At 47.0% G+C, this 270,000-nt stretch overlaps 13 protein-coding genes across 24 annotated transcripts in view; 4 read left to right on the forward strand and 9 right to left on the reverse strand.

The window, feature by feature from the left end:
* The first annotated feature begins 35,879 nt into the window (after positions 1 to 35,879).
* Positions 35,880 to 38,328, forward strand: LOC142991634 (G-protein coupled receptor 26-like). Its single transcript, XM_076141711.1, has 3 exons — positions 35,880 to 36,550; positions 36,990 to 37,103; positions 38,070 to 38,328. Exons 1-3 carry the CDS (start codon positions 35,880 to 35,882, stop codon positions 38,326 to 38,328), a joined length of 1,044 nt encoding a protein of 347 aa, XP_075997826.1.
* Positions 38,329 to 50,025: 11,697 nt separating this feature from the next.
* LOC142991690 (carbohydrate sulfotransferase 15-like) lies at positions 50,026 to 64,667 on the reverse strand. 2 transcript variants are annotated; one of them, XM_076141794.1, is made up of 8 exons: positions 64,209 to 64,667; positions 55,006 to 55,634; positions 54,348 to 54,684; positions 54,036 to 54,179; positions 53,236 to 53,392; positions 52,779 to 52,935; positions 51,153 to 51,300; positions 50,026 to 51,062 (listed from the first exon to the last, which is right to left on the reverse strand). In XM_076141794.1, the coding sequence occupies exons 2-8, from the start codon at positions 55,486 to 55,488 to the stop codon at positions 50,872 to 50,874; spliced, it is 1,617 nt and encodes a 538-aa protein (XP_075997909.1). In that variant the 5' UTR covers positions 55,489 to 55,634; positions 64,209 to 64,667; the 3' UTR covers positions 50,026 to 50,871. The 2 variants fall into 2 exon arrangements, with proteins under 2 accessions (XP_075997909.1, XP_075997908.1); XM_076141793.1 differs by lacking the exon at positions 64,209 to 64,667 and adding an exon at positions 61,595 to 61,890.
* Positions 64,668 to 69,674: 5,007 nt separating this feature from the next.
* Positions 69,675 to 72,197, reverse strand: nkx1.2la (NK1 transcription factor related 2-like,a). The gene is made up of 2 exons (XM_076141792.1): positions 71,978 to 72,197; positions 69,675 to 70,282 (listed from the first exon to the last, which is right to left on the reverse strand). The coding sequence occupies exons 1-2, from the start codon at positions 72,195 to 72,197 to the stop codon at positions 69,675 to 69,677; spliced, it is 828 nt and encodes a 275-aa protein (XP_075997907.1).
* A 25,712-nt stretch (positions 72,198 to 97,909) lies between these two features.
* On the reverse strand, positions 97,910 to 121,023 carry LOC142991658 (protein FAM53B-like). The gene is made up of 5 exons (XM_076141744.1): positions 120,864 to 121,023; positions 111,123 to 111,385; positions 109,290 to 109,344; positions 105,773 to 106,641; positions 97,910 to 99,067 (listed from the first exon to the last, which is right to left on the reverse strand). The coding sequence occupies exons 2-5, from the start codon at positions 111,201 to 111,203 to the stop codon at positions 98,720 to 98,722; spliced, it is 1,353 nt and encodes a 450-aa protein (XP_075997859.1). The 5' UTR covers positions 111,204 to 111,385; positions 120,864 to 121,023; the 3' UTR covers positions 97,910 to 98,719.
* Positions 121,024 to 123,606: 2,583 nt separating this feature from the next.
* Positions 123,607 to 127,487, reverse strand: eef1akmt2 (EEF1A lysine methyltransferase 2). Of its 2 annotated transcripts, none has more exons than XM_076141695.1 (6): positions 127,264 to 127,487; positions 126,869 to 126,934; positions 126,660 to 126,774; positions 126,379 to 126,486; positions 124,691 to 124,907; positions 123,607 to 124,080 (listed from the first exon to the last, which is right to left on the reverse strand). In XM_076141695.1, exons 1-6 carry the CDS (start codon positions 127,470 to 127,472, stop codon positions 123,983 to 123,985), a joined length of 813 nt encoding a protein of 270 aa, XP_075997810.1. In that variant the 5' UTR covers positions 127,473 to 127,487; the 3' UTR covers positions 123,607 to 123,982. The 2 variants fall into 2 exon arrangements, with proteins under 2 accessions (XP_075997810.1, XP_075997811.1); XM_076141696.1 differs by having other exon boundaries at positions 123,608 to 124,080; positions 126,869 to 126,966; positions 127,264 to 127,376.
* abraxas2 (abraxas 2, BRISC complex subunit) lies at positions 127,416 to 135,293 on the forward strand. Of its 2 annotated transcripts, none has more exons than XM_076141694.1 (9): positions 127,416 to 127,530; positions 129,016 to 129,106; positions 129,419 to 129,455; positions 129,678 to 129,744; positions 129,893 to 130,083; positions 130,701 to 130,820; positions 131,449 to 131,533; positions 131,648 to 131,765; positions 131,901 to 135,293. In XM_076141694.1, the coding sequence occupies exons 1-9, from the start codon at positions 127,459 to 127,461 to the stop codon at positions 132,482 to 132,484; spliced, it is 1,365 nt and encodes a 454-aa protein (XP_075997809.1). In that variant the 5' UTR covers positions 127,416 to 127,458; the 3' UTR covers positions 132,485 to 135,293. The 2 variants fall into 2 exon arrangements, with proteins under 2 accessions (XP_075997809.1, XP_075997808.1); XM_076141693.1 differs by having other exon boundaries at positions 127,430 to 127,530; positions 130,698 to 130,820.
* Positions 135,294 to 135,930: 637 nt separating this feature from the next.
* Positions 135,931 to 153,347, forward strand: zranb1b (zinc finger, RAN-binding domain containing 1b). Its single transcript, XM_076141715.1, has 10 exons — positions 135,931 to 136,295; positions 137,408 to 138,497; positions 142,314 to 142,501; positions 143,746 to 143,899; positions 144,652 to 144,723; positions 145,128 to 145,326; positions 145,630 to 145,750; positions 146,116 to 146,245; positions 150,569 to 150,798; positions 151,494 to 153,347. Exons 2-10 carry the CDS (start codon positions 137,504 to 137,506, stop codon positions 151,710 to 151,712), a joined length of 2,307 nt encoding a protein of 768 aa, XP_075997830.1. The 5' UTR covers positions 135,931 to 136,295; positions 137,408 to 137,503; the 3' UTR covers positions 151,713 to 153,347.
* A 2,767-nt stretch (positions 153,348 to 156,114) lies between these two features.
* Positions 156,115 to 209,791, reverse strand: ctbp2a (C-terminal binding protein 2a). Of its 6 annotated transcripts, none has more exons than XM_076141752.1 (11): positions 209,470 to 209,791; positions 189,988 to 190,157; positions 163,499 to 163,653; positions 161,324 to 161,468; positions 160,632 to 160,838; positions 160,321 to 160,535; positions 159,405 to 159,535; positions 159,131 to 159,258; positions 158,922 to 159,045; positions 158,598 to 158,675; positions 157,565 to 157,698 (listed from the first exon to the last, which is right to left on the reverse strand). In XM_076141752.1, the coding sequence occupies exons 2-10, from the start codon at positions 190,043 to 190,045 to the stop codon at positions 158,609 to 158,611; spliced, it is 1,230 nt and encodes a 409-aa protein (XP_075997867.1). In that variant the 5' UTR covers positions 190,046 to 190,157; positions 209,470 to 209,791; the 3' UTR covers positions 157,565 to 157,698; positions 158,598 to 158,608. The 6 variants fall into 6 exon arrangements, with proteins under 6 accessions (XP_075997864.1, XP_075997862.1, XP_075997867.1 ...); XM_076141751.1 differs by having other exon boundaries at positions 158,598 to 158,720; XM_076141749.1 differs by lacking the exons at positions 158,598 to 158,675; positions 189,988 to 190,157; positions 209,470 to 209,791 and adding exons at positions 176,991 to 177,008; positions 181,378 to 182,206 and having other exon boundaries at positions 156,115 to 157,698.
* A 6,936-nt stretch (positions 209,792 to 216,727) lies between these two features.
* On the reverse strand, positions 216,728 to 217,770 carry tex36 (testis expressed 36). The gene is made up of 4 exons (XM_076141712.1): positions 217,720 to 217,770; positions 217,492 to 217,632; positions 217,185 to 217,259; positions 216,728 to 217,102 (listed from the first exon to the last, which is right to left on the reverse strand). The coding sequence occupies exons 1-4, from the start codon at positions 217,768 to 217,770 to the stop codon at positions 216,728 to 216,730; spliced, it is 642 nt and encodes a 213-aa protein (XP_075997827.1).
* A 1,530-nt stretch (positions 217,771 to 219,300) lies between these two features.
* On the reverse strand, positions 219,301 to 222,431 carry LOC142991655 (autophagy-related protein 16). The gene is made up of 7 exons (XM_076141740.1): positions 221,682 to 222,431; positions 221,521 to 221,584; positions 221,344 to 221,428; positions 221,130 to 221,203; positions 220,783 to 221,034; positions 220,534 to 220,658; positions 219,301 to 219,696 (listed from the first exon to the last, which is right to left on the reverse strand). The coding sequence occupies exons 1-7, from the start codon at positions 221,767 to 221,769 to the stop codon at positions 219,596 to 219,598; spliced, it is 789 nt and encodes a 262-aa protein (XP_075997855.1). The 5' UTR covers positions 221,770 to 222,431; the 3' UTR covers positions 219,301 to 219,595.
* Positions 222,432 to 222,728: 297 nt separating this feature from the next.
* On the forward strand, positions 222,729 to 230,687 carry edrf1 (erythroid differentiation regulatory factor 1). Of its 3 annotated transcripts, none has more exons than XM_076141738.1 (25): positions 222,729 to 223,176; positions 223,418 to 223,626; positions 223,712 to 223,778; positions 223,865 to 223,990; positions 224,195 to 224,319; positions 224,407 to 224,554; positions 224,862 to 224,963; positions 225,052 to 225,173; positions 225,344 to 225,455; positions 225,590 to 225,737; positions 225,830 to 225,941; positions 226,039 to 226,150; positions 226,276 to 226,560; positions 226,650 to 226,721; positions 226,824 to 226,971; positions 227,090 to 227,278; positions 227,474 to 227,674; positions 227,813 to 228,031; positions 228,131 to 228,357; positions 228,441 to 228,599; positions 228,830 to 228,979; positions 229,254 to 229,407; positions 229,511 to 229,626; positions 229,755 to 229,927; positions 230,040 to 230,687. In XM_076141738.1, exons 1-25 carry the CDS (start codon positions 223,078 to 223,080, stop codon positions 230,206 to 230,208), a joined length of 3,744 nt encoding a protein of 1,247 aa, XP_075997853.1. In that variant the 5' UTR covers positions 222,729 to 223,077; the 3' UTR covers positions 230,209 to 230,687. The 3 variants fall into 3 exon arrangements, with proteins under 3 accessions (XP_075997853.1, XP_075997851.1, XP_075997852.1); XM_076141737.1 differs by having other exon boundaries at positions 222,730 to 223,176; positions 227,087 to 227,278; XM_076141736.1 differs by having other exon boundaries at positions 227,087 to 227,278; positions 227,813 to 228,357.
* A 682-nt stretch (positions 230,688 to 231,369) lies between these two features.
* Positions 231,370 to 237,456, reverse strand: dhx32b (DEAH (Asp-Glu-Ala-His) box polypeptide 32b). The gene is made up of 11 exons (XM_076141739.1): positions 237,175 to 237,456; positions 236,892 to 237,085; positions 235,093 to 235,468; positions 234,698 to 234,955; positions 234,140 to 234,233; positions 233,908 to 234,057; positions 232,915 to 233,106; positions 232,692 to 232,823; positions 232,392 to 232,582; positions 232,100 to 232,290; positions 231,370 to 231,544 (listed from the first exon to the last, which is right to left on the reverse strand). Exons 1-11 carry the CDS (start codon positions 237,454 to 237,456, stop codon positions 231,370 to 231,372), a joined length of 2,235 nt encoding a protein of 744 aa, XP_075997854.1.
* A 2,944-nt stretch (positions 237,457 to 240,400) lies between these two features.
* Positions 240,401 to 270,000, reverse strand: part of adam12b (ADAM metallopeptidase domain 12b) — a 63,187-nt gene continuing 33,587 nt past the window's right edge. Inside the window, exons 7-23 of one of the 2 annotated variants that reach the window (XM_076141790.1) lie at positions 269,696 to 269,761; positions 268,545 to 268,616; positions 267,917 to 268,086; positions 267,507 to 267,591; positions 263,809 to 263,957; positions 256,586 to 256,763; positions 253,854 to 253,943; positions 253,113 to 253,308; positions 252,845 to 252,953; positions 252,222 to 252,420; positions 250,973 to 251,050; positions 248,578 to 248,686; positions 248,264 to 248,402; positions 247,252 to 247,360; positions 245,029 to 245,292; positions 240,821 to 240,996; positions 240,401 to 240,533 (exon numbers count right to left, since the gene is read on the reverse strand). In XM_076141790.1, the coding sequence (XP_075997905.1) occupies positions 240,482 to 240,533; positions 240,821 to 240,996; positions 245,029 to 245,292; positions 247,252 to 247,360; positions 248,264 to 248,402; positions 248,578 to 248,686; positions 250,973 to 251,050; positions 252,222 to 252,420; positions 252,845 to 252,953; positions 253,113 to 253,308; positions 253,854 to 253,943; positions 256,586 to 256,763; positions 263,809 to 263,957; positions 267,507 to 267,591; positions 267,917 to 268,086; positions 268,545 to 268,616; positions 269,696 to 269,761 (2,241 nt within the window). In that variant the 3' untranslated portion in view covers positions 240,401 to 240,481. Of the gene's footprint in view, positions 240,534 to 240,820; positions 240,997 to 245,028; positions 245,293 to 247,251; positions 247,361 to 248,263; positions 248,403 to 248,574; positions 248,687 to 250,972; positions 251,051 to 252,221; positions 252,421 to 252,844; positions 252,954 to 253,112; positions 253,309 to 253,853; positions 253,944 to 256,585; positions 256,764 to 263,808; positions 263,958 to 267,506; positions 267,592 to 267,916; positions 268,087 to 268,544; positions 268,617 to 269,695; positions 269,762 to 270,000 lie in introns of both variants that reach the window. The other variant, XM_076141789.1, reaches the window with a different exon arrangement.

Raw genomic sequence — 270,000 nt, forward strand, 5'->3', positions numbered from 1 at the left:
TCACCTCATTCTAAAATAAACAAAACCAGGATCCTAAACATGCGCCTATTAAATCAGCACGCTGGCTGGATGGCTGCTTTTAGATGCAACATTTACATGTAATTATCTTCTTATATAATTAAGTGCATTCAGTTAACAAGCATCTTGCTAACAGGCCACGCTGCTTCCCCCCCCCCCCCCAAACGAGCGGCGGGCGGGCAGCACACAACGCTGAGTGAGGGAGTAATTAACGCTCAGCATGCCAGTGTTAATGGAAGTGATCTGAAAAAAGACAACAAAAAAGAGAGGGAGGGAGAGAGAGAGGGAGAGAGAGAGAGAGCGAGAGAGAGAGAGAGAGGGAGAGATGCAGTTTGAAAGGGGGAACATCTCAAACAGACTGCACACTGACATTTTAATAGACTAGGAAATGGAAATTAATCTCAAATTCAAACTAAACTCTTTTACATTTATTCCAGTGAAACAGCCTGAACTGGTTCTTTTAGGTGAGTATTTCCATTTTGGTGCATCTGTTTTTGTTTTTGTGTGTGTGTGTATGTGTGTGTATGGTGTATAAATGACTTTGCAGATTGAAACGTCAAAATAAACACAAAATGAAGTCCAAAGTCCACACTTCTGTCCAGTAAAGAGTTAATATTATGATGCATTATAAACACGGAGGGAGAAAAAACCTGGAACTCATTTTTGCTTGAAAGTCTTCACAATATTTGACGCCAGAATGATCATTTATTACAAACTCTCCAAAAGTACACAAGCAAGCTTATTTACAACTTAAACACAGACTAATACTTCTTCTGTGAACACTGTTTAGATAGAAGAAGAACTTTGAATGCAGGACTGTGAGTGTTTATTTGTAGTAAGAACTTTTACTCATGGGATTTAATTTAATGCAAAATAATGACTCATTGATAAGAGGGAATGTTGACTATGCAGGAAGTGTGTGTGTGTGTGTGTTTGTGTGTGTGTGTGTGTGTGTGTGTGTGTGTGTGTGTGTGTGTGTGTGTGTGTGTGTGTGTGTGATAACTGGAGACACGTATGCATCCAGAGGAACACGGCGGCCCAGGTCGGGTCCAGCTCATCCCTGGCTCCTCTCCTCCCGGGTTCAGCCCCTCCCCTCCCTTTGATTCCAGGCTGCATACCCATGAGCTCATCGCGCCCGAGGCCACCGGGGGACAAGAGAAGAGACTTTGTCACACACTCCACGCTGCCATATCACTTACTCACCTGTCTGGGAGAAACGTATAGACAGGTGAGGAGTGTAGCACTGATCATTATATCACTCAACCAACAGGTACACAGGTAGAGAGGACGAGGCGGAGGACTTTACTGCTCCAGGTTTTCATTTAGATTCTATTTCATTTAGATCTATTCCCTTCTCCTGATGTAGCAAATAGAATCACTGCTTTGGGTGTGAAGTCAATATAACAGAGCATCTTTAACTCCCACTGATGTCCAGAAACCCAAACAAACACACACTCTCCTTCTCTCTCTCTCTCTCTCTCCCTCTCTCTCTCTCTCTCCCCCCGCCTGCAGCTTCACGCCAACAACAATGCAGAGCACCTTTTACACGTCACGTCAAAACCGCAGTCCTTTCAGCCGTCGCCCTGCCCTGTCAACCCGTCACAACCCCAACACATGACCTCCCGGCTCCACACGCCAAATCCCAAATAGCCCCAAAGTCAACACCATTGTTCTGCTAATATGGGCCTTCAAGAGCGCCCAGGTGGAACCCACAATACAAGTGGGCCAGCGAGGGTTCAAACAGCCACAGCTGAACGACTGCCAAAGTTCCTCGCGCCCGCACCGACTGCAGCGGCTACACGCTGAAATTATGATACAAACTATGTGTGAGTGAGTAAAGAACATTGAAGTCCCTTTGTGCCGCTGCTTTCTATTGAATTCAATAAACACTTATGCACTCTAAAGGACTTAAGCTGAAGAAGGGACAATGGCTCCCCTCAGAACACGACACCAGGCCTTTAACAATACTCAAATACTTTATCCTCTAAAGACTAATTGATGTTATTCGCCTTTTGATAATCCAGACCCGGGCAGACGTAATAGTAAAGTATATACGCGCCGCTTTTGATGGGCCGTAACCCGAGTAACTGGAGTACAAAGCGGGAGAGACACCAAAAATACTCCGTTTTTGGTTGCTTATCACCAAAGCTGCGCTCGTTTGTGTTTTCAGGGCAACAAGAGTGTAATTTGAATAGGGACAGACTTTAAAAGGGAAATCGCCGCCGCCGCGCGCTTAGAGGAGTTGGAACCATCAGCCGCTGGCCTGTGAGCATATTGGTTATTGATATTCTCTCTCTGTGTCACACACACTGCATCTGGTCTCTGAACACAAGAGCTGAAAAAGCCCTCAGAGCTCCGGGTGAAACAAATACATTTGCACTTTTTTTTTTCTCCTCTGGCAGCGGCGGCTGGCAGGTGGAACTGTGTGACTGCAGCTGATAACTTGGCTCCAGTGCCATCTACTGGTGACAGGCGGCGCCGGGGCTCAGACCACACTGGAGGAGGACGCAGACCACAGGAAAGGTTTCAGACGCTCACATTTTAAAAAGGGGCCACTTGTTTCCAAAGACAAACGTGGATTTTTCTGTTTTATTCACGTTTAGTCGTTGAGTCGTCGTCTCTGCAAACTCAGCCACAGAGCGACGGGTCGGAGGGTGAATAGAGCGACTACCACCAGGGACACACAGAGGGGAGGGGGGAGGGAGGGGAGAAGAATGACAAAAGGGAGATAAACTTTGGACTGAACTGCTCACGAGCCTCTGGGGAGCCGGAGAACTTTAAACTTCACCAAACCACAGGACACACAAAGCAGCGATTAAAAGGCCTTTGACTGGAGACGACGCGACTAATGGAGGACAGAGACGCACCTGCTGCTACAAAGTATGAGACAGTTCATGCTCTGTGTGTGTATAACAACACCTGCATCGCTCCAGACGATGCTGTAAGAGACATAATCTTTATCTGCTTATATTTCCTTCCTGCTCTAAAGTTTCTCTGTATCGTCTCTGGATCTAAGAGCAGCAAACGTTTCCTCCTCAGTGTCCAGAGATCTGCAGCTCATCACCGAGCAGCACAATGAAATGGGACGTTAAAGGCAGCGATGACATCATGCCTGCAGGACAAATATAGATCATGTTTATCTTTAACAGCAGCTTCATTAGTGACCTGGGAGTTAGTGATCTCCTCTTCTCTCCTCCATCGCCATCTTGGTCTCATCTTCACAATGTTGCTTCTTGTTCCACACACACGTTCATTCTAACAGGCTGGATGTTGTGAGTCTTTGTGTTTGTGTGCGTTTTCTGTGCTGGATTACTGAAATGGATGCACATCGATTAACAATTGAGCAGAGAAAAGAGATTATTATGAAATGTAAAATACAGAAATTGATGAGGGAGGAAAACAAAAGATAGAATGCAATCTGTGTTCCACTCGCTGTTTTTTGGTTGCACACCTTCCTCCCCCTCCTCTTCCTCCTCCTCCCCCCACAGACCCTTGGGAAGCAGCACTCCAAGGTCTTTCATTTGAGCGTATTATGCCCCCGTATCTCTGCTCATTTTTCACTCCTATTGCATTAAGTATTGATATTGATTTCTTGTAAATGGTGGCGAAATGGATGGCTCGCACTTTTTTGTGTTATTGTTCTGCGGCACTTGTAGGTAATTTATTACGGCTGAGGGTCCGGAGAGGCCTCCCAGACGAGTGTCCCCCCTTTCTCTCTCTCTCTCTCTCTCTCTCTCTCTCTCTCTTCCCTGATGGAGCGTGCCAACCTCACTAACAGAACACAGAACCCACAGAAAGAGCACTCGGCAGGAGATCCGAGCGTGAAGAAAGCGTAGCAAGCCTGCGTTTGGACCACATGCACATACATGCACGCCGTATGTCTCTCTCTCTCTCTCTCTCTCTCTCTCTCTCTCTCTCTGCAGACATAAGAGGGTCCCCTCTGAAAACACAGGGCGATAAAATGGAAAACGCCAACTTCACAGGCATTCCTCAATCTACACACAGGAGTTGTGCAGTGAGGAACTATTTTATTCCTCCTTTCCTGCCGTTTTTGAATATTATCATTCTTTTTTAGTGCTGTTGCAGCACTTGTACTTGTGAAATCCATTCCCAGGTTTGTGATGAAGCGTGGCCTTCTTGACAAACTGGAGTGGTTTACTTGCATTGTCATCCTGGCCAATTTCTTTTCCCCGCCGCCGCCGCGGCCCCAGCAGCCTATTTGCATTTCAATAGCCTCTCTGTCCGCCTCTATATTGCCTGATATTATGTCTGCCTTGTATGAATTCGAATTCAATGTCTGCATCTACAGCTGTTCCACTCCCAAGCAGTCCTCGTAAAAAAAAAAAAAAGGTGAAACACGTGGAACGAGGCCTGTAAGCAGCAGGCATTGATGTAAAGCAAAGAAAACACATTAGAGAGGGAGACGTGTTGGATTCCATTTGATATCAAAGTCTGTTTACATGCATGTTCACCTTTAACCTCAACTCTCACAGAATAAGCAACATTATGATGTCATCCATAATCTGAGAACTGAGATCACATGTAGGCCCGCCAGTTTGGGATGATTGTTATTATTTGCTAGTTTTAGCGATTTGGTCGCATTATAGCAGAGAGTCTTCTCTACAGCAACACACACACACACACACACGCACACACACACACACACACACACACACACACAGTTACGGCTCAGCTGAGGCCACGATAAGGCGCTGCGGTACAACCGATACGTCCTGTTTACCGTCTTCTGTCACCACAACACCAGCGCTCGGCCACAAACCCCGACTGGTGCCACAGTGTCGGACATCGCCAGTCACATGACCCTCGCCAGAGTCCCGCAGACGTCCCTCAGGTCTCCCAGAATGCCCTGCTCTCCAGCCCAGCCTCTCTCTCTCTCCCTCTCTCCCTCTCTCTCTGCATATATGGGATGTCAGAGGGCCACGGGCAGTTACTGTTAAAACCTGGAGGGTTTACTGGAAAATCTGCTTTTAAAAGATATAAAGCACCAATGTCTGATGAATCTCTGTTCTCTGGATATTAGAGAGAACATGTAAAGCAGACTCAGATCAGTTGAGCCGCACATCCTGTTCTCCCTCCAGCAAACATGTGACGCGTGTTTCACCTTGAGACCAAAGCTGCAAACCTTCCCTCCAGAGGAGCCAGAAGGTTGTTGTGTTTGCCGGCTGATTCCGGAGCAGCTGTGAACAAGCGAACAAGCATGCGGCTCGTCTCCTCTGGACACGGAGCATAAAGGCATGTTAGCACCGCTCCTCTTAACGTTAACCTCTGCCAAATGCAGCTTCTGTTCAGAAACAATTAATGCCAAACAGTGTTGGGGTGCTTGGGCAGGCTAACAGCTGTGTTTGGGCCACTTGTTGTGCCTCCAGCTCAGATAATTACAGCAATCCAAAAGCAGAGCGGCCGCTCGGGGAGTTTAATAATGTACAAGTAGTCGCTATCTCTTTATAGATCATGTTACTGCAGCACTCACTGACGTGTAATTTAGATCAATCAAAAAATATGGCAGAGCTATGAAACCAGTGCCTTTGATAACAGTTGGCAGGTAGTAGTCACCCCTCCTCCCTCCCTCCCCTCCTCCTCCTCCCCTCCTCTCTCTCTCTCTGTTGTCGAAGCATCTGATGTAAAAAGCTTCATTCCAGCCTCCATCAAGGGGCCTGCTGTGCGAGGACGTGTAACCCAGGCAACAGATACATAAAGCATCATGGGACTTGATTTAATTTGTCTAAATGGGAGCTGGAGTATCTTGGTTCTCAGTTCGAATGTCCCTGTTAACCACCACTACAATGTAATGGGCTCCTCAACTTGGAGCTGCTGATTGTGTCCTGCCGTTACAGGACTTTCTCTGGGTGTACGTGTGCGTGTGTGTGTGTATGCACGGATCCACACACACACACACACACACACACACGCGCGCTCATATTTATCTGTACATTCCCATATGCTTCATTGGCTGACAGATCAAACCTTACGCTGCTTTGTCTCCTTGGCGTTCCCACCGCTCGGCCTGTAAACAGATTTCGGGGTCAGAGTTTTAACTGTAGGCTAAAGCGTCTTCTTCGTTCTGCCTTTCTCTGTCAGGAACGTCGCTACAGGTCAGGCTTTGTTGTGCGATCTGAGCTCCTTTTGGTTGATTAGTTTCATACCTAAGCTCCCATTTGAAGGAGCGTTTGAACCGAGTGATACCAGGTATCGTTTTCGGCCTCTGCGTGGGCGGCTCATCGCCTCTGGCTCGTCTTAAACTATCCCAACTATCCGAGCGGCTTCCTCTCCTTGTCCTACTTATAACTTCCACTCTCCTCCTCCTCCTCCTCCTCCTCCTCCTCCTCTTCCCTTTCAACCCACGGGTCTTTGTTTTAAATGGCAATTCATCCCGCTCCTCTGCTCGGGCCGCGTTAAACATCAATTTCCTCGCCGAGCACACATTACGACCCAATAGAAGGAATAAAATCTCAGCCATTTATTGTGCCACTCCCTCCTCCCGTCCTGTCCACCGCCGGCGACCCCTCATCAAAGCGCCGCACATCCCACAAACACGGGGAGCAGGCAACACAACACAACAACGCCGACGCCATTCGACTTCCTCCCCCCCCCCACCCCTCCTTAAGTCGTTTTATACTTACTGCAAAACACTAACGATTTCAAGGGCCTTTGAATTCCTCCAAGAGCCACCGGGTGTATAAAACATGCATGAGGTGTTCAGTAAACAATGCCCAATGGTCTTATTCCTTTTAAATAAAACTATTTCCATGAGATGTAAGAGAGGCTTTAATATTGCCTTAAATATTAAAAGAGAGAACTGAGCCTCATCAATTTTTCATTTATTGGGCGGCATGTAAGGAGTCATCAATCTCCAAAGAAATTACTGACATTTTCATTTCAAATAAAAAAGGGTACACTTTATCCAGCAGTAATAGGGATTGCCACTCTGACTCGGGCTGCGGCTAAATGGCTTCTGGAGCGCTGCTGGAAATGAGAAGAATTTTCTCTTTTTTTGTTTTCCCAGCAGCCTCGTGATTTCACGCCACGTCCACGCCGACAAAGGCGCGACCGGACGGCTAAATAAAACATTAAAGGCAAACCTGCTTATCTGCTTTTAAAGGGGGGGAAACGCAGCTCATTACCAATCGATAGCAGCAGGCTAACGAGCGCAAGAGTCCGGTGAAGTAATAAGCACCTGGTTTGTTTGGTGGCGTTCGCTCGTATTGATACGCCCCAGACGTCTGAACTCCTGCTTTGATTCGGTGGCTGTTATGATGTATTGTTATAAATGTCTCCATCATTACTGCGTCTCTCCGCCTGGGTGCCTTTAGGCTTGAAGGTTTGTAATTACTGCACGATAAACAAATGGTTTGGGTAATGGGGGGGAAAAGGGTCCAAGGGGCCTACAGGCAGGCAGGCAGGGGGGGGGGGGGGATTACAGCCAGGGGAGCCCCACACTTCACCCCCCAAAAAAACCCCTCAAACCCGGCCCTCCGCTCGCCCTCGCTCCCCCGGCGGAATCACCCCGGCTGAATTATTAACGGGCGGGCGGTGTTGATACATCATCAGCCGTGTACGTACGGTGCAGAGAGGGAAAATAAGGGTTACAGTAGGATCAGATTTATAACGTAAGCTAGACATGTGCTGCTAATTCACCCTGACACCGCTGTCACTTCCTGCTCCGTGAATAATCGTCCCGCAGAAGAAGAGAGCGTGTGTTTCTGCGTGGCCTCACCGCCAGCCGCTCCTTGCTCCCCAGCACCTATAATGGATGAATATTTGTTTATAATTTTTGTACACAAGTCTGCCGTTGTCAGTCGGCGGCTCACCCTGCGTGCCGCCGTCTCATTTGCATAGGGAGATTGAGACGCCGCAAGCGTAACGAGCTCGGCCGGCGCGTCGGTGATGGAGGACGCTGATGAATAGAGCCTCTCGCCGCCGTGGCACCTTTGTAAATGTTTGATTAGTTTTGAATGGATTACTGTTAGATTATCGGGTTTGGGGCCCAAACCCAGACACGGTGAGACGGCCCCCTTACGGGCGTCCCGTGACAGGATGGCGGCGGCGGCGTGACGGAGGGAGGAGGGCGGAGGCCGCGATTGTTTATGCCGAGGTGTCAGGGTGTTTGATAATGCTGTTGCTTCCCGGGAATATTTGGGATGTTCATGGAGGCGGCAGCAGGCCGTACGTCAGAACTGTGTCTGTAGTTTCTGTAAATTGAATTCAAATCTTAATCCTCAGCGTTGGGAGCTTACAGTATTCCGGCATTCCAGGGATATTTAACGGCTTGGTGGGAATCTCATCGCCAGACTGCTATAAATTTTCCGAGGCTGCTGCAGGACGCTGTTACATTGCTTGTGTGGCAATCAGGCTGGTGATTATACGGATAATGAAACATGCGTCTCCTCCAGGTGTCTGCCTCCATCTCTGCCTCCACCCCTCTCTCTCTCTCTCTCTCTCTCTCTCTCACACTCTCTCTCTCCCTCTCTCTCTCTCCCTCTCTGTTTAGAGCCGCTGATGGATGGGGTGGAACTATTAGCGGGAGCAGTGGCCCATCAGTTCCGAGGGCCTATTACGCGGCGGCGTTGGATGGTGGATAGAGCGGCGGCGGCGGCGGCGGCGGCGGGCGTGCAGCAGACACGGCGTTGTAGCGGCATTGAAGCTGAACCCCCCACCAAACCTCCTCTGCCACCCCTGCTCGCTCTCTCATTCTCCCTCTTGACAGCGCCGCCATTGTGCTCCGCTCCCCCTCAATCTGTTTAGCTTCCTGTTGTGACCTTTCATACAGTCAAATATATTAGCGAGCGCCGCACTCTCATTAAAACAGTGCATTAACCAAAAGACTCTTTGGAGGCTAAATGACAGCCGAAGGAACTGAAAGCTAATAGCCGTGGGCAGTTGGGGAAACTTAACTCATGAATCAGAGCGCTAATGCTGGAGCGGCGAGCCTGGAGCGCTGTAAGCGTATGGCACAATCTCCATCGGCCCCCCGCCCTCCCTCCCTCCCTCTCTCCCTCTCTCCCTCCCTCTCTCGCCCCCTTTTTTCTCCTTTCCCTCTCTAACTGCTACTTATGTCTCATATTCGCCATCTATGTTCGCATTCCACTTCTCCTTGACACATTTATTCTTTTCCCTCCCTCGCTCCCTCGTCATCCTCGCCCCGTCCCGCTATCTTATTTGTTCGCTCCGTTCTCCGTTCCATTTCACTCGCTGTTCCCCCCATTGTGGCGCCCGTCGGCCCCATCATTCCTACTTTCTCTCGCAGTTCTTTTCGCCCGCGCTCTCTCGTGCTCTTATGTTCTGCCCTCCTTGTTTTCAGAGCCAAGGGAACGGGGAGAGAAAAAAGAAAGAGTTGGAGCAAGAGAGACGAGAGACGAGAGAGAGAGAGGGAGAGAGAGAGGGAGAGAGAGACTAAAAGCTCATTACTTTCCCCCTGATGGGAGAAAATGAGTGAGGGGGCAATAATAAAGCTTGAATTTTTCAATACTGTTAAAAATGGGGCTCTGACAGCTCACCGCCAGTGCAGCGGACAGGCGCAGACAACGCATGGTGAGCCACCGAATTAGCAATACCATACATCATAAAATCTAATTAAATCAAGGAGCAGAATCAAATTAGTTTTCTGTGACTCAAAGCGCCCGCCACTAAATGAACTGGAGAGGAGGGGATTAAATAATTCACAGTGAGGGATTTTGCATTTATACAAAAATTGTGCACTTAATTGTCCGTGCTATATTACAGATTTGGCCTTATGTTAACAATGAGCCTAAAGCAGCCTCACTGCAGCGCGTCAGGGCCTACATGGTCGACAAGGCTTCAGACTGAGGGGGCGTGAGAGGCGGAGCAGCCACCGGCTCGGATGGTACGGGATACGGTGGAGCGCAGGGGTCGGGAGGTTATGCTGATGACACACACACACTCACACACACACAGGGGTTGGTGTTAAAGTGAGGTTAAGTAGACGTGAATATGAGGCGGGAGATGAAGATTTGGATTCTTCTGCTAGTTAATGTTGCGTTTTGGGTTTTGGTTCTGAGGTGAAGCCCACAGGTGGAGCGTGAAACTGAAGTTCTGTCATGAGAATGGAGCGCGCTTGTTACGCTCAGCTCCCCCCCCCCCCCTCCCCCCTCCTCTATCTCTCTCTCTCCCTCCCTCCCTCGCTCGCCCTCCTGCACCCTCTCCCTCTCTCCATCTCTTCCCCTGCCTGGCATCAAAACAGCACAACTTTATTATAGTCGCTGTCAATACTGTAATAATAGAAGTGCGCGGCGGGGAGAGACTACCATATTACACTTTTAACGAGAATATAGCAGATGCACATTGAGTGAATATTGAGTTTTAAAACTTGTCGGCGTGTGATTTGTGGCCTTGTCAGTGCAAATATTTTTCAATGTCACGCTCGCGAGCCGCGGCTGTCACTTCGGCGGTCAGCTGGGACGGGGGTGGGGGGGGCGGGGAGAACACAATGATCTGGCCCTTAATGGAGAACCGCTGGGACTGGCACGGAGGTGATGAAGCACTGTTTAGTTTGCGGCTGCCATATTTCTGCTGGGGGGACGCTATTATAAAACACAGTGTTATTTTGTCAGATTTCAATCATGAGCTGGGTTATTTGTCACCTGCTGTCATGTTGCCGGGGCAAGTCAGTCTGACGGTGAAATATGAGCCGTCCCAACACCAACAACCCCCCCCTCACCCCCATACACACACGCACATACACACACACACACACACATATACACACACACACGCCCGGAGACGAGTTTTCTTCGGTCTCAAGGTAAAATTCAAAACGATCCATTGTTCCACCTTTTTTTCATATTTACATCACGGAAAAGTCACAAAAAACCCCAAAAGTTTGATTTTATAGTCACAGCAGATGATTTTTGTTGTTTCGTCTTCCTGCCACCTTTAGCACCTAAAAACACCAAAAAACAAGATGAAGCAGATGATTTACTCTTTCCTGTTATCACTGCTAACTCGATTAGCTTCCAGACGGATCAGAGGAAATAAGACTTTGCTATATTAAGACATCTGCAAGGTGAATCAGGAGTGTGAATGGAGTGAATGGAGTATCAAGCACCCACACACACCCACACACCAGGAGACCCCGGGGGGCCTGCGTGACATTTGCTTGCTGGCTCTTAGGTGAACCTTTTGCACGAACATCCCTCAGCTTTGATCACACACTGTGGCGATGCACCAGTGGACCTCTGTGTTCACGATCACACGTCTGTTCGCACCAACATGGATCCTCTTTGTGTAGAACCGAGTACAAACAGGTACAAAGTGATTTCATAAAGTTCACAAGTCAGTCAGTTCCGTTTGATGATCATTCCTCCGCCGCTCTCTTACTCCTGACTGACGCCGTTTAATTTTCCCTCTGAGCGGTTACATCTCCTGCGTCCGCCGCTCAGACGTCGGGCCAGAAGCCGACGCTCGCACTTTGATTATTGACATTGAAATGTGTTTAGCAGTTTGCTGTCTGTATCAGCGAGTCAGACACCCCTCACTGGCTTCATTTGAGAATCAGATCGCTTTTATTTCCTCGTTGCCCTTGTGTTTGAACGTCATGGCCTCTACCCAAACACAGAGCAGGTGTAAGGCTGGGATATTGCTTTCAATTTATGCCAAATGAAGAATCGTCTGCTGCTCCATTACACCAGGATGTTTGTAGATGTTATTGATGCCAAACTATCTGCCGCTGGATAAATATGCGACTGCTGCTGATTGAGAGACAGAGGTGACATTGTGTGTGTGCCCTTCCTCGTCCCTGCATGAAGGTGTGTGAGGTGTGTGTGGTGTGTGAGGCCTTCAGCTTCTGCCACTTCACTGAAACATGGGAAAAACTTCTTACCCTGCTTTTGTCACCTCTGTGTGTTTCCATTCCTCCCTGCATTCATGGACACAGGGATCGTATGCGCAGACGTACATAAACGCATAGTAGAGAGAACACACACACACACACACACACACACACACACACACACACACACACACACACACAGACACACACACAGACGCACACAACAACCATTAGCTCTGGCTGACACGATAGCCATTAGCACAGCGTTTCTAGTTGTGTGTGTTCCATTCCAAAAGAAGAATCATTTACATAATGTGTGTTTTCCCCAAACGGTGTGAACAGCCGTCACTCTGTGTAGGTTTCCTGCTGGCAAATGTTTCAAACTGACCTTGGGAAGCGTTCCATCTGCAAACGATACGCAGTTACTTTCATAATGGGGCTTTTACCTGTTTTTGTGTATACGTGCGCGCCGGTGAGCCTGTGTGTGTGTGTGTGTTTGTGTGTGTGTGTGTGTGTGTGTGTGTGTCTACAGCTGATGACTCTGTGCCAGCCGGACGGCTTTTATACGTATTAATATTAATATGTGCCTGAGCTGAAGCCCATCACACCGCTGCCCCGTGGCGCAGAGTGTCCGAGGGCGGCCATTATCATCCCTGTCTGACTGCGGGTGAACCTGGAGGAAAGTAAGACGGCGACGCAGGCGACCGTGCGGGGGTCAAACAGGCTAACAGGCTAATTCAGCTCAAACCACCGCCGGCATGGAGGATTCTGTAAAATGCAGCACGTTGACGTTCATCTATTTGTACTGCAATTTTACATGTAGAATACTTATTGGAAGAGCCTTATGGATATGCACTTAAGGCCCACACACACACACGCGCACACACACACACACACACACACACACACTCTGTATATTTGTTTTTCGCAGCAACAAGCCTTTACTTTTTTGTTAGAAATTGCAATATAGACTTTTTTCACCAAGAACAAAGTACAAGGAATTCTATGATGTAACTGTTTCACTATTAAAACACAACATACACAAAAATATACAAAATGTACTTAAAAGGGAACAGAAAGAGATGTGTAAATTAAATAAAATTAAATAAAATTAAATAAAATCAAATAAAATTAAATAAAATTAAATAAAATTAAATTATTAGGTGACTGTGTGTCCCTTTTTTGTTGCTGTTGTTATGGTAACAGCATAAACTTTTGTCTCTGAATTAAAAACAAATACAGATATTTTTAATCAAAACATACAAAGACATGTAGAAGCTTCTCTGTGCTCCTTAAATGTACATAAATATTGATTTCTATATCATCTGCTGCTGCTGTAATATTAAAAAACTTCCTTGACCCTGGCGGTTGTGCGTTTAGGACTTTTAAGTGTTTAATCCTTGAACAATTGTATTTTTCTCTAACTAAGTCGGCCTGCAGGTCCTGAGGGCAGTATTGATGATGACGTTAACCATGTCCCAAAGAAATCAATCAATGGCATATTAAATGTATATGTCTGGGAGCTTGTCTGTGCGGCGCTCTGGGGCGACTCTCCAATAGCCTGTCAACGCTTTATTGCCTTTTACGCCGGATCCAACAATGCATTGTTTCCATGAAAATATGCCTGGATATATCAAAGAGCCGTGACATCAGAGCGGCAGAAACCCAGGACGCCAAAACACTCTTTTCTCCAAGCACCCACGCTCTCAGAAACACACCCCCCGCGCTCAGAAACACACACCCCGCCACACACCAAAATAGATGAATTTTGCCTCAACAAAGGCTGTATGGTAATTAAATGTAAGATAAGGCCATTCAGAATGCCCAAGACTGTGCCAGGCAAATATCCTGATCAGCTTAAAATCAACCAAGTGGGACAGAATAACAAAAATCCAAATTGGTTGGTCTAGATCAGGTTGATAGGGGCTTTCAATATAACACACAACAATGGCTCAAATGAATGGGAATCAAATTATAAGAGCTGTGATATGGCATGAAACTGCATGGGGGAATTCAAGCACAATCACTTTTCAATGTGGCTTTCAATATTGCAGCCAATCCTTGCACGATTCATATCCGATCACAAATAATGTTTATCACCCTCATATCTCTCTCCCTAATGGAAAAGGCCTAGTGTTGGGGTTTAAGGAGTGCATTCATTTTTAATGAGGTCTGGGCATTGGCCAGAATGAAATGAACAGGCGGAGAGTTTGGGGCCATAGCAGGAAGGACTGGCAGTAAAATGTCGATCCATTTCGGCTCATTTGACCAGGTTATGTGCCGCCATAAGTTGCTAAGTTGTTTACTACAGCCCAGCTGCATTTTCACTGTAATGTGTCGAAGCTTTTACACTTTTTTTTCTTAAGGGAGGAACTTTCAGAAGGCCAGACTGTGTCAAACAAGATGGAATACTTTAGGGGAACACACAAGGAGTGATGTCGCCGAGTGCTGGCAAATTGAATTCAATTATCTACTGGTGAGATCAACGCCTACTGGTCCATAAGTGTTCATTAGTAACAGATTCAACCTGATTCCTACAAGCTCAGAGGTCTGGAGGTCTGCAGGATGTAGACGTTCTACATGACGTCACCTGATTCTCAACCAATGCAATCATCCGACACTTAAAGCCAATCTACAGCGCTTGAACCAAAGAATTCTCCTCAGTGTTTATGAGTTCAGGAGGACCATCAAATTTCATGTAAAATAAGCTCTCATGCAGGAGGAGACACTCATATTTTATGTCTAATTCTGGAGGAGAAGATGTATTTCCTGCCTCCTCAGGAAGCTGCGATTGGTGTGTGACTGCGCGCCGTGATGAGATCACTTGGCGGGGATGAGGATAAAATGTCGCTTAGGATAATGTGATTGCCCTTAAGGTACAAGGGAGGTGAATTATATTCCCTGATTTATAATCTGAAAATTAAAGACTCACTCATTTTCTAATTTAATTCCATCTCCAATGGAACAATGTTCACTCTGAGCCAAATTGGCGAATAATGTTACTAATTCAGATGCAGATGTAATTTCTATTCGGGGGGCTGCGGCGGGCGGTGATGAACGAGTCCCGGATGGATCGTTGCCACTCCTATCTCCCCGTCTCCACAATTCCCCAGCAGTTGTGATAATAACCTGAGCAATAAAGGCGGGAGGGAGGGGGAGAGGGAGAGGGAGAGGGAGAGGGAGAGGGAGAGGGAGAGGCAGTGCGGCCCTGCTCCTCTACTCGCACCCCAAGTCATCTGATACTTCACCTAATAGTATTTCTGTCCTTTCCTGCGTCACTCTCGTCTCAGGGCGGATGACATCGCTCTCTCCCGCACAGGAAAACACCGCTCGGCCTGTATTATCGACGCAAAACTGCATTAACACGGCGCTTCTTAATAACCTGCATAATTACTGCTGCCTCGTGCAATACAAAAAAGTCATTGCAATAAATCTGCTATTAAACAGTTGATTGAATGCAGGGTAAATGTCAAGGTAATTATGAGGCAGCGAGGGTTAAAAGCAACGTTAAATCCTCCCGCAGAGTGGTGACATTCAGGCGGCGGAGGAGGAAGAGACGGAGAGGAGAGAGGAGAGAGGAGAGAGGAGAGGGCCCCGAGTTTATAAATGTATCAGCCGCTACCAGTCTAACAGCTCCTCGCGTGTCACCGGCCATTTATTTATGCCGGCGAGCCATTTGAGATATGACCTCGCCACGACTGGTTTCCTCCTGCACGCTAATGGCTCCATTAAGGACAGAATTCATCATGTAAAATATCAGGGTGACACAAACACCGTCACTCTGCACGGCTGGAGTTCTGCCTCGGTTGACCCAGCTGGGGAGGGGACACACACGAGGGGGAGGGGGCCCTAAAGGGGGGACAGAACCTCGTCTTTCTCATCCTAGTGCAGGAAATGAATGCGGGCTTGAGTACACCCTGCTTCTTCTTCTTCTTCTTCTTCTTCTTCTTCTTCTTCTTCTTCTTCTTCTTCTTCTGAGGGGAAGCGTCCATCTCTGCGTCAACCATCCATGCAGATGCCTCAGTGGAAGCATTTAGCAGGGGCCCGCCGGAGGTCAGGGTCATTTACTCGCCGCTCCGCCTTGGTGGAGGAGTGGAGTGGAGTGGTGGGTGGTATGGCGGCCCAGCTGAGTGATGGGAGCGGGGGGGGGGCGTGTCGTGTCGTGTGCCTCCTCTTCAGAGCTTAATGATCTGCAGAGCATAATGACCCCCCTCCTCCTCCTCCTCCTCCTCCTCCTCCAGCCTCTGCTCACTTCACAAATAACATGAAAGAAAGGATTTTTTCAGCTTTTTCTTCTCGCCGTTTTGTTCGCCCTCTCACCTGTTAGCTACCACCGCCCCCCGTCACCCCCCCTCCCTGCCCTGCCCCCCCCCCACTGCCCCCCGCCACTGTACACGCCAAGGCGCCGTGACAAAAAGCCAATAGAGTTTGCTGCCAAGGCTCGGAGCTCTGAGAGGGATAACTGGCGCAGAAGGTTAAAGCAACAATGTGCTCGGATCCCATTGAGCTACTCCTTCTGTGTGGACGGCGTGTGTCTGCGCGCGTGTGTGTGTGTGACGAAATCTGTGTGTATGTAAGGTGTCAAGGGTTGTTAAAATGTATATGCTGGGAAAGAAACACCTGTTCACTTCCATCCCACTAATGAGGCCTTCATTTGACTTAAATAGGAGCTGAGCGACGCTTGAAGACTTTCAGACACGTTCTGTTGTGTTTAGCGAATCGTGAAGGAATAAAAAAAAAAAACACACACACACACAAGCGTCACAATTATCTGGGTACAAATGGTGATTATTTGCTTTTTCACCTTGAAATGAAAGCGCGTCTGGGGTTTCTTTGGGATTATAAATGACTTTCTCTTGCAATTTCTGGGCGAGTGCTTGTGCAGAGGAGGGCGACATGGCGGCGCTGAGAGGAGGTGTGATATCCTCCTCGCTCGCCGAGCCATAATGGAGCCTTGTTTGAAAATGACAGGTGTACGAATGAGGCCCTCTCTTTTCCTAAGTACGGCAAACCGCGCTCATTCACCGTGCTTTGTTTTTAGCGTAATAGGCCCATTTACAAAATGTCGGCGAAATTAATGTGGGACAAATGCGGCGGTAACCGGGCCAACTAATTTTTGCTCATTCAACTTGAATTATTAATAGGTGAGAAATATACCATATGCTTCCAGAGGAGCGGCATACATTCATTTTATACAGAATTGCCGCTGTTTTGTGAAAAGTATAAGTAGCTTAACTGCTCTTTTCAAAAGGGGGTGACTTATATGGAGGCCTTAATGATGTATAAATCAGCTGTGTAATTACGCTTCCAGCTGCTGCCTTGGGCCGAGCTGAAGCTATAGGCCCTCGGCACCCTCGGCACCCTCGGCACCCTTAGAACCCGGGGCTGGAGCCTTCATCACCTCCATCCTTTTTAATCAAGCCGCATTAGTTTGCTCTCTTCGGATCACGTTATTATGAGAGAGAGAGGAGAGAGAGAGAGAGAGAGAGAGAGAGAGAGAGAGAGAGAGAGAGAGAGAGAGACAGGGGGAGAAGGAGAGAGAGAGAAGGAGAGAGGGGGGGAAGAGAGAGAAGGAGAGAGAGAAGGAGAGAGGGGGAGAGAGAGGGGGGGGAAGGAGAGAGAGGGAGAGAGGGAGAGTTCACACAGCTGAACATGGCTCTTCAAGTGTAAATGTGTGTGTGTGTGTGTGTGTGTGTGTGTGTGTGTGTGTGTGTGTGTGTGTGCGTGTGTGTGTGTGTGTGTGTGTGTGCGCGTGTGTGTGTGCGTGTGGATCTGTACGTTTATCCGCCGGCGTAAACATAAACCCAACTTTTCTGTGTTAAATCTCTCAGCTGTAATCCGTTGTGATCTCTCTAAATGTATTAAAGGTCCAAACCCAAACAGAGTGAGAGCAGATCAAATGTAATGTGATATTCTGAAGCTTCACTGCTCTGCTGGGTTTGAAGCTCACTGTCATAACACATTTAGTGACAGAAACACTGTTGCCTCCTGGTGAAGAGATGGGGCGCCACCTAGTGCACACAGGCTGCAACAGCTGGCTCTCTGTCTGTCTGCTGAGGGTCAGAGGCACGCTTCAATCATCTCAACTCAAACAGCGGCATAGTTCTTCATCAGTTCATCTTCAGCAGCCTGCGGGATGAAACGGCTGCAGGTCAGAGACAGCTTCACTCTGTGCTTTACACTCAGCTTCACTCCGAGCTTCACCCTCAGCTTCACTCTGAGCTTCCTGGGTATCACAGATTCCTGCCTCACACTGTAAACGATTCCCGGGCCAAACAAACGGAGTGTGTGTGTGTGTGTGTATGCAAAGCCCCGTGGTCAGTGTGTCGGGGGAGAAGGAGCCATGGAAAGCTTTTATCAGTGAACATTGACATGATAGAACAATGTGACATGATGGGATTGTTCCCCTTCTGCTGGATCCTGTGGGCGTGATGTCAGGTTTGTGTTCTAATGTTAGCTTTGTTTTCTTGCAGCCCTTTGTTGGATCAGATGGTGAATCAGTTATTATTTCCATATGCTCAAGAATGAGACATCGCAATATCATTTTCATGCAAATGAGTCCTGCATAACTATCTCACATTACACACACTGTTCCTATAATTGAACCATGTGTTTGTGGGATCAGGATCAATCAGAGTTTCACCATTTTTGGAGTTTTTTTTCCCCTGGACGTCTTAATAGGAAACAGAGTGAAGTCGTGTTGGGATTAATGAGCAAACATCATGTTAATTGCCACATCAAACAAACAAACGGATCCTAATTAGCAGAAGGTTCCAGCTCGGTGCGAAGAGGAGGCAGAGTGGCTGCTGCTGCCTGTGGACGCCACCTTTGTCTGCCTTCATTAACGGGTCAAACCACAGACAGGGACGACGAACACACACCTGCTGCTCTCAGGGGATGAATGGAAACTTGAATCTAATATCTCTGTCATGTGGCTCTGAACCACGTGTGTGTCTGTTTGTGTTGCATTTTAAGAAAAGGAAGAGAGAGAGGGGGAGAGAGAGAGAGAAAGAGAGAGAAAGAGAGAGAGAGGAAGGCCTGCCGCTGTCAAATTTAAGTCTCTATACTGAGGAATGTCCATATTTAAGACATAAGTGATGCATAGAGTTGTTTGACAAAACATCTGCATGAACTGGAGTCAAATAAGAGCGAGAACGCGACCATGAAGAAGAAGAAAAGAGGCCTGATGTCATTATTTGTCTCTCAACTTACATGAAAGAGCTCAGACTGAAAATCAAAATTAGATTGCTGAAATTTTCTTTGTCAAATGCATACACGCGCGCACACACACACACACACACACACACACACACACACACACACACATTTTCCAGGCGCGCAAAAACACGCTGCTCCATCTTGAAATGCTAATTTATGATTAGCATCATTATGCAGTAGTGTAATTTCACAAAAGCCTTCCCACTGTGGCACACAAAAGACTCATTCACTGCCAGAGCCGCTCGGCGAGGGGAAGAATTATGGCACGCAGATGAATTCATTCATGTGGGAAAGGATTTATTCGATAATTATAGACTTTCACAGTTTTAATGCCACTTAATGAGGAGCTTGCATAGTGTGATTCCTACTTGGGCTGATGAATGGATGTTGGTTTTTATTCTGGTGTTTTTTGTTTGGCTCTATACAACATCTGTTAGCCTTTCTGTGCTGAAAAGCAGCCGAGGCCCCGAACCCGATCCGTCTCCGTGTTTTACAAGAAGTCAGAATAATCAGACGGGTTATGTATGAGGTTTTGCTTTAGGTATGAAGTATAAACACAAGATGCCTTCACTGTCACTCCTCTGTCTGTAATATTACTACATTATCGTCTTACTTTCCACCTTAGGTTATTTACCTGTGTGCTTTTGTTTACCCCGGCAACCAGCTGGCCGTAAACACCGCCGCTCTCTGACAGCCGTGTTTACGTCCCGCCGGCCTTAATGCTTCATCGCCATGTTGTTGCTCAGGGCTAATTAAGTTGCCAGAGTTTAATTGCCCGATCGTCAGCGGTTACCAGAGAGGCGTCGCTGCCCCTCCCGCCTCCGTACTTTTTAACATACTATATTTATAATGACTAACAATTACAGCAAGGGCCCTTTAGCCGGGGATAGCAGGAGTGAAAGCTGCCGGCGCTAATGAAAAGCTGTAATCACTCCACCCACAGCAGTGATTAGGAGCACATTATGGGTCAGCTGAGGGTCTGGCAGTTATGTGCATTAAGATAAATAACACAGGCGAGCGTGAAGGAGTGACATATGTATCTGTGATCCTACCCATAATTCATCTGGGTAATGACGTTCACTCTTCAGATGTCCTGACGTTGAGGGTCGTCTGTACTCGTTTCAGCTTCTCACTGACGTGTGTAAGTTTGCACAGCTAAAACTTAAACGTCACGGCCGCTCCTCGCACCTCGGTGGCCAGGACGACATATTTTAATTTGAAAATTCTCTGCCTGCAGGCTAAAGATCGCGTCCCATCATTCCCTCATTCCTTCTCTCTCTCTCTCTCTCTCTCTCTCTCCCTCTCTCTCTCTCTTCCTTTCACTCCCTCGCTCTCTCGGGTTGCTCGGTCTGGGGGCCCCGTTGGAATGCCGCGTCTTCTTTGATCAAGTCTTCATTATCTGTCCCCTCACAAAGCTTTGTGCGGCCTGATGCAGAGGTGGCCTGGGCGAGGAAGAGGCCTCTCTCTCTCTCTCTCTCTCTCTTTCTCTCTCTCTCCGCACTCACTCAGAACCCAAACAATCCAGGCATCCCCCGCCTCCGATAATGAGAAGCATCCCCATCCTCCGCGATCCCTAGGCAGCCTGCAGCAGGAGGAATGCTCGGCCCCTGTCACTCACAGCATTGCTCAGGGCCATAAGCACTTCATTAAGTGGCTGACTGACCGCTGAGCTGTATCAATTAGGGGATAGTTGATATGTCTGTTGCTGTTTGAGATCGTAAACCAGCGTCTGCTTCTGGTTGAGCTTGTTGTCTGAGCTGCCGTGATGACATTGAGACGGCGGGCATTAAACCCCAGCATGCAAAATAAAGACAAATAAAAGGATAACATTGTAAAGAAAGTGAGCGAGCGTCTCTGTGACTGTGCTGCTGTTTGCATTTGTTTTGGTTTTGTCACCAGGACGATTGTTGCCATCTGGAGGTAAAGTGAAGTATTGTCCAGATCGCTCCTGATCTTTGGTAAACGGCTCCATCGAAGAGTTGTTCTGACTGATTTTAACTGTCATTTCAAGTTGAACAGTTGATTTGGTCTTTCCATGGCACCACCTGAACAAACACAAGAAACAATGAGCTCGCACAAAATAACACTCACTGTTACAATTTATGAGTAAAATTTGTATAACGGTTGTAAACTTTGTGGCCTCCTCTGGCTAATAAAGAAATCATCCAAAAGAGCCAACCCATTGTTTAGAGGCTGCTAGGCAAATCTCCATTCCTCATTCGGCCACATTTAGATAAGAACATACTTTTTTGCATGTATATCTTATCGCTGGGATGTGTAGATTCAAATTGCGATGCCGGGTCGCTGCTCTTCATGCTCACACACAAAGGTGCTTGGTTGGAAATATTGAGGAAAAACATTGTGTGTGGCTGTCAACACACACACTGATCTATTTCCTTACCAAGAACTTATTTGCATTTAAAATTGAGAGAGCGCAATGGCAGCGTGTGGGTGATCCTCCTAACTGTCACTGTCACCATGACTGCAGCTTTCATGGCTGGATTAAACAAATTCTTTTTAATGAGAAATGTGTTCAACAGCCTGATCGGTATGTAACTTGTTTTTTGGGTTGATTTCTGACAGGATTGACAGTGAAGTGACCCTGATGATGGTTCAGATCTCTAGACGTGGATCAGTTACAGTCCAAGAAGTGCAGAAATATGAAGCTGACCTCTTCCTCAGCCTCACAGATCAACCTGTGTGCACCGGGACGATGCAGTGACACAGTGATGTTTTGGTTCTGAAGCTGGTTGAAGCTACTTTGAGATCGGCGGCGTCGCGTCTCGCTGCTCTGCTCGGCACGATCACAACACTTAGGTGTGTGACAGCAGGACGCCGTCCAAAACAGGCGGTTTGGTTGTTGGGCTCAATATTAAATGAGGACAATACATGAAAAAAAAAAAAGCTGATGATAATAATGCCAATTATCACATTTCATTCAGGGGTCAGAGGCAACCGCATTAAACCAAGTCACCATTACCTGATAAATGGCTGAACAAAACTCTGCTCTCTGCTATAAAATTGTTTGGCAGCCATTAGCATTGCAGTGTAATGCCAGTGATTGACGTCGCTGTCTACTTAACGGTGACAAGGTGTCGTGTGTGTGTGTGTGTGAGTAAGGGGGAGGGTTGGTCAGGAGGCTGGCGTGTGTGTGTGTGTGTGTGTGTGTGAGGGTTGGGGGCTACTACGGGCCGCGCGGGGGGATTGATCGGGGTCTGCATTGTTGCCAAACGGGGGGTGAGGGTGTATTGGCGTGTAGACAATGAGCCCCGGCCAGCGCTGAAAGGCCCATTCTGTGGATCCCTGTTAGCTGTCTATTATCCGCCGTCTCCAGGGGGCTGCTAAATAGAGGGCATGTGTTAGGCAGACATTTATCATGTAATTACAGCACTAGGATCCGTTTCTGATGGTGTGTGATGATTACTAATAATTACTGTGCATTTCACGCCTCCGAAGGGCCCAGATGGGGTCCCAGGGCGTCGATACAAAGGACGGGAGGGGGCAGGAAAAAGGAAGGGACCGGGGAAGGAAAAGGGTGTAGGAAAGACAGATGAAGAGAAGCAGAGAAGGGCCCAGTGTCCCTTTCACCATTTAGAGCTCTCATTAGCTAAATGAATTCAACCATATGTGTCCGATTCCTAATTAACTGGAGGGAAGGAAAGGAAAGGAAAGGAAAGGAAAGGAAAGGAAAGGAAAGGAAAGGAAAGGAGAGGAAAGGAAAGGAAAGGAAAGGAAAGGAAAGGAAAGGTAAAAGGTGAGGAAAGGAAAAGAAAGAAAAGAAAAGAAAAAGAAGAAAAGAAACAGAAGAAAAGAAAAGAAAAGAAAAGAAAAGAAAAGAAAAGAAAAGAAAAGAGAAAGGAAAGAATTAAGACTTTTATTTACATTTACTTTATAAATAGAATTTGTTGGATTATTTACTATGATTTGATGATTATTTATATTTCTTCTGTTAATATTCTAAATGAGCTCTATAATGTTTTTACTGCAGGATATGTTTTATACACACTCTATGTTTTTCCCCCCATAAGCGTCCTTCGCTGCTTCCTCTCATAAGCCGTACACACATTTACTCTGCACTGAAGTAATGGCTCGCTTTCCTCTGGCTTGATTTGTGGCGTCCTGACGTATCGTGCTCAGAAGGCTTCATATCTGTGGCCGGGACTAAACGAATGGGCTGAGACGGGGGGTTTAAATAAAAAAGAGAAACACCCTCTTATGAAAGCAGCCATCTTGCCCGTGTCAGGCTGGGGGAATGGACCTGCGTGCCGCCCAGACCGCCGCCGTGAAATACGGTGGCCTACAGTTGTATTTCTGCCCTCTGCAGGAATCTGGATAAATCAAAGAGGCCAGGCTGCCACTGAAATGATGTAGTAAGAAGGGTTGGGTATGGGCTGTCCTGTAGCGTGTGTGTGTGTGTGTGTGTGTGTGTGTGTGCGTGTGTGTGTGTGTGCGTGTGTGTGTGCGTTTGTGTTTGAAAGGGGTCGAGTTGCTGAGACCCCGCCATGAACTGGAAAGGACGGATCAACAGCAGGTGCAGAGGCACAAACTTCGCCTGAATGCTGCAGTCAAGTTTTCTTGCTCTCTCAACCTTTAGTGTTCAGTTAACCAAAGACCCCGTGTGCCCCCCGTCAATTCTCACATTAACAGGGACAACGAAACGAGAGGGTCCCTGCTCTGCTCTTTTCAGGGGGGCCCCTGTTGCATACTACAAGGTCCCCACCTGGTCAAGGTGAGCTCAAATGAAATCCGCTGACTGGCAGCGATTTACCTGCAGGACAAAAGCCAACAGAATCAATATGGGTGGGAAGGAGGGGGGCCGGGGGGGCCAAGACGAGGACCGTCCTGTTTAATAGAAACAAATTGCTCTCCACTTCCCGGTGACACAGATAGCAGACCATTTGTGCCTGGTGGCCTTTGTTGGGAACAACAGAAAGGAAATGTACTCATCCCGGCCATGGATAAAGTTCGGGGCTTTTTGTTACACACCAGTTACCTTAGCCTCCGTGCCCACCCCCCCGAACAAGCACAGCGGTTAAGTAGTTCAGGTGCCTGCTACATTCTGTTAGATTAAAGGTCCCTGCTTCTGGCCGGAGTTGAATTGCTTCAGCTGGAGTTGAAGGGGAGAGGCGGGGAGGGAGCGGAGAAGTTGTGGGGCCACGGGACATGAATGGACATCTTGTGCGTGCTCACAGAGGCGAGACGCTTCGGGACAGCCGGCTGGCCTCTCTCTACACCAAGAACCTGAAAGAAAGTCTTTGGAGTACGAGGGGCGGTTGGAGGTGGAGGTGGAGGGGAGGGGAGGGAGGGGGCTCACTGCTTCCTTTGCTCACTCTATAGCTTCACCCAGCTTCTCCCCAGGTTAAAGGAGAGCTGTATGTGTCTTTGCATCCAGGTCTGGGGTGGGCGGGCGGGCGAGGCTCTCAAAGGCCTGTTTGAGAGCAGGAAACACACATACTGTTGCCTCTATGGAACATGGAGCTAAAGAAAATGGACAATGGCACACAGGACACTGAGGAGGGGGTCTGCACCTGTGCTGCCCACTCACTTACACAGGGCAGCAGCAGGGGAAGAGCAGGTTAGACCCCCGAGGACACGGAACTAATGGTGACTGACATGTGACACGGAACAGGCGTAGCTCGCACGCAGCAGATATTGATTAGTACTTCAGTCTTTGATTCCTTTCAAATCGTCACAAAGTGCGTGAATATATTATGTAGACAAAGAGAAGGGGGGGGGGGGGGGGGCGAGAGAGAGAGAGAGAGAGAGAGAGAGAGAGAGAGAGCTCATTCACGGTTGACTGAGTTGAATATTGAGAGTGTCATCAGTCTGTTATTAAAATGTATTCAACCCCTCCCTCTCTCTCTCCCTCTCCCTCAAACGCTCTCAGACACACACACACACACACACACACACACACACACACACACACACACACACACACACACACACACACACACACACACCTCTCCCTTTCTCCCCCTCCAGCCCGGTCTCCCAGATCCGCCTGAGATTAGTCAAGCGTAGATGCATAACAGAGTCTGAGCATGTCTGACTTCCACAAACTCATTCCAAAGGTAGGGGGTCAAGTACAAGAGTCAGAGGTGAACTCGACCCCTCAGGATTAGATTCCAGTCTGTGGGGAAATACTAAGAAATTGACAGTCTGAAGAAGATGAGTCTGTTTTTCATGACTCCTAAACTCTGATAACCAGATAAACCAGATACTGAGCAGAGTAATGATAGTGTAGTATAATAATCTGGCTGTGTGCCCGTCTGCCTGTATGATTGTCTCACAATCTAACAGGATCAACAACGTATTTTTTAAACAAAGGTCTGTGACAGTCCAGATGCTTTCTTCTTCAGAACACACAGATTCTCCCACACAGACAGGATTCACATTAAATAATTAAGAAATAAAAGAGGCACAAAATAGTGTTGCCAGGGCGCAGAGACACACATCTCAAACACACAACTACAAAAATGAGCTGAACACATCTACAACAGTGCGACACATTTACCTGACGTCAATGCAATTTTATCGCAATATCATTGTGAAAAACATCAAATATCGCAAAGTGAAGCAGCAGGCACAGGCAGGCACACCAGCTTTGAATGAGCCAGAGGAGCTCACTGCATCTGCAACTAATCCCTAAAGCCACAATGAACATGAAAATGAAGAAATGGAGAGATTTACATCACATTTGATAATAATATAGGATGAGCTGCCTCACTGCAGGAAGGCCGTGGTGTCGTATCACTTCATAGAACTAACCACATGCCACTCTCTGTGTGACATGAAGTAAAAGTTCAGTAATCCACTTCTTAATCTTGTGCCGCGCTCAGTGCAGCTTAAAGAAACTGATACTCCTGTGACTACTTTAGCGGCTGATTGTGTTACCTTTACAATTCAGCTTCCCCTCCTTCCTGTTTTGTACCCTTGGAATGCCCGATAAAAGTATCCCCACTGTGGCTTTCCACCTGCACAGGGGAGGATATGGCACTGGTCTGGGGTCGGAATTAATATGCAGCCCCATGGGGGAAGCAGCATGGGGTCGATTCTTTAATGAGGGTCAAAGGGTGATATTAATTAAAAATGAAAGCGGAAACGCATACATTTCAGAATGCAAGTGTGACACAGGCAACAGAGGCGTCATCAAGTCATAAACGGTAATGGAGGATTAACCACAAAGCCAAAAACATGAAGAAGTTTATCCCTTTCAGTGTCTGTGGTTTGTTGACTCATGACGTTAACAGCAGCTTGATAAAACAGTTCCAACAATTCACTTGAATAAGTACAAAGGGTTTATAGGTTCCTGTTGATGAAAAAAAAAAAAACATTTTTAGCGATAACAATCTTTAAAATGAGACAATAACGACTGGAAATGAGCAACTGAGAGATTTGCTCGATATGATTAAGCTGCTAATTTGCATGTAAATCCATGTGGTCACATATTAAGTATGTATAGAAAAGGATCTGATCTGATTAGCCCCTTTAACAGTTTGTAATAATTACTGAAGCAAATACACGATATCTGTTACAAGTTCACAATGTTGCACAATGGCCACGGACACAACAGATGAACCGGTTGATGTGTTGTGATATGCAGGACATGTTGTTGGTGACTTTCTATACAATGTTGCGTATTCAGATGCAAAGCCTGTGTTTGTGGTTGTCAACGGACTGTAACATATTTCTTTTCTTCCTCTAAATTCACCTCCATTCTGTGCAGGGGGAGGCAATTTATCTGTCATGGCTTCCAAAAGAGGCGGCTCACTTTGCCCCCCCCTCCCGCCCATTATACTGACAGCAGCCTTATTAGCCACAAGGGAAACTGGCCGCCTCATGAATTTGGCCACTGTTTGCCTCTGGGGCCGGGGCAAGCCTCTTTTTAGATAGCGGCCATGACGCTGAGATTTTCCTTTCAGTTATTAATTTGATAAATATATTAATTATGACCTGGGGATGACAGTCCAATCAGATTGTCAGGCGCCCATTTGTGGGCCCCCACCCGCACATGGTGATAAGTTCTCTCAGGTTTCTGGAGCTGTCATCCAGAGGGCTTGGACTCCTTATCAGCACAGGGTCCATTCTAGGGATAATTTCCTGTGTGTTGTAATTAAATGGCTCTCTGATGGCGAGTGACTCCACTTTTAAAATCAGCGACGTCCTGAGTTTTGTATTTGTGAGGATGAGTTGCGGTGGCGTGCAGCTTTCACACGGTCAGGACTCAGGAGAGAAGTTATGCAAGTCTTATTTTGGAAACATTCAAAGCTTAAAGGAAATGTTAAGAGTTTGGGACAAAATTATTAAAGGGAAAAATCCAAATAAGTTGTCAAGTATGTATGTTTGTATTCACAAGATGGCCACAGCGCACGTTTGTTTACATTGTAAAGACAACTCTGTATATGTTAATAAGATTGAATTTGCATGTCAAAACCTTACACTGTGCAGCTGTAGTATTAAAGCAGCAGGGAAAAAAATATTGTGTTTGTTTTTCCGCACAAAAACACGTTTATTGGATTTTATTTATTTACAACATCAACATCTATTTATGATCCATACTTCATCCATACTTTAGCCATGCAGCTGTCCTCACACTCATGTAGTAAACATGTTTGAGACAGAGCTTTCCGTCTGAAGAGGCCCGGCCATCCAGTCTGCCTCTGTGCCACCGGGCCTTGTCTGACAGCCGTCTGGACTTTGAAAAGGGGTGATAACTTAATTTCTACTCATGTCAACACTACTGCAGGGGCCAAGAGGAAACTGTGGGCCTTTTGTGCGTCTGTCATGTCTTCCTGCATTTTGTGGCCCCAAGAATGAAAAATATTTAAGTGGCTTTGATGTCCAGGATCGTGTTGAACTGCTCTGATGGTCCGAAAGCATCTCAAGTCCGGGGTTCTCTCCATGCTCATCTCCCCCCCCCCCCCCCCCCCCCCACACACACATACATACACAGCACAAGCAGCTAAGTTTCTATAGGTTGATTTCCACGTGTGTTTGTTGTAGCATACTGCTACAGACCCTGGCTGAAGCAAGCACAAGTGCAGGGCTTATGCTGGAGCAACACAGAGCTCGGGGGCGTTGACAGCAGCTTCTATCTGCCAATCTCCCTGTGGATATTGTTGCAGTACTGGCAGACGGACAGCCAGGGTATGTGGGCCGACAGATCTCCTCTGTCAGCAGGTTATCATTTCCAATTAAACCCTTTCATCTAAACGTACAGTCAACTCCTTGGCAAGCCAAAAATGACCCGAATACGACATTATTATTACTCTTTTTCAACAGCTCCCTATTTTTTCAACCTCCGCCCTGTAACCAGAGGGGCTGGGCGATCTTTTAAAGCATTACGGTTCAAGATTCTTCAGGTTATCTGGATGTGAATAGCTCAGAACTTCACTCGTCCACGGTGGTCACGTTCTGTTTGGAGATAAACTTTCAAAATTGCAGTAGATTGACACAGCGGCATGTCGTGCCTAACATGTGTAGCAGCACAAGGGCCCCTCTGTGTGCGTTTGTTCTCTCAGGAGCCACGGTGGACGGTGGCGTTCTATCCGCAGCGCTCGCGACATGAAGGAATGCGCGTCGAGCTCAGTAACTGTCTGTTGAAAAAGGCCTCACAACGTCTCATTTCCTTTAATAAGATGGCCTCTAAGGCATCCGGATGGACCGACTAAATACAGATTAACCCTCAGCGTCATCAGCAGCCACTCAATCAACATGACTGACTCACTTGAGTGTGTGTGCCGTACGTGTGTGTGTGTGTGTGTGTGTGTGTGTGTGTGTGTGTGTGTGTGTGTGTGTGTGTGTGCAGCAGATTACACACTACGCAGCTCCTCTGTGCCCATAAAAGTTCATGTTTATTAACAGATTTTATATCTAGGGATGATTGTAGTTAAGATTTAAAAAAAAAAAATAGATTCCTTTGAATAGCATTTTAGCTAGTTTGTTGTTGTTGTTGTTGTTGTTGTGTTTCATTGCGCTCCTGCTAACTGGGCTAGCTTAATGTTGACAGGCAAGCTTCATGTAGCAGCTAGCAGGGTTGTTCCTAGCTTCTATCCTGGTTGTGTAACACTGTTTTGTTGTTTCTATTTTTGGGGTTTTCACTTTCACTCAGGTTTACTCAGTGCCATATGAAACACCAGACATGCCTGCGCTCATACATTTAAACCAGAATGGCTAAAGCTGAGTGAAGAGATGATCAGTCGTACTGCGAAATGGACGCAGACACGAAGCGCACACACAGAAACCAACATGGCAACCCAACAACACACCCACAGCAACAACAAAAGCTCTTTTACTTGTTACATTTAAAGCCTTTATACACATGTAAAGATGAGTTATAAATCTCTGGGTTGTGGCAGATTTCTTCACACAGCATCCATTTTGTTGAGCTAGCTTCACGCCGGCTCTGTAGCTGGAACCCCAGAACTTAATCTGGACGGTTTCACAAAATGGCTTTAAACTGCATTTAAACTGCACCGCCATACAAACCAATGTGGATATGAGCTGCTCAGCCATTTACACGTCTGCTCTCTACTTTAGGTAGATAAGGTTTCACAGGAAATGGTATTTCTCTTCAGTTCAGCAGGTTTATAACAGCCTCGTGGAAATTCCCGGTCCGACTCGTTGGACACATTACCAAGTGCAAAGACAAACACAACAACATCAACAGCTCTGCTCCTAACCGGTAGAACGAAGGGTTAATCGAGCTAAAGGCACGATGCCACAGCTTTAGAGCATGAAATGTTACCAATACACCCACGCTCAGATCCTGGCCAACTGCTCTGGCATGTGACTTTGCTTTGCATGTCGTCTAGTTTTACAAAGAGGGGCTTTAAGTGCAACTCAATTCACAATTTCCTCTTTTAGCCCTACAGTAAGATACACTCTCAGAAACGTAGCCCGTCTAACCCGCACCAACTTCCTGCTCTAAGACACAAGAGTGGACGGGCAAGAATTCAGATAAGTGCAGCATTAAACCCAAATTCAGATTGACTCCCTTTCCATCGACTTAATCTGCTTTAATCGGGCAATAATACTTTATTTATTCAGAGTGGGTGGGTGGGGGGGTGGGGAGGGGTGAAGGGGGGGGTTGTCCATTGGTCAGGCGGAGAGGTTGAACTGTTAAGAATTTAGATAGTGCAGCAAGAAAGATGAGAAAGAAGAGGAGGAAGTGAGGGAGGGAGAGAGAGAGAGAGAGAGAGAGAGAGAGAGAGAGAGAGAGAGAGAGAGAGAGAGAGAGAGAGAGAGAGAGGCACCTGTGTCGGAGGTAAAGCAGTCAGAAACAGGAGGATAATCCTCTTGGTCTTAATGGTTTTGAATGCTATGACAGATTAGGTAAACAGTGCATTTAATTAATGGGAGAAGAAGTCAATTGTCCATGGAGCGTGAAGCGCAGCACAAAGCTGCTCTCACATCCTGGCCGCGGCCTGCAGAGATGATCACGGGGACGTTTTGGCTCAGACACTCAGGCACAGACTCGCACGTTTACGAGATCACTGATTTGGGAAGTTGGAGCGAGCGTGATTAAGCGGCGATGTGTGTAAAGCACCTGAGCCGTGCTCATGGAGGAGGAGACGATGAGTGAAGAGGCGTTATGCTGGATGCATCGTTACTCATCCCTGGGATCTCTGAGATTTTGAAACAAGCTCTTGCCAAACTGGGTCTCTGCATCCTGATCCCTCTCAGTTTCCTCTCCCCAGCTAAAGGTCAGATTGCCCAGGTGCTTGCCCTCCACTTGACTCCTTTCCAGCCAACTGTGGCTAAAGTAGATTCTGCAGTGACCCATTCTAACTCAATGTCATCTTTGCGTGATCAAATCCCCCCAAAACAGCTTAGCCGGGCCCGGCCCAGGCCTCGGGTTTAGAACATTAGTCATATGGTTAAAATGGAGGAGGAAGGTAGGAGTGGGTTTCACTCAGAAGGCCACTTTCACCACAACATGCCGGGAGAGATCGCCAGTCTCATCAAGGTCACCAAGGTCAAGGTAATAGTTTAAACAAAAATAAACAAACACCTATTCTTCTCATTTTTATAACGTTCCAGTTAAAAAGAAACATAAGAACATTTATTTTTAATTAAGATTTTTTGGAAAACAAGCATAAAAATCCTTACAAAACTGATCTGACCTTCAAACTACAAAATAAGAGCTTTTACTTTACGTGGACTAAAAACATTTAAGAAATCAAAGTGAAAACATGTAAACAGCTTCCTAAAAGTCCATGTTTTGTGTAATCAGGATGATTAGTCTTGACTGTTGACCTTTGACCCCCTCACATTCTTCACTGGCTCTGTGGGATCAGAGGGAGCAGGTCTGTTGTATAAACTCCTCAGTGACGCCTGACGCTTGCTGTTATCCTGCGATGGCGTTTGTGAGTCGGGCGCCTTCTCAGTATCGTGACTCATGTATGTCTCATATCTAAGAGGTGCGTTTGCTTCTCTGCTCTGAAGGTCGTGCATGTGTGACACACAAAAGGTACAGATACATACTGATGTGGAGTCACTCGCCGCCGCAGGGCACCAGAGAATTCACAATGGCGGCTAATCCCCCGTCCACAGCCGAGGGCAGCATCAGGCTCCTGTCCTCGCTGCTATCACCTGCCTATTTACTGCCACGCTGTCCCCACGGCGCCTTCAGCCACTCTCCCTCTCTTTCTCCTTCCCCTCCACTAATCCTCTTTAAGGACATTACCTGCTAATATATCCAGTCAGGAGGTATAAAGGCCCGGCTATCTCTTTACCGCCGTCGGCACTGCGCTAAACAGGCCATTAAAGGGAGAAGGCAAACGGGGGATATCATGGTTGTGACCCCGAATACCATCCAGACCCAGATCCAGGTCTGTGTGAGGAGTCGCATGGGCTGGGTCATAAGGCGGCGAGGGCAGGAAAGGGGCGGCTGGTAAAAAGGGCGAAGGTCGAGTTTGGTGTTGAGTACTTGAGATGTTTTTCAAAGGTCAAATGTTTTGTGTGTCATGTTTGAGCCGTTTGTTTAAGGTTCACCTACACACACAAGTTTCAAAGTCTGGCATCGTGACGTATCTGACATTACACTTCCATTACACCGCGCTGCGTTCACACACTGGTGCGTCCATATGGCAGTGGGAGGCGACCGGCTACAAATCTTTTATTTTAATCCTCTAAATTAGACCGGACACCAGATGGCTCCCATAAGTGAAATCTATGGAAATTCTGTTATTATGGCACAATATTCTCGTTTGTTTACCATCGGGGTCAATTGCAGGACAGTACGTTTATTCAGGACAGGCTTAAGTGTATGAGTGTGTGTGTGTGTGTGTGTGTGTGTGTGTGTGTGTGTGTGTGTGTGTGTGTGTGTGTGTCTGTGTGTGTCCTTCAGGCAAATACTTGCAGCAGCCGAACCGTTTGACAACATCAAAACACAAAGTCAGTGTGTTGTCTGTCCGTACTGGGAGCAGTTTAACCTGCAGGCCACCGTCACCAACAAAGTGCACTTGTTGACTGGACCTGGGGGCAGGACAGCTGTTCTGCTAATGGAGCGCCACTGACATCACTTTAATGAGACAGCAGCCTGAGTGTTGACAGGCCTGTCAGCTCCACATGTCAGAGAGAAGAGACAGAGAGACAGAGAGACAGAGAGAGAGAGAGAGACAGAGAGGGACAGAGAGAGAGAGAGAGTGCCCTCTTCTGGTCAAAGATGTGAACAACCACCTCAATTGCTATGGGTGTTCCATCAAATTCATTCCCCCTCTTGTTTCCTGTTTTCAGTGAAACGTTACATCCGCTAGAGGGCGCTACTGCATCAAAAGTGGCTGAAACAGATTGCGTCATCGAGGCTAAAAAAGACACAACTGGATTGGCTCAATGCCAAAACAATGTTCTAATTACACAACTGTAAATGTTTTAAATATCTTTTAAATTAATTCTTTGTGAAGCTTTTTGCCCTCTGGTGTCAGTGTGAGCTCGCATGGGAGCGGCACTGATTGCAGCAGCAGCAGTCCAGAGCATCAGGGAGGAGCACATCCACCCACACACAGACACACAGACACACACACACACAGACACACACATACAGACTGGGGGGGTGTGAAGATTGGTGTCAGTGCCATGTGACAGCAGTGGCTTCTTATCAGCACAGAGGAGACAGAGGAAAGGAATGGAACCCAACCGACACACTGACCTCCAAATTTCAAGTGAAAATTGGGGGTTAGTGCAGGTGATTCACAGGAACAGATTGAAGTTTACACACCAAGAGAGACTTCAGGTTCAACATTTTATAAACCCTTCAATTTATCTGAAATGTGAAAATCCACAAATCTGTAGTTTTCGCTCGTCACTGTCCAGGACGATGGATTGAGAAATCTGGGTGATTCGGGTTTACAAAAATGTCAATACTTTACTCCAAAATTTAGCAATTGAATCTTTTCCACAGTTAAATCTCTAACTTTTTAAAAATGTTTCTCACTGTAACTATGCACATGATGGAACTTTAAGCTTACATGAGGATTAATCACACTAATAAGGATCTGTATGCTGGGGGGGCGGCAACTTAATGAGTTTCTATTAATGAGCACGGTTCCATTTAAATGGTTCTGTACTAAACCAACACCAGTACTCTGATCTCAAACCCAGTTCCTTGATGTTATCCAGTGTCTGTCATCCTTCCACCTTGTTAACTCAAAGGTCTGCAGGTGGGTGAGGGTGATCTTGTATTGTGCAGCACCTTTGGGTGTCTCTGGTTTCCCAGTGTGCATCACTCTCTTTGTCTTTCAAAGTGCAGAACAGCCAAAAGTGTGAAAACTCTCTCCTCTATCTGCGGAATTAATTAGAAACTCTGTCCAGCGTCACAGAGATGATTCATCTGCGCCTCCGACAGGTGTGTGTGTGTGTGTGTGTGAGTGTGTGTGTGTGTGTGTGGACGCTGCTCTAACAGATAGAACGGTTCATGGACAGTGAAGTAATCTCTTTCGATTAAATACTATAGATCACGCCGATGCTTTTTTAATTTCAGTCCTGGGACTAATCTGATGTAAATGATTTGTAGTAAATGAGTCGGTCTGGCTGTGGTTCTCACACTGTGGGGTCTCATTGAAGGCGTTAATTGAAATCCTCAGAGGGCTCAGCTGTATGGAGCCATGTGACGGGGCTAAATGAGGCTCGGGCAGGTGGAGGTGGAACATGCTGGATGAATAATATCACAGAAAGGTCATCAATCACACACACACACACTTGACACTCATTCACTCTCCACAGAAACCCTTTGCTTTGCTTTTGTTAACTTCTACTTTACTTTACTTGAGCATTTCCATGTTGAGAAGTCTTTCCTTCCTTCCTTCCTTCCTTCCTTTCTTCCTTCCTTCCTTCCTTCCTTCCTTCCTTCCTTCCTTCCTTCCTTCCTTCCTTCCATCCGTCCTTCCTTCCTTCCTTCCTTCCTTCCTTCCTTCCTTCCTTCCTTCCTTCCTTCCTTCCTTCCATCCTTCCTTCCTTCCTTCCTTCCTTCCTTCCTTCCTTCCTTCCGTCCCCCATATTTGTCCTTCCCTCCTTCCTTCCTTCTTTCTTAACCCTTTCTTCCTCCCTTGCTTCCTTTCCTCTGCCTCTCTTTTTGTGTCATTTCCTTCATCTACTCTCGTCGGTTGAAAACTTTTTCTGTTCTTTTTTGTCTTTTTCAAACAGCTGGTTGCTTCATTACTATATTAAGACAACTGAAAGAAAAGGAGGGCAGGGTGTGAATCATTAATCAGCCTACTTGCTGTTGCATGCTGGGAGTGTTCATGTTGTTGGCATACACACTTGAAGCATGAAGCCTCAGAACCACAATACTTTGTATTTATTTACAGCTGAAGTCACTGTAAGAGGATTCTGGGTAATTAGCCTCTATAATTTCAGGTTGTGTGTGACCTTTCTCTGCCGTTTGACCCCTTCTGCCCCCCAACACAACTGTGTGCACTTGTTGGTCATTATGGTTCCTCATAATTGCTCTCTTGCTCTCTCTCACTCACTCACTCACTCACTCGCTCTAAAAATAGCATCCGTGTGATTTCAGGTCATGAGTCCCTGCAAACAGACTCAATCACGATAGAAATGGACAGAATTCACTCGGGTAAATAAAGAAAGAGTAAAGAAGTATTAGTTGCATAAAAGATGCTAAAGTACTTAATAATAAAAGTACTTATAGCTGCCGTCCATCTTTGTTTATGTGTGGAATATTAAGCAAAGAGGAGTTTTTAAAGCACTGAATCTGGGTTGAAACGTTGATATCTGAGCTGTATTGATTGTAATGGTGCTTCATTACGTCATCCTCGTCACGTCTACTTGCAGAACTGAATAAAGACCTTTCTGATAGCGCGCCCGGATTCTTCCCTCCAGTGTCGCTCTGCAAGCACGCAATCCTGCGTCTGCGTCTATTTTTACTCTAAAAAAGCTATTTCGGTAGGAATGCGGGAGATGTGAGAGCATATAAGCATCTGCGACCCGCAACAGCTCCGGTGCGCTTTACTGATTTATACAATTATGCGTAATTGCGCAGCCAAGACGCCGCGAGAAGAGCGCAGAGTCTCCAGAGAAGGAGAGGAAGGAGAGGAAGAGGAGGAAGAAGGAGAAGACTCCCGCCTTGGTTTGGTTCCCACGACACCGAGCTCCAAACTTGTTTAATATTCAGAGAGCGAATGCGCGTCGGAGGGACGGAGACATTTGGATGCCGAGGACCCCGCGGTGAGCATGTCAGAGTGCTGGACCTTCAGCCGCCCCTGACAGGGTGCAGCAGGGCTGTGGGTGCCCTCACCAGTGTGGGGATCTGAGCGGGGACCCGAGCACCCAGCCAGCACCCAGCCAGCACCCAGTCAGCACCCAGCCAGCACCCACCATGCACCCGGTGGACATCGCTGCCTCCGCGCTGCTGTCCGGGATCATCGCGGTGTCGCTGCTGTCCAACGTCGTGGTGCTGATCTGCTTTCTGTACAACCCGGAGATCCGCAAACAGGTGCCCGGGCTGTTTATCCTCAACTTAACGTTTTGCAACCTGTTGCTGAGCGTCTCCAACATGCCCGTCACCCTGCTGGGGCTCATCACTAAGGGCCACCCGGGGGGCAGCGCCCTGTGCCAGGTGGTGGGCTTCCTGGACACCTTCCTCACCACCAACTCCATGCTGAGTATGGCGGCGCTGAGCATCGACAGGTGGGTGGCGGTGGTGTTCCCGCTCAGCTACCATTCACGCATCCGGCACCGGGACGGCGTCCTGGCTCTGGGTTACACTTGGATACACTCGCTGTGCTTCTCCACCGTGGCCACCTGCCGCTCCTGGGTCGGGTACCACCACCTGTACGCGTCCTGCACCCTGTGCTCCGTGAGAGCCAGGGGAGCCGGGACGCAGTTCGTGGTGTTCACGGTGGCTCTGCACGCGCTCACCTTCCTGCTCACGCTGGTCGTGCTGTGCGTCACGTACCTCAAAGTGCTGAAAGTGGCGAGGTTTCACTGTAAACGCATCGACGTGATCACGATGCAGACCCTGGTGCTGCTGGTGGACATTCACCCCAGGTAAACCATCACACACACTCACACACGTTTGCTCTGTTATTCCTCTTTGTACGTGTCCCCAATCTGATCTAAATCCATTAGTTAGGCCTGTTTTCCTGCACACATTATTCTGTCAGAAGACTTTTCTAGTCCCATCAATCATTCTGAGAACGCCAACAGCTCTGAATGAATGTTCATGCAGAGGCAAACCCTTTGGTTACTCTGTGCAGATTGTGCCTCTTAGCGTTCCAGGAGAAGTTTTGGATCTTGTGGCGATCTAGTGAAGCGTGAAGATCGTTCATGACTGAGCTCAGACTGTGATGAAGGCTGTGATGAAGAGTCCATTTAATCATTAAACAGCAAATTGAATTGGAATTAATTGACCTGTCTTGAAATCAAGTGTCATGGCCGCAGCCTTGGTGTCCGTCTGGTTCACGGTCTCTGTGTCTCTGTCTGTCAGTGTGCGTCAGAAATGTCTGGATGAGCAGAAGCGGAGGAGGCAGAGAGCCACCAAGAAGATCAGCACCTTCATCGGCACATTTGTGGTCTGCTTCGCCCCGTACGTCATCACAAGGTGAGTGTGTGTGGATGTGAAGGCACACACTGAAATCTGCACCACATGACCTTCATCACCTGTGCTTCATCACTACAACAAACCAGTTGTAGTTATTCTGGTTCCCTGACCTTGTTACAGTAGCTGACGTAAACACGCCAAGCTTCACCTGAATACTAATGGAGATCTCCAATCGGGTTTTGTTATCTGGTAACATTTTTAATTGCTTCCTCCGCGTAATGGAGTAGCCTGTAGCCTGCTGATGGTCTACACACACACACACACACACACACACACACACACACGTCAAGCCCTCGTTACTGAGGTTTTACAACTGGGGTGATGATAGGAGGGGAGAGAGACAGAGCAAGTGTGTGTTTGTGTGTGTGTGTGTGTGTGTGTGTGTGTAGAGGAGTGAGTCAGTGATGGTATCACAGGCTCTCATTAGTATCAGCCCGGTTATAGTGGCAGCAACTTGTCACACGCTGTTAGTATTCTACAGTGAAAATAGAAAGAAAGCACATTAGGAGTCGTGTCATGGCGAGCGATCAGAGCGATGAACAACAAGACAGGGAGAGAAAGGCACCTGACGGGTTTCCATAACCTGCATTTAGGCTTTACACTCGACTGTTGTGTCCATAATTTGGTTTATAAAGACAGAACAAGTGACTTGATGTGCAGAAGCAGCAGAGACGACACAAAGCCTTCACACACAGAGGGAACAGAGGGAACAGAGTGATGGCATTTCACTGAAGAGAATGTTGACATTTGCTCATCATCCTAGTACTCAGGGAGTTCACTGGTTTCAGCTAGTTTCCACTCCAGTTGCACTGATCTCTGAAATGGCACACACACACACACACACACACACACACACGCACGCACACACACACACACACACACACACACACACACACACTGAATATTTCTCCTGGTCTATTAGACTTCTCCCTCTCTTTCTCTTCTTGATGTTTCTATCTGAGGTAGACTTGCAGAGCTCTTCGCCCCGGAGCCCATCGGTCCCCACTGGGGGGCGCTGTGCAAGTGTTTGGCTTACGGCAAAGCGGCGAGCGACCCGTTTGTCTACTCGCTCCTGCGTCACCAGTACAGGCAGACCTGCAGCCAGCTGATCAACAAAGTGCTGAAGAGGAGCCCGCTCAACTCTTCCTCCCGCAGGATAGAGAACAGCACGGGGAGGAGCCACGGCAACAACATCCAGCTCACCAACAACAAGTCTCCTGTGTAGTGAAGGCCTTGTTCATACAGACAATGAAGATGAGAGTCAATCACAGCGATGGACTTGTATAGATTAGACCAGGCTCTTTTCTAGGCTGTGTTTGTAGGTTTTAATGTCATTAAGTGTCGTAGCCTTTTCCTGCAACAAGTGACAACAATTTCTATCAATTTCTGTAGCATAACGGTAGATTTTTGTCAACTTTAACATTAAAACCACAATCATATTGGTGACTGATTTGTTATCCAAGAGTCAAGTAGCCTCGCCACCAAACTTGGGTCCTCAGGAAGTGAACCTGCTATCACTGAGGCCTCTTTAAACACATGACATCACACTAAACTGCTCCAACTCGTATTCATGTTTCTGGTGCTCTTTGATTTTTGTTTACATGAATATGTGAAGTAGGATGGATAATATTTGGAACTAGAGGGGCATTTATTCCTGCACATACCTGCGCCAAGGCTGAACAAGCTCGGGTAAAGTTTGGTGTTCTCATACAATGTTGTGTAGTGCTAAACACCGCTGCCCTAACAAGGAGAGGAAACATGGAGAACAAGGGTTTCAAATGGATCTGGACCAAATTGCAGCTATTGTTTGTCTATTGTGGGATAAAAACTCCCTTTTTATCAAGATGAGTGTATTATTTTATAAGATTCATAGAAAAATGATAAGAAATCATACACAATAGGACCATTACATTGAGTTTCATCAGATCGGCACAAATCTTTTTTAAGTAATCCTGCAAAGAAATAAGCAAATGTTATGATCACTGGAGATTTGATTTAGAAATCTCTTTAATTTCTTGATTAAAATTCCATACTAAAGTCGATATAATTGGTATTAAAGTGCAGTTGTGATGCCTGAGTGCTGAAGTGCCTTTGAGACGATGAACCATTCAAACTCCTTCTAAATACAACAATAGAACCCTTCCACAGTGTGATTGTGTTGGTATACAGCGCTTGATGCAGTTCAGCCTCATGGAAAGATTAAACTCTGCCCCTTTGTATTGTATTGTAGCATTAATGTAAAACAAAGTAAGATATTATGAGACGTGTGACAACAGCTGTTCAGTGACGTCTGACTCCAGCTGATGACGGCGGCGGCGTGTGTGGCAGTGTGACCTCTGGGTTGTTATGATGCTTTCAACACTGCCAATCAGGACGTTGTGTTTGATTCTGTTGTGAGAATATAAAGCCTTTAAACTGCATAAAATATATTTATTTTTGTCAGAGCTGTTGTCTGATTAAATACATTTTGTGATTACATTACAATAAATGCTGTGCATTTGGACATTTTCAAAGCCTTTAAATCTTTGATTTCACCTCTAAAGGATTCTCACAGAAGCAAGGTGCAGAGAGCAGATTAGCATTCACACAAAGCTTTACACAAAAGGCGACTCTCCCAAATCTTAGCACCTTTATTCTCCCACGCTGATGAGGCAGAGGAGAAGGAATAATTCATACGAGAGACAATTATATCTTAAGTAATTTTTCACCCACCAGTACTGCTGTTGATATGACAGCAGAACAAAGTCTCTCTCTGACAAAGGCATCAGGACTCCAACTTAAAGGGTTCCTTAATTGCAGGGCTGTAGTGAGGAGTAGTTGTGGTGTTATAGCCGCTGTGTGACAGCTGGGACAGGAAGAAAAGATCTCTGTAATCTGTGGTAGAAATCCCCCGTTCCCTTATTCAGACTCTAAATGCACGACGTACTACCTGATCTATCAACCTCAAACATCAGCTGGCTACGTGCAAAACTACACAAAACGGTATCGCTGTACGTGCATGACAACCGAGGGCAATTAGGGAAGAGTACGGAGGAAGCAGCAGAGGATCTCCAGTCTGGAGGTGTGTGTGTACCTCATCTCACCACGAGTCTCACTGAGTGGGTGTGAGGCCGACACAAACCTGCCATACATGAAATGCCGTGTACAGAACTTATGATTAAGCCACGCTGCGTGGGAAGTGCAACAAAAAAAAAAAAAAAAAAGCAGAGGAGGATGGCAGCAGAGACAAGTGCAGTGGCTTCCTTCACACAGAAAGCTTCTCCTCATTACAGAGGGCAAAAGTGTCTCCAGACAGCATCGCCAAACAGTGTGAAGGACAAACGCTGACAGGAGATCTCACACACACGCTCGGCTGTTTGTCGCCTTTTGGAAACTTCAAATGTTGCCGCCGTCTCTTAGCGCCGCACATAATCATTTATCGGCCTTATAAGTGAGCTTATTGTCAAACCGCTACAATCAAAACAATGGAAGAAGAAGAAGAAGAACACAGAGAGAAGGAATGAAGATGTTAATGATCGCTCCAGCCCTGATGGGAGTTGAGTTGTTCCGTGTGCATGATGTATGTGTTTTTAAATGACTTTGCTGGTGAAAGACACGAGCTGTCACAACCTGCATTCTAATCTGAAGGATCACTCGACTGCACGATGAAAGAAAGAGCGACTGATGTGTGTTTTTCTGCCTTTGAGTGGAACAGACAGTGGCTCTCTCTCTTTGTCTCTCTCTTACTGCAGGTTCGCTCATTAATCACACAAAATGCAAATCAGGTGTTAAAGCATCACAACTAACAAATAACAGCAGCAAACACATTCGCACAAAGCGTCCACATCTCAGACACGCCAGCAGATGTGCAGGAATTAGAAGAGCTCAAATATTTAATACAGCGAGGAACACAATATGAGATAGAAGCAGAGCGAACAAGTGAACCAGATTCTTTCCTTTCCATCTCTACAGACCGTGAGCTGATCTGAGTGGCATGCCTGACTGTGCCATCTTAACTTTTTGGTGTTCCACAGTGCTGCATCTCTTTTCCTCCCACCCCTCCACCCCTCCACCCCTCCACCTCTCCACCTCTCCATCCATCTGCTCTGAGTGTAACAGCCTGACACGCCTGCCCATAACTCTGCCAGCGTAACTGGTGAGGCCCCCCTGGCAGATGATGTGAGTCACAGCCTCCAAATGTCATGTTGTGGTCTTCCTCCTGCACTCAGACAAACGGCCTGCACACTGCCTGCACCCTCTACACGTCTCCCACACCATCTCTGCTCCTAAAGATCGATATTGTAGTCGCGGCTGCAGGTTACAAACATCCTGCTATGTTCAGAAGGAGCTGAACCTTAATCGACCTTAATGAAGACTCTCAAGCAGACGTCAGGTACTTCACAGGCTGGGATGTGAGATGAAGCAGTGGTACGTGTCATGGCGTCGCTATCTGTGATCCACCATAAGGACCAAATCTGCTCCAGAGATCCAATATTAAAATGTCAAGCAAATGTTACCATATGAACGTTACAAGAGCGCTATGTTGCTGCCATCTGCTCAGCCAATTTGCTCCCGAGTGTGTGAGAGAGGGATCATCTGTGTGTGTGTGTGTGTGTGTGTGTGTGTGTGTGTGTGTGTGTGTGTGTCTGTCTGTGTGTGTGTGTGTGTGTGTCTCCCCTGTGGCAGCGACAGTGTACAGATGCCAAAAAAGATCAAAATCAAACGGGTTGAACATGATGTGGTTTTAAGAACGCCTGACAGAGAGCACCTGTGTTATTAAAGCAACAATAATAATGTATGTTAGAACAAGCCTGTCATGTTTACGATGTTTGATCAATTACAAAGACTTGTTCACACGCATGTAAAGGAATGTTAAAGATCCAGAGAGTGTTCCCATCTTCTGTCTACGGAGAATTCAAGGAATGCTGGCAGTAAACAGCTGATTCCCTGGCTGAGCAGAGCCTAACCTCAGAGCCATATTCTGCCTGATTAAAAGCAATAACAGCACATTAGAGCCCAACGTGTCCTTTAACTGAGTAATTAGAGGTTCATCTGTTCTTGAAAATGCTTCCTGACAGCACAGCGGCTGAGATTTCAAGCATTCAGTTATGTTTCAATGCTAAATAGTGATGAATAATGGACTGGGGGGAGATGTTTGTTCTTTCAATTAACATCCTATGTATAATCTGAATACTTCAGATGATTATGTGGATGGATGCATTCCTCAAATTTAATCTGAAATTATTCATACAATGCGTTTAAATTAAAATTTTAAATGCTGCAGTGTCTCTCTCTCTCTCTCTCTCTCACACACACACACACACACACACACACACACACACACACGCACACACACACACACACACACACACACGCACACAGCTGAGTAATGCTGATAAACAACCAGGAACCTCTAGGACAGCATCCCTGTTTGACACTGTGCTTATAAATAGATCAGAGGGGAAAATGCTCCACATATTTTCTATTTTTCTGCGTATCACAAAGCCGCTGGTGGCAGCCGGCATAATTAGAAAAATCCGTAAGTATTCTTAAAAATATCCCTCACTTACACATTTACGGGGAAGGAAGTGGAAATGTGACTAAGTTAACTAAGACACCTGCTCGCCACTGCTGACAGCTAATGAGGATGTGGTGTGTGTGTGTGTGTGTGTGTAGAGTGACTAATGTCCAACCATCGGGTAAAGTTGTCAGACCATCAAATGGTAAAATAAGTGGAGAAAATGATTGACAAGAGTTGACAGGAGATCATGAAAGGAAAGTTGTGATCGTCAAAACAAAACTAGAAATGCTTTTCGAAAAGAAAATGCGTTGTGATGGCAACCGCTGAAAGGTTTAGCCAAATGCTAAAGAAGTGCCTGAAATATTGAAGTGTGAAGGCCTGAAACATGTCTGAATGGTTTCTGTACCTGATAGAATGAAGAAGTTACAAGCAGTTTGAGTGAGAGCTAAAGATACAAATCCTCTGATGCTGCTGTTTGTTTATAAACAGGTGCAGCCAGTGAAGCAGAGACCACATGTGGAACAACCGCACGTCCTGATCTCAAAGAGAAGCTCAGTGTCTGCAGGGTTTCTATAGAAAAGGATTCTAAAGTTTCTCATATCCTCCTGAGAGTTCACTCTTTATAAATCTATTAGCTAAACATCAGATGTAGTGTGTAGTCAGATTAGGAGTCACACTACTTCTGAGCTACATTTCAGCTGTTTGACTCAGGCGCTCCTTCCCTCCCGAGCCTCTGAGCCCCGGCTGAGCTGCCTGGGCTCAGCATAAAGAATCATCTTTGCCGGCGTCTTTACTGACCTTCACGTCTCCAGTTAGCATGCTGCCCATGTTTACCAGCGCTGCCCAGGGATACAAGGCACATATTCACACTCACTGCAGAGGAGCAGCACACACACACACACACACACACACACACACACTCACACCCTTTAACTCTCACTCACAGCTTCATTTGAAATCCCTTCTGTCTGTCAGGGGATGATTTAAACTTCTTAGTTTTTGTTTTTTGTCATATGAGGTCATCAATCACTTCAGATGACAGTGACGGACTTCAATATTTAGTCATTTCTTGTAAATAAACACAATAGAGTTTATTATCACTGATAGATGCCACAAATCCTGTGACAGAACTCATCATAAAGCTACTTCTCTTCTTCAGAACCGTTCCTTACACCGCTCATTGTTTGGAGGATGTCTGAAATATCCCATCCCTCTATTTTGAGCGTAATTTTCCTAACATCAAATCAAACACAAAGTCATTTCACCACAAAGCGTCTGAAAGAAACGCCACAGCAAACTACTTTAGAGCTGTGAAAAGCTTCTGAGTGGCATTTCCACCTTTTTCATTACCCGGCTGTCAGCTGGAGTGAAGCCTGTGTGCGATAAAGATGTGCTAAAAACACACACACACACACACACACACAGACACACACACACGCACTGTCATCAGGTACCAGGGAAAATCCTATCAGACAATAATTGAGACCAAAATGGGGCACATCTAAAACTGACACAGGATGGACGTTGTCACTTTTTTTTCCAGGTGTGTGATTGAGCTGGAGGGGTGTTAAAGGTCAAACAGGTTCCTGGGCACAACGCCAGAACCTGTGGGCGTGTCGGAGCGGAGCACCATCGACCGCAGACCAACCAACGGAGAGACGGGAAAGATTGTAATTATAAGAGAGAGAGAATATCCAACAGGATGTAATGGGAATCTATGGGACAGAAAGAAAAGGAGTGATCGTTGATGCTGCCGTTGTTTCAGGCGGCTAAGAGCCCGTGATTTAAGAGAAATCCATCAAGCCCTTTCATTAGGAGAGGTGGAGCAGTGAAAAGACTCTCAGACAATCAAGCTGGAGAGCGGCGGTGGCTGCGTGGGAATAAGCAGCTCGCTCTCAGGGGTCAAGCTGGAAAGCAAGGTCGCGTCCCTGTGAATGGGGGGGGGGGGGGGGGGGGGGGATTGAGTCGAGTGAATACGATTGATCACAGACAGAGGGGGACCTGGAAGTGGAGGACCAGGCTGTAAAATTAAGCCTCAGTGTGCACAAGAGAGCAGGGAAATCATGATCGAGACGCTAAAGCATCAATTCATTAGTACTGTTCTCTAAAAAAAGAAAAAGGCAGTGTTCTTTCAAATTGTTGATTGGCTGAATTCCCCCTCCTGTTCCACCGTGTGTGTGTGTGTGTGTGTGTGTGTGTAGGCAGGCCATTATCCACAATTTGCACACACACACACACACACACACACTCACACACACACACACACACACTCTGATGCAACACGAACCACTGGGCTTTCGCTCAATTAACATAAGCAGCTTCCTCACAGACAGCGGGGGGAGGTCCAACTGTGAACGCACGTCTGCCTGTGTGTGTGTGTGTGTGTGTGTGTGTGCGTGTGTGCATGTGCCTTTGACTCTGTATAGATGTGGAGACAGGATTAAAGGAAGAGGCAATAACGGGGGTGGTATGAACCTGACGCCTGCTGAGAGCTACAAAGGCTGCTGGACCGTCCACGTGTCTCCACCAAGAAGGAGGGAGAAAGGGACGGAACACAACTTAGACTGCATATGGAGGAGATGAAGCAAACCAATGTGATTCAGAAAATGGTGGCTATCCTGTCATGTTGTGTGTCTTCCTCAGAGAGACAGACTGTCATGATAATCCATATTCTTCAGAACATCCTGGACATAAGATGCAACAAAGCCAGAGTGAAAACGTAAACAATTGGATTGATACGTATACCAGTCACGACACATGACAAACGACCGCGTACACACACGCATCCACCGGTGCGTTGAGGAGTGTGACATGAGTACAGACCAACGGCAGGAATGATTTACAACACGGCTGTTTCAGATGACGGATGCAGATTGATGTTGGCGACACAACGGCGCGCAGATAAAAGGCTCCAAAAATTAAACGGAACTGTAGTTGCCATGGTTTCTGGACTGTTGAGCCTTTTAAGGGGCATTTGTGTGTGTGAGTCCATGATGTGGCAAAGATCTTGGGAGGTCAAGCAACAAAGTAGAGGGCGTTAATACGTCTTTGTTGCCGGAGCTTTACATGTTATGATCCGTGTTCTTTGGCGTTTGCTGCCGGCTTCTTTTTTATTTTCCTGATGCGCAGAAACTTTTTGTCCTTGCTCTCGTCCGTTGGGTGTCATAATTCTCCCTGCACTGTAATTTGGGTGTCAGCATTGACAGCGTTTCTCGCCCTGACGCCTGCTCGGATGAAGTCCTGCGAGCTCTTCCCTTCCATTCTCACCACGTCAGAGTCGTTTCTCTCCAATATCACACCGAGCCCTGTTATCTTTGTTTTGCCAGTCTCTCCTTTCACTTTCATTTACCTCCAACGAGGAGACGAACTCACAAACTCCGCTCTCATTTGTAAGAAATCACCTACGAATGCTTTGTGGGATTGACTTCCATCACTTGGCTTTTCACTCTTAAACAACTTTGCACCAAAGGGACCGAACGTTTTCAGGCACTCCGGGTCGAGAGGTTTTCTTCTGTTCACGCCAAAGGAACCCGGAAGCCATTTTGTCACCAGCACTTAACTTCTGCAGCTCCTAATCAAGAGTAAAAACTCTGGGTGGACTGGACATGAAAGCACAAACAGTCTCTTTGATTGCCTCCATCGCTCCTGCTGTTGAGTGTGTGTGTGTGTAGCCGTGACGTTTCCTAATCAGCTACGGGGGATGAGTCGCCTCTTCGTCCTTTACCTTTAAACTGTGTTTCCTGCCAGGAGGTCAACATCAATGGCAAAAACCAATAGTGGATGTAATGTGAAGGACATAGGTTAAAATCAAAGTCTTGTTTGCGTTCGATTCATTTGTGGCCGTTTGTGTCGTCGTAGCATGGAAGCTGTTTTACACAAAAGCTGAATTCCTTATTCTTGGACAGCAGGGGGACTCTCCATTGTGTCTATTATCAAATGAGATAGAAGGATGAGTTTTCTGTCGCTGAAATTGAAGTGGTAGCACAGATCAACCATGACTGATTGCCTCTGCTCAGGCTCAGAGGAACGCAGGGATTTATCTCCATCGCTCTCTGTGTTTGTGTCTGCAAGCGGAAAGAGAGACATGTTGCCTTTCTGACGCAGCCGCCTGTCGTCACCGCCGGTGGCCGGTCATGGGGAAAACGGATCTAATGTCTACAGAATCACGACACATGCCTCTGCAACACATGGCTGCTCTGAGAGAGGGGCCGGGGGGACGGGGGGGACGGTTTGTCTCCAGCTCTGTGGACGATCCTGTCCTAGGTGATTCAAAGGGACATTGCTCAGGTGAGTTAAACATAAAGAGCGGGGAGACGGATTGTATTGATTGTGTCATCAAGAGGCGATTCCCCGGAAGAGTCAAGTTCCAGCAAGCAGAGAAGGTAAATTAGTCTGGAAAACAAAGCGTGAAGCTGTGCAGGGAAGAGGGATTTGAAAGCAGCGACCTGGTTTTGTTACCACTTAGCTTAAGATAGGCCCTGATCTGTCAGAGCCCCGGAGAATGGAACAGATTGATTCTTTACAAAGATGAATCCACAGGTGAGGTGGTTCACATTCTCACTCACTTTGGATGAGACTCATGGTTCACAAAGCTACAGCCCAAAACGTCAAACTGGTAGTCACAGCGCCACCATCAGGCTGACCGGCACCAAACTGTGTTCTGTTCTTCCCTACATTATGTCCAACAAGCACAGCGTGATTCAATGACAGACAGACAGACAGACAGACAGACAGACATGCGTGAACTGAGACATACAGTATACCATCCTCCACATATGTACATAAATAGGCAAAGTGTTCTTCTAATCGCTTCTCTTCTTATGCACTTTTCCACTGAATTACATCTTCAAATCTCTTTTCAATCACTGCTGCGTTTAAAGGGTAATTGTCATCTTGTGTTTCAGACTCTGATGAGTGTAGAGATGAACATGGACGTAATTAGATGAATTGGGATGAGCCTTATTTGAGTCAGAGAGGCAGATGTCTGTATTTTCCTGTTAACGTGACGTGAGCTAATGTCACAACCAAACATAGACATCAGCACCTCTGACCTGCTCTGCTGGTGTTCTGACATTTATAAACATCATCACTTTCCGGACGACTGAGGCGCCATACGGGCTTTACTGATTTTTGCTGCGTATCGCCACTTGTAGCTTTCAGACGTACGCAATGAATCTGGTAGACTTGAGTTTGGCTCGGGTCGATTTGATCTCATTCAGCTCAGCTCCTTTAAGAGGTGCTGATTGTTGGGCCAATTAGCTGGAGTGGAAACGTGCTGATTGTGGAGTTGCTTGTTCAATCATTCAGCATTAATTTGTCTCAGGTCACTGCTCGGGTGTTGTTTTAAGCCTGAGGTGTGCTGGTGTGTGTGAGTGTTTCCTGCGAGCTGGAGAGTTGGACTAACAGTCAGACGGTTGCTGGATAAAGTTCTGTTTTCCTCTAAATTCCCAGGGAAAAACAACAGTAATGGGGCAGCGATGTGTCTAACAGTTTGACATGTGCCCATGACTTTGCAGGGTAAAGCATCACATGTGTCAGACGGTGTCTTTTTAGGCCACACACAGATCCAGGATCATTAGCCAGGATATAGAACTGGGAGACATAGAATGGGCTTTTGCATATGATAGCTTTAGGCTCTACGAGGTCAAAACTTTGTAATTTATGGTTTAATTTATTCCATATTAGTTGGATGAAAAGCTTCCAAGTGCCTGTGAGCAAGGCAACAAACAACAAACTGCTGTGTGAGAGCGACTGTGAGGACGATTGTATCATCATACTGAGCATGCTGAAGCTGTTTGGGTGTGAAGTGGGAGGATACGTGAAAACTGGCTTTAACAGCTAACACACACACACACACACACACAGAAGTGAGAAATAAGTCTTTAAATATTTACCTCTCTAACTTATTTATTTCTATTTTCTTACAGTTTCTCTTTTCTCTCTACTTTATTTCAACGTTTGAAGGTTCAGACTTCAAAATCAACATTGTGCATTTTAGTCTTCTGAACACTTCTTACCTCCATTTTAGGTGGTTGCATATTTTTATTACGACAACTTTTACTATTTAAATCCAAACTGGACGATTTCCAACACTTTTGTTTTTGTTCTTTGTATTATTTCCTTGATTCCTTGGTTTAATAACTTTGCCCTCTTCCTATCGTCTTCCTTTGCTGTGAAGAACCTTTGATTCTACTTGTTTTGAGCATCGACTCATCCTCCATTGTCTGCTGACACCTGTGTTACACGTCTTTAAAGGATTTAAGCCTTGATTCCACCTCCACACACACACACACACACACACCCGCTGTATGCCAACACCGTCTTTGTTCCCAACATAATGAAGGAATTACAAAACAGGAGTTATCGGTTTGTTCCATCATTGGAAATCCAGGAGAGTATTACACATCAATATCACAAAAAGAGACCAATCAGCTCCAAGGCTCCCTGAGACTCTGACGTCAACCACAACGCATCCTAAACGCACACAATGAATCCAAACAACGTGATTTACTTCCACAAGGCTTACTTAACCTTCCTTCTTCCTGATTTTCCTTTCTCATTAAGTGCATGTCAGCAATCACAGAGGCAGATTGTCACTTACATTAAGTGTAATACAGCTTGTCAGTCAATCAGATGCGGCATAGTTAAGGGTTGTAATTTGCTCAAATGACAATGAGTAATTGCAGCGTGTTTACACGAGCGTCTCAGCGGTGAACAATTAACAACACAAGCAAGCAAATCTCCTGCGGCTCTTAATTGAAATAGGATGAGGAAGTCGTTCGGTGTGACCCCAATTTCTCCCCAAGCAACAAGAGTATAGGAAGGCAGCTCATGATGTCACACACAGTCGATGCTCTTTGGATAACAGAAAGGAGGAAAACACTGCTGCCCTCCCAGTGACCACCGTGAAGTCCCACAAGGATTCTGGCTGAACATTTGGGCAAAAAGTAAAGAACACAATGTTTGGATGAGCCTCAGCACGGACGCTCATTAGCCGTCAATTAGATTGTTTACCCTGAACAGAAGCTGCACCGCTTTCTTCATACACAACAATTTTAAACACACATAAACACTGCAGCTATGGATGAGACCTGCATGTGTGAATGCAGAGCAGAGGAAGTGTATGGATGTATTATCTGTGGCTCAGCTGCCCTCTTGTGACTAATCCAAGAATCTCACCTGTAGAAAACAAATACAGGAAATATGTTATTGATAGCTGATCATTAAATGTTCCTTGGTGGTTTTTCCTATGGATCCAATTTCTGCACAAACTATAAATACATCCAAAGTGGCAATACTGCACATTTGTTTTTCGTCCTCCAGCTCAGGTTTACACAGGGAGAATTGGTGCTAGATGACATTTCACTGCATATCAACACTTATATAAACATTGCTGTGACAATTTCTCAAACTTTAACTTGACAACTTTATTCAGCAGCAGTGCAGTAGCTTCTTTAAAACACAAACAAATTCCATTTCATGTGTGAATAATTATTCTCATCTCTCAGACGCTCACATTAGCGTCCGTATAAGCAAATAAATATTACAAAGACCCTCACACACACACACACACACACACACACACAGGAACTTCATTCAGCTGTGTATGAACAACCCTACGAATTCGGAAAACTGAAATGTGTCAAAATTGAAATTTCCCTTTGAATCAAACCCTGATTTTCCTGTCATCTTCTTTTCAAACTTTCCTTTTTCTGTCTCTTTTGAGCGGAACAAGAGAAGACAAAGACACAATCTGACATCTTCTCCAGCCTTCACACTCCCACAGTCCCATTACATGCTGGTGTTACCAACACACACAGTATCTGCTTATTGTGCTAGATAATAAATCAATGCATTTATGTTGGAATTATTGTGTGATTTTAAAATATTTTTGGCCTGATTTAAGAAGTAAGAATGAACGTTACGTGAAAACAGAGAGAAAACTTGTTCATTTGTCCAAGTCATAGATTCTCCACTTTTATACTATAAAACCTTTGTTACACCTAAAACCTTTAGCCTGAAACATTTACACATTATTTGCAAAATTTACATACATTCATTCATGACTTTCAATCTCTTCCACTTTGGAGATGGATAAGATCAATATGGCAAAATTCATCTTATCAATAAATCCTCCTATCTCAGGTGTATAATATTATACTACAAGTGTCCAAAGTTTTAAAAGGTTCAGGTTTTTACTTTACATCAAACCCACCACCTGCCACGCTGCATCCAATGGTTAAATCCCCATCAGTAGGTATTCCTGCTTCAGGTTGTCCTCCACAGGAAGGCCTTGTTGTCCAGCACAGTGGCCAGTTTCTGGTTAAAGGGGTGGTGGAATTCCCTGAGTAAGTCTCTAGTGGCTGGAAACATGGGGCCCAGCCTCCTGTCTGCTGCCCGCCGGGCGTTAGACATGCTGCGATTGGTCAGAGCTGCCTCCATCTGCTCGGACAGAGAACCTGCAAGGGGGAGGTGAACACGTTTGGACATCTTGAGACACAAGAGGAAATAAATCACAATGACAAGTATGTCGCTAAACAAATTCCTACCAACGGCCAAGAAATCGAAGACTTTCTTGATTGTCGCCCGAAGGTTGGCGGAGTAGTCCTCCAGGCGAACGATCAGAATCTGCTCCTGAGGGAAAACGGTCAGCCAGTCCAGTAAGAAGATGATGTACAGACCCAGGTTGAGTCGCACCTGTGGGGAAAGACCAGAGAATATAACTCAACAGCAGATATTCCTGAAAGGTTTCTGTCCCCAAAAGAAGTAGGTTACAAGCTGTTTGAGTGACAGCTAAAGTTCTAATCATTTAAAGCTGCCTGTTGTTTATAAACAGGTGGAGGCAATGAAGCAGAGACACGGAGGATGCTTGAAAACCACATGTGGAACAACTGGCAAACAACAAATAAGAAAATAAGGAAGAAGCACCGAATTGAAAAAGATGTCAAATATTTTTCTCAGCTCAAAATGCAACATTGTGCCAGTTGAGCAATCACTGGAAGCAATCACAGCAGTAACAAACACACAGACGAACAATCACAGCAGTTAGACACACTTTCTGCCAGAAGTGTCAGCAACACAGCTGTACTTCTGAAATCACTTGCACGGACATAGACTGTCCTGAAGAGGGCGCCACAGCGTAAGGCAACCCATCTGAAAACAGTTTGATTTAGTCGCTTGAATGCCAGAAATGTAAACACATTTCTCCCAGGGTACCAACAGATGAGTGAGGTAAACACACAGAGACGGGAGTCATTTCTCTCAATATGGTTTGTGGAACAGAGGAGGAGGAGGAGAAGAGGAAGACGTGAGGAATCTGAGAGACACCCTGGAGATTGTGTTTGTAGTCAGCAGCACTGCCTCCTCCTCCTACATACGAGGGGCCGGGATTGGAGTCATTTTAGTTTTCCATAGTGTAGTGAAGGTTGGCTTCATTACAGTATTTGACAGTATAATTGATAAACAGTCTGGTTACAGAAACACACACAGGATTGAATTTGTTTTATTGGAATTGTTGCAGTGAGGTTGTGCTTGTTGTGTTGCAGCTCCCTCTCCGCTGGAGTTGATTGAAACAAACACCCTTAGTTGGGCTGATGTGGTTGCTCATTGTAGGTTCACAGAGTGGCTGTGTAAATCTGAAAAGTTTGTGGTCTGTTCCCTCACCTCTCTTGTGTCTCCTCTCCAGGGTGTTCGGGCTAAAAGAGTCCCTCAGGCACATGAGTACCTTTTTAAAGGCTCCGGGGCATACCAAGTGATAATTACTGCAGGGGGGGCAAGTGGAGTTTAAAGTACAGTTGCAGCTGTTTTCACGATCTCTTAGTAACAGCTAACATGGAATAATAGCATGCAAATGAATTAAGAGTAGGTAGATAGAGGAATTTTAAAGCATTTGTTATGTTTGTGTCACTTTTGATGTCAGGTGAGGGCCACCTGGTTGTTCTGCACCTAACCTCTGCCTCAGACATCCTGTTTGAAGTCCAGCCGCTATAAGGCCAAGTCAAGTCAAGTCAACTCTATTTGTATAGCCCAATATCACAGGTACAAACAAAAAGCATGCAAGGCAATACACACAACAAGTCATGCATTAGGAGATAGCATGCAAGACAGAGACGGGACAGAGAGAGAGCGATCCTATTGGCCATCGTCACACATACATTCACAACAAGTCCACTGACCGGCATAGTGTTGTACAGGCCGGTGTTGTAGACGCAGGAGCGCAGGGACCAGTGAGACAGGCAGGACTGGAAGAGCTGCACCGACTCCACCACTTTCTGATGGAAGTCTACCGCTGACTTATTGGCCATCTTGAAGTAGAGGTAGTCTGAGTACAGCCTGGGACAGAGCGCCTTACATCAGTGATTGACACGGTTATAAAAAATAAATACAGGCAAAGATTACGCAATAAAACTGCACTACAGAGTAAGAATAACAACGGCAGCACGATAGAAATGATGACAGGAGCCCAAAACAGGGAAGAAGATAAAAAAGGAATCAATACGACGATAAAAAAAGATGAAAACATTACACAGCCTGGATTAGAAGTGCAAAGTGATTTATAGATACACACAAACACCAAATAATGAATCAATGTAAAGTGCTGCTCAGCTTCTCAGCTGCTCAGCATTGCAGCACCTCTCTGTTGGATCCCTCAGCATGATGATGATTTTGGCATGCGGCTGCACTGCGTGGATGAAGTCCTGGGCCAGGAACGGCGGCTGGGCCTCCTCTGCGTCTCCGTGGAGATAACTCCAGACCTGGTTGTCCCACATTGTGGAGGCGCTGGCTTCACCTGGGGAGACATTGGAGAAATGTCAGGTGAGGCGGTTGGCAGGATAACATTTCCTTTTACGGGGATTGTGAGGCTTTAATCTACACACACAACATCTGCGTCTCTACTGCCATCATTGTATACGTTTCATAATTGCACATCTAAAGATCAAAGCTGTTCTCGTGTTCGTAGTCATTTCTTGGAATGATCTGTTCTCTTCACTTCACAGGACAAAGTTGAGTCACTGCACGTTGATGGCCGTGTCCTGACAGCTTATAGATAATGAATGAAGGGCGGATGTGACAGACAGCATGTAGGATTCTGCCCTGCACTGGTTTGACCTGTTATTTCACAGAATATAAAAGCTCAGAATTCCCTGCAGCTCTTCACAGGCCTCAAACGCACCGTGGGCGCTGCTCAGTTTTTAGCGGCTCTGAGGAGGAACTGCTAAAACAAATGTGGGAGGATGACAGCGGAGGAGAAGGGAAGAAGCGTTGTCTATTTAAATCAAGCTCAGGTTCCAAATCTTTAACTCTTCATAGATCCTCTCTCAGGATGGAGAAGAGGGATGATTGACAGCTCTAAAGCACAACCATCCTCCCCCCCAACACACGCACACACACGCACACATACGCACACACACATAAACCCTGCGTGACTTCACCTGTTATGAACTGCAGTTTGCCGTGGTCTCCAGATGAATTTCCATTGATTCCTTCTTGGATATTGTGAGCTGCCAAGTCAAACAAATCCAGGTAATCTTCCAGGGAGACTCTTTCCTTGAAGCCATCCTTGAAACGGATATAACCTGCAGCGCAAACGTACAGCAGAATTATACGCTCTGCATAGTTCTTCATGGGGAAAAAATCTATTTAAAAGTCTCTGTTTTCACGTCTGCAGGAAGTTTCAACTATTCAAGGCAATCGGTCGATATCAAGGGGTCAGAACTGTTTCACATTTCAGTAACTCCACTTACCAAAGCGCTTCCTGGTCCACCAATGTGGCTCCTTAATGGTGTTGAACTTGACCTCCGGGTGCAGCAGCAGCCTTCTGAACAGGTCGGTTGTGCCACACTTTGGCTGGCCCACGATGTAGAAGTACGGCAGGCAGCGCAGGCGGAAGCGTTTGCCTCCTCGGCTGTACAGGTGGCGGCTGAAGTTCCTCCTCAGGTGGTCGCAGGCCGCCCTGAAGGTCTTGGAGAACATGAAGGGGCTCCTCCTGTACGGGTCAGCTCCGGGTTTGCTGGAGAACTCCGCGTGCCAGCATGGGCTCTTAACGCCGGGCAGGAACTGGCGAGGAATCACGGAGAACAACTGTGCAGAGAAACACAATCAGGCGACAGTGTGGAAGATTTCTCACACATTTTGGTTATCTTTGTTTCTATCATGCCAGCTGATCTCAAAAACATAAACATTTATACTTGTTTGGCTTTTCAGATAGACTATAAATGTCACATCTCAGTATAATCTTGTTTCTTTAATTATTTTGTGCTTTATGTTATCGTAACTGTAAAAGACCCAGAGGAACCAGAGGGCTTTGATGAAGGCATTTCCTCTGGAGTGTGTGTGTGTGTGTGTGTGTGTGTGTGTGTGTGTGTTGGAGGGGGTTATGATTGAAGTATTTTCCAGACGTACTCGTGAGTCTGTTCCAGTCACGTCCTCTTCATCAGGAACCTTCCTGGGTGTGTATTCCAGTTTGGAGCTGATGCGCTTCGCCAGTAGTTTCATGTCAATAAAATTCTTCTCTGAGGAAAGTTCAGATCCCACCTTGCCGGTCGGGATGGCAACGGGCCTGACCTGGTAAGGGGGCAGCGTGAAAAGTCCTTTCCTGTCCCACGTCAGGACGTAGGAAGCCATGATGAGGAAGGTCAGCGTCAGGCCCAAAAGGAAGCTCACCACTTTAACCTTAGAAACGGTCCACGACAACACAGGAAACCACTTGACTTCCAGATTGTCGGGCGCGTTTGCGTGCCTGAAGTCCAGAAACGTCATGACCAGCCTCCTCCCGTACCTCTCAGCTTTGGACGTGCCGAAGGAGCTGTAGCCACTTCCTGTTTGCGTCTCGTTCCCATATTTGCTGTCCGATTGTGACATATTGGCGTGGGGGCAGGGCGGCATGTAGCAAACGGCGCGGCGAGAAGACGGATGGGAGCTTTACAGAAAACAGTTCAAGCCTCATTTATAAGAGGATACGAGTCGTGACGAAGGTGTCCATCCATCATAGGTTCTAATCTGCAGGTGGCTCATGTCTTCAGCGGGGCTTCCTGTAAAGCAGAAACACTTGTTTAAACACAGACCCTGGATGGATTGTACCACTTCTCTCAACTCCCTTTGAGGTATTTCTGTCATCGACCATACGTGGGATGTACATGTTTAATATTAGGGTACTTTAAGGAGTTTTACTACATCTTACAGGCACGAGTGTGTGAATGTAGTGGTACACTCCCTTCTACACCATGGGGCACCTATAAAGCAAGCCTGAGGTTGGCTGCAGGGTGTGTGGTCCCTTGGCTTTAAGAGGACGGCTATATATTGCCACGCAAAGTCCAGCGCTCCTCTTTCAAGGTCAGAATAACAGTTGGTCTGTAATTCAAAACTGAGAACACACGATTATTCTCTTTGCAGGCTAAGACCCCGCAGAGAGAAACTGTTGTGTTAACCTGAAAACATTTTCCAGATCAAGGGCTTGGACCCAACAACTACCTGAGGTATTGATTCAGGTGGACAGGCAGTGTGTGTGCAGCGTTAAGCGTTCTTTGGCCGCAGAGTGAATAATTGGAACGTAGGCATCAGTATTTTTAGCTGTTGGTGCTAATTAATTCCAGTGTAAGTGGTTTTTGAACGCTTCCCTCCTCTGCTCATGGGTTTGTTTAACGCTTTTGTAGGGAACCTGTCATGGAAAATCACAGAGTTGCTAGTTTAAGCTAAAATACCAAAGTCTAAAGTATTCTGGACCTTTCCTGGTGAGGACCTGTGAACGTCTCTCTCCATGTTTGTCACCTTGGCTGTTTCATCTTATCTGTCTGCTCTCAATGTTGCATCAGCGAGAACTGAATCTTAACATCTGTTTGAGTTCACCAGATCTGAACAAAAGGTTTGGAAGGTTCAGGGGAAAAGTCAACGCACTCTCGCAGCCTTGCGAGGAATGTGAGGGGACAACGGGGCTGAAATGTTGATTCTCTCTCATTTCACTTTCGCTTCTTCAAATTCCCAAAGTTTGAAGCTGCATTGGAAGATCACATGTAAATAAAGGTTGACCTCGCTGTGCTTTGTTTATATTTGCAATGATGTCATTCGTGAGTCTGCATGCATTTCCATTTCCTCCTCTGGGTTCCGTCTCTATCTCCATCTCAAGCTGAATGTTTGCTTGCTGACAGAAGAGAAATGAAAACACCGCAGCCGTGACACAGCGGAGACGAGGGAGAGGAAGGAAGCGCTTTGGTCTAAAAATCGATCTGTGGCAGAAAACAAACAGCAGGTGAGATTGACTGAGGTAGAATGAGCACAATGGAGATGGAAATGGAAATCCGACTGCTTCAGAATACGTGTGTAAACAATCTAATGCAGTCCAGCAGCACAGCGACACACACTCTCCCTTTAGAACGCTCCGCTCTTTCTTACCGCCGTGCCCCAGAGGCTTGGATTCATATACGTGATGATTCAGCTTTATTAGGGTGAAATATGTCTACATAAAGATGTTACTAATGTTTCTTTGTGCAAACACACGGGCCTGAATATTAGAGCCATCTCTCAGTATGACACAGGGCGGCTCATTATCTCTTATTAGCTCCACCTTTACTGGGCCGTTGATTCTGCTGCTCAGTGTCAAACCTGCAAATCAACTTTTAGTGCCGCTGATACACATGACTTCATGCCATAACTCTTCTTCTACTTCTATTTCTGTGCCTCCTCTCAGCCTGAGTGTGAGGTCTGGAGATGGAGGACACACTGGCACTGTGTTTCAGGTTTACATGCTACAGTTACTACTTAACTACAGCGGCCTGAGGCTTGCAACGGATCGGAATATCCTCGCCATTCTGACTCGCAAGTGATAACAAGTGCAACAAGTGGTCTAATCCATCTTGGAGGTCTTGGTGGAGCATTTAAGGATACATTTGTTTTTTTGCACTTGAATTAAAATCTAATCGACTCTTATTACCACACATTCAATTGATTAGAGAACATTTAAGGGAATATCAAGGAAAATACACAGTTTACGCACCTACAGGATGACTGGAGCGCAAAAAACAACGTCCACATCGCTCGGGGTTCATAAAAAAATGGATATAGGCTTTAAAAAAAAATCTGAATCCTATATGGAGATCTGCCATGTAAATATAGCCAAAGGGCATTTTTGGATCTACTTCTTTTATTCACTGAGTTCACTTGGATGCCGGTTACGCAATCACACAGGCGCATTAACTCCCCCCCCACACAAATGCATGTTTAGACCCGCACGCTGCTCCCACACACACTAACACGTGCTCACTACGCTGCTCCGTGCCAATCAGCCTCCTTCATACTTCTGCCAGAGAGATACCAAGCAAACAGCCCCCCCCCCCCACACACACACACACACACAAACACACACACACACAAAGTCACTACAGAGAGAATCCAGGAGAAGTCTCAGTAACAGAGTCCAACCTGCCTCCTTTGAAAAGCTTCTACAAATATACATGGAGGGAAATCTGTCACAGTGAAGACACCGTCTGAAATAGTGAACTGCGCGTACGTTGTGAAACAAGTTTTAATCCTGTCTCTGTGTTTATAACCGTGTAAACATGACCCGACCTTGTACGGCACGCACTGTGAGTGGGACTTGGCCCAATTCCCAATGGCGGGAGATGAGAAACAGAGGAGAAACCCAATTCCAGAAAAGGAAATAAGGCAGCGTTCCTGTTGGCAGGCCGGTCCAACGGTGACGGATGTGAAACTGAAGCGGGGTTATAGTAAAGCGTTCACCCCAAAGGGAATTTTAGACAATAATCAAAAGTCACTGATACTTCCTGTTGAGAGGCGCTTGAGCCGGGGTTCTTTCTCTCTCTGACCCGTTTCAGAGTCAGATTTTGGATGAAATATTGGCTGATTGAGTCTGAACGATCCCCAGTGGACAGGAATATCCATGACCTATCCTCCCGTTCACTTTACACCGTGAGAAGAAATGAAGGGGTTGATGTTTCCCTGTCGGGGGCCGGATGATGTATGCCTGCACGGCCATCTGACTCCTTAGTCTATTAAACAAGCAGGCAATCCAGGAATGAGCGCAGCCTAAACAAATCCCACACCAGCACTCGCAATGTTTAACCGCTTGTTTAACAATATGGTGTCTGTCTTCACGGGCCGGGTCGCCCCGCGGTCCCCCTTTTGGGACATCTGGAGCGCAGATGTGATGTGGTTCTCACACGTGTTTGCTTTGTGATTGTTTCCCTTTTGTTGTAGCACAGTGTTTAATTATCCTTTAAAAGCAAACCCACATTAAACAAAAATACCAAAACAAGCTGAAACATCTGAAACATTTGTCCTACTGTTTCCCACCACAGCGAGGAGGAGGAGGAGGGTTCACCGCCCACCCAGGCTGGTGGGCAGCGAACCCTCAGAGACATATATTAGATAAAGCATTTTATGATAATTTGGGTATTTGCTATCGTTGAGGAAAATGTAAACAAGGCTTAATAGCTGTCGAGAACATTTCAGAGTCAATGCTGAGATTATTAGTCCGTAGATGGAAGATGCAGCAAATATGAGAACCAAAGTCCAAACTATCTCTTCAATATTGAGACTAGTAGTGCCTATATTTGGTTCCATCCCACTCGTGTCTCCCAGAATAGACTGTAAGATCTGATTGGTTGATGAATCCCAGAACAACCATCTGAACCCTGCGCAGGTCAGATTGTTCTGCCTGGTCAGCGTCCACCTATAGATGAAGTTAATCAGGTGTGAAGGAGCCTCAGAGGGGTTTGGGGTCGTTATGGAGCTCCTATCACTTATATAACATAACGCTCTGGACTGAGGAGCTCTGGATCGCAGCTCAGCGTTCCTCCTTTAACTCCAAAGTCTTTATCAATTATTCAATTTTCCATTCCTTCACTGCAAAAGCATTTCTGACGCACGTTTTTTACAAATGGGATGATAATGGAAATAAAGGACAGCAAATCTTCCACTGCTGAAGCCTCCAACTATATCTCTGCTCATAGAAACTAAAAGCTCCTGCCAGGCCACTTGAGTACTACGCTCTCCTCCTACATTCCTCCTGCTCACGCTCGCTCGCTCGCTCTCTCTCTCACTCTCTCACTCTCTCTTTCTCTCCCTCTCTCTCTTTCTCCCTCTCTCTCACTCTCCTTTTCTTCCATTTGTGGTGGACCCCCACAGTCCAGTCTAAACAATCTGATATGGCACGACTCCCCCCTCTCATACTTTTAACATGACCTAAGTCCTCAAACATCGGCCCGGGCCAAAAGCAGCCCAGGCCTCCACGTTTCAGCGACTCCACACATTTGTTCTGCGCCTCCTCAGCAGCGTGGGGAGGGGGGGAGGGTGGGGTTACGGGATGTGAAACCTTCCAGCCCCGGGCGAAGCAGACTGCAGGGTTGAGATTGAGGTTTGTTTTGGGTGTGGAGAGAGAGAGAGGCGCTACAACTTCAAGCCTCAAACTGACACCTGACTCACTCTCACCTCTCTCTCTCTCTCCCCCACCCCCTCTCTCTCTTCCTCTCACCCCCTCTCTCTCTCCCCCCATCTCTCTCTCTCCCTCTCTCTCTCCCCTCTCTCCCTCTTTCTCTCGGGGGTGAACATGTACCTGCTGCTGCTGCACTGGAACATAATGTTTGAACATCTTGTTATTTTAACCGAGACAGATTTTTCCAGAATATGGAGGCCGTGTTGTGTTGTGTTCATATTAAATAGTAAAGAATGAAAGAGGGGGATCAGTAATACAAAAACGGCTCATGAATGAAGAAGCTCAATCCCATAATTACTCTTTCTCACCATCCTCCTCTTCACTTTCAATTACTGAAACCTGCGTCAGAGCTCTTCTTCACCCTGGATGACCTTGTGTACTCCAAGCTCCCCATAAAAGAGTCTGCCACAAGGTTTAACAAATACAGTTAGGTTTCATTGAGATTCAGTCCAAACTCATCTTTTTCTCTGAAGTCCGTCCTCAACTGCCTTCTTAATCAAAATTCCTTAACAAAAACATCACTGCTCCTAATAATCCTGGAATCGAGACGAGTTAAAAACCCGGAGGAACTTGTTTTGGTTTCTCTGAAGACAAATGAAAGCAACAGCGAGTGAGGAAAAACAATGAACCCACAGCCTTCTGGGAGAGCGCCGGCCCTCTGACGGCCACACTGCGTCCGCAGAGGTGCGTCTGCGTGCAAAGGTCACCTGCCCACTTGACAGGACGTCTGCTCAGCACACCCAGAGGTGCTGGGCAGAAGGAGGAAGAAGTAAATGTCAAAGAGAGGCGAAGAGTGTGCGAACAGCAAGACACACACACACACACACAGAGGGAGATCTTTACCCCAAACACACACCAGCAGTGAGCACACAAGGCGCTCTGAGGTTGTTTCACTCGGGTGCATCAGATAAAGCGTTTAGGCCTAATGGAGGGAATGAGTTTGTGGATATCTTCATCTCCCAAAAACAAAGAGCACAGCTTTGTTTTTGTTACCATCAACAGAATAACAAACACGAGATGATGATCCCAGATGTTTACGGCCCCTTTACTCTTCACAACACAGGCTTGCGTCTGTGGTTTCATCGGATGGAGAGAGTCTTTAGCGACACTGAGAGATTCTGCAGCTGTTCAGCGAGGAAGCAAACTCAGCCCAGTGGGAGTGCAGCAAGACACCAAGGGTTAAAGCCAACACCGCTCTGATCGACCATGAGAGGCTACATTGTACAGTTTGTAATGTTTTGGTGTTGTTGTCAAAGGTTTCAGGGTCTAGATGTGGTAGCTGCTCCTCTTTTAGTTCATCAGGCTCCATTTAAAGTCACATTGTGAACAAACGTGCAACAACTGCTGCTGTCAAGATGTTCAACTTTGAATCGATCGAAAATAGAATCACACACACGCGCACACACGCGCACACACACACACACACACACACACACACATGCACATGCACCTATGAAACACTCTGACCCCAGAAATCGAACAAAACCGTTTCCACTTAATGTTCTCTTTCTGTAATTGTCCTTATTGAACATGAACATTACTCACACCGGAGTTGAGTCACTTCATCCTGGGCGTCTCTCTCGTAGCCATCATGACATGACGCCAATCAACGCGATCACAAATGACCGCAGAGGAGGAGGAGGAAGAGTCCCCGAGGAAGCCGAGGCACGGTAGCAATCCGCCGGGTGTATCCACGGGCTGAGCGGGGCTCATGTTGACGCGCGTCTGGAGGATTTAGCGGTGGAAACGACGCGCCGCTTCCCCGGACTCTCCATCTCGAACCGGCGCGTCTGGAGGTCTGGACGCGCTCTGCCTGCCTGCCTGCCTGAGTGCCTGCGCGTAACGACGCAGGGCTGGGGAAGGTGGGGGGGGCATAGTGGATGAGACACACACACACACTCACGCACGCACACACAGGTTGAGCTCGAAATGTGTTTATCGATCGGGTTTCTGTCCTTCATCCTGAGCGTCTTATTTGGTCACTAAATCATTCCGTAAGAACTCCTACATACACACACACACACACACATACACACACACACACACACAGAGACTGAACCCCAGAATCAGGAATAATAAGAATCTGCCCTGAGGGTCCAGAGATCGAACACAGTGACGTGAAAGTCAGTCTTTTATTGCACGTATTGATCTTATTGTCAGGAGCCCTTAAAGCTGTCATTGTTAAACTCTCACCTTCACAGAAATCAAGGAGCAACGAGCCAAGTTGCTCTAAATGGTTTGAACTGGTTGAACACAGACTAGACGGAATTCTTGATCGTTCCTGCAGCATTCTAGCTTTTAAAATGTGGAATTTCTATTTTAAAGCTCAGGAATAAAACCAACATTAAAACCAAATTGATATAAAAACACTATTTAAGGTTATAGGCATTTTCTGGATGTTGTTGTGTTTGAATGTAAAGGTTCAGCTTGTCCCTCTTCCCTTTCCCAACTTTCCCTGTGTGATCCTGCCAAGCTGCTGTGACAAACGTTCATATTCTTTATGAGCTGATCTGTTGCGCCATAGCAGCAGCACCTCTCGATTAGGTAACATCTCCTTCATCGCTGTTTCAACATGTGACAGTAAGTAATTTAAACTAATGGAGAGATGTAACTGCATGAGTAGCTGTGACTCATGCTGCAGGAGGAGGTGCGGATGTTTCCACAGTGACACACACATACTCAGCCAAAATTGGAACTCCACACACACACACACACACACACACACACACACACACACACACACACACACACACACACACACATGTAGGATATTATCATTGAACTGCTCAGATTATAACACACACACTTTGTCTTGTTTATTAGTCACCATAAAGCACTGCACTGTGTTGCAAATCTCAAAGTGTTTCCATGCAACATGGCTTGTGGCTGCATTGCATTCTGGGAAGCTTCTGTGCAGGCATTTCAATCTATATGATGGATTTCTTTGTGTTTGGCTGCAGCTGTAAAACAGTATCGGTCCAGACGCACTTTGATTCCAGAGGAGTGAAACTAAAGCTTGACATTTATTGTTGATTTTGTTTATTGGACTATGAATTTTCCATCAAAATTCATCAGACTGAAGATGTTTCAGTCTCCCCCAAGGCCTCCGCAACAATTATTTCATCAGCGTTAAAAGGCTTTAAATGGTTCAAATCCCCATTATGCGCTATTTAGGAAATGTAAAGACGGCACGGTGCTGTTTAGTGAGATGTGTTCTCTCTCTCTCTCCATCTCTCGCTCTCTCTCTCTCTCAGTTGATCATCTCCACTTTCCCTCCTCTTACAGGAAGCAAATTAATTCTGTTGTTGAGATGAAACTCTGTCTGCATTCATCACGTAAACATAAAGAATACGGGCGATGAAATGAAATGTTGAAAGCTGCCGTGATGTTCATCTTCATCCCTCCCACCGGTTACAACTTACAAGAGGTGAGATGGTTCATTCCTGACAAGTGAAAGAGCAGCTCGTGGGAAAGTGACGCTGCCGTACGAAGATAAAGTCTCATTTGAATAAACGGCCTCCCCCTCCCAGCGTTTCCATATGCATGAGTCTCGGCGTCTAATTGCTGATAAATCCTGTCAAAGTGATTGCTATTTATTAACGTCTCACGCACATGAACAAGCTGTGTGTGTGTATCAATGGAGTCTTACAGATAGATGCGCCGGTACATCCATCACGTCTGGATCAGATTGAGTCGCTTTGACCAATTTGTGAAGCGATTCTGCCCCCTGACTCATTCTAATGTCATTGATGGAATACTTAGCCTTCCTATTCTCGTTTCTTTGTGTACCACTGTACAGGCAGTTGCAAAATGCATCATGGAGGTAGAGGGGGAAAAACTAAAAACAAAAACAAAAAGGTGGAGAAATTCAGGTGTCCCACAAGGTTCCGTTCTAGGTCCTCGCTTGTTTAATTCATGCAGCTTTGTTTTGTATATATGTACATAGCAGAACCAAATCAGATAAACTTAGTAATTAAGGGAAGTCAAGTCTAACCCTAAACACCCCATCTTGGCTATTAAACAGCCCCTAGAATCAGGGATTGACATTGGTTCGCATGTTGTTCCTCCTGTAGCCTTTCCTTCCTGTTTTCCTGTTTTTTACAGTTATTATTAAATCTATCAAATGACATCTTAAGGTGAACAAAGCTTTCACACATACCTGTTCCACTTTCAACCCTGGGAGGACGCTTTAAAGGCCTGAAAATTGTCGGCAAAGCTGCATTTCAAAAAGTCATTTCATAAATCTTGGAGACATCTGAAGGCGAGCATGGATCATTTGAGAAGCTGAAACTCTCTGCGCCACATGCTGCTGTGCTGCTGCTGCTGCTGCTGCCTGCGTCTCCTCAGCATTCAATTCATTCCAGTCAGAATATGAATCTCATCCTGCCTTGAAAAGCTTCAATATCCTTTGTGGCGACGTTTTACCAGCAAACAGAGGTTTTTAAAGCAAAGTTGTAGTCAAGGATGTGATTGATTTCAGATTGCTGTGCTGGAGAGGGAGACACGCTGTTCCTCTGAATCTAAGAGCAGCGCCAGAGTTCATTAGATTGTAGTTAGTCTGCAGCTGTTGTGAGATAATGTCCTCTAATGATCATGTTGGAGCATGTGAGTGCGTGAGGGGAGGCCAGCTCTCTCACAGCACCGCGGTCTTTTACTGTGACACTGAAGGCAATCAACAGCACCCTGTCCTTTAGCGCTGCTGACCTGTGAACGCATCGCCACAGTGAATTCACACATCTGGCAAAAGCAGCACATAGGAAAGATCTTCATTGTTACGACATTTCATGAGTTATTGCTGGATTTCTTTTTACAGGGAGTGCACTTGACTGGAGCCCAAGATAATATTGATGTCTTTATCCTGATGGATCAGCAGGTTTATCACTGTGTAGTGTCTCTCAGCATAGGATTGAACTAACAGCATCATGTCTCCACCAGTGGCTGAAAGTAATCTCAAACAATATATGGCTTTAGACTAAATGACTGTCAGTGTTTTGGAGCAGCTTCCTCCCTCAGAGTGATGATGGGAAACACACTCCTGTCAGCTCAGGGTTCAAGTTAGTCGACTCGCAGATGTAGAATCTCCCCACATTTTACCCACGATGAAATCACACCGCATTCACTTCTCAGACCATAATGCCTTTTCCTTGGAAAATCTGTTTTCATCCTACGCTTGACTTCTGGGGAAGTGATCAGGCAATCACATCAAAGTGTTCAACGCTGGCCCGCGTACGAGCACAAACAGTCCAAAGCTATGTGGAGGAGGACAGCAAGGAGGTTTCTCAACTTAGAAATACGGACTGGATGAGGTTAATATGCGCTGCCTGCCAAAGATCTATCCAGGAACTGTTCCCTCCATCGCTCACACACTGGCATGCCATTTACGGACTGTTTCTTTATTGAACTTTAGTGAAACTGCAGCTGGGAAGGTCTCCAAATAATTCCTCTAAAATCCGATTAGGCATGAAGCCATGCTAAATCATAATAGCTCTTGCTGTGGCTCAACGACGTCGCTTTAATTGTTTTGCCAAAGTGAATCCACTGCTCAACAGCGTGAACTTATTTTTTTCATTTTGCTTGAGCAAGGCACTACTTCATTCAGAGGAATTGCTTTGTTTGTCACAGTGGAGACAAATCAATGAGAGAGGAGAAAGCAAACAGACCGAGACGGAATATCAATCACACAAGCAAACCCAAAGACTGAAACCAAACACGGCGGAGTCACCAACGCCAAAATGGAAACCATGATTATAATTGTGAATATGGAAAAGAGGTTTCTTAGATAGAATATTCAAAGATTCATTTTTTCCCCTAATGACTGGTAACAGCTGGAGAAGATAGCTTCAGTGATGGAGTGCAGGCCAACAGAAGGGAGCGCTTGGATCGTCCTGCATTTGGATTTATATCCTTTCAGTCTGAAGTCTGTTAAAATCTTCATACGCGCTTTAAGCTAAAAGCACAAATGACTCGGCCAGACTGTGTGAATATTCTGAACAATGCAAAATGTCATCCTGCAAAGTCTTGTCCATGGCGACGGCTCTATTTTAGGTTTTCAGGGCCGCCAGGAGAGCGGCGGTGGTACATTATGGCCGCCCACTGCATTCTCTGTAAAGCTCCAAACCTCCTGTTGGTAAAAACTCCCCGCCCACTTAAACCTTAACCTGACTTTCGCTTTCTACAGCTGATTAAAAGACCATTACAGGGCACCGGCTGACTTTGTTCTGCTCCTGGAGCCTTGGGATTTATCTCCTGCTGCAGTGTTTGGGCTCCTGCTGTGCTGCAGGATGTGGCTGACATACAAAGAGAAGAGACGTCAAACAAAACTCTCATACCTGAAACTCACCAGCAGCATTTCTTCTATTTTTGCTGGTGATGATTTATTCTCTTATTCTTGGTCTGCTATAATATTCAGGTGAAGACGATGAGATGCAGATCTGCATGCAGCATGTGCTTCATGATTTAAAGATGCAAACGTCTCAAAGGAAACTCTGTGTGTTTGAGTATTAATAGTTCAAACCCGAGGCAGGAGGAGTGCAGAGCAAACACATGACTCAGGTTATGAGCTCAGCATGAAGAGTGTGTTCAACAATAAAGTATAACCATTTCATTTTACAATTACAACTGGCAACTCAATATAGAAGTCATATAAATGCACACAAACATGTTCAGATGTGTTTTATTATCTATTCCAGTCTAATCTGGGCCCTGTAAACCCTCACTGCTGCTTTAAAGGCTCAGATCATTTATAGGCTTATACAATATGATGATGTGTTATTAAATAGCCAATCAGAATTATATTTACACTTCTGTTTCTCTGTTTTGACACTGGAAATGTTGACTTTGGCCTCGAGGAAATCAATTGATAGGATTGGACGATATGACTGTGATTGATTATATAAACAAAGACAGCTTCATAATCAATACACTGGTGTCATTAAATCAATCATTAGATCACTCAGAAATTAATTCCAAACTGAAACGTGATTGTGATGCTGTGTTTCTTTAATCTGACACTGATTTGATTCCTTAACAACTAAATGTGAAAATGGTTCAATGCCCATTTTGAAACTTAAATAATCATTTCTACTATTAAATCACAAAAGACAAATTATAGAATGAAATGTAAAGAGATTTAATTTTTAGGAATGTCAAATTCAAAGAGTCCGTTTGAAAGTGTTGCATTCAAAGTTCCCTGTAAATCCCAGCCTCCCTCCCTCCTGATACCCCTCTGTTCTCCCCCTCCCCCCAGCCCCCCCATGTGACCTGTGAACCTCAGTGGAAACGATCCACATCCCTGTGGACCGCCGCAGCATAACATGGTGCACACACACGCACACAAACACACACACACACACACACACACACACACACGCACACACAGACACACATACCAGGAAATGCTTGGGGTCCATTTTATTTATTCAAGCCTCCTACTCGTTTCTCTGCAAACGATAAGCAAAGGGAACAGAGCCTGTGGATGGAATTCTCTCCCCATACCACCACACACACACACACACACACACACACACACACCCACACATACAGGCATGAAAGCACTGTTACTATTAGCATCTGACCTTGTCCCACAGCATTCTCCGACATGAATTTTAAACACCAGCCCTCCTCTCCCGGTCCTAACTGCCCCCCTCAGGATACCTCACCAAATTATTCATCACATTGTCATATAGCGTTTGCCTCGGGGCCAAAATATGGGATGGGTACCTCGCTTGTGCTGGATTTCCAGGGAATATTGATCAAAACTGTCAAAGTCTCCGGCTGCATGCGGAGCCTTGGTGGAGGGAGAAACAGCAGCGAACCAAAGGGCTGCGTTCATCTGCGGGAGTGGAATACACACACACACACACACACACACACACACACACACACACACACACACACACACACACAGGTAGGATCATATCGGCTCTGAGGTGTGTGGTTTAAATGTGAGAGCAGAGGAGAAACAGTGGATGGGAGCTCCGGCAGCAGCAGGACCTCAGCGACAGGTTGACATTGACAGCAAGCGGTGGAAAATTCCATCTAATTGAAGGATGCTTGTCAACCCTGCAACCGTCAAACCCGTGTCAAGAGGAAATTGCCTACCATCATCCTCTTTCTGCTCTCCTGTCTCTTCCCCCAGCAGACACACACACACACACACACACACACACACAAACACACACGCACACACACACACACACACCCGCTGCAGATACAGACAGATGCCTCTTTTTCCAGCCGGCCCACTGTTGATCAGAGTAACACACACTAACCCACCAAGGTGACAGCTGATGACATTGGCTGGACGGTGTGTTAAAAGCTTTCCACGCTCTGTCCTGCGGTCACACAGATCACCAGAACCTGCAGATCACCAGAACCTGCAGCTCCAAAATCTCTCTCATATTCTTCTAGCTGCTGTTTTTGTGGCCGGGTGGTTGAAGCATGGCTGCGGTCACACACACACCTGACACAGATGGAGGTAAAGATGAATGTAAACGAGGTGTAACTGAGCCGCCTGTTCTCCAGATCCATGTCAGTTACAGCAGCACGCACGCAAGCACACACACACACACACACACACACACACATACACACACACACGCACACACACACACACACACACTTTTCATTAATTGTTCTGTTCCAATGGATCAATTTAAGTGTTACTATGACATTCATTATTATTTATTATTTATTCATATTTATTATTCACTTTTGCTTCTGCGGCTCATTTGAGTTCATGTGGGAGGAAATGGCGTCACTTTGTGGTCACAGTAGGTAAGTACAGGATAGAAAATGCACCCAGTGGATAGACTATGAAGAGTAGACACACACACACACACACACACACACACACACACACACACACACACACACGCACACACACACACACTGTTCAATTTAAAGGGATTTGTCCAGTAGAGGGCAGCAATCTGCTTATCAAGAACTTGATCTACTCAGCTTTGACATTAAAGTTAAAATTCCTGTTCCAACTCCCTCCCGGTTCAGGTTTCTTCCTTTCACACAGCACACCAGCTCCACACACACACACACACAGGCTTTGTACATTGTGCTTGTTTTATTCATTTACGCTGACAGTGTGTTATAAATGGAAACAGATGTCAGCTGTGTGAGCCCATGGGAGCTGGAAACACAGCTGGGCTCTGAATGGGAGCAATGCCACAATTTGTGTTACAGAGATGAAGACTACACACACACACACACACACTGATGCCGGGAAATGATGCTCTACGTGACGAGCTGTCACTTTAAGGAATGTGTGGAACTTCCCAAACCGTGCACAGTCTTTCTTCTGCGAGACTCACAGATTGTTTGTTTGGCCTTTTTCATGATGATGATGATGATGATGATGATGGAAAACATGTGTGGCTACAGGGTGATGGCAGTCTTTAGTCTGGGTTGACTTCACCAAGGTTTCAAACATGTTTAAGGTAACCCAGCAGCTCAAGGAAGCAGAAGTTGTAGGTTGCACGAATGGAAACCTTTCAATATTGTTTTGTTCTCTCTGGATTAAAGATTGAACGGTAAGAAGTTCTCTTGGCCGTTAAGGTCCAGAGTTTCAGTTCGAGTTTGATCCCCAGCTGCAGGATCTCAGTCTCAGTTTCTCTCATAAGTGTGGATTGAAAAACGTCGGCTGGACGAAGCCACTGGAAATGAAAGGGTGCAAGAGCCCCCCAGTGGACTGAAGCGGAACTGCACCCGCCGTGTGGAAGATCACGTTCCCGGAGCTGAAGTTGGGGAAAGTTTGGTGGAAAGCGGCGGGACTCGACCCACACGCGACCTGAGCGGGGCTGACGTTGATCAGGGAGTTCGGAGCGGGCTGCAGGGTACTGTCCGCCCCGGGGTTCTGCTTTTTCCACTTGGTCCTCCGGTTCTGGAACCAGATCTTCACCTGGGTCTCGGTGAGGCTCAGGGACAGCGCCAGGTTGAGTCTCTCGCACACGGACAAGTACCGGGTGGAGCGAAACTTGTTCTCTAGCGCCACCAGCTGCTCGTAGGTGAAGGCGGTCCTGGCTCGCCGCGGCTTGGCGCAGGCCTGTTCCGGCCGCCGGCGCTTGTGAGTTGACGGCTCCTGTGTGCCGGAAGACTCCCCGTCTTGCTCGTCCTGCTCCCCGGCCGCGCAGGGCTCCGTGTCCGCCGGAGGGGAGAGCAGCAGGGGGTCGGGGTCGTGCTCAGGGTGGCGGGCAGAGGAGAGCTCGTCTCCGGCGTCCTCTCCTGCAAACAACACGGCAGATATAACCTTATCAGTGTGTGCAGACATTTAGAGACTGGGCTGCAGAGGGGAGGAACTAAGGAGATTATAAGGACTTTTTCTATGTGCTTTAATCTACGTGTGGTAGATTGAGACATTCAATTTAACATACATCTGAAATACATGACAGTGGTGCTGTCAGGTAGAACCTTGTTTGCATTGCAGCATCATTAGACTTTATACTTTTCATCTTCAACATAAGAAAACATCTGAACAAAAATTATAAATGTCCCTATTTTACTTAAGGGATTATTAGTTTATTCTAGATGTTTCTGACAGAAGGTTGCTCACTTCCCTCGTTTCCATATTTCCATTCATTCACCAGTTAGTGCAGAAATATTAAACATTAAACTCATTAAATTACAGTTTATTCCCTGTTTGCTTTAAATGCAGCTGTCTTTGCTTGTAAGTATTTTTATCTCTTCCTATTCTTTCTTTTTTAAACGATCTGAGTTCTTCATCTGCTGGCTGTTTTAGTTTTTTTTTTTTTTTGCAAATTGAGGCCTAATCAATCGTATTTGTCTCATCGATGGCAGAAATCCCTACAATTGGTCTTTGCTCATCCAAGACGCCAAAAGTAAAAATGTCCAAATCTCAAATCAGCTGGTTTGTTAAAATGTCCTGTTTTGTCCCCGCGGTGCTGAAAGGACAGCGACACGTCAGACAGACAGACACGAGGTCCAACCCCAGAGACGCGGACCTGAGACGGACACTTATCTGCTCCGTCAAACTGGTTAATCAGCAGATTAAAGTCCAAGCGGAAGGAAGGAGGCCTGTCAGGTCCGCAGCTGCATCCTGGAGTGTTTGATTAGGATCCCAGGGCCACGCGGGCGGAACGGAGCACAGGTTCACAGAGCGGCCCGGAGACTTAATCCTTAAATAATTTATAAATCACACGGCGTCTCAAATGTCATGTTGCGGGGAAAGAAATCCCGTCTAAACCCCGCTCCGCCGCCTGAGCCGTGACGCGCTAATGGAGTCTCATATTTGCGGGGCGGATCGATAAATGTCATCTATTTAAAGGGAAGTTTGAATCGAGCGATATTTGGGATCAGACATGGCTGGGGTGTGAAGTTTGTACCTGCCAGGTGCTGGAGGGAGATATGCAGGATGCGGTAATGGGATATCGATCACAGCGCGCGCAGGCATCCTCAATGGGACGATTTAAACAATTATCTGGGCGCCCGCGTCCCAGAGCCAATCACACTGCGGGGCCCTGCGGGGGGGCGGGGAGGGAGGGGGGAGGCAGAGAGAGGGGGGGGGAGGCTTTGTGGCCGAGACTGAAAGGAAGCGCAGCCTTGGAAATTAACGGAAGGTCACACACACACACACACACACACACACACACACACACACACACACACACACACACACACACACACACACACACAGATGACGGTTCATCTGATAGAGCTGTGCGGCGTTCAGGTGCTTCAGTCTCTGACCAGCTTGAGCTAAAACTTTGTAACATTACATATAAGACTGCGTAACGTGTTTTATTTGGTGCATAACGGATCAAACGGTGCAATGACGCGCAAAGCTGCACATTTTGTATACATCAACACATCCTATACCCTTGTGTTTGACCTATAGAGAGTGTAAAGTACTGTGTTTGTGTCTGTGTGTGTGTCTGTATTGCGGTGAGCTCTGGTTCGTACCTGGAGTCGTGCGCTCTGCTGTCAGGTCTCCGTCCTCTCCGGGCTCCAACTCCAAACTTGCTCCTTCTGCATTCGGCACAGAAAAGTTCCGCTCCTTGGCGACGGAAAGTTTGCTGACGCGCTTGCTGTTGAATTTGTTGGGATCCAGTATGTCAATGATGGAAAAGGAGATCTTGTGAGTAGACGTCATGGTTACTCCACAGTCCTCTGGGTGCAGCATCCTCTCAGAGACACGCGAGGATGGAGAGGAGGAAGCGAGCTGGCGGTGCGTAATTACGCGTGTGGAGAGGCAGCGATCATGGTGCAGGCGTGTGTGTGTGTGTGTGTGTGCTGAGTGAAGATCCTCCCCGGCTCTGCTGCTCGCTGCTCGGCTTCTGTCTGTCAGTCTTGCGGGGTGACTGAGATGATCGCGCTCTTTAAAGCGTCTGCCCCCCCTCCGTGCCCCCCACCCCCACCCTCTCAGCTGGACACGTGACAGAAACGCTATTAGTGTTTCACGCGACCTCTTAATGGGCTCAAAGCGTTCGTCGATAATCACCCATATCATTAAATCCAATAATCCACGACGCGGGAGTGAATTGTGCGCAGATGGCATCAGATCCATATCAGAGATCCTCTCTGTCTCCACCAAATTAAGTCTTTTAGAGACGTTAGCGACTGTTGGGGACATTTATCAGCCCGGACACCTGAGACAAAAGGACTTACATGCTTCTATTTAGAACATGTAGCTGCATTAAAGCCTCAGCACAGATATTTATAAATGTAAATGCTGTAAAAAGTGAGCATATTGATTCTTTAATCACTTTAATTAAATGGACAGATTGGCACTTTGGGAGCTATTTAATAACCTGTGTAAATAACATCTGAGTATAATCTGCATTTCAAGCATTTCAAAGCAAATATTCCCTGAGATTTGATTGAAACAAGCATAGTAAACATTGTAGTGTTTATGTACACAGGACAGTTTTTTAATATTTAGATAATTTGTTATGATGTGTTACTAAATTTAACTGATCTGAGTCATTTTGTTGTTTGGTTTTGTCAGACAAGGAAAAGGATATTTGAATTTATCTGCATACTAAAGGATCCTCCTGTAAGGTATAAAGGGATTAAGGTACAAAGGTATATGAGGTATATGAGGCATAAATTTAATGTGGTAAAACGCCTTTATGCCCCCTATATGATGATAAACCTCTAAATGCATCTAATTGTAAACTAAACCATAAAGCACATCTACTTGAGTAATGTCAGTATATTCTCAGTCTTGTTTAAAGCCGAAGCTTCAGATGAGTTTGTGTGGCTGTGCGGTCGTTGGCATTAGTATTCAATCTAAAGTGACACGCTTGTTTAAACCTCGATGCCTGCTGATGGCTAATATGGTGAAACCAGCAGAGGATCAATATTCTCAGCAGGTGTCCAATACTGATAAACCCTGATGGATACAAGCGCACGGTCAGTTTGGATACTGGGAGGCCCGACCAGTAACAGCAGCAGCTCAGGAGGGAGATATGAACGTTCCCTTCGCTCTCCACGCCACTAATCAGCTTCATTTCACTGATTGATTCAGATTTGTAATGATTATTGTCTCGGAAATGTTCAGTAAAATGCTGGAGTTTGGTTGTAAAAATCTGCTGTTTTGCTTCTTCTGCCTGCTCTATAGTTAATGTGCGTCCTCGTGTTTATGCATTAACATATTTTACCATGGAGCGCTGTGGGGTCTATGTGTGTGAGACAGAAGGCAGCGGGGCCATTACTCTGTCTGTACGTCTGTCCAGCTCTGGACACAAGAGGACATCCCGTCACGTTTACACAGCAGACAGTTTAAAGTCTGTCGAATTCCTCCTGATCCACTATTTCCTGTGCCGCTTGTATGGTTGAGGGTGATTACGCTGTAACATGGAGGTTTCATTGCTGCAGAGTCATAGTCTGGTGCACTGCTGTGGTTTGTGGTAGTTACATAGTCAAACATTTGTTAAAGTCGCCCCTACAGGGTGTCTGCATGTCTGCATTAGCATGTGTATGGCACTTGCACAGCCATTACCGCTCTCCCTCCATATGAATGGAGCTCGCCGCACGCTGGAGGTTTACAACTTCCTACCAGAGAGCCCAGTGGCCGGACATCTGTTTGCATGGGTCGGGGGGACAATGGGACGAGCCCCGGGGACAAAAGAAGTCCTCAGGTAGACTTCAGAGGACAGGAGCGGCAGCTGGCTGAGCTACCGAGCCTGCACGGGCAGGAGACTTCACAGAGCGCCGTCCCCCCCCTGTCGCACACAGCAGGGGGGCCAGAGAGACACACTTCCACGCCGGACCCCCTGCCTGGGTCCATAAAGTCATCGCAACGCCGCCCCCAGTCTGCTAAACGTCAGATAATTTGTCTAATGGCAGGAGTGAGCGTCATGATCTGCACTGCTCCTCTCAGGCTGTTGTGTCCATTGTTGTCGGTCCTCCGCTGTCCCTCCTGTAAAGTGGGACTCAAACAAAGGATCAGCAAGTGTCCAGTCAAGCATTGAGGGGCGGCTGTTAGATCCTCTGTGCCAGATTCCTTAGAGCTTGTAGTTGTTATGGTTTCTGTAACGGCATTACTATGGAGGGCAGCAGAGCTTTTACATATCAATTACCAACTGTAACCATCAGAGTAAGCGAGTTTAAAAGCTCAATTTCATACCACAGATGGACGCATTGTGCTGGAACTCGGTTGAAAACTTAGCGGACGAGTTTGTTCTACATCTGTTGACTCGTAAACTAATGTTTCCGGTACTGAACAAGTTTCAAGTCTTCTTGGATGAAACCAGCAGCTGCTTCCGAGGTTAGACATCGATCTCAGAACGGTTCAGAAAATGTTCAATAGTAACAAAAAGGTTCCAAACTTGTTGTTAACTTGGCATTTGATCGTCTGCAACATGCAAAGCCGGATCCTCTCAGTGCATTTACTGTACGTATTGATTCCAATTGGCGCATTCATGGTGAGTTCTCCCAGAGTGCACTGCCACACTATCTGCACTTCAGAGGGCTGCTCCTGATTCACTTGGCATCGGTGTGTTTAGTGTAGATCGATGCAGTATAATCTTCCCAAAACGCTGAGCTCCTTTGGCCGAGTCTCTCCCCTCGGTCTGCACTGCGTCCACGCCGCCGCCGCCACCGCCGCTCTTCTTTCAGTCAGACCTCTGTGTTTGTTCGACTCCCTCTGACAACAAGGTCAGCGGCGTTGCCCGGTAATTGTCCTAACGGCCTGCGTACCTGTTGGGTGGAGGCGAGTAATGAGAGTTTTTCATTACGGGCGGGACGGGTGAGTGCGCCTGGCAGATGCTGACAGGCAGCAGATGTGTAAAGTTGGGGGTGATTTGTAAAGGGGTCAACCGCATCACAGAGGAGATGGAGAGCGGCGACGGGTGGGGTAAATTACAGCGAGGGACACTGTCAGTCATGGAGCGCCCCTGTCACAACAAGGTAAAGGTCAGTTCAAGCGCTAGAACGTCCAGCGCCGTGCGGGCGTGCGGGCCGAGCGAGCAAACTCTCATCACGCCATTACGGTTTAGTGGAGGCGTTTAGCTCAAACGTTGGTGGGTTTGACATGAAAGCCTGCAAAACATCCATTTCTATGTGTGTGTTTGTTCTCACACTGCGGCGTCTGAAACCCTGCATTCACACACACACACACAAGTTTATGAGATGAGACGCTCCTGAAGGAAACCAGTGACTCCTCTTGATCTGTGTCTCATTAATAAAACCACAGACCAGATGCACGACTTTCCTCAGGCGTTCACACACACACACACACACACACCCACACACACACACACACACACACACACACACACACACACACACACACACATGCAACATGCAATACCTTACAGTGGAACTCTGGCCATTTTACAAAAGGTCAACATGTGTAGGTTATTTATGTCTGAACCTGGTCACTGACATTTGAATGAACCCTGATTGATCCATGAGACTTCATCAGTGCAAACACAGACGTTAAGCAGCTCACAGTCACGCCAAAGCCACACATGTCTCCACAATCCCCAAACAGAAGAACTGTGCGGTGCTAGAAAGACGGCGGCACCTCCTTCTAAACTCAATTCTCTTCAGGTGCTAACATGTATGCAGAGTAAGCATGTATACATCTAGCAAACACACAATATCGCTCTCATTTTGGCGTATAATATCTCTCTGCAGCTCTGCTCTGGCTTGCCGCCCTGTAACCCTGCAGGTAGTTCAGCCCGTACATGAGGAGACACGTCTCTTTTGGCCGTCCCGTCCTCTCTCTGCTCTGCGGGGACACGGGAGCAAACGGAGCCAGAGAACACGGAGCTGCTGCTGCTGCTGCTGCTGCTGCTGCTGCTGCTGCTGCTGCTGCTGCTGCGGCGGCGGCGGCGGCGGCGGCGGCCTGCTCACAGCTCTGTGCTCCTGGCATCTGCACTGTCACTCAACATGAGCATTGATTAGCCATTGTTCTGAGAAGGTCACATCATAATTCATTAACAATAATTAGTCCCGCAGTGCCACCTGCACTCCTTCTCTCGATTGCCCTGTTAAATTACGAGCAACCATCACGCTTCACGCGTGGAACAATGAAGATGTATCCGCAACGTAAAGGCAAGAGCTATTAGTTACATTATTTAAATGGACCCGTTTAAACCTGGGAGCTGTCTTTATGAAGGGCAATTAGGCTCTAACTATAATTGATAATTTGTGCTAATTACAATTAGGAAATATAAATAGTGAGTGTAGGATGAATCATCATGAGCGTGGCGCCGCCCCGGTGCAGGCGGCGGAGCTGTGATGGAAGCCGGTGCGTCAGGCGGCATCCATCTCCATCTACTGCAGAAACAGCTTGTGTTTGTCCCTTTATATTTCTCCATTGACCGTTATCTCTGTTTTGTTTCTGTGCCCTTGCCAAATAGTGCACAGGGCCGTGAATGTGGAGCGCTGCAGTCAGTGAGCTGCGGCACAGAGGGTCTGGGACGTTACGTATCGCCTAATAATCAATGAAGGGAGCACAGGGACAGTTTACAATTACATCACTGAATGAAGTCCACTGTCTGCTACAGCCTGGATACTATAGGTGTGTGACAATGTGACAGAGCAGAGCAATAAGGCTGCAGTTAGCTGTGGACCGGCACATGGATCAGGATTACACACATTATACACACACACACAAGTTTATGAACTGGCACAAGAGAAAAAAAGGTCAGGTTTAATAATTTCTTCAAAGGTCATCACCAAGCTCCTTAGAATGAAACCAGGCACTTCTGATCAATCATCAATAGCTGCATATTGTTCTGAATCGGAATCAATAATCTGGATTTACTGTTGTTTGTTTGTTGTCCTGTTACTCTTTTAGTCAATATATTATTTGTATGAGAGGTGCATTTTGTTTGTTCGGCCTTGGTGGAGGTATGTGCTCTAATGAATGTTTATTTATTTTAATAAGTAAAAACCTTTTTAGTTAAATTTCAGCTCAGTTCTGTTGTCTAGATCTGTTTAAAATAATATCTAGCACGTTTTCTCCTGGACTTCATTTTACTGCCTTGCCTTTAGGTCACTATGCAGCTTTAACTCCGTGAGCACCAGGTCACATTTCAAATGAAATCCGGGCCTCTGGCTTTGTAATTAGATCCAGATTCTCCCAAGGTCACGGTGTGTGACCTTTGATCTCGCTCTCTCCCGGCCATGGAGATGAAGACGCTGGCTCTAATCTGGCACAGGGACATCGGGAGGACATCAGCTAAGACACAGAGACACAGAGACCCTAAGAGTGGAGCTGCGTCTCTTACAAAGCCTCTCACCATCGGCGCGGCAAAGAGGAGACGCCGGCCCCAGCCACCCACCCACCCACGCCTTCGTCTGCTTAAAGTACACGAGTGCATTGTTAAGTCATCGTCCACATCGATCGCCTGCTGGCCTCTTTGGTCTTGGAGGAGGCAGCAGTCTGATTTAAATACAAATGCCGAGCTGTCTTAGCTGAGCAAACAAACTGATGCAAATGACGGGACCGGCCTCTCCGGTAGGTATGTAGGCATGTTGACTCAGATGTGCTCGTATTAGGCTTTATTGCTTTATTCACCAGGGATTTGAATTAATCATTGGTGTGTGTGAGTGTGTGTGTGTGTGTGTGTGTGTGCATGTGTGAAAGAGAGAGAGAGAGACAAAAAGAGAGAGACACTGCTTTATTACCCCTGTCATATGTAGCCCTCTGCCCGCTCTGCTGTGTGTGTGTGTGTGTGTGTGTGTGTGTGTGTGTGTGTGTGTGTGTGTGTGTGTGTTTAACATTCACAAGGCCGCGGTAATTGTGGTGAAACAAAGTGAGGAGGAAATATTCATGAGAGTAAATGTGGATCCACCAAGCAGGACCGTGTCCCAGTGCTGTACTGCAGAGGAACTACGTACGTTTATAAATAAATGCTTTACAATAACGAATAATACGATGTGGGTGTTATATTATGAACAATTATTTACCATAAGTACAAATAAATATATCAAAGGGTGCAGTTTGTATGAAGCTAACCGTATTTATGAACAGCTGAGTGTTAGATTGAGTTTTGTTGTGGTTGTGGTTTCAAGAAATTTGATATTGATCGTTAAGTATTGAAAAATAGAACAAATAGGTTAATGCTACATTTTGTTTTTCCAGTGCAGTTCTAGATGTAAAATTGCTTCCTCAGTTCCCGTCTTTGTCCCCCCCCCCCCCCCGGTCTGTGTGGCCCCCCCAGTCTGTGTGCCCCCCCTCCCGGTCTGTGTGGCCCCCCTCTTGTGGCAGCCAGCCATTGGTAATTGCTACAGTGAGCGCTGGATCACTGGAGCTGCTCTAATCAATAAAGTCTTCATCAGCCATTTCCCCTGATGATTCTCCCTCATTTCTCTCTTAATTGTTCTTTTTCATCAAACAAGGTCTGTGCCATGAGCGTGTGTGTGCCTGTGTGTGTGTGTGTGTTCCCATGGAGCTTGTGCTCCAGTCCCTCTCAGCGGACTGTTGGTAACAGATTGCTAATGGAAGCCGGGCTGAACACAGCAGAGGAAACCTTTGCCTCCTAACGAGACTGTCACCTCCATGGGAGGTGGATTACTGCTGATCCAGGCTCCAGCTGCCCCAGAGGAGCTTCAACCCTGGCACAGAGCGGGACCACCACCTCAAATAAAGACAGAGATGTGTTCAGGCCACAGCTCAGGTGTGATGGAACACAGACCTGTGAACAACACAGGGTTAATTATCTCCTGTGTTCTTTATAAGCCTGCAGCATGAATCAGTCCAGGCAGATTAGAGGACATTCTATTCAGAGGCCTCCTGAGAAGTTCCACATGAGGAGTTATGAAGGGAAACACCTATTTAAGACACATTAGGTGTTAAGTTTGTGTTTTTCTTTACAAAATTTCTACATTTCTACATTTTTCTACTATATTTCTAATGATGCAACATAAGAACTGATGGAAGGCTGGTGGACATTTTGTTCCATGTTGAGTTGCGGTCGGTTGTCACCTTCATCTTCAGACACTTTTGGCCCATGACTGCCAAAGAATGGGAAATGATTGGGTCATAATTGTTTTCCTTTAACACTTATTGCCCTTCACTGCCAGTAAAACCATGAGGGTGCTCCGTGTGCCCCAGGGGGAGGGGCCACGGCTTTCATACCGCTCCCTGCAGGCTACGGGCGGCTGTCTGGCCCTGCAGGCATCACCGACCATGTGGAGCATCCAACACACCCATTCTGCTCTGATCAAGAGGTGCAAATGGGATTTCTCTTTACAGTCTCTAATATATTTATCATTTTAAGGGGCGACGCCGGGTCCAGAGATTAGAGAGACGTTGCAGACATCGATGCACATTAACAATTCTTCACCAAATACCCCAAATGACCCTGGATTGAATCAATGGTTTTAGCATCCTTGACTCAGTGGACCATCAGCCAGAGATCCTGTATGTTATTATCTGATCCTAATAAGATATGATGAGGCCCGTCCCTCAAATTAAAACGGCCTCTGATTGATTTAACCTTCCTGAGTTCACACCAGTATATAGAATAATAAGGCAGAGAGAAATTGATGGCTCTCTCTATGTGTGTGTGTGTGTGTGTGTGTGTGTGTGAGTGTGTGTGTGTGTGTGTGTGTGTACCTGCTGTATGTTGGTTCATGATGTTATATTATCATTTATATTACAGTATTCCTTAATATTAGAAGTTAAAAGATAAAAGAATACAGATGATTCTTTGTATTTATTTATTTTAAGTTAAATCCTGTGAGCTTTAATAAGATCTAAATGAGAGACGCCCTTAGCTGAGCTCTGAGTGAGGAGCTCTGGTATTCATGCTGCAGCGGCTCTGTGCCAAAACAATAAATACGCCCTTGATGAATCCGTCCCTCCCCGCTGGCCGTCTTTATATTACACATGATGATTTATGGAACTTTTAGGGTTGTTGACTTACAAGCCTTTACGGAGAAAATTAGATTTGAGTTGTCTAACAGCCGGGCCACTCATCTCCTCAGTAAACTGCCGTAGATTGAGCCGCCGTGGGTTTTATCGACATATCCCATTACTGAAGTCTTCACCTTTTATGACCATTTCCATAAATTCTGTCCGGGGACAATGGCCGCTCTCTGTGGGCTGATGGAAAGATCATCTCAGGTTTGTCGTTTGACGCTTCAACACTCACTCACATGCACTGCTATATATACACACACACACACACACACACACACACACACACACACACACACACACACACACACACACACACACACACGCACACTGACGGGCTCATACACGAGATGCCCCCCGGTTCAGTGATGAAAAAGGTTCAGACGTGAAGGGAGAGGACGAGGAGTGTAGAATGAGTTTACAGATGATGAGAGTCAAAGTCCAGGTCAATCTGTATTTACAGCTCAATCACTTAACAGATCCGGCCTCTGTGTTGGTCCTCTATCTATCTATCTGCCTGCGTGACAGAAGCCAGTATAAGGGACACAGAGGGTCAACCAATAGGGCCTCTGGGACATGGAGAGCACAGCCAGGGGCGTAGCTGGGAATAATGGGGCCGGGGCACGGGAGAGGCCCCCGATTTAAGACAATCTGCCCCCAGGCAACTGAAGAATACCTCCACACAGTGACTCATCAGATTCCTGTAATGATCAATATGTTTAAGAAAAAGGCAACAAATCTTTGTAAACCATTTTTTTTTTTTTTTTAAATCAAAGTTGCTTTTTCAAGGAGAAACTTCTTATTTTTTTTTATCACAGTTTATGAAAAAAGAAGTCAAGAAAATGGAGAGAAATGTTCATATGAAACCCTCTCAGGCCTCAAGTCCTCTGTTCAGTCACCAACATTCCTAGTTTGGTCTCTTTGGGGGCCACTTCTAGTCTTTGTACATAGAACAGAACTCCTGCTGGTCTCATTTCCCTCTATCAGGTTTATAGGGGGAAACATGTTCAGGGACCCGGAAAAAGCATTCAGGCCCAACATTCAGTCTCCTCCGCCTGCACACTCTGGGTCCTGGGTCAGGATCGCTCAGTCATCTCACGACCGGGCAAAGACCGTGTGCTCCTCGGCTGATGTAACTTTATAGACTGTGAAGATTACAGATAGATCAGTTAAATGTGTGATGTTGCTGTGGGAAGCTTTAGGAATGTCTAATCCAGAGAGAGTTTCTACATTTTCCTTCCTCATTATGTTTCTTTAGTTTACTAACACATTCACAATATTTCTTCCGTAAATTTTCCTGATTATATTAAAATTCTATGACAAATGCTCACCAGCTCTACAACCGACCTCTCACACTGTGGAAGGAGTGCCTGTGTGTGAGATTGTTTGATCAGTAGAGGGCGCTCTACCCTCAGAGATCTCAACAGTCCAGTCTACACATGATGAACTTCCTTTCATCTGCATGTTTTGTGATTAATACATAAATAATCATAATTATTGAGGCCATTCAAGCTTATTGAAGTATGTGTTGACCTCCACTGTTTCAATGAAATACTGAACGAAACAAAATATATCAAATATAATTAATATTTAAGAACCGGACAACATCAGGAAGCCCTGAAAGCTCAAAGTCACTCTGGTCATAATCATCAATATCAAGTTGTTCTATTGGTTGACCCTATTGGTCATTTTTGGAATACAATTAGTGTTTGAGTAGCTCTCGTCTTCTTGGCTCATTAAAAAGGCATTATAGCGCCATCTGCTGGTCAGACACAGGAAGGAGTCAGAATGAATGATGTGAGCAAATGTCCTACTGAATAAACACAAATAAATACTTAACCTTTACACGTTACTCAGAATGCTCATCTACTGATCCGTGTTTGTGTGTTAACGTGTGTGTGTGTGCATGTGTTTGCGTGCCTCTGCGTGTGTGTGTGTGTTTGTGTGTGTGTGTGTGTGTGTGTGCGTGTGTGTATGTTATTTTGGAGGCCTTTATTAAGTGTGAGAGCCATTGGCAGCACAGTTTGTTCCTTGGAGCCAGTGAAGAGTGTTTTGCAACACCCTGTGAAATGATTACTGGCCCTGACAACGACTATTAGAAGATGAGTCTCTGATAGAAAGGTCATGGAGGGGTTGTCAAAGGAGTGATACACACACACACAGGCACGCACGCACACACACACGCACACACACACACACAAGGACACGCAGCGCTTCCCCGTCACCTGTGTTTGTTAAACATTAGCAGTGTTATTCTTGGTCACTTCAGATGGTAGTTGAAAGAAGACTAACTGCCATATTGTTGTTTAGGTTGTACACACTCTCTCACACACACACACACGCACACATACACCACTATCTCCTCTGACACAGGCTGTGCTCAGGTTCAAAGAATGTTAGCTTGTGTATCCCACACAGCTGCCCCTCACGCAGCCTGCTGAGGACTCATCACTGGGCTTACTGGTTTGGTTATGGCTTCTCAGATTTCCTGTTCTTGTCCCATGCAGGCATGCAGAGGAGATACACTCGATCACAGTCTGATCGAGTGACGCATTTAGAGAGGAGGCTGTGAGTTTCCATGCACATATTAAGTATATTAAGGTTTTTGTGAAGTGTTGTTTATTTGTTTGAGGTCAGACTCCAGATCAGAGAGGATCTGCTTACGTCTTTTCCTTTGTCCTTCATGCAGAAGTGTTTATGTAGCTTGTATTAACCACAGCCTTTCAAACAAATGGAAAAGGACTGGTTAAAACAAACAAACCAAACAAGCACAGCACAGCACAGTGAGCACTGGAGGCCACGATCTGCTGCAGAAACACAGGAAGAAACTAAAAAGGATCAACGTAAAACTCCACTCTTCCCTCTATTTCATAGCTTCAGGAGGTTCTGGAAGAGCTGTAATCATCGCTTTGAATGAAATGCATTTGTCAGGGTGAATTTGGGGGAAATGGTCTGAGTCTGACTGCATCAGTGTTGTTTGTATGCCTTATGCGAACAGGCAGAAAGGCCCTGAGGGAACATGTGGGAACGTGCTGACAAAGTTGTTCTTCAGCCTGGAAGGAAGGACGGATGGATGGATCTGTTGCTACTTTCCTCCCCCTGCATGCTGTATAATTTTATATCTTCAACCGGGGGACGGATGACGCGTCCATCAAGCCTGGGAGAGGCTGGAGAGGCTGGAGAGGCAGAGGGAGCAGCTGGATGAAGGTGCTTAGGGAGGAGGATGTCTGGACGCTGCTGCCTGTCTGAGCCACAGTGGCAGATGATTGATGGATCCATGTGTGAAGTACAAATTCAAAATGGATGGACAGACAGAGGATGGTTTAGTGCTCTCGTGGTCTAAGCCAGGTCGCTCAGCTGCAGTACTAGAAATTAAAGAGCGAGATGGATTCCAGTGGTAATCCTTTGCAGTATTTCACTGTTTCTCTCATTAACATTACACGATCTCCTCTCCATTCTTCAGAGGGACATTAAAGGGATCCATCTGTCCGGAGATGCTTCCCAGACTGGGCTGTGAGGCGTTGCACAAGAGCGTCCACTCCTGCAGGCTTTCTTATCTCAGCGGAGCTCATATGGAGTTCAGATTTATGGAGCTTCTCGGAGGAGGGAATGCAGAGCAAGATGGCCGACCTTGACAGATTCCTTCATTTCAGTGTTGAAGGTGAAACTGCAGGTCAGCGTTTCTCCTTTTTCTTGTTCACTGGCAGGATTCGCAGAGAACAAATCTCACGGAGATTTGCAGCATAAAACTGCCACTGATGACATCATTCTGTTGCATTTTTAAGATTTATGTTGGTATTTCTACACGGATAAAGACATTTCAAGCTAACTGTAGCACCGATCTATGAAAGTCTGAAGGCCTGAAAAACGTTTGAATGGTTTCTCTGCAGGACAGTGGAAGTGGATGGATGTGTCTTTTTACACATTAAAGCATTGCAAAGATTCCAAAATAGAGCCCTAAATGAAAATAAGAGCCCCTGAATCTCTACATGTAGCCTATATTAGTTTACCCTCAGCCATCAAGTTCATCCCCTCAGACTTAACTTTAGGCCAGATGATACACATCAGCAAAGTGTGTCATCATCAGGAAGAACAGGCAAGATGATCACATAATGATCCATGGCTCAGTTATGAACCAGAGCTCAGTTTAAACTCTAACAGTCCTCTGCTACTTCCTGTTTTCCTTCCTTTCACTTGTGAATTCACTGTCAATCTGAATACCTTGTGAGGAATCTTCCTAGGTTTTCATTTGCACACTGAGACCTCCTCCCCATCCCAGCAGATAAGCGCTGGCTTCCTGCAGCCTTCCAGGCGAGCAGCCACAGGGTCCCAGACCGACACACACACACACACAACCACACAGAGCAACAACAAGGAGAGAGAAACGGCCATAAAACCCAGAGCCACAGGCTGAAAATATGAAGCTCTGTCGTTGTTCTCAACCACCGCCAGCGTCATCCTCCTCTTTCTCCTTCTCACGACCTCTCTCATCCACGTCCATGAAAGATTTTACTGCATTTGCATGTCTGACCTTTCAATGGGCCTACCTATGTAATTATGGAACAATATAGATAAAGGCGACACAAAGGGCAGGATCCGTCCGGCTCGTTTGGCTGAATGGCGTTCTGGTTCTGTGCCTTTGAGAGGGATGTTCTCTGTGTCTTTATATAATCCTTATGCTGCCTGGATTGTTTTGTGTTTTCTTTGGCTCGGGCCCAAGTCCCTACTCAGTAATCAGATCAGAATCTCAGTGTAAACAGAGGGAGTTGCCGGCCTACTTGCTGTCATCAGCTGCATATTATGACAGGGCTTTGTCTCGCTGGATAACGACGGTCCTCTGGCTGTCTTGTACACATGAAGCCAGACACACAGTGGCAGAACGGCATTCTGTGCCAGGGTTTCTCCAAAGTCTGTTGGAGGAGCATTGCCCGGGGCAGTTAGTAAACATACACATGGTTAGAAACCCGCAAAATGGCTAGAAAGACTCACAATGTTGTGCTTTTCTTGCAGAGAATATGTTGTGGTGTGAGTTTGACTTCTATAAATATGTATTTATTTGAGAACAAGCTCACAAAGGAACCCGACAGCGGCAATTTGTGTTCTGTACACATAAATGTAGGGAGAAGCGAAAACATCTGCCTCTCTCACACACACACGGGGTGACAAATACACAACTACACACACAAACAGCAAACATTGATATTAGCGGAGGGATTGACTGCTCATGTGTCGCCTCCATCTTTGTTTGTTTTGTTGAACCTCTGGTGGATTCAGGCTCCTACTTCTTTACATCACATGTTTAGAGCAAGAATTCCAAAACAATACCATTAAAATGTACTTAAGTATCAGCAGTAAAAGTATTCATGGTGAGGTTAGGGGTCACTGTCACAGGGGGAAACGGGGTGTGAGCCTTGAAATCTAGGACTGAGCTTCAATGCAGTTTAGAGTTACTGTGTTGAGTTCTTCTGTTTGTGTTATTTAAAATACAAGTCCAGCGCATTGTAAAGGTAAATTCTGTACTTTTTACTCCCCTACATTCATGATAACACATGGAACTAAGCTGTAACACCAGCAGTACTTTGACTCATAGAAGTATCAGTGGTATACTGATGTATGTCTACTCTCTCTCTCTTATTGATATCAGGGCCGAAACCTCTCTAATGAACTTCTGCTTCCTCTGTCATGATTGTGCGTCTCTTTTAAACACCATGTCAACGTCTTCATTCTTTCAGACGCACCTGTGTGTGTGTGTGTGTGTGTGTGTGTGGAGGTGACATCCTTTGTATCACCTTGTTCTCACAGTATAACTCATCTCTCTGACCCTCCACCTCTGCCCTATAAACACCCTTCTTCTCCCCTCACCCTTCCTCCCACTGCGGACCTTGACTCATGCACCCCAGGGGCCACCCAAAGTGAAAAGGCAGACACCCCACCCCCACATCTACTCGCCCCTGACCCCCTAAGACCACAACAGGAACCACATTCTTTCCTTTGTGGTCCGTCTTTCATCCTTCTCCAGTGCCGGGGCACCAGAAATAACCTGCCAGCAGCATTGTGTGGCAAAGACGCCTTTTGTTTGGGTCGTGCCACAACGTGCTGATAACGTAAACACACCGCATTCTCTCTCTCTCTCTCTCTCTCTCTCTCTCTCACTCTCTCTCTCGTTCTTTCTCTCGTTCACTCTCTCTCTCTCTTTCGTTCTCTCTCACTCTAACTCTCTCTCTCGCTCTCTCTCTCTCTTGATCACTCTCACTCTCACTCTCGGTCACTCCCCCTCGTTCACTCTCTCTCGTTCTCTCTCTCTCATTCCCTCTCCCTCCCTGCCAGGGGTGGAAGAAGCTCGGCCTGCTTTTCCTTAGTAAGAGTATCAGATGCCATAATAGGAAAAAAATTATAAAAATAAAATATTAAATAAAATCACCAAATAAAAAATAAATGGCATGGGTGAAAATAAAAATAAAAAAATCAAATGATATAATTCCTGAGTAAACTCCTGCATCCTCACCTGGTTTCATAAACTTCTTCATAACTAAATCATAAATTTCTATCACTTCCTGAAACTCTTTACGTATCAAATCACTGTTAAATTAAAAGGAAATTCACAAAAGTGTACCTAATAACCACAGGTGAGTGATACTGCGTGTTTCCTGGTGAGTTTCATGTACAGTATGTACTAACATGGAGCCTGTCTTTATGTCCCTGTCTCTCTCTCTGATCTTTAATACTTAACGTGGATATGCAGGTGTTCTTTTAAGGAGTCAGGAGTGTCAGGTAGAGCCTGGAGCCGTTCCCTTTATGGACACGATTGTGTGCGTCGAACACGCCTAGATTTACTTCTATAGCCATTATTTTCTTTGCCCGTTAACGTACCTTTTGATTTGATCCTTGAGGACAATGAAAGATGGGAGCTTCCTGCAGTCACACACATGCAGCTGCCATTCCTGTTGACCCAGAGGCAGCAGCCAGCCAGGCAGAGTGAGACAGGACCTGACAGGACAAGACAGTGTGAGGTGTGGTGTGTTTATCTTTTAGTTTAGCTTCCTTCATTACATGCGCCCTTCCTGCATTACAGATAACCGCTTGGAATGGCTGTAAACACCAGTGTGTTCCTGCAGACACACACCGTCTATGCACCGTCTATGTGTGTGTGTGTGTGTGTGTGTGTGTGTGTGTGTGTGTGTGTGTGTGTGTGTGTGTGTAACGACGTGCCCATTAATGCCACAAGCTCCTATAGTCAGAGCCTGAAAGACACTATTTACATTTATTCAAGTGATGCACTCAACGCAAGTACAAGTCTGAAGTGCTGCTGCTGCTGGAATGTTTCCCTTTTCTCCCCACTTTACATTAAAGAGAGGAATGTACTTCTATTTCTATTTAAACATGATATAGGGTCATAAAATATTGACATTAAATGAAGAGAATTGCCTTTTTTCACTCTGGAATGGTTTTGCATACACTTAGATTCATAATCATAATTAATGTGGGACCCATTTCTCATACCAGCAATATCATACATGTAGTAATACTAAAGAGACTGTAGGGCTGCATCTCATGGTGTTGTGTTCACTGCATGTGTTGTTGTATGAGGTTGTGCAGCAGAATAAAGAGAGCTGAGCTCCTCTAATTGTCAAAGCATCCCGGTAATCATCCTTAAACTTTGCAAATTCATCCTAATGAAGTGTTAACTTCACTTGGCTGTTGTAGCAGAGTTGTGATGTGTGAACCCAAGCCCAGGATGTGACGCGTTTATGTGGGTTCAAAAGAGTTGTGTGTGTGTACACGGCTTTATTGAATCACCAGCAGCAGCAGTGGAAACAGACAGAGAGCAGATGGAGCTGAAACCTTACACCACAGTGTGGAGGTGGAGGAGAGCTGGGCCTGATAGAAAGCAGCTCAACCTGTTTAGATTCAGCCGCTCATCTTCTAAAATGATGTAATTGTGAGCAGGCCTCGGCCTCCGTATCGTCTTTGACTGGCTAATGGAGGACGAGTGTTTGTTTTGCATGTCAGTCACTCCCTCCCTCGTAAAAACCCACAATTTCCATGTCGGTGCTGAATTCTTTCTCCCAGTCTGACACTCTCTGTTGGACAAACACCTTCATGTGATCCAACGGCTCCACGCCGCCGGTTACTAGGTGGCGTTCAGGTAATTCCAACAATCCTGAGAGGAAAATAACAGTCATCCATAACAAACAGGCTGCGCCACAAGCCTGGAGTCCGGCCAATCACCAGAGAGACGCACTCTCACACTGCAGACACACAACCTGGAGAAAATCAGGTGAAGAAATCTGCCATTGCAGTAGGATTACATCAGTGAATCAGCACAAATCATGGCCGTTTGTTATGTAAACTAGTTCCCCAGATACAAAGAGACAGAGGGTAACATCCACCCCCTTCAGCAGACAGAAGGGGCCAAGCAGTGACAAGCAATGTAAGAACAGAGAGACAGGAGAGTCAAAGCTGATGAGAAAAGAAGGAAAAATACAATCGACACACATCTAAAACGCCCCCGAGCTCCTCTGGCGCCCTGTGCTGCACATACACCTGCAATTCTGACAGCTCTCATCCTTCAGGCGCCACAACAACACACTCTGAGACTGGCTTTCCTCCAAAATGTGATGTGTGGGAGGGAGGGAGGGATCTCTGCCTCGCGTCCCAAACATGAAACCGTCTGAATAGAAGGAAACGCTCGGTAAATATTTAGATACGCCTAAATTACAGATATGTAAAGATCACAAAGTGTGTTTACACCCCGAGTCTGTCCAAACACAGGAGTGAACATCCAGTAAGTTCTGCTTTCATGTCATTACGGCTGCAGCTTTTTAAAAAAAAAAGTGGTGAGGCCGAGAGGAGAAGGAGGCAGAGAGGCCAGATGACACAGATTTGAAAGCACTTTGTGGCCGGTGTTGGCAGCTGGATAACACGGCTATAGCTCCCATGGTATGCACCAGGGGGAAGATAAAATGAAGGGAAAGAAAATTAAAGAAAAGGAGGAAATTGCCTTTAAATGAAAGCGCCCTGGTCTGTAAACAGGTCTGTGGAGCCTCTGGAGCCTCTGGAGCCTTGGCGTTGAGATTAACGACTACATGTTTGCCATTCTTCCAGAGCAGGAAACAAATTCTGATCATCTCACCGCACAAGAGATCAAACTGGGCGGCGAGAAAAGGGGAAAAACTTCTCACAATGGAGCTCCAAACACCGATAACTTCCTCGTGTTTATGAATAGACGCGTGACGGGAGGGGAGAGACGATCAGACAAGGAAGAAGAAGAAGAAGAAGAAGGTGATGCCAGTGAATGATAGTGAAAACAGAAAGCAGAGATTAGAGCTCAAAGAGTTCTTCCCTCAGACTCTCCCGACACCTAATCCATCTGTCCCTGCTTGCCCGTCCTCCAGAGGCCGGACAGTAGACACAGATGTCTTCACGTGGTACCGCTTTGTTCTGCACGTCTTACATAAGAGCCGAGCCGAGTCTGGACGTCGTAAGCTGTCAAGAGACGAGGAGAACTCAACCCCGACGGAACAATGAACACATTCACCGAAGGCCAGGACAATGTGGATCCTCACACGTACCTGACATACGTGTTGATCTAAGCTCATGAGCCCTGTGGGTGATGTCATGGAGGATCAGGACGCTCCCGGGAACAGATCGGCCTCTTTCTTCTTACAAAACAAAGAAATAATCTCACACAGTACTTTAGTTTTATTCCTAATTAAAGCTGGTAGAAACCGTTCCTCTGCTCTCCCTTTAAAACAGCATCAAACGCATCTGAACCAATGATCTTAAACCCGTCTGTTGGAAAACAAAACAAGGTTTCTCCCCAGTTAAACTCTGAGCCTCTGAGCGTTCATCATTCAGAGCAAATGGACTCAAAGCAGCAAAGTCGTTTTTTAAGCTCTAAATCACAGATGAGTTCAAGTTTAAGGTTCAGTCGGTAAATCAAGTCACCACACACGCCCGCGGTTTGACTCATGGACGTTAAAGCAACATCTTGTGTTTGTCCACAGATCATCAATTTCAAAAATGTCTAATTTACAACTTTGTTTACAAAAATGAGCATCGTGAATGAAGAGAAGATATGAACATGTTACATTTGGATCTGTGTGTGTGTGTGTGTGTGTGTGTGTGTGTGTGTGTGTGTGTGTGTGTGTGTGTGCGCGTGTGCGCGTGTGTGTGTGTGTGTGTGTGTTCATAGAAAGCCTCCATAAATGTCAGTGTGTCTGGAGGCCTGTGTGTGTGTGTGTGTGTGTGTGTGTGTGTGTGTTTTCTGTCTGTGTGTCTGGCAGCTCGGTGCCTCGCCTCTCACGCTCTCATGCCAAGATCCCTTTTTCCTGCTGTTCTTTTCTTCTCTTCCTCTTTTTTCTTTTCCCTCCTCCTCCTCCTTCTCCCTTGTTTCCCTCTTTTCGCGTCTTTGCTTGTTTACGTTTCGGCCCGTGGCGGCGGCGTCGTTGGCTCCTTTCCTTCACCCTCTCCTTTCCTCTCCTCTCAGCAGGGCAGAGCTCTCGGGGTTTCGGAGCTCCGCGTCTGTGTCGGGGGGGTCCCTGGAGAGCGGCGCTGCCATAATAGCCGGGTGGAGCGGAGCGGGCCGGCTCACAGGAGGCAGAGGGAATCGCATGCTATGGGGCTTTCCAAACCCCAAACTCCTTACAAGGCCTTTAGAGACGTCTCTGCGCTGCTTTTACCCATATTTGCCCCAGATGACAAACCAATCCAATCATAGGATGAAGGACAAAGGTTGAAGTATGTCTCTGCGGGCCGAGCGGCTTTCTCACATTGATGTTTGGTAGAAAAACAAAAGTCTGTGGCTCGTCTTGCAGCGCCGTAAATATGCAGAACAGAAGTTGTTGAATGTTGGAGGTTTGTGTTACATGTCTGCATTCTTGCTTCGGTTCAGCCGCTTTGATTCGATTCAACCGGCTCTGATATTTCACAACTTCTCTTCCCCTTTTATGAAGAATCGTATATGCTGGGAGTGTGTGTGTGTGTGTGTGTGTGTGTGTGTGTGTGTGTGTGTGTGTGTGTGTGTGTGTGTGTGTGCACTCTCCAAAACAAGAAAGACTCTCCTGAAACAAGATCCAAGCTGTTACAAATCCATATGAAACTATAGAAAGTCAAGTTAAAGAGGCGTGAAACTCATTTTTGGGGTTAATCTCTCTAAAATAGGGCTAGAAATGTTCAAGCAGAGGCTGAAAAAGTGCAGTCCGCCATATTTGAAGCTTCCTTCCTCAGTTTGTTCAGTGCATCAATCTGTGTGAAGCAATCGAAGCCATATTTGTGATAATAATGTCAAACATGTAATCTTCCTTTTACTTATGTCTCTCAGACTGAATGAGTCCAATGGAGTCCAATCATCATGACTTTAAGAGTCAGAGGTTCTTGATAAGACTGTTTTCCTTGGGTGAAGAGAGTTGAAACAGTTGAATCATCTTTAAACCGAATCCAGGGACTTTCTTGGATTCCTGTTGTTGCAGAGCGGCGGCCTGCAGAGGAATCCTGCGATACGGCCGTAAATCTTGAAAGGAAGCTGATAAATTGGAGCGGCGGTGACAGTTGGACTTCCTCCCCTTGGAATGGACTTTGCTCCCTAACCTTGGGAAAGAAGTGCCACGTGCTCGGGAGAGGAGGGATCGGGTCGGGACCGCTGGGTGATGGAGTGCAGAGAAGGAACCAAAGGAGAGAAGACCGCCCCCCACACACACACACACTCCCTCTGCCTCCCATCCCTTCATCTCTGCAGCACTGATGACGAGTGTGTATGTCAGAGGAAGGGAGGAAGAGAGGAGTGATCGACGGAGGAGGAGAAGGAAACATCCAAATCTCAGACAGGCGTGAAGTTCATCCACCGACTCATTCTGCTCCGTACGCAAACACCGACTGGCTCGTACTCCGCCACGGCGCTGTTTGATCGCTGAGAGGCAAAGTCGTACAAAGACTTGGAATGCACACGCTGCGCAAACACGGGAAGAGGCCTGGAAGGTCTGTGTGTGTGCTCTCTCTCTCTCTCTCTCTCTCTTTCTCTCTCTCTCTCTCTCACACGTAAACCTACAGGGAGACTGGTACAACACACTGCAGTCCTGCTTTGCTCGCCCACCCGTCGTTGTCTTTACTGTCCCTCACTCTCACTCAGATGATGGCACAAACATGATAAACACATCCAGCCATTTCACACAAATGAGGGTGTGTGTGTGTGTGAGAGAGAGAGAGAGAAAGAGAGAGAGAGAGAGAGAGAGAGAGAGAGAGAGAGAGAGAGAGAGAGAGAGAGAGAGAGAGAGAGAGAGAGAGAGAGAGGGTGTGGGGTGTTCTACATCTGCTTTTGTTTTTGACAGATGACTGATTATCAGTCACTTTGTTTACATGCACTCAATAATATGTTCCATACTGTGATTAAGTCAAACATGTGATTGATCCATTAACCAGTACAGAACTAACAGAATCCAGTTCATAGGAGTCCTGGGAGTAAGAGATCTACTTTGATTCCTGCTGATTTCAGTCCCATTATGCTGAATTATTTTTGCCTGATTGTATGATTCAAGTTTAAACTATTCCAAGTCCAATTGACAAAAATAGAAAAGGAGGCTGAGGTAAATATACATCCGAGTCTTTTGTTGTTGCCCGGTGCTCGGCCTCGTTCATTCACCCTGACGTCTCATCGCCCATTCAAGTTTTGTGACATTTCAATTTCCAACTTTTGTCATTGCTCCATTGTCTGAATTCTTTTTCCTGTAAGACAATGGTGACAACACCCATATCTCATTCAACCCAGGGCTCGTTAAGTATCCACGGCCACATCAAATGGATTCCGCCTGATAAATGTTTTCTGTTTTGATAAAGCGCAAACGGAGGAGGAACAAACAGGATCTTGGAATGTTGTCAAATCCTGTGGGAGCCCATATCCCTAATGGGGCTTGGTTTAAGTTTTCCAGGTTCCCAGCGAGTACTGACAGATTACTAATCTATCTGAGCCGCTGTTGCTGCTTTGGTGTGGGTCTCTGTCAGGCAGAGGCACAGATTCGCCTGTTTGATCTGCTGGGAAGGAGGCAAATTAGAGCGCAGCCAAATCCTTAGTACAATATCATCGCCTCGCAATTATCGCTTTGCACCTTATTTTTGTTTTGCGTGGAGGCTTCAAAGCCGAGCAGGACGAAGGACCAGAGCTCCTAAATCTCCTCTGCAGGTGAGAACTTTTGGGGTACTTCTACTTCTTCTTATTTTTCTACCACTACATGCGAGACTATCAGTGACTTCAGTTGTGAGCCTACCCGTCGGGCCCACACAGCTGCTCCCTTCTGGTTTACCTTTGACCTATGGGGAGAGGTGGGCGGGGTCAGGAGTCTCGTCCGGTCACGGCTAATCGACCCTGAATCGGTCTGACTACCACCTGTGGCGATAATGGATGTGTGGACGTGTCAGAGGGTCGACCTCTTTGACAACATCGTCCACTTTTGAATGGAACTTGAATTCCCTACATGTTTGCTTTTCAGGTCATTTATGTCTGAACTTGGTTGGAGCCTGCTCTCGGTTGGAGCATTGTGATGATACTTGGCGCTCACTTCAGCTTGTCTGGCCTTTGAATGGATCCATATCCATGGATCCTATCATCTGGAGAACAGTGTTATGATAGAATGAATGAATTGTAAAATCAATTTTGGTCTGGCGCTATATTTCCTCACAATGCCCAGCATGTAACGTATAGTTTCCTGCGTTTCAAGGTAATATCTTATAGGAAAACTCTTTACGAGGCAACAGTGAACACATTTGTATCCGACCCCGGGCCCTGAACGTCACGCAATCGCTCTTGGAGTTTTCTCAACATGTCTGCCAAACGCAATTAATGCCAGTGTGTGTGTCGGCCATCATGTGGACGCAACAACAGCAAAGAGTACCAGAGAAAGTGGGACAATCTAGAAATACTGGAGGAAACTTTGTTCCTTCCCACTTACGTTCCTGGTCTCCACTCGTACTGTTGTGATTCCAGACCAGCAGCTTCTCTGGACGGAGACCAACAGTTTTGGCCGCGACGACCCAGATGTGACTGCTGTGATGAATCGATGCAAGACCAGGGCCGCTGCAACAACATGTCTATTTCAGTCCTCCATTGTTTGGCCTCTCAGTCATCGGCGTGCTTACAGCAGGTCAACAGCCAGTCTCCTGTGTGTGTTACCCACCGCGCACACAAAAGAAAGAGGATTCGCAAAAAACCCCAAAATACGGCGCATGTGTTTCCTCACTCTGCACGTGTACTTCCACCGCCGCGTCACACTGCGCTACTCCCACTTTCCTCTCTTGCTTTCAGTCTGTCTCTCACACACTACACACACACACTGAATGGGAAGTTTTTGGGCGTCATGGCAGCACCTTTCCAAACAGGAGTAAATACCTGACACGCCAACTTGTTGTCAAACGCTCCCAGGTTTGTTGTAGCAGGAGCACTTACAGCAAGATGAAGAGATCAAAGCTCAGAGACGCACTGGACTCGGACGCGCTGCTGTGAACGCCACGAAGGACACCAGCGGCGAACAATGTGGCCATCTGCTCCTCATAAACCCAACATCGATTTACGAGCAACAGTACAATGTCAAGTCTGGGTTTTCAAGGATTTATCAACGAACTGTACTGTTCATCCACAGACTCTAATCAGTCTAATAGGGAGACATTGTTCCTTACTGCTTTGAAGAGTCCATGAGAAGTTTCTCTCAGAATACAAATTTAAGGTCGACTTCAAAATCTGTAATCTCCATATCGATATTCTTCCTGAGCTCTGATGGCGTGAGGTTGTTAAAGGAGCAGTGTGTTGGTAGACGCTGTGGTGATAAAGTGTTGGGTTGCACTCTGTCACCTTTCAGAGGAGATGGAGTCAATCAGTGATATGTGACACTGCCGGCCACCTGTCTAACACCCATAGGTGTCTTCTAACACACACTTACACACACACACACACACACACACACACACACACACACACACACACACACACACTTGCACAAACCCAGCTGCCACAGTGGAGACATGAAGATTAATAGGCCCACCAGCAGAGCGGCCAAAGCACAAAATGTACAATCAGGGGAAGAAAACAAAATGTGGCGTAAAGATCAACCAAGAGATTTGCTTTTTTTTTTAACTGATTTCATTCGACTATAAGGAAATCACACAACCAAATATATACTAGGGTTGATTAGATCAGGAATGTTTGTACAATTAACCCATATTTTCGATGATGATCCGGTTTTACCTCCATATTTGCCTTTTCCTTAACAGGTCTATGGGCCTTTGAGTCCAGACTGAAGTTAAGCTTGCCACAATAAAAGCATCTGAAACCCCAAATAGAACTGTGTTATGTTATAAGGACGGTGATGTCTTGTAAAATCTATTTCCTTTACTGGTGCTGTTCTTCCTTACGGCACCCTGCATGCAAACCTGCACAACCTTCTCTCAGCTACTCCACGTTACAGACGACATCACTCAAGAGATTTCCTGCAGGATTTCCACCCATGACCAACAAAAGCAGATGTTTCAGGGTAAAATCTGGCAGGAAAACATCTAGTTTGCAACTAAACTCATCACTTCAGGCAGAGTAGCCTTCACAGGCTTTTCAACATGTTCCATGGATCCATACGTGTCCGTTCTGAAGTCTGTGAACGTGCTGGAGTATTGCTGTTGGTGTTTCTCATGTAATCGAGGCCAAAGCAGCCCGGGAGGCTGTACATTTGTGGCCTTTCCTCTCTCCCTGCGTCTGCGTTTGCCAGCCCTAGCTACAATACTCACTATTTATAGCCCGTTTGCCTCAGATATTAACTCTCTCCCACGTAGCTCGCCACTTCCTGCCAGAGAGGAAATGTGTGTTTGTGTGCGGTTCAATGACCTTTGGCAGCGTCGAGTAGCCACACTGCTGTTGATGGCAAAGAGATTTGTGTTTCCAGCCTTTTGTGTCAAGTCGAAGGGTTAAGGTGTGAACAGATGTTTAAGCCTCTCACCAGCAGAACACATGCCAGCTTTTACAGCTTCAACCACTGAATTAAACCTTTAGTCCTTCTTTTCTCCTCCTTCGTCTCAAACTGGTTGGAAAAACTGAAGAAGGGAAAGTGACAGCTATAAATACACTTTTTTCCAGGCCAGGTGACAGGTTGCTTACATACACAGGCACAGCACAGCCTCGTATCTATTTTCAGGCCCTTTGAATGTGTGTGTGTGTGTGTGTGTGTGTGTGTGTGTGTGTGTGTATGTTCGTGTGCGTGTTTGGGTGTGTGTGTTTGAGGGTGTGTTTGTGTAATCCAACACCTCCAGGGTTGAGATGTTAAGATGTTTCGCCATCGAAGGGAAAGCAGCAAACTGTCAGGAACATCCTGTTTTGGAGGTAAACACGGTGCAGCAGCAGCCGTGTTTTCCTCCCCACGCTGCAAAAACAATCTGTCTTATCACTTGGATTCAGCGATCAGCCTCCCCAGTGGGGCAATAACAAGGAAGATATCCATTTTTAATGTGTGTTTAAAGAGAGGGACCCGTGTAGAACTGCTTTCAAAGTAGCAGGTGCTTTGGGTTTGTTTCATCGACTTGGACAGACATTAGAGAGACGTGGCAGGAAATCCCAGGGAGGAACAGGCCGGGCCGTCCGTCTGCCCTCCAGTGGGACGCTTGCTTTTGACATCATCTCCTCGCGCTCACCACTGGGTGACGGCTCGGGGATATTCCACTGTCTAGACTTCCTGCCATTTTGTTTGGTGGCTGGTAGACAACATGACACAGTGCTTGGATGTTTACCTAACAGGTCGTATCCTTTCAGCGGCGTACACTGCTGACGTAGCCGCTGTGGAAGAACTGATGGCAAATTCATTCAGTCTATAAACAATCCAGGAACATCAAAAACACACTGAAGGACGTTCAACACAATGCAGCAGTAATGAGCGGAGCTCCACTGAGAGGCGACACTGGGAGCAAATATGAGAGAACCAACACAATACCTGAAGAATACCTACTGATATGTCAAAACATGACATCATTTACAAGGATTTTCCTACGAAAACTCCCAGAAATGTGACTTACCAGGAGCTAAGAGAGTACAACCATCTCAGGAACTTCCTTTCAGTGTTTCTCTCTGTTGCCTCGTTGCATCAAACATTGAGGTTTCAAGCCCTTAAAAATGATGGAAAAACAAATCTTGATCCTAGTCTAAGCAGCTCTAATGGACATTTGATGCTCTATTTTCCGTAATCATTGTGGTACTTGAAGTGTGGCGGGAATATGGAAGGAACTCAGTGAAGGAACCACGGGATTCCTACTCTGGGTAAAGTAGTTCCTAATTTATTCCAACCGTGACTACCGAAAGCACCTATGAAGTACAAACTGAGGTTACAGCAAAGGAACTCCATTCAGTCTGTAGTTCCTGTGGTTGAGTTACAGTAAAAAAGTCTACGTATACTTAACCAGACCTTTTCCAGAAACCAAGAGGACAATGGCACTAGAAAAGAACAATTATCAATAAAGGTTTTGAGCTAAGTAGCTGAAAGTAAACAAGTAGCCAGGGTGCAGTTTGTCCATTTATTTCATGTCCATTCTGTTCAAAGAAAGGACTCGAGTTCCTTCTCCTTCACAAACAGGTCATAGAAAACTTAGAAAAATATACATTGATATTAGAACTGAAAACTTGAAATTCAGTGTTTAATTCAAATATACACTTTGCATATTAAGAAACTACAAAACAGGTGAGAAAAGGTGGCTTCAGTTGTGGCAGGTTTGTTTGGAGAGCAAAGCGCGGCAGAGGAAGGCACCACATCCAAACTCCTCTAAAGCTGACGGAGCCTCTACATTCAGCACCTTCAGGTTTCCCTTGTGCGCACAAAAGATGAAGAGAAAAGGTCAAGGGCAAGTCTGTTTTCTTCCTGTCATTCAAGCCTCCCCGTTTCATCCCGTCCTCCAGGTCCCATCGTTCCTGTCAAAACAAACCGGGGGGCTACATACAGGCGAGCCCGGCTACTGCTACAGTACTACAAAGCTACAGTTAGCCCACTTATGGAAAGGTCATCGGGTCGAAGAAGGCAGCGGGGAGACTGGAGGATTCTCTTAAGACTGACCCTCGCTTTCCCACTCCTGAGTTAAGCTGCATACCAAACTAACGCTTGTTTGATTCAGACAGTAAGAACGTTCAAGGCAAACACGTCATTAAGAAGCCAGCCGCCCACCTTCATGTCCAACACACTCCGTCTCTATCACCTAGATCGCTTTCCGCATGTCTTTCCAAATAGTTCTCCTCTCAGAGTTCATGTTTTCACTCGTTATCCTGTAATTGATATATTCCGGACATCGGGCATTTAAAATCTCCTATAATATGTTCAATTTCTTTCAATCTGGTCAAGGTCCAGCTCTCCCCCGAGCTGGAAGATGTCCTTCCCACAGTCACCCTTCCAGAGGGTGCGTTTACCGCCCATGATGCCTACAGGAGACCCAGGCCTGGAGTCTACGCTACATGCAGAGTCGCTATCTAGCTCTTCGTAGGAATCCTCCTCCTCCTCCTCGTTTCCTGTCAGGTCCTGGCGAGTCTCCAGTCCCAGCTCGGACATGGAGGAGAAGTGTGAATCTGGCTGGCCGGTGGTCACAAAGGAGGGAGGGATCAGGCCCAACTGGCTGCTGTCAGCGGACGAGATTCCAGGGCAGCTCAAGCTCTGGAAAGTCTGGAGTTTCTGTTTAGAGAAGAGAAAGAGAATGAAGAGGATCAGAGCAGAAGTGGGATTCATACGTTGTCGCATTAGATAACGAGGCAATAAACTTCAACGAGTTCCTTGGGAGGAATTGGAGCTCAGGGTTTTCCACTATGTCTGTTCCAGGTCGGGTTTCAGCTCAGGCAGCCAAAAAGCTGGCTTCCCCCTCCATCGACATGTAAACACACACACACACGGCCAAGACTGTCCACGCAACTCTAAACCTTTTTGAGCTGTGTGAGAAAGGGAAAAAAAAAAAAGGACGAGCGGAGATGCAAAACACTACGATGAGTGGCGAACCACAAAGGTATTTTCTCTGTCTTTGCTTTAAGCCCGTTAATCGTTGTGGAAGCCACGGGGTGAAGCACATGGCATGACTGAGGACCCAGCCCTGATTACTGCACAGCCTCTTCTTCAAGCCATTGTTACTCACAGTTGATAGAATGTTTTGTAATGTTGGGCTCCAGGGAGAGTCTGTGTGTGTGTGTGTGTGTGTGTGTGTGTGTGTGTGTGTGTGTGTGTGTGTGTGTGTGTGTGTGTGTGTGTGTGTGTGTGTGTGTGTGTGTGTGTACACAAAGGACACAACCATCAGGAGCCCTCAGGAGCAGAAATGTGACACGAGAGGATCTACATTTAGTACTATGTGTGTGTGTGTGTGTGAAAGATGTCAGATGATTAACAACTAACCTTAGAGAAGCTGCTTGTGTGTGTGTGCGTGTGTGTGTGGTTATATGCCTCTGCATGTCCCAAGGAGAACGAGAAAAGCCTGAGAGGGCTGCTGTGTGTGTGAGTGTGTGAATGTGTCTGTATCTGCTTGGTTTTTACTTGACCGTGGAGAGTTTTAATATGAAGGGTGTGTGTGTGTGTGTGTGTGTGTGTGTGTGTGTGTGTGTGTGTGTGTCTCTTTTCTCTCTTTTCTCTCTGAATTTCTCCACAAACAAAGAGAGGCGGCCGGTCAGTGGAGCGTTTAAAGGGTTAATGATCCTCAGAGCAGCAGATGTTGGAGGCATGGAGGTGAATAGAGATGAGGTCCAGCCTTCAGCTTACACCTCCAGTGTGTGTGTGTGTGTGTGTGTGTGTGTGTGTGTGTGTGTGTGTGTGTGTGTGTGTGCGTGTGTGCGTGTGCGTGTGCACTGCTTTTCCTGTGGTGATGCACTGGGAGTCTCCTTTCCTTTTTTCTTGTTGATTAGTCCAAAGGAAAAACACCAACACACACACACACACACACACACACACACACACTTTTACTGACTGTTTCCTTCAGTTTGAGAGGTGGAGAGTAACTGAATACTAACTACTCCAGCACTGTGTGTACTTTGCTGTATGCAGGTATTTAGACTTTACAACTTCTCCTCCACCCAGAAGGAGAAACACAAACTTTTGCCCTTCTCCTCCTCCTCCCTTCCCTTGTTTCCTCATTCTGTCCCTTTTTCCTATTTTCTTCATTCATTCGTTCCTTCCAAACTTCCTTCCTTTTGTCACATTTCCTTATTTCTTTCCTCCTTCACAACACAAACACAATTCCTCTTGGACACATTTGGGTGCCTGTACTTTTCCCCTCTGACACGCGCACACACACACACACACACACACACACACACACACACACACACACACACACACACACACACACACACACACACACACACACACACACACACACACACACACACACACACACACACACACACACACACACACACACACACACACACACACACACACACACACACACACACACACACACACACACACACACCAGGACTTAACATGTAATGAATCAATTTTCCACTGGGGTTAACTTAATTAAATAATTTGATTACTATTCCCGCTCACTGACTGGATTATCTGTAACATGGAAGCTTCACACGCAGCCCTCGGGTGCTGATCATGAGGGTGTTGCAGGGAGCAGAAGCCTTTGCTGCCGTTACCCCACCGAAGTGGAAAAGGGGATTTCTGAGCTCTCTCCCTCTCTCTTCCTCTGTTCAGCCCCCCGGTATCACCCCACTCTTAATTATCAGACGAGAGGAGGAAAGAGAGGAAGGAGGGAGAGAGAAGGAGGAGGAGGAGGAGGAGAGGCTGTGTGTTACCACAATATGCTTCCTATTAAATCTGCCCAGGCTAAGACGAGGATTTGGGAGGGGCGTGGTGCCGGGTTGGGGGAGGAGGAGGAGGAGAAGGAGGGGCACAGACTTAGATTACTGCAGTGTGTGTGTGTGTGTGTGTGTGTGTGTGTGTGTGTGTGTGTGCGTGTGTGTGTGTGTGTGTGTCTGTAGTATAGGTGTGTGTGTGTGTTTTAATTCAACTCGAGCAAATCTGTGCCAAGACCTAATACAAACACACGCATACAGCACACACACACACACATACCCATACGAGAGCTTGACTGACACCGAGCAAAGACCCATCAAGCTATTCTACATAATTTAAAAAAGTACATGAAAGGGGCATTTCACTACTTTAATACTGATTTCTATGTTTTATTTTTGTTCAAGGCTCTATTATAAAACTTTTGCAATACTTTAACAATCCAGTTCTATCCTCCCATGCTGCAGGACTGACATGCACACTGAGTGAGAACACGTCGACATGAACAAGTGGATAAGTTTAAGGAGTGGTTCCTTTCTTCTCATTCACTTTCTTAAAGCTGTAAAACTGTAATATTAACCATTTTGGACATTCACCCGATACACTTTGACCCGATGCACCGTCCACATGCGCAACACTTCAACTGTACACACACACACACACACAAGCTGAACCTCGGGACAGAGGAGCAGCTGCACAGGAGGTTAGACAAATATCCTCCTGATAATTAGGCCAAGCAACAAACAACACCCTGCTCCTACTATGGCAAAGGTCCTGCGCTGAGCATCACAATCACACACAGCCCCCACACACCGACACACATGTACACAGAGGCACAAACAGGCATAAACACTGTACACACACTTAAACAGTGAAATAGCAGCCTTATGTTGGAAAAGGAGTGCATTTCTTTCATTAGCTGCATGCTGAAATGTGGTCAAATAAGCATCCAGACACACACACACACACACACACGTACACACACAGACCTCCCACAGCAAACATCACTAAAAACAAAAGAGTGGGGGAGAGCAGCAAGCCAAGAAAAGAGAGTTTAACTCATTCCTGACAGCCAGACTACATACTTACACACCTCCGCATCAATTATGTGTGTGTGCGTGCGTGTGCGTTCCTATCTGTGTGTGAATACTCTTACTCACAGTGGCGTGTTTATCTGTCTGCTGTTCACTGTACCGCGGTGAGAACACATTATTGCTGGAATGTCACATCAGAAGTGACGCTGGAGCAAAGGTTAAACAGACACGGGCGAGTGTGAGGCCGCAGCATGGCGGTCGGTGGGGCCGCAACGCTTATACAACACGTATGGAACAAGTCACAGCGTGCCAGCGTGCACCTCCACACACACATATACACACACACCTAGGTGTTCCCACAAGCCTGCGGGCCTCGCCGCTCAGCTATGATCACCACGTTTGCCCTCCCAGGAATGGAGTGCGATGGAGAAAGAGAGCGAGCGAGCGAGCGAGCGAGGAAAGAGTAGAGCGGCTCGAACTTGTGCCAGGACGAAGATATTAATAGAGAGGAGTGAGGAGTTTGTCTGCCAGCCTCCGTGCAGAAATAACACTCCCTCCCTTCACCCTGCTATTTCTCTTATGCACACACACACACACACACACACACACACACACACACACACACACACACACACACACACACACACACACACACACACACACACACACACACACACACACACACACACACACACACACACACACACACACACACACACACAGCTAACAAACATAAATCAATTGAGAAATGTGGCCTACAGAAGCGTCTCAACACATCTCAGCCTGCTTCTGATCCAAACGGGCCTGAGCATCGTGGTTCTGACTCTTTTATGTCGTTTGTCTGAGGATCGAATCTGGAGGTCATGACCCCTGCTTACTGTTCCAACGCAAGGTCCAAGTTGTAAGATCGCCAGCACTTAAAGGCATGGTGAGACACACACACACACCTCACTCGACCCACTGAGGAGAGGACAGCCAGGGGCCGGGGTGGAATGGCGGCCACGGCGGTCAAACCAGCAGACTGACACACACGGGAGACAGGAAGGATATTCCAGGAATTGCGGGGTCGGCCACGCTGAAATCCCTACGGTAGCCAGGCTGTAGCTGATTAGCATGACACGCATCCCTAGAATTCACACCCGGCTTCATCTGGCGTAGCTGAGGGAGCTGAAGGCCAAATTACACCGTGTTCCACTCACAACACACACTGGGGACTTGTTACATGGCCACCCTGCCCAATCCTTCACCCCAAACTCAACTCTGCATCCACCAAGCTGCAAACCACTCATAACTGTCACCGTGCGATTACGGCTATGTGTCTAATGCGGGAATTACATCATCATCCTACACACCTATACACTACAGGAAGTATTTATTTAATCTGTATGAATGTGGGCAGTTGTGAAAGAAAGGACATAACTGTGTGTGTGTGTGTGTGTGTGTGTGTGTGTGTGTGTGTGTGTGTGTGTGTGTGTGTGTGTGTGTGTGTGTCTAACTGAGCTTAGAACTTCATGCCGAGGAACGTTTAGTTGCTTAAACTGGTGTTAAAGCCAAAAAGCTCCTAGTTTGGGATGTAACTTCCCCCCAAACTTGGTGATATTTAGTCAAAGCGTCTGTGTATGACTTTAAAAAATAAAACACTGCATGTTAGCAGTGAGATGATGGGAAGCAGATACTTTGAACTGCAGGTCAGATAAAAAAAAATCGCCCACAAACGATGGAAAGTAAACAATTCCCACAAGAGGCAGTGAACTGGGATCAGATCCCAACCTCCCCTGTAATTCCTCTGCAGTTCCATCTGCAGGTTGTAACCAGCCCTAGATTTCCACATTATCACTTCCTTTTCCAGCCCGTTTGCCAGTGGCCGGCCTCTCCCTGCGCCCGGCCCGGCTCGCCACCAGGAACATGAGGTTTGTGACGATACTGAACTAGCAGATGGATGGATGTAAAGCTCAGGGTGTGTGGAGTGTTATATGGGAGCGGTGTGTGTGTGTGTGTGTCTCTAACTGCGCTGGCTTTCCAAGGCTCCAGCCATGCAAAGGAGCGAGAGTGTAAACAACCCTGGAGTACATTACATAGATCCCCCCTCACGTCCTTTACCTAAACATGTAAAACACGCCACATCAGGAAAACAAAAGAGCTAACGACCTGCAAACGGCTCCTGAGGTGCACCCTCACTTTCCTGGCATTCCTGAGACCAGAGGTAAGGTAGAGCTGCCTCCCTGTGTGTGTGTGTGTATGTGTGTGTCTGTGTGTGTGAGTGAATGTGTGTTTGCGTGCTTGATTTTCCCCTCTTAGCGGCTGGCATGACTAAAGGAAACATGCTCACTAGGCTCCATTACCAAAGCCATGTTGATCCAGCCCTGGCGAGATCCTGAGGGTGACTGGCTGGGAATACAATTCTTTGGGAAAGGGAAGGGAGGGTAAGAGGCAGAAATTGATGGGACTTACTAAGAGTGACGAGGAAAACAAACGCTCCCGCTCTGACTGCTGCTCCGTGACACGGGAGGGGAGGGAGAGAGAGAGAGAGAGAGAGAGAGAGAGAGAGAGAGAGAGAGAGAGAGAGAGAGAGAGAGAGAGAATAGAAGCGTCTGATGTCACACTTTGAAAGATAAAAATGGCCGTACGGGCCTGAGTGTCAGGGCAGGCTGGTGTTTACAGCTTTTATGCAGAATTATGATATTATTAGAACCCTAACTCGTGTCCTTTGATGGAAAACATCGGCGCAGCACCAAATATCAAAACACTCGATGTCATTAAAATACTTGGGTTTCTATTTTGGGTGTGGGTTTGTCCGCTGGTCGTTTATAATCGGACGGCTGCTCCACTGCTTCCTCTGACCTTATGTGAGAACAAACAACCTCTTATCACCGGGAAAGGCAGTCTGGCAAAGAAAATATACGTCTGTGCCCACAAATGCGACCATTATCAATCACTTTGGGTTGGTTGGAGTGATAGCAAAGAGAGGAAACCAGAGAGAGAGAGAGAGAGAAGGTATGAGGGGGAAACCAAGGGAAGGTGGGGATGGCAGAGAGGAAGCCAGCGGTCGGCGAGGGGGGTTCAACCTTTTCGGATGAGCTGTTTACCCAACAGAGTAAATGAAATGATAACCGGAGCCGGGCTTGCTGGAGCGTGGAGCGAGGCGGCGTGACCGAACATGAGGAATGCTCCTTTAGAAGGCAGGCACCACTCCCTGAGCTGCCTGAGCTCACTTAGCCCTGAAGCCTCAGACCCACGACCCAGAAAACTTCATTCAGCTCGGTTTAACTCCGGCCCTGATCTGACTTTGAGAGAATGAGGCCCAATTTATGTTTGAAGAGCTCTTGAGCTTCTTCCTAAGTCCACCAAGAGAACGCTACTTGTGTCAGGAAGTGGGCTTGGTCCAGAGTTTAAGCAGCTACATTAGAGGACGTCCTTATCATTAAAGGTGCATTAGGATGAAAGCTGATTCTGATTTTGTTTAATCAGCACAAGAACGTGTCGGCGATGTCGGTTTAATAATAACAGCACGAACCCAGGCAGCTTGTTGTTTGGGAGTGTCGGTGTGTTCAACATGTGTTCTAACCTGAGTCATCTTAGCCAGATCCAGGGATGGCCGTTGCTCCTGGGCGTCCTCTGGCCTCCTACGCTTCATACCGATCTTTTTATCGTTCAGCACGCAGGGCTGGGACCTGCTGCGGGACAGGCAGCCCGTGCCCGCCGCTCTCTGGACGGCTCGCCTCCCCAGTTCTGGCGTGGAGTCCGGAGAGCTGGCCTCAGACGCCTCTTCCCCCTGGAGCTCGGGCAGGCTGATCTGCTCGTGGGAGAGGGACAGGGGTCTGAGGAAGTGGTGATGGTGTGAGGAGGGGGAGGTGGGGGACACTGCGGAGGCGGTGAAGAGAGGGTAGAGAGGCAGACGCTGGGCGAAACACGGCAGCTCCAGGGCTCCGTCTGTGGGGATGCTGCAGCGCGAGGGCAGACTGAAGCTGGAGCTACGCTGCATTGCTGGGAAATGACCACCGGAGAAGCCGGCGCCGACTCCCCCGCGCACGCTCCCGCCACTGTGGCACCTTCGCTTCTCCACCGCCATCCACACCCGGGAACCCTGGGGCCTCCAAGATGAGCGGCACCCGCCAAACTCATCAGAGAAGGACAGGGAGCGACACTGGCGTTTGCTGGGGGGCGCCGTGGGGGCGTGGCTGCCGGTGGTAGTGGTGTAGTGTGTAGTGGCGGCAGCGGTGTGGGAGCGCGGGCTGACTGGCACTTTGCCCTCCCCCAGATTGAGGTCTTCAATCAGGCTGGTGATGGCTGTGGTGCTGCGTGGCTCCGGGGCCCAGTGATGGCTCCCCTGCTCAGGCATCACGTCCCACAGGCTCTCCAGACTGGAACCCGACGGACACGGGGCTCCCTGCTGGATGCCGAAGCCTCGACCCAGGTCCAGCCACCGATCTGCCTCTGGAAGATTCCACACAGAACCAATAAAGGATTAACTATTCAATCTCTCAAACCTGTAGAGTAAATGACACACATTCTGACAGAGCCATAAACCAAAGGCTGGGGTTTGTTTAGGTATTTATGACACACAACTTTGATCCAGGTCATTATCTAACAATGTAGAAGCAACAACAACATCTTCAGTTAGAGCACAGGTGAGCTTAATCTCTCTAAGTCTTTGGTGTGTGAGGCGTTCAGGACCGAATCACTCCGACACGTTGAGGCTTTGACAAACCATTCCTGTCACCACTGAACAATGACCGACCCTTCTTTCACAAACACACACGCATGATTTGAAGTAGTGAAGTCAGTATTAGTTACTTTCAAAATTATGGGTAAAAAAAGGCAGAAATCATCAGAAAACACATAACAGCTCCTGAGTCTGAGGCCTGTGAGGGCAGCAGTGATGTGGAGCAAAGATGGAGGCTGGCATGCGACCAAACAAAGACCTAAATCCTGGAAGAGCTATCAACAATAAGAATCAGCCGGTAAACAATAGCTGCACCGGCTGGCACGGAGTGTTTTGGAAAACTGTGACCCGGCTTGCCTTTAGCGTGAATATGACAGAAATTAGAATGCCAGCTGTCTCCCCGTCCACACTGAAGCATTTGTCACACCATTGTGGGTGACAATAAACACCTACAGCGCAGTGCCATTGTGTCTAAGCTACCCGAGCCAAGAGGTTAAGATGGGCCTCTGTGGAAGCGTTTGGCCAAAGAGCCCCCTGCACGATCCAAAGCCCATACTTTTGGCTGTTTGTCTGCTATTCTGGCCCGCTGTCTCAGACGGGTGGACGGAAGTCATTGTTTTTGGCCGACAAACAATGTACGGGGGCCGACAGCGACGACCTGACAAGAATGTTGGGAAAACAAGTTGACAAAGGGATAAAGGGATGAACGTCAAATAACAGACGGCTGATTGAACTAACAAGACGGGAGGCATCGCTGTAAGGAACTCTTTACCGTCCTTATATAGAAACCCTAGAGGAGAAGGTGACTGACACTTTGTTTACATTGCTGTCTAGGCTGGGATTACTTGTCTGTAAGGCAGAAAGGTGGCCAGGTTCAGAGAACATCTAGGAAGAAGGCAAACAAAACAGAAACCTTGAACAACCTAAAGACAAACCAAACTTATTTTGGGTTTTGTTTAACAAGGGTGTTTACTGGGACACTTAACTGAGAAAACATTTGTCTTTTCCTTAGGTTCTGTAAAATGAGAGCCAATTCCGCTTCAATGCCTGGACTGCGGGTGATCTGAGACTAAGTTGCTATGGTAACGCGTATCGGCACCTGGGATCGTCCGGGGCCCCCTATCTTGATTTTCATTGAATTGGGTAAAATGGAATGGAACTATAAATCTGTCCCACTTTCAAAAATAAGAACAATTAAAACAAAGTAAGGATCCGCCAGGTGGGGAAATGCATGCATATGTTCACACGCCTGATCTAATCTAGGCGTGTTCCTCAGGGCCAGCATACTTCCATCGCTCATCACAATCCCATTATGGCACCTACACCGTGTTTGACAAAAAGCCATTCAGTGCTTTGATCTCAGCACAATCAAAGTTTTAAACACGCACGGAAACGCACAGGGTGTGTGATCGGAGGGCGGCGTGCGTTTACAGCCATGTGTCTTTTAACCCGCGGAGTAATTACTGCAACACCGCCTGAGCCAGAGGGAAATTGTTGACATAGGCAACAGCGTATTCAATTACACTTCATTCCCACGAGAGTGGTGTGTGCAACGTTGTGTGGAGGCAGGTGCACCCTGATCACGAGAGAGAGATGAGTGACAGGTGGAGAAAGGGAGAAGTGAGACAGGAGGGGATAAACAATGTTACTGTTGGAGGTCACTGGCCTCCACAGTTCCACTTAGCGGGAGATTAAAATGGCTAGACTCTTATGTTGTAACATTTATGAGATGATGTCATGCTGTGTTACATGTAGATGTTAACCCAGATAATGTAAACATCATCACATGGCACATAGACGACTACACATCTTTACAAACCACTAGCTGTACACATAAACCTTAAATCTTCCACATAAGAAGGTCAGATGAGTACGTGGTGTATAAAGCTTTAACATCATGGCCCCTCCTCATTTTAATGGCGTCTGCTAGTTTCATTCTGAGGACGCCATAAAATCTTTTGGAACATTTGCCATCATTGATCCCAATATATATATGTATATCATTGCACGAAAGTGAAACCCTTTACCGGATAAGATAAAGAGCTGCAACTGGATCATTGACCTTAAAGACACATATAATGAATAGCTAAACATCATTTGTGTTCTTCCTGCCATTTAGCTTCACAGAAGAAAACAGGGTTTTGGTAAGGAGGCCTACTTTCACTCAGTTGCACATCAGTGCTACAGTAGCCACTGTGAACATTTATGTAGGTTAAACCATTGTAAAGGTTGCAATGTAGATCCAGAAACAACACAATATACAGAGATCTGCACCATACTTGAATGTGTATTTATCTCCTTTAATATTGAAAACAATCGTCTGCAAATCAATAAAATAACCAAACAAGAGAGGGGTTTCATCTTTAAATGCATTCACTGTCATGGTTGTGAGTAAATGGAAGGCGGAGAATGAACTCACCCACAGTTCCACAGGAGAAGAGGGTGGTGCCTCTGCTCATGGCGTGGAGCTCACGCTATGGGGCGAATGGAAGGACAGAGGGTCATGGAAATGCAAAATAAATCAAAGCAAAATGAAGTGATGGGAAATAAGCTTGTGAAGCATCCGGACATGAGATCCACTGGAATTCTGCTCGTGAAAATAAAGCTACTAATTATCTTTAATGCTGATAGCTACTTCACACACTTCCTGCTTCATACTCCTGAAGAACCTTTGTTATTTCTGCCCACACACACACACACACACACACACACACACACACACACACACACACACACACACACACACACACACACACACACACACACACACACACACACACACACACACACACACACACACACACACACACACACACACACACACACACACACCTTTCCCTCTTAATGCAAGTATTCACCATTCAGCTCGTACGACAGGGTGGAGGCCGCCAGCACAAAGGACAAAGGGAAATGCCATGATACACACTGCTGTGAGTCACCTCCAGGTTATCACCACAACAAAAACAATGTTTTCTGGGATACAAGAGGGCATCAAAACCAAAATGAAGGCTTCTATGACTTGTGCTTACTTAGACCTGTTTCACACACACACACATACCAGGCCTTAAAATCACATACTGATGCCTGAAGTGGAGAAACTCTTCTGTATATTGATTGATAAGAGTCTTCAGCCAAAACACACAACAGCCAGTGCTGAAGAGATGCCAGGATGTGAACCGTAACCTAGTTAGGCATCAATGTGAAGTCAGAGTCAGAGCCAGAGTCAGAGAGACACAGAGTGGTTTCTCTTGCTCTGTGGATTCTCAGCCATTTTCATACCAAAGACTCTTCGTTGGTATTTAGTATCTTGTCCTGCAGATCCCAATTTGAGACATTTTAGGGGATTTTGTGGAGAATAAGTGCAGGCTGGCGACATACAAGCAGACTCGTATACGGAGAGCTGTTTGTTCTTAAGTAATCATAACTTAATTTACTTTGAGGTCCAATTAAAGTAACAACGAAAGCATTTCATTGGTGTCCCGTTTCAGTATTTGATCACGTTTCCACTTCAAAGACATCGTCCGTCACCAACTCATTTCTTCACTTCCCTCCTCAAATTCTAAGCGACTGCAACTGAAACTATGAAGTCTCTGCAAAAGGAAATGGTTATCAGGTTGAGCAAGAAAATAACAAGGTTGTCACAATGCTTTTTGTGTCGTTGTGAGGTTGCTCGTTACTGATCGTATATAATTATGGGATTAACGGAGGTGTTTGACATTCAATATTAAAGAGCACGGCAACAGTTTGGGGGACTGCCTGACATCAATGCAGACAGGAAGTTAGCCCTACATAGAGACAAAATGGTGGAGAAGCCTGCACAGCAAAGTACAGACTTTGAGAGCTGTGGGCCTCTAGACTAAATTGGTCATTTGGGACAGTCTTGTCCACATAGTTTTGTGTGGCCAGCAGGCTTTAAGTGAATCGTTTCATGTGGCTAGATGGCAAATGAAGAAAAGAAGAAATGAAGTCTAAAGTCCCTTTTCCTGGATCCTGATTTCCTCACTGACACGGTGAACAGGTAACTACTGGCTTCTGTCCTGTGGTCTGACATGCTTACTCACACTGTGCGACTGAGTGTGTGTGATTACAGAGTATTTCTGTGGCTTGTGGTCGTGTACTGATGTACTACGGTCGCTGGCCTTTTCATTTTGCTGACAATGTCTGAAACACTGAGCAGATCCCTGAGTGGAGCTTTAACGGTCAGGCTAAGTTTGCTTTGTGTGGAAGTCAGAAGGTGAAGAGTTTCACTCACCAGCAGTTTCTCCTGGTTCTTGGACCTTACATCATTGACACCCTTCTTCTTTTCCAGTGTTTTTGAGAAAATGATCACCATGGTAACACACAGCTCAGCTCCAGTCTGTTAGGGTGCAGAAGAAGGAAGCGTGCAACCATCTTAACTGATGAGAGTACACTCAGGCAACAAGGACGGCCTGTTGATGACCACCCATCTGCAGAGCGGCCCTCGAGAGCTGACGGTGGCTGTGGGAGGGGGGCGTGTCACACTTTAGCCAATCCCTGCGTTGGAAGAAAGAAGAAAACATGTCAATACAAGATTTCTATCTTACTTGGGATCAAATTTGAAACCTTTGCAAGGCTGCCATGGAGGAAAAACAGACTTCTGAGTGTGTGTGTGTGTATGTGTGTGTGTCTAACCACAAGTTGCAGGTTGACGTCAGCATTGTTACATAAGTTAAAGACAAATCAAGAAGCAGAAGCAGGGTGGTTTGTTTTTCTTTAGGCGTCATCCTCAAATATGCCACTTTGCCAAAGTTCATCACAAACTGTAATCCCCACAGAAAAAGCTGAAAATGGCCGCTCCGATGATTGAAACATCCCTCCTGCCCTCTTTGAAATCAGGATTGCAATGTACAAACGATCAACTGCTCACAATCATTACTAAGATATAAATCTGGAGAATTTGTGTGTACACTGCTCATATTTGAGAGCACAATCGTACCACACAGATCTTATCCACAAAGCCACTCTGTGTCTGCAGGTACAAAGCACGGAGGACAATAGATTTCAGCTTTTTGGGTGGGTCTGCCTGGCAAGCACGTCGGGTAGAGCGAGGGGCCTCTAACCACAGCTCTGGCACATACTTGGTTTGAGCTGTGGATCCATGTGGCTCAGATTCTACTGGCGAAAACAAGACCAACTGCATAATTGCACTCCTTAGGCAAAATATTACACAAGCAAAAAGAAGGGGTCGTTGACATATGCGTTTCTATTCAGTCTTTGACACCCTGACACACAAAGAATGTTAACTACTTGGAGCCCGGTCGTATCGCTGCTCGCCCTGGGTGCAGTTTCAGTAAAGGACACATGTTGCCGTTTGCTAAAACCTACATACTTCTGCCTGCGAACACTGGAACATTTCTCGTGTCTAACAAAATCCACAAGACGCGGAGAAATCTCAACGCGGTGGAACGGAAAGCAAAGCCGTCACTTACATGACACACACAGATGTGGCTTTAGATCCACACGGCAAAGAAAGTAACATGTTTGCATCGTCAGCTGCCTGCGCCGCAGATGGTAGAGTGTACAGTAGCCGCAGCAGCAGCTTGCTCCTGAAATAATCAGAGTTATATCTATGTCAGATGGTCCATATGCCTTTTTGACATACATGCCTCGTCACGTCGGCTCTCAGCCTGTCGTGCAACATGCCGACTCCAAGCAGCGCAAAGGAAAGTGTGAGGAGAATGATGGGCAGGTTCAGTTACTCTGTCTTTATCCTTAATCCAGGGCAAGGCGAGCAGAAATAGCTGCAGTGACCTTCAGCTTGAGGTTCTCGGCTTCATTTGCCAACCGCCAAACACACCGACAGCAGGCAATTAGAGAGTACCGGCATGGTGGAGATCCCCAGTCTAATGGTGGCTAATGATAGCTTCCTTAAGTGCAGCAACACACGAGGCTAATGGATTCTCCAGGCCTGTAGGTTATCCTGCGCTTGTAACATGTGGTTTTGCGTTAAGTAACGGTTGTGTCGCGCTTATACTGTAATATAAGGTGCTGGGGAAAGAAGGAAGGCTACGGTGTAAGTGTGCACAGACTGTAGCTGGAGTACTGGCAAAGCAACAAAAGTAAACTTAGTAGAAGTAGAAGTATTATCTATACATGTAAAGAACCTGATGGACATGAATGCATCCCCAAAACTGGACATTGCAGATTTTGGATTAAATAAGGAAAATACAATGGTAAATGTAGCAATTAGCACAAAATTGCCATCTCAAGTAGCATGTATGACTTACAAAAGACCCACAGTACTTGGGGAAATGTACTTTGTTACACTCCACCCGGTCATCTCTCTCTATCCGGTCCCTCTTCTCCAGCCCCATGACTACACACAGCCTCCAAATGTTTTGTGTAGACCAGCACTAAACCAACTAGCTCGCATATGACTCCCATTATCTCCATTTATCCCAGAGAGTCAGTGGAGCACAACTGGGCCTCCACAGGCAAGAGGGGCTGGTAATGGTGGTGGGATGTCAGGGGTTGGGGGGGCGGAGGGAGGCGTTCTTGATTGGTTTTACAGATTACTTTACTGATTGGGAGTGACACTGACTAATGGGCGAGGCAATGCAACACATTTGTGTGTGTGTGTGTGTGTGTGTGTGTGTGTGTGTGTGTGTGTGTGTGTGTGTGTGTGTGTGTGTGTGTGTGTGTGTGTGTGTGTGTGTGTGTGTGTGTGTGTGTGTGTGTGTGTGTGTGTGTGTGTGTGTGTGTGTGTCGGTAGGAATGTGAGAGAGCCGGACGAAGAAGCACGAAGGTCAAGTGTAAATATTGTTAGAGTTTATTCTTTGACTAATGTGACGAGCGAGGTTGACATGCTTCCATCAGGGCCTTATCAGCAGCACCGCCGCTCTAACTGAGTGCGTGCATGTGGATTTCTCCCCCCGTGTTTGCGTATGGTAACCTGCGACTGTGTGCGTGCGTGGTGACTGGCGAGCGGGGTCATGGGAGAGGGCAAAGCGAGTGTGAATTGAACCCTGGAGCCATGCTTTCTTAATGAAGCGACTCCTCATGATGGAGAAACCAGAGCTTAACAGATCGAGCGCCGCAGGTCTGCTGATCAAATGTTAACTACTCACAGGCTCCTTGTCGGATACACTTGGCTGATTGTATTGTTTACCTTCCTGTCACTCGAGGGTTCTTTTTGGCTCTACTTTTATTTATTTATGTGAAGTTAAACCTGGCCTCACAAAGACCGACCACATTTCTGCATTATCAGCCGAAAAATCAGATGAATCAGTTCACATAAAGTGGCTTAAACAATGACATAACTCTGTTAACTCAGCTCTCTGAAGTCCCAAAAGTCGTATACATCTCCTTAAATGAGACTGAAGTACAACTAACTGTGCAACAGGGGCCATTTCTCACTTCGAACGTTTTAATAAGGGGATAATCTCAAGAAAATCTGGCGACACTTCCAGAACAGATGTCTAATCCTGACACAAAGACCAACGACGGCTCCGGCCTGCAGCAGGTCCAATCAGATGGAGAAAGGGTTTATGTTTATGTCTCAGGGAAAGAAGAACTCTTTGCAATCACGTATTGTACAGCCTTCTTGAAATAACACCTGTCCAAAGCAAACGGCCTTCTGAGCCTTGCCAGACCGCAGTGAGCAAAGTGGAAATGAATTGTTTGGCTTTGCGAGGCTACGTTAACCTCGGTCCCTGTAGTCCCGTAGTTGTCATATCAGATTCGATTACAGCTAGACTAGAGAAAATCTTCCAGCACTTAAGGGGAAACGGCAACATTATTTTTGGCTTATAAAACATCCCAGGGAAATGCATCTGAAAGAGTTCCACAGTGGATTAGTGTTAATCCATTATTGACTTCATTTGTGTATGCTGGGGCGCAGACACCAGCGTTTGGCTCACAATGGCCACTGACTCAGGAGGGCACTAGCAAGGGCAGCTAAGATAATATGGCTCTTTGCCCAGGAGGCGATTTGTACAGGCAGATGAATAGAAGCCTATTTGGGCCCCCCTGAAGTTCTGTGACGGGGTGTTTGGTGTCCATCACCAATTGGCTCTGCTTAATGCATACTTGTGCGCAGTGTGTCTGGTGTCAAGACTTTGATCGGTGGCTGCATCTGAATGGAGCCTCCTCATTTCATACTAATGAACAGAAACAAACACTGCATGGAAGAATCTCATCCAGACACTCCAACTTCAGAAAAGGTTATAGAATCTAACGGGTACAGTTTTCCTCTAACCTCTAATTGTGCCATAAAATATTCCACGAATGTTGATCTGACAGGATTGGCTGTTTTCCACCGCGGGGCTGAATTGTACCGAGTCATACCGAGCCAGCAGCCTACTTCCTTTTCCACAACACTGGAGTCCGAGCCGAGCCCAGCCGAAACCGCAGCTTTCTGGCCCTGCTTCAGAGCCCAGCTGAGGTGTGTTGGTCTCCACCCTCAGCGGGGCCGCGAGATGTAGCAACGCACCGCAAAACACTGAATCATATCCAACGGCAAAGGCAGAAGACTCTTTTTGAGATATCTGTTCTAACTGTGAACAACAATGGAGTCCCAGAACTAGATTGCAGAGGAGGTCCGGGCACTCGCTGACATTTTGGAGACCAAATTCTAGGAGAACTGGAGGAAGACTCATTTCTGTATGAGCCCGTCCTGCAGCTCATGATCCATTAGTTGCAATAACAACTGAAAATGTAATGATGGTTTGATAAAGCTTTGTGTGCGTCAGTCTTGTTGCTTCCCTTTGTGCGATAGGGGCTTGAAGTGGAGAGACGCCCGAGGAGTCATTCTCTGTGAAAGCCTGTGCTGTGGATTGTTAATTCAGGGTGAACACACAGCCACCCCTCTCTCGTATAATGAGGCCAAGGTCGTAAAAATGGTCCTAAGGAGGTCAAGACATACCATTGAGTCCCCTGACCATCACCCTAGTACCCAGTGGCAGGGGCACCGTGTCCAAAAACAACACGCCATCACACCCCTAGATCTTCCCAAGTGCATAAACAATGAAGCGGTCATTCAGTCAAACTTTGGGCTTTGTCAGCGGTCAGGTTCTGGCCTCCTTTAGCAGATTCCCTGAGACGTTTCTCTAACGACAGTGACCGTGAACCTCTGCACAAATACAGCCAGCACTTAACGTCCCCACTTGATGAGCAGTTTAAAAAGATCATTCACTCCAATTTAACTCTGAAAGGGGCCGGTAACCTATAACAACAACAACGCCGCCACGGTGACACACAGACGCCGGGGGAACATAACTCAAACTTCAAATGCAACTTCAAAATGTACTTTCTGAAGTATCAACCGGATGATTGTGCTTATGTGGTGTTCAGTGCTTTGCTGGCATAAAGACAGACTTGTTTGACATATGCGTGCGTCGCTCCTCTTGCAGTGTGTGGGTTCTGCTTCTCTTGTGGTCACATGCCGCCGCTGCTGCTGCTGTGTTGGGTGTGGATGAGAAGCGCTGACTTCATTACCAAATACATGATGAGAGAAAAGCCCCGAAATGTGGAAACAACTTTACTTTGAGTATAGTGATGCCTCATACTGATACTTCTACTATTACTACTCCGCTCTCACACAAAAGAGGAAGACAGGGAAATGCATGCAACAAACATCCCCTCCCATTACAATTTCACATCCCAGTTATGCGAAAGCTGCACTATATCAAGTGTGTGTGTGTGTCCTGCCTGTAATGAGACAGTGTCAGTTTGACCCTGTTATGCTACATGTGAAGATAAAGCCAAACCCTGTAGATTTGAATGCATAATAAAAGAAATGTTCCAACTAAAGACGTGGTTTCACTTCTTCTCCTACGGGCCAGTTTCCCTCTGAATTACACCATAAAACATTTGCTAGGCCGTACATGTTCTCTATGAATAGGTAGCCATGGCAACCAAACACAAAACAGTAACGGATAACACTGACAACCAAGTTATGCGGACAGGGAATAAGAGTAATATCTGGACAGCTCATCATTTCCTTATCTGCGGCGTGTGTTTGTGTTAAAGGCACAGGACATTTTAACAGGGGGGCCACTTCACCAAGCTGGTAAAGCCTTTGTGAAAACATTTCTCATCTCACCAGCCACTCACTCTGCCTCGTTCGGGACAATCTTAAGAAACCTGACTGCGGCAGGATCAGGTGTTTGAGTTTGAATAAAGGAAGGTATGGGGCCTCTTGCCCCCTGGGGTGACCCTTGCATGCCAGGACTCTCCATACATCAGGTACCCCACTAATTACACTACCAAACCCCCCCTGCCCCCCCATCAGCCTTTGCATTTCTGCCTGTGGTTTCTTCCATTACCCATGAGTGCCTGTTCTGTTCCGTGCACACTAACCAGAGGCCTAATCCATCACGGATACATTACATGGGAGCCTCAAGAGCTGGCGAGGAATCACCCTGCAATTGCTCAGCCCCACCGCTCCTACGCTGAGTAACTAAGTGACGTTATAGAGATTGTCACTACCAATCAACCACAAACGTAAAAAGTGACACTGCCCACTGAAGCGGTTACATAATAGCGGGGTTTTTTTTTAAAACAATAATTGTGGCGTTTTAGGGGTGAGACAAAGTTGAGGGTGTTCCGGTGTGAGAATGGCAGAAAGAAAGCTATGAGCAGCATTCCATAGGTCTATTCATTCATTGACGAGGGGGCTAAGCTCGCCATATGGACCCTTTGACTGCTGTGTATAGTGTGTAATGATAAGGCCCAGATGCCGGGCAACAAGGAAATAGCTTCACCAAGAACCCATCTTTCACTTTTACCAGCCCGTAAACTGCAAGCGGGCATTAATGAACGTAATTAAAGAAACATTAAGGTCTTCTCATGTTTCTTTCAGTCATGTGATGTCAGTTTGAAGCGTGGATTCACCTGCGACGTTGAATCAGGTGGTGGTTTGCTGCCAATAAATTAATCAGTTGCAAATCCTCCCCCATTCTTCACAGCTGCTTTGTCATCAGAGTGGAAAACAGGATCTAAATATACAGCACATCCACTTAGACCGTCTGTGCCAAACACCAGCAGGAACTTTCATTTCTCTTTTTTGTGCAAATAAGGGATTTTTGCATTGCTCCAGATTGACAAATAAGCTCACTAACCGCACCGACATGGTTCACACAGGAGCTACGCAACGGCTGACATTCAGTATAGTGTATAAGTATGCACACACCCATGTCTTTAACCATTGCATGCAACATTTTAATGACATCACACGCATTCATGATTGACTGATGTGCAAATGAGCTATGAGGAACAAATCTACGCCGGTGCTCTCTCTTTTATTCAGACGAGGGTGAATCCGAGGCCCCGAGGTGACAGAGTCACTCCATTAGGGTGTAAACACAACAACAGAGACAAACTTCTCTTGTGTGCTTTTGTTGAAGCTGAGATGATTCCTCACCATCACCAGATACAAACACAACAGTGGGACGTGTTGATGGGAGGGTTCCTAGGCCATCCCAGAATGCTTTTCATCTCTAAGTAGAGTCTGCTGCCTGTCTTGGGGGTTGGGGAGTGTTTCTCTGGTGTATGTGAGAATGCCTCTTTTCTTTTCTTTTCAGCTGCAGGTCTTTGGCTCTGTGGGCGTCGAGACGCCAGACTTACAAATCTATCATGTTAATGAGGAAGGAATATACATAGAGGACAAATGCATAGAAAGTTATATAGCGACATTGAAGAAACTATTGTGGATGAGTTTTGTTTTAGAACTCCCTGAAGCAGAGTGGTGTGAGTTTCTGTGTCTCTGAAGCAGCAGCAGTTATGAGTGCAGGTCACAGAGAAGAAAGGGAAGCAGCTGAAATGAATAGCGAGTATCATGGAGCAGACAGGCATGGCTAACAATCCAACCAATCCTGGTCGCTTTGCATAATGCCCCGGACTGGAGAACGGGTGCAGGGAAAGAAAGGCAAACTACACATTAACACAGAGAAATAGGCAAAGAGTGAGATTGAAATATACAGAAAGACAAAGAGAGAGAGAGAGAGGGAGGGAGAGAGTGAGTGAGTGAGGGGGACGGCGGCAGCATGTGCGTCAGTGTGTAGAGTGAGCGAGACTTGTACACACACACACACACACACATACACACACACACACAGAATGGACCAGAGACTTGCTCAGCATACAGGCACACAGCTGCCCACTGGCAGAATGAAGCTCTAATAGGGCCTTTTGCCTGCAACACAAAGACGGTGCAAATGTGTGCGTCTTAAGCACACACTGGAGCACAGAGTGATCCCCCTTTAAAACCCACTGGCCTTAATTGCTTCCATAAATTATGGCTCTACTGTGTCCAAAACAAGTTCCTCTTGTCTGTCTGCAGTCTAACAACCCCGTCCTAGTCCTGGTATCGGGTTCAACTAAAGCAAATCAAGCTCTTCTTCACTAAAAAAGACTACCAGCAACTGAGAGACTTCAGAGAGAGATTGTTTTTTATCGTTTCATCTATTGTTAGATCAAATCGACAGGTATGACTGCAACTGGTTAAAAAAATGCCAAACCCCGACTCAGATCAAGCTGTGAAACCCAAGCTGGGGTCCATTTTATAAATCAAAGTAAGGTTTAGGAATTATCTGCCACATCTGAGAGGCAGATTGTAAACGCTCATACATACCTCAGACAGCTAGACAATGTATAGTGTGTGCAGCACTCTTATCAACATCCCCTTGTAATTAAATACTGGCGCTGAAACGTTGATTCAGATCTGTGCCCGACTTTCTGCTCCACTTCCAACCTGAACTTCAGCTGCACCTTGACTGTTGTGGGATCCTTGACCCAGCAGCCTTCCATCCCTCTGAGGGAAGGACGCATGGCTGCAGGAAACCTTCCCAGCTACATTCAATGGGCTCATCCTGGTCCCAAACCAGTTCTTCCTGGTATTTTGTGTGTGGTGTCCACAAAGATCAACCAACTCTCATGCAACATTAGAATGGACACAACACACGGCCCAACAGTCACTTCCTGACCCTCGGAGGAATGGAAACAACACACGCACACACAAGCATTCGAGTGACTGAGTGCTAGATATTGGTTTCCATTTTGGAGCGATGATAAGGGAGGACTGTCACTGCAAAATGAGTATGAACCCTTGGGCTGTAAAGTTCGATTAACTCATACGATTACTTTTAAAGTCACTTTCGTTTCTGAAACTTGGGTAATCATTAATAACTTTAATTAATAAGCTTTTATGAGTTTGTCCTCTACCTGTGTCACTGTAATTACAACACTACAGTTTGTTTTGATGAGATGAAACTCTGAATGCAGAAGCGTCTTCAGCCCATCTGATGAGCCATCATGTCATCACCAGAACTGAAATGTGGTGAGGAGATAGATGAGTGACTGATACCACAGCAGGCCCTTGTGACTCAAACCTGCCGGGCTTCTTTCACAGAGGTTGTGCTGTGGAGTGTGTCTGTGTGTACACTGTGTCTGTCTGTGTGTGTCTGTGCCTGCGTGAGCTGCAAGGCAACCGCGCCGCCTCTCCACCTCCTGCGGCAGCTCCAGCTTTGAGTGAGAGATGGAGAGGAGCGTGTGGGCTCAGATATCACAGTTTATATAAGGTATCAGAGATTTAGACTCAATCCAGCAACAGGTTGGTTAGGGTTGATCACACATACATACATCATACATACACACATAGCAGATTCTCTCCATATCATAAAGTAAAGCAGATCCAACTGTAATAAGTCATCTGGGGTCAATTTGACATTCTGCAGTTAGTTTGTTTTGTTGTTCCAGCTCAGGTTTACAGGCGAGAGCGACGCATGAATGAGTAATGATGCGATTACAAATAAAAACCAGTGGGGGCATCAATGAAAAAACCTCCAAGAAAAACACACAACCGCTTTACTCTCATCGGAACTAAAGAAGCAAGACGCAAAGTTGTCATTTTCCTCTCCAAACAGAAACAAACCCAGCAGCGAGCAGACAAATACATGAGAATAACTCAGCACGCACACATTGCACACATTTAAAGTATATATATATATATATATATGAGATGGGGGCGTACTACCTGGCCGGCAGAGGCTCTGTTTGGAGTTTAGGTCATCTTCGACTTGTGCGACAAAGAAAAGTTTCCAAAAGAAAAGAAATCCTAAAGTTGGGTCGCAGCAGCTCAGCCTCTTCGGCGTCTCCGGCGCTGGACTGCGAGCAGCTGAGAGCTCGCTGCTGCTTTCAGCCCGCAGCATTGATTGTAACAATATCCGCGTACAGGCCAACCATGTGGAGGAGGAGGGGCAGCCGGTGGAAAGACGGTCCGCCGAGACGCCTTTTCCAGCCGAATTTTCCTGAGAAAACTATTGTAACATCTACAGTTATCCCTCCAATACTTCAAAATTCCCAAACTTTTAACGCTCGACTTCACATTCGAGGTTAAACGTTCTTTACAACCCACACGTCCACCCCTGTCGAGTTGGTACGACCCACGGTTGTCCTCCCTCAAGCATGTACTGTATAATAATCACTATGTAGTGCGTAGTAATGCTGTGAGTTTCATTGATGTAAACTGATAGTCAACATAGCCGTTAAACAAGGGAAAAGTCGGGATAACGTGCTGATAAGTTTGACAATCAAACAAACAAGTCTCAACAAGTCCCTTTACTCGCTCCACTCCCAGGTTTAGGCTACAACAGGGGTTCTCAAACTGTGCCACATGTCCCGTTGGTGGTACGTCAAACAATGATCAGTCAAAATAAAATGAAAAACTATCTTGATTTCATTTTTAGATGTCTCTTTTAATTCAGACTTTATTTTATTTGTTGGAACTGTATGGACTTTGATTCAAGCTCTTACTGTAAACTTCCCACTATCACTGCAGCACACACTCTTTGTTTGGTGAGGTGGTGAAATATGAAGTTTGGCTCAAAAGTGGCATTTGGTTGAGAGCCACAAGTCTGAAACAATAATCCCAGAAATCTAAAGTGAAAGCTCGCAATCAATACAACAAATAACTTTATGGACTTTCTCATCATGCTGTATGTTACCCAACATGGTAATCATTACTGAAAAGCAGTGTGTGAAAAATCTTTGGACCTTGGAAAAGATCTGAAATGCTGAGTTTCCCACTTCCACATTGGCTCCCCTGCCATGGAAAACTGCTCTCCTACATGGCAGAGTAATTTAATCAGTCCCCCAAAAATCCTATTAAGAGACCTTCAAGTGTGTTTCCAAGGAGATGAGGTGAAAAAACATCAATATTTGCTGTATCACACTTGAGAGGTTAAAATGAAAGCGTGGTATTCATGGCGGTGTGGCAGCAGGCAGGCAGGCTATGGCATTAAGTCTCAAACCTTTGGTTAGGTTGACATTATGAGCGGAATAAAAGTGTCGCTTCAAATATGGGCCAAACCAAAAAGCATGAAAGTGCTGACGATGAGACGACTGTATGTTCAATCGGCTCGGGCCAGGAATAAGATACACACTCCTATATTACTGCATGGTTCAATGCAACACATATTTTTAAAGTGACTTAAAGAAATAACTCCATATTTGCTATTGAATCAAAAATAGTTTTAACAAGGAAGTCAGTTTGAGAAGTCTACAGTTCCTCAGCAACTAATAGGATTGAACTGTCAGCACAAAGCGTCAGGGTTACAGTAATAGAACAGATTCTGTCTATTAATATTTGCAGGACATAATTATTATTAAGTTATGAGCAACTTCTCCATAAAGAAACATACAGATACTTCTGATTGAACAGTTTAATCTCTGTTGCACTGCAGCATCTATTGTTGGGAAAGAGGTTGAATGGAAAAAATGACAAAACAACTCAGGACCTAGCTTAGGCAAACAGGCCTGTGGTATTATCTGTTTCTTAGCAACAGCACCTGAGCAGGGAAATGAGCGGGCAATATACAAGAAGGTAACTTTAGTCCATATTGTGATCTAATGGCACTGTTCCTGTGTAAAGAGGCTGTTTGAAGACGAGGTCAAAGTGAATGGGAACGATCAGAGTATGAAAGAGCAGATTTCACTGAGGCTGGACTGCACTCCACTTCATGGGAAAGTCTGTGTGAGAGTTGTAAATGTTGGCATATCCAGGCAGGATATCCAGATCCTTGTAAATTTCCAGGCAGTAATTCTTGTAAAGCTCGCATGTGTTTACTCAACAGCATGCCTCAGCATCTACAGCTCCCATCGGGGCCACTGGTCCGCCGTCCAATTAGACTCCAGAGTTTGGTAGTTATTAATGACACCGTTGAGACGTGAAGCGGCCGACGAGTTCCTCCACAGAAGCCTCACCCTGCCTTTATTATGTCATAAGTTCTCAGTCCTGCTCCTTGAGGTAAGGGCTGTTTTATACGTGGCATAAAGATTGTATGCAAGTAAGACGTGTGGGTGTGTGTGTCACGACCCTCAGAGGGACAGGATGTTTATTACGTGTAATCTTTCTGTCCATTTCTATTCCCAAACAAACTGAAAACACACCGTCATCCACAATGTTGCATTCATGCACTTTAGTCCAAAGATACTCAGCAGAAACACCTAAAGGCCTCGGGTGAATAATGCTGCAGTTAAATGAATGCATGAGGGTGAGGAGCTGAAATATGAAAGAGCATTAACGCTGCAAGACAGAAGAACCTGCAGAACATCGGGGCGGCGTTACGTCAAGGCCCTGAGAGGACTGATGCTGCTCAGAGATAAAAAAGCATCATGTGGAATCATTTCATAATGGTGTGCATCTTTAAGTGCATCTTCAATCAATAGCACAGAATGTAGCTGTGATGTAAGAGCCACAGAAAAGAGTAGAGAGCCATGTTTACAAAGGTATCGTCATTTAATCGTCATTTAATAGGAAATGACATTTGTACACAATTTGTCATAAACTTCATCTTGAAAAGGAATCAACCTGGCAGGTGTAATATTGGCGATGCAACCTTCAGTCTCATTCTGTTCAACAGTATCAGAAGCACCAAAAGATTTTATATAAATATTCATCAGTCAATCAGTAATAAAGTAACGACTCCAGCACCTGTTAATCTACATGATATTCAAAATGAGTACAAGATGGCAGTCTAAACTGTATAAAAACGTCTCAATGGACACAGACGGTGTGGTTTCCTGTGAAGAAACTGAATGCACGGTTGAGCAGTGAAGGATATTAAAAAGAGACACGTGCTCTGATGTTATCAATCAAAATACTCGCTTGAAAATAAGCGCTGTCACTGTGTTTCCGCTCTTGCCTCCGAACTGGAAGCGGGGTGTAGGTAAAACATGCACAAACTCAAATCCTGCAACACAAAAGAGAACAACAAAAAGCTTCATAAGTGAACTGTGCATTGGACAAACTACCCTAGAATCCAACATTCATATTTTGTTGGCAATGGCTACAGAGACTTTGGGGAAGGATTGTGTGGAGAGACGCATCCGTCTACCATCTGTGCTGCGTCCCGGGGACCGGCAGAGACAGGCTGTCAGTGTGACAGATGAGATCCAGCGGCCCCTTGGCCCCCTGCAGGCTCTCCAGAGTGACTACACAGCTAATGGAGAGCTGCCCAAAGTCTGGCTTTACAAGGCTGTTGTTGCCTGCAGCTTAACAACCTGTCAGGTAACTGTGTTTGTGAGTGGCACAGCAAGTGTTATGACTGCAGGTCAGACACTTAACCAAACTAATATAAAGATAGTACACGCCACAAACCTAAATCACTTAAAGGATTAGAGGTTTCTTGAATGTCTTCCTCATTTATTACAGAGCAGGCAAATACTAAACACTTCTACTGCAAAGAAAGGGAATGGGATCACCCGAAATGAAGGAACAGCTCATTATTCACACAATTAATCCAAGACATTCTTGATTGACTGACTTGTGACCTCCAATGATAGATTAAGGATTCTTCTCACCTTCACTGAACCTGTGTAGCAGCTGCTCCTTTGTCCAGTTACAGGAGGTAATAACAAAGAGGCCTTTGTCCTTGAGAACATCTTTTAGGGCTTGGACATAGTGCGTTTGTGCTGCCTTTGTGCCGTCAGGGTTCAGGCTTATGGCATCAAACGTTCCTTTGTCGACGCAGACATCAAAATCCTTCAGCTCCCCGCAGCCGTTTAAGAAATCCACCTCCTAAGAAGAGTCACGTAGGTTAACACAGAGCATAGTGATCGACTCCACATCAAATATTGTTTATCCTGGCTCTTCTGGAGGAGTTTGGCCCGTATGGCTCGCTGCAGAAAAACTCTTTCAGCATCAACTCCACTAATGAAAAGTGTTCAGCTTCACTGCTCTCTCAGTGTAAAACTTAAGTCTACCTCTGTGGAGGACACAGAGCAGTAAAATAAGGCCTCCTTGATCTGGACAGAGGACAGAGGAGGCGATCTCTGGGGTGAACTAAAGTGCAGCGAATTAACAAGGGTCACATACTTTCAGATTCACGACGGTTCAACAGTGATTTACTATAAACAGAAATATATAAATGCAAAACTCAGAGGAGACAGAAGAGTCTGTGTTCACTGACTGGTGCCATCTCTTAGGTGCTTCAGGGTGCTTCTTTTAGTCATCAACCAGTCAACTAAGTAACAACAGTGTTTCAGTGGGTGGAGGCCCTATATGTGGATCTACACTGGTACAACAGACTGGAGTTCATATAAGAGAAACAGGCCTGCATGTTAAAGGCTGAATGTATGAGGATTGACTGTCAGAGCAGCAGCAGAAGATGGAAGAGTTTCATATTTAGCTCAAACTCCTCACACACAGACTAAACCTGAGACAATAGGTGTGCACAAAAACTGCACAATCATTCAAATGAGTTATTCAGCAGTAGTAGAGATATAGGATGAGACCCCAGCACAGTGTTAAACACACCCCCACACACACACACCAGTCCAGCTGCAGGCACACTAAGGTCATTATTGACTCCAATAGCAGACTTTCTGCCCAAGCAAAGCACACACCGCCATAGGTGTGTGATGCATAACATTCTGTAGATTCAAGCGTATTACACACAGAGGAGAGGAAGGCTCACTCATCGTGACATTCCTTATAAACTGCTCAGTATTTGAAAGCTGTTTTTCTTGCATATATACGTTAGCGTATGTGTTAAATCCTGCAAAGTCATTGGGGGTTTGTGGCGGTTTTTTTATCTGAATGCCGGGCAGCCGTCCACCACTTTCAGGGCCTTCCTGCTATCCAACTCTCCCACAGGGTAAACACAGCAGAATTTCCTCTCCTCACCTCAACCTACTCAGCCAGGATAGGGTGAAGGCTCACTGTATGCTGAGGGCTAGATTGTATCATTGGCCTTTAGGGATGAATGGGATCCATGTAGGACGAACACTCAATGGGTGACTTGTCCATGGAGGATCCACCAAACCACTCAAATATTATATGACAGCATTGAAGTGAACTACAGAGGAAGGAGATCATTCCTACTGAGGACACTGGGAAAGATTTCTTGGTAAAATAAAAGTAATCAGTCTACTGTGGGACACTTTTCCACCTGTGAAGAAGAAATACCAGCATAATAATATTAAAATACTGCAAAGCCTCCTGGAATGGAACCTGGAGCCAGGAGCTGCAGAAGTAAAGGAGAACGCACCTTCACAGTTACATCAGTCAAGTCCTCCGCCTGCAGAATACTTCTCGCCAGCTGGACAGAGGCTGGAGAATAATCGATCCCCGTTAGATTTTTGAATCCCTGTTTGCTCTTCACATAGAAAACAAAGTAATTAAACACTGTTGTTAATACTGGAACAGAAATATAAGTTATTGTAAATATAAGTAAGTGTCAGTACATCCATATCACAAATCCTAGCGGTGTATGTGTGAATATATGCTTTTGTAACATGAACACTACAATTAAACGCCAATGATTCTGACCAGTTCAACTAAGAAGACTCCATTTCCGGTGCCGATATCTAGAATGGAGGCATTTTCTGGTATCTCAGCTTTGTCCATCCATCGGAGCACACGGTTCATGCTGTCCTCACCGAACCTGGCCATCATTCAGAAAAACAACAGATTTCATGACGTCATCGATGAGGAGTAGATACAGGGAGCAATTGAACCAACACTACGCATGCATGTACCATATCTCTCCAACGTCTCCAATGTCTTTGAAGGTCTCAAGCTCTCTTTGATAAGTGTCTTCCCAACTGCAGAAAAAAAAATCCCCAAAAAATCAGTTCTGTAACGAGAATAAGCAACAATTTAACAGTGTGTTGTGTTGTGATACTTCCTGCTGCTCGCGTCAACTTTCTAATCATCTTCCCCCAAACATGGCATGAAACAGTGTTAAACGATAAAATCGTCATTTTATTCGTGTCTATTTTAAACTATTAACGATTAAGGACGCATTGGGGGACATGATATTGAGATCGTTCAAGGGCTATGGCTAACGTTAGCTTTAGTAGTTATCGTTGTAGTCCGTTATACTCGTAACCAGACTAATCCCTGGAACGCGTTACCGTGAAGCGACACTCACTAATCTTTCGTTCCGAGCGCTGAAGTACCATCGTCGTCGTCTTCAACGCAATTTTCCGTGTTTCGACTGCCATGTGTGTCTGTAGTGGCTTCTTCCATGTTGTCACTTTTTTTGCCTACAGTTCCCATAATGCCCCGCGCCTGGGGAGGCAAGGCAACCGCAGGGGGCGGTGGGATTGCTAGGGATGTTTCCATCATGGCGGCATCCATTTCGGGTTATACCTTTAGTTCTGTGTGTTATCACAGCGCCAACAGTAACTGTGATCATGTAAGTACCTGCGTTGATGTTGACCGACTTTGTCGCGCTGTTTGCTTTGATGTGAGCGCTTCAGCTGCGTGTTTAGAGGCTCAGCGGCGCCGCTACTTTAGGATGTTTTCCAGTGTCATCATCCTGTTGCTTGGCTAGCTAGCATTGGTTTCGTCTATTTACTGGTTGACTCAACGACAACATGAAGACAGGACGTTCGATTACCAGTTGGCGTTGTCTACTAATGGTCTTCATCGAGTTGTGTTATTCTGCCTTTAAAGAGTCGCGTTTGTTTACACCTGCCAGATATAAACGAGAAACGCTGCTTCGAAACTTTGGGTCCCGGTGTATTGGATTAACGAGTGGCCATGTAAACTGGTGACATTAGCCTGACTCCTTCAGTGGTTTAGCTTGCTGTAGCGGCTTAAAGTGCATAGTTGAGTGGTCGTTATAAATGTAATGCACACCCAGCTGATGTTCACTTTGAGTCTTAAGATTGAGAGAAAACGTGACTTAAATATCTGAACTGTCATGTAAAAACACAGGCATTTTCGTGGACAGCTAAATAATCACTTCCGGTGTAATATTCCATTCAGTTGCATTAACAGATGATTTACAAACTGATTTTTTTATGCCATAACCAAAATACGAGCATATACACAATTATTAATATTGATCGGATTAAAATATATAATGTATATGATAATAAATAAATCTTCGTTTAATCCAAACGAAGCATTAGATCTCTTGAATAGCAACAATTTTGTTAACAGTTAACACACTCACACGTGTAATTGTAACCATTTAGCCAAAATTAGTCTTTTCAACACCTGTCACATTACCGCTAATGTCATCAGATAACATAGCCACTCGCTAAGACAATACACCGGGAAATACTCGGCACTTAGCTATATAGCATGTTAGCACAGCTGCTAAGTGAAGGGACCTACGTTTGTCGGTGTTTGTAACATGCACAGTCACGTTTAGTTTACATGTAATAAATGTTGTATGTGTCGTCACAGACGTCAGCTAGGTAAATTGACTTCTGAGCCAAATGTAGCTGTTGTGTTTCTGTCGTTTCCGCATGTCAAAGTTAGCCCTTAGCCAGCTAGGTAACGCTGTAGACATGGCTGTGTTGTTGTCATACTCGTAGGTCTTAGCTGGCTTGTGTTCGCCTGCATTCCTTTAGAGAAGGAATGTGACACACTGTCGACCTGTTTACCAGCTGCTCACGGTGGCTAGACGAGTGTGAGTGAGTGAGCAGCTCCCAGAGCTGTGCTGTTCTAAAGGAGCCACGAAATTTAATTTATATGTGTGCTCATAACAGAAGACAGGTAGCAATAGATTGAATGTTTTTCAAAATATGTTCAATACAATATGTTCAAACCTAAATTTGGATTATTTTCCAACCTATAACATTACAGATTATTCATCCAGGTGACCTACAACCGGTAGCTCATGGGATTACCTGCTGTATAACTAAAGTTGTGTCTTGTGTTTGCACAGGAGGGCTTCCTTTTAGGAGAAGTAAGACAAGAAGAGACTGTAAGCATCAGTGACGCACAGATCAGCAGTGCAGAGTTGCTGCAGGTTGTAGGTAAGGCTCGCACTGCACACACTGACCTTTATTCTGTCTGGCATCAAGTAAGAGTGAGCGACGCCACAATGTGCCTGTGGAATTCTGCTCAGGTTAACCAGCAGGTTTAAGACATAAGGAGCTCCATTATTGACAGTAGTGAGTGAACATGTAGTGAAGTGTGTGGATGCCAGTTTCATGATGCAACCTGGGTTTCGGTGCTGGTAACACTTCCAATATTAATATACGTTTGTTAAAGATTGTGCTTTATAACTGAGACGTTTGTCCCTGTGTGTGTGTGTGTGTGTGTGTGTGTGTGTGTGTGTCCAACAGAAGTCCATAACCATGATCCTTGTGCACAGTTGTTTAGGTAAGATACAAGCTCTTTGTTTTTAAATGAATATCCCCCATTGTAACACACAAACAAGATTATTCTATACTATTACCTACTACAAGCTGAAATGGTTAAATCAATGATCTGGCATACAGTGAAGAATTAAACGACACTGGACAGCAGATGGCTCCAACTGACACGTGTGCATTTCTATGTATAGGAGTTAGGAGCATTGACATGTTTTGTTTCTCCCTCCAGCTTTTACGACTACGCTGGAAAGATCAACGAAGAAAATCTCAACAGAATTCTTAAAGATAGGCGGAAAGTGAGTGAATAATATGTTGTGCTTCATTAAAACTGAAAGTTGGAAATCAAACCTGAACTGTAAGATAGATTTTTTGACTTCATCAAAGCGTTTAAAATTCAGAGGCCAAAGATTTTAAATCCATATGTTTGTTTTCTTGGCTGTGTAGAATGTCATCGGTTGGTACCGGTTTCGGAGGAACACGCAGCAGCAGATGTCTTTCAGGGAACAGATCATCCACAAACAGCTGACTGAGCTGCTTGGTGTGCCCGACCTCGTCTTCCTCCTCTTCAGCTTCATCTCCACAGCCAACAGCTCCACACATGCGCTGGAGTATGTGCTCTTCAGGCCTAGCCGCAGGTAATGACTGAGTACATATTCCCACAAATGCATACATGTGGACAAGCGTGAGCAAACACACACACACACACACATGCGTCATCTATCAAAATGAGGTCACTGTTGGATCGTCTTTGTCCATGTAAAGCTTGTGGACTGATGGTTGTTGTTGCTCCTCTGGGTTCATGCCTTCACATTGCTCAACGTGTGTTGTTGTGTCAGTGTGTGTGTGTAAGGGTCATGCAGACTGTTCAGCTGTGCGACTGCAGCAGTTATTCCTGCCGTGCTGTGAAAGAAAAGTTTAAATCTATATACAGGGCTTTACGCCGTCTATTGATATATTGGGCTCGGGTTTTTTTTCCATTTGCAGTCTTGATTATTTTGTCAGCCGGCTGTCTAATCAATACGTTTTCACTCTGACCTACATTTAACTACAGCATACTGCCTGTAACATATACTGCAAGGATAGATTTGTTGTTGTTTTCATAGCAACACAACCCAACATAATCGTTGTGATCAATGTATCAAATGCACAATAAATGGAATAAGCAAATGATTTGTTTTGGACATGTTTGAATGAAAGGTATGTCATGTTTTATGTCATGTGATGATGCTAACGGGCCGTCTCCTCTCAGTAGGTTCAACCAGAGGATCACCCTCACCATCCCAAACCTGGGCAACACAAACCAGCAGGAATACAAAGTCTCCTCAGTGCCCAACACCTCGCTCAACTACGCCAAGGTCATCAAGGAGCACGGGTGAGACTTCTCCCATCTGCTTTGTTTCTGTTTCGTCTTCCCCATTTCTACCCACAACGGGTCGGCCAGTTCCTCATTCACCGCCGCCACACTATCCCTGCTAACTGCCGCTGCGGGCCCGAGGCCAGTGCGGTCGGCCTCGTGTCTCCTCTGCTGCACGTGGAGCCGTGCCAGCTGCTTCCTTTCACCTTCAGAGAGGAGCTTAACTCCGAGGCGTCCACTCCGCCAGCTTCCCTCCTTAAATCGCTCCTAGTTTACATTCAAAACCGCATGTTTAGCGTCGGCGTCCATTTGTGCCTGACGGAGCACCGTGTGAGGAGCTTTGGCGTGTGACAGCCTGCACACACACACATCTGCCTTTGTATCTAAACTTAGCCCCAGTGTTTAAGTCTCAGATGGGATGGATACTGTGTGCACCGAGTGTCATCTTATCTTAGACTGTGAAGGATTTAGCGAGGCCTCTCTGTTCTGTGCCTGATAAGATCAGATCATGAGGCTGCTATTTCTGTTTGGCAGTCAGAGCAGATAGTTTACAGGTTATGGTATAATATACACACACAAACCTGGCAGGTTCCCTCTGTGTTTGCTTAGTTTATTGTAAAATGAAGACTAAAACCAATCTCTCCAGGGCCGAGTTCTTTGATAAAGACGGTGTGATGAAGGATATCAGGACAATATACCAAGTCTACAGTGCACTACAAGATAAAGTGCAGGTGAGTCCAGAGAGGTACACTAACATCTTTACTTCTATTCTGGCTATTAAGAGAGGAGAGCTTCTGCCATGTCTCATTAATGACTCTCTCCCTTATGTGTGTGTGTGTGTTTAGAGTGTGTGTGGCGAAGTAGAACAAAGTGAACGCGTGAAGGAGAAAATTCAAGAAGATGTGAACAAACTCAAACAACAAATAGCTCTCAGGAAACGCAAGACGGCAGAAGAGGAGAGACGTACGTACATGTTTAAACTCAGTGAAGTGGAAGTTAGCTCACATTTCATTTCTAAGTGGGTTCCGCTGTGGGATCGTGTGCTGGTCTGCTGTTTGACACTGACTTCTCTCTCTCTCTCTCTCTCTGCTTCCTCAGGGCTCCTTGAGGCCCAGAATGCAGCGGCTCATTCATCTCTAGAGGAGAAGACGGAACCTTGTGATTCTTCCCTCCTGTCCAGGATAGCTTTCCACGCCCCCCCGGCCCCGGAGCGGCCCAGTACCTCACCCAACCCCCCTTCTTACGCTGACCTCTCCCAGGACGACTCTCTGCTCTCCTCTTCCTCACCCCCTACCAGTGCTGCTCTGCTGCCCCGGCCCCAGGCTGTGGGCTCCCCGGGCCACCCCACCCCGGGCCCCGTGGGGATGGGCCTCAGTATGGGCATGGGACTCGGCCTGGGGCTCGGCCTGGGGGCCTGCTCTAACCCCGACGTTGCTCCCAGCCCTCCGTACCTGGGGAACGGCGACGGATCCAGCTCTGACTCCTTAGACAGGCAAGCGGCGGGGCAGGAGGACGACGACGACGACGAGGAGGAGGAAGAAGAGGACGAGGACAGTAGCGAATATGAGAACTTGGTGAGCGTAGCCGCTCATTTGCCAGTGGTCTCTGCCAGCGTTTTACCTCAAGGCCGGCCAGCTGCCCTGAGTCCTGATGGGGACGCTCGGGGCTCACAGACCTCATAGACGCACGCCTCAGAGTGTGTGAGGGACACAGATGAGTCAAGCACCTTGAGAGGTGGGCATCTCAAGCAATCAAAGATATACTAAAAGACTTTAAGGAAGTGCCAGTCCTGAAAGTGAACGGCATGTGCAGGTGGTGTCCCGATGTGTGTGTGTGTGTGTGTGTGTGTGAGTGAGAGTGTGTTTCTTTTTCTCTCAGTTTGATCTCCATTTTAAGGGGAAGACTTCTTAGGCTTTGCAGACGTAACAGGGGTCTCACCGGGGGGGGAAGTAGTCTTTGCTTTCACTTTTCGTTTGTCTTTGTTGGATGGTAGGAGGTCTTGGTACTCCAGTGTGGATCTGTCTGCTTTCAGCTAAGACAACAGAGTCAACGCCGCCTGGTCTGCCCAGCTTGTCCCCACAGGACAGACTCTCTCTCTCTCTCTCTCTCTCTCTCTCTCTGTCACATGTGCACCCACTTTACACCTTAACTCTTGCACTATTTTTGCCTTCTATTAAAAGATTCACCTTAGATAAGGAAAGGGGAAAATATTCTGCAGCCTTTCAACCCTTTTTTTTTTTTTTTTTTTTTAGAAAATCGGCAAATGGTTGTTAATTATTTTTCTTTATTTTTTTAATTTGAAGATAGAGATATATATGTAACTATAATTTCTTTCACATGTACAGTTCTCACATGTGATGGTTGGACTGTTCCATTGTTCCATTTTCCCAGTTTGTCTCTACTTAATCATACAGTTGCCTATTTAAATGATAAAGAATAGATTTCAGACTAAATTTACTCTGCCACTTCTATAATGGGTGCTTTATAAATATATATATTTTGTCAGAATAACCCTTAAACTTAATTTCATTGACACGAATGTGGATTTCTGTCTCGGTCTTCTCTGATAACACTGAACTGAACTTGTATGCGCTTTGCTGCACTTAAACTAAATGGAAGACTTCTTTATTCTTGTGCTTTTACCAATGCTGTCATGTTGTGCCACTCCAGTCTCTGTCCCTCTTTGATCACCAACCCCCAGCTGATCCACGCTCAGCTTTTTGTGCGTTGTATGGATTCACAGGGCAAACACACATGTACTGTAGCTTTACTAACCAGATGCTTATGGATCCCTGCTCCCCACTGCAGCACACAGCTCCCAACTAAAGCAGAAACAAACGTGCATCCGTCTCCTCCTCTTCTTCTTCATATAAACACCTGACTGCTTCCTCTCCACTACTGACTGTTATCATCTAACCCACTTCTCTGCTCACTTTCTCTATTGAAGTCATAACGGAAGGCTAACACCCCCCATGCTGTGTGTGTGTGTGGGAATTGTTACCGTGGGAACAGAGATCAAGAGCTCACCTTCCTGTCTGGGCAGATGTGACAGCAGACCTCATGTATTCAGACCTGCTGGGGTCAACCTAATGTGTACGGACCTGGATAATGTGATGAACACACAACGATCTTGACTCAGTATTCAGTGCCTTCCACTCAGGACAGTAGTGCAGGTGTCTGACCGCACACACTTCACGTTCAAAGATCTTTCTTGAGGGGTAACATCCAATTATGTGTTGCTTTTTTGCAATAATTGACATCCAGCTTTTTTTTTTTACCCCTTCAGTTGCTCCGCCTCCCTCTCCTCTGTGTTTCTGTCTCACCTGCCTGATGCACCTTCACTGCTTCTCAAATCGTTTTCCCCCCTTTCTCCCTTTTTGCTGGCTGCTTCTTTATGGACCTGTTTGTCATGGTTTGCAGCTGTGGCTTTTTCAATTTTCCTCGCTTGCTTTATTGTTTGAAACTGGAATTGTAAAAGTGTCACGTCAGAGGGAATCTGCTCAGAGACCGAGAAACCTTACAAGGCAACGGGAGTGACGCCTGCAGAGAGAGACCAAGGTGCAGACTGGTTGGGTGCTTCCTCACATGAACCGGTCAGGCCCTACACAATAATGTAAACACGGACGGGGCAACTGGAAGAGCGTTAAAGACGGTGATCAGTCTGGACACAAAGAGAACTTTTTTTGAGATGTTGGGAGAAGCTTTGCCTTGTGAAGGAGTTTGTTGTTTTCCCAGCTTGGTTGTTTTGTCTCGTGGTTTGCCTGATGTCATTTTTCTCTGATGTGTAACGACAGAACTGGCACTCAACATGTTACTCCACTTAATAATCATCCAGAAGTAACACAATCACAAAATGTAAAACAAAATCAATGCATCAGACAAGAATGGTTTTGTTTGAGCACTGGAATATAACGACGAACTCTGCAATGAATGTATAGTAAACAGGGGAGGGGGGTAGCATTTACACAACAGTACTTACAGTATAGGCTTGTCTCAGTTGAGTGATGTGGTATAGAGCAGCAGATGTCAATGTTCTTTCTCTTTCCTAACCCGGCTCCTCTTGGGCCTAGAGAATTGCTATTGTTTTCTTTCCCGTGTTGTTGTCTTACTAAGGTAGACACTGGCCTGTAAAAGATCCCGATTTGATGGCCAGAATGAAAACCCCGGCAGGATTCTTTGGGTCTTGGAGAACACAGAAGAATGAGCATTGTTAGGATCCTGTACCTGTTTTAAAATTCCAGCATAATCCAAATATACCACTCATGTATTCATACTGTAGGGGACGAACGCTTCCTTTCCCCACCCAGACAGGCCGTTTGCAACATCCACACCTCCCTGAAGCACAATGTCCCACAGCAGCTTGTACCTTTTTTTGGGCTGTTATCTGGACGCTTGTTATTGGTAAGAGTTTGACCAAGGATCCGCTTGGTCCTGCACAGTAAATATGGTTCTTAAACTGGGGGATAATAAATAAGACAATATGTGAAATAATATGCCTTTGTTTGCTTATTAATGTAATTATGATGATGCTAATTATTATTTTTTTTTTGTATTTTAAATCTCTGTTCCCAGGTGCAAAACACTGAACCTTGTGTCCTGTCAGTGACGTCATTTCGTGTGATTGGCTTTCTTGTTAACAGGTGCATCCATGCGGAAATTTGCTCTTCACAAACAAATTTGCAAAAATATTGCCGTCTTTTGCTTCGTCCCTATGCCCGCAACTCGAACGATTAACCCCGCGGTGAGAGCCGCTACTCCAGCTGTCATGCATTACTGCAGACTGCTTGCTGCAGTATTTTTACGATGACATCACCCTCTTATCCCCTTTGAGGCCACACCACGTGGTTCAACACAAGAGATGCAACAAATTAGGACGCTGCAATTAAAGGCGCAACCCGTCCATTTGTGACAACCTGGGCTCCACGATAAGAAGGGAAACATTCTGTGCGCTCCATTCTTGGGTTGTTATTGCTGCAAACGCTCGGTTTGCTTTTGTAAAAGCCCTTTAACAGTTAGAACGAGAGACGTGGGATCTGATTGGTCCGTGTGAATAGATACAGAAAAATCAACCAATCAGCTCGCCCGGCAGATTCAGGTGGTAAATCCTGTTCCTGCCCGTGACTGTAACACGGCCCAGGCTCCCTGAGCGCTCCGGTAGTTGGTGTTGTGCCCCCGCCTGGCCTGCCTCGCTCCTCCCGTGCCGCCATTAAAGAATGTCAGCTCGGTGTTTGGGATTTTGGAGAAGGAGGAAAATGCTTTAAAGCGTCCCAGCGCAGCGGAGCGACCGAGGGACGGGACTGGGGGACTGGGGGGCGGGGGTTCCCTCCGGTGGATGCGCGGACATTCAGCTGCCTGCCAAGCAAACGGCGCCCCAGAAAGACGTAAATATGCGGCTAGAGTCGAGCCAGTGAGCGGGAGAGAAGCTGAGCTCGGGTCGGAGCGGGTCTCTCTGCTCCGGGGGAGGGAACGGAGTGTAAACACAGCGAAGCAAAGGTAAGAATGGCGACCGAATTTAATAGTTAAGAGTTAACAAAGGCCTCTGGAACGGTTGGAGAGTCCGAACATAATCCCGTCATGAAAGCTAGCGCGGCTCCGGTGTTTACTCCTGCCTGCTCGGTTGTCACGTCGGGCGGCTCGTTTGTTTACGGGTCGCGTTAGACGCAAATGGACGCAGGAAAGTCGACGACAGCTCATTTGAATGATGTAAAAATGTCCCCAGCTTGTTTATCTGTCCCGACTTCGATGGAGACTGGTTGAATGTAGCGATTTGTTCCTATTTCTGTGCCCGGAGCGACGGTGTGTTGACGGTGTGTTTGCTCACCAAACACGCAGCTCCGGCTGAGTGCACCGCGTCTCACGAATGTGCAGAATGTTACACATGTAAACACACTCTGCACCAGCACTTAGGACAACTTCTCTGCCTTATTCTGCACTCTGGCTGTGTTATAACGACGTTACGCAGGAGGAGAGGCTTCGTCTTGTGTCATGGAGTCGCAAATGTATACAGTAACCGACTGGGTTTAGGTTCCGATCCAGTCCCAATGCATTAGTAAGTGTGTTCTCCAGTCATGCGCCTCCCTGCAGGGTGTCTGGTTTCATCTGTCCTTATCTCCTGTTACCCAGCTCGGTTGTAGGGCACATTTGCTCAGGGTGTGTGTGTGTGTGTGTGTGTGTGTGTCTCTTACTGTATGTGTTTAAAGCTAGTGTCAGGTGTGTTACACAGGCATGCAGGTGTAGTGTTGCACCTGTATCGGTCTCACTGTCTTTGATTTACTTTGCCACAGCGACAGACCAGATCAAACGTCTGGTTAGTGTTTGACAGTCTGCTGCCACCTGTGCACCTGTGTCTGTTTGTTTGTTTGGGGGTTTTGCGTGACCTTCATCACCCTAACCTCCTCTGTTTGAATAGGTAAATGATTCTCTGGAGTTTGGCTCAGACTCTTCGTCTAACCACAGAAACAGAAACACCAATATCAAAAGTGCTCTGATCTGGTTTTCGCTTTGAATCATGGGTAATATGGGTTCGTCTTTTGTCTCTTAGAGGTGTAGTCAAGTGTAATGTTTCTGAGGCATTGTGGTTTAATGACCTGTTTTTCTCCCCCTAGTGTCCCTGCTTGCCTGTGTGATCTCCTTGAAAGTGGATCTGCCGAGCTGAGAGCCCCTCTGAACGGCAGGAAGCTTCCCACAGCGGCCGTGCGACGATGACTGAGCTGGTTGCCAAGTGGGCCTGTGAATACTGCACATACGAGAACTGGCCGTCAGCCATCAAGTGCACCATGTGCCGCGCTCATAGGCCCAGTGGGAGTGCCATCATCACTGAGGAGCCCTTTAAGAGCGGCCCTGCTCTGGATGCAAGTCTACACCAGTGGGACCCCGCAGGCCTCAGCAATAGCCCCTCCCAGGGGGGTTCCAACCTACTTATTTGTCCAGACTCCAGTGCCCGACCCCGCGTCCGCATTGCCGATGTACCCGAGACGAGTAGCAAGTGGTCCTGTCACATGTGCACCTATCTGAACTGGCCTCGTGCCATCCGTTGCACCCAGTGCCTGTGTCAGAGACAGCAGGCTCAACAACAACAACAACAACAACAACAGCAGCAGCACGGGCAACACGTAACCCATCACGGACATCATACCCAGCAGCCACGCAGCCCCACAGAGTCGCCCCAGACCTCGGGGTCTGGATGCCGCTCTGCTCCCCCGGTCCCTACTACAGATCCCTGTGAGGAATATAACGACCGCAACAGGCTTAACACTCACGTACAGCACTGGACCTGCACTGCCTGCACTTACGAGAACTGGCCTAAGGCACTCAAGTGCGTGGTGTGTGACCACCCCAGGCCAAACAGCCTACTGACTGAGCCCATCGAGCTGGCATCAGAGCCCGAGAGCCAACAACCTCGATCCCAACTCAATGAACAGGACAGGGACAACAGGAGGGGTGTTGTTGGACAAGTGGGCTTGCAAGGAGTTGGGGGTGTAATAGGCGGAGTAGGGAGTTGTAGCAGCAGCCAAAGGAGGTCCCCCCCGACCTCCAAACGGGAGTCCGAGGTGAACATGGACTTTCAAAGGATTGAAGTTGCGTCAGGAGCTGGGATTGGGAGCAAGGAGGAGCTGGAGGTGGACTTTAAAAAACTGAAGCAGATTAAGAACAGGATGAGAAGGACTGATTGGCTATTCCTCAATGCTTGTGTTGGTGAGTTGGAAGATGACTTAAGTGAAATGTGTTTAAACTATCCTCTGACTTTTTCCCTTTATAAGGTGGGCAGGCAATGACATAACAGGCTAGACGCTGGACGGCACAGTGTGACCGCTCTGATTCCCCAAATCTCTTGTAGTCAATACGGTTAATTCAAAGTTATTATGTAGTCGTGTCCACATAGTTCTGGTTTGCACCCTATTGTCGCTGATAGACGGTGGGCCTCAGAATGTTCTGCCTTCAGTGAGTGTAAACCTCCCCCACACGAGCAGCAAGTGTCCATCCACCCACACAGAAAACTGGAGAACAAGGAGTAGGAGGTAGGAGGAACATGGTGGGAGCTCTAAGTGATGTCTTTTCTTTCTCTCACTCATTCTCCTACCTCCACCAGGGTCCGCAGAAGAGTTTGCTCCACACACACACACCTACTCGCTCATTTCTGAGACAGACGACCTCATATTCAGACCCGCTGCTCCTCAAAGCAGAGGATGCTCATTAGGTTGGAATGTTGGAGAAATACCTGCAGATAATCAGCTGTTAGTCCTACGCTGGGTCTCTTACAGCATATCGGCATGAGCGGCCCGTCACCTTGGGGCAGTGATGCGAGTCGGCGTGGTTCCTATTCAAGCTTTAGCGCTCCATATGGGTTTGAGAATGTTGCCGGAATCCTCTAATAATACGAGAGGAATGGTGGAGGATTGTTGGATCCCTGTTATGTTGAGAAGAGGCTGATGCAGTTCTAATGTCTGGGATGTCCCTGTGTCATTAACACACACAGCATTCACACACAGGAGGAGTGACCACAGCGCCTAGTCTCCTCAGTGACTCAGTGCGCTATAAATAGAACAAACCGTACAGAAAAAGTAAATAAGAAACAAGTCTGGCACATCAGCACGAACCTTCTCCAGCAGTCTGGACCGTCTCAGACCAGCTGGCGTTCCCTCCATGCCTCCGTGCCTCCGTGCCTCCATGCCTGGTGCTTGGTACATGTTTGGGCATCTGCATGTGGAGACGAAGATGTTTTTCCGCAGCGGTGAGCTAATGCACCGCGTTATTATCCTGGTTATTAAGCCGTAAACAGATTTGGGACTATTCCTGACCACGGGCGTTTTCTTGAGAGAGGTTGAGCGTCTGTGGCATCAGCAAAGTGCCGTGACCTCGTGGTTGCATTGGGCCACAGGAGCTTCATGTTCTGGCTTCATTGTGGCTGAAGCCTGAAGTTTGTGTGCAAGTTAAGTTTGGTGAGTTTGAAGTTGCTGTTTGACTTGGTTCCCTTGCAGACTGGCTCTCCGTGTCTGTACACGGTTACTGGCCTACTTTCTGGTTTGTACACGTTGGGGAGACGTTAGTGCAAGCAGAGATGTAGAGGAGGGGCTTTGCATGTTTCCATGTGGCACTACTGAGCCAAGCTAATCTCTTATTAGCCTCAGCAGGAAATAAAGAAATAAAGCTCTAATGTGGTCATTATTAAGATATTAGTTTGGCTGTAAGTGCTTGGTTTGTTTTTTTGAGTTCTGCTGGAACAGGTCACAGATTTATGATGATTCTGTTTAGAAGCAGCACAATGTCCGCTTCAAGGTTGTGTTTCCAATTAAAATGGAATAGATTTATGTAAACTCGTTTCCTGTTTATTGGAGTCTGGAGCTCAACTTATCATGAGTGGAGGGAAACGGCCGGGACAGGTTGGTCGTCCATCACAGAGATAAGACGAATGGACAATAAGCTACACTCACAAATACCCGTGGACAAGTCAGAGACGCTGGTCCTCCTGATGCTTGTGTGCTTAGTGTTTAGGGGGATAGAGAGAGAGAAAGGTGTGTGTGTGTTCAGAGGAAACCCCCGGTGACACACTCCACGTTGTCCCTCTATGGGAGAAAATCGAGCGAGACTAAAACAAACAGCGTGTCCTCATTATCACCGGCGCTCGGCCTCCTGTCTCCTCTCACACGTGGAGCTGCTGGACTCTTCGTCTGCGTCTCCGGCGCTCTACACCTTGTGTGAAACCTCCGTCAGCTTGCAACCCAGCAGCACCTCGTCTCCTTCAATCGGAGTCAAGGTTCTCTATTAATAACAGCGTGTTGCCTGGCACCACTCAGACCTCCATAGTTCTCGTACTCAATTAATTCAAGTATAAGGGGACAGAGTGCAGAATAGTTGTTGTCAGATTCCAACTCCAGGAATTAGATGCAATAATGTTAAATAATTGGAAGTGAATCAGAGGATGGATGTGCAACGTAGCCAAACGCTTTTGAGGTCACTTCTGGAAGAACACGGAAGCCCGGCGCTGTTTCTCGTCCACCTGTCAGCGGCTGCTACCAGAACTCGTCCGCTGATGAGTCACTCCAGTCACACAATGAGGTTTTGTTCTGGTAAACAGCCTTGTCGTTTCTGTAGATGAACCCACAACATACCGGTGATTTGTACGCCAAGGCAGGCCGGCGTTTACGAGCAGCGCCGCCTAAAAAACCCCGGCGTGACTTTGCCTAATCTGCTGCCTCTGGCCTCGTCGCTGTGTGTAGCTGTACGCTCTGTATTTGCCTTTTGTGTTCTCTTGTAAAGGATCTGTGAGTACAGCACTGACTGCAGGGCTACAGGCACACCCACACTAATGGAGTGCTCTGTGGAAAGTGGTTGCGATCCCTGTCTGTCACACTGTGCTGCTATTGTGTTAGTTTCCCTCTTCATCACTCACTGTGCTAGCCAGCTCCACATGGCACTGCAAGTCCTCCCACCATCTCTCCCTCTCTCTCTCTCTAACTTTCTGTCTCGTTCACACACAGATCATGCTGCCGAACATTGTGTGTGGTCCTTTTGACACAAGAACAAAAGCTCAACAGAGTGTAATGCTGCGAGAGACTGCGACGCGACCTTGTGTGTATGCTAGAAATGGAACGGATCCACGCCGTTACTTTGCAGTATCCAGACTGAATTTGGACTTTGGTTTTCGGTTCATAAACCCAATTGCTAATAACTCTGATGACCTCGGCTCATTTAAGTGCCGGCGCCGGTCCGTAAACGGTAGTAGAACCCCGTTACAGAGCAGCTTTCTTGCCCTTATGCTAGTTGTTTGTAGCTCAGCGTGTGATGTTGCGTTTGGGCGGGCTACAGAGGCCTTCAGGGAGATTTCTCTTCGTCACCATCACACCCATGTTTAAGAAGAGTTTGACTGTAAAGCTCGCCCGCTTCAGACCAGGCTGCGATCCGTCTCCTTCTGTACACAGGCAGATATTTATACCCCGCCGGTCAGTCGGTCGATAGTTTTGTTTACTGGCTGGTGGTTAACAAATTCATTTTTTGTGTGTCGGCGTCGGTTTAGTCCTGCTTCTGTCCGGATCAAACTCCATCACCAACGCCAAATATATAAATATTAAGCAGTCAGTGGCGTCTGGGAGCCGCTGAAGCTGAGCTGAAGCTTCTTCTGGTGTCCGTACCCTATCATTTTGTTGTTTGGGAACAGAATGTCCCCTGCATAATCTTGTTCCCGTCGAGGAGACGCACACATTTTGTATAATGTGAAACAAATTAAGATACGGGACGTGGAGGGAATGTCAACTGATAAACTCCACTCTAAAAACTGAATGAGTAAACTCAGGCACGTATCTGCCTCAGATGCAGATATTGATCCGGATCCGTCCGGAGCCACCGGTGTGTAGCTGCTTGTGTGTGTCTCTGTAACACTCTGACAAATCTGAATTTAGAATCTGATTTCAAGGTCATTTTTCGTACAAAGCTCCTTTAAAATCAACAAGAAATGTGCAATCCTAACACGACCCCCCCGCTCTCTCTCTCTCTCTCTCTCTTTTTGCCTGGCAGGTGTGGTGGAAGGCGACCTGGCAGCGGTGGAGGCCTACAAGTCATCGGGAGGCGACATCGCCAGGCAGCTAACGTCAGACGAGGTGCGGCTACTGAACCGGTCGTCCGCGTTCGACGACGGCTTCACGCTCGTGCACCTCGCCATCCGCTTCCAGAGGCAGGACATGCTGGCCGTGCTGCTCACCGAGGTAAGGAGACGGTCAAAGATCAGACTGCACTTACGTATAAGTTTAAGATGGCCTGCGGATTAGCTCTCAGTTGGAAACGTGAACCAGGACGGCTAGAATTCCCTTTCCGCTTAATTTCCCTTTTTCCGCCTCTTGGATAATAGTTCATTGTATCGCCACAATCCCATCCTCTGCTCCAATCTCTCCCTCCATTGCCGCCGCTGCTGAATGGTGAGATTATGTCACGATTGCAGCTGTATTTGCTTTTGTGTCGCGGCTGATGCAGGCTTTTGTTGTGCGGATCCCTTTAATCTCGACATCCAGCGAGATCAGAACGGCACAGGGGAGACGGCAGGATCTGAGGGAGGAGAGGCACTGATCTCCACATGCGTCTGCCTCTGTGCCGCCTGTAGGAGGCCTCGGCCCCGCTCTCCAGCGCCATGACCTCACCCCGCTTCATTCACTGTTTTTGAAGTCGTCACGTTTTGGTATTGTTTTGCGTTGAAGCGATTAGTTCCACTTGTGCCGTGTCGCCTTGCAGCTGCTGACTGGGAGTGTGTGTGTGTGTGTGTGTGTGTGTGTGTGTGTGTGTGTGTGTGTGTGTGTGTGTGTGTGTGTGTGTGTGTGTGTGTGTGTGTGTGTGTGTGTGTGTGTGTGTGTGTGTGTGTGCTGCCTTTGCCGTCAGCACTCTGATCCCACATTTATTTGTATTCACACACCCGTCCCTCCTCATTCAGCCTCCCTCCCACTTCCTTATCAGAGAGGTGAGAGTGTAACCTGGAGTGAAACGTTAAATCCTCCCCCTGAAAAATGGATTTAGAAGCCGAGGACCGTCTGAACCCTGCAGCAGTATTCTTCTCTTTCCTCTCGTCCTAGAGCTAACCTGGATTGGATTGTGCAGAGTAAAATTGGCTTTAACCCGGCTGTCACGGCACAGGATTCAGCCACACACACACACACACACACCTTTATTAAGTGGCAGTGTGCCTGTGGAGATGGGGGTCAGGGCTTCATATTCATCCATTGGGTTCATTAAAACATAGAGAATGTTTAATGTTACCATCTACTCAGTTTGGAGAAAGATCTTCCTTCCACAAACTCTCTGAGCATCTTTGTTTTGCCATTTTGTTTCTAACATTCCGATCCCGGCACTTCCCCAGTGCAGCGTCCGTTTGATACATTAGTCCTTTAGATATTTGTCCTTTCTCCTGCACACTAACATCCCCCTCTCCTCTTCTTCCTCCTCTTCCTCCTCCTGTCTGCAGGTGTCCCAGCAGGCAGCCAAGTGTATCCCAGCCATGGTGTGTCCCGAGCTGACGGAGCAGATCCGTCGCGAGGTCGCCGCCTCTCTGCACCAACGCAAGGGAGACTTCACCTGCTACTTCCTCACCGACCTGGTTACCTTCACCCTGCCTGCAGGTCAGTCCGCCGTAGCCCGGCCAACACAAAGCCCCGCGGCTCATACCGGCAGCTGTTACCACGGGGACGGCGTCTGTTCCGCCTCCTGCCTGGATCAGAAAGCAGCGGAGGAGACGATGGGCGTCTTTGCATATTTTATTTCAAGGACGCCTGCGTTTCTGCACCGTGACTAAAGAATCCGGTCTGCCCGTCCCACAGCGGCTCGCCAAGTGTGTAACAGAATGCCGGTTGTGTTTACTTGTGGCGTATGAAGTTGCCTGTTGTTGTGACGCTGCGGGAACATAATGCCGCATTTGTCCGTCTCTCCCGGCCGCCTGAAGTCGGAGGCTACCTCTGGCGCCCTGGTTGAGCATTGTTCTGGCAGACTGCGAGCACCAACAGTACGCATCTGTATACAGAAACTGCACGCGCCCGATCCCGTTTCTGTTGGACTCCGTTGTGCGGACTTGTGCTGCTACGGTTCCATCCTGTCGCTCGGTGCTAAGCTAAGGATTTGTTCGTGATGCAGAGCGTTCAAGACGGTGCAGACGTTGGCTTCTGGCCACAGCAGAGAGCAACTCTGGCCCCACAAAGTCAATGCTTTAATTTCTTTTAGCCAGAGAATAAGCTTCTGTTACAAGAGCCAGTGGCTAAAGAACAAAACAGGGAGGCTGCAGTTGAAACGATCCTCTGTCGTTCCAATGCAATGATTGAATAAATGTGAGATGTAGACTTTCCCCTGCATCCATTGTGCTTCCTTCTCCTCTTTTCAGACATTGAGGATTTGCCCCCAGCAGTCCAGGAGAAGCTGTTTGACGAGGTTCTGGACCGAGACGTCCAGAAAGGTGAAACATCTACAGTCACATCCACGTCATGATTTAGATATCCTGCATCCTTCACTGCCCTGCTTCAGCGTGAATGAGAGAGAAACACAATCCACACTGAGGGTCAGGAGGAAAAGCTGCTGATTTTACTCTAATATTGAATATTGGCTATATTCAGTTACAGCTGTGTAGTTTCAGACTGAATGTTCTGCTCCTCTGTGTCAATCTGTCTGTCATCAGAGTCGTCCTACCACCTCCACTCTAATCAGCCTCATTTAGTTTGAGGGATTTGTCTGGTCCTCACTTAATGATTGCACTTCCCACACACACACACACACACACACACACACACCTGCATTTCTCCCACAGTGGCTTTAACGTTCTATCTCTGTCCTGTAATAAATCTGGATCCTCTTCTTCTCCAGAACTAGAAGAGGAGTCTCCCATCATCAACTGGTCCCTGGAGCTGGGGACGAGGTTAGACAGCCGCCTGTACGCTCTGTGGAACCGCACGGCCGGCGACTGTCTGCTGGATTCCGTGCTGCAGGCCACCTGGGGCATCTACGACAAAGACTCGGTGCTCCGCAAGACGCTGCACGACAGCCTGCACGACTGTTCTCACTGGTGAGATTACAGATTACAGATTAGAGAGGGGGGGGGGGGGGGGGGGGGGGGTAGAGACGAGGTTTAAACCGTCCACTGCCCAAAGAATGTAGGAAGTAAAGATTCTGTGGTTCAGGGGCATCGGTCTGGTTTTATGGGGACCTGAAACTTTGCATGACTTGAGAGTTCAGCCAGAGTTGTGGGAGATTTACACACTCTTCCTCTAGTTGAACACGCCACACGTTCAAGGAAGGGGGGGGCATGTGACGCCGTCGGCCGCAAAACTAATTGTGTGGCTTTTGTGCGTCTGCCACCGGCACGCAGGTTCTACACGCGATGGAAGGAGTGGGAGTCGTGGTATTCACAGAGTTTCGGCCTGCACTTCTCACTCCGAGAGGAGCAGTGGCAGGAGGACTGGGCGTTCATCCTCTCCCTGGCCAGTCAGGTACGAGCTCAGTCGAAGAAACCACACACACACATTCAAGGAGTATTGTGCCGACACTGTAATGTGCCTTCAGTGTGACACAATTATGATGAATAAATGATGGCGGAAGCTTTAATGCTCTTACCGCCGCACGCTGAAGGAAACCTGTAATGCTCTCTCTCAAAGTGCATCCTCTCCTCAGCACTCCACTGCCTGTGTGACTTCAGTGTGTGGGTGTACCGTTAGACCTCATACGGGTTGTGAACGTACAGTTATTGTGTTACGTTATGTTGTCAAACTGTATTTAGAGTAGACTGTGGTAACCTGGCATGAGGTGGTGTGTGTGTGTGGTATTGACTCTCTTCTCCCCTCTTCCTCTCTCACAGCCGGGCTCCAGCTTGGAACAGACCCACATTTTCGTTCTTGCACACATACTTCGTAGGCCAATCATCGTCTACGGAGTGAAGTATTACAAAAGTTTCCGCGGCGAAACGCTGGGGTACACACGGTTTCAAGGTGAGAGTCTTGCACGTTGCACGCAGGGAGTGTTACTCCCCGTTTCTCTGTACATAGAAATGCCAGACTTCCTTAATAAAGTCACTGAGTCTGCATTGTGAACATTACTGTGATACTGCTACTAGATTGATCCGTCACTAAACTGCATCTGCATCATACCGTATAGTGTGTGTGGGCTGTTTTAGTGCTGTTTACAAATTTAAATATTCACACACACACACACACACACACACACACACACACACACACACACACACACACACACACACACACACACACACACACACACACACACACACACACACACACACACACACACACACACACACACACACACACACACACACACACACACACACACACACACACACACACGTAACTTGATCCAGTGAATGCAGAAAGCAGGGTCCACCTTTACGGCACGCAGTAAAAACTGCGTGGCTTTAATTTGCCTGCCGACTGAGCTCCTGCAAGGGACGATGAAAGATTTCAGCGAGGGCCGGCTGCTGGCGGTAATGTAATGCCCGACGGAGGGACGATTTACTGATGCCAGAGGCCCAAAGGAAAGGGGGAGACGTTCATATGGGCGCCTAGAGGAGAGGGGGGGATTAGTTCAGTTAGAACACAAAAGGGTGGTAGAGGCATGACTTGCCTTGATGTGTCACTTCCTGTGTAAGCTTAGCAAATAGTATTTGTGTCTCACACACACACACACACATGCACACGCACACACACACACAACAACTTTCTTTAAATGTTTAATTGAACATAAAATGTCAGAATCCAAAGTCCTAAATAATAAACAGCAATAACAATACAGTATTCATAAAACAACTTGTCCGGATGGAGAAAGTGTTTTAAATGTTTGTACATTTCCACATGTGTGTAGTAATGTGAACTCAACTGACTCACTAGCCACAGGTAACTCAAAGACAAAAAGTATACAGGAACATAAAGAGTTAAATTCGGCATGGACAGATGCATCTTTCACTAACAACAATACAGGAGAAATAATACTAATTAAAAGAGAAATGATAAAGAAATAATAAAAGCAAACACATCTTTCACTAACAACAATACAGGAGAAATAATACTAATTAAAAGAGAAATGATAAAAGCAAAGAACAATCAGTACAACAATCAACATAAGTAATGTTCGAGGACATTTCCAGAACAAACACGCAGCGTTTACTGAAAAGCACCAAGCTGGAGATCAACGTAAAAGAGCGACACTGCTGCGGAGAGCAAATAGCATTTAAAGAAAGTCGTAAGTTCACCGTTGGCCGTTCACAGATGGAGATTCCATGACCACCATTTGGAACGACAGTTGGAAAATCACCTTTGTTAAACGCTGATCTGACACTGATGTGGAAACGCTGCATCTTAGTGGCGGGACACCGTCACTTCACGGGTCACAAAATCGACATGCATTGTGGGAAATTTAGTTTATGGACAATGTACGCTGTTTAAGTTTATTTTGCTCTCGCGGGCCACATAGAATGACGTGGCGGGCCTGGAGTTTGACACATGCGCTCTAAAGGCCAAAACACTGGTGCCACCAATCTAACAGCAATGACGTCATTTGACAATTCATATCATAAACCAAGGTACCTACCATAAAATGAAAACAGTTGAAAGTCACACGTATACATTACTAAGTTATACATTTCAAAACAATATGGACCTAATGTAGAACAACAATACTTACTCTAACTAATGATACCCATCCATTATCTATTATGTCCCTTTACAACTCCTTACCACTGTCTGATAAGAGAACACTCTGCCCCATTGTCTTTGTTTAGATCAATAAGGTATATCTATCTATCTATGGCTTCATTTCTTATGCAGGATGACCAACTTCAAACATTTAAGAAAAGTCTTTTGAAGGTCCATGAGCTATTAAAGCTTGATCATATTTCTTGTTCCTCCTTCCTCCTCAAGTCGGGCCCCTGGCATTGCTTCATTGCTTCCGGCGCATCACCAAAGCAGGGGTCCATCATCAATTCAGCCTGCCCTTATTTGGATTCATCCAAATCGGCGAATTTCGCTCTTGCGCCCCTTTTCTTGCTGATCTTATGGGCCGCTCGCCATACGTTCGGAATGTTTTGAACACTCCCTCGCGGACATCCCTTTGTGGCAGCTGTGATTGCCTTTGTTGCTTTACAAGGAACTCCATCATGTTGTGGCCTCCTGTGGCTTGGACATTGTAATTGATGTCTGGTTGAACCCCTGGTGGGACCTGATGGTATATTGGTTGTGCTGCAGCTGGTTGTGGTGGATGGTGCACCATTTGTGCAGCTTGTGGGGGTTGGCTGTACGGTTGTGGGTGTGCACAAAAGTCTGGTGCATGGGAGTAAGACGCTTGCATCTCATCGTGGCGTGGACAGTTAGGGGTATTAGGCGAGGCTCTGCCTCCGTCCTCTTTCATGCTTCGTATCCTTTGCTTTAGCGTGTTGCCAGAAACGTCCGCTGATCCTTTACGGCCTTCAAAAACTTCTATTCTTGCGTAGCTTTCAGCTAATGAAGTCGTCAACTCCAGCACTTCTTTTTCAGCCTTGATGTTGGCCTCTTCACGACTTCGCTGATGGTCTCTTTTCAGAGCCTCATGACTTCGCTGGTGGCTATAGGTAGCTTCTTGCTGTTTTGAGACAGCTTCTTCCAGCTCACACTGTTGCTTCAAGGCGGCTTCCTTCGCCTCAAGCTGCTGCCTTGTTCTCAGTGATGCCACACGTTCCCTCAGAATTGCAGCTTCCAGCTTTATTTGAATGAGTGTTGTGGCTCGTGATCGACTCACTAGAGATCCACAGAGGCATTGGCAGGTATATTCGCCGTGGCCGCCATCAGGCTGCAGGATGCTGTCAGCCGATCTTGCGGCGTCTTGTACTGCCTCCATCCTTGCTGGTGTGAGTCCTTGCCTTGTTGTCATCCAAACCTTGGTTGCATTTATAAAGTCTCCGATGGGAAGCATATCCTTTGAAAACTGGCTCCCGTGTTGTTGTTTTTCATCTTCGGACAGGAGACCTTCAACATCCAATTTGGAGTAAATCAGCTCATTTCTAGCCCGCTCAAATTCATTTTCCATCATGTACGCTATCCTTTCCACATTTCGATCATCATCCTTTAATCCCTCCACTTCAACAATTTTCCTTTTTAGGGCATTCCATTTACCTTCCATTATTGCCATGCATTGTTGCAATTCTTCTGATGCTTTCCCTGTTGCGTCTTCCTGTTCAGCCATCTTGTATTTGTGACTGAAAGTTTTTCTGTAACTTGTCTGGAGGAAGGCCCCCTTTGTTGTTACCGTACAATACTTCCAAGATGTATCCCAAAGGAGGATCTGCCGTCACCAGACTCTCTTCAAGGCCGGAGCGACTTTGTTGAAGTGTTGGAAAAGGTCCTTTGTGTGTTCAAAACCAGCGCTTCCAATAGTGTGGTCACTGAAGAACAAAAGCCTTACTTAAATAAATGATACTGGTGTCATCATATTAATATCGATGGTGTCATTGAAGAAATTGTAACAGGGGTTGATGTCATCTTAACTAGGGGAGTCACAGCAATGACATCACTTGTACATTGAAGTGTGATGCCAGTTTAAACTTAATTGTACATTTCAAAGTTCAAAATTTCAAAATAATGTGGACCTAACTTTGTACTCATCATCTAATTCCCCTTTTGGCTCCTATAATTGTTAATGGTGTAACACAAACAAGGAGTTGGGAGGAGCCTAGCTAAAGCAGACATCATGAGGCGTTTACTGCCAGTGGCTCTTTACACTCACATGCACATCTGAGGGGGTTTGTTATCACTGGTGTGTGTCTTGACAGTTGTAATACGATTTGGATGTTTTTGAAGTTAGTCAGGGTGATGGGGGATCGGGTCATAGGGAACTTCACTATACATCTGTTGTCTTGTTCAGCCTGATGGTGGCTTTGTAACCCTTTGCTGTTTACCTCTTATAAGGTTCTAACTTTTGAGCGGCTTGTTCTAGAAGCAGAAGTTCTGTGCGGTTTTCACATCTGTCCCTATAGTTTCAGCTCAGTTGTCACAAAACTTCACATTTAGAAATTTGCTGCCAAGGTTTAGTAGCACAGGAGCTCTGAACAGGTCCATTCAAAAGCCTACAGAAGAAGGAACACCAAATATCCCCCCAAAGAATGTTCCAAGTTTTAAAAAAGAAAGCAATATCAACCTAGTTTGGACGTCATTTTACTGAAAATCACAAAATCCGATCGAGTCTGCGTTGTACTAGCTTAACTTGTATTAGCTTAAATGAAATGTTTACAAAACATTTCCCTAAGCTCTTGTCCTTTCCCTCTGCAGGAGTGTACTTGCCTCTTTTGTGGGAGCAGAGTTTCTGCTGGAAGAGCCCTATCGCGCTGGGCTACACTCGCGGCCATTTCTCAGCACTGGTGGCCATGGAGAACGACGGCTTTGACAATCGCGGCGCAGGTGCTAACCTCAACACGGACGACGACGTGACTGTCACATTCCTGCCGCTGGTCGACAGCGAGAGGAAGCTGCTTCATATTCATTTCCTGTCGGCTCAAGAAGTAAGGAACCTTCCACCATCTTCAGAATTTAAGCTGCTGGAAATTCTCAATAGCCTGTGGTCAGCCGCGTCTCGGCTAACAACACGGGGTACAAACAATCAGGCCATCTCAAACACACTGCGACTTTATTTATGAATAGAATTGACAGGACTTGTTCCTGGTTTTATTCAGGTTAGCCGTGGCCCTCAAGGGAAGCCAATGTCCAACACTTTTGTCCACAGTGAAATAGGTCAACAGCTACTTTGATGGATTGCTAGGAAATTTGGTGCAGGCATTCATGGTCCCCAGAGGATGAATCCTCATTGGTTTGATGATCTACAAACTTTTTATCTAGCACCACCAGCAAGGCGAAACGCTTGAATTCATGACAAAATGCCAAAAACATCAGGTTCTTTGTGTTTAAAGCTTACAAAATGTAGCCGTTGGCATGTTTCACTAGCCTACTGTAGCGATTTGTGATTAGCATGTTGAATTGCTAAAAGCCTACCGTGCCAAATGCATTTCCCGTATATTCTTGATTCAAGGTGAAAATGTGTATAATAATATAGATATATATGCACACACCTAGACAGTGAGATGTGGTTTACTGGGACCACAATACAGGTCGCTTAACCTCGCTAGACAATGACAGTATATGTTTTCATTCAGTAGCACACATACACATGAGTGACATTGCTCCTTTCTCTTCCGCTCAGATGGGAAATGAAGAGCAGCAGGAGAAGCTGCTGAGGGAGTGGCTGGACTGCTGCGTGACGGAGGGCGGCGTTCTGGTGGCTCTTCAGAAGAGCTCCCGCCGCCGCAACCACCCGCTGGTCACACAGATGGTGGAGAAGTGGCTGGACGGCTACCGACAGATTCGCCCGTGCGCCTCTTTGTCCGACGGTGAGGAGGACGAAGACGACGACGACGAGTGACAAAACTGAAAGCGGGGGGAGGCCGTCCGTGGGAGAAGGAACCCCTCCCCCAACCCCACCCCCGCAAATTTTACAATTTTCTTTTGTTTTTGTTTTTATCCTTTCCTGACACGGACAAACTGTGAAAGCCTTCTGGTGAGGACAGGGTAGGGGAATACAATCCCCCCTGCCACCTCCAACTTCTGGCAGAAGACACTGTTACCCCTCCAGTACACACACACATACACTTAAACACATTCTCCACTTCACTCGGACTAACCGGAGACTGACACACTTCACTGCTGCAAACACAGATTGGGGGGCGATAAAGAATCATGAGTTTACGAACGCTAACGTCTTTTTGATTTTAAGGAAAAATGAATCTTTATTTGTAGATGTAAATGCATGTGGTTGTTTAAAAAATAAATAAAAAACGTATCAAGGAAAATATACCAGCATTGATTCTAAATCAACACTTTATATGAGTTCAATAGAGGCACTGACAAAAGCACACTTCCAAAATGTTCTTTGACATTTTTCCAGTTGTCAAACAGGTGGGCTTGTTTAGCATTTTGTTTTTGAATGGGCAGGGACAAAGCCAATATTGTTCTCTTTGGGTCGGGAGGCCCTGAAAAACCAGAGATTGTGTTATAATGAATATGACTTTAATCCTTATTACTAAGCACTGCACATTTATTAAAAAACATTTCTATATAAATATATAATTGCTTGAACTATGGTCATATATGAAGCTTCTGAAAAAGGGACGTTTTCCCTTCACAAGTCAAAGCTACAGTCGCTAAGTTTTAGCACACGGATCATGTTGGATCTTTAGTTTACCTTCAGACTGATCTGAGAAGTCGTGTGTGTGTGTGTGTGCGTGTGTGTGCGTGCGTGCGTGTGCGTGCGTGCGTGCGTGTGTTTTTTTTTCCTCCAAACTTATTCTAAATATTTATTGTTTGGAAACTTATTTGAAATGATAAGAGCTTTGAATCTTTGTATATTTTCTCTTTTTTGTGGTTTTGTTTCATTATTCTTTCAGTTACGATGAAGACATTTTGTGTTGCACAGAAACGTCGCTGTGGGAAAACAAAACAACCACAACCACCAGTGAAAAGTTTACTTGCATTTGTGTGCGATTCTTCTTCTAGTACCTCAGTTGGATGTCTAAAACCTGGTGCTTTCTTTGCAGACGAGCGGGGACGCATTCAACGTCCACCCGTTACACCGTCTCCCGCTCCCCCTTTGTCCCGTTTTTACCGTGGCATACCTTATCCAGTTCACCCTCATGGTACACAGCCACAGCTCTGTAATGCCTATTTCTTGTCACGTGAAACCATCTTTATGTTCCGAGTTTGGTCCTAGTGAGAGACTGCAACACATAAAACCAAAGTTGACAAAAAAATACCCTCGCGTCGTCGATACTTTTTGCCGTGAAAGATGTTTTTTTTCTTGCCATTGCTGTACTGTAACTTCTCTCATTTCATTATAGTCATACATGTTTTGAGCATCACCTGTATGTTGCTTTGTATTTATGCAATAGTTGCAATTGTGACTATGATGGTTTGTGGATTTAGGCCTGACCTCACTATACGAAGTGTACCACAAAAGGACAGGTGAATATGGAAAAAAATAAAGGAAAACCTTTTTGAATGTCCGACTAACACGTTTTCCAGTCTCATTTTCTTCAGCTCTTCTGTCGGCTGCTCCCATTAGGAGCCACAACAGCAGCAGCACACACAAACACATCTGTTTGCATCTCTAGTTATTAATCTTGTTTTATGTAACCACATTAAACTACAGTACCTTAGGAACTGCAGTAAACCCTGGCTGATGATGTCATTGCTTGTTGTACTCTCTGAACCCGTAGTAGTCCCATTGATAAATAATTTGCATGTTCAATTGTACCTGTAGAGTAAATGTATTGGTACTCAATAAGTACTTGAAGTTGCATTGCATTTAGTTTTCTAGCTCCCTCTACTGGAAAGAATTGTTATGACTGCTTTGACATTTGTCAGCCACCTGGGTGAATAAACCAAAATATATCATGGTTTCAGATATCTCATGTATATATCCTATATACACACATCCTATTTTGAAGATTTTCTCAGCCTTCCCTATGTGTGTGTATTGCGTCTTGTTAGAGTGGAGGCACGTTGAAGCTGATTGGCTGAGAGCCACACACTCTAAAATCAGCTGATGGAAATTTCCACTTCAAAAACATGTTCAACACAAATTTCACACTTCACAAACAATACATACAAATATAAATGTAGTTTAGGTTTTGGGGTTAGGGTTGACTTGTTCTTTAAGCAACAACTGCTCCTGAATTTGACTCATTTAGCCCAATTTTCAGCTGAGAGAAAACCTTACATCTTTGTCAGCTTGCCGTTTCTTTGTTACTATGTGGCCTTTTTGGATCATAATACGTCCTTTAGTTCAGGAAGTTCTACTGGTTCTGGTGGTCCAACCCGTGTTCAGGTAGGAGTTACTGTTTTGCATGAAAGGAGTTGCTCCACATGTGGTTTTTAGGCATCATCTACCTTCAGACTGACTCAGCTCTGTGTCTCTGCTTAATTGGCTGTTCCTGTTTATAAACATTCAGAAGCTTCAAAGAATTTGAGCTTTAGCTTTCACTCAAACTGCTTCTAACTTCATCCATTCAGGTAGAGAAATCATTCAGGCTTCAATCTTTCAGGCACTGGTCCAGCATTAAGAATCATTAATGTTTTTTCAGATAACACAACCTCAGTTTTCTTAAGGTTCTTCAGCCATTCCCTATTAAAGAAAATTCCTTCAGGCCCTTTATACTTTCAGGACCTTCTAACTTTTTCATACTTTCAGGTACAGAAACCATTCCAACATTTTTCAGGCCTTCAGCATAACCTTTCAGCAATTGCAATCACAGTGCATTTTCTTCAGGAGATGCATTTGTAGTTTTAATTGAGCTTTAATGGTCGTCTGATTTCCCCTCATCTGACATGGTGAATGGAGTGTGTGTTGAAGAGTTGGACGGTTAGAAATCCTCCTTTTTTTAAGCTTGTTTGGGCTTTTCACAATGCCTTTAACTTTAAGTTGGTGGTGTTTGTCCTCTCTTGGGACGCACAGACCCCCCCATGGACACGCCATGTTCATCTGGCTCATTTTTGATAAAGTAAAACGCTTTCATTCTTTTTGGGTCTCTCCCCATTCCCTTCATGTCCTTTTTCATCCCATTTCCTTCATTTCCTTTTTCTCCCATTTCTTACCCGTCCCCAGTCCCATGACCCAGTATCAAAATGAGCTTCTTGGCTCTCATGTGTTCCTTATATAGACTCTGTTGGCCCCGCCTCCTTTGTGGTTAATTGGTTCCACCATGTGTTCTTAATTTGTTTGCCTCCATCCTAACAAGATCATTTGAGCTTTTCATGAATGAATTAATCCTTTTACTTTGAGTTTTATCTGATTTCCTGCTTCTTAGGTGATTTTCCAGTTAAGTGTGTGTTTCTCTTTTCTCCAGTTTGGTTTATTTCTTGGCTTCTTCTTTGATTTCTCAGTTGGGTATGATCCTTCGTTGGCTCTTACTTGGGTGAGTGTTTGATTTTGATTCTGCTCACCTGTGGTTCACTCTCCCACACACAGGTGTTCCAGATGAGCCTGTGATCGGTCCTGTGCTCTAAGGTAAGTGTTTCTCTAAGGTTAGTGTTTCTCTAGTCTTAGAGTTAGGTTTGGGTTTAGGTGAATCGGCCTTCCCAGGAAATGTGCAAAGCTTCGTCTAAATCCAGGTCCAAGCAGACGGCTACAGTCAGCGTAGACGAGCAGAAGGCACATGAAAAGAAAAGACCAATGGAGAATAGAGGAGATGGACACTTCATACATAACTCAAGCTGATTCGCACAATATTTTGTATACATTTTATTGAAAAAGGCTTAATGAGCTGATTGATTGCTTGCTGTTCTCTTGTTTTGCACATTTTCAGTGAAGATTTGATTGAAATTGAAGTTATTTGTCTGGTGATTGTTTGAGTGACTCAAGTCTATACTGTATATAGATGGGTGACACATTGTGGAACATGTGACTTTGTTGTGTAACAGCTTGAAAAGTGCTTGAATCTGAGGTGATGTAAACAAAGGAAGGCGTACAAACCCTGGACATGGAGGTGAGCAGTGTGTTTCTTCTTACACATTAAAAAGCAGAGCACAGGTTTCTAAGTAGACCCATAATGAAAACATAAACACGAGAGTCTGCCCAACATGCCTGATGGAATAGAAAAGGATTCATTTCATTGTTTAACATTTTCTACAGTTCAATCAATCTTTACGTATTTTTTTTGAATGCATAACTTATTTACCCGATGACATTAAAGAACAGTCAGTGATTCTCTTTGTGGCACAGTTCAGACTCAGCTTCACCTGAGCGCCGACACAAACGTCCCACAGCGTCGTCATTAGAACAGAATGGTTTATTTATTGTTTCCAGCTGCACTGTATGCTATATGTTCACCTTGTACAAGAAACAAATACAAATACTCACACTAAAAACCAAACCATCTGCTAGCAGCCTTCTCTTTGCTAACGTATCGGGGGGGCTGAACTTGGGACGGATTTTTTTTTTTGCTGCTGCTGGCGGAGGGCACGGCGCCTCCCAGAGCCCCAGCTGGCTTCCATTAGAGCAGAAAACAAAGAATAAACTATAAGAGGGAGAGGCCGGGTCACATAAGACTGTGATTATAAGAACATTTAACAAGGCAAGAACAAAACTAACAGGACTGAAAACCTTCCAAACATCAAAGAAACATACATTAAGATATATAAAAAATACCACAGTGGAGAAACAAAGTGGAGCAAAGCAATAATCCGGATTTTTCTTTAGTTTAGGTTGAGATTCCAATACATTTTGGGGGCAAAGAAAGGCTTTTTTTTTTCCTGAGACATTTCTATTTTTCCGAAAACGTTCCCGCCCGTCTGGCTTGCTAGCTGGCGTGGGTCCTTGTGGATGTGGACAGATACTTGGGACGGGGTTTAGAACAATAACCACGTGTTCCCTTCACTAGAATTGGATAAATTACAACAGCAATATTTAATAATTGAGGCGACAATCACTCAACAAACAGGGACTAACTACAAATGGTGGCAGTTTTTGTCGATTTTTTTTTCTTTTACCTCCATGGGTCAAAATATTCTTTGAGGAAATAGAAAGCGTGTCGTCTCCTCGCTCCCACAGCTTCTCCTCTACATTCAGGGGCCACCAGCACAAACAAAGGGGTCCAGATTCTGCAGATCCTGCTGGTGACGTCATCTGATTCTTTTTTTCTTTTTCCCCCCTAACCGTCGGCTAAATAGAAGCAAACATAACTGTGAATCCATTCACTTTCTCACACTGAAGAACAGAAAGACAGAAACCCAGACACAGAAGGAAAGCATCAAACAAAAAGTTACACAAACACATTTGAGCTGAAATGGTGACAGGAGGCTTGAGTCCAGCACATCCAGCCATGGTGTGGAGCTGTGGGCGTGTCCCCCAGCTCGTGGTAAAACAACAAAAATCACGTAAATTGATGGAAAAAATCTAAATAAAACAGATAAAATGGGGAGGGAGGGGGGGGTAGTTCAAATCTCCGGCGCATGAGTTTGTTCCCAGCTCAGGGCGGCAGAGCACCACGAGTGTGTGTACAACGTCCACTGTCCTCACTTGGGGCTCGGCGGTTTCATATGAAGGAAAAAAGTGTGAAACGTTGCCCCGCGGGCAGTCTGCTGGTCAGTTTCAGCGTAAAGTGGGATGGTGGAGTCGGGTAAAGTTTGCGTGGGTTTTCTTTCGGCCCCCCCCTGCTTGGCTACAGCAGTCCTATGGCTCAGTCATGTGCTCTCTCATGGGGTCACCATGTTTGGAGGGTTGGTTGGGGGATGTGGCCTGTGACGGATGGGTACCGGGGGGCAGGGTGTGGGTGATGGGCACTCCTCCGGGAACCAACCCTTCCATAGGCCCGGGAATCCCACCAGGAGCGACGCCCATCATGCCGGGAGGGAACCTGCACACGGGGACACCAGGGGAAGCAAAGCAAAGCAGAACGCGGTGAGATTTACGTCTTCTGAAACGACACAGAACTGAGTTGGTTGCTCCGGATGAAAGGAATAATAAATAATCGGCACTCGATAAAAGACAACGACGAATATAAAATGAATGACAAAGCACTCATACAGCATGGAGGCAGTAAATGAGTGTGTCAGAAGTGCTGATCTGGTTTGGGAGAAGAATTTAAAGCAACACGCCAGAGAGTTGACAAAATGTTCTCAGGAGATTGACATCCAAACTGGGTCAATGAGATATTTGGCGTTCAGTCAGTCACCGGGTCTGAATACATATTTGAACAGACACTTATGGTACTATTGGATAGGAACTCATTAAACTGAACCTATTTGTATATAATTAAACTGCTCAATGGATCCATAATGGTCTTTACAATACAGACTACAGACCTGCTAAGTGAGCACCAAGTCTCTCAACTATGCCTAGTTCGAACGTAAATCTCCCAAAACCCAGTGAATTTGGTTAGGTTACCAGCGTCTCACTACAACGGTGGAAGGTCAAAAGGTCAAAAGGGTGACTTAGAGATGAGAAGGTCCCAGTTGGAGGAGGAGAAAGAGACAGAGGCAACATGCCGAACACTAAAACCTTCCTGATCTCTAGACCTTTACGCCTCGTCTTACCTTCTTGTCGACGTTTTCTAGTCTTAACTGTGTGTCTAGCATTCAGGATGGGGAGGGTTTGGGGGTCTAATGAGGGCTGGGTGGGCACAGTGTGGGTGAATCGGGGCGTGTGAAGCAAAAAGAGACTACAGATTCCGACATTAGCTCTCATTGACAGTGTTGTATGTGTATATATTTGTTTGCTGGCCTGTGGACCAGCAGTTTCATTGTATTCATTTACCTTGTTGAGCATTAGGTATATAATTTGTCCTGCATTCCCCCCGTTGCTATGGCCTGTACCATGGTTTGGTTCACTCGGCTGTGTGAGAGAAGCAGTTCAGTCTGGTTGAGACAATGACCTAAACTAACAAGGGAAACACTCATTTGGGCCAAGTCCTTCCACAAATATGCCACAAACAATCCAGGACCCAAGCCAAAATTCAGGAAATTGAATTTGCGACAGACATAAATACTGCATATAAATGTGTAGAAATGAACATGTGGACTCCCCCGCTGCTCAGCGAGGACAGACAGGTGAACCGTGAGCCTAAATCCAACTCCTAACCTGTAGGCGGCGCCATTGATCTCGGGGTGAACTTGCTGCTGCGGTTGCTCCATCATTCCCCAGGGCGCCGTGGTGACAAAGAACTCTTTGTTGACGCAGTTTCGTAGGCTGTCGGGAATACGACCTGCGTTGGGCAAGAGGAGTGTGTGAAGCACTGATCTCAATGATATACTGTCTGTGTAAGTGTGTGTGTGTGTGTGTCTGGATACCGGTAATAGCTCGGCGTATCTCCGTGGCGGCGGCCTCTCTCATCTCCAGTGACGCCTGCTCGCTGTACCAGGCGGTGTGGGGGGTACAGATCAGGTTGGGGGCGTCTTTCAGAGGACCCTGGGAAAAACTGGACGCCAGAGAGACGGACAAGAGACGCAGACAGTGAGGATGGGACATAATTACTGAAGTCTAAAGCCTGGCTACTACAACAAGCGTTACAGCTACGGCATGAAAGCCAACTGGTCACATCTAGAGACATGGAGTTCTCCTCACCTGAACGGTTCAGACTCGTGGACGTCCAGCGCTGCTCCCCGTATCCTGCCCTCCTTCAAGGCCTGAGCCAAGGCCTTCTCATCAACCAGACCTCCTCGTGCTGAGTTAACCAGGAAAGCACCTTGACGCATCTACGCACACACGCACACAGATTATTGAAATCCTTGACAACACAAGTTTTGGAGCTTTCATGGGTTCAGAAAGTCTCTGATTCAAAGCCGCATTCAGATTCTTTGTAAGGAGAAACATCGGCGATAATAAAGTTTTCGAAGAATGCTGACGTTTGAAGGACACTAATCCCTTTATCTTCCTGGGTGCAGCTATCAGGGGAGCTTGTGTTAGCAGAGATAAACACACACACACTGTACTCCACTCAGTTTTCTTTAAAAGCAGATAACACAACTTGTTTAAAAGTGGACAGATGGCGTGCAAACACAAACGCAGGTCCATTCATTCTGTGAGGTCGACTAAGCTTGGATTTCACCCAACGGCCTCCGGGTGGCAGTAGGGATCAACCAGACAGAGAGGCTGTTCAGGGAAATTTACAAAAGCTCAAACTGTAAAGCAAATTCCTCACAATGCCCCTTCTCACATATTCACACACACACACACACACACGGCTGAGGAGTGAGGCTTTAATGACAAAAGGTGATCTGCGGGATGCACATCAACACAAGCAGGAGACATCTGTTACCATGGATACTGATGGATGCAGTTGTAATGTGAGCTAGAAGAGTTTATAATTCCTATAATCGTGGAACGTCAGAGTGTTTGGATGTGGAGGCTGCGGCTCGTGGCTCAGACGCTCACAGACGCTCTGATTCTGAACTAAAGTGGAGTCAGTGAGCCGGCGAGGACGCAACCTGCCAGACAGGTGTAATCACGTTATGATTGATGGTTTTGTCTCTTTCCCCACCTGTTTGATGGTGAAGTCGTTGATGAGGTGGTGGTTGTGTTCGTTCAGGTTGCAGTGCAGCGAGACGCAGTCGCTCTGGTAGAGCAGGTCCTGGAGGGTGTAGACGCGCTGAACACCCAGCGAGCGCTCCAAGCCGTCCTGGAGGTAGGGGTCGTAGAAGATCACGTTGAAGCCGAACGCCTTGGCCCGGATCGCCACCGCCTGGCCGGAACGACCTGAGGGAGGCGCCAGATCCCCGTTTTAAGGTTTAATGTTCCAAGTTTGAACCCTAAACATTCCCCTCCTGCAGTTAAACACCCAGAGGAGCTCACCGAAGCCGATGAGGCCGAGCGTCTCGCCCCGGATCCTGGCCGCGCCCGACGCCACCTCGCGGATCTGCTCCACGCTCTGGACCCGCGTGCCCTCCCGGAGAGCCTGGTAGAGCCAGGTGTTCCGCCGGTACAGGTTGAGGATGTGACAAAGTGTGGAGTCTGCCGTTTCCTCCACAGCGGCTGAGGGAATGTTACACACGGCGATGCCTGCAGACATGGAGCCGGGAAGGATTAATTTTAAAATATTGCTAATAATTATTCCAAAATGTCCTACTGACTTTTCATAATGATATCCATGCGTTACATACAGACCACTAAAGAGTTAAATGTGTTATTGATTTGCAGTGGGTTAAACAAGTACATCTGTGTATTTATTTTAAATTTATGTACATTTTTTATTATTCATGCACATATTTGCATCAATTTTTTTTCTTTCACATTTATTAATAATATATTTATTATTATTCATGTTATTTTCAAGTCATATTTCCCATTTGTAACTATTTGCTTTGCATTTGATTAGATGTTAGTCTCCCCTTGTGATATAATATAGACTTATTTATGAACATAATCATCACTATAGTTACCCTGCTGTGGTTGGTCTTTTGTATTTCCTCATGTAACCATGTAATTGAAAGCTTTGAGACTTTGTTTCTCTCATAACAAAGCAGCATTCTGCGTCTTTATCTCACCGAGTTCCCCGGCAGCCTTGATGTCGATGTTGTCGTAGCCGCTGCCGATGCGGATGATGATGCGGAGGGCCTTGAACTTCTCCAGGTCCTCCCTGGTCAGAGTGATGGTGTGGTACATCATCGCCCCCACCGCCTCATTCAGCACCTGAAGACGCAGGCAAGTTAAATACCATCATCATTATCATCCTCATCATCATCCTCCTCATCATCGTCACCATCGTTTAGGTTGAGCTGGTAAACAATCCCCCACTTGGAGAGCAACGTAAACACTTCTTAATTGTAATCATGTGGATTCATATAACGATTACATCATCACTATTGTAGCGAGTCATTAGCATCTCAGTGATGAAATTCAGATGATCTTCTATAATATTATGTATGAGCTACTTGTGATCAACATAAATGAGCCCACGCTCTCCTCCCCCATTGTGCCTGACCTGAGTTTATGATTGCTATTCTTCATCTAAATGCAAATGGCCTGTTTACGTGCGCTCTAAAGTAAGAGTGGTTGTGTATGTGTTTATAATGTCGGCTTGACAAAGGCGATTTTTGGCACAATCCATTCATTCTGCCTGGGTGCAAACAAGATTAGAGTGGAGACAGGCAGTGTGACAGCTGCTCACAGACCCACAAAGCATAACAAGTAGCCCCCAAAAGCAACCGCGGCTCAATAACATTTCAATTCACAACCTGCTAACTGCATTAACCTCCCAGAGACACACACACACCTGAATGTGACGCTTTACTGCAGGCAGATGGAGATTTAAGGTGGAATTACTGTTTTTACTTCTGGCTCGGCTCCACTTTGTTTGAATATTCATTTCTTCATTTCTTACAATGAGTGTTTGGAGTTTTTGTGTGTGTGTGTGTGTGTGTGTGTGTGTGTGTGTGTGTGTGTGCAGGAGCATATTTATGAGCAGTATTTAGACGTAAACAGATGTAAACATTGTTCTAAACATCAGGGGTTCATCGTGGTTTTCGGTTTCAAAAGTGCCAATTCAATGTTTGGACGGCTGCAAAATGAGCAAATAAAATCTAACACGCCGTCATAAACATCCGTCCAATTTACTATTTTTACACAAACACACAGACTCTCAGGGCCACAGAGGGAATGTGGGATACACACACACACACACACACACGCATACACAAGATACTTTTGGAAACTTTAACTGCCTACAAAAAGACAGCAGAGTTTCTCTTTATATGCTCGCTTGGTCTGTGAGTTTGTGTGTGTGTGTGTGTGTGTGTGTGTGTGTATAAATGCACCTTCTACACCTTCAGCTGTAACAGTTATAGCTGTGGGAACGCTGCCAAAGTGTGTATTCCCCGGCGAGCCCTGTGTGTGTGTGTGTGTGTGTGTGTGTGTGTGTATGTGTGCGTGTGTGTGTGTGTGTGTGCGGTGCATCTCACTGGACAGCGTTTGCCAGCAGGAATATAAAACAGGGCCATAAATAAAGAACAGTATTTATTTCACTTTTTCCTGTTTGGACCTGCAGCCTTCACTCTGACCTGAAGCTGACGTGTTTTATTGGAGAATAACATGAAAATGTCGCCTTTAATGGGATAAAGGCAGAAATCTGCATTTGTTATTGGTAAAATAAAGTTTCTTGTCATTCATTTAGCTCCTACAAAACACTGTAGGGACTTGTGTGTGTGTGTGGGTGTGTGTAGTGTGTTAGTCCAAACACTGGTACTGCTGCAAAAGGCATCCAGCTGGTTGTGTGATTCAAAGAGTCTCCGATCGGCCCCAGACAGTAAAGAAAGAACTATTTCAGTGCATTTGTATGAGCAGCATCCTCCTTCTTTTTTTTAACAAAGCTGCACTTCAGCAGGAGAGGAATTAGTCACTGATGAAACTATCAGACTTTAACCGGAGGAGCGAGACGAGTCAGTGGGCTGGAATATTACCAAGACGTAACCGCGGAAACACAGGAGGAGGAGGACCGACCGGGAGTCCTTCTGATGTCTTTTTAAAGTGTAAAGTCAATATAAAGTGAAGGTGAGTGCAGAGATAAAATGCCTCATGTCATTTTACTGACTGATCTAAAGAGAAAAGATATTTACTGTACAACAAACAATGAATGACAACGACAACAGGAACACGAGAGGTTAAAGTAGTGAGGAGAGAGGAGCTGCAGAGGAGAGAGGAGAGGGAGGAGGAGGTGTCCTTACCTTCTCGTGGATCTCCTGTGTGGACTGGGCGTCGCAGAAGGCCACGGTGGCCAGGTCTTTGAGGATGGGCATCTCCACCGTGCAGTCGCGCCCGTCCAGCAGCGCCACCAGGGGGCGTGGGTGCATAGGCCCGTTCATGATCTGAGGCCGGATACCTGCAGAGAGAGGGAGAGAGAGAGAGAGAGAGAGAGAAAGTTATAGACTAAATATTGGCACAACACACAGCTACACACACACAGCTACACACACACACACACACACACACACACGCCAGAAAGGAATCAATACGCCTCAGCTGGACTGACCCACTTTCTACTTTAAAGTACTACCATCATCTCCTTTACACTGGTCAATATATCACATTCACTCACACACACACACACACACACACACACGCTCCTGCTGTTATCCACATTGTTACCAGGCAACAGGTACTTTCACCCCATGAGGGCAGTGCTTCAATTATCTTATCACCCTACAGAAGCCAGCAGGCCTTCGATACATGCCTGTGCGTGTGTGTTTGTGTGTGTGAGTGTGTGTGTGTGTGTTTACGCGCCCTCTGTACAGTTTACAACATTAACACACAGCCGCTGCAGCTCCCCACCAGCAGCTCTTTAATAATGAAAGCCTCTTCTCTCTGCCTGGACACACACATGTGACCTGATGCATTCTGGCCGTCTTAACTCGTCTAAATCAGCGTCTAATAGATTCACCGATCGACTCCTCGGCTGCCATCCTGCGCCAAAACCGTCAACAAATACTAAACTAAGACAATCCTCAGCGTGGAGCGACAGGCAGGCTGAGCAGAGAGAGAGAGAGAGAGAGAGAGAGAGGGAGCAGAGACGGGAGAGGAGGGGAGTCGTCCACGCAGCTCCACTCTGGCTCCCTGCTGCCTGTTGTCATGGTGATTAGAGGATTTGGGCAGGATTATGAAATATTTTATTTAGTGGCATCTGCGCTGCTGGAGAGGACGAGCATGTTCAGTCTCTCTCTCATCTTTCCCTCGACAGTCTCTCTCTCTCTAACATATGTACTTTAAACAGGTCAAACGCCACAGACCAGGGAGGAAACCGTCAAAGTACGCATCCTAAAATCCTCCTCAATCCATCACCTCTTCTGTTTCAGACCCACACATCCATGTCAGTCAAACTATGCTCTTTTCGTGGGTTGTTTCATTTCTCTTGTTAGAGTCACTTTGCGTCATCATCATTTCACGCTGTCGCCATTCCAATCCTGCTTTTTTCCAAATTTCCTCCCCACTTTGTAATCTATTCACATCCATCTTCTCCCTCCATGACACATGATGTCATCACCCAGAGAGCGTCACACATGAGAGGCTCACACTGGTCCACAACATCCAGTGCAATTACCCTGAAAGACCACTAGGAGAAGAACTCGTCCTTCGTCCCATTGTGCACGTTTCTGCGTATCTGAAGGTAAACAAACAAACGTCTGATTCATTCAACGCACAACGTGACCTGGTGGCCTCTTGATGAATCCCTCCTGATGTCGTCTGCCATGTGTCATCATCATGTTTGTGTCAGACCGGCCTAGCAGATTTGTTTGCATTGTTCACAAACGCTCTGTCGGCTGGTAAACGTCTGAGCCGACGCGTTCTCCAGCAGGAACGCTTCTAATGAAACCCAGAAATGAATTTGTTCTTAGGCGCAGGATAAGATCAAATTCATCCGTGCGCATGTTTGATGAATGAGGCCCATTGTGTGTCTGTGTGTGTGTGTGTGTCTGTGCGTTCACTAAACACACTTGTGGCTCCGCAGCTCCTCGCACTCCTGCAGAGATCATTATTACACGCTGACCGAGAAAGAAAATACTTTGTCTTACTGCCACAAACAAGGAGACCTATTATCACTCAAACAGACAGAACCACGCTGAAACACACACACACACACACACACACACACACACACACACACACACACACACGCACACACACACGAGCAGAGAAAAGGCAGCATCACTTGTCAGAACGAGGTCAAGATGCAGTTGATTAATTATTTCCTGCTGGCTAATAGCCTTTCTGCAGCCTAATAAGGCAGAACGTGGCACTGCACTAAATACATGATGAATCTGTGGCTAATTAACTGCTAACAAGGCTCTTAATGAGGGCTGTAATGACTCAGATACCTGGCCAGTGATTTGGAGGAGCTCAGTGCGTTTGGGCGTTTTCTCTGAGTCGCTCAGGCAGAGGAAACGATCCACACATCACACTGAGTTCACCGTGTTTACCCTCCGTGAGTAAATACGTTCACTAAGCTCGGATAATGTCCCGTGTTTGTAATTGTAACGGAGAGAGAAAGTGCAGAAGACTCACAAAGGCAAAGCCGACTGCACGCCACATTGTAATCACACACACACGCACGCACGCTCTTAGCCAGCTGTTTCCACTGACCAGCCCCTGGCCCCCCGCCTCCCCGGGGACCCTTCATCAGGACCCAGTTAATGAGTTTTCGGGTCGCTCTCGTCTCGCGCAACCAGACGGATCGCCACGTCGTGTTTCCACGGCGCCGGCTCAGGAGAACGGCTGGCTGAACCCAATATCATTCTGTTCAAAGTCACCGTACTGTAACAAACTGCACCAAGCTGTGTTCTTTAAGTCTGCCAATGTTATTCACAATCATAATGACGGCAAATTAAACTCCTGCAATAATGTACGAACACGGATTTCGCACAGGAAGCACGAGGTCACGTTGACTTAGAACTGTCCGAGTCTGGACCTGGTTACTCAAAATCAAATGTAAGGAAATATCTGCCTTAGATCGTGTTTCAGGTCACTAATTGCTGGTTGTGCAGATGCAACAGATTCCAATATAATATGGATTTTCCCCATGCAAAGGAATCTCATAAGACCTAAGAACTAGACTAGACTCATCAGGGCGTCTAAAGTTAACGTAGACTCATACAGACACATGAGTGGACCTCAGGCTTTGTCGTGTTGTAGCTGAGCAGAGGCACTGCGGTCAAAGCTGTTGGTGGGAGATAGTTGGCGTGTTCTTAGAACGGCGACATGACGGCTGCAGGACTTTGTCTTTACGTATCAGCCTGGTAGTTCAGCTGTACATTCACAATATCCTTACGAATCTTACAAAAGTCTCATCAAAACTCTCCTCAATAAATGTGAATCGTCGCCCTCTAGCTGCAAACGCATTTAACTCCAATTAAAAGTGCGTACTCTCCTTCCAAGCGCAACGCGATCAAGGAATTCTGGATCTTTCCCCGGATTCTGCGAGGCGTTAATTCTGCAGCGCCTTTCAACCGAGAGAGAAGGAGCCGAGCGAGCGGGAGGCAGAGAGTGATGAAGCAGAATCCATTAGTCAGCCACTGTGTGAGGCTTACCCCAGTGATCCACATCCAGCGAGGTAGCTGAGGGTGGCACCAACCCTCGCCACTGATCACACAGCAGCTGGCAGTGTTCGTACGCCAGCAATCTGGCATCAAGAACGGATTGAGCCTCCTGGGTGATCTGTTTTACAGCTGCTCCTATAGAGAGCGCTTCACACTTTCACTCTGCATTCAGGCCGCTCGCTCTCTCTCGTCTCCGCCGCTCCATTTCTACTGGCGTTTCTTCACTTCTCTTCCTTTTCCTTGCGTCTTCCCGCTACCTCTACGTTAATGCCAGTCTCCCTCTCCAGCTGGATCGGAACCAGTTTGGGGATTTTGGCCGCTCTTACACTGCCCCACCCTGCCAGCCAGCCAGCCAGCCAGCCAGCCAGCCAGCCAGGCCGTGAACCCGGACTATAGGAAATGAAAGCAAAAGGTGGAAAACACCCCTGTCCAAATAAGAGTAAAGCAAGATCACATTCCCTCTCCACAGCAGACAAAACATTAGACTCACACTTAAAGGAGACAGGAATGGATCAAGGCTCCTCACAGCTGCTTCATAAGAGCCTATTTGCTCAAGCGTACACTTCCACTAGAGCTAGAGACAACGTGGTTTACGTTAGGCGGTAGGACATGTTTGGTTGATGCGCTCTTAGATGGAGATCCAAGCTGCTGGTGCCAATCTCCTGTTATTGTACCCAAAGTATTTCTCATAGCACGGCAGCCACCGTTTTTCTTTACGCCAGCCAGTATTAAAGAAACAAACCCAGCTTGGCTAACTGCTCAAATGCAAACACACTGTTGAGAGCGACGCCGCCCGAGCCGGGGAACGACCTCATCCGGCGGTAGGTCTGCGGAGGTTACGAGCTAGGAGGGAAGCTCCGGTGGAAGAGGCTTGATAGTGAGCTTTGGCCAACGCTAATCACAATCTGGACGATTCTCCGCCGAGCATGAAAACTTTTGGCAGAGCCGGCAGGAGCATTCTCAAGCCGCAAATGGATTACAGATGTTCCACGCTAAAGAGCCTTCTTGGATCCTGACAACAGAACGAGATGTGATCTTTTTTAAAACGTAAAAAAAAGAAGCAGCATCGGTCTAAATACGTCTGGACTGAATACGATCTGCAGTCTGACTCTCTGGTTTGAAGGAGCTGATGTGAACAGGCAGCTCAGAGCGCTCAGCTGTCAGACTGTGCAGGCTCACAGAGAGAGATGAAGCATTTCCTAAATGGAGCGCAAACAATCAATGAAACAAAACAAACCTACCCTCAAAAACCTGTATTTCCACCTTGGTGTTTGTAACTGGAGCTTCATACCTGCATTTACAGAGGTGACACAGCATCAATGATCTTTATCTCTCTGTAACCTGGAGCCCGGAGCCTCCGCTGGCCCGGCGGCGCTAACAGATCCTGCGGTTTCATGGCTTTCCAACGTGCCTTGGTTGGGTTACAAAGACAATTTCATTTGGAAGTGAATCCACTCCTCCTGGATTTACTGTACTTGTGGGCTGTTTGTGAGGCTGCCACAGACAGACAGTGGCTCTGAGGGCTAAACGCTCCACTTTGGGGACTCCAGAGTTGTATTAGCTTACCTGCACCATTGTCGTTTCCTGAATAATTACACTGTGTGCTGCGCCATCTCCAATCTCTGTAATCGCCTTCCTCAAACAGTTTAGTATCCAGCGAGACTCTGTAGCGCCTCTCCTCTCTATCCTCGGCTCATTTTCTTAGTGACATCATCATTAGGTCACTCCTATTAGTCAACTGTTGCCTCCTCAGAACCCGGCTCACTTCACTTTCCCTTTGTCCTCTTTCGCTCCGTTTCCCTTTTCTTTCCCGTACTTGTGTGTGAAAGGCCACAGCCCAAAATTACTCAGACCTGTGTGACACACTCACACTCGTCCGTCCGTGGAACATTCATCTGAAAAAACAAAAGGAAGTGAGGAAGATTTTCCATGGCAAGGTGATGTCAAGGCCACGGCGGTCAGCGAGTTCACAGCAGAGAGAACTACTCCACTTCTCTGGAGTTGACACGGCGCCAAAATGGGCTCAATGGGCTTAGGACCAACAGCTGGTTGTGGTTACCTAGCAACTCCCAAGCTGGGGGCCTCGACGACGGGATAGGCCAAGTAATACAGAAGGGGTGGGGGGGGGGGACTCTCTTTGGATGAGCTGATAAACCAACAGGGTTTCTTAAGGCAGGAGGGAGGAGAACGTCTACACTAAGTTAGACATTTATTACATACCAACGGTTGCTTCCGAGTGTTTCTTATGATGTTCTACCCTAAAACATCTGGATTTTTTCATTACTTGCTATCCTACAGTAACTTCTGGTTGCCATCTCACGTCAGTTCTCGAAATATGTAGCCTGCACAAGTCATACCCTTCCTCATCGTTCCATTAGGCTCCATTCTCTCTAGAACGCTATGGATGACTTTTGTTTGCCGTGAAATGAAACAACTTGCAACATTCCACCCAACCTGGCAACCTGCAGCCGGACCGAGGGGTCAGGGGAGGCGTGTCCCGGCATGAGCGGCGCAGTCAGACAGACAGGGAGGTTTTTCTTTGGCATTTTCCAAGGGAGACGTCAGGGCAGCGGAACACAAACAGGCCAACACAGCTCAGCAGACACACACACACACACACAAAAACACACAGAAACAAGAGTTTGGCCGCAGTTACTGTACTTTCACACACAACCCACAGACGTTAACCATTAACAATCACACTACGGTTACAATGGATGTCACACATATTGTGGAATCAAATGCTCAAATGCTCTCAGCTCATTTCAGAGGACGCTCACTCACACACACATGAAACACAACTTACACACTCTAGGTACAACATGCTGATAACTACTAAGTGTGTTTTGTTCAGAGTGTGTGTTTATGTCCCCTGGCATCTTTGCAGAAAGGTGTGGGGGGTGTTTCTATCTTCAAGCCCCCTCTGGACCCTATCAGTGCCCACCCAGACCCACCAAACCTCCAAAACCTCCCCGGCTCTTTTCTTGTTCCACTATGAGGAACAACAAAGACCCTGTTTGTACTCCCTCTCCCCCCCCACCTCCCCCAAACTTATCACCACCCAAACATCCAGCCAAGAGGGGTGAGGGAGGGAGAGAGAGGGGGAGAGAGAGGGGGGGCACCCAGACAGAAAGGAGAGAAATGGAGAGAAACTACAAGTGGCACAGGAAAATGTGCGTCTAAACTAAAGTGGTTTGTTCGCCTGTAGCGATGAACGTATGTGTGAATTTGCACTAACCGGAAACAGATTTGCTTTGTGAAGTTGTGAGCCGGCGTAATTCTGTGTTTTCAGAGCGAATACGAGTCGTGTTAGCTCGATAGCGCGCTAGTTAGCTTGCTAAGCAGCAGTTTTGCAAAGTTTATGTGATATTAGCCGAAATATTTTGTGACACGCGTACAAAGAGTCTCAAAAAGGTATTATCTAAAATATGTGCCTGAAAGAAAAGTGTGATTTGTTTGTATTTAATATTTATTTGATCATTGAAGGAACCCACCGCCATTTTAGCTAGAAAGTTTCTTTGTGATTAGCTCCTCCCTTTCCGCTGTGCGTTGCATTGTGGGAAAATAGTGTCCGTTAATTGTTCCAAAGTTGAATATGCTATTAGCTACTTAGTAAAATAAACAGTTAGAATCCCTGTTTTATGCATTTGTGAGCCGCTGACGACGACACAAAGAGGAAATGAGACACAAATTCATGTCTTTGCTCCCGATGTGACTCGCAGCTCTGCAGTCCAGACAAAAGCACTCGTCACTGTAGATGGTTGATGTCAGCACCAGCGAGTGTGTGAATGTGTGAGTGTGTGTGTGTGTGTGTGTGTGTGAGTGGGTGAGTGTGTGTGTGTGAGTGTGTGAGTGTGTGAGGGACGATGCAAACTGCTGCAAATGATGAATGAATCAGATGATGTCAGATGTTAAATTGCATTATTGACTGATGAATTTAAAGCCTAATCCCACTGATTCATCAGGTCTGGTAGTGATCACTGCTGTGGAGACAGTGTTTCTCCCGCTCACACATATTAACTCCATCCATGTTTAAACACGTCTGACAGACGCTCAGTATGAAAGCGGCTTCACTCCGTCTCTCTGTGACCTTAAGCCTTTAAACAACAACCATCTGATCTCAGTGAACCTCCTCATGCTGCCGGGCAGAGTTGCAAGGAAACAGTGACGCACTCAGAGGGGTACTTGCCTTCACGCTCGCGCGCACACACACACACACACACGCACATTAGGGGGTAAACACACTGTTTTCATGACACACTTCATTGCAAAAACATAAGAGGCTCATTAGCCTTAAAGCCGCCGCCCCCCCCACCCCCCAGAATTCTTACCATCACACACGACACCCCTTTATTATTATCATCGTGGATGAGTACATGCATGCGCGCACACACACAAATACACACACACACACACACACAATGGACCACATGAAACATGCTCCTTGCCTGGGAAATGTTGTCTCCACATTCTTCAAATCGGGGGGCTGCACATGTCAGAGGCAAAGTGGTGGAGAGGGAAAATAAGTGGGCATTTGTGGGTAGGGGGGGGGATTGGGGTAGGGGGGGTTCTCAAACAGTTTAGCCCCGGGGGGTTATCCTCTCCTCTCCTCCTCCTCCCTCTCTCTCTTTTCCCTGTCCTCCTTCTCTCTCTCTCTCTCTTTTCTCCCACAGCTCGTTTCCAAATCTCCGTCACCTCACCCCCAGCAGCTCCATTTCTTCTTCCAAAACGATGTCACCCTTGAAGGAGGGAGGGTTGGGGAAGGGGGGGGGGGGGGGGGGGGGGGGAGAGAGAGAAAAATGGAAGGTGTCCCTGGGGAGGGCGGGCAGGCGCAGGCGGGGGCGCAGCAGGGGTGATCAAGAGCTACGACCGTCACCCTCGTATGGCAGCGCGGCGCCTTCAACTCCTTTTTATCTCCAAGAGGGGAGGAAGAAAAAAAATTGGATCCCTATTTGTCTTCAGCCGCTGCTCGCTCGCTCGCTCGCCTCTCGCCTCTCGCTCGTCCACTTCTCTGAGCTCTCGCCTCTTTCCGCCTCTTCAGCCAGATCACTTGTATCTTTTCTCCTCAGCTTTCTTTGCCCCTGCTCTCTCTCTCTCTCTCTCTCTCTCTCTCTCTCTCGCTCTCTCGCCCTCGCTCTCTCTCTTCACGCCAGGTTTGGGGCTATTCATCCACACGTCAGGCTCCCTCCGTCAGCCTTTTGTTGCGAGTCACAGCGAGAGAGAGAGAGAGAGAGAGAGAGAGAGAAACAGAGAGAGATAGAGAGGGAGAAGGAGGAGGAGGAGGAGGAGGAGGAGGGGGGAGAAATGGAAAAGACGAAAAGACAGAGAAAACAAATGGTGCCACTGCTGTAGAGGGAGTGAGAGAGAGAGAGAGAGGAAAAGGGGAGGCAAATAAAAGAGAAGGGGAGAGAGAAAAAATCCTGGTGGCGCACAAGTCAAAGCGAGCGGTGCAGCGCTCCTGGCACACGTTCGACTCCCTCTTCCATTCCCTCCAAACCTTCCCTCTTGCTCAACATATTTTCCTCCCCTCTCTCTTCTCCCCTCCCTTGGTTTAACCCACCCCTCTCCCTCCCTCCCTCCCTCCCTCCCTCTCTCCCTCGGTCTCTTTCTGTTTTATTATTTGTGGTCCGGCCTTCGTGGTGTTTTAAGACCGCCAGCCCCCTTTTCCCCTTCTCGCCTCTGCTCTCACTGTGTGTGTGTGTGTGTGTGTGACCGTTTCCCTCCCCTCCCTCGTCTCTCGGAGGACAAACAGATTGATTTGGCCATCCGGCACCATTACGTTTCATCATTTCTGAGCTTCAAACGTGAGAATGTTGCACAGCGATGACATCAATACCTGTCAGCGCTGCACAAAGGAGACACATTTAAATGTAACACAGGTAATCACTGAGGGCACACACACACACACACACACACACACACACACACACACACACACACGCACGCAAGCACACGCACAGAGGGAAAGTTATGTTACACTACATTCATCCTTGTAGTGGCCAGGTAGAAACTCAGATCTGCTGCTTAGTGCCTTGCTCAAGGGCAATGGCAATGAAGAATTCACCTGGCACACAGGGTTTAAATGGCAGGAGAAAACAGGAAACCCACTCAGACACACAAAGGGCACAGGATTTGAACCCAGGACCTTCTGGTGTGTGTGCGTTTCCATCCATCAAGTGAATATTCAACACTGCAAAATTAAATATTGATGGCGGGTGCATAAGAATAGTTGGGAGGGAACCAAGGCAACCACAGACTATCCAGACAGCCACTCCACCCCCCAGCCCCACTGTGCACACTGAGGTTTCCGCCGAAACAAGGAACTAACAGATTAGGATCGACTGCCTCGCTCATCTAACAAGAAGCCTCATAAGTACGAGACACATTCACATGATTAGCAGATGAAGACATCTGCCTCTTCCTCATCATGTGTAGTCAAGTGTTGGGCGATCAATGCACATTTCAATCCAATTACAATATCAAGTTTCTGCCTCAATCAGAGTACAATCACAGTTTTAAACGGAGGGAGCAAACTGCTACCCAGAGCACAGACACTCAATGTTAGCTTACTATTAAAACTCTTGGAACCAAACTACTGCATCTGAATTTGTGTCCAAACGTCCTCGGATCAGGACGGTCACGCTGATCGTCAGGGGAGAAAATCTGTCTGGCAATATCAGGGCTTTGCAAAATGTCTGTCTGAGCTGTGGACATCTGAACGATCGTGCAGCCTCACAGGTCACAGTGACAATTTGGCGTGACGGCGCAGGAAAACTGGACAGGAAACCTTCAGCGGATCACTTTGTCCTGATCCTCGTCCCCCAGAATTCACTGTGATCCGTCAAGTCAAGGACAAAGACAAACCGCAGTCTATTCTGCTTATCTGAGGTGATGAATGAATGAAGACACTTCGTCTCACAACACGCTACACGCCTTACAGCGCGCCGCCGTACGCATCAGAGTGAACGACGCGTAGTCCTAAACTCAGCAGCAGCGTGGACTTTAAATGGATCCATTGAGGAGGTTTGGTTACAACGTGTAACCAGAGCCCACAAACCAGAGCCCAGAGTAAAGAGCCTCATAAAGCCTCATTCATGAAACCAGAAGCACCCACTGTATAATTTGACCCCTAAAATTCACCATCCCATCTGCCTCCTGTGATCTACAGGGTGAGCCGCTGCCAGAGAGAGAGAGGGAGGGGGGAGAGAGAGAGAGAGAGAGGGGGAGAGAAAGAGAGGGAGAGAGCGAGTGAGAACGAGAGAGAGGGGGAGAGAGAGTGAGAAAAAGACAGAGAGAGAGAGAGAGAGAGGGAGAGACAGAATGTAAGAGAGAGGGAGAGAGGGAGAGGGAGAGGGAGAGAGCACAGCTGCAGGTGGAGAGCAGATGTTGACAATTTTTTTTATTTAGGGGAGGAGATCGCAGCACATAAATTCTTGCTCTCCCATTCATGCGCCGTCTGTCCACCCCTCCGTCCCTCCACCTCTCCAACACCATCATCACTCTCCACCTCAACCTCTATTCAGCCAACTGGCCCGCTTAGAGAGCGAGAGAGAGAAAGAGAGAGAGAGAGAGAGAGAGAGAGAGAGAGAGAGAGAGAGAGAGAGAGAGAGAGAAAAGAGGTGAAAAAGAGAGAGATGGAGGCGAAAGGCGTTGCTTATTACACCCGTCATGATGCCAGTGATTTGGATATATGACTATGAACAGAACACACACACACACAATCCAACAACACACACCCATGCGGCATTCTTTCCCATGTGACGGAGATAACAACACAAAACATGAGCAAAGCCTTTAAACACAAAGGTCTCACTGGAGCTCAAAAACTTAATTAGATAGTAATGATCTCATGACGATGATGAGGTAGATTCACACACTGAACATAACGACCTGCACACTCAGACTTGATCAAGTATAAAACCACATATAGACATGTTCGTCATATGTGTACAGCCTGATGAAGATCGTCTGATATGATTTAAGTGCCACAAAGTAAACTTCCTGAGGATGTGAGCTTTGGCACAGGGACGCGTGTGCGGAGCATCAAGCCGCTCTTCATCAGAAAGCTTTTAGCTCAGGAGGAAACGCTGGAACATCACTTCACTCGTGTCTCACACCAGAGGAGGAGGAGGACGCCTCGCTTGTCTGAGCCAGAAATCTGTGGCTGCTGACACCAAACTGCTGAAGGGTCACAGACGCAGAGGAGAGAATCCGTCAACAAGGAGAGGGAAGGATGATGGACGGGAGAATGTTTTTCAATTCAAATGAAAATGTACTCGAGCTAAATCACATACGGTACATAATTATTGAGTCTTAATCTCTTGTAGAACTAAAGACTTTCAATTCAAATATTTCAGAACGACACCAAGCCAAACTTTACGTATGAGACCCTGAACACACCACTGACTCAACTCATCATCCACCTGAGAGGAGAGGAGAGGAGAGGAGAGGAGAGAAGAGGAAGAGGAGAGGAAGAGGGAGTCAGAACTTCAGCTTCTCTTTTCCTTTTCTCTGCCTTTTCTTCTCTTCTTTGAGCAGAAACTGTTTGAGCTTGTGACCTCTTCTGTCTGTCCTTCCTTCACTTCTGAAGGAGGCATTAATCGCTCGGACTCTCTTTGTGAGGAAGCAGCAGCAGCAGCAGCAGCAGCAGCAGCAGCAGCAGCAGCTCTTCCCTCTTTGCCTTTCAGGGACCAGTGAGTCACTCAGTCACTCCACTGCTGAGCTGAGCTGAGCTGAGTCTCATTCACGCTGACCGACCATGTGGAGTAAAGATACAAGGACAGACTGAATATAAGAAGAGGAAGAATCTACAAGAATTAAATAAAACATTTCTAGAATTTTCCTTAAATTTTCTATTTTTCTTTTGACTTTCTTTAAAGTTATAAAAATGTAAACAATCAATTACGAAATCTGAGACATTTTGCCGTATTTATTTTCTTCTATTTTCTGTACTTTAAAAAAAAAATTCAGTTTCTGGAATGATGAATTTCTTTTGACCTGCTTCTTTTTAAAATTGTCGTCTTTTACGGTGCAGCTTTTATTTTCAGCCCGATTCAATGAGACGGAACGCTGAGGAGAGAACGACTCCAGACAGTTTGACTTTGCACATTAATCCTTTAGGGGAAATTTGACGAATCATTTTCCATTTCTCCTGCACGAATCATTTGCATATGTGGCACAATGATCCTTCATTCATTCATGTCTGTGGGCCGACGCCCCCCCGCCCCCCCCGCCCCTGCATCTGCACGTACGGGTTTGAACGCACCTCTGTCTCTCCACTCCTACCCCACCCTGGCGCCTCTATTTCACCTCTCTCACTCCTCTCTTCATGCCCCTCCATTTTGTTGGGTTAAGCTGGTTCCAGTCATCTTCCATCTTCACATCAGTTTCTTCACTTTCCTGCAGTCGGGCTCAAACCCGCAACCACAGACATGAGCGAATGTGCTGAGCAGGGTATGGAGTTTGTTTAGAAACATATTTCTCCCATTACCACTTAAACGTCTCTCCTCCCCCCCTCCATCAGGTTTGGAGAATATCGGCACACACACAGAGAGAGGGCGAGAGAGAGAGAGAGAGAGAGAGAGAGAGAGAGAGAGATTTTATACTATCATTAGAGAAAAAAGAAGATCACTGACCCCAATGTTAAGAGGAACATCTGTTGGGAAGAGGAACTCTGCACCCTTGCCACCTGCCAGCACCAGTTCACACATGCTTGTATACACACACACACACACACACACACACACACACACTCACACACAGTCCTACAAATACAGGCAGGCTGTGCATCTGTGAATGCAGTGAACAGAATCCCCCTGAGAGTTAAGGAAGCAGCAGGCTTTACCTGTTAGATACCAACAATTAATATGAAGCCTGACGTCTATCACGTATTTTGGTGAATTCATTCATTCAGTCTCAGGGTCTCAGTGGTGGTAAAAGATTCCCTCAGATCACGATGAAAACTGTGAGTGAACAGCGTTAAAATAAAAAATTTAGGAGCATCAGACGAGATTAAGGCCAAACTTTGACCGTCACAAAGTCTGGATGTTAGTTTCCTCTCTATGCTGAGTCCAAGGTTGACTGACAGCTGCTCCCGCCCGCTTTCCCCTCCCCCGCTCTGAATCATCACCAGTAGTGCCATCTCTCCCTCCCTCCCTCCCTCCCTCCCTCTCTCTCTCTCCCCCGCTTGCTTAATCCCATACTAGCTCCAAACCGCAGCCTGTGGCTTTGACCCGGACACTGTTAATAGATAATCGTCCATCTCCTGACCTGATATGTCAGTGTCCTCCCCCATAATCACTCCTGGGCTCAAACAGTAGGAAAAATTTGGACTTGTGTGTCACAGAGAACAGGCTGACCTGTGTTGGCATCAGGTCACCTGGCCGGAGTCCAAGGACGTGAGCCAACACGCTCCACAGGGTGGAAGTGAAGGAGTGGAAATCCCACGCTGCCTTATATGGTGATTATTTGTGAGTGGGGGTTGGGAGCGATTCCTACTGAGCCGTACATAGACGGGGGTTTGCTTGAGGGTTTTCCATGGTGCACAGAGGTGGGGGTGTGCCGTCTGTATTTACATGAAAGAAATTCATCCTGGTTGTGGGTGCGACTCGCCGGTGTAATTAATGAATTGTCAGAGGTTGTCGTTATATCAGGAGGAATCATAAGCTCCCAACTAATTGGATTTTGTGGAATAGGAGCCCATTATGTAGCATTGCTGCTGTTTCAGCACAATTTCTCGACATGACAAAATATAATAAGAAATTATTGTTGAGGGATGAACCATTTTATTGGTCAAAATTTTTTCCAAAATGTTACCAAGCCCAGCTAATTATCATCTCTCTCCCAAACAAAGATGGAGAATTAATATTACAAATGAAGACTTTTTGTCTCGCTGCATTATCTCAGCCAAACGTGCACGTCCAAACTAAATGTGCAGCGTTCGATCATAATGGAGCGACCCTTTAACCAGACGAAAATCTGTCTTCAATTTGCACCAAAATCCATGTTGCCTAGCAACAATTTAGGAATATGCTTTCCGAGCAGCTTTGTGGCCCTGTCTGTCCATTAACAGATGAAATTACTAAAGCAACAAATGTCAGCCAAATGCAAATGAGGTCTGATCTGCTGACTGTGTGTGTGTGTGTGTGTGTGTGTGTGTGTGTGTACATGCACTGTACTGTCCGTGGTCAAATGGAAAACAAAAATCCCTTGTAAAGCCCCTGTGTGTCCCAGCAGGAGCCTGGTTTTACAAACACTAACATTTGCTGTCTAGAGCCAAAATAATCACAAAGGTGCACAACAACGCTCACAGTTCTTTGCTCGCCGGCTGCCCTGACCCCCATTATGTCCACTGCAGGCTTCAGTGCAGAGGTCCACAGGTCTGCAGAGAATCAGAGTATCTGTGGATTAGTGCAGCGGTGGAAATGGAGGATCTGATGGATTAAGAGTCTCCTCTCATTACACGCAGAGTAGAAAATGACACAATCACACACTGGCCATCAGCACTGTAATTCGATTTGATCCGTCCAGTGATGCTACTAGTCAGCCTGGAGTGAGCGCCATGATGAAGCTGAACATGTGACAGTCATACTAGCATCAAGCAGCCGGTGAAAAAAGAGTGTTAAGTGCATTCATTAAAATTTAAGCAGAAATAGCCTTGACTCATTTAGTTCATCAGGAAAGGGATGATTTTCAGTTTTTCACTCCAATTTGAAGTGGAACTACAACAGACTTTAGAATTTGTTACAAAGAAAAGAGAAAAGCAATCGATTTTACAAATTCAGCTGAAATACAACAGATTCAATGTCAGTCAATGTGACTCTCGCTGAATCTCACTGAATTCAACCTTCCCTCACTTCAGACGCTTGACCCTGTAGAATGGCTAATTACTCCTCCATCCAGATCACTTTTGAGCCCGGATGGCAGCAGCAGGACTGAAGAAGCGTTGTGCAGCCTGCAGTAAAGCCTTTTCCTTCTCTAAAATATCCTGATTACCATAATGTAATAAGACATCCATGTTTACAACAACAGGGGCGTGGGAGCTGTGGGGAGATGGAATGTGGCGGAGCAGAAGGAGGCCTTCACTGTGTTCAACTACAGAAATGATCTGATCACCACAACTAAAAACAATAAATCACACACAATCCTCACAACTGTAAGAGCAAACACACACACTATTGGTACCTGTATAATTTAATGAGCTGTTTCCAGACTGAAGCACTCTAAAAATGGACGAATCTAATGTGAACTGTTCATGCATGAATGCAGCTTCTGTCAGCGTGTAACATCAAAACGTTGCGCCGTTATTAAAATTTAAAAGGTTCCAGTAAGGATGCCGACAGCTGCTCCTCCTGAATCCTCTGCTAGGCACCTTGTCCATACTTAATGCTGCAATGTGTCATTCTGACAATGTAAGGAAAGGAGTTGATGCAAAGAACAAGAAATGCTGACTAATCTCTCATGCAGAGATAAGCTGCCAAGGATGTGAGGAGCATAAGTATCAATTTAGGATTGTTGCGAAATATCAAACAAAAATGTAGGACAGGAAATGGATTATCCTTTTAGAGCATTAATTCTTAATCCTGACAACATTTCTGAAAAGGTGATAGGCAGCAACATTTAGACTTCACATCACTGGCCTAGATAAACTGAAAAGATATGATTTATCTATTGACGAGGCAGAGCAAAGAAACACAGGAGTGAATAGCCTTCAGCAGAGACTATTGATCTATTTACAGCCACAGTGTGTTGAGATTCACTTAAGGTATTTGTAAGCGCCCTGCACACAACATGACCCACACTCGGAGAAATTCTCTATGTATCACAACCTCCGATGCTTGTGCCAAACAGAAAACAGAGCACTCCACATATTTGAGCGAGATAGCAGTCGAACCAATGATTCATCACCATTAGGGATGAAAATAGACGTACAGTGCTTCTTTAAAAAGAGGAAAACTTAATCCATCCATTCATTCTCAATTTCCGTTTATCCTTCAGCCTGCCATGACACAAAACCCATCAAGCACAAACACACAAACCAGCCAAAAGAATGCCAAACAAATTAGAGCGACAAATCAGCAGAAGAACGGAAAGAAGGATGAAAAATGATTTACTGGTATCTGGAGAAGCCATAGTGGACACGATCACTGGTGGGCCTGTACGTCGACTTAGTTTCTGGTTTGCCACCATGGCCCCTTGGCCTTGAATGGGGGCTCCCACTGGGACAAGCGAGTTGTCTTGTGCAGGTCCCCCGCCCTTACGCACAAGTTGAGGACTGGCGTGCGGGCTGGGCATAGGCGACAATGGCAGTAAGTTCCTGTCCCTCTTCATCAGCTCCATGGGCACTGTGTAATTAGTGGAGTATGCTTTTGGTATCTGCTGCACTGGCTGCTGTAAAGCTGGCATAGACACCGGCATCTGCTGTGGCATACCTGAAATAGCGTGAATAGATCCTGGGATGGCCGGCATGGACCCAGTCATCTGCTGTGGCATTATCTGCATACCCTGCATAGTCATGGCAGAGGCGTAGGCGGACATGGGTCGTGGTTGAACAGGCATCATGGCTCCAGCATAGGGCCCAGGGCTACGAGGTGGCTGAACAGGGTATCCTCCAGAGGTCTCAAGAAGGTGCTGAGACGGGGCACTGCTGGGCCTCCTACCCATTACTTCTGTCATCCGAGGAGACATGGTCTGCATGGCCCCTGGAGTCTGTGGGTGCATGAGGTGGGGGTCCACAGTCAAAGTTTGTGGAGGGACTTGTTGATGGTGCTGGTGGTGGTAGAGGTCTGAGCGGTGGCTGAAGCTATTGGAGCGACCTCGCATGGGTGGCTGTGCCTGGGACGGATGGGGCGGAGCTTCAAAAGGCCTCTTGCAGTTAAGGACCAAGCGAGACAGAACCCGAGCCTGGCCCAGATTTGTGGCTACAGTGCGGACATCATTCTCTTCCATGACAGCCAGCATGCTAGTGGAATCAAAACCCTGCTGGATGAGAGAGGAAATGGTGCTCTCAGACAGACCCTCATTACGCAACAGAGCCAGAAATTCCGGGTCGGCCGTCCTTTTCGGGTCCACAGGAGGAGGAAGAAGAGGAGTCATAAGTGGGGCTGGAGGAGGGGGAGCTGGAGCTGGGAGTGCCTGCACAGGGACAGTGGCGACAACCACTGGGGGTTGCACCGCCATAGGTGGAGGAGGAAGTGGAGCCACCATAGGGAGGTTAGGGTCTGAAACAGGCATGCCGGGCGGAGGAGGCAGGGGCTGTTGCTGCTGCAGATGCTGCTGCTGCAACTGCTCTTGCTGAAGTTGCTGCAAATGTTGCTGCTGCATTTGTTGCTGCTGAATTTGTTGCTGTTGTAGCTGCTGCTGTATTTGTTGCTGTTGCTGTTGAAGTTGCTGCTGCTGTATTTGTTGCTGTTGCTGTACTTGCTGCTGTACTTGCTGCTGCTGCTGTAGCTGCTGCTGCAATTGCTGTTGTTGTTGAATGGTGTAAGGTGAGGCCGGGTCTTGCCTCATGATAATGCCCTGAGTAGCAGGGTCGACCACTAGACAGGTAGCAGCCTGCTGTTGTGGATCCAATGGACGGCCATTAACATCAGTGTAAACAGGTTGACCGGTAAGTGGCGGCGCTTCACTGGCGTACCTAGGAGATGCATTCTCCATTCCAAAGTGAGCAGGAGACGGGGCTCTGGAAGGTATGCGTTGGCCATCTGGCATCATCTTGGCAGCAGTTGCAGTACCGGGCTCCCTATAGGTCCGGTTCAATTCATGAGCAGTTGGAGGAGGAGGTGGAGGAAGTGGCGATGGAGGAGCTTGCGCTAGTGCTCTTCCTCCCTGTTCTTGATCCCATGCAGCACGAGCGCTAGGCGTCATACCAAAATGGGAGCTTGACCTACTTAGTGGTTGGTGGTGGGGAGGCGGAGGCAGCGGCTGATGGTCTCCCCGGTAAAAACCATCTGGTGGTCGGGAAGTCATGGCCGCATCTTGGTTGTAATAATCCTGATGAGAGATGGATCCTCGGTGAGCCATGGGCGCCCGTTCGTAGTGGTTGAGATCTGGCACGGAGCCCTTCCTCAATCCTCGTGGGTTGTGTCGATCGGCGTAACCCTGTCCGCAAAGCGAGTCCTGGTAGGAATACGGCTCGCGTTTCAAATCCGCGTCAGGGGGACGAACCCCAGGTGGAGGTTCGTACCAGCCTCCTCCCCCTCCGTACGACAGAGAGCTCCGCCGGGCCGCTACTCTTGCTTGCTGATCGTAGACGCTCTCAGCCCTGTCCCACTGACCCTCATTACCACCCAATGTGTCCCAGCTGTGGGAACGACTGAGACTTGACTGTTTACTAGTGACGAGCATTGGCAAAGAAACAACAACAAAAAGGTCTCGAGGAAGGCCAAAAACAAAAGGTGATCAGAAGCAGTGTCGGCAGGTGTTTGCTTTCAAGTCTTCACCTACAGCAGGATCAAAGAAAAAATGTCAAGGAGCGCGGGAGGAGGAGGAGAATAAGCAAGAAAAGAAGAGCCGGGGATATGGTTTCAGCTGATATCAGGTTGTAATATTGTAAGTCCAGCTATCAGGTGACTCCCCGTCGGCTGCCAATCCTTGAATAATTAATCTCTGGTCATGCCGTCTTGTTGTGTGTGAGGAAACAGGACACCACACAAAAACACATCACACTTGACCACACACAGCACACACTGCAGAGGCCAGCCAAGCTACTCCATGGAAGAGCAAGTGACAGGGTACGAGGGAGGGGATAGGTTGGGTTAGAGGTTGTGGTGGGCAGGGGCTTGAACTAATCTCCTCTCTGGGACATTTCACTCGCTCTGCCGATTGCTACGAGAGATTAGAGCCCCGTTTAATTCCACTTCCCACTGTGACGTCACGTGAACTAGATAAAGGCGGATCTGGCGGTGATGATGATGACAATGGCGGCGGAGAGGACGATGATGCCGACGGTTAAAGCATCACCGCCCCCGCCCCCCACTCACACACACACACCCACCACCACTCAACCTTTCCGGATGAGTAACCTACCTGCGGCTGATGATGTGGTTTTGTCAACAGGTCCGGTCGCTCTGTTTCCCAAGCTGAGAGGATGGGGAGGGAGGGGAGGCCGGGCTCATGGCTTCAGAGAATACAAATGAATACAGTTCTCTCAGCTAAGTCCACGGTGCTGTCGGTAAACATCAAATCCACTCTGATTAGACGCTAATCCTCCAGGCCCAACGCTCGCAGCAGATCCAACATGCAACCGATGCCCAACATACTCAGAAATGATCTTGGTGCCTCTACGATGCTCAATGTCACTGAAACTGTGACGGGCTGGATGTACGCTGGAGGCCGTGTAACCTTTGCCCTCTGAACTCATTTCAATCATGTTTGAAATGTGGCATGATCTACCAAACGTCAGCATCAACTCTGGTTTGTTTTTAGACTGGAAAGCGAGAATGAAAACACTGAACCTTTGTGTTGATGCAGGTTTAATAGAGAACGATCTGTGACTGAACAAACACACCGCTTATTTGTATATGGAAACAAGTGTGTGTTCTAACCACATGCGTCTTACTTTCTGAACATTACCTTCCCCCCTTTCCGTCAAAGCTCCTCTGATCCCCTTCACTCGGAGAGGGTTTTGTAATCTGGATTTGACAGAAAGTAAGACAGTGGGGGAGCACGGTGCGTGTGTGTGTGCGTGTGTGTGTGGGTGTGTGCTTTCATAACAGCGGTTAATGCCGCGTACCTACAACCAAGGGTGTGCAAAACAATAACAACAGAGCTGCACCGCAACAGGAGCTCGTTTCGCCTAATTTAAACAAAATGCCAGGCTGAAATGCTGACTCAGCAAAACTCCCAGTGCAGTTTATGAAAAAGTAATTAATAAAGTGCATTTACTATCCAACCTTCTGGCTTTGTGAGACTAAAAGGTACAGCTCTGTGGGTGCCTACCTATACCATACATGCATTTCTCACTTCACGCCGCCGCGGCTGAAACCCGATCCCTGTTTACTAATGCATGAAAACAGATGCAAGGTGAGGAAGTGTCTATTTCCATCCAAATCTAATTTCAGAACGAAACCACGGTGAGGGGCTGGTAATCTATATTTTAAGCTGTGATGAAGGTCCGTACTGTCCGCACTGCAGCATATTGAGAGAAATTCCTGCATATCTTATATCAGCACTGCCGGAACTCCAGGAGCGTCGGCGGCCCACGTCGGTATCGCTCTTAATCACCGAGACCAAGCAGAGTGTTTGGTTTTGTTGCGTGAGACGACAGAATAGAGGGTCGAGAGCGGCTCCCAACCAATTGCGCAGATGACTGAGCACTTTTTTCGGTGAGGTCAGAAGAACATAAGCAGCCTTGTTAGAAGGAAATTAAAACGGGATGGAGAGGGGAACGGGGGCGAGAGCGTGCCATCGTGTGAAGATTAGCTATTAAATAAAAAAGAGGAGAGGACGGGAAAAAAAATACTAAATGAAGTCAATTATGTTCAACAGCCAGCATTTTATACAGCCGGTCCAGTTCTGGAGTCAATCTAAGTACGGGCCTGAGCTCATGCAGCACAGAAAGTAGATCCATAGATACAGAAGTCATAATTCATATCAAGTATTCTTTCCTGAATGCTTCTTGTGGTTTTTAGAGCAACAAGGTTAATGCGAGTTATGTTCAATAGATTGCTGCCAGCGTATTGTACACCCACTAACAAACACAAGGGCACACACACACACAAGCAAGTCAAGGGCAACAGCTTGTACAGCGTGCGTGATCTCCTCGCTTCCTCTCCTTGGACTCCGGGTCTCAGTACCGAGGCAGATCACATCCCCACAAAGGCCGGCACAAACAGAGCGGCGGCGCATACGCGGCGTTTGCACATCTAATCCCGACAGAGAGTAAATTGCAGTTTAGTCTGTGTGAAACAAACACCATGTTTGACTTTCAGATTCCAGAACATTCCTTCATACGCCAGACTATGTACACAAAGCCACATTCACTGTAACAGAGGGATTTAGGAATTAAGCCGGGGATTTTAGAACAAATATAATGCCACCCCAGCGGCAGCTTAGAAAGACCTTACATTGAAGCAGGCTCGACTGGTGAGAACGACTTAAACATATAGAAACAGGCTAAATGAAATCACACACTGCAGGCATTGAGCCACGGTTTACCTTCAGAGAAAAGTCATTTCAAATCCAGAATGAGATGGTTTGTACCTGCTGGGGCTAAAATGTAGCATCAGCTCCTTCTGTATTAGCCTCCATACTCCTACATTAGAATTGTGACAAAGATGGGTCATTTAATGGGTGTGTGCGTGTGTGTGTGGCAGTGGGGGTGTGGGCGCATGTGTGTGTGCCCCTGTGTGTGCCTGTGTTACATTGTAAAACGTTCACATGCTTGTATTTAGTGAATGTCTGAAGAGGAGGAGGTTCGCATGCGAGGAGCCTATTTGGAAGTGGCTCTCTCCCATCACATCCACACACACACCCACAAGGTTTGCATGATCCAGGCCCCCCCGCCCCGCCCCCCCCGGACAGCTTTTGACCCCGCTCTTGTTCGTCTCCTGGCGTGCCACAGTGACAGCACCGGCCGCTTCGTTAGCGTCCCTTTCTACTCAGACACGTAAACCAAGCGAGCCGAAGCCTTCGCCACCGGTCTGACGCACATACATGAATAAAAAAGGACACGGCAGCGCCACATGAAAACGGCACGGAGACGGAAATCAAAACAACTGACTGTCTGACACGTCACGTAGTTAAAGCATGATTCGAATGTTAAACACATTTTGACTTATGCATGAGTGTGAGCCAGGAGGCGGCGGCTGGAAATGGGATTACAATGCTGCTACAACGCAAAGAATAATGCTGTCAGACGCATTGTAACGCACACTTAACAGGCTGAATGGAGATTGCTGGCTGCTATGTGATTTTTTTCCTCTGAAAGGATCTCTGCAGGGACTAAATGGAGTGTAAAATGGAGGCTGATGGCAGTGAAGCCAGTACTTATCTAAATGACAATCACATTACCCAGCTAGTGTAACATTCTGAACACACACGCAATTTTGATCCAGAGTCCAAGTGCAGAGTTCTGTACGCATGTCGGAGCAAAACCCCACAACCGTAATTCTCTAGACTTTGGAATTTCCTCCATGTCAGATATCCCTCTACCCATAATCCATCTACTTCAAGAGCATCCCTCCCTCCTTCCCTCCTTCCCTCCCTCCCTCCTTCCCTCCTTCCCTCCCGCCGCCCCCAAACCCACCCTGACTCCATCCAGACCCGCCACAGGTCTTTCTGATGTTTAGAGCCGCGGCGAAGGATTTCATTTTGATTTTTTTTCCACAAACTCATTTCCAAGACTCGACAACCGCTAACATCCAGGCTTCATCGCTCCGCTGCCAGCTCAAATAAAGGAGCGGGCCAACGCCGCACGCAAGCCGCAAAAGAGCCGTAAAAGCAAAACTGTAAAACTGCGATGACTGTAAACTGTGACTTCATTCCCAGACACACACACACACACACACAGACACACACACACACTCATAATAACATGTGACGTGTCAGTTTCTTTTAAATTTCATTTTTCATTCATTGTCATTTGTTTCTCTCCCTCTCTCTCTCTCTCTCACACACACACACACACACACACACACACACACACTCCACCCCCGTCTCTCCATAAAGTCTGTAAAGGGGTGGCGGGTTTCTGGTGGGGGAGACTGGACGGAGCCCAAAGGGGGGCAGAGACCCACAGACCGCTGATGACTTCATACCCGAGCTCGATGCCAGAGCGCAGAGAAGTGTGTGTGTGTGTGTGTGTGTGTGTGGGTGGGTGGGTGGGGTAGAGTCAGAGAACAAATGCGCAGGATATGAAACCCCCCACGCCCCCACCCCCCTGACATCCCTCCCTTTCCCTCACAGCCTCTCTCCTTGTTCCCTCTGTCTAACATGAACACGACTCCTCTACAGGCCAAATCTCACACCAGAGAACATAAACGCTACAACCATCGACTCGCAGCACTTTCCTGCACAGGGACACACACTTCTAACGAGCCGCTTAAACACTTGTGCGGAGTCCTCCTGATGAATTCCAACTACCCCACCTTGTGGTGTTTGCATTCAAGCACAGACTTGCAGCTTGTAAATCAACATTCAGGAACAGGCTGTCACTGTGACCCAGTTCATATCCCATCTCTGCCCAGATCAGCCAGTTAGTTCTGGCTAAACGACGCTGGCAACAAGTTCTGCCGCCGCCGCCGCCCGAGCCAATGCATGCTGGGTACACAGATGGAGCGGACAGAAGGAGGGAGAGAGAGAAAGAGACAGAGAGGGGGGAGAGAGAGAGAGAGAGAGAGAGAGAGAGAGAGAGAGAGAGAGAGAGGGGAAAGAGAGAGAATAGGGAACTGATGCTTGCAGCAGATGTTTGCCATGGTTCCCTTATTGCGGTTACACACTTTCTGGCCCTTCATCCATCCCACAACAGAACAATCACACCATATAAATTTACTAAGCCGACGTCTAGACCAAACAAGGCTGTGAGGAGCGCAGGGACACACACACAGTCATCTGGACAAACGACTGAAAGTCTTCTATCGATCGCTTCACAAAGAAGAACATGCTCTGGAGGGATTCAATCCATTTAAGTAAACTTCAATCCAAAGCCTTTAAGATTCTATGAATGCAGCAGGTTTGGACTCAGTTTCCATCAAATCAACGTTGCCTGAAAGTCCACAAGTTCACTAAGACACGTCCAGTTTCAGCAGAATGAAGTCATTTACATACCCAGACTTAACAGCAGGTTTAATTATAATCATCGATATTCTAACATCAGGAGGGGAAAAACCTCCCAAATAGATTTCAGCCTCTTTCATCTGCGTCTGGAACCAAATTATGAACAATTTGGCCCCAGAGTCCAAACTCCACGTTTCCTTCAGCCACATCATTTCCTCTCAGCCTGAACAGAGCCGATGGAGGGAGATTAGATTCTTTGAACAAGCCGAGGTGACGGAGGAGGGAAAGAAATCAAGAGCAGAGAAGCGAAGGAGTGAAAGGAGACGAGCTGAAAGGAGACGAGCTGAAAGGAGACGAAGGCTTCAGGAAGAATCCGTGACGAGACCAAACTACAAATTCCACAACCGGGCAGAAGAACTCCAGAACGGGAGAAGATCACAACCAATCAATACTCATCCATTCATCTCTTCAGCTCCATGTTGGTTTGTATTTGGGCCTTTAATTGGCAGGAAGTCACTCGTTTACTGCTTAATCATCATGTTAATGTTTGTAAAGCATCAGATTGGTGAGAATCAGAGGCAAACATACATCATATTACTCATATTTATATAGATATGCAGCTAAAACAGTGAGATAAATATGTTGGCAGCAGATTTTGGCTCCTTCCTATCCAGCAGAGCGTTAAGAATCTGAGTTATTTCAGGTTTAACAGAGTAATCTTTAGGCGGGTTTGACTTTTCCACCCAGTTTGTTTTGCAGCCACGGCGCTGCAGCTTGAGAGCTAAAGCCCAGCGGATCAGGCAGCATTAGATATCGCCGACGGTAACGCCTTCGCCGCTACATTCCAGGGCCGTGACGGCGTTTGATGGGAGTAAACAAACCGCACTTGAACATTTCGAATTCAATTTAGGCCCCAGGCACGGCTGAGTTAGCCACTCATCCCGATGAGTAAAGATGTAATCAATGCACACCGCTGTGACTCCAGTATTGGATTGACACAATTCCCCTCAGAAGATAAATGGAGATTAGGAGGAGCTCCCCCCTCTCTCTCTCTCTCTCTCTCTCTCTCTCTCCCTCGCCCGCCCGTTCTCGAGGCCTCACGCGACACAATCACAATTACCCCCACAACGCTCTTGTTTTTGTCAATACGCGTGATATGAACTTTGAATTCCATTTCACGCCTCGGTCCCAGCCGCCCGTTTACAGATAATAGTGGGAGGCTTTGACATCATGTTGCGGAACACACAACGCCTTGGGTTTTGAAACACGCTTCTTACATGGCTGAGCAGATTTAACATGAGCGTGAAAACGGCGTGATTCACCGCCCCTGTGATCTCTCAACCCCGCCCCCTTCCCCCCCCTCCTCCCCAATATGAATCAGCCTCGTCAAAGTGTCTTTCAAGAGCGCCACGAAAGAGAAATCCCCTTCATCTTCAGTAGAATGGCTCCATTGTCTACCAGCGGCAGAGATAAAGACGCTGCTGGAGACGCGGAACGGAAAATGATGTTATAGAATATTTAAGATAGTGACGTTAAAGCAGCGGGCAGGAGAGATGAGGAGAGAGATTTGGGAGGAAACATCGACTTGAGGCTCATCGCACACGTACAAGTACACACCAGGAGGAGAGACTGTGTGCCTCTCTCTCTCTCTCGCAGACACACACTCGCTCATACACACACACACACACACACCGATCGATCCCACTACCAACACATCAATCCCAGGGCACTTCATCAAAAACTATTTTCTTCATCTCTCCAACAATCTTGAGACATCGAACCAAGTCTCTCATTCTGCCATCATACTACACGCACACGCACACACACACACACACACAAACACACACAAACACACACACACACACACACATACACACCAGACACATTTCCTCTTTCTACCAGTCTTCAAAGCAGCAGTTTGGAGCCTCCGTTGGTCCCAAGACTCCCTTTGACACACACACAAACACACACACACTTTAGCCGTAACATCCCTCTGGCTTTCCACTAAATCTGTAACAGGAGGGTGGAAAGCTGAAGCCCTACAACAGTCTGCCTCAAAAGGTGTTTGACTGTATGTGATTAAAGAGTAATGTGTGTGTGTGTGGGTGTGTGTGTGTGTGTGTGTGTGTGTGAATGATCTGCAGCTGTGTGTGTTTGCTTGTGCGTCACCGAGTGTCACAACTAATTATCCCTCCTACCTCGCTGTCACAACAGTGATGTCTGCATCATGTGACACCGCTTTAGTCTTTTGTTGTGTCACAGAGCGACATCATAGCAGATAATCAGCACCATTCACTCAAACTAACACCACACACACACACACACACTGAACCAGCATCCCCACAAGGTCCATAAAAAGCTAAACAAAGAGGTAAATAAAGTAGAAATGAGAGGAATTGCCGTCTCCTCACCCTCGCAGATTCGGTCCAGCCGCTGGCGCTTCACCTTGTGTTTGTCAGCCTGAGCCATGGTGCCGCTCGCTCGCTCGCTCGCTCGCTCCCCCTCACCCCGTCTGACGATCTCGCCCTCGCCGCTTGCACAGAAAGTTTGTCCGGCGGTCCTACGTTTTGAAGGCTCACACCTAAACAACACAACAGCACAGAGAGAGAGAGGGGGGGAGAGAGAGAGTTACAACAGAACGGCCGGAAATGTGGAGAATTTAGATTTGGTAGCAAGTTTACTGGAAACTTATGTTCTATAGACAAACGTTAGACCCACAAACACAAATCTAATCCTGCCACAGGGGGCGCTGCCAGTTCCCCTCGCCCCACAGTTTGAGAACCACATCTAACACAAGAGGCTGGACTCTCCACTAGAGGGAGCTGCTAAAATGATATAATCGTTGAAAATGAAATTAAGGAAGAAATAAAGACGGCAGAGTGAGTGAGAGCGAGTAAATGAGCCGTTTCGCCAATCATTAGTGTTGCTCGGCGACTGATGCCCTCCTAACGAGCATCGAGGCTTCTGATTGGTTCCTGCTGAGGCCTGAGGGACACCACACAGTTTATTAGGAGGTGGGGGGGCAGGAATGAGATGACACACAAACAAGCAACGAGACACACACATACAGTATATACACCAGATGACATGAAGGAGACATAAAGGCACACACACACGGACACACACACACACGCGCACGGCCTTAGGGCAGAAAGTCACACAGAGGAATGTGGGTCAGTTAGTCAGCAGACGGGAGGAGGTTGTATCAGCAAAATAAAGACATAAAGGGAGGAAGATGAGAGGGAAGGTACTGGAAAAACATCATGTAACCGGACTCTCACACTCACACACGGACACACACACACACTCCTTTTTATCTCTCAGCAGTTCCTCTAACATTTATAACCCTGCTGCTGCTCTTCTCGCCCCACACTGGATCCCACAGCGCCTCGCTCTCACATCGCCTCTCACTTCATGATGTATTGATATTTGTGCTGTAGCTGCAATTAAATGTGTAATGTTTTGGGGAGGGAGGAACGGCGGGACCGAGCGGTGTGGCCCCCGTGATGGATGTGTGCTGCGTTGGTGTTTGGCCAGCTGTTGGGGGCGATATTCCCCCCCCCCCCAGCTGTTGGAGGAGGCGAAGCACCTTAAGTGAATGTAAAGTAAACATCTACAAGCTTAGACGCCTCCTCCACACACACACACACACACACACCCACTCGCCGGCCCGCGGATCGCCTGACACGTACGCCGTGTTTTCACCTTTAACAAAAACACACACAAGCACCTTGCTCAGTCAAGCTTTTCCTCCTCCGCAAAAGGTAAGAAGCTTTCTGCCGGGGAGGAAGCCAGGACCCTACATGTGGGAGTCAGAGGAGAAGTAATTGAGCAAGAAAGCAGGAAGCAGCCAGTCAGGGCCGGTCTATGAATAGACGGCAGGCAGGAGATGTGCATGGGCATCTCCGCCTCGACGCCGCACAGAGGCGCGGCTGCAGGTCAGCGTGACTGCATCCCATTCTGCTCTTATAAATACACTCAAACTCAGACTAACTTGTTCAAATCAATGGGAACTGAAGAGGACAGAACACAAAGATGGAGGTGTCAGCGATCTGCAATCGCCCTCCAGATGATGTCATCATGCTGCTCCCTCCTGTAATGAAATCTGCTGCTGGGAGTTTCAATGGAGGAGCTGCAGACGTGAACATAAAGAATATAAAGAATATAAAGAACATAAAGAATATAAAGAATATAAAGAATGAGCCTCCAGAGTGGAAGAAGTCAGATATAGATAGATGGTCAATAATGCAAACATCCAAAAGTCTGACCTTTGTGTTCTAACTTTCTTTCTTCCCCTCAGACCTGTTTGTTTACGTTCTGCTGCTGTGGCTCGTGAGTGGCTGTGCGTGTAATCGATCAATTAGCACACGGCGACAGGAGTGTTCAGCTCTGAAACACAGGTAACGTAACAAACCTGAAGGTGTGTGTGTGTGTCACATAAGGTGAATGAATATCGCCTCGGCCATTAAGGAAACCAGGAGGCTGTGAAGATCACCATCAACGTTCCCTCACAGGCGCGTGTGCAAACTGATCGATGACGTCGTCGTATCTGCGTAACGTTCTGAATCATCACTAGAAAATATCACACCTAGAAATTTGAAACATCACAACATCTTCCTCCGACTTTATGTTTCTCTGCTTCGCTCATGACACAGAGGTCACACACACACACACACACACACACACACACACACACACACACACACTGTAGCTTCCTCCTTCATCGCCTTCTATAATCAGAAGCGTAACACACACCGTCTGAGCAGCAGCAGGATCTTGTTTACTGTAAACGTCACTGAGAAGCAGGAAATACAACAACATGTCTACAGGCAGGGAAATCTAATGTAGTAGACTTGGATCAGGGTCAGCTAAACCCACAACGGGGTTAGAATCAGCAACGAATGAAAACAATGAACCTATAATAACATTAATGATGAAGAAGAGGAGGAAGAGGATCTATCAGACGTTGCAATGCAGTAACTTGAGTCCTGCAGGTGTCTCTGTTCTTCTGTCCACCTCATGTAACTTGGATCTACTAGTTCAGATCAGGCACTCGGCCCTCTGTGTCATCAGTGACAGAGTCAGTACACTGGCCCTACACACACACACACACACACACACACTCTAGATCCACACACCCCCTCTGCACTCATCCCTAACCCTCTCATGTGTACCTGGTGTAGAAGCTGCAGCTCCTCACTGATGATCCACACTAACTTCTCAAACTGCCTGCTCGGCACTTTAAATGCAACAGAAACTCATCTGCCGCAGTCGAAACCCACCAGCATTTCCATAAATTAACTCCAGAGCGTTTGGGAGAATCACAAGTCGACTCGGCTACGCGGGTCAGGAAGTCAACAACAACTCCTGAGTCGCTGTCAGCCGCAGAGGAAGTGTGAGTTATCCTGGCGAGATGCGAGCGCCGTTATATAACGAAACAATAAGGACCTGGGAGAGAACGCACAGCGAGCGGCGGGACAGGAAGAGACACACACACACACACACACACACAAGAAAAACAGTGTGAGGGATGTCTGGTGTGTGTGTGTGTGTGTGTGCAGAGGGCAGCCGCTCGCCTCAGCACTCTGCTTTGTGTTCTTTCCTTGTGGCTTGCGTGTCGCGTTCAAAGGTTCCCAAAGGAGTCTGGGTAATGATGCCAAGTCTGAGCACAACCAAAATAACTCTGCTTTTATTATAAGAGTTAATTAATCAATCAATCAATCAATCAATCTACAAAGAGACTCGACTAGCCCCAAATGAATCTCAGGTGTCCTCATACTTTTGGCCCTGTGATGTTATGACACATTCGTTTACTTGGTTGAATCTGTCCGCTGTCAGCCTGTGCCTTGCTCAAAGGATGCTGGGAAAGACTCCAGCCCCTTCCACAGCATTCACACCTACACAAAATGTGTGTGTGTGTGTGTGTGTGTGAGATCAGCAGAGAGCATTGGTGTAGCTTCATAACGGCCTGACAGATGTAACAGATGACATAAGCGCCACTTCAGATTCTTTACGGCGCCGCACTTTGCATTCAGAGAGAAAATGGGTTTCATCAAAAGCGAGCTGCGGTGGCAGCGGTGGCAGCACATCACAGCGCTGCAGCTGTTGCATCGGTTCAAGGTTATGAATTCATACAGCAACAATGTACATCTAGATATTTCATAAGCAGAGAAAATCTCTCTCTCTCTCTCTCTCTCTCTCTCTCGCCCGTTCTTATCTCCTCATGAAAGACACACGGCAAAGGAGAGATGTGGTTTCAGTTGGTGATAGCTCAAAAGAAGGGGGAGGGGAGAAGGAGAGAGAGAGAGAGAGAGAAAGAGAGAAAGAGAGAGAGAGAGATTTTTTAGATCATCAACATTGCTTCCAGCGTCTTCACCCCTGAACTTGACTTAACTATGTAAGCTTCATGACACACACACACACACACACACACACACACACACACACACACACACACACACACACACACACACACACACACACACACACACACACACACACACACACACACACGTCTGCATTTCAGTCACATAAACAGGCTGAGGTTGAAGCCGGTGCAGATAAACCTGTTGTTGAAGAGGAAACCGACTCAACACATTTACGTTCCTCTCCTTCGTCTTCTTCTTCTCCTGTGATTCTCTCCATTCTCTCCTCAGGTCTTTACTTCCCTGTTCAATCTTTCTTGTCAGGCAAAAAAACTCCTACCTCCTATTGATCCTGTTGATATTGAATCTTTTGTTATTTTAATTGAAATGTAGATCAAACTCATAGCGTGTACGTGTGTGTGTATGTGTGTGTGTGTGTTCCTCTCCATTGTGTCAGTTTCTCTTTATTTCCTGCTGTGCGTCGTCTCTCAGGTTGCTCTCAGCATCAGGATCAGCTGGGACGATGCAGCCTCAGCGGTCAGGTCCCTTCCCTCCATCGCTGCCATCAAACCTCCACGCTCATCACTGAACCTCACAGCGGAGCGCTCAGGGCGGAGGAAGAGGCGAGCGGCCGGCTACTTAAAAGTGAGCGCTTATCGGGCGGTGATTTATGTTCCTCCAAAGTGCAAGACAGCAGAAAGAAAGAGGGAGAGAGGCGAAGGCGGTTAGGGTTTCTCTTCTCTCATTAATGGGATAGCCGGGGCTCTGAGGGCCGCGTAAAGCCGTCGCTCAAAGCGCTGATTTATACCTTCCTCCTCCCCGCCTCACTCCTCCTCCTCCTCACATGTCTCCCCTGTCTAAATACATCTGTTCCTGACAATTACAGCTCTCCTCTCTCTTCCTCTCCGTCATTATCAGCGTCCCCTCTGTCCTGCAGCTCTCCGCTCCGCTCCGTCCTCCTTCCTTTTCATTTCTCCCTCTTTCGCGGTGCAACTCTAAAGGAAATGGGACTGCAGCAGCGCTAACTGCTGACTTGCGCTAATGCACAGTTTTGTAATAATGGCTATTCGTTTAAGTCACCCAGGAAAGGCATAATGGTGACATTATTGTGCATGGCAGACTGTTATGCTAACCCACTGAGGCTCTCGGCGTGGCCTGCTCTCCCTCTCTCCACCTCCTTAAATCTAATGACCTAAAACAAAGTCTGGCATAAAATCTCCACTGAGATAATTGGCAATTTATTCTTTACAAAGCCCCGAACACACAGCACAGCACAGAGAGCGTATATGATTTAGATAGTAGCCGTTGTGTTCGCCGTCTCTTGCTTTGTGCCTCCGTCCAATCAAATGATGACAGCGATCAGGGGCGAAAGCTTCAATAAGTCAGGTGACGTGTGAAACACCTGTGACGTGTTTATGGGGCCTCGTAAATCTGCCCGCTCCACTTTCCTGTTGACATTGAGAGTGATGGGGAAACGACCTGAGAAGGGCAGAGAGCAGAGAGAACCACCGAACTGGGCCAGGGACGTGTTCCAGATCACCCAGGGACAGAGAGAGAGCGAGAGTGAGAGTGAGAGAGAGGGAAAGGGAGAGAGAGAGAGAGAGAGAGGGAGGGAAAGGGAGAGGGAGCGAGAGAAAGGGAAAAGGAGAGGGTGGGAGAGAAAGGGAGGGAGAGATAGAGAGAGGGAAAGGGAGAGGAAGTGAGAGAAAGGGATAAGGAGAGGGAGGGAGAGAAAGGGAGGGAGAGATAGAGAGAGGGGGGGAGAGTGTGAGAGAGAGAGAGAGAGAGGGAGGGAAAGGGAGAGGGAGGGAGAGAGGGAGATGGAGAGGGAAAGGGAGAGTGAGAGTGAGAGAGAGTGAGAGAGGGAGGGAGAGGGAAAAGGAGGGGGGGAGAGAGAGTGAGAGAGAGGGGGGGCTGTCCGCTGCCTGTATGAAACTGCGTCTTCACCTTGTCCTCCTCAGCTCCTCACCACCTTTCCTTTCCTCCTCTAACAGCTCATTAACACAAAGTCCCAGCAGGAAAGACCAACACCTCATATTTTAACACACACACACACACACACACACACACACTCAAGAATGTCCATCGTTACGCCCGTCTCTCAAACATACAAAGAGTGAAATGTTTTCAAACTAGTTCTGCTTAACGTGACAGGAAGCCCGAGGACGGAGGGAAGAGGAGCAACAGAAATGTAATTATATTTTACGCCTTTGGAAGTTTGAGTCACCAATCAGAAGCCTTCAAATTCTCAGTTTAAAAAAAAAATCAAATGGAATTTTTTTTTTAATGGAATGGGGCCAAACACTTTCAAAACTCCTGATTCCTTAAAAAAACGACTGATTGGAGAGGAGAAGGATGCCGGAGTCCCATTTTCAGGAGAAAATTGAGGATTCTCAAAGAAACGCTGAGGGCGACTAATGAGGAAAGATTAGGAAACCAGGGATTCGGCTCGTACGGAATAAAGTCAGATGACATAATGAGAGGAAAGAGAGAGAGAGAGAGAGAGAGACAGACAGCTCAATACTTGTTTTCTGTTGTCCACCTGTCTGTCCCGTTCCAGCCAACGGACGACATCAACGCTAACACCGCTCATCGTATCGCTCATAAAGACGAAACATGTCTTCATATACTGAAGATCATCTCAGAGCATTTACATAAAAACCTCTCAGAGCCGCTTCAGTCTAATTAGAGGCACTTGTACCTTTTTGTGCCTTTATATCGGCTTAATCGTCTAACTTGATGCTCAGTCTCTCCTTCTAATGAAGTGCTGAGTACCTGACGCATACGCCGCCGCAAAAACAATTACACCGCAGTTTAAAGTGTAGAGATCAATCCATGATGTGAGAGCAAATGCTTTTATTTTGATGGGGGGGGGTTGGCTCATTATTTCATTACATTTCTCCAGGAGGTGAATCATGACAGGAAACCGTAATCATCACTGTAACACGGCGTTTGATATGCAGCAACTCTCTCAACAAACTCTCCCTTGTTGCGGCACCACTGTGCACACTGAATGACACTATTAGAGCTCCTGTCTCTTTAAGAACCCTTCCCAAAGAGCCGCCCTGTTATGTTTGAGCAGCTGGCCCGAGCTCAGCAGCCACAGACTGAGACACACTCATGTATGTAGACGAGCAGCCTGAGACGCGTTCATGTGTCACAGGAAGAAACAGACATCAAACCTTCAGCTTCAGCGGTTTAGCAGCTCTGGGTTTATTTACTGGCTGCAATTTCTTACTTCTATACAACTTCTGCAGCTTTGATTATGTTCAAAACAATTCTCCACTATATAAGACTATAAGAGAGAGAGAAAAGCATACATCCTCTTTAAAGACACATTAACTACTGCTAAATTAGCACTGCAGCTCCGGCTTAGACAGCATGGCAGACTGAAATGAGACTTATTACATCAACATCCTGCTGTTAGAGACGGTAATTGGGTTTGCAAGCCTTTTTAAAACAGAATGTGTGGATCTTCTCACTCTCTCTCACACTCAAACATCATTCTGCCTTCTTTTAAAATGTAATACCTCATACTTTTTGTGAAAATCTGCATTAAAAAGTGTAAGATTAGTGTGATTAGTGTGTAGCCTGTATGTTCTCCTTTATGGACACGTGCATTATTTAATCCACAGCTTCTTATCCTTTGATCTTTAGGACCCTGGGGGGCGTTTCGTTCCTATGGCTCCAATATAAGCGTTTGCATATTTTGCCGTGTAAGCGTTCCCTCATACTGGCCGAGTCTCCGATGAGACATTATAATGAATGCATCATTCTGGGCGTGTCCTGTCTGATTTAATAACCCCGTCCTGTGCATTTGGGTCTTTTTGGTGCTTTTATGATAACAATCCAGTGCTGCCAGTGTCTCCATTCTGCACTGCACTATCCCCCCCCCCCCCCCCCCCCCCCCCACCCCCCCCACCCCCCAGCAGCAGCAGCTTGATAAATGAGCTGCACTTTGTGTTGAATGTACACTTTCATACACTTCACTTACCAAGGTGCTCCTGCAATCTGCTTTCCTATCAGCCACCTTCAGCTTGCTTGGCAAAGTTAACAGAATAACTTTGTCAGCTATCACAGCAAATAGCTTTATCTTGCTACGGCAGCAAACTAATTGTTGTGAGCCGCGATACATTTCCTGGGACTGATTGTTGCTGAAGCATTTAGTTAACGGCAGCTTAAGGGAGCCGTTTGTGTGCGTCTTTGTTGGCATTGTAAGAGCCAGCCTGCGTTTATGGCTTCTATATGTGCAGAATAATAGAGATTAAAATGTGTACAATACTGCAGATGCACAGGACTCCAACTCACATAAGTGTTGTGTTATGTGCACATAGAGAAACCCCAGGGCCCAGCGGTCCTCCAATTCAAACCGACTATTACATTGAACACGTTATTGATCGGACAATAATGAGGGAAAAACAGAACTTTGATGGACTTATGGTTAGGAATTTAAAGGCCCAAAGAGATAAGTGGGTATTAAAAGAGCTAAGTGGTTATTATATCTGGTGGACTGATACCAGAATGAAATGGATTCTTCCCTGAATTGTCTCCAACCTGCACACTGAGCTTTATTAAAATCTGTCAATCACTTGTTGAGCTATATTGCTTGCAGACAGACAGAGAGACAGGCACCCGAAAACATAACCTCCTTGGCAGAGGTAATTAATACTTGAATTCGATTTTAGTTGAATTCAAAAGGACAAGCGACACCAGAGAGCAGGTAGGAGATTTCATGGGTCTGAAGCCAAACAACAAGGGGACCGGAGCACAGCAGGAGCGGCTCTCCAATCGATCTGAGAGTAATTAGACCCGATCCCAAAAGTGGTGAACGCCAAAAGACCCAGGGAGAGAGCGAGAGAGAGAGCGAGCGAGAGAGAAAGAACATCAATACCAGCAGCAGCATGATCCACCACCAATTAACCAGCAGTTTCCCTTTCAACTTGCTCCTCACTCCTCCAAACCTCCCTCCATTCCCCTGCACTTCACTTCCCGCTGCTTCATTCTTCCTCAGAAACATCCAGGGCCTATAAACTGCAGCTAAACCAGGTAGAACAAACAACCGGCCGACCCAGAGGCGGTGAGCTGAATGTAACGTGGTTAAGGCGCGACCGAGCTCAACCCCACTGACACGCATCCATACCAAACCGCAGCAGCAGGACTATGAAACACACCCTGGCTCCCTGTATCCTGCCTTTCTGTCTGTGTGTGAAATGATTCCATCTGTCAGTCACAGCTGAGCTGCGAGAAAACTGCTGCCCACACACAAGCACACAAACACACACACACACACACACACACACACACACATTCAACTTATCAGCTGGGAACTTGGGCCAAAGTGGGTGTCTGGTGGCAAGTCTGAGAAACTTAAATTGTCCACAGCTTGCTGAGTCTAAAAATGCCATTTTCACATTTAAATGCCTTTGCAGAAAGCTCCCAGCTCTCACACCACACACACACACACACACACACACACACACACACACACACACACACACACACACACACACACACACAGACGCAGAGCAGATTGGTTGCTTCTCCTTGGTCTCGGCTCAGTCGTGTGTTTTCAGAATCCTCCCCTCCAGAGAGACGTTTTCAGGAGCGCCCCTTTCCCGGAGTGTGATGAATGCTGCCTGAATGTTGTTGGACGTCTCCGGCCCATTTCACACGCTGCCTGTTTGGAGCTGAAGCGGCGCAGAACATCTCGCTTCTGCGGTTCGGCGCCAATGTAAACGGGTTCCAGCGTTCACACTGCATGCTTGAGCGGTGCAGCGAAGCAGACGAGGAGCGAGAGACGAGTGGGATTTTATAATTCTGACAAAGAATCATATTTGTTTTGTGTTCCACTCGCCTGCAGCGAGTCGAACATGGCAGAATAATCACAACAATAAACTTAATTTATATGCACCTCTCACAAAACTCAAGGATGGAGCACAAGTTAAAGATGAAGCCGAGGAGGGAAATTAGGACGGAGCGGAAAATAAAATATAAAAGACTGCAGGCAATAAATGAGGGCAAGGGAAAGACAACATGGAGGGAGGAAGAGGAAGGAAGAGGAAGGTGGGGCAGAGAGACTCATAATGTACCATCAGGCATTGGTGTGTGTGGGTGAGGTGGTCGCGATGCTGCTACAAGTTCAACCAGCAGTGCAGCTTTGAGATGTGTTGACCAATTGCATCTGTACAACGCAGGAGGGACAAACGTCGCACAAATAACACCAAACAACCCATGAACCTGAATCACCGTCGTTTGGTTCTGAAGGTTCTCCTCAGTGTGAAGCACACAGCGGCCTTAAGAACCAACAAAGTCTGTGTCCAGCACTGAAAGGTTCAAGGAACGCCGCGCATAAAGGGAGACGTAAAGTGGTAACCGTGGTTATAAAGGTTCCACACAAGCCATTATGCAAGGCAGCGCTCATTTACAGGCATTCTTCCTGCTAAAAGCTACGGAGACAAACAGAACACGGCGTCCATTCAGAGACGGAAGCCTTTGTCTCTGAGCTCCACCTGGGCACCAGAAGGACTCGGCCAATTCATCAGTGTGTACTTCTGCATGTTGATATGTGTGTGTTTGTGTGAGCGGCTGGTTATTCAATGGATAACTAGAGGGCACGAAGAGAGCGCATACCTCCTCCAAGGCCAAGTAGTCCTCCAGCAAACCGTTAATTCTAAAAGGTTCAGGTTCCAAAGTTATTGACTAAACTTAGTATAGCATAAATAGAGAGTGCACCTGTCCATCAAGTTTGGTTCATGAGATACCAGAGCTTTATTGAAGGATAAGCCACGCCCACTCAGCTTTCACAGCCAATTAAGGCAAGAATTATTGGAATATAAAGAAAAAAGGTCAAATGTTTGTCCAGCTCAGCCCAGATAGTAAAAGTTTGGGACATTTGGCCCAAAATTGTAAGAAGAGTTACAAAAAGAAATTGCCATTTTGGACAAATTGAAAAGAATTTAGATTGTGTGACTGACGGTCCAAAGGTTATACGCCCAAAATGTAAAAGTGAATATTACAGTGTGAGCTGGCGGGGAACAGAAGAGAATGGATTCTTGGCTGGATGGCGTCCGAGCCGCCCGCCAGGTTTCACTGAAATCCTTCCATAACTTTTTTGAAAGACGGACAGAATCAAAAAGGTAACCTCCTGGGCGAGGGGGTAACAAGCAGGAGAAACACGGAGCGCCCTCGGCATTCTGAGCCCAATAACCCGCCCGGATGAGACCGGGAAAGGGATGAAAAGAGACGGATTAGGACGCAAAACTGATATTTAAAGGTAAATAAATGAGGAGCTGCTCGGTGGTCAGGGCCTGAAAAAGAAGCGAAAGGATCAGAGATGAGAAAGTAGAAGTAGAACGAGAAGAAAGAAGAGGAATTCAGCAGTCAGAAGCTTCCCGTGAGGCTGAAAGGAGCCAAAAACAGATCAACTTCTGCTCTACTTTGGCATTAATTCACCACATTTCAGGCAAAACCAAAGCCAACAAGCGCAGATGAAAGCAGGCAGACATGAACCGAGCGGAGACGTACCGGCGTTCAGTTACCGGGCGGTGAAATTGGAGCAGTGCTGCACACACACACACACTCATGTCATGGGCGTTGGGTAATACGCCTCCTCTCTTTTCTTTATGTTCAAATTTAGCTGCACTGCTTGTTTTTGTGAACAGAGTCGTTTCTGGCTGTAGGTAGCGTTTGGGTTTTTACTCATGCATCAGCAGAACGCCAGGCGCGGCCCCGTCGCTACGCTGGAGCGCGGCGCAGCCCTTATCTGACTAATGGAGTCTCCTGTCTCCTGCTGCCGCTGAACTTCATTACGGGGGAGAAAAACAAGGCTTGATTGATAAGTTGTGAGCCTGTTGCATAAGGGAGTATTTTTGGGTGAATCCTGTTAAACCCTGGAGGCGTTCCTGCTCCTCTGCTCCTCTGCTGCCCCCTCAGGCCTCCACAGCCTCACACACACACACACACACACACACTGCTATTAGATATAATGGAGTTTCTGTTGCATTATTTATATAAAAGTATTACAAAATTATTATTCTAGTATTGCGATTCGGAGGAAAAGGCTGAAAGGTCACTCTGGTATCAGACTGTTTAAATCATTACTCAACTACAAATCATTCAATTCCAAATGAGTCCTTATTTATACATCAAAGCTTAATTACATCACAATCTTTAACAGTTTATAACGTACATAATGCTATACATCATCTTTTATCACACATTTTAATTGTGTAATTTAGATTTTAATGTGATTAATTGAGCGATCCGGCTTTGTCAACAACGATTGCTTTAATGTTTGAAGCAGAACTTTCAGCTCTAATTGGAAAATGCCTCACCTTCCATTAAAGGGAAGAGATAAAGACGAAGAAGCAGCGTGATTATAAACATCAGGGCTCCATTTTCTGTGTGTGTGTGTGTGTGTGTCTGTGCATTCTGAGAGGTGTTGTTGAAAGCTGGGGACACCTATTTCTAACCTCACACCACCTCCCCGGGGGTGCGTTCACAGGCCTGAGTGGGAGGGAATGTTCGTCTGCGTCTCCTCTCTCTCCGGCTCAGTGAAACATTAACCCGCCGCAGCAAATCCTTTCTGTTCAGGATCAGGAATCAAACATCTCCATACGGCCCGCAAATCAAACAACGTCTTTGTGCAAAGCGAGCGAGCTGACGAGCTGAAAAGCCAAACGGTCCCACTGAGCGTCTCAGCGGTGGAGAATCAAAGCAGCAGCCCCGGGCTCACAAACACTGCTTATATCCATATTTATACAGAGATAGCGAAGGTGATAAGACTCCGCCGCTCAGCTCTGCCACTCACTCTGTCAACACTCCCATCACCACAGGAAGCAGGCGCGCAATATGTCAGATGAGAGATGAGACGCAGGGCGAGCCGTCACCGTGTTTAGCAGCGAGGAACAGAGCAACACACTTGTTTCTGTGTCAGGCTGTTTAAGCATGCCTGTGTGTCTGTGTCTGTGTCTGTGTGTGTGTGTGTGTGTGTGTGTGTGTGTGTGTGTGTGCTGATGATTCGCTCTACAGCAGTGATCCAGCTGAGCTCTCCTACTCATTTAAATCAATGGCAGTGTAGCCCGGCTCTTTACAGCGTGGTTTAGGAGTCAAATGGTTCCGTGGAGCGCTGCCAGGTTTCCCGGTTTGGTGGCTTGCCAGCATTGATGCCAGTTAAGAGGCTGTTAGATGAGAAGCAAACTACGCTGATAGTTTAAACCACAGCCTACTGGAAGAATGTACTTATGGAATTAAATACCAAAGTTCCTGTTCACGTCTTGTTGGCTTCATGATTTAAAGCTGTGTGTTTTTCTTGTTTGTTTCTTTTATAGTTAAAGCTTTGAGATCGTCTGGAGTACGCCCAGACAATAAATGGTGAATAAGTTCTACGCATCCGTTTACCATAAATATGAACCACCTTCTGATGGGCACCTAAACGCAGCATTAGACAGACAGACAGACACACACACACACACACACACACACACACACACACACACACACACACACACACACACACACACACACACACACACACACACACACACACACACACACACACACACACACACACACACACACACACACACACACACACACACACACACACACACACACACACACACACACTCCATCCGTGCTGCCAGCTCAGGCCTAAGACAGCCGGCCTATCAGAAACAACGATTCAAACATTACTTGTGACCCCATGGCACCAGGCTGGCCCTGTAACACACACACACACACACACACACACACACAGACACACACACACACACACACACACACACACACTCTCTTGTCTCATGATGTCATCCCTTTACCAGCGTGTGCGCGATGGAGAAGCGAGTAAACGAACGCGATTACCAGGCCTGATCCTTCAACAGACAGGTCAGAGTCCATGGAGGCCTCACGGCGCTGAGGCTGACCAACGCTCACCCAGAGCTCATAATAAACCCAGACCCGACCCGGCCGGACCCCCGGGGCCCCCCCGGCTAAGACAGCAGCTCCCCTCCGCCGCTCAGCCTCAGCCAGCTAGTAAAACAAGCTGTTAAACTTTTATCTCCGTCATAACCGTTGTGATAATAACGCGGCACAGATGCCAGAGTCAAAAGCAGATTTCCCATAGGGGTTTTGAGGGAATATGGGCCGATTGTTTGTGCTGATATGTGAGATAATCTGCATGATGTCATAAACAAAGAATGAGATCGTTTATACAAACTTCAGGCTTGACACAATAACAAGTTCATAAAAGGATGAGACGCACCTGTGTGTGTGTGTGTGTGTGTGTGTGTGTGTGTGTGTGTGTGTGTCATTAGCATTTAAACATGTCCCTCTCTCTCAAAATGCCATTTTTCCTTTGCTGCCAGGAGTTCTCCAGTTATCACAAACAACTTTCTCTCTCTCTTTTTTTTTTATGCAAGGACCTTTTCAAATGTCAGGGGCAATCAAACACAACACGACGGGTCCTCCGGGTGGAGAGAAATACAGCTCTGAGGGCAGAGAAGAAAAGCCGACTTATCATGCATATTCATGCGGTTGGAAGGTTCAATGACTGCTGTCAGGGAGAGTTGTGAGCGGTTTGTGCGGGAAGAGACAGCTGGAAAGGAAACGCTCACTTTTAACTCTTTTCTCCCGCTCACCATGTCCAAATGTCAGCGTCTCAGTCCCACAATGGACCGGAGCCCCCGAGCGCCCACCAGCGACTCCCACAACACACACACAACACCCACACAACACACACTCCAAACTCTGCCCCCTTTGTCTCCGTCAGCGTATTCCGGGGGAAAGTTTTCCGCAAACAAACAAACAAACAAACAAACTGAGCCGTCTCTCCGCCCACTTCATCGTTTCTACAGCATCAGCAGGATGGGTGCTCCTGACACGAGCTCAGACGTCAACCGGACGGGCACGATGGCAGCTTTCGTCCCTGTCTGTCCTCCTCCTCCTACTCCTCGTGCCATACAGGAGAGAGAGGGAGGTTCAAGGGAAAGGAATGCGCCAATGTCACATAGCAAAGGTCCAAGATAGTCTGGGCCCCTTCTCCTCAGGCAGCCACAGTCCGGGTCCAGCTCCACCCCTGGGTTTCCAAATGAAGAATGAAAGAACGAACAAACAAACTAACCCAATTTTCCAAAGTTAGCCACCATTAACTGTGTTGATCCGTTAGTGAGTGTCTAGTTGAGCAGATCCAGGTTTTCCTTCCAGCCCCTGACCTATCTGGTGTTTGGTTGGAGTTCAGATGCTTTCAATGTCTGGAGGCTCTCAGACATCCTAACAGAATCTGTGCAGATTTATACTGACAGACTGCAACACCGTTTCTTTGTTTTCTTTTCTTTTCCTTTCCCACTTCAGTCCAACATTGATGGTGCAGAGATCAAAGTCCGGCCTTGTAAACTCAAAGTTCCCTCAGCAAACAAGAACAAGAGTGGAGATCTGACCGCTTGTTACACTTTCACGTGATGTGGCAGATGTGCATGAGTGACGTCACATTACTGCAAACTGTGCAGGCCTCCCCCTCTTCCTCCCTGCCTCTGCCTCCTCCTCCTCCTCGCGGCTCCAGAGAGGCACAGTCATCCAGGAGGACATTATTAGCTGTCAGCATTAACAGCCAGTGTAGCAGAAACAGCAGCAGCGCCGGTTTGGTAACAATGCTTACAGAGAGCCTCCTTCTCTGCCCCGGCGAGAGGAGCAGGCAGCCAGGACAGCCTGCTGCGTGCAGATGGTGCTTTGTCTCTGAAAAGTTGCTGAAAAAAGTGACACACCAACACACACACACACACACACGCAGAGAAACGCGCACGCAATGAACACACAGCGAGTGCGTGCGTGCGTGCGTGCATAGTTGGAAGACGTTGCCACTATTCATTCCTAATCCTCTGTGGTTTGTTTGAAAGTTAATAGCAGGTGTTTAGAGCGCCGGGTATGCCAAGTGAGGGAGGAGGGAGGACGAGGACGGGAGGGAGAACGGGGAGGACAGAGTATTACATCCATATTAGCTCCTCGTGTCCAGCCTTCCCCCCTTTCATCCGTCCTCGTCCTCCCCCTTTTCCTGACGCCATCCATCTTCCCGGCCTAATGTGTGTACACTCAGTTGAGAGCAATTAGGCCTTCATTGGAGGAAAATGGCCGGTCGTTAAGGAGGAGCGCTGAACGCGGCGGCCTGATGGTTTAAACCAGGTGGGAGGTTATTAGACGCAGACTCCCATTGTTAGAAACACAATCAGGAGTAAACATCCCACGCCACCCAGAGCTTTACTCCAATCAGCTACTAACCAGTTAATAATTTAGGGAGATTCTCATTTATGCAAGCGTACACTCACTCCCCACACACTCCACACACACGCGCTGCACTGTGATTTAAGGAATTTCATTAATTATGTAGAAATTATACAACTTTAATGTGCTGGGAACGAGCAGCTTCACTTCACTGTGCTGCATGTTTCTAAGATGTGGAACTAAACAATAACAGAGATATTTAAATGGAGAAACACACACACACACACACACACAGGCGCACACACACAAACACAAGCGCTTCAGGTTGAAGAGTTTGCGGCGACGTTCCGGCTCCATCCTGCAGTTCTAAGTTTGATTTCCTCAATTAAAAAAAATCTAATGTTTTAAAGTAAAAAACGCCGGCGTATAATTTATTTGTTGTCTTGGCGACCGTGCCAGCTGTACAAGACTGTTAAATGTCTTATTTTTGGACTTTGCCAAACGCTTGTTGGAGGAAACTAGAATGTAACAGCTGAGACAGCGAGGAGGAAGTAAGGGAACGAGACTTCAGGCTGTAGCTTTGAAGCAAACAGAAGAAGAAGAAGAAGGCTTGTTTCCTGCATGTGCACACACACACACACACACACACACACACACACACACACACTTACTCACTCACTCAGCACTGGGCAAACAGGTCTTATCAGTGAAGAGAATCAGACACCTGCTGCTGCTGGGGCACAATCTCAGACACGTTCCCAAAACTATCCGTCACACGATTACAAACACACACGCGCACACACCCACACACGCACGGCCGCACAGACACAACAGAACGTGTCAGAACGAGCTGGAAAAAGCAGTTACATTTTGCTGAGAGCAGAGATTGCGCCATACACGGTGGAGCTGCAGCAGCGGCTCATTGAGCGGCGCTCTCACTCAAACAGGAAGTCCCTCTGAACGTCGCAATTAAGGTTGTCATGGTCGAGGCGTTAAGGAGAGAGGGCAAACAAGTGCAGAGACGTGTTGCTATCCAGGGGTAGAAGGTGTTTGAGCGGTGATTGATGACTGATGTGACTTTGGGAACGTCTGCAGCTGCGTCAGTGCGTCCACATCGGAGACGCAAGGAAGAGCATCCATCCTCTGGGAGGTTGCAGAGCGACGTGAGGCCTTGCAGACGGCGCTGTGTCGTTTCACAGCCATTACCTCCTCTTCCTCAGTCAAACCCCCTCCAGACGGATCCTGTGGGAACTTTTAGAGGCCGTTAGCGGCTAGGCCATTATTGGAATTCTCTGCGGAATTCTCCAGAGCTATCGCGGCGTCGTCCAAATGACTGTGTTAAACGGAGTACGAGGCTGTGAGGGTGTGATTAAGAGGTTGTAAGTGCTTGTCAACGCACCATCGAAGCGTTCCGTCTCTCTGTACTCCGAAACAAAAACTAAACGTGCCGAAGAAATCTCTCAAGACAGACGCACATATGTTGTTTATACAGTGTTTAGACAACACACACACACACACACACACTAGCACTGAACTCTTGAACACACCGCTACCGGCACTCATACTCCCTTAGACATTTCCCAGGGTGCAACACTCTTTCCATTCGCTTGGCCTTATGGGAAATCTGGAGTTCCAAACAAACACATTCCTCACAACACTGCATCGGAGGAAAACATTTCAAAATTAAATACTGCGGCTTTAAGTAGCATGAATGTAGTTAACTACTTTGTGTCAGGAGCTTGAGAGTAGCTTGGCCTCAGCTACATGTCAGAGTAGCTTCGTCAACACTAACACACACAGCAGCACCTGTTTGATGTGTGAATGTGACTCCCCAGACGTGAGCGGCGGGCGCCGCCTTCAGGAGCCGTCCCCTCTGCCTGCACCGCTGCTCTGCCTCGCCTCTATCCAGAGCGCTCACACAGCAGAGACACACAGACGAGTGTGTGTTTCCACTGTGGCTCAGCCGTGTACAACAAGCGCACAATCATGTTCATAATCACACTACACTGACTCCAGCAGTCACCAGGGAGAGGCAGGAGAGGCAGTAGAGAGAGTTCTGATCTCCAATACAAACACACACACACACACACACACACATCATGGTGATAGCTGCCATCAAGCGCAGGCACGATGTCATAAATATTAAAGAAGCGGTTTTGCATTTCCTTGGCATTCTCCTCCCGGGCGATGAATCAAAGCCCTGATAGGAGCTGCCATGTACATTGTGATGCTGCCTGTGATGCCCAGCTTTCATATCTGAACACACACAGGACGAGGAGACGCCACAGGAAGTTCAACCATCAACCATCAACCCTCAACCCCCCACAGGTAGAGGAGGAGGAGGGAGGAGGAGGGAGGTGTGACTGAGATCTGCCTGCTGATTGAGAGGAGGGGAGGTGAGGAAACATAAACTCTCTCTCACACACACACACACACACACACACAGTGACTGGATTGTCCACAGCAGGACCTTGTGATGGTACGTTCAGACTCTGGATCAACGCAAAGGGCCTCAGCCAGCGTGTCATCAACAAAGGCCTTCTTCTTCTTCTTCTTCTTCTTCTGAGGGCTCCTGTTTCCCCCAAGCCTGTTGTCACAATGCCCGGGGGTGGGGGGAGGTGGGGGGGAAGCAGATGTCCCTTGCCAAGCAGCACATCTGCATACAGCCTCAGTCCCCACCCCTTCACTGGCCAGACAATAGGTCCCTCCTCCTCTTCCTCCTCCACTTGAAGCTTTTTCTTCTTCCACTTGGAGTCTCCAAATGCAGTGAGAAAAAAAAAAAAAGGGGGGGGGAGTGGAGATGTGTGTGCGTGTGTGTGTGTGTTTATCAGATCTAATCCTGGTCTGCATGTCACAGGTGTTCATGCTGGCCTCTGATTGGCTCCTTAATTAAGCGCTCATTAATTAATTAGCGGGCTGCGGGGGATCAAAGGTGGATTTGTTTGGATACACACAGGGCAAGTTAAAACTGCTGCGGGACACACACACGTACACACATGCACGCACGCACACACACTTTATCTAAACTTTTGATTTCCTCATTATCTTAAACTGCTATTTGTAAAAGCTGAGCCTTAATTGGAGGATTAGTCGTTAATCAATAGCGGCGTAATTGCGGTTTACAGGCTGAACTTAACGCCGCCTGTTTGTTCCTTTATCGTGTCTTCCCACAATCCTCCTCCTCCTCCTCTTCCTCCCCGCTGATGGCGCAGGGACACATGGACAGCGATCCAAAACTAACCTCACACACACACACTCTTACACACACACCGACATATTTGACTCAATCTTTGCAGAAGAATCACTGGTTCGTACCTCGATGAGACGTTCACGGTCGCTCCGGAGGCTCCACGCTCTGCATCGCAGGCTACACGCCGAGAATTCGCTTCTTATCTCGGGCTGAGATGATGATCCACCTCTGGGTGACACACAAAAAAACTTAATCCTGGGACAAGCTCCGAGAGCCGGAGCCCGGAGCCGGAGCCCGGGGTGGGTCGTGACGGGGGGAAGTCGCCTCGGCTGTGGCTTCGCCTGCTCGCTCGTCCCGCTGTTTACTTCCACGCTTCATAAACACTCCTGTTCTTTTCCTCCTCCAAGAATTGAGAGGTGTGTGTGTCAGTTCAGTTCCCCTTTTTTCTCTCTCGCTCTTTTGAGTGAGGCGGAGCCACTTCACACACATACACACGCACACGTACACACACACACACATTAGAGGAAGACACACTCGTTGGTTATGGGACATTTGGAATTTTCCATAAATGTATGTTATTATTACATAATGCGATAAGTCACCTGACAACTTGTTTTCATTTATTATCTGTTAATGTAATTAGCGTAATTATTATTGTGTACAAGGCTGGATTGATAAATTCTGAGCCCCACTAATAAGGAAGCGAGGTAGTAGTGTCATATTTCATTTACTATAATTCAATCCTCAGTGCTGCTTTCAAAGTTCTATGTTATACTACGTAAACGTACTCTTGTATCAATATAAAAAGTATTATGTGTGTTGATTGATAAGTTATGAGCCTTACAATAAGGGAATTAACCAGAGGTGTAATTTAGACAAAATATCACAATCACTATAATGTTGTTATTCCCCTTCAGCTGTATTGATCTGAGTTATGATTCTATAATTCACAAGTTCCAGAGTTACCGTGGGCGCTGACAAACTAGGCTTTGAACCGTAGAATGGTCCTCCTCAGACTTGTCTCCTCCTGTCAAACAAAGAGAGGAGCCATTACGCCTCATATCACTTTATGGGGGATCTTTGCACAGCTAAGAATAGGACGCTCCTCCAGGAGAACTGGCAGAAATGTGTCGTGTTGGATGAAGATTGTGTTGAAAATCTGCAACAGCCGTTGGATCTTTCTATACTGGGCTCAGGTCTTATCAATCAGATTAGATAGATAGCTAGATAGCTAGATAGATAGATAGATAGATAGATAGATAGATAGATAGATAGATAGATAGATAAATAGATAGGTAGATAGATAGACGGTTACATATCTTCTTTGTGTCTTGCTGAAGTCTCGACCATTTCCTGTGTGTGGTCCCGGGCCTGACGCCTCTTGGCCCGGTTCAGAGAGCATCTTTCCCCGTGGTCATTTTGTCTGCACCACAATACAACTACTGGGCACAAACCCAAACACTCCAAAGACCGACACAAACCAACTGTGGACACCAACGGAAGCATATGTTTGTGATGGATGACAGGAGGGACAGATTTGGGCACAGGAAGCCGTGTGGGTCCCCGCTGTGAGGTTGTGTCTCTAAGTCAACAATTGTTTCAGATGGAGGCGAGCGTTTTCCCTTTTCCCCAAATCAATAATAAGACTCCAGCAGCAAAAGAGCCATTAAAAGATGCAGCAGAGTAATATGCATGGATCTAATGATGAACGACCCAATTAATGTTGTAATACATTATGCAATGATGTAAAGGGACATGTAAGATGAAGTACATAATGTTGGTATCCTAAGTCCATTAATTACACATGGTGCAATCATCTGTCATTCTCCTTTTGTTCTTATTTAATTAGAAGAGTTGTTTTTCCAAATCTGCTCCATTCTTCCAGATTTAATCCTGCAAAAGGCTGCGTCAGCTAATTATAAGCTTATTAGCTTCTGTCTATTTACTGTAGGTCAGACAGTAAAGCAAACAAAGTAGTACACGCAGAAAAAGGCTCTATATTCCTCTCCTGCACTTTAAGAGTGGAGTCAGACGGAGCGTAAAGAGCGGTCGTGTAATGTGAGTTACGTGAGGCTCTTTTATTATCCCTCTATCCATCCGTCTGCACAAGAAGCTGTCTGTAAATCAGCATTCAACACATAACGGTTTTATGTCATGAGTTCCTTTTGTTTATGCACTACTTGTTAGAGGACGCCAGTCAACACACACACACTCTCACACGCACACACACACACACCTCTAATCTGTTCACTATATATTTGAGGGGATCAGTAGTGTGTGACTGCATATTTCTGCAGAGACATTATTTCTTCCCTCAGTTCCTCCTGGCAGAGATCTGAGTGTTTGACCTTTTTAAAATGCAAAGCGATTCTTCTGCTCTGGAGAGTGAACGGCAGGCTCATGATTGCGCTACTAAATTTGAGGGACTTAATGCAGTAACTCACAGAGAGGGAAAGCTGTTCTGCGCCCACTGAAGTCTTGACTCCGTTACGGGGATACAATAACACCTCCAAGGGTTATGTTAATCTTTGAAGACAGGTTATTCTTATGCTGCTCCACTCTTTGCCTCGTTTGAATGAATATTTCACCGCAACCTTGAGTCAGTCCCTCTCTCGTTTATTGCAGCATGTGCTCTTTTACTTTCTCCTGCACGGCCGACGCACAATGCATTCCCTTCCCGGCACGTAACAAACCAAACAAACAGCCGACACTTCCAATATCCGGTACAGTCAATCCAGTGTTTGTATATTTACGGATCGTCCAGGTGACTTCAACTTCCCGTCTTTGGATTCCATTGGACTCCATTAAGACCCTCGATGATTAGCAGCAGTTAAAGAGTGGAGATCACATTAAATTGAAAATATAACTTATGACACAGCGCATATGGGATATTGTAATGAGCAGCACTTGGGAGTGTAATTTACATTCTATAATAATGTCTGATGGCATGGCATTGTATCTCCTCCTCTGGCGCGCACACACACACACACACACACACAGGCAGCAGCTGAATATATTTTAACATTACCTTTGAGATGGCACAATATTACTCGAACAATGCCACACAATAACACTCTCCCTGCCCTCACATCTAATTATGTTCCGGCGCATTAATACCTCTGACACATATTCAAGGCGCCTTCTTAAAGACACTTGAATACCTTCCTTGCCTCATATTTATTCCCTCCAACAGAATGCAAATCAGGCAGATATGCCCGTTTGACTGCAGAATGAGTGTGAAAACACCTAATTAGGCTTGTTTTGAGATCTCTAGATGGGTTTTTTTTCGCCCCGCAGTGAGGAATAAAATCCCACTCGTGTTTAAGTGAGGTGTTTTCAAGGCTGACTACACAAACCCGCAAACGTGTAATTGAGTTATCGGCGAGGAGCAGGTGAGCCGGTTTAAAATGAGCGCAGGCACAAATTTAATAGATTTGTTGGAGCACATTATGCAGCCACACAGTGAAACAAAGACGGAGTGTTTGAGACTGCTGGCAAAGAAAGTAGCAACTCAGTGGAATGGAATTGGATTAAGCTAAATTGTCTTTGGTGGCATTTTGTGTCAGATGCACTTGTCTCTTTCTGTTAGAAGACCCCCGTCCAGACTGACTAATCTCACTTGTCGCCCCACATTTCGTCTTGGTTCCTGAAACATCCGACCCTTTTCCATCAAACCTGAAAGTGTATCGAAAGAGAGGGAGAGAGAGCGAGAGAGAGAGGGGATGAGCGATATGTGGCCTCTTGCTGGATTTAACCATCTTAGATTAAAATGGTGAAATGCTGAGGTTATGGAGGAGCTTCGTCTCCAAACGAAGAGGTGGAGCATCTCAACCAGTGATGAAATACAGAGCAACACACTGCACACATGTGTCAAGCCAAACTGAGCCACACTTCAACAAAGAAAGTCTGTTTGATTCAGACCAAAGGATAACCTGTCAGCTCGGGTTTTCTCAGGCTTCCATTGCGGGTTTGTTCCCTAAAATCTGTCTAGAACAACCAAATGAGGAAACGATGATGAGGTGATTGAATCGTTTGACATTTGGTTGAGCATGTTGCGGACATAAACACAACATAGCTCCTCAAAACAAACCCTATCTGATAAATTCCTCTATCTTGGTGTAAAGTCTCTTCTTGTGTTCCCTGAGATGCTCTTCCAGACTGCAGCTTGCAGGTCTTTGTATACAACAAGCCTAATGTAATTATACTCGCCACCTACACACAAATTAGCATGCAAACCGTGTCGGAGGTCTGATAACTACACGGAGGAATGTGATTTAGAGCGAGGAGAAGTCTGAACTTTGTCTGCAGCGTTTTAACAGGTTGCAACACCGCAGCTGCACAATGGGACGCAGGCGTGGACGAGCCTGCGGGTAACGAGCGCCAAATGACTCCGGCGCCACGCAGTGCGAAGACACAAACGCACACACGGACAGTTTTGCAGCGGATGTGAAGCCCCCGCGCTCTTATCTGCGGCGAACAAACGCCTGGAGTGATGGCAATGTTCTCAGGATGTTATCTTGTCCACAGTTCTGTACTGTCGGAACGAGATAGCCGAGCACCTTTTATCGCCGCCTTCAGCCTCTGGAGGGCCCCTGAACATAACTGAGGGACCAGTGTGTGTGGCTGCTAGGGGACACCGAACCTGCTGGCTGCCTGAAGAAAGACGCTGCCAAGGAACTGGAAGTGCTGCATGTCGAAGGCGGCGCCAGAGAGGAAGGAGTGTCACCGTGAACCCATCAATGTCAACACGGGCGCCGTGCAAGTCGTTTTCGGTGGCGAGCTGCACAGACTTTGTTGTGTTTGGACAGACGTTAGTGACAAACATAATCTGAGCATTCATGCTGTTTTAAGAAAGTGAAAATAGAGAGAGAGAATTAATGAAATTGGGGCAGCGAGACATTAATTATAATTGGCAGAAGAATAAACAGAAAAAAATAATGGCGATATGTGATTTAACCACAGCATCTCCATGGCAACTCTCTTTTCAAAGTCACATCTCCAATGAAACGAAGGAAATGCAAAAAAAAACAAAAAAAGTACAACATTGTGATTTCAAAAAAAAGATGCCAAAAACTGACACCAAATAAAAGCGCCGGGTTTTGTTTAACAAATGTATTCACTGTGCACACAGCAGAATATGTCAAAGCAGCACAGCAGCCTGAGTAAAAAGGAAAACACACTCACACACACACACACGCATGCGCACACACACACACACACACAATGCACCATAGCAACACCAATCTTCCTTCTGTTGCTGTTAGTTTGGCTGTCTGGCAAATCCACTTCTTGTTTTCAAAGCGTGTTTTTCTCTCTTTTTTCCTCTAACAGGTGCAAAACCTCTCAACTCAGCACATCAAAGAGACGCCTGCACCTGCAAATAAATCACAGCCAATGGGACGCATCCAGACTGGGGCTGCACCACACCAAAGAGGAAGGATTCAAAGTGTCTGCTTTAATATTCATGAAAGTGACAAGCTTTGGTTTGGCGGTTGAATACTTTTTTTTTTTTTTTTTTTCGCCAAAATGTGTCTTTTGTCCCTGGGAGGTTTGATATCGACCTCCACGTGATGTAAGACATATCCACACACACACACACACACACAGCGTTAGAAGTGCCAATCGTGATAGGCAGTCATATTTCACTCCCCCTCCCCTCCCCCACCCCATGTGAATTATTAAAAGCCTGTTCTGAGAGCTAATGCGAGCTTCTAATTATGATGTGATGGTGGGTTGGGTGCAGAGGAGTTGATCAAGTTGTGACAAGTCCTGAGAAGAAAGTCTGCAAACTGCACCCACAGACACCGAGGTGGCAGACAACCGGTCCAGACCAGACGCTGCCAAGTCTCACAGAGCAAAGCACAGATGTTTTTGGTTAATAACCATTCTCTCCCTCCGGACTCTCTGCGGCCCCCACGCACTCTTTAAAGCGACAGGAGTTGATATTGTTACATTTGCTCGGGTCACTGTGGCGTTTGTCTTTCATGCCTGTCTGTGGGCCGGTGATCTGGAACAGTTAGTGACAGATTTCATTGGATCTTTACATGTGGGTTGGGCCGGATCCAGGGAAGAACCCACTGTACTTTGGTCCTGATAAGCCAGATCATGGTGCTGTAATGAGAAATAACACATTTTTGCTCTGTAATCTTTGAGCTGTAAGGCAAAGAAGCCAAATTCCTAGGGTCTATTCGCATCCTCCATATAGTTTTTGCACCAAACTACATGCTCAGGCTTTTTGAATTCTTTTTTTGTGTCCCTTTATAAGAGTTGTGAGTCAGTAGTCACGCCCAAACATGTCCGAACATTGTCCTGTGTGTGACCTGTTTACTTCCATCACTGAGAGACAGAGGACTACTCAGCCTTGGCGTAGGTATGTGCTCTTTCCTGCGCTTTTCCTCCATCTGTGCACTTCACACTTTCAGAAATATGATCAAAGCTAATCTAAGAGCATGGTTGAGTCTGAGTTTGTGGAAACAGTGAGTAATAAGTCGAATGAGGATGGATGTTTGTCATCCTGTGTGAAACCAGTCTGTGAGCTCCACTTCACCTTAATAAACTCTTATGAGCTCAATGCTACCAGTGCTTTATCTAATTAATGCAGATGAAACAAAGATTGTGAGAAGAACTCATCTCCCTGGAGGGCCCTCAAAGAAAGACGCTGCCCCCAAAATACTCTGGAGAAATGTTCCTGTGCTGAAGAGGCTGGTTGGGGACACTCACACCGCCAGAGTGCTTTTCTCTGCGCGGCGTTCTCCTTCATTCACTCCCACGCTCCTTTCTTGTATGGCTGGCACATATAGCCACCCGTTCCCTCCCAGGGGGCGAAGCAAACCCATACACCATGAGTCAAATCAAGCTTCATTTATATCACATGTTCTCAGTCCTCCCATGTTGATGCGTGTTCAAGAACAATAGCTCAAAGTTTTCTCATTATTTCCCAGCATATTGTGGTGGATGTGGGGGTTTAGATGCTTACAGCTGTTCGTACATTTCATCTCATCTCAGTTCATTGTATCTCCAGGCCAATTCATACTCATGCAGAGTTGCTGCCATCTGCTGACAAAGCCCTGAACTATCATCATGGCGTAACTTCATATTACCTTATTAGCCATTAACTATCATTCTGGATCAAAAGCCAATAGATATCAAGCTGTTTGTAACATATCCACTACTTTACTCCTCCTACTCCTTACATTACTCCTACTGCTTTACTGTTATAATATAATAATAATCCCAAGGACTTTTATTGTCATGATACCAGGAAATGAACCCAGGACCTTCCCAGTTCTAGCGCACGTCTCTCAGAATCCAAGGTTAAATCTGACAATGCAGAGGGACGTTCCTAACTTCAGGTCTTCATTTAAGAGCCAGACCGTATACAGACTACTTAGCCATGTCATCTAAAGCCTCTGCCTTGAGCCTACGATCCCGGGCTTTGCGGCACGCTAAGCAGTTGGAGACCGCCAGCACTTCCAGGGACACGTCTGTGGCGCCTGAGTTGTCCCGTCCAAACCACATGAACTCCTCCCCTGCCTGGGCCGCAGCCGCAGCCGCCTCTGCAGACTTCTGTTGGTGGTTGCGGGTAAATCGTCTAGCGATCGCCGGAGCCGCGTCCTTCTGCTTGTCTAGGTATTCACTCTGGTAGACCGTGTGGTTCTCCATGGTGTCCTGGGTGTGGTTATTATCTTCATCGTGGCACAGGCAGAAGTGGGAGTTATGTTGTCTCTGGTCAACGAGGCCTTTCTTGCGTCCAACACCCTAGAAAGAGAAACACAAAGACAGAACGCAGTCAGAGATGGAAGTTTCTCTTTGAGGTTCAATGTGCTGGTACCATACTCACATGCTCAAAGACCATGACGTTGTCTTTTAAGGCATCCTTGTTGTCATGGTCGGATAGCGGATACTCTCTGGATTTCTGTAAGGTAAATCCATAAATAATCACATTGTGGCAGGGATGTGCACCGTCTTAATGTTAAAGCTCAACACAGCAGATTGCATTAAAGTTAAGAGTGTTTCTTTCTTGCAGTGCGCGGAGAGAAACCTCCACTAAAAAACCGTAAAGGTCAACACCACAACTTTACTGTGAAAATGAAAGAAGCGTGAAAAGCTAATAGACTGCTGAGCGTAAAAGTTAGCCGAGGACACACCTGCTGAGATTTCCATTTAGGATAGCGCTCACAGTTCAAAGCCTGGGGCAGCGCTGAATTAATCTGAGTCTGCATAATGCCCGTGCTGGTATGAGTCTCACGGTTCACTCTGCTACTTTCTGGCAAACCTGCATGAGCAAACTGGAAAGAAAAGAAAAGAGAAGTTAATTACACAGCCGAGTTTAAATGTTAAAGACTAGGCAGCCGTATAAAAGGACCTTTCCTTACCCACAACCCATCGGTGCTCCTTGATGAGTATTGCCTGCCACCTTTCACCATTGTGGCTGTGTAAGAGCCAAACATGAGCAAGGTTGTATAAGTGTTGTTACAGCGTTTGTTTGGATGACATCAAGTTGTGACTTTGATACAAGGATGACATCACTATTGTTCATCGAAGTAGCTTTAGAGTCTGACACTGTGGTGAGCAACGCAGGAAGCAACAGTTTTTTGAACGTACATTTGAATTTTGAAAAGGAAAATGACTTCTTTTTGTCTCGTCAGACTTACCTAAGACGTGAGACGTCTATCTCGAAGAGGAAGGAAGACGAAGAGGTGGCTTGTGATTTTGATGTGGAGTCCACAGAGAATTCACATGCATCCCCCACCCCAAACACACACACACACACTGGCGAACAGCAAACACTAGTGACTATGGAAACATGCAGCACACAGCCAATCTGTAATTTGATCTCAATTTGCCATGGAGATGCAATTTTGGAATGCAGCAGCAAATAAAAGACAATAAGGTTTATTGTAATGTAATCTATGGCCGCACAAGGAAGCTTCAGCATAACAATCACACATGTAGAGGGTGAAGTAGAACAATACTGAAAGGGCATATTTGAATTCTGCATGAATGACCTTGTAGAAAGTTCTGGAACAACTACGGACAAACATGAAAACAAGCTACAAAATGGATATAAAGAATTACAATTAATAGTTTTCTTTGTTGTGGCACGGTGTTGTTGCTTTGTCTTCACCTCTTGGTTGTAAGATTTTCTAACAGGGTTTGTCACACACATGACCAGACTAGGTAACATTCCTTTATATTGTTTAATTTGAAAACAGAATTACAGAGTCAACTGTACTTTCACCTCTACTTTCTAATGCGTGGTCAGACTGTGTTGCTTCCGATGTTGCAACACTGTATGAGGCCCTAAAGCTTTACATGAACCATAGTGTCACGACCATTATCGTTTACACACTAACAACAATGATGTCATCCAAAAGAATTACACCAATGTTCCCCTACAGTCAGGATGTCATCTAAACCACCAAAGCTACAGTGTCATATATTGTGAAATTAAATAAATAAATAAATTCCCCATGACAAGATGGCTGATGAAAAGGAAAATGGATGCAAGGATGGAAGTTTGGATGACATCACTGTAAGTTTGATGACATCACCATTGTTTCTTCAGTCTGACACTGTGGTGAGCAACGCTGTTATCTGGCTGCTGCTCAGTGTTTTCTGATGAAACATTTATAGAAAGAAGGGTTTCCTTTGTTTCCTTGTACCTGTGACAAACACTGTATGCCTCGTTTACTAACATGAAGTGACACATCTATAAAGGGGAAGCAAACTCGTCTGCAAATGTTACAACATTCTGCCAAACGAGACAACGTTTATTTATATCTGGCTCCATTTTTGTCCCCTCCAGACAGAAACAACCACAACACACGTTTGGATTTGTTAATGTTTACTGTAAACTGTTAAGTTATGGATGCAGAACTGCTGTCATTTTTAGAAAAGAGAACAAATAGAATATAAGGCTAAATATACTGTTAAACTTCTTAATATGCGTGACATCAACTTCAGACACCAGAGCAGCCTGCAGAGGCCTGTAGGGGTGACCAGCACTGTCCAACAGGTGGCAGTGCTGAACAACCACAAAAAGCTGGTTCACATTTATGAGAAGTGAAGTGAAGAACAAACACTGGCTACACTGAATCCTGTAGGAACAAACATACAATCTGAGAGTGGATTGTTCTGAAGTGTTTATTGTGTTATATTATTTCCTCTTTTTACTAAATAAATCAAACAGTTGTACAATAAAAAAGTATTTGGCTCTGAAAAACCTCATGATTTGACTTCATACATGCCTCACACACACTCTGGCCTCTCGTGGGACACAGCCGAGCGCTCCTTCCCGGCGGGTCGACAGTCAGGAGAGGCTTCTGAGGTGGACTGGGCTTCACGTAAACCTGAAACAAGCCAACAACCAAACGAGAGATAGAAGCTTTAGGTGAGTGAGTCTTTGTCATTGTCTCTGAGCTCTCAGGACTGTGTGGGCGTGCACAGATTGGACTCGTTGGACATCTCCACCAGCGGCCTAATAGCTTTGTTACAGCTGGTAGGATGGGACAGCTTTCATCTTTACGATTTGATGGCCTGGGTGAACTCCCAGCTAAGCTCAGCTCTTATTGGAAACATTTAATCTCTCTGTGCTTCCACCGGTACATGATTCTCCTCTGTGTCTAAATTAAATCTTATAACAGCAAATCACACTGGCAGGTTAATGAATAGCATATATAACACAACATAAACACAGGTGCAAGAACCTCAAAGCTCCTCAAATGCCATCATCCATTCTTAATGGCTGCTTCAGCATCAATTGGAGTATCAAGCCTCTTAATCCTAATGTCGTACTACAATATTGATAAAACTAAATAATATAGCAAGGTTCTTAACTCTAAAGTATAACATATCATGTGTATCTGGAAGCAAAGCAACAGTTTCACTAGAGGGCGCTGTGTTATCCCATCCACACCACATGAATCCCAAACACCATCCTGGTCTCTGCATCCCCCCGAGTGTGAGAGGTTATCAGAATGAGGAGCCATCATGTGTTACTAATCTACAGTGAGGAGGATGGAGAGGCAGAGATAAACATCTGCTGCTGCTGTCTGACACACACACACACACACACACACACACACACACACACTTCTCTCTATAAATGTGTTTACCTTTCAATCTAAATATATGTTATTATGACATTCTAAACTCTCATCTCTACATATTTGGATGAGAACACTTACTCTGAACAGCTGAGGGTGGAGATGCTTCTGTGGCAGCGCTCCAGGAGTTCGTCACCATGGGAACACAGTGTTTTCTCATTTCCCTGTGGAGGCTCTTCTGCAGCTGGTGGGCCAAACGCTGCCACCTGGTGAAACATGGAAGCAATCATCACTGATTTCATCACGTAGCATTGAAGCGACAGCGAGCACGACTGAAAGCTCATTTGGAGCTTTAACACACACACACAGACACACACACACTCGTTTTACCTTTCCTGTGTGTCGTTGTATTTATTCAGCCGCTCTGCCTCTCTCCTCTTCTCCTCCATCCATCGTTGTAAGAGGCGTTCTTTCTCTCTGCAGGCCTCTGCCAGAGCGTCTCTTAGTTCTCTCTGCTCCGTACGCAGAGCTCTCAATTCTTTGGACTGGGTCTCTATGGTGAAGTCGCATTCTGACAGGGTGTCCTTCATGGTGTTGCTCCCTTTAGCCAGAGTGAGGGCCTCTTGGCGGAAGCGGGAAACCCTGGAACAGCAAATGTAGATGCTATGATTCACCGGCCATTTCTTTGCCTGATGGTCAAGACTGACAATCACTTTGTTTACAGCAGTTTGACTTACTGTGACTGCCAGTGCTGCAGTTCGGCCTCTTTTAAATAGAGGACAGTGGTGAGGTCAGAGACGGTCTGAGAGAGCTGGAGGACAGAAAACACACAATGTATCGATACGTGCAATCTGACACTATCAAGACACAAACTCATGCTTGCGTCTCAATCATCATCAATGAGACCACGATCATTGTCTGGGCATAAAGTCAAAGTCTAAACTGACTCACCTTTTCTGCAAAGTGTTCACTCTCTCTCAGCTGGAGGTAAAGGAGTCTCGGGTTCGTCCCCACGTCAACTCCTGCTCGTTCTAAACTGAATTAAAAAACATCACACAGGTTTAAAGGTGTTTGGTGTCAAGCTTTGTAAAGCGGAGTGATGACTTGCTGACATTCTGCATCTCTAACCTCTTGGACTGAACTTCATCCAAAATTAGTTTTCGAGTTTCAAAACGTTCTGCCAGCAAAGACACTGAAAGAAAAGAAGGCAGATATTAAACATCTCAGCAGGATTCAGGTCGTGTGTGTTTGTGTGTGTGTGTGTGTGTGTGTGTGTGTGTGACTCTTACAGGTTGTGTAGACGCCCTCGTATGGGAACTTCTCTGTCTGGTCTCTCTGCAGGAGCTGTGCACGCACGTGATTCTTCCAGCTTTCCATTTGTGAGTAGCACAAATTTGGCTCGAATTCCCAGAGATATTCCAAAGTGATGGTTTTTCTTCAGTATCTCCTTCCCGGTGGTATTTGTGCTTATTTCCGACGAGACCGACGAGTTAAACTTGGTGTTGATCAGCCGGAGTGCGCGAAAATGAGCGACACAGCCCCGTTCACCAGCTCCTCCCTGCTCACCCAGCTGTAAGACATTCCTGAGCCTGACTACACGACCCCGGTGCTCAAAGGACAGAATGGAATAGAATAAAAGAGAACAGATTCGAGCCATTAATCAACTTCATTAGTCTACTCATGACTCATTAGTTGGGTTCTGTTTTGTGGTAACATGCTGTATCTCATCACATGAACCCCACCTGATATTTGTCTCAATCGGTTTGTTTTATAGTGATTTAGTTACTATCCTATATATTTAGTGTATTTTTTTTTAATTACTTTTTGGCTACTTAAATACGCTTACTTGTCCTTGCAAAATGACTTTACAGTTGATAAAATATGGACTTAAATCACTAACGAGCCGCAACTGAATCAAGAAGAGCCTCTCCATAAATGTAAGAATGGAACAAATATTAAATAAACATTAAGATAACAATAATGACACTAAATACATTTTATTTCTTGTAATTACATTTTTTTCTACAGACTTATTTTGTTTTTGTTAGTGTGCCTGTGTTTCAAAAAGAGAATTAAACCAAACCAAATAAATAACAATAAAAAATAGAAGCGACTAGAACATACGGCAGCTTTCTACAAACGTGACGTCATGTTAATTCAGAAAGTACTTCCGGTTTAACATTTATTCAGTACGACTAATTAGATTGTTTTCCTACATTGGAAACATATATTACACATTTTTGTGGTTTTATAAAAATGTGTTTTTTTGGTTAAGTAAAATACAGAAAAACATGTCGCGTTTAAAGTTTGACTCGCTGTGAAACCGGAAGTGGTCTGCTGTCAGCATGTGTCAACAACTAACCACAGGCTGGCTAACTGATGCCCAAAGTACGAGTGGAAGTTGCGAACTTTTACGTATCGTTTGAAAATGACTATGGTGTCATATAAATGTCTTTAATTTCAAACCTCGCGTCATTTCACTTCTCTCTCTTAACATTAACACGAGTCAGCGCTTCAGTTTCAGAGCGCTAGCATACCGAGCTAGCATAACAGAGAGCAACACCAGCCGCCGGTGTCTTCTTTGTCATCTCTCTCTCCCGTTAACGGAGTAACAGTCCGTTCACAGACATGGCTGCCTGGTCTGTTTAGTTGTAGGAAACTGGTTTGCCCGGTCCCTTGTCCAGTATGAGCGCGTCAGGCGGGGACAGAGAACCTGGGACTCTGTCGGATTATGTTAAGGAAGAAAGCTGCAGCCCGGCCAGCAATGGAGAGAGCAGCAAATACGTAAGGACACCGGCCATTGTTCTCAGTGTGACTAAGAGTGATGCATGTTTATGTACAAGATAAACGGAGGTGTGTGTTTCCGTCCAACAAGTGTACCGGAGCGTGTGTGTTCCTTAATCTCTACAACCATTGAGTGTTTGCTGCAACGTTAACTGTGTCGCCATTTAAGTCTATTTTTGTATGAAAGCTTCTTCTTCTCCTCTAACTGACCTGTGACCCTGTGACGCTCTGCCGTTTGAAGGAGTCAGGTGCGTGTTCGGGCAGCAGTGAGATAAAGAGCCGTGCGGTGGTGAAGTACTCTGCCGCTCCTCCTCCCACAAGCTACGCCCTGCTGCAGGAGAAGACCGACCTAAAGCTTCCTCCTGCCAACTGGCTGAGGGAGAATCCCCAGCTGGGCAGTGCTGGGACCACCGTGCTGGGCTCCAGCAGCAAGAGCAAGCCCTTCTCCAGGTACAACACAGAGGACTTAAGTGTCAGGACTGACGGTTAAGAGCAGGTAGTAGTTATTAAAGGTTCCTTTCTTCATCTCTTGTAGTTTTGGGATGGCGTATGAGTTCATCGACTGTATCGGGGACGATGTGGACGTGGTGTCGGACTCTGAGGTTTGTGAAGCTGTGGAAGACAAACTGTTTTGTTTACCAACATCAGACAGGGCCGACATTGACTTTGTTTTCTCTTCACCGTCCAGAACATCAAGAAGCTGTTGAAAATCCCCTACAGCAAGTCTCACGTCAGCATGGCCGTCCACCGTGTGGGGAGGACGCTGCTTCTGGACGAGCTGGACGTCCAAGAGCTCTTCATGAGGTCCTCTCAGGTACAGACGTCTCCACGGCAACAAACTTCCTGGGAGGGGAATTTAAGTCAACATTTTTCAATCCTTTATCAGTCAGTAAGGTGGTTTCAGTTTGTGAATGCTGTGTGTGTGTGTGTGTGTGTGTGTGTGTGTGTGTGTGTGTGTGTGTGTGTGTGTGTGTGTGTGTGTGTGTGTGTGTGTGTGTGTGTGTATGTGTATATATAGACAGGAGATTGGACCTGGCTGAAGGAGTTTTACCAGCGGCTTATAGATCAGAAGTGGCAGAGGAAGAAGAAGAGTAAAGAGCACTGGTATCAGAAAGCGATCCTGTCAAAGTTCCTCTACTACAGGTGAGCTCTTCCTCCATCTACAGAAACACTCGTACTTGTCGGCACGGTTTCGTCACCGCTATGGTTTCATCCCTGCGTCTCCCTCAGTATAAACGGCGACGGCGCAGCGGAGCCGGTACCTGGCAACCGGAACGAGGGGGAGGAGGAGAACGAGGCAGACGAGTTCAGTTCCACGTGGCCTTCCACCTTCACCAGCACACCCTCGGATTCAGAGGAGTCTGCTGCCCCCAAACAGGTACCTGCATGGAGAACTGGTGTGACCTGAGAGGGAGAGGAGAGTCACACTGAAGCCGTCGTGACACACAGACAGATTTGAGTATTGCTCAGTCCTGATGTGAAATGTGTCATGCAGCTGTGAGTTGAGAGCTGCAGTCAGGTTGTGTTCAGGCAGAGCAGAGAGCTGCAGACAAAACTGACAAATCACAAAGCAGCTTCTTATACAGCTCCATCAGGCTGTGGTTGGTCTGAGCATGGCCTTAGACGACAGCTGTGTGTGTGTTTGTTTGTTGCTCTGACAGTGTGAGTCTCTCTGTCATGTGCAGGACAGCGTTTCTATGGACAGCCTGTTCGCTCTGGGCCAGGTCACGTCCGTCCCCAAAGACCAAAACCTCCTCACGCTGTTCAACGAGGGAGAAAACAGTCAGGTGATGCTTCACTTCACGACACAAACCTGAGATCAGAGAGGCTGTCTTCATATTTGGGGAGATATTCATGTATGTTGTTTCTGGACAGGGTTTGAGAAACGACTTTGTTAGAAACATCATGTGGACGTTTGAGGACATCCACATGCTGGTTGGGTCCAACATGCCCATCTTTGGAGGCGGGCGCTATCCTGCCGTCAGTCTGAGACTCAGGTGAGAGATTTAAGCTTTTTGTTCTTCCAATCAATGTTCCAATCAAAATATCGTTGAAAATAGTTTGTGACAAGATGTTAATATGAAATAGAGGATAAAAACAAAACGTTAACTTTAGCTGCTGAATCTTCATCTTTGTTCATCTCTGATTCTGTCTCTGTGTTTTTCAGGGACAACAACAAACCCATCAACATTCTGACGGGCATCGACTACTGGCTGGACAATCTGATGTGCAACGTTCCAGAGCTCGTCATGTGTTTTCACGTCAACGGCATCGTTCAGGTGAACTTCCTTTATGTGATCTAATCAATGATGTCGCCACAGATCAGACTCCTAATGTTGATGGCTGCTAAATTCTTCGATCATTGGTTTGTTTGTTCTGTCGTTGTTTACCGTCTTTGTGGCTTCTGCTGTAGAAATACGAGATGATAAAGACAGAGGACATCCCACATCTGGAGAACTCGACCTTCTCCACCAGGGTGGTGAAGGACATCGCTCAGAACATCCTCTCCTTCCTCAAGTCCAACTGCACCAAAGAGGGACACACCTACTGGCTGTTCAAAGGTGAGAGAGACGAGCTAACAGCAGAAGGTTTTGGTTCTTATTTGCAGTCGTGCTCTTGCGTGACCTTTCCCCTCTTTCGCTGTTCCTCTCAGCCAGCGGGAGTGACATCGTGAAGCTTTACGACCTCACCACTCTGTGTGAGGAGGCCGAGGAGCAGAAATGTCAGAATCCTTTCACCCTCCCTGTGGCTGTGCTGCTCTATAAGTAGGTATCCTGCTGCTGTGGCAACAACAAGCTGGAAAGTGTAGAAATATAACAAACTGCACTCACCAACCTGTCTCACCCTGTCTGTGTGCTACAGAGTGGCCAGCAACATGATGGTGAAGGCCACACAGAACAGGAAACACTACGGCACCATCAGGACGCTGCTCTTAAACTGTGTGAAGCTGCTGGACCAGGAGAAGCATCCACAGGTACGCCTCAGCTTTGAATCTCAGAATTACACACCGGGGGGAAGTTGTAAATGAGCTGCATCACATCTGAAACGCTACAGTGCAGATTTGATTGAACGGGACTCCGGCTCTCTGCGCCCGTACAGATCATCGCCTCGGCTCACTACATGCTGTCAGAGCTGTTCCAGCTGGACGAGCCCCCCGAAGACGAAGACGGCGGGGAGTCGCTGCGGGCCGGCGGCTCCGAAGACAGCTACAGCGACGAAGACCGGGGGGAGGAGGAGGAAGAGGATCTGACGGAGGACAGCGACGAGGACGGATGCTACGGCGCCTGCTCCAGCCCCAAGGTCGACAGCAAAGCCGTGGCCGTGATCCGCTCGGTGGGAGAGCTGTCTGTGCCTGAGAAGTACAAGTCCACACATCAGATCAGAGTGAGCGCTCCTCTCTGCTGTAACACTTAAACACAACAGGAAAGAAATCTGTGTCAAGGTTAAGATCTTGTGTCTTTTGTTCCCCTCAGCCAAGCTGCACCTTCCCTATCTCCAAAGACAAGGAGGAGCGATGCAGACACGTCCTGGGCTGCGTCCTAAAGGCAAGTCTGCATGAGGATCTCTGTGTTTACACTCCTCATACTTACCTTTCTACCAACCAACACCTTACACATTGTGTGACACGGCTGTGCTCTGACTCACAGGGGCTGAAGGCGGTGGATGGCAGCATCAAAAAGGAGAGCGACCTCCCTGCTGCAGACCCCAACACACCCATCCCTCTGAAATATGAAGACAGAAGTGCAAGTGGAGCCTGTGCCACAGAGAAAGGCATCTCTCTGCTGCTGGAGAGAGGTTTGTCTGCAGCCCTCACTTCACCACACACACAGTATAATGCTGCAGAATGAAACAAGACAGAGGAGCTCCATCGTAACATAACTCCTCCCTCCGTTTCTCCCTGTGTCACCAGCAGGGCCTCTACAGGAGAACCAGAAGCACCCGACCCGCTCGGGGATGATCCCCGGCTCCTGGCAGCACCACATGAAGCTGCAGCTCTTCCTCAAGGCCTCCAAGGCGTACTTCGTCCTGTCAGACGCAGCCACCAACCTGCTGAAGTACGGCCGAGCCCTGCGTTACATCAAACTGGCTCTGCAGTGCCACGGTACGTCTGATTCACCTGAGCAGCACCTCAGGGACACTAGATATGTGAGCTGAGGGAAGAGTTTTGTTGTTGACTCGACAAAAACGCCTCCAAATAATCCACTCCAGAATTCAACCCTACATTACTTTGAAAAGCTTTACTGCTCTTCCTGCTCCAGCGTTTCATTTGGTCTCCCTCCCCTGCTCCTCTCCCCAGATGCTTATTGCTCAGTGAGCAGCTCGTTGCACCCACAGGTGCTGCAGTTTCACAGCCAGTGTCTGTCTCTGTGTGGGGACATCCAGCTGATGCTCGCACAGAACGCCAACAACAGAGCAGCGTACCTGGAGGAGTACAGCTACCAGACCAAAGAGGACCAGGAGATCCTGCACAGCCTGCACCGAGAGAGCAGCTGTCAAGGTCACACACACACACACACACACTTCACCATCTGTTTTAGTTCCTACTTCTATTCATAAATGTGTGTTTTCTTTCACAACTAATGTCCTATTTGTATTTCTGTTAACATGAATGTTTATTTACCTTCAATCCCTCTAGCCTTCACCATGGTAACAGACCTGGCCATGGACCCAGAGTACCAGCTGTTTGTTAGCTGTAAATGCTACGAGGCGGCGTACGAGCTGCTCGTCTCTGGAGTTCTTAAAGCTCTGGCGTCGGATCAACTCGCTCAGGTGCTCAAGCGGCTGGGAAACATCCGCAACGAGATGGGCGTCTACTACATGAACCAGGCTGCAGCCATGCAGACGGAGAAGGAAGGTGGGGGGGAGAGACTTTCTACTCTCATTCCTTTACCCGTCTGCTCTTCTACACCTCCCTCTCCTCTCACGCCTCTCGTCTCGTCTCGTCTCACTCTAGTCAACAGGTCGGTGTCTGTGGCCGAGCAGGAGTTGTGGAAGAAGAGCTTTGCGTTCTTTGAGAAAGGCATGAAGGACTTTGAAGCCATAGCAGACTCCACCAACACGGCGTTGCTGCTGTGCAACACGGGCAGGCTGATGAGAATCTGTGCTCAGGCTCACTGTGCCGTCTCTGACGACCAGAGCAGAGGGGAGTTCTCACCTGAGGAGGCGCTCTACTACAACAAGGTGCAGAGACAGAACCACCAGCATCGTGTCAGGAAGACGGACCAAGCATTTCCTAACCATCATTCTGTTTCTTTTGACTGCAGGCTATAGATTACTACCAGAGAGCCATGAAGGCGTTGGCGAGCAGAGAGAGCCACGCAGCAGTGTGGGACAGTGTGAACTGGGAGCTCTCCACCACGTACTTCACCCTGGCCACGCTGCTGCAGGACTACGCTCCACTGTCCAGGAAGGCCCAGGAGCAGGTGAGCTTACAGAGCACAGAGGGTCTGGGCTGCATGGTTCCCTGCTGATGAAGGGAAAATATGCAGCACAGGGATGGGATCACAGGATAACACTTTCTTTCTTAACAAACTCCTCTTCTTCTGTGGTGGCACCTGTAGTGTTTTGTCTGAGGTCGTCTCTAATAAGTCATCCTCTTACCGGTGAAGCCAACATCACCTGGACTCACTTACCTCCTCCTCCCTCCTGTCAGATCGAGCGTGAGGTGACTGAAGCCATGTTGAAATCCCTGAAGTATTGTGACCTGCAGACCGAGTCGGCACGCCAGCCGCTCTACCAGTACAGAGCGGCCACCATCCACCACCGCCTCGCCTCCATGTACCACAGCTGCTACCGCAACCAGGTGGGGAAAAAATCCATCCAATATTTAACACAACCAGAAGAAAGAAAGAAGAATCAGTTTATATTCTTCCAAGGATGAATAAGTGAGACACAGTGATGGGACATCTGTACGCCACATCTCAGTGACTATAACACACACACACACACACACACACACACACACACACACACACACACACACACACACACACACACACACACACACACACACACACACACACACACACACACACACACACACACACACACACTCACTCACTGTGACTGTGTGACAGGTGGGGGACGAACACTTGAGGAAGCAGCACCGGAGCCTGGCAGAGCTGCACTACAGCAAAGCTGTTCGCTTGTTCCTCAGCCTGAAGGACGCTCCCTGTGAGCTGCTCCGCACGCTGCTGGAGTGGGTGGCGTTCGCTGAGTTTACTATGGCAGGTGAATATTCATCACCGCACAATCTCATTAACGTCTCGTCTCTTCCTCCTCCTTCTTCTTCTGCACTGTGATGGTCTGATGTCTGGTGCTGTTGTCTCCACAGGTCAGAGCAGCAGTGGAGCCAAACTGAAGAGCCTGACTGGAGCTCTGGAGATCATGACTGAGACTCGCTTTGCATTCCAGCTCTTTCATAAAGAACTCTTAGAGGAGCAGCCTGAGGTCATTATCAGTGAGACTGGAGGGGGAAATGCAGAGGAGGGTTTATTCTTAGTCCAGCTTTTGTTTTTGGATCTCACACACACTCTCACACACACACACACACTCACCCGTCACTTCTCTTTGTGTAGCTGAACGAACCGGAGCCAGCTGAGTCGGCAGAATGTGCCGACGTGTCCGGTTGTTCCGGCTCAGGCCTGAACCTCCAGGAAGTGATGAAGTTAATTGGGGTGTTTCAGCCGAGTTTCTCCTTCCTGCTGCTGCAGATCATCAAACTGATGACGGCCATGAAGCGCAAACCGAGGTCAGCAGGAATCTGAGACCCTTCCGGTGTTTTTCCTCCATTCTTGGTTCTGAATCCTCCCTGTAGCCTCCATGAGTCACGATCCGTCTGACTCCTCTTGTGTTTGTTGCAGTAATAAAGACGAGGAGCTTCTGAAAACCTACAAGAGCGTCTACTCCAAGCTGCTGCGCGCCGAGAAGAACGCACCTCTCCTGGGCCGGGTGGAGCTTTACATCGAGCTCCTGCAGCAGCTGAAGCCGCACGTGAAAAACGACGACGACGCCGCCGGTACGCATACGTGACAGTGATGAAGACGAAGATGAAGAGTCCAAGCACTAAACTTGACCTCCTAGCCCCCGTCCCCTACAAACTAAAGCTGTCTTATGAAAAGATCCACAGACGCTGGGGTCAAAGGGCCACACGCTCAGGCACAACAAGTCAAAGTTCACCACCTGCGCCTTTCTAAAACGAGCAATGAATCCTTTTCTAACTCTTGCATCAGACCTGCTGGGTTTGCTTGTTACTGAAACAGCTGAGGGCCCGGAGCGACGGAGAGGTTTGAGTTTTTGCTTTTCAGTGATACTGTGAATAAAGAAGAAGTGGGGCTTGGCGGTTTGAAGTGGTGCCGTTGAAATAAGCTGAAATGTTTTTGCTTCCTCTCTCACTCCACAATGTGCAATAGTTTGGCAACATTCAATGCAAAACCTGGGGCAGTGTTGTGTGTATGACTGAATGTGTGTGTTTCTGCTGTGACACTGAATAAAAGGTTTTTGAATTATGACTCTGCTGTCTGTCTCACTCACACGTACGACCCGGTGTCTCTCCAACCTTCAAAGTGCTGTGTTTGACCTCCAAAGGACCTTTTTACAGTGAAGTGAGGCGTTGAGAGACACGAGGTCCCGCCGTTCGCGCCTCCTCGCTGCGTCGTTCACCCCGGGTCACTGAAGCGCCGCGGCCACGTTTTAATGTCGGCCAACCGGGTCACCTCGCTGCTACTCGACTGTACGGGCAGCAGATGGAGCTGCGGACGGGACACACACACACACACACACACACACACACACACACACACACACACACACACACACACACACACACACACACACACACACACACACACACACACACACACACACACACACACACACACACACACACACACACACACACACACACACACACACACACACACACACACACACACACCACCTCATTAATCAGGCTGGACACTGAACAGCTAAATGTGTGAGGATGACAAAAGGTGAAACATTAAACAGAAGCTTGGGTTCCACAGGATTTTATTATAAAAAGAGCTGGGATGGGAGAATAATGAGAAGAACTGAACATTTAAAATATGTGACAAGCTTATATATATACATTAATATATAATATAACAGCTATTATAGTTTCCCCATTCATATATTAATTCTATTTAGTTCCAGAGTTAAAGGTTGTGATGTCGCTCACTGGACGACACAGCGCTCAGACGTCTGCTCCTCTCTGGGTTCCATCTCACAGACCGAAGCTTTCTCCTCTCGAAAGTGAGAAGCTTCTCGGTCCAAAGCGTCTTGGAGAATGTCTTTGCTCTCGCTGGGTGGAAGATTGTAGAAATAATACTGAGGCGTCATCACAACCAACCTGAGGAGGAGGAGGAGGAGGAGAGGAAACATTTCATTTCACTTCAAAGGAGAGGAATGCGTGAAGCAAACGTTAAAGTCGTGTGTTTGTGAGGAGGTGAACTCTTATCCGCTCCTGACACCATTTCAAGTGCAATCGACGGATTAAAAGCACATATCAGGAAGTAGAAACTAAGAGCGTGACAAACGCCAGCAGAGCTTCCTCCCCCAGGATCCCTGCGCTCCATAATCCTCTCTCCAACCAGCCTGATACTGAGGAGCAGGATTATGAAACCTCCCTCTGCAGCCAACATGATTAGTCTTTGTGGCACTGAGGCTTTACATCTGCTCCAAAAGCCAAAGGGAATGTGTCTGTCTGATTACTCCTAAGCTTCCTCACATGTCTACCACGTTCAGGTGTGGTCTGCTGGGCCCAGGCACAACACACACACACACACACACACAGATAGAAACAAGCCACTGAATCAAACCAAAGCTCATAACAATAACGTGAATGATTCCAGTTCCTGTGCTAATGTTTCTAGAACCTTCCTGTCATGTTTGGTTGTAGACTTACTCCTCTGGTGTTATGCCGGTGACGGTGCGGAGGCAGTTGTCCTGGGAGAAGGAGTGCTCGTGGAACAGGACCCACTCAGGCAGGCCCAGCTTGGGGGTCCTGGCTCCGTATCCGGACATTGAGTGGATCTGTGCCACGTGCTTGTGGCTCAGGATGAAATAGTTCCCCGATCCGTCCACATCCCGTGCCACCTGAGGGGAAACGTATTCATGCACACTTATGGTAGAAGAAGTAGTTCTGAAGTAAACTGGGGCCTTCAGGATTAAACTGTGGTCTCATGACAGCAGCGTACCTGCATGAAGAACCCAGCCAGCAGGGCTCTCTTAATGTTGAGGGTGTTGGTTCGAGAACCAAAGGCGGGGATGGAGACCGGCAGCTCGATCCTCTTCAAGGTGTCCACCAGTTCGGAACGAAGAGCGTCGGCCATCAGCAAAGCGTTGTGGCTCAGGCAGAGGTCCTGACACCACTTCTCCAGGTCGCAGTCTAACAAGCAGAAAGAAGAGACCATGGTTTAGATCTTCACCTCATCTTTACCTCCATGTTTCCCGACTACACAACTCTCCAATAGAAGCAGGATTCTCTCTGAGCTCACATGGGTCCTGCTGGCTCTGCTTAAAGGCCTTGTAGACGTTGATGAGGGTGAAGTGGTCTCCCTCTGGGTGCTGGAGCTTCATGTGGCACAGAGGCCTCAGGTCCACAGATGGAACCATGAAGCAGCTCGGTACTGAGAGAGGAACGAGGAGAGATAGGAGACGGACATGAGGTCATGAACCCCTTCAATTCATGAGTGTTTACTGTTCTGTAAATGCTTTTACCTGTAAGCATGGCGGCGATGGTGACCACCTCGCTGACACAGTCAAACTCACAGGAGGCCAGCAGGGTCTTGGACATCTGGGGCTCCAGGGGGAACTCAGACATGATGATGCCCACCTCAGACAGGTCACCGTCATTATCCAGAGCTGCCAGGTAGTCCAGCTCCTCCAGAGCCTGCATCAGGCCACCAGGATCTGGAACAGAGAGGATGCTGGATGATACTAAAATGAAAACGTGTGACCCTCCCCCAGCCTAATGACCCTCAGGTGGTGAAGAGCAGGCGTGGATTAGATTATAATCCAACATTTGACATACATTGCAATATAAAATGAGCAGTCCCAGATGGTTTGTGTATAAGTATGATTTGCTTTAGGATTAAATGGACTGCTGCACTTTTTGTGTGTATTTTGGGTCGTAAATGAGAAAACTAAATCTGATCTAATCCTCATTTTCATCATATAAACATGTTTGAGAGAGAGAGAGACAGAGTTTATCCCTCCAATAGTGTGTTTGCTATTTTAATTCAATTAAGGAATTGTAGGTCTTCCGATGCCTGGTGTGTGTGTGTGTGTGTGTGTGTGTGTGTGTGTGTGTGTGTGTGTGTGTGTGTGTGTGTGTGTGTGTGTGCGTGTGCGTGTGCGTGTGCGTGTGCGTGTGCGTGTGCGTGTGTGTCAGGGGGGGAAGCAGGTCAGCTGTCGTAACGACGCTCACAGACCCGGAGCTGTCAGTTCATCTGAAGCACGGCTCACTGCCCTCCAACAGAAACCTTGTCTGTTCACACACTGTTCATTATCACTGCTCATGATGTCAGTTGTGTAATTGCTGTGAGTATTGTTCTTCAGTTTCAGGACATTATTGTCACTTTGCGATCACAATATTATGTCTTTAGCGAATGCATTTCTAGTTTGAAAGCTGTTCTGTTTCTCAATGTTTCCATTCTGTTGCCGTCTCACACCGCCAGACGACATCACCACATTTACTCCATCCCTTCTCACCTGGCCTGTCGATGAAGTCACAGTTACCCAGCCCGGCAATTTCCATCCTCTTCAAGAAGAGCACAGAGGAAGTGATGTCAGACTCAGCGATGTGGGCTGGCCTCTCATCTGGAAGCTGCTTATCCTCTGGGTAGAGACAGAAACACTTTCCTACAGGAGACAAACACACACGGTGTCAGGACATAAGCAGTCAGAGTTACAATATAATACATGCTAAGTGTTTTATCCTCACCTGTTGGACCTGCCAGCTGTTTACGACTCTTGGCCTGACATGTGCTGATTGGCTGGATGACAGCTGAGCTCGTTCTGATCCGGGGGTTGTAGACCTGCAACAGTAACACGCAGAATTCAACTTCATATTATTACATAAACTGAGATTTAAGACTGAAAATTTAGTTTCCATGACAAATTAGGTTGTTATAGGCAGTACACATAACAAAACATAATCTATAATTCATATTAGAACACAGAAAAGGTGAAACGTTCAATCCCCATGCAGGATATTAGCATGGAGCAGTAAAATATGCTGCGTCACGGTGATTCACCTCAGATCTGCAGCTAGATTACAGTTTTAAATGCAAAACACGAAGCCCTGCTTTGTTGAAGAGAGCTTCAGAGGCGCACTGCTCATCATCTCACAGCGGCACCAATGAGATTCAAGCCCGGAGCCACGAAAGAAAACGAATCCTGAACTCAATTGAGCTTGAAAACGCTTTGTAAATCTAATTCTCTGCCATTAAAAGGAGATGAGAGATAATATCGCAATTCTAATCAGAGAAACAAAACTTACATTTCTTCTCTCCAGGCCGGCGTTGATCACGAAGCGCACAGAGCCTGCCGCCCAGAAGAAGTCCTCGTTCGGGCTGGAGGTTAGGAAGACTCTGCGGGTCCTGGTCCCGGTTCTGGTTCTCTCTCCATCCTCCTCCTCCTCCTCCACTGGTAGACTTCCAGAGCGGCCAGGGTGTACGGCTACGGGCCGGAGCTCGCCCAGGTCAGGGGGCAAGCTGAGGCCCTCCTTCAGCAAGATGTCCCGGGCGAGATCGATCTCCTGATGTAAAGCGAGCAGAGCAGGGAGACACAGGGAGAGTTTACTGAGATGCAGCCGCCATACTGTCACTCCTCCTGATGGCCTCAGGCGGCGTCGCAGTCAAATGGGCCTCACTTCCCTGCAGTGCTGCCATTTACCTGCGTTGTGACCAGAAACACCACCACGTCTCCGTCCTCCCTGGAGCGGTGGATCTCCAGCACCAGGTGGAGAGCGGAGCAGAAGTATCCGTCGCTGGTACTGCTGTGCACCGCCTCCCCTACGCCCGGACTGTCCAGGCAGATCTGAGCCACCGTCCAACCAGAGTAGTGGGCCAGAAGCTTGGGACCGGGCTCAACGGCGCTGAGGAGGACGACACGGAGCTCCGGCCTCTGCAGGGCGATGTTCTTCAGCAGACCCTGCAGGATGTCAGTGGACACCGTCCTCTGATGGGCCTGGTCCACCACCACCACGCCGTAACGCTCCAGGAAGGGGTCTGACATCATCTCCCTCAGCAGGATGTCATCTGTACAGTACCTGCAGGGAGAGAAACAGAAGATAGCTCAGGTGGAATGGAAGGAAATACTTGAGTATTGTGATCATTTCTTCTTTAACTCCACTACACCGCTGATGATGTTACAGATAAAGACTTAAATTCAGAACGGGAGAATCTTTAAATATTGCTGTTGATACTTTATCTCAGGAGTTCAGTTGTTCTTCTCATTTTGTCCAGCGGCCACGCTTTGTTAGAACCCTTGGCATCACCTTAAGATGTCCTTGTGTGCAGACACGCAGCCAGATGCAAAACGATACCTGGTGTGTACAGACAACCTGACACCAGAGGATCTAACCAAGCTGTTGGAAAGGAAGTTGAGAATGAGAAGCTTTATGAGGCTTCGTTCACTAGTAGAGGAATGCAATCGGACCTGACCTGACCTGAACCCCTGGATCGGACAAGAAAGTGTGTATCTAAAATTTTGGAACTTTTCATTTCAATCCCTGTGCAGTTTTTGTGATTTCAATGACTAATATGAAGCAGACGTGAGTACAGAGCAGAGTATCTTTACATTCCCACCCGTCTCTCTCTCCACAGAGCAGTGTCCTCCTGCTGCAGTATATTCAGGGAGGCCATCCAGCACGTCACAGAATGCCATTCTAATGAAACGTGCTTTGTATAAACTTCAGCTTTGCCCCATTAGTTTAATTTACTCTGATAATTACTCTGCTCAGTGGATTCTTTTGTTCTCCCTTGGCTGCGTGTTTTTTTTTTCTTATCGTCCTCCCCTCAGTGTGTTTAAGCTCTTTTGTTCCTCAGCTGACTTCTGTGGGAGCGACATGAGGGAGTGTGACACACGGACAGACTGGGAGCTGGCAGCTGTGGAGAAAAGGGGGCCCCTCAAGCCTTTTGTTCACTTTCTGAAGAGTTAGAGAGGCGGCGTGATTTAGCAGAGTGTAGCGGCCATGCTTTACTTTTTAGAAAGAATCAGGGAGAAGGCTGAGGTTTACGATGGAGTTACGGTTGTAAGTTTGTGCACTGGGAAACCTGATGAATCTCTAAAAGTCTATGAGGTCATTCCTACATGCAGCTTGGTCGGATTTGTTTACCATTCAAAGCAGTTTTTCCTCATAATTCATCAAGTTTCAGTCATTAACTTTAGCTATAATAGATTTATGGTTGACAATATCTGTTAATGTAAACCTTAAATTGCATAAACATCAAACATAGTTATATTAAATCAAGACCCAAGTGGACCGTCTTCATTATAAACTATTTTCACTTGCGTCACAAAAAAGGCCAACAATTCATAACATCATCAACAAAACTCTTTCTCATCCTATTTCATCTAACAAACTTCATTGCCTGATTGAGGCCAACACTCAGCAGAACACCCAGGCAAGTTAATTACTGAAGAAAACTCCGGTGAGGGTTTGTACAGCGTGAGAAGTGTTTCCTCCAAACCTCAGGACGGTGTCGGCGGCGCAGCACGTCTCCAGAGGGATGCTGTAACCAACTTCATGGCCAATGTTGACATCCATCTCATCAGCCACCCTCAGGGCCAGATCCACCGCCTGCTGCCTGTGGATCTGGGTGCAGACCACCATGCCGTGCCCAAACTGGGCCGACAGGCAGAACTCAGCGCACCACTGGGGGATCTGTTTGCAAATAAGCACCAGGTGGGGGAATTAAATGTGTGCAGGGTTTCCATGGCAGTGAAACCAAAGCGATAAAGTAAACGACTCACTTGAGAACTTCTCCCTGTTGTGGCCGAACCGCTGACAACGACAAACTGTCCTTTCACCAAACTCTCCGTGAATTCAGTCTTTGCTTTCCACACTGGCAGCTTTTTCCTTTCTTTGAGCAACGTGTAGAACCTGGAGGAATAAGGCAATCCGTCAAACTGATTAAGCTCCAGGACATCATCATATCCCGTGTCCCCTTGATTCAAAGCTTCTGTGGCCGAAGCAGAGAGTAATTCATCCTCAAAATCCTCCTCTTCAGCCATGTTGGTGATGTCCTGCGCCATCACAAGTTTCCCCGCATGTGTCTGGATCTCAGCGCCGACCGATCTGCAGGGATGAAGCAGATCTGCGGCTCTCAGTGAAGCGTGCAGCTCACAGCACAGGAGCCCTGTCTGCAACTAGAGCCCAATGAAAGGCTCACCAGGCGTCCAGCCCTGTGTTGTCATGTGGACGCTAATCCCATTGAGTGCATTCAACAATAGAGCACACACACACACAGAGAGAGAGACACACACTGTTGTGAGAACAGAGATAGATGGGTAAGGACACAGAGGCCTGAGCTGTGGCTTCTGCAAACACGTCAACCACTCAAAGACCACTTTCACTGATAAACAAACCTGGCAACTTATTGTATTTGTACAGTTTATTCATAGCACCGCAAAGTTCAGCCTATTTAGGAGTGAATTAAGAGCCCAGCAGTTGCAGTATTGAGTGCTTTTAAATCATTTATCAGGCTACTTCAGACAGCCTCAATGACGAGTCCAGGTGCTACATGACCCCATGAACATCAGATCATTAACTGGCTTTAAAAGTTCCCTTTTTAACCCATAATCTTCATTTTATGGTATGTGAGATGACTCCATTTTAGCATACATGACCACCATTTGTACCTCCTCTTTGTTTACTTTGCTGCTAATCACTCAACTCATCAATGCTGAGATTGCTCTTTAGAAAATTGTTCTTTCTACACAAATACATAACAAAATCATTCACACAAGGTTTAAGGTTAATAATGCTGATGATGAATTAGAGCCATTATTGGAAAAATGTCCCCCTGAGTGCACAAACTGCTGATCTATGCACTAAAGAACAAACTCATAAAGAAATGAACACAAAGGCAAATAGATTAATGATTTACTTTGAGCAGAAATGCTGAATTCACAGGGAAGATTGTTGACTCACCAGCTGATTGTAAACACCTGAGTTAATTAACAAATCCTGCCGACTGGAGGAAGTGATGCAAGAAACCAGGACACGCAAAGAATATATGGCTAAATAAACCTTAAAACGCCTCAATAGTCACATAATTGCGAAAGCGGAGCAGCCTGCAGAGGCCCGCAAGGACGTGGAACCGCTTCAATACTTGTAATGACCGGCGCTGTCCGACAGGTGGCAGTGTTGCACAACCATACAAAGCTGGTTCACAGTTTAGGGAGTGAAGTAGAGGGGCAGCGGAACAACAAACCCAACAAATCCGTGATGGTTGGGTTTAAAGTATTTATTGTGTAATTATTTACTTTTTTACTTATAAAATAAATGAAACAACTGTCAACAATTGTACAATAAAACTTTATTTGGCTCTGAAAAACCTCATGATTTGACTCCATACATGTTAGCCTCATACACACTCTGGAATCAAGTCTTATTCATAAAAACTAAAACCAAAGCGATGTGGCTACTGACATAATGCTTCATCACTTTTAAATGTGTTGTATGCAAATAAGTGCTGTACATTTACGATTCACAAATGGCATCAACATTGAACGACTAAATCGACACGACACCGACAAATCTTCACTGGAGCGGTTAGCCTGTGACATTGGTGAACAAAGTACAGGGGAGATCCAAAACAAGTCAACAAAGCAGTACGTTCACACTTCATACTGTATTTACACCAACGCAACTGCTGTCAATCATTCTGGCTGCGTTTGGATACGCTACAAATACAAAATGCGTTTATCCCAAATCTACACGATCGCAGACAGAAACAAAAATCTGATAACAGCAACTCAACAACTTGTAACGTGAAGGAAAGTGCCTCAAACAAAGTGCAACCAAAGGATGAATAATGTACAAAAATACCTAAGCTGTACAAAATCACAATGGAATGTTAGGTAGGATTAAAACAAGACAGATATGGTCAAACTATCTTGCTAGACGTTGTCCGGGAGAGGCTTGGAAACTTCTCAGGAGCTGAAGTCATCCTCCCTGGCTCGCACACTCAAGCAATCAAGTGAATTAAAAGGCTAGAACATACAAACGCCAGAGTCAACGTTGAATTATTTGGTGTTGCTGTAATTCTCTGGAACCAAATCGGCCTTTTTCGAGTCTGTTCAGCCTCTGCGCCGTTTGCCATAAGGCAGAGCGTCCAACACACATGCCCCGAGCAGTGTGTCACCGCCGTGTGAGAGGTGTGAAAACGTGCCTGTGTGTGTCTGTGTGTTTGCAAAAGTGGACTTATAAGGGAATGAAGGAGGCGAAGGGTAAGATCAGAACATGAGAGTCTTAAAATCGTCTGTGTACGTAGAGACGAACTTTGCAGCGACCCGTCCTGCGTCCACGGAACTGCAGGACGAAGGCTCAGGTCAGAGGAGCGAGGCGTGAAGTCTGCAGGGCGAGGAGTCGGTGCAGGCTTACACGCATCACGCATGCCTCACTGTAAATCTGCTTCACATTTGGGGTTGTTTGCCTTCATCTTGGAAACTGAACCTCCATTAGTGTTGGATACGGGCCACCTGGACATCAGGACGTGTGAATGTGTGTACACACTGTTCTGTATTAGTCCATTAAACTTGTTTGCGTGATAGAGATGTGAGGATGAACCAAGCATCACCGCTCACACTGCTCTTTGGGTCACCACCTTGTGCTCCAATCCCTTTTTCCTCATTTTGGACCGAGATGAAACATTTTTTTTTTGCACTTCAATTATTCAAGCGACTTCATTGATTATAAAAAAGCATCACATAATTCAGCATTTCCACCAAGGGATTGTATAAAAATCATCAAATAATGGAAAAAAAACCCACTTTCTTTTCTTTCTTTAAAATCTTCCTCTGGGGAAAATCACAAAGTAATAGTGTTGAACTTAAATAGTTAAATAGTTAAATAGTTCATTGGTACCTGAGCGAGGACAGCACAGCACCTCACTAAGGCGTAGCACCGAGGTGGGATGTGCACGCCCCCTTTTTGATTGAAACTCTGCGACGCGTCCGTCTGTCCAAAATGTCCCACAGAGTCTCATTAAATAGTGCAAATCAGTAATGTCTTCCTCTGTGGGCAGGAGTGCTGCCAGACCACCACACGGAGACATCAGCAGTCCTTACGGGTCTTTGGTGGTCTGAAGGGCAACACGGGCACGGGTCTGAAACAAGAACAACACTCAATACACAAGTTCACCCGGAAACTCAACAAAAACTTCAACATGTCAAGGCAAGAATACAACAACTCCATGTCTTTCATACACAGATAAGCAGCAGATTGTCACACATGAGAAGCTGCAGACACTAAATGTTTTGGCAGATGTTTGTGTTCAATGATCAGACGATTAATCAAGCAGTGGAATTGTTTCCACGTGTTTCTATTTACAGCATTGTGACAAAATGTGTTTCTTGTCATTTTTCCACTGTCAGATGAGCTTCACATGCTGACCTGCTGGGTAAAGGGATGGTGGGCGGAGGCCTGGGCGCGGTGGGAGTCAGAACAGGGAGGGGTCCGGTGCCGGGAATGTGGACCCCCGCTGAGGAGGGGTTCTGACCCGGCCGGGCGCTCCTCCCCAGCGGGTCGGCAGGCAGGGGCTTCTGAGGCGGACTGGGCTTCTCGTAATCCTGCAACAAGCCAAGAACCGAATGAGACACACAAGCTTTAGGTGAGTGAGTCTTTTTCATTGTCTCTGCGCTCTTCAGGACTGTGTGGGCGTGCACAGATTGGACTCGTTGGACATCTCCACCTGCCGCCTAATAGCTTTGTTACAGCTGGCAGGATGGCACAGCTTTCATCTTTATGATTTGATGGCCTGGGTGAACTCCCAGCTAAGCTCAGCTCTTATTGAAACGTTTAATCTCTCTGTCTCTTCCACCGGTACATGATCCACTTCTCCTCTGTGGCAGAGACGTCCAAATGGAATCTTGTAAAGGTAAATTACACCGACATGTGGAGGAATAACATATATGACATAACACAAACACAGGTGCTCTTCATTTGTTACATGCTCATTGTTGCTTTGTGCCTCCATGAAACGTTTACCAAGAGATAACAATACACAATACACTCTCAAACCTGTATTGTAATGTTCTTGCACATCACATTTATCATGTATATCTGTGTTCTAATGCTGCTCTAAGGCTGCTTATAGACAAGCCTATTAAATACTAAATAATATAGTGAGCCACTTCCTGAGTCATTTTAAAATGTGTGTATCTGGAAGCAAAGCAGCCGTTCCACTAGAGGGCGCTGTGTTATCAGCATCTTTGATTCCCCACCAGCAGACGCCACATGAATCCCAAACACCATCCTGGTCTCTGCATCCCCCCGAGTGTGAAAGGTTATCAGAATGAGGAGCCATCATGTGTTACTAATCTACAGTGAGGAGGATGGAGAGGCAGAGATAAACATCTGCTGCTGCTGCTGCTGCCGTCTCACACACACACACACACACACACACACACACACACACACACACACACACCCACGCACACACAGAGAGGAACCTTGAACAATATGCTCATGGAGAATGTTTCTCACGTCACACATTAAAGCCACAGAGCTGGAAGTCTGAGACGATCCAGTCCAGCACATCTGTCACATCCACACACAACATCACACATCTAAAACCTGTGAATGTTTCTGGGAGCTAAAGGGTCAGCAGGGCAGCAGGGTTCCACCTCAGCAGGACCTACTGGAAGGTGCTTTTCCCCCCTTCTAACGCTCTGTAACATCTAATAAGCGTCATGACATCATACATGTGCCGTTCCCCCTGCATGTCAGCGAGCTGGAGTGAGCTGTAGGAATGATGACATACAGCTGGAAACAGAAAATCATATAATTGTGCACAGAAAAGCTCGGTAATCACACCAGAGCCGGTCGGTTACAGCCCGCCTTTGAACGCGGTGATGTCATTGAAATGTAATAAGTTGAAATCGGGCCTTATTCCAAGCGTATCTCACGGCTAAATGAATTCTCGGGGATCCCTGTCACGCTGTAAATACAAGCGTCTGCCAATTGACAGCATTAAATAAAAAGTTAATCAATTTCAACAGCCCGTGCAGGTAATAAAGCGTTTAATCGCACAACGTTGCTGCGAGTTCGTAAAAAAGAGCCGTTGATGCGTTTGTGACTATAAATGAAATGACGCCTGACTTCCTCTGCTTGTACCTCCGGAGGAAGACGCTCACATCAAACCTCCACTAAAGACGCACAACACATGTTTACAATCCAGATGTTACTGCGGAGAATACACACCGACGTATAACGAGGAGTCAAAGTGTCAATTATTGACACATAAAGGAGATTTACGTCAGGTAGAAGTTCAATCATCCGTGGCGGTGAATGTGACTGCAGTGATAAGAACACAAACGGCTAAATTAAACTCAATTTCATTTAAAAATATCACAGATTTGTACGTTTTTACAGGGCTTGTATGGTTTTTGTTCCTTTCCCTTGTTGTTTCCAGTGTAACACAGCCCAGCGTGTCAAAGAGAAGTACAGTCACACATCAATCACCCAATTGTTGCTCCATACTTTGAACCCACAGCCCTTTGCGTTCCCTCAGCGTTCCCCGATGCTACACAACCTTTTAATTGTAAGAGCTCGTTCTCCATTGGGCCCAAAGCTGTTTTCGCTGGATTAAAAACGATGTGGAAATCAGATGTAGACGTATTATGAAGCTTTAATCAGCACAGCAGGTTTGCTTTACGCCGATTCATGTGGAAAGTGTTCTGTTCTGACGGCGAAGCTTTGGGATAATAAATGGGACTCAGCGGGGGATTCCAGCATCAGAGAAGACAATTTATTCCATGAGCATACAATTATAGCTAACCCACTGTGAGCTTGAATACACACTCCGCTCACCTCTGACAAGGTTCTACATGTTCAGGTTGGGATGAAACCGTTTGGGTTTCCCGCAAATAATAAGCTTTCCTCTTCAGAAATAATAAAACGTGAGGCGCGGAGAGGAAATGAAGAAGAAAATTAACTCTGGGAATGGCGAGAGCAATAAAAGATCTGCGTGCAGTCGATTGTGTCCGACGGCCGAGGAGCCTCATGCTCGAACTATTCGCCGCGGCGTTCGCGTCTTAATTCAACATGAGGGATCGGGCCTCGTCTTCGCTGGCTTGAGGAAGATCTACGAGCGGCGGGCCTACAGGAAGCCTTCAACCGGCCCGCCAGATAAACTGACAAATGCGCCCACGTCTTGCCAAAAACAAAGCCATTCTTCTAAGTTACCCGGCAGCTGACATTGTGGAGACGCACGGTTTTCACCCATCAGCAGAGCAGCGCTGCCGTCTGCTGCTCCGGTTCATCCGAGCGAGGTGACATCACTCACTCATCCGCTCCACAGCAGATGTCCCTCCTACACTTATTCACTATTAAGAGTCTCAGTTCTTAACCTCTTTGTAATCAAATCTGTAAAATCAAATCTTCTTCTTCCTCTTCCTCGCTGCAGCACCGGTGTGCACAATGAGCAAAACCAGGCTGATTTAGCTTGTGTCTCTCGATTTTGTTTCTCTCTTATCATCTCGAGACAAGCCTGCCAAACACTTGCTGGCATTGTGGGCGTGTCTAAGTCGCAGAAGCTACCCAATGACATCATTATGTTACAGGCACTTCAGCACCTCTGGGTTCTGGGACCTCTGGATGCTTTTCTATTGGCGATTAGCAACTTAATGCTCCACACAAACTCCTTACTCACTCTGTCACACTGAAACAAACAGTATAGAACAATATGTCTCCTTTAGAATAACAAATAATGGCACAGAGAGAGAGAGAGAGAGAGAGAGAGAGAGAGAGAGAGAGAGAGAGAGAGAGAGAGAGAGACGGCGGATGTGTTGGTCACTCCAATAAGCTCAAGTCCAATATCCTCTCTATTCCTGGCCTGGTTTCCTGTATGTGGCCCCGAGTCGTCTCTTGCGTCTGACCCGCGTGTTCTTTCCCGTAATCATTCACTTCTGTTTCATTACAAGAAAATCAGCAAGTAGATAATAGCCGGGAGCCGGGTTTTACTGTTTTGGCAAGCCGGCGTGCGACTCATTTATAAAGCAAACATCCGTTCAGCTTAAGTGCAGCGTTTGTTGGCTCACGCTGAAAGTCTTAACACGCTGACATATTTGACGCAGACACCTCGGGGCTCCACTTCCAGGAATAAAAGCTTATTCTCTTTTTGTACCCGTCTCTTCCAATGCACCCTGCTGTGGCCGATTACACAAATGGATCTGGATTTGGAGCGACTACACCGGCAAACAGATGGATTTACTGCGCAGGGGCCGCATCCGATACTGCCGCCTCAGCGTAAACCCGCCACTTACTCAGGAGTTGGGTCGGCAGGCGAACGAGACGGATTGAATTTTGCTGTCGATACGCAGGCAAGTGAGCGTAGAGCGGCGCAGGGAGGCAGCGGGTTGCGGTTGCCGATACTTAGTACAGCAATTAAAGTTTAAGCCTCTTGCCCTGTTCATTAAAGTGAGGCGAAAAGGTTTAATAGACTTCTGAAGCAAAACAAGAAATATGGAAATCTGTATGGTGACTCACAGCTGCAACATGATGATATGAAGTCATTTAGGAAGCAAAGGAACATTGATTTGTTTAATATCCAAACACTGGAGGTTAATTTCCCTTCATTTCTGTAATTTTCCCACACAAACCTGATCCATCCTGTAGGCCGGGTGTTGGCGGGGCAGGCTGTGGAAAGGCGGCACCCTGGGCGGCGACCGGGATGCGTGGGTGGGCAGGACCCTGTGGTGAGGCGGGAGGGGGGGCAGGGGGAGGGGCAGGGCGGACTGGGCCACGATCAGGGACGCAGGCAGGGGCGGGCTGATGTGGAGCGGCTGGTAGACGGGCAGCCGGCGCAAACTGTGGGAGTGGAAGCTGTGGGAAGGCAGCAGAGGCTCCGTGCTCAGGAGAGACGCCTGGGAGAGAGAGAGAGAGAGAGAGAGAGAGAGAGAGAGAGAGAGGGAGGAAGAGAGAGAGGAGAGACGGGGGGAGAGGGAGGGAGAGAGAGAGGGAGAGAGAGAGAGGGGTGGGTGAGAGAGAGGTAGAGAGAGAGAGAGAGGGGAGCGAGAGAGAGAGGGAGGGAGAGAGGGAGAGAGACAGAGAGAGAGAGAGAGAAAGAGGGAGAGAGAGAGAACGAGAGAGATAGAAAGAGAGAGAGGGAGAGAGAGAGAGAGAGAGAGAGAGGGGAGGGGAGGAGAGGAAGGGAGAGAGAGAGGGTGAGGGAGAGAAAGAGAGAGAGGGGAGAGAGAGAGGGAGGGAGAGAGAGGGAGGGAGGGAGAGAGAGAGGGGGGAGAGAAAGAGAGGGTGAGGGAGAGGGGGAGAGAGAGTAAGAGGGGAGAGAGAGAGAGAGAGGGAGAGAGAGAGAGGGAGGGGAGAGAGAGTGAGTGAGAGAGATAGAGAGGGAGAGAGAGTGAGTGAGAGAGAGAGAGTGAGTTTGGTTTTCAGTCTCAGTCTTATCTGTCATGGCAGCAGCTCTACAGCTCTGTTATCTCTTGGCCCTCTCTAAAGGCTTAAAATGAGATTTTAAAGGTGTCGGGCGAGCATAAAAAGTATAACTTTTACCTCGGCCGTAAAGCCGTCGTTAATATGAAATAGCGAAACATCAGATCCGGCCATAAAACGCAAAAACAGCTTTATTAGATATGACGTTTAAAAACTGTAAAAGCCAGAGTCTGACCACATGTTCTGACCAGCTGCTCCCCCTCTGGGCCACAGCACACACACACACAACACCTCAGATGGCCGGGTAGGATTTGGCTGCTGGACAACAAACACACACACACGCACGCACACACACGCCAGTTGCCGGGGCGATCAGCATGATTAGAACAGGCAGGCTGTTTCAAAGAGACACAGGGCCGGAGAGCAGGGAGCTAATGAGGAGTAAGCTAGGTGCATCAGTGCCTCCACTCACATCGCCTCTGTGAGCGCGGCTACATCACAGCTACATCACAGCTCAGTCAACCTTACTGGATATGAATTCATGTTAGCGTGATGTAGAACACTCTAATGTTGTTGCTCTGTTGTTGCTCTGTTGCTGCGTCTTTATGCAGCTCTGGATCCTCATGAATAAATCCTGTGTGTGTGTGTGTGTGTGACACCAAATTAGATTCATCTGTATCATGTTTACATACAAATCAAAGGCTCTGACAGTAGTTATGATCTATGCACACACACACACGCACACACACACACAGACACACACACACACACACACACAACACACACACACACACACACAGCACAGATACAGACACACAGACACACACACACACACACAGGTTGTCATGCATGTACACATCATTGATAGCTGCTCTCAGTGATCATCGCTCCAAACAAACAAATCAAAGTCTCCTCTCTTCCTGCGTCTGGATCAATCAGCTCCCCTCCCTCCCTCCCTCCCTCCCTCCCTCCCTCCCTCCTCATAAGAAGAAGCCTCTTTGTTACAGAACAGAGATTACAGGGACACAAACGCCAATATTCCCATTCTGTCTCTATTCATTAAACGGTCACAGTCAATGACTCATCTCTCAATTAAAGTTTCTCTGCCACCTGCCAACAACAGCACTTTCATTATTATTTCTCAGATACACTGAAGGTGAATCAATTTCCCAGCTAGCCCTCATCCGCATCTGTCAACAACTATGGCATAAATAGAAGCTGATTAGCGTGACAATCGTGAGCCGAGCCTGCAGGGTTCAGGTTAGAGCCCAGACTGCAGGGCTCCCACAGCATTATCAACATGGAAATCAAATCAAAGGAGCCTTCACCCACACATGCGCCTATACACCCAGACACACACACACACACAGACATCCTCCTTTGGCTCTGGCTTGACAGATGCAGTGAGAGAGATTCTTAAAGGCATCAGACACCTTGTAAACGCTGGATCCAGGAGGTTTGGGTGGAGCTTTGCGTTGCGGCGTGGCTCTGTACACGGACTGAGTCCTGGAGGGGCTGGATGGTCGAGTCGTCTCCACAGATCTACGAGAGGATAGACCAGAAGATCAAGCATTCATTTGACAAGACTGTAGAGTCACTGATGGACTATCAATCTATCTATCTATCTATCTATCTATCTATCTATCTATCTATCTATCTACCTACCTAACTACCTATCTATCTATCTATCTATCTATCTATCTATCTATCTATCTATCTACCTACCTACCTACCTAACTACCTCTCTACCTATCTATCTATCTATCTATCTACCTACCTACCTACCTAACTACCTCTCTACCTATCTATCTATCTATCTATCTATCTATCTACCTACCTACCTACCTACCTACCTACCTACCTATCTATCTATCTATCTATCTATCTATCTATCTATCTATCTACCTACCTACCTACCTATCTATCTATCTATCTATCTATCTCCATATAAAGGTCATACTGTCTTCAGAGACTTCCACCTACAGGTTGTGACTCATTTGTTTCCTTCTCACGTAAGCTGCATGTTTTTGAAAGAGCCTGGCTGACAAGTAGATTCAAATCAAGGATCTTTCTAGGAGAGTCCAAATAAACACGTATTAGCAGTAAAGTGTACTCTGGTATCAAAGAGTGTTTACCCTCAAGTGCTCTCTCAGTTTGTATCAACAGAATCTATACCGTCTCTCCTGAAGAGTGGAGCGGAAATGTTTGCTTTGCTGAAGTTGATTTGACTCCAGAGGACGCAGTATAAACATGAGCAGCTCACTAACACACTGATTCTTACTGGCGTTTCCTTCCTTTTTCCTGCTGTTATTCTTGTTTTATAAAATTGGAGCGAAATAAGTAAAATTTGGGAATGAAATCATGCAAATTTGGGGAATAAATGCAATTGGAAATACTAGAAACAAACAAAAAAAAGTCCTATCTGGAGTCAAATGTAAACATCACCTGAGTTTTTCCAGCGTGCTCTTCTTCTTGGTGAAGAGGATGTGCAGCAGAGTCTTCCTCTTCACACAGACGACGGTGACGAGCACCAGCAGGCTGAGCAGGGTGACCAGGCTGGCCACGGTGATGACCACGCTGTCAGCTGATGCCACATACGACAACACACACATTAATACGCACACACGCACATCTACGGCACAGAACGACGACGACAACAGGACACACAGGCAGAGGCCGTTACAGCGACACCACGGAGCCATTTTGTGTCTTTCATACGTCTACATGAATGAAGGCAGGAAGCAAAGTGTCCGTACCACCTGCCAGTCTCATGGGGCCGCTGTCCATGCTGCCTCCGAAGCCGGCTCGCTCGCACACCGGGGGCGCCCAGTGAGCCTCGCAGTGGCAGTTCTTCTTGTTGTTGCACACCTGCAAACGCAACACACACACACACTCTGCATTTAACAGCTGACATTCATTAGCAGCAGGAACAAACCAACCAACCGCACACAGATCCTGCTTTATAATTGCTCTCGTCTTTCCCACCAGCGTCAACAACTTTCATTTCATTCCTACTGAGTGACGACGCACTTGTTTGGGGAATTTTAATCAGAGCTACTGAATATGTATAAAATCATCCCTGGGCATACCTCTGCCAAGGCCAAACAGTCCTCAACTTATGTCTGTCAATCATGGAATTAACTTGTTATTGACTGGACCTTGACAAAATTTAAATGTTGTTGTTAAAGCGACACTGATCGGACCAAACTTTGGTTCTGTGATTTCTTGTTCCAAATGCGTTGGCCCGAGTGTGAGTGAGGTAATAACAGAGCCGCCATCGGGCCGAACGCTGCCAAAACTGAATTGAGTTCTGCTCTGGATCATTGATAAACACACAGACAGATGGAGAACGTAACCTTTGGTGGAGGTAATGAGGGGCAATTAACAAAGAAACACACGTCCCCTTTCACAAATGTGCAGCTGCGTTTCATCACACACAATGGAAACCAACAATGTAATGCGTGCGTATGTGTGTAGGCTCCATATTGGATAAGAGATGATGACATCGGCCCTGAGGTGCTCCTGAGTGAGACTAAGTGAGTTACATGGAGTAGGGAAGGAAAGAGCGAGTGTATAAGAGCGTGTATGTGTGTGTGTGTGTGTGTATATTGTTGGTAATGATGGATCAAACATGTGCATGGGAGAGTCCATCCCTTAAAGCCTCAGGTTTCCAGAGCAGGAGCCTGATCCAGGAGGATTCCCTCGTGTGGTAATGCAGTCCAGCTGCCAGTTGGAGCAGGGATGGGAAGGAGGGAGCAGGGAGGAGCAGAGGGATGTGTGTGTGTGTGAGTGAGTGTGTGTGTGTGTGTGAGGGTGGGGATTCACACTCAGCACAGGCTTACAAGCAGACAGACCCTGAGTCACTGAGTCAAGAGGCATTTAGGGACCCAGAGGGGAGTGGGACTTAGGAATGCAGCGCTTCTACCTTTCAGAGTGAAGGAGCTTAAGGTGTGTGAGGGAGATGTGTGTGAGGTTCACGTGCTACACAAACTCTGCAACCTTAATGACCAAACTACTTCCATCATTAACAAATATATGTTAATTCTGCCTGGAGGACATAATCCATCTTTTCCCACTAAATGCAGAGTTAAGATTCCGTACACATGAGCTGATGTTCATGTTTAATGTGAAGCTCTTCATCCTGTCACATCCTGCTGCAGCACAGAGGAACGCTGGGATGGAATTATGCATTACAGATCATCTCCTCTCTGCCACCAAGCACATTTGTAAACATAGAATTAATTCCAGGAGCCTTAATGAGGCATTAGTGTAGATATGATGTGTAGAGGATTTATCTATCCAGAAGATTCACTTCCTCTCACTCTGACTGAGAGCCAAACAAAGTTCTTACATTCAGATTCAATCCGTCTCAAATGCACTCGTTTCATTTAAATCCCAATAATGAAAAGAATAAATAATAATTCTCCTCCCAGAATGTAAAGTTGTGATATAAAGTATACAGTAGAGGAGCCAATCGATGTGGAAGTTTGATCAATTACAAGAAGATAAGATAAAAAGTTCAAGATAAAAAGTCATTTCAGGATCGCTGAGTTGACTTCTATTCTTTACCGCACGCCGCCTTTAAAAAGCAGTGGAGATCAGAGGCAAATGTAGCCCAGGGCGAGTGTTACAGTTACAGCCAACAGGTAAACAACCAAGTAAATAAAACATAAAAGCTCCCAGGGTTGAATTATTGATGATGTAAAGACAAAGGTGAGCGTTTGTTGGCAGGAGCGGCGACTTAACGCTGTAACAGCACTGCAGTCGCTGAGCTCTCCTCCTCCTCCTCCTCCTCCAGCGCCACCGCCACATCGCCCAACGCCGCACAGCCCAAAGATGATGGACAACAGTTTAAGTAGGACATAAACGACGCCGTTAAATAAGATTGATTTAACCTTAGTGGGGCAATGGAGATTGACTACGCAGAGTAACAACAGCTGCCATAACTCACAGGCCGGGATGTAAATAATGTACAACCGCAACAAGATACAGGAATGTCTGCTGCTCGGTGTGATCACAGGGCGGCGAGGGCGTGTTCATGCTCATCAGCAGGAAAAGGTCAGACAGTGACTCAGCAGATGAACACGGAGTCAGAGAGAGGCGAAGTGAAGCTGCGGCGCACGGTTTAACATGAAACACACTCTCTGCACTCACCCCACGTCCGTGACACTTCCCCGAGCACTGGTGCACGCCGAACACGCTGACGTTCTGGCACTGGCGGTTCAGACACACCTGCAAGAAAGAAAGCGTCAGGGAGATAAAGCCTCAAGGTGAAACACTGAAATGTGGAATTCTGATCAGTCTATCGACACATTATTCAATTGAGCAATGAGTTCACACACACACACACACACACACACACACACACACACACACAGACAGACAGACAGACAGACAGACAGACAGACAGACAGACAGACAGACAGACACACACACACACACACACACACACAGGTACACACAGACAGACACACACACACACAAACAGACACACACACAGACAGAGACAGACACACACAGAGAGACACACACACACACACACACACACACACACACACACACACACACACACACACACACACAGACAGACAGACAGACAGACAGACAGACAGACAGACAGACAGACAGACAGACAGACACACACACACATACACACACACACAGACAGACAGAGACAGAGACACACACACTGTACACACTCCATACACACACACTACTGTTTGGAGGCACGTCCATTAAAGCTTCAGGATGAAATTTCTTGAAACAATCTTATAGATTTTGCTGATCTTCTGATGTAAATCTCTCTCGCTCTCTCTCTCTCTCTGGTCTTTTCCAGAACAGTCCAGAACATACTGTGAGTGTTGAAGAGCAGCTGTAGTTTTAAGCAGCATTAAGCAGAGCAGCGCTGAGCTCCCTCGTCCTCCTCACGTTGCCAGCCGAGTCCATATGCTGCCAGACTAACGATGCGACTGGCGTGGAAACTCACAGAAAATAACCCATGTGTGAGGAGAGAGAGGCCTGTGACACGTCACTGTTGCCAGGAGAACCAAACTTCCAGCGGCGCACACTTGGCTCATGTATGAAGGTGTGGAGCTCCTTCACACACTCTGCGGAGATTACAGCCAGCAGAAAGGAGGCCAATGAACAAAAGGGGGCTTTTAGATCAAATCTCAGGAGGTGAGTAAAGAGCTGGGGTTGTCTTTGAGACATCGAGACCACACACTTTGGTACCGCAATCTACTGTGGTGGGTCCAACATACGTGAGGCCTTCAGGGGCAGAATAGAAACGCTCAGCTACAAGGAGAGAGAAGGCAACATGGCCATACACTCTCTGGATAGAGTGAAGATGGAAACACAAACACATTAAACCAGCGCCACATTAAACCCCACGCCGTGCCCTCACCATGCCCTCGCCGCACTTGGTACCGGCCAGAACCAGCCCGGGGTCCGGCATGTCGTCGCCCAGGTAGACGTGCGTCCCCCGGCACAGGATACGGCCCCCCTCCTGCAGAGGGATGTTGGTTTCGATGGAGACGGCGTTTGTACCGATCACCGGCCTGTTGGCTCCGCCCTGGCACTGGATCTTACCACACTTTGCATCCCTGCGAACACGACAAACACACACACACACACACAACGCCGTAAAACACAAGAGCCTGACAAGAATAAGTGATTATAGAGGAGAGGAGAGAGATCTGAGACGCTTTAATATTCTGATCATGGAGTTACATCAATTAACAAAAGAGCTTGATTAGAGAATTCAGCCACAGGGCAACAATCTTCAGTAAACCAACAAAGAAGAACAGCATGACATCACTCTCTGAAGCCGTTTACAGCATAATGAGCCGCTATCTGCCTCCACAGCAAGCCTTCATTTAGAGATCACATGTCAGATTCCACAATGCCATGATGATGCTAATGACAGCACTTAGGCCAATCAGCTGTGTTCTGCTCGCTAACGTCTCCGTGTCTCCGTGTCTCCGCCGCCGCCGCCGCCTCACTGCTGCTGCAGCTGCACAGCCTTACCTGGCGTCGCACTTGGCAAACGAGCCTTTGGAATCCTTCCCGCAATTCCCATAAGGATCCCCGGCGGAGTTGACTCTCTCGAAGCAGATCCCAGGGGCGGGCTTGGCTCCTGTGCACACAAAGACACAAAGGGAGGAGGAGGAGGGCTGATGAAGACAAACAAGGAGAGTCAAACAATACAAAACGCAAACATCCGCGGAATAAAGAGTTAAGAGAAGCCCTTTATGAAAGCAAAGCCCTTCTCTCCTGTAAGGCGCCGAGCTCTCACCGGCTCCCCACAGCGTGATGCACTGCTGCTCGTGCGTCTGGCAGATGCCGTTGTAGCAGTAACCTTCCACGCTGTGGCAGGCGTGGCCGTCGTGCAGGTAGACGTTGGCGGGGCAGTGAGGGTTCGCACCGGTGCAGAACTCAGGCAAGTCACAGGAGTTACCCGACTCTCGACACAGCGTGCCGGCCAGCTTCAACTGGAATTGAGAGGGACACACACACACACACACACACACACAGAAACACACAGAGAAACACAATCAACAACCCCGATGACATCATTCTCTGGCTTTAGCAGGACTGATTTCTCTCACACTGTCTCATCTCAAGTTTCTGTCTAAGAGGCAACAAAGGCTTCATTTCCCTGAAAACCCAGGGCTGTGCTGAGACGACGTGTGTGTGTGTGTGTGTTGGGACGTTTGGTTCTCGTGTTTGAGTTTGAAACGATCGTCTTGCATCTCTGCAGAGTCAAACTTTGCATGAAGTTCTCCAGAGAGGAGCGCCGGGAAAATCAGATTTTCTAAAAATTCTTTGGTTTGGAGAATGAAGGAAGGTGGAGGGGGAATTAGAGAGAGAAAGGCAGGCAGAGACAAAGAGAGTGTGAGTGTGTGTGTGTGTGTGTGTGTGTGTGTGAGTGTGTGTGTGAATGTATGTGTGCATGTGTGTGTGATCTGGGATTAAAAAAAAAGCAGTAAACAAAGACAGGAATACTTCTTCTTCTCCTTCTTCTTCGTCTTCTCACCTTGCAGTCTTCACAGCACTGTCCATGGGCGCACACAGCGTCGCCCTTCAGTGTGCACGTGGTTGCGTTGCAGCACGGGTTCATACACTCCTGCAAACACAAAGCAGAAAGGTAACAACATGTGCAACTCTCTCTCTCTCTCTCTCTCTCGCTCTCTCTCTCGTTGTTCCCTGGAAGATCGAGCTTCCCGGATAAGGAGAGCTCACTTCCTGTCCGGGGCCGTTCCCACCCGAGCCACCGTGGCCCCGCGACCTCTGAGCGCCCGCCATCCTAACCCACCAGCTTGAGCTCAGATGCGTGCTCCCCAGGGTGCAGGCTCATATGTTCTGGATTTTGGAGTTGCGTGAGGTCAAGAGAGTAGGAGTCACGGGGCAGAAATCAGCTGTGGAGCTCTCGTCATGTGAGTGTGTGTGTGGATGTGGATGTGGAGGAGGCGTTTGGCTGTCAGGGTGCGGTGGACGGGGACGGGAGCACCAGTGGGATGTGAAAGCACAAAGAGGAGCTCAACCGGCTGCTGGCAGGAAACAGGGACATGTAGAGGAGCGTAAGTATAGGATGAGAGGAAGAGAGGAGGAGAGGAGGAGGAGGGCCATGGCGTCTGAGGTGTTGAGACGTTTATGTTCCCTCAGACGCCAGGACACATCCATTTTGTTCTCCCACTATTATTTATCTCTCAGCATGGACGTTTAGCTGGAGCGGGTCTGAACTTAATGACAAGATGTCTCCATGGCAGAGGAGCGACGGCATCTGGATCGCCAGACGTGTAATTTCTGCTTGATGTGCGCTTTTTTACGACTCGGGCTGTTTGCTTCGTGGCGATGACATCACCCTATTGTTTAGAGAGGAGGGACTTTTTTTTGGTTTCTGTTGCTTCCCTCTCTGTGCAGCGAGGCCTGCGGACCAAAACACGGTGACATCATGAAGGTCATAGAGGGGAAACTGGCAGGGCAGCTACAGTTGCTTCTACTTAGCGATACACAAAGTTGCAGTCAAACGCTGTAATTGCTTCTAAATGATGGAGACGATAGTTACAGCGCATTAAAGACCAATCAGCCCATCAGACTGGAGCTCCTGACAGGATCCTCGTGGAGAGGAAACGGCACGGCCAGGGAAAACAAGCCATAAACCGAGATCCTGTCGCCAAGCGTAGAAGCTGACCGAGGCTGTTGCCATGGAGGTGCAGGAGTGAGGTCATAGTGCGGTGGAAGTTACCGGATCGGTAAAAGTGCCGATAGGAGACGAGAGGAACGGCTGAGGATTGAGATTTGAGTTCCAGCGAGGTCGATAGATGGATAGATAGAAGGAGGAGGAAGAGGAGGAAGAGGAAAATATCGCTCTGTGGTGGTTTTCTTAAAAACACCTTTTTAGTTTTCAATGTTACACTCAAACTTTCCACTCTCAGAGCTGGGTATTGATCTGTACGTCAGGTATTTACTTGAGTGGCTCTCTGGAGACCTGATGTGAAAAAGAGAGCGAGCAGAATTGATGCGGCGCTGGAGGGGAGCTGAGGAAACTTCAGGAAGGTCAGAAGGACACTCAGAGATAAAAACACACTTGTTGAAAGGTTTTGCAATCATACTTATGTGCTTTTGTAAACTCTGTAACCACCAGAAAGAGCAGGAGAGGCATGAAAGGATGTTTAATGACGGGGTTGGGCTGCTTGGCATCGACAAGCGTTCACGGGTAGAAATGGAGAGAAACAATCCGTCCTTCCAGCCTGTAAACAGCCCTGTGATTGGATCCCTGCTCCATCTTCTCTTCAGTGTTCCATTCCATCAAGGTTTTGGCTTCGGGAGAAGGATTTAGATTTTCCACACCGCTGACTTGTCAATCAAAACGGGCTCAAACTCATGGTGTGTCAGGGTTTCTGAGCGACGCATCCTCTGTGTTTGAGTCTCTGCTGTGAGTGGGACCCGTTCCCCTGACGTGACTCTCACCTCGCTTCCCCCTGCGGCGACGGATGGCGTGCGTCAGTGTGAGAAAGCGCCCGGCTCTCAGCTCCGGCTCGGGCTAGCACAGCTTCTTCACAGCCGTGCCCCGATTACACTTTTTGTTTGTTTGGTTTGTCACAAATTTGGACGGCGGGTTTGATTAATGGGCCTTCGGGAAGGAAATGACATCACCGAGGCAGCCTGTCAGGGCGCTGCGCCGCACGTGTGAGGGACGGGGAGGAGAGGAGAGGGGGAGCGGTGTAAATAAAGCCCTCGCTCAGGGGTCCCAGGTGGTTTGCAACACTTTTAGGGCTTTTTCACAGCAGGATCCGACGCTTTTCATACCACAATAACAAGGCCAATGTCAAGAGAGAGCTGGACTGGAGTTTGTTGGGGGGTTCAGTCTGGCACTTCACTTCAGCCATGTGCCAGTTTTTCAGCGTGATTCATTGGAGGACGACTCGGTTTTCTCGGCATCGTCGGCCAACAAGCTGTTTGCGATTACGGCTCCGAGTTGCTGAGATCGTCATTTGGTTCTGGACAGCTTAGAGTCTATTTATACAGGAAGATGATTATCTGTGTGCTGGATTCAGGGTTAGGCGGGTCAGCGGTCATTACGGCCACTTTCTGATCGTGACAGGTCGAAGGGAGCGAGGGAGGCGGAGTCAACAAAGTTTGAAATCAACAAAGAAAGTGGGTTTGTGCACGAAGGATTCTGAAACATCTACTGAAACTTTTAAACACACAAACACAGAACCGGGCCTCGAATCCAAGGTGTCATTGTTTTGCCGTGGGCCTCACCTCCAGCTCGCCGCAGTCACACTCCTCCCCCTCCTCCACGTAGCCGTTGCCGCACTTCTGTCCCCCGTAGAGCACCTTGACCTCGGGCATGTTGTACAGGCACATGCCCACGCCTTTCTCCAGACTGGCTGCCAGGTCCTTCTTACTGCACGTGCTGAACACGGTGGGGAACGGGTATCTGCGGAGGAAGAGGAAGAGGAAGAGGACGATGAGATCAAAGCAGATGAAGATGAGATGCTGAGTGAAGTCACGTTATAGGAGACAGATTCATAGGCTCGGGCCACACGGAGGGAGAAGTGCTGAAATGTTGCTGAATCTCCAGAAACAAGCCGGCGTCTGTAAAGTGAAGCCGCGCTAACATAACAGGTCTGACACCGCATCACTTCTGCCGGATTAATCCGCCTCCGCCCGCGCCGCTCACCTGAAGTGCTGACTGCTCTGTATTTTAGTGAGGTGAGGAAATTGGATTTGGTGGTGAGAAATGAGAAATTTTATGAATCCAAAGATGAAACTGTCAAACGTGCCAATAGCAGCTGTGAAGCCCGGCGGGGGTTCTTCTGCCGCTCGAGTGAGTCCATGAGCCCGTGGACCAGAAATAAAGAGGGGGAGAGAGGGGGAAGGAGAGAGAGAGAGAGAGGGAGAGAGAGGGGAAGAGAGAGAGAGAGAGAGAGAGAGAGAGATCAGGCTTGGACAGGGCTAGGAAGTCGTTCACAGGCTGAGAAAATTCTACGGAAATTGCGAGGAAAGCCAGGACGTGACCTCCTCTCCTCTCAGCGTCACTCACACACACACACACACACACACATGCCACTCACACACCTGACGACAAACCGGGTATCTTACGGCTCACGTGGTCGCCGTGGCTTCAAATGGAGGATGGGTGGCAGCGAGCTACGGCTGGCAGCGAGGTTTGGCAAAACAAGTAAATAACAAAAAAACTAAACAACCACGGCAAAGAGAGAGAGAGAGAGAAGGGTTTGGCAGGAGATGCTGGAGAAGCTTGACCCCAGGCAGAAACATGTCACGCTCCTCCTGATGCAGCCACAGAGGACGTCGGGTCTGTCTGTCTGTCTGCCTGTCTGTCTGTCTGCGGAGCTCACAGCTTACAGGCCGGATTTGTGCAAATTCCACATTACACAGAACATGTTTGTGGGGCTTGGCACCGGGCCGAGGGGGGAGAGAGGGGGCGTGCGGCGGGGCGTGTGATGCTCTGCCGCGGCCTGAGGGGGATTTGGCCGCCGTCGCTGCACGGATATTTCACCGCTGTTAGTGAACTCCTCAGGGGAGAGGAGATAATGGAGGAAGCGTTCAGAGGGAAGGAGACGAAGTGAGCAGCTCACCTCAGGGCCCAAACCGCTGCGTCCGTCTCTGGGAGCATCAGCCGCCGCTCTACATCGCTGACCACTCTTACGCGCCCTCGTCTGTGCCCTTAATCTTCTGTTTACCGCCGCACGCCGTCACAGAGCTTTGCTGTGTTGTGTTCAGGGATCAAACTGGGCCTCAAACACAGACGGACTGCGGAGATCAAGCTGTGGTACCGAAAAGGCCGAGCCCCTGGTGAAGGCTGCAGCCGGCCACTGATAACAGAGAGCGTGTGGAGGAGGAGATAGAGCGTACATGAGGAGAGGCAGAGGAGGCTGCTGGCTGTCAGGGTGAAGTCGGGATCCAGTTTCTTGCGGAGGAGAATCTGGTTCTGCGTCAACGGTCAGTCAAATCGAGTGTAAAATGGGTTTCAGTCTCCAGAACACAAACTTAGTTCAGGTCTGTGGGTGCAGGCGAAGCAACAGAAGCTGGAGAGAGGAAGAAGAGGAGCAGAGGGTCTCTCCTGAGGGGCGAGGCCCTTCTGCAGACTGTCAGCTGGTCTACAGGAAACACAGACGGCGATGGAGGGTTAACCTAACCACTGGGGGGGGCACGCTCTCTCTCTCTCTCTCTCTCTATCTCTCTATCAACTCACTGAACTCCACATCTCTCCCATGACGTCAAATAAGAGATATGCAATATGAATAAATGTCAGATGTATAAAACAGGTTGACGGATTACAAAAACACGGAGGAAATAAATGTGAGGCTCCCAAGGCCAACTGGCTCCTCTCCACCAGGCAACAATGCTCTTTGCCATTTAGGCGCTTCAATATTTTACAGGTTGGTCGTCCCGGCTGCTATTAGGAGCCACAGGCCGTGCCAAGAAATCTTTTAAATAATCTAAGTTTAACTGAGTCCCACTGTGGCCTGGGCTCGTGTGGGGCTGAGTCTTAAAGGGCAGAAGTGTGTGACTCGTTTGCAGGATTGTTGGCCGGTCGCTCAGAATCCCTCCGATTGAGCAACAGGTGCGAAGCAGGGGATGGGTTCACCGCTAAGACTCTTCTGCTGCCGACCAGATGCTGAGGATGATCACACACATGGACCCGATCAAGACCTGAACCTCCTCCTGTGTGTTCAGGATCTGCTTGAGCTCTGTGAGTATCAGGAGGAGGAGATGTGTTTATGTGGAGAGGAGAGAGATGCAGCAGGTCCAGGACGGACAGGAGAAGCTGTCAGTGTGCGATGACATCACTGCGTGGGCGTGTGTGTGTTTGTTCAGGTGGAACTAATTAAGAATATGCATCAGCTCGTCTCTCTCTGACAGCCCAGAGTGTAAATATCACACACTTATTAGCACCAGGATGCCTCGCTGTCCTACAGAGAGAGAGATGGAGTCGCTGTTTTAGCTCGGAACTTTCTGGATTGATCTTGCCCGGACTCCCTCCCTCCCTCCATGCCTCCCTCCCTCCCTCCCTGGCTCGTTCACTCCCTTCCTTCCTCCCTCCCTCCCTCCCTCCACAGTGGCGTTCCAAGCAGGGAGGAGGAACACGAGAGCTTTGGGAGTTTGAGCTCCACATGGGGAGGAATATGTGGGGAAAGGTGGGAGCTGGGTTTTTAGTTCTGTCTGAGTGGAGAGCCGGGTTTCCATCCACTCATCTCAGCTCCCACGCTCTGCTCATCCATCGGGGGAGGTTTGTTTAAATCCTCGCTGCTTCCTGGATCTAAAGCCACATGTGAGGTGCAGATGACTCCTGTAAGTTTGATCAACCAGCATGGCAACAGCGGGTCAGAGGTGGAGGGAGGCGGAGACCTGGTGGAGGTATGGGTCGTATGTGTCACACACTCTTCTGTTCACAGGCCCGCTGACTGACTGAAACCAACGCTGCCGCCTTCACTCCACACTAAGCAGGAGAGACAGGTCTGACCTTTCGGGTGAATGTGAGGCTGTGACACTAACGCTGCCTGGCAACCGTCTGTGACCATGACGCAGCAAAACACTCCACAAAACCAAAACAGGAGGCGGATTTAGAGCTCAAATCAGCCGGGTAATGATCCTGCCTGGCCAATCGCCTCAGACCAGCAGGAGTAACAATCAGCAGCTTCGTCCCTCAGACCTCCACCCTTCATCCCCACCTACAGTCGTCTCCTCAGCTCAGATGTGTATCCGCCTGGATTCACACATCTCCCACATTGTGCTCTTCCTCCACTTTCTCTCTGGCTGCTGCTTCTTCACATCGAGGGAGATAAAAGACAAACACAAGCTTCCCTGTGCCGCCATCTCTGCGGGAACAAAGCACCTCTCTGCCCGCTCACTCTCTCTCTCTCTGGGCCGCTCTCTCTCCCTCTCTCTGGGCCGCTCTCTCTCCCTCTCTCTCCCTCTCTCTGGGCTGCTCTCGCTCCCTCTCTCTGCACCGCTCTCTCTCCCTCTCTCTGGGGCCGCTCTCTCTCCCTCTCTCTGCCCGCTCTCTCCCTCTCTCTGGGACCGCTCTCTCCCTCTCTCTGGGACCGCTCTCTCCCTCTCTCTGGGCTGCTCTCGCTCCCTCTCTCTGCACCGCTCTCTCTCCCTCTCTCTGCGCCACTCTCTCTCCCTCTCTCTGGGGCCGTTCTCTCTCCCTCTCTCTGCCCGCTCTCTCCCTCTCTCTGCCCGCTCACTCTCTCTCTCTCTGGGCCGCTCTCTCTCCCTCTCTCTCCCTCTCTCTGGGCCGCTCTCGCCCCCTCTCTCTGCACCGCTCTCGCTCCCTCTCTCTGCACCACTCTCTCCCTCTCTCTGGGGCCGCTCTCTCTGCCCGCTCTCTCCCTCTCTCTCCCTCTCTCTCCCTCTCTCTGGGCTGCTCTCTCTCCCTCTCTCTGGGGCCGCTCTCTCTGCCCGCTCTCTCCCTCTCTCTCCCTCTCTCTCCCTCTCTCTGGGCTGCTCTCGCTCCCTCTCTCTGCACCGCTCTCTCTCCCTCTCTCTGCACCACTCTCTCTCCCTCTCTCTGGGGCCGTTCTCTCTCCCTCTCTCTGCCCGCTCTCTCCCTCTCTCTGCCCGCTCACTCTCTCTCTCTCTGGGCCGCTCTCTCTCCCTCTCTCTGGGCCGCTCTCGTCCCCTCTCTCTGCACCACTCTCTCCCTCTCTCTGGGGCCGCTCTCTCTGCCCACTCTCTCCCTCTCTCTGGGCCGCTCTCTCTCTCCCTCTCTCTGGGCCGCTCTCTCTCCCTCTCTCTACCTGCTCTCTCTCCCTCTCTCTGGGCCGCTCTCTCTCCCTCCTCACGCCCTGATTGCAGCTGGCAGCGTCACTGATAATCACATCATTTAGATGCAGCCTGTCCTCCCTTCCATTAGCGAGTCTGAGCCGAGTGTATCTCAGACACGTAACCAAACAAGCTCCGCCGCTCTGCAACGCCGCGTTACACATTCTAATGGAATCTGGACGGAGAGCCAAAGGGAAACACTAAATATTTAAAAGAAGAAGAACACAGATGTACGATGGCAGACATGAGTTCTGGGATGATTGGTTTTGTCAGCTGGCAACCGGCAATTGAGGCTGACAGTTCAGGAAATGTAATTGGTGAGATAACAGACGACGTCAAGCTCCAAATGAATGAGTTCTGTAATTGTTAAAGTCTCCAAGCTGGTGGAGAAACTTTGGGAAATGTTGCTGGTTACAAACTCTGAGTTAGAGGTGGGAGAAGTTTCCTCTCTGCTGCTTTGTCTGGAGCCTAAAGTTGATCTGTTAATGCTTGATTATCAACATTAAAGCAACATTCATCCATTTATTCTGCTTCTTATCAAACAGAACCTAACTGCTTCCTTTCAGGTGTTTCCTTTAAAAAGTGTGTTTATAAGCACAAACTGTTTCCTTCCACCTTGTTCAAACTGTGATAGTGATATTCAGACGTATCATTTTGCAATATTTTGACCAAAACATTTGTTTCCGGCTGTGAAATATGCAAATGTCCTTTATTCTGGTTTGTTCTGGCCGACAGGTGAGGAAGCAGCAATCATCTGCCCACCAAAACAACCCAATCAGCCTCTCCTCCTGTGTAATTACAGCCGGGAAGCAAGGAAGCTATTTAACTGGGATTCAAACACGCGCGCGCGTGTGTGTGTGTGTGTGTGTCCATGGAATCAAACTGCAGGTGCTCCAAAACAAGGATCAACATGCTGCTCAAGTATTGATAACTCCAGAAGCAAACATTCATCCTTCTATGTTTGCATCTGAGTGTGACACGAGCACCTACACATGTCACAACACACACACACACACACACACACACACACACACACACACACACACACACACACACACACACACACACACACACACACACACACAGAGACAGAGGAGGATGTGACTCCCTGACTAAGTGGCCTCATGTGATGTCAATGAGCCTCAGCGCTCCACTGCTGCGTCCACTTACAGGAACGAAATAACATTCATTTCCACCAAATTAGATCAGACGTTATTTCATGTCTGGTGACATCATCGCTCCCTCTGGCTGGTGAGCGAGTGAGGCAGAGTCCTGGAGTCAGCATTCTAAGTGCAGGATAACTCCTCTGTGTGTGCATTATGCATTCCTTATCTGGGATAAATGATGGATGAGCTCAGCGCTGACCGTTCCTACACAAACACAAACACACACACACAGACAGATCGCCCCTTCCCTTTGTATCTGCGTGGAGCTGTGTGATGGCAGGCTCCATCCCTGCTTGTTAGTGTGTTTTGGACGCACGCCCCCTCATGACTCACCTGGAGCTTCAGTCCAACGGCAATTTGTTGCTTTATGGGAAGGGAATTGAAAAGAGCTTTTATCAGCTTTTAGCAGAATCCCTTCAATGTAATCACTGCAGACGAGGCCAGAGACGATCTGACCAAACAGTGTGTTGATAGTTTGCTGCTATACTGCCCCAAACAGAGACGCCGCCTGGAAATCTGGAAAACAATGCACGTTCCTGTCTCTCTCTCTCTCTCCCTCTCTCCCGTTCTCCACTAAACAGCGGTGTGAGCAAGCAAGTCACCGCATCAGTCAAAGCAAACTGGGGCGTCAGAACAAGGGTGAAATCTGCTGTTGCATTCTGGGTACTCCTTATCTGCCTGCTGTTTACTAACAGTCACATGTAGCATCTTGTGCAGCCGCCGTGTTATCACAGAGACACAGGCAACAGGAACAGAATGCTGGAGCAGCTGCACAAGTCTCCTGTGTGTGTGTGTGTGTGTGTGTGTGTGTGTGTGTGGTCAAGTGTTAAAGCACATGCTAATTTATTCAGGAAAGTGGAGATTGTGAAGTTTTATCACAGTTAAGAGCCTCTTTCTTTACTCTCTGGAGTCTGGAGACAGAACATTCATTATTTATTTGGGAAAGTTCTTCAATTTAATTGGTTGGAAACCTTAAAAGAAATCTGGAGAAAATACAAAAAAAAAAAAGGAAAAAAAGAGCTAAGAACTAATTGGTTCTAGAAAATGAGAAAAACAAAATTACAGAAATACAAATTATCCCGATGAGGTCGCTCCTATTCAGAGAAATTTTGTCTTTGTGTTTTAAATGGCAAATAAAAATCCAATTCAATGAAAGAGTACAACAGCGAGGATGTCTTTGGACTCATAAGGGTGAAGCTGCTAAATGGCTCTGATCCAGATGTGTCCAGAACAGAGAGGGACAGAGAGAGAGGGACAGAGAGAGGAACAGAGAGGAACAGAGAGGAACAGAGAGGAACAGCCTGCAGCAGCTTCCCCCTCCCTCTTACCGTCCTTGTACATTGGTGAAAACAGACTGTGTCCGTAGCTCCAGGCGGTTTAGTCCCTCAGTGGTAAAGCTAAAGTGAGTTGGACATGATATTGGAGTAGAGGACAAACTCGTTCTCACGCTAAAACCACAAAGGTCGTTCTTATGATCTCTTTGTTTGCCTGACTGTGAGGTGAAGGAAAGCGAGCCTCTCTCACCCGGTGGACGGAGTCATGATGCAGCCGCCTCGATCCGCCGTCATCCTGCAGCCGCAGCCGCGCTCCGGGGTGTCGTGGTTCATGCCAAAGTTGTGTCCCAGCTCGTGAGCCAGAGTCACAGCTGCACCCAGCGGATTCTCAGAGTGATCCTGCAACAACAACACAACATCAAAACCTTTATTTCTGACTGCCTGAAGTTCTGCTCAGGTGTAATTTACTCTGGCACGGCGGTGAAGTGGACCGTTACTCAGAGGAAAGATAACAGAGAATAACAGAGAGGGAAAGTTCAAAGGAGGCAATATTTAAAGCGGTAAAGTTCCAAAACATTTCCAGTAGTTGTCAACGCGCTCGTCCCCTCCTCTTCCTCCCCCCATTACTCATTCTTCTCATGAACACCTGGATTCATCTGCGATTCCATTATGCCTGCAGAACCCAATCATAACCTCTGCCAGCGGAGAGAGAGACAGGGGGGAGGGAGAGAGAGAGAGAGAGAGAGAGAGAGAGAGAGAGAGAGAGAGAGGGAGAGAGAGAGAAAGAGACAGAAAGAGAGAAAGAGTGTGAGAGAGACAGAGATAGAGAGAGAGGCAGAGAGAGGAGAGAGACAGAGAGGCAGAGAGAGAGACAGAGAGAGTGAGAGAGAGGGAGAAAGAGGGAGAGACAGAGAGAGAGGGAGGGGGAGAGAGAGAGAGAGAGAGAGGGAGGAGAGAGAGAAAGAGAGAGAGAGAGAGAGAGGGACAGAGAGAGAGACAGAGAGAGAGACAGAGATAGTGAGAGGGACAGAGCGAGAGAGAGGGGGGGGGAGAGAGAGAGAGAGGGAGTGAGAGAGAGAGGGAGGAGAGAGAGAGGGACAGAGAGAGAGGGACAGAGCGAGAGGGACAGAGAGAGAGGGACAGAGAGAGAGAGAGACAGAGAGAGAGTGAAAGCGAGAGAGAAAGAGAAAGAGAGAGAGAGAGAGGCAGAGTGAGGCTGAGAGAGAGAGAGCTGTATATGACTTCATCCTCCCACTCTAAGCAGGAAGCAGGGCCTCGGCCCTTCAGGAGACGGACACAGACAGGAAACGATGGCAGAGAGTCTCCAGTCTTCTATAATAAAGGAGTAAAGAGACTGAGGGGACGCCGCACCTACAGACTCTCAGAGATAAAGATGACAGCATCTCACCCACACACACACTCTCACAGCCGAGTGTGTGAACGCGGCCACAGCGGTCACGGCCAGTGCCGCTCCACATCTGACAAAGGCCAATTGATTTGTATTAAAAAAAAAAATGTTGCCATGGTAGCGGCCGTGCGCAGCTGTAGCGCCGGCTGGAAACGCATCAGGAGGAGGAAGTCAGATTGTTGTACACTTCCTCTCTGAGTCACCCTGAAGCACCCAGACGCCTCACACACACCTACACCTCCAGTCAAAGTGTGTTTACAAGTGAAGGGTTTATAGATCCAACAGCAGCGGAGAGATGTTAGTGTGACAAGAGGAGAAATCCATATCATTCTTCATTTCTGCTGCAGCTGCTCTCTGTGTGTTCTGCCTGCATCTCAGATCTGGGGCTTCAAACGTTCCCTTTTATGTCTTTTTATACCTTTTATGATTTTATGAACACTCACACTGAACACTCAGTCGCCCCCTGGGGACCAATGAAGTCGAGCGTGAACTTGAACACAACACGATTGTCTGTTAACCTGCAGCCGGCTACATTCCGCACCGCAGGACGTCGCATTTAGCAGATTAACGCGCCGTGTTAATGCAGAGCTCAAATCTGAGGATGAATCCGGTGCTGAGTCGGCGGTTCTCATTAGGATTCATCCTCTGAGGACCCGGACTTAATGGCAACCGCTCCAACTTTCAGACTTTCGGTCGTTGAGCTTTATTCTTATGGGACGATGACAATTTCATGGCAGTAAATGTGATATTTGTTGTGATATTTCACTCTGGACCAAAGTGTTGGACTGGACTTGTTTACCTCCAGTGCCTTAAAGCAAACAGGCTTTATTGGAGCCATTAATATTGAACCGTTTTTGGCTCAAAATGAAGCTGCGTGTCACTGTGGTCCTCTGGGTCGTCCATGAGAAACTCTCTCACACACACACACACACACACACACACACACACACACACACACACACACACACACACACACACACACACACACACACACACACACACACACACACACACACACACACACACACACACACACACACACACACACTCCTTCCCTCTCAGCTGAGGGTCGTATGTCAGCTCCACGTCAAAGCCCGGCTATTTTCTGCCCTGATTACAGAGCAGCGTTGTGGGGAGCTGCGCCCTTCTCTCTGAACAGGAAGGATGAGAAACTTTCCATCTCCTCCCTTCACGTTTGGAGGCGAGTGTGTGTGTGTCTCTGTGCGTGTGTGTGGCTGCGTCATTCATCGAGCCGAGCAGCCTCTTCGCAAAAAACTGCAATATTACACTCAGGGAAAATGATGGTGGGGAGCCGGAGTCATTACTTCAGAGCGGCCATGAGCCCATTGTGCGATGATGGGGATCTGATAGAGTTGGATGCAACCAAGAAATGCTTTTATGGGTTTTTGATGTCGTTCTCAGGCTTGTGGGGCTGAAAACCATACATCAGAGTGTGTGTGTACTGTTGGCTCTCACAGCTTAACCCTAACCATAGACACATGAAGACGTCCCTTTATGGAGCGGCGAGAACATTACAACGTACAAACTGCGAAAGTCCAAAGTACATGTGGAGCAAATAAAGGATTTTGAGGCCGAACAGGGAGACGCGGTCGTGTATCTGTTTGAGAAATGGCTCGACTCATCCGGCCGCTTTGTAACTGGTACGACGGCCCCTTTAATCTCGGGCCAAAGCAGCTGCCATCTGTAAGTAATGGGGGAGACAAACATCTGGGAAAGCATTGCCACAGTCGCAGCCCGCAGGAGTCGTATCTATTAATGGGAAATACACAACATGTTTGGGGCTTTGTGGCGTCGGGGCCGATAAGCACCTGGTAATTTGGCGGCGGTGTCAAGCGACGGGGTAAACAAGCGAACCCCAACAGGCAGCTAATTTTCTGTGTAAAGCAAATTTGCGTAGCGGGGGGAGGGGCGTGTGTGTGTGTGTGTGTGTGTGTGTGTGTGTGTGTGTGTGTGTGTGTGTGTGTGTGTGTGTGTGTGTGTGTGTGTGTGTGTGTGTGTGTGTGTGTGCGCGTCTCTCAGCTAAAACATGAATTTGGATTCAAATGTGTGCCGGCACAAACAATTTATGGCATCTCATAAAAATGTAAATGTGAACTGTTTCAGCTCTGTGCTCTTTGATTTACCTCAGCGTCCCACAGACCCTTTTAGAGCTGACAGGGGGGGGGGCCTGATTGAGAGCCTGCAGGACTCACAATGACCTCACAAACCTGCAGCATACCTGCAATCCAATCCCTCTGAGATTACACTGCCCCAAGAAGCTCTGAGCACATGGGAGTCTGGGGTTTAAAGGGTTTATGGAGCTCAGCCATCGTCATCATCGTCATCATCATCATCATCATCACATAAGGAGCAGCCGCCTCCATGTGCTGCCATCGCCCCCGCCCAAGCACCGACACGCTCTAAAGTAAACTCCTGTCCGGACCGGATTAGATGGACGACGCCTCCAATACAATGAAGCTGTGCAGGAGGAAGAGGAAGGTGTGTGGTGGTGGGAACAGGAAGAAGGCCGGTCCACTTACCATGACGATGCCTCCCGACTGCTCCACTGTGCACATGCTCATGATGGGCGCCATGCCGATGGTGGTGCCCTGGAAGTAAACGCCACTGGAACAGAGAAAGGACAGATTAGAGTGAAGAAGAGACACAGACTCTTATTTATCTCTATTTTTCATTTTTCATAAGCTGTTATCTTGATCTATTCCTCTATATTCTTCCTTTGTAAAGCACCAGAGTGTTCCAGCCGCCACCCGCCCGGAAAAAAGCAAAGCTCATCAATTAAACAAGGAATTAAAGCGATGATGTCGTTTGTCATCTCGTCACAACATCTCCTCATCTGTCTGCGTCTGATTTCCTACATTCAGGTTCATCAAGCGGCTCAGTATGAATCTGATATCATGATAACAATAAGCTGTGGTATCTAAGCGTCCACCTGATGAGCTGGGCGTTGTCGTGCGGTTTCTGGGGCAACAGCTTGACTTTCCTCCAGTCCAGGAACTCGTGCAGTGTGGTGAAGGGATCCTGAGTGACGGGACATTTATCAGAGTCGCTCCACACCTCCAGGCCCACCAGAGCCACGCGGATGTTCAGGGCCCTGTAGAACTGACGGGGGGAGGAAGCCAGAGACACAAGGGTGTTGACAAGCTGGACAGAGTTAGTGTGGACGGACGGGACGGGACGGGACGAAGAGTTTAGTTCCCAGTGAGAAACAATCATGGCCTGACATTTTGTACTGTTCTCCTCCTGCCTTCGTTTATCCCGTTCCTCCCCGTATGTGTTCCTCATCACGCTCCCCTTTCATGCTTCACATGCCCGCCCGTCGCATGTGTGTGTGCCGCGTCTCCATCTGGGCTCCCTTAAACAAATCCATCTGACTACCGTTCCTCCTCCGAGCTGTAGATCCACGGCTCACTACAGGTTTATGACGGCTAAAAACAGCTGTACGAGGGCCGTTAGTACATCACGCCGCCGCCGCCGTGCCATTAATCTCGCCTGCCAGCCACATTTCTATTTTAAAATGTGATTTATCCCTCCTGTGCAGAGGGGAGGGGATGTTTTACCTTGTCCACATAATTGGCTATCTCTGCCAGCCTCTGTTTGACCTTCTCCACGTCCTTCCCCTGTTTCTGGAACTACAAAAAAAAGATTACACGTTAGCGCCTGCACAAATTACAACATTGAACACACAGATCTCCACTTATGCTGTGGATACAAAGTCAGAATGTTTCTATGAATGAGCGATGGAGGATTCACAGGCTTCAGCACATTTCCCTGTGTGGCAGGTTGTCATGCTGAGGCCCATATGGAGCTCCTCAGGCTGCAGAGAGCAGCGAGCAGATTCGACAGCCGGCAAAGCTTTGGATCGGGATCGTAGGGAAGGCGACACTTCGACTTTGCCTCCACCTGCACGCTTGTATCTATACAACACTTTGCTTTTCCTCTATTTCCCCTTCCTTTCCTCCCATTGGAGTCTTTTTGGCACAGCCGGCGGGCATCTAGGAGGAAAAGCCCACAATGCTCGGAGCTCCTCAGACTCCTCTGGATCCAGAATGCTTTTTCCTGTTTCCTGTCTGCGCCGCTGGGGAATCGTTCAGCACTTCCTGTCAAAACAGACCTCAGCATGTTGCACACTGACCTAATTCTGCAGCTCTGGGGGGAACTCACAGCGCCGAGGCCCCGAACACGCTCGGGTTCATTTGGGACACTTTTATATTGATTTTCTGTTGTTTTTCATTTTCTTGTTATTATTTCCCAGCTTGTCAAACGGAGAACTCCAATATCAATCAGTGCAAATGGTAAAATCAAGACCATTTTCAAATAGCTTTCAATATTCTGGGCTTCTGAAGCGTGTCTGTGTGTGTTTGTGTGTGTTTGTATTGTTTATGTGACGTCTCAGGCCGATGGTTCTTTATTTGAAATCAGACTTCCTAAAGCAGAAGTGTAAACATTGGAGCTTCATCATACAAACACAGAATCTGGAGCCATGTTTACACAAATGACTCAAACGCTTTCATACACAGTTTTTTTGTCTGAGCGGCCAAAAACAGGGTCATGAAATGAGTTTTACCAGGTTTTTGTTCCAGAATGTGAAATCCAATTATGTTCCAATTATTGGAGGTACACAGAAATCAGAACATGAAGCTTTGCTGGCTTTTGTAATTGTTCGCTTAACAGAGTTTTTACTAAAATGGCTGCACGGCGGCTGCATTACCTCTCTGTTGTCTGCCACGATGATCAGCTCCACGTACTTGGTGGTCTTCTGTGTGTGTCTCTTATGCTGAGGAGCAAACAGAGGTGTTAGGAAACGTTTGGCAGCAACAGAGCAGCAGAAGAGAAAACAGACTAATAGAGAAAAACAGGGAAGAGAAGATGAATTAGAGAGAGAGAAAGAAAGATAGAATTTCACCCCAATTCCTCCTTTTAAAAAATCCAATTATCTTAGCAGCAGTAGCAAATATCACAGGGACACAGCAGATGCACCGCTTGTCCCTGTGGGCCTTGGCTGAAAACCTCAGG

The sequence above is a fragment of the Genypterus blacodes genome, unplaced genomic scaffold (genome assembly GCF_046128005.1).
Source record: "Genypterus blacodes isolate CSIRO-AG114 ecotype Tasmania unplaced genomic scaffold, CSIRO-AGI_Gbla_v1 ptg000020l_1, whole genome shotgun sequence".
Classification (NCBI taxonomy): domain Eukaryota; kingdom Metazoa; phylum Chordata; class Actinopteri; order Ophidiiformes; family Ophidiidae; genus Genypterus; species Genypterus blacodes.

Bases quoted from the DNA above. Each gene is read 5' to 3' on its own strand.
- LOC142991634 (XM_076141711.1), top strand. From the start codon at position 35,880: ATGCACCCGGTGGACATCGCTGCCTCCGCGCTGCTGTCCGGGATCATC. The intron at 36,551-36,989 runs GTAAACCATCAC...TCTGTCTGTCAG, and splicing joins CTGGTGGACATTCACCCCAG to TGTGCGTCAGAAATGTCTGG. The intron at 37,104-38,069 runs GTGAGTGTGTGT...TATCTGAGGTAG, and splicing joins GCCCCGTACGTCATCACAAG to ACTTGCAGAGCTCTTCGCCC.
- LOC142991690 (XM_076141794.1), bottom strand. From the start codon at position 55,488: ATGCCGCCCTGCCCCCACGCCAATATGTCACAATCGGACAGCAAATAT. The intron at 54,685-55,005 runs GTACGTCTGGAA...TTCTCTGCACAG, and splicing joins TGACTGGAACAGACTCACGA to TTGTTCTCCGTGATTCCTCG. The intron at 51,301-52,778 runs GTCAGTGGACTT...CTTTCCCCACAG, and splicing joins GCCTGTACAACACTATGCCG to GTGCGACTCAACCTGGGTCT.
- nkx1.2la (XM_076141792.1), bottom strand. From the start codon at position 72,197: ATGCTGCACCCAGAGGACTGTGGAGTAACCATGACGTCTACTCACAAG. The intron at 70,283-71,977 runs GTACGAACCAGA...TGTTGTTTGCAG, and splicing joins AGCAGAGCGCACGACTCCAG to GAGAGGACGCCGGAGACGAG.
- LOC142991658 (XM_076141744.1), bottom strand. From the start codon at position 111,203: ATGGTGATCATTTTCTCAAAAACACTGGAAAAGAAGAAGGGTGTCAAT. The intron at 109,345-111,122 runs GTGAGTGAAACT...TTCGCCCCATAG, and splicing joins AGAACCAGGAGAAACTGCTG to CGTGAGCTCCACGCCATGAG. The intron at 106,642-109,289 runs GTGAGTTCATTC...GGAATCTTCCAG, and splicing joins CTTCTCCTGTGGAACTGTGG to AGGCAGATCGGTGGCTGGAC.
- abraxas2 (XM_076141693.1), top strand. From the start codon at position 127,459: ATGGCGGCATCCATTTCGGGTTATACCTTTAGTTCTGTGTGTTATCAC. The intron at 129,745-129,892 runs GTGAGTGAATAA...TTGGCTGTGTAG, and splicing joins TTCTTAAAGATAGGCGGAAA to AATGTCATCGGTTGGTACCG. The intron at 131,766-131,900 runs GTACGTACATGT...CTGCTTCCTCAG, and splicing joins GACGGCAGAAGAGGAGAGAC to GGCTCCTTGAGGCCCAGAAT.
- eef1akmt2 (XM_076141695.1), bottom strand. From the start codon at position 127,472: ATGGATGCCGCCATGATGGAAACATCCCTAGCAATCCCACCGCCCCCT. The intron at 126,935-127,263 runs GTGAGTGTCGCT...TTTTTTCTGCAG, and splicing joins GCGCTCGGAACGAAAGATTA to TTGGGAAGACACTTATCAAA. The intron at 124,908-126,378 runs GTGCGTTCTCCT...GACTCTTCTTAG, and splicing joins TGACTGATGTAACTGTGAAG to GAGGTGGATTTCTTAAACGG.
- zranb1b (XM_076141715.1), top strand. From the start codon at position 137,504: ATGACTGAGCTGGTTGCCAAGTGGGCCTGTGAATACTGCACATACGAG. The intron at 138,498-142,313 runs GTGAGTTGGAAG...TTTGCCTGGCAG, and splicing joins ATTCCTCAATGCTTGTGTTG to GTGTGGTGGAAGGCGACCTG. The intron at 142,502-143,745 runs GTAAGGAGACGG...TCCTGTCTGCAG, and splicing joins TGGCCGTGCTGCTCACCGAG to GTGTCCCAGCAGGCAGCCAA.
- ctbp2a (XM_076141747.1), bottom strand. From the start codon at position 182,206: ATGCTCGTCACTAGTAAACAGTCAAGTCTCAGTCGTTCCCACAGCTGG. The intron at 161,469-163,498 runs GTAAGGACACCT...CTGCGTCTTCAG, and splicing joins CACAGGAGATCCACGAGAAG to GTGCTGAATGAGGCGGTGGG. The intron at 160,839-161,323 runs GTGAGATAAAGA...CCATGTCTGCAG, and splicing joins CAAGGCTGCCGGGGAACTCG to GCATCGCCGTGTGTAACATT.
- tex36 (XM_076141712.1), bottom strand. From the start codon at position 217,770: ATGGTGAAAGGTGGCAGGCAATACTCATCAAGGAGCACCGATGGGTTG. The intron at 217,633-217,719 runs GTAAGGAAAGGT...TTTTCTTTCCAG, and splicing joins GGAGCACCGATGGGTTGTGG to TTTGCTCATGCAGGTTTGCC. The intron at 217,103-217,184 runs GTGAGTATGGTA...TTCTCTTTCTAG, and splicing joins ACGTCATGGTCTTTGAGCAT to GGTGTTGGACGCAAGAAAGG.
- LOC142991655 (XM_076141740.1), bottom strand. From the start codon at position 221,769: ATGGAAAGCTGGAAGAATCACGTGCGTGCACAGCTCCTGCAGAGAGAC. The intron at 221,585-221,681 runs GTAAGAGTCACA...CTTTTCTTTCAG, and splicing joins CGAGGGCGTCTACACAACCT to TGTCTTTGCTGGCAGAACGT. The intron at 219,697-220,533 runs GTAAGTGTTCTC...GGCTTGTTTCAG, and splicing joins TCCACCCTCAGCTGTTCAGA to GTTTACGTGAAGCCCAGTCC.
- edrf1 (XM_076141736.1), top strand. From the start codon at position 223,078: ATGAGCGCGTCAGGCGGGGACAGAGAACCTGGGACTCTGTCGGATTAT. The intron at 223,991-224,194 runs GTACAGACGTCT...GTGTATATATAG, and splicing joins TCTTCATGAGGTCCTCTCAG to ACAGGAGATTGGACCTGGCT. The intron at 229,928-230,039 runs GTCAGCAGGAAT...TGTTTGTTGCAG, and splicing joins GCCATGAAGCGCAAACCGAG to TAATAAAGACGAGGAGCTTC.
- dhx32b (XM_076141739.1), bottom strand. From the start codon at position 237,456: ATGGCGCAGGACATCACCAACATGGCTGAAGAGGAGGATTTTGAGGAT. The intron at 234,956-235,092 runs GTAAATGGCAGC...GCTTTACATCAG, and splicing joins TGTTTCTGGTCACAACGCAG to GAGATCGATCTCGCCCGGGA. The intron at 232,824-232,914 runs GTAAAAGCATTT...TTCCTCTCTCAG, and splicing joins CATCGCCGCCATGCTTACAG to TACCGAGCTGCTTCATGGTT.